We start from the raw sequence: 251,578 nt of genomic DNA on the forward strand, positions 1-251,578 counted from the left end.
TAAATATTCCATAAGTGAATTTTTGCTATGAAACTCATCCAAGTGATTAATCAAAATGATATGCTGAGACTCCCTGTTTATGGCTTCATATTTCAAGGGACAGAGTTAAATATCATGAATCAGTTTAGCATCTTGGCCACCAGACACAGAAATGACAGGCAGCTGCATCTGAATTATATTGCAGATGCACATGTAAAGGTCAGAGAAACCTGGTGACATTTGGAGATACATATTTACTGGAGACTATTTCCTTTGATACAGAACTAACATGTGTCCAGATTGAAAAACCTATTTGTTGTCTTATCCCATGATATAGGGGTTTCAGAAGGTGCAGATTCATCACACACACACACACACACACACACACACACACACTCTCTTCTTATTTGTAGACAATATAGCATTTCTATAGATACTATGAACATGTTGTTAGCAAAATGTATTCTTCAAATTATTGGATTTTTCCTGGAAAGTGTGTATCTGCAATAAAAGGGGAAAATCCTGTTGGTACTAACAATCCCACGTGGATGCTTTGAAAAATTTGCATGTGTGAAGAGCACCCATCCCACAATAAACATCTGCCTGGAAACATCCTCCTGTGACAAGCCCTCAATCTTCTTTGTGTACCACAAAGTCTTGGTTTAGTAGCCGTATATCCATGTAAGAGAAGAACTGTACGTTGGATATATATACAGTATACAATCACAGGGATTTATGGAGTAGAAAGATGTGAATACTGTGAAGAACCCCTTAGGTGAGATGCATCTCCTATGCACAGAAACACTGTCTGGTACCTTGTCAGGTGTACCTCACTGGAGGCTGGGGAACTATTGCCAAGGATGGGCAGATTTTGACCCTACAGTGAGCGCCCTGGAGTGTGATACTTCTTCCCTGTAAGAGTTATTGGCAGACAACTAAAATGCGATAAATGTGTGAAATCCGGAACAACCATGCCAATATTATTGTAAGAAAGTAAGAAGAGCCTTGCTGCATCAGGCCAATAGCCCATCTAGTCCAGCATCCTGTTCTCACAAAGGTCAACCAGATGTCAGTGGGAAGCCTGCCAGAAGGAACTGAGTTCAGCTGTGGCAGCAGAACACAGCCATTGTGACTAGTAGCCACTGGTGTCCACCAGCTTTGAGTGTGCCATTTCAAAAGATGTCTTTTTGCTGCCAAAAAATTATGACATGGTAAGAATGATTCAAGGAATACAGTACAGATGAGAGTCGCATCATCTGCTGTCAACCGCCGCTCACCTTTTTATGACCATACCGATAGCCTGATCCCTCCCGTACCATTTATCACATATTACTGGAAGTTACTGAAGCAAAACCTTATTTAATAAGATGGAAGCACTACTGAAAACATTTTCTTATAGGGAAGATAAATCCATGGGAGAATACATACCACTTTAGGTCAGTTTCCAGTTATTGGCTTGGCTATGGCAGTCATGTTTATAGGATATAAAGCCACTTTTTCAGTATACAAAGATCTATGCAACAATCATCACGCACAGAGTCAAGGGCAACTATAGCATCATCTAGATTTTCCCCTCAAGTGGAGATTGAATTGCACCTGTCAATCTATGATTGTCATAGGGTTGGACATCACATATTTAGCTGTGATTTGACACCTTGTAAGCAACTCCCCCCCCCCCCCCCGCCAGTCCCCTGTGATGTGATGTGGTGGGTGCTGTTGTGACACCGTGATGTCCTGGCATCGCATGTGTGAGCATCATGCCTCCCTCCCTAAGCCGGATAGAAGCTTCCTGGCCTTTGGGAAGGAGGTGCCACACTTTTAATACTCTAATTGACCAGGAACATTTAGGGGACAAGCCTAAATATGTGCCTGGCCTAGAGAACCAAGAAACACTTCCAGGCACTTCCCACTACAGTACTTCCTATATAGCATTGAGCCCATTTTCCTGCCCTTGCCCTAGGGGTCGTGTCCTTTGGTCTACATAGGTACGAATAATCTATCCAATATTTGAGGCTGTTATTGACCGGCTAGCACCACCTTGCTTTCGGCAGCTCCAAACTGCCTTGCCTTTAGCCCCAATCCTGTAAGGCCACGGGCCCCAGGGAGCGCCCCAAAGCAATCGCCCGAAGCAACTCATCCCGCGCCACTTTGCGCACAAAAGCGCAACAGGCAAGGCGCATTGGGGCGCAGGGGGCTTTCTTTTTCGGGTGTTTGTGATCTGGCTTCTGCGTTCCCGATTCCGAGCGTAGATCGGGGAGGGTTGGCAGAGCAGGTGCCGAGAGCGAGGCATGATGCGGGGCGGCTGGTGGGGCTGGGCTCTGCTTGGGAAAACGCCCCTCCTCCCCGCGCCCTTCCTTCAGCTTCCTCCTCCCGGCCAACAAAACCGAAGACTAGCGAGCGAGAGGAAGGGTCGTGCTGGGTAATAACAATGCGCGCGCGGGGGGCGGGGGCTGCATCGGGAGCCACTTGCAGCGGCGACAGCAGCAGCAGCAGCGACGGCTGCCGCCCAGGGAGCCTTGATTGACGTCGACCTGCTCGCGAAGCGGCGCATTGAGCGCCAGGCAGAGCCAAACAGCCGCCGAAGCCACCGGCTGGCTCGCGCCAGAGGAGCACAAAGAGGCGGCAGCTCCATCTTTCCCAGCGGCAGCGAATCGGCCCCTCCGAAGAGGATCTCCGCCCGCCTCCGCGCCCTGTCTGCGGCCAGGCGGCGCCGGCATCTGGGCAGGAGGGCGAGGAGGAGCAGGAGACCCACATGGGCATGTCCTTGGCTCGTCTGACCGCGCTCCTCGCCACTGCTTCCCATCGCAGGGAGCTGCCGTAGCTGATGGATGCCGGAAGGTGCCGCATTGCCTTGTGTGGCTTTGCAGCCTGCTTTGCTGGTGCGGATTACTTGGCTGTTCCCTTTTCGCCCCGGATGCCTTTCTCCTGGCGGATGGCTGTTCTGTTGCGAGGCGACTGAATCCTCTCTGGTCCTGCGACTCTGTCTGTCCTCGCGGGGAGCGGGGCGGGTGGTGGGGAGGAAAGGACCTGGAGGATATTTTTACCCCCTGCCTGAGAAAACCTGGGAGCGAACGAGAGGGACATGCGACAGTCTTGCTGGTAGTGGATGAGATCACTGTGTACGTAGGAGGGGAACTGGGGTGGGTGGGTGGAGGGCGAATCCATCCCAAGCTCCATGGGCTAAAAGGGGTGGGGGTGCAAATTAGAACCTCGGGTTTTTATTTTTATTTTTTTAAAGAAGCACCCTTCAGCAGACCAGTTGCATGCCCTTAGCACCCTGTCACGCACTGACTTCTAAATCCACGAGGATCTGAGTTTCTTATTTTGCGGGAGGGAGAAGGAAGTCCCTGGTGGAAACATTGCATTGCCACCTGATTTATTGATACAGCTCTTCTTGCTATCTCCATTGCACCAGTACCAAGGGTGAGATCACTGGTTTGCAAAGAGGAGTGAGGTGGGAATATCTGAAGACAGTGGTGGTGGGGGGAGAGGGAGGAGAGAGATATCCAGTACTGATCGCCCCCAGCTTGGGGAAAGTCACTGTACAGCAGCTGTTTGGCCTTCCTCTCTGCCATCATGTTGCTTTAACAGTACCTGCTGATCAGGGAATCTGGTGATCCAGCCAACATGACTAGTTAACCCAAAGGACAATATTGTGTGGGAGGGAGGCAGGGAGCACCATTGCCAGAGCCAGGCTATAAAGAATACTAGCTCCATCTACTTGGGCCGTGCCAAAGCCATTATTTCTGTCAATCAACAAGCAATTGCAGTGGAAGGAAAGCAATTGGGGGTTTGGTTATATGCAAGGTATAGTTATACTGCAGCTTCGAGCTGTTAGTGGGTGTGGGAAGGGTGGGAATTTGAGGGCGAGGAAGAAAAGCAGCAGCTGAGTGGAGTCACTGTGAACGGGCCACCGTGAGATGGAAAGGAGAAACAGGAGCTGAGGGGGTTGTGCACACTGGACGACATCAGGGTATTTGCTTCGGAGAGATTCATGCTGTGAGGCAAAGGAGCACCAAACTTGTCGGTTCTGGAAAGGGAAATAAGGAACTCCCCTCTCTTTTTTTTGGAAAGAAGAAGAACAGACTTTGTGGCATTAGGGGTTGTCTCCCTTTTTACTTAAGAGGAGTATTGGACGGAGTGGCACAATGACTCATTTGCAGGCAGGCCTGTCCCCAAAGACGCTGGAGAAAGCCCGGCTGGAACTGAACGAAAACCCGGACACCCTGCACCAGGACATCCAGGAGGTGCGGGACATGGTCATCACCCGGCCAGACATTGGCTTTCTCCGGACGGACGACGCCTTCATTCTCCGCTTCCTTCGGGCCAGGAAGTTCCAGCATTTCGAGGCGTTTCGCTTGTTGGCCCAGTACTTTGAGTACCGCCAGCAGAACCTTGATATGTTCAAGAGCTTCAAAGCCACGGACCCAGGCATCAAGCAGGCACTCAAGGATGGCTTCCCAGGAGGACTGGCTAACCTTGATCACTACGGCAGGAAGATCCTGGTTCTGTTTGCTGCCAACTGGGACCAAAGCAGGTAAACATAAGAGTTTGGGTTGTGGGTAGCTGGGGTCAGATGAGACACTTGCCTGAATTTACCATCGTGCTGCAATCTAGAAATGTCACCTCATCATAGCAAACTGAAATCCCGTTTGGCCCCAGTGATGAAATGATGTTACTATTCCTTTCCCAGCCAGCAGAATGCCGGGTGTAAGGCATCTTGTTTTGTCCTGAGTTCTCCATGTGGCAAATTGCAATTTTGATGATCTGATCCAGATGTCCTGTCATAGTGGGGTGGTTTGATAGGTGTCCTTCAAATTCTTTCCAAACACAGAGCTCAGAGACAGGGAGATCAACATTCTTAGGTTCACATTTGCATTGGGCCAGGTTGGGCCATAAAATGTAGGAGAGGGGAATGGTGAATGGAAACTTGTTCTTTTATCTTGGATCCTTCACTTGGAGGGCTGTTGGCTAAGGCATTGTAGAGATCCTGCTCAGTAGGGGAAGAGGGATGGTCTTGATATACCACCTTTAATATCTTTCTGTGACAAGAGCTGTGATGCCTGTAAAGGAGCAAAAGTGTTGGCCGTTTGTCCTGTCACTGACATATTTATCCAATGCAGTTTTGCCTGCTTCTGTGAATTAAGCAGTCAGCTGGGACACAAACAGAGGATGGCGTTCAGGAGTGCTCATTTGCATGTCAACCATAGTCTCCCAGGTCCTGGTCCTACACTATTCAACCCATAATTACTCAGAATTTGCCCCAGTTTGGAGGTAATTTTTATAGTGTTTCCCTCTGGTCATCTCCCATGTTGTAGCAGCAAAGCCTGAACTTCTGCGTCAACATGGGTTGCCCAGAAGATAGAGGTACTTCTTAAGACAACATTCCACTTCTCTTGGTATCTGCATGATGGAAATTACCCATTGTGATATATAATTTCAGATGATACCAATGAAATGTGGGAGCCAATCATAGTGGGGCAGAACATTTGAACTCTGACTTGTTAATTCTACCAGTTTGGTTCAGTTGAGATAAGTGCTGCACACATGCTGATTAAGCACTCTGTCACAATGCTACTGAGCCCACAAGGAGCACCCTATGCACTTGATCCAACCCTCTTGCAGGTACCTTGGAAAAGCAAGGACTTTATCTCAGAGGCAAACTCCATGATTTCTGCCAGTAAATCTATTTATCCTAAAATTTATCAGATGCCTTTCCAGGCAATGAACATCAGTTGCTTAAAATGTAGTGAAATGATAATACAAATGCAAAAGCAGAGTAGTCCTAAAAATATCTTGTAGCAGGAAATTGAATATTCATCCCTAAAGAAATGCCTTTATTCTCATAAAATCCTGCAAGGCTCCATCAAGTCTCCAGAGCATGCAGACTTCCTGGCCCAGGCTGGTCCCAGTTTCTGGTGTGTGTGAGCACAGGCAAGGGACCAGCCTGGTTTACACCACTGGACTCTCTGATGTGCTGGGGATGGATATGCTTTAGGACAATGATGGGGAATCTGTGACCCTCTAAATATTGCTGTACTGAACTCCCATCATCCCTGACAAGTGGCCACACTGTTTTGGGTTGATGGACACTGGAGTCAAACAACATCTGTAGGGTCACAGGTTTCCCACTCCTCCTCTACAGTTAAAAGGGGATTGGCTATCAGGTCTAGCAAAGGCTTTGCCCAAGGTTTTGGAGGGCAGGAATTACTAGGCATAAACAACCTTGAGTTACCGGTACATGTTCTGTGCTGCGATTGTTCTCGTTTGCTCATTCTCTCATGTATATACTGAATGGATGGAGAAGGGAACAGAATTAATGTTTGGCTCCATCTTCAACAGGAACAGTAAAACAACAAAATAGGCCTTATTATGATGGCATAGGTTTTCATTGACAACAGCTGTATTAATCAGATGCAGGAACTGAACTGAGACGGTAGGAGGCATGAGGTGAAGTGTAGTAGAAAATAAATCATACTAACCTAGTTCTGAATTTTCATTCAAACCCTTCCATTTATCAAACTAATACATGTAATACAAATGATTGTACATAGAGCAGAGTGAACAATACATATCTTGTCAAAATGACAGCAGAAACAGAAACACAAGGAAGCCATATTTGCTTATAAGCACTTACACTTTGGGGGGGGGGAGGCAGTTACACCCAGGGCTTGATGTTAAACACTGCCACCATCACAAGGTGATGGGGGGGTTTAATTAAAAAGGTAAAGATGACATCATCAGGATGCTGGATTCTGTATTGTCAGTTTTAAGCTTTTCCTGCAATTGCACATAACCATGAAATAGGCACAGCCCTGGTTAAAACCTGCTGAAGCATAATTTGTAAATTAAGCCTTTCCAAAAGGAAATTCTACTCTGTCAATAGTTTATCATTTACGCTGGTACAACCCCATGCTGTATCAGTGTGAAAATAACAATAGCACAATCCTATATATCTTTGCTCAGAAGGAAGCCCATTTTGTGCATGTTGGGGATTACTCTCAGGTAAGTGTGCATAAGATTGCAGCCTCAGTATGTGCGTTTACTTTTAAATATGTTTTGAGAGTTGGCAACGGTAAGAGTTAATTTTGCTTATAGCACACAAGTGCTACAACCACTTTACAGATGCGTAATTGTGTCTCTTTTCTTAAGGCATACAACACTTTAGAAATGGGATAAACAGTGGTTTTCTAACAGCATGCATAAATAGGGGGCATTAAGCACAGTTAAATTAATCATGGATCTCAGATTATCTTTAGAAATTAGTTATACACTACTGAGTACATAAATGTGACCCATGAGACACTATAAGAAAACTAAGTTTCAGTGAAGGCAGCTGGATATAAAATAGAATTTAATTTACTGGCATGCTAATGCAAATTTTCTCTATGTTACTGAAAGGCAATAGTTCCTAATTTGCTTTTTCAGCTCTTGACATCCTTTACTATTTATTTGAGGAAACTTGAAGATGGAGAAGGAAGAGGTTACTCTTACTTAAATTGTGTCTAATTTTGACTTACAGACACCCTACAGTGGCCTTTGGGAAATTACACATAACTTCATATGTGGCAACATACATACTGCTTACTTTTAATCACTTGATAAGTCATTGAAATGGGTTGGGTAAATATTTTATAGGCACTCCCAAGTTTGAATTAGCTCTGAAACAAACTCTGAGGCTGGGGGATCCTGAAGCATATTCTACAAACTCAGTTTGTACACAGAAATCTGAATGCATGTTGACCCAGTCCTCCCCGCTCCGCACACAGTCCTCTCATGGATAGATTTTGATGTGGTGGTAGTTGTAAAAGCACTACATTTCCTTCAAAGAGATTTACAGGATTGCAAATTTAAGTGTCCCTCAGAACTGAGCACTTGGGAATTTTTCAGAATTCAAACTCAGAAATGCTGGCAAATTTCAAATTTGAGCAAAACTTCGTTTCAGCTCTACTTCAAACATAACATTTAAGTCCTTAAGGTCTGTTTCAGAATGGAGCATGTGTTGTGTTTCATCACTCAGGAGAATACGTTAATGTAATCTGTCACGAGCCTGTGATGGAACTTCAAGTTTACATTCATCCGCCTTACTGTGCTGTCAACATAAATAACGATAAGGATGAGGTGAAATGTTGGATATTGCAAGTCTAGGGTGAATTTATGCAAATAGTTCCTTATGTGGGAAGACTTCAATGCAGATGTCTTTCATCATAATTTGCTTGATGCTGCTGCTTTGAAAACAAAAGCTTACAATTTGTGATTCCTACAATGTATCATGGGGCTAATGGTTCGGATGTCTTAGCCAAGTCTGGAATCAAGACCTGGTGTCCTAACACCAGTTGCTGGGTTTGTCGGCTGCCATTTACACTTCCCAGGACATTCTGGATTAACATTATGTTGGGCACTTTGGAGCATTGCTAGAAATTTAAATGCCAGCTCTCAACCATCCTTGCGACTGCCCATCCATTTTCAGATATGCTTGAGGGATCCAGCAACATGAGAAGGGAGACACAGAGGGCATTTTGCTCATGCCTCTTCAAACCTAGCTTTGGCCCTGGTTTATCACTGAGCTTTTTTTTTTTAATAAAAAAATTGCTGCCTTAAATTGTGTCCCGTAGTGGATATTATTATTCATCAGTGGTGGTGCAAAATGAAGCTTCCTTATCTCAATGCCATGTAAGGCAAGGAGAAGGCTACTTAAGAAAACCAATGTATCCCACGGAGATTGCATATTGACTTCTATTTTTAAGTACTTTTAATAGGTCTTTCTGGATGAACAGGTTCTTTAAATGCTCCGTTCTTTTTAAACTTAATGGCTGCAAACCTGAAAACAGTTACGCTTCAAGAATCCAATTGACTTCCATGAGCTTTAAGCAACTCAACAGGGAGCAGGACTGCAGCCAGTATTGCTACTCTCTCTTGCTAGCTAGCTAATGAGAATTCCACGGCAGGTAAATCATGGAGAGGCATAGAGAAACATACTGAAGGAACATAGCTCAGTGATAGCGCATACACTTTGCATGCAAAGAATTCCAGATTCAATCCCTGGCATCCCCAAGTAGGTTGGGAAAGATTACTTCCCCAAGTCCTTGAGAGCCACTGCCAGTCAGTACGGACAAGAAAGGGATGGGAAACCTCTGGATATTGTTTGCACCATCCCTGATAGTTGGCCAGCTGGCTGTGGCTGGTGGGAGCGAAGTCCAATTGCGTCCGGGGGACCCTGGTTTCCAGACCCTTGAACCTAGTACTAAGCTAGCCAATGGTCTGACTAGGTGTTAACACCTTCCTATGTGGATGGGGCTCAGTGAGCCTGAACAAAGTGCTGGGCTTGCAAACTCTCCCCTCTCTTCCCCCTCTGCCTCCTCTGAAACTTGAGGAAGGATTTATGCTAAGTTTAGTTTCACATTTAATAAGAAGCCAACTTCAAAGCTTGGGCTCTTATTAAACTAGGCAAAGTTTGTTGCAAGCCAAGTAAAGCTAAGATCAGACTCTTTAAAACTGAAACTATAAACTAAGAAGGGGGGGTGGGAGTATACAAACCTGACACTTCACTTGGACTCATTGAGACTCAGCCACGTAAGTTTCATGTTTCATACAAATACTGCTGTGTTGCAGTGTCACCCCAGTCTTAAAGATTTGTGTATTTATCTGATCACATATAGTGAAACTGTGATTACCATACTTTATCATGTGCAGACTGGATACTTTGACAGCAGATTGCAAATAATATCTTTTCTTCTAGCATCGGAATATTCTTAGCTAGCTTAATACGATCTTGTCTCTGTTGGCAGGTACACACTGGTGGATATTTTGCGTGCCATACTTCTTTCCTTAGAAGCCATGATTGAGGATCCTGAACTTCAAGTAAATGGATTTGTTTTGATTATAGACTGGAGCAACTTCACTTTCAAACAGGCTTCTAAACTGACACCAAGTATGCTTCGATTAGCCATAGAAGGCCTTCAGGTAAAAAACTTTTTTAAAGCATTACTCGTATATCTCCTAATCTTCCCTCCTCCTCATCCCAACCCCCTGCCCCCAGTTGGTGTGGTTCCATGCTAAAAACAGAACAAGAAGAATATAAATTCAAACAACCCAGTAATTGAAATGTTAGGATATATATTCATTTCTCTCAGTTTGTGACCTAACTGAAGAATAATCAAGTGGTTGTTTATTTTACGGCTGAGAAACTGAGTCTCATATTTGATGGTTGCCTCAAATCAATCAGCTCTAAATTATTATTGAGGGAAGAGAAATAACAAAAACTCCCAAAGGAGCCAGAGTTGCATTCCTGATGGATGTTGTGCGTTGTCCAGCCAAAGCAAGTTCCTCTTCAATAGTGGTATCAACTTTGGGATTCCCAAATGTGGAGTATAAGTTCATTCCCTATGAACTTGTTTGGAGTCTTCCCTCTGTGTTGTGTCTGTCTCACCTTCACCTGGGGCACATACTAGTCTGGATTGCAGCAGTTGACCTCTTGCGGGTGGGGAAGAGCATCTAAATGCAGGGAGGTGGAGTCAGTGGTGGAGCTTCAAGCTCTGGCGGGGGGTGTGGAGAACAGGCAGGGGCGTGGCTGGCGTGCATCCTGGGGGTGTGGCATGCCACCCGCAGGGGCGTAACGCATGTCCTGGGGGCGTGACACGCATTCTGGGGATGTGGCGTGCCACCTGCGGGGGGGTGGTGCCCAGCGTGGGGGGGGGGGCAGCCGTGATGGCACCCCACCAGGATTGTGCTGCTGGAAGCAGTGCGCTCCCCTGCACCCCTGTTCCTCCGCCAGTGGGTGGAGTCGATGGCATTTTGGCCTCTTCCTTCTGTAACTCATGGTTTTTCACTGATATCTTTTCTAATACCACAGAATAAGTTGGTTGTGCCAGTTGCTATGTATCACATGTAAGAAAACTGAAATTAACCCCCCCAACAAACCTATAATGTAACAGATGTGCTACATTAGGTTTCTGGTGTGTTGTGAGGAGAGAGACAGAACACATAACTGGATATCCATGCTTGTATGAATGGTTGCAGAATTAATTTTACACTAGCCACGCTTCGGCCACCTCAGGACTATGGAGATGCATTTCTGAGATAGTGAAGATCTTACTTTCAGTATGCAAAATGTCATTCCTATGCAAGCTTCCCACCTTGTCTGTTTCTAAGCATCGCTCAGCACATGAGTTGAGTGTGTGTGTGTATTGCACAGCCCTGCCAGCTGCCACCATTGCCTTGAGTAATGCACAGTGGCCCTGTTTCATGTGGTGAATAAATGCTTCACAGCATTTATTTGGGAGGTAGGAAATTTGCTACTGGGACATTGACCGCTGTGGTGAAAGTAATGTCTAGATTGGCTAAAACATATCTTCATGTCCTCAGGATAGAGTTCTGAGGTGGCCTCAGTAGTTCACAAACCACATGGAGAGCTTATTGTTTGTAGTTTCAGGCTATACAGTAAACTGGCTGTCACCACACACCCAGTTCTCTCAATTTTCTACCATGTTTAGGAGTGGGGTGATTCTTGGCCTGGGGGCAACAGAAAATGAGTTCATTAGTGTGGTTAGAGGCACCACAGCACAATGTTTTCAGAGGCCACTATGCAGTAAATGGTTGTGTGATTCAACCCTGTATCTTGAGAGTTTGCTAATACCTTAATGCTTAATGGAAGTTGCTGTGAGCTTTTTCTTAGCCATTAACTGCATACTTGATTAAAGTTATCTATAGGTTAAAGTGCTTCTCTTGCAATGTTAAATCATTGAATCATGGTACATAAGTGCTTTATGTTGTATTTAATAAATGCAAAACTATCTTCATTAAAGCAAATGTTTATCTAAGAGGGAACTGAATTTTTATATCCAAATATTGAGGTTTTTTGCCTCATTTCTTACTGCAGTCAGTTCTGCTTTTACTCGAGGAAATGCTTTCATTCCCTTACATTTCAAGCTCTGAAATGTTTTTATGACTCCTATAAAGCAAATGAGCAACCATCTCTATGAGCTTTTATGCGCTCTGATATTGCAGTCAATTTTAGCAGGGCCTGCCGGAATTTTCATCGTTCTTCTGTAGAGTTATGATCTAAGGCCACTTTCCCATGTCGATTCTACACCCAATATATATCAGGCTAATGAAATGGATTCGCATGTCCCTGGACTTGACACAAGACTGTTAGATAAATGCCAGCTTGGTTGAGGAAATGCACATTTCTTTAGGGCTGGGGCAAAAATGACTCATTTCTCACCCTCCCCCCTGAGTGCAGAAAGTCACTTTCCATTTCTGGAAACTTTAGACACACTTATTTGTTCTTCTGGGCACCATTTTCCTGCTTCTGTGCAGGAATGTGCCCATTCTAGCACATTCTTCAGGTCTTCTAGCTTCTGTGTGGCAGAACATAGGAGCAGGGCTGCACTCAGTAGCCCTGCCTCTAATGTGATGCAAATTGAGAAGCCAGTCTGCTGGCATCCACACATAGAGAGTCGATGTCTACTGGGAAGGTGCTCCCCCATACATACAGCTGGATGTACAAACATCTACAGATGTTCTCACTGTTTGCACAGATGCTGGGAGAGGGCCTTCCCAGAACACATGATATTAGGAGGTGGATACTACTTGGCCTGTTCCTGCTCCTGTGTCACTGCAAGAGTGAGCTAGAATGCCTGAAGGGGGCTACTGTATTTTGCCCTGTTTGCCCACCCGGTTGTTTAATCTGATTGGTGGTGGTAAGCCATGTGACATCACCATAGTATTCTGACATGATGATGCCACAGGCACATTGAAACAAAATCACCCGAGCCCATAAGTTTAAATGACATTGTGGGAAAATCAGAAAGGAAATAGTGTTCAGGAAACAACCAGAAGAACAAAAGGAGCAGCATGGAAACAATGGAAATGTTCAGTTGGAACTTAAATCTGCCTCTTATGTATGTTGTTTTCCTCTTCCATTCCACATGAGCTGTGGTTACTCTTCCCTTGAAAATGCCCACCCTTGGAGTAGATAAAGACATCCCACAGGTTTTTCAAACAAAAACTAATCTAAGGAGGTAGACTTAATTATAGAGCAATCCATTACATGTCTTCTCAGAAGAAGTTAGTCCCATTGTGTTTACTGTGGCTTGTTCCCAGATAAGTGGCTATAGGATTGCAGCCTTCAGTGCCCTTCTCCTGACACCTCACATATGGATTTGTTTGGGGGTATTATACTTCCTTGAGATACATTGGAATTTGGCTTGGGGGCCGTCAGTTGTTCTACAAATCATCTGTTTGTTTATGTTCCTATTTATCAGTGTTAAAGCATTCTTGTACACTGCAATATTAATTCAGCAGCACCCACCAAAACATTTTAAGGAGCCATTCAGGACTCATGATGACTGCCCTGAATGGGCTAAAGTGTTGTGTTGGGAGGCCACTTGCTGAATCTGAATGAAAACCTTCAGGTGACAGTCAGAAAAAAAGAACATTTATAAACTGGTTCCTTTCCTTTTCTTGCCATATGATGTGCACATCAGAAACTGGTCTATCTGAGTTACAGAGCAGGTTAGAAACGTACAGATGGGAGATACTGAAAAAGGAGCGTAACCAATAAGTACACACGGCGTACTTGCTGTCTTGATAAACAACTACGCTATTTAATCAGTGGAATTGTATTTGCTTTGGCTTACAAGACTTTGCCGAGATCACATGGCAGCTGAGGAAGAAAAAAAACTAGCACTCTAGTAAATTAATTGCTTTTACAGAAAAAGAAAAAAGACGTAGAGATGGGTGGATGGGAGACTCCAATAGACTAACACAGGCTGTTTAACACTAAGTACACCTGTATACCAAATCAGCCTGCTTAAAGATAGCCAACATTTTGTACTCCAGACGTTGCACTACAACTCCCATTATCTCTGATTGTTGTCCATATTGGCTGGGGCTGATGGGAGTTGGAGTCCATCTGGAGGTCACCACATTGCCAGTCCTTGATCAGCAGTGACCAGATGGTGTTGGGTGGAGAGCAGTCTACAATAGCTCCTTAAGCTGCAGTTCTAACCGCACTAACCTGGAAGTGAGGTCCGTTGAGGACTTCTGATTGTGCACATGAGGATTGAACTGTTATTCCAAAAAATGGTTGGAATGCGTACTGAGTGATTCTTTGGTGACCTTTTTTCCTGCAAGGTACAGAAGCACCTTGGTTGTGTGTGAGAGATAAGGGATAAATACATGGATGTGAGTCCTCCAGGATGCCCTTTTGTCTTGTCTCACTTTCTGGACCCACATGCATGATTTCCCTCTGGATGTCATTAGGCAATATTTGGTCCAACTCTACCTGATTATGTTGTACGGATGACATTTGAATTCCAGAAACAGTTCATGAGTTGAAAAATAATTTAATACAAGTGAAATGGTAGAGTTTGGTGCTCTTCTTTGAAGGACAGCTTCTTGTTTCATGGTTCTTCATTTTCATTGCTTAGCTCAGAAAAATCTTGCTCTTGGTGTAGAATGGTAAGCAGTGTCATTAATCTGATCAATTTTGGTAGTCGAGCTGCATAGAAAGCCAGATTCTGAATGTTGTGATAAACAAATGTGGGGATTTGAACCCTGTTCTCTCGAAAACAACAGGCATGTTGATCAGAGGTGAAGACTGAGGGCCACATTTTCTTCTAGGCTGTCTTATACCAGTGCTGGGCAAGGCGAGAAGTCAACATGAATAGATGCAAGAGGTTGAGCGTTGGGCTTACTCTATGCTCAGTGCTATGGAGCTTGTGGAGTTGAGTCAGCATGGGAGAACTCATTCATTGTGTCTCCTTCTCCATCATAGGGATTATAATAAAGTGCATTTTCATGTAAAAACCTACCACAAGACTCCGAAGCAGTCCTTTTGCAAAAAAAGAAAGAAAAGTGTATCAAATTGTATTGAAGCTTTGTAGGTAACCTGGATTGAAAGTGTGGCGGCTCTACTGTTGAAACAAAAATCACACTGGAGCTTGTTTGTTTGTAGCAAATAGTTTTCAAATAGTGTAAAAGTCTTAAGCACTTACTGCTGCCTGAGCAGGGGACAATGAAGCCAGACAGATCTGATGTTGAGCAGTTCCATGTTGTTGCAGTGGTCGTTACACAGGACTGGGCTCCCAAGTCCCCTCTTGCCCAGCTCCCCTGACTTTCAGGGGTTGGTGAAGGAGGTCTTCTTGTCTGTACAGTGGTACCTCAGGTTACAAACGCTTCGGGTTACAAACGCTTCAGGTTACAAACGCCGCTAACCCGGAAGTAGTTACCTCGGGTTGCAAACTTTGCCCTAGGATGAGAATAGAAATCGTGCGCCGGCAGTATGCTGGCAAGCGGGAGGCCCCATTAGCGAAAGTGCGCCACAGGTTAAGAATGGTTTCGAGTTAAGAACGGACCTCTGGAATGAATTAAGTTTGTAACCCGAGGTACCACTGTATTATTAATGCACCCAACGGCTAACAAGCCTAGTGTTTAAAAATCTGTCCCTGTTTCCTTTCCCCTTTTTATGTTATTACATGTAATTGGCCTTCACACATCGCTGAGCATTTCCAAGGAAGTCTGCTAATTAATTAAAGCAAAAATTACTTAATAAGCATCCTTTTAAGAACATACAGCTCTTCCTTGCATGAAAATATTGTGAAGTTAATTAACACTTCCATAATTTCACACGCATAGGAGAAGCTCTGTGTGTCATGGCGCTTCCTGTTGTCAGTATAACTGAGTGAAGAACAGGGACTTACACCATGATCCCTGCCCCACACTTCCAACACCCTAGCTACTGGGAATACTAGAATTTTCTTCCAGTTCTCAGGAACCTTTTTCAGCCCAAGGGCCACATTCCCTTCCATGCAACCTTCCGGGGGCCACATGCCAGTGGTGGGCAGGGCCAGGGGCAAAAGTGGGTAGAGCAACAAGTGGGAATGTGATATTTGTTTCTTCACACATTTGCACACCCCTCCCTATCCTGCAACCAGGCAAGCAAGAAGCATTCCAGCTGCACAAAATGGGGTACTCAAAGAGGATACAAAAGCATAGCCAGTAAGGGGTGTGGCATGGGAACAAGGGTGTGGCCTGGAGAGAATCCCAAGGGCCAGACAGAGAGGCTTGGAGGGCCACATTTGGCCCCTGGGCCTGATGTTCCCCATCATCCCTGATCTGCTTCCATATTCCCCTTTCCTGCATACAAGCATAATAACCTATCCCCACTTCTCCTCTCTCTCAGTGCTGAGTGCTTGGCACCTCCCGCAGGGCCAGTGTTTAGTAGTTATATCCCCAGGGACTGATGGGTTATTTGAGAATTGTCCAGCATCATACTGATTCCCAGGTACCTCTTTGTATCTCGACGAGATTCATTTATACTTCCCCCTGACCCCTGCTTTCCCACCATTATGTTGTCCAGATAAGTTTGATATTTGAAAGCCTCCTTAGAGAATGGCATTCAGCATGATGCTTTGGTTCACGGATGGCTGGGACAAGGGGGCAGCCAGGCCTGTTCTGTGCTCCCTCTCTTTCTCCTGGTTTTGCTGAGCTTACTGGCTAGTTGCTCACATTATGTCGCAGCATCAAAGGTTAGTGATGAGCTAGCAGATCAACACACTGGATGGATTTCTGTGAAGGTAGCAGTGTAGTAAAAGGTGTTTGTGTGATATATATATATATATATATATATATATATATATATATATATATGAGAAAGGATAGTCAGAGTGCCACATTATTAAAATGTCTGTGTCAAGGTGATATTTAACTATTTGAGGCAAAGTACAAGGAGGGGGAGGGAAAGGGATATCCAGTTTAGGCTGCCATCCTTCTAAGGGAGCAACCCTAACTGAACACAATGGGGTTTTCTTCTGAGAAAACATGCATAGAATTGCACGCTGTGGATGTGTAAATAAATCACGTGATAGGACTACTTTTAAAAAAATCACTTCAAATGAGGGAAGGGGAAATAGGGAATGTTCCAGGTGTTATAAATTGATCATGGGTGGACTCTTTAGACAGAATCATTGTTTTTTACATCTTTGTTTGGAAACACATGTTGGGGGAGAAACTTGCTCTCTTTAAGGGCTTATTTAATGTTACACAAAGGCAGAAGGCAAATGCCAGAACTTCTTTTAAAAATTATTATTATTCCATCTCTTTGGAAGTATCTTAAAGCGAAACCAGAGAAATGCTAAAGCTGCAATTTAAATTTGAGTCACAGAAAATGTATTAGAAAAATAGAGCAAGTTTGTTTATAAGAAGCTAAGCTTCCCAGTGTTGTCATTTGGTGAAGTCATTTCTGGGATCTGCTGCAACAGATTAAAAACAAAAACCAAAGTAGGCACAGTGGTACAATACTGCTGCTCTTCATTTGTATGCTGACAGATGGGAGAATGTATTGTTCATGCCTGAGAGGGACAAGGAAGGGCTGTCTGAGTTTGCACTTACAGTAGCTTTCTCTACATTTTGAGCCTTTTTTGTGTAAATAAAGTTCTATCTATTCCCCAAAATGATTTTGTAAAAGGCTGGCATAGGCAATGGGAAAGAATCTGTATTTAATCTCAGCTATTCAATTTGTATTCATGTTTGTCTAAGGTAAACCTTCATTGCTTTTACTTGCTGGGTTTTGATATGATAAGGTATATAATTTTGAAAAAGGGTTCCTGCATCTTTGTCCAGTGACAACCTATCATCAAACACATACATCCATGAACTCCCATTTCTTTTCAAGTCTATTGAATGGAAAGGGAAGTAATCATCACTCTTGTCAATGAGCAATTAATTACTATTGCTTGTTCTCCTGTAATGGCATAAAAAACCATGCTGATGACATTAACGGCTGTTATTCAAGCCAGGCTAATTAGCAGTTCTGGTCTAAGGTAATGTTGAGTTGCAATGAAAATCATGTCAGAGTAATGCTGGAAATATTGTCAGTTATCAGCATAGTTCTCTGTATACTTGGATGCCAAGCAGTTCCTCACTTAAGCTGACAGTTACCATGGTGAGCCTTGATCAGTTAGTATGCAAACATGCATTAAATTGTGGTACAGGAGAATAAACACAGATCTTAGATGCTTAAAGCGTGAGGCGAATAGTTGTGAACTATGTGAAGAAAATTGCTCCATTTCTTTTCTTTCTTTCTAACTCATAATGTTTCCAAAGGGCAGCCAGTAGGTTCTTAAGATACATTAGAAAACTTGAAAATAGACAATTTAAAAAAGTAATCTGCCATTCAAACAACCCCCTGCTCTTTCCTGACTGCTAAATGACTGATCAAATTAGGCTTCATGTTGGTTCTAGAGCAGATTTTGGTTGGATTTCCTTAGCCATCTGAAGAAAAAGAGTCACCTAATGAACTTTCCCCAGTTGGATTTGCTGCTCTGGGGGCACCACACAGAGACCTCTCTCAATTGACAGTAAAGTTTGTAACCAATGGTAGGGAAGGAAACGATTTTTTATTTTTTTTTAGTTCCTCCAAATCAAGCAAGCAAGCAGGTCAGAATTGTTGTAGCTTTGACCTAAAAGGCAACGTTCAGGCATATTGATTTCTAAAAAGAAAAACTGGAATCTGGAGAAAATGAGTGATAGGTTTCAAAGTTTGGTTTGATTTTCTTTGAAAAATACAAAGGACGGCAACATTCAATTTGTTCTGTTAGGGTTTATAGATGGGGGCTTGGCCTGCTGTCAGAAACTATGCAGCAATCAGACAATGCACTATTGTGGTTTTATTGCTATTTTCCTCTTCTGCTTTTCAGGAAATGGGGAGGAGGACAGGTACACTGAATTGTTTTCTGGCCTGTTGGCAACCCTACTACAATTACATGGTGGGGGTGGTTGCAAATTAGCCAGTCGAATAGATTGCAGATGGACTTGGTGGAGCAGAAATTATATAAATCTGTAGCAGGGAAATGACTTTGTAGAGCTGTGACTTCAGTGCTTAAGAAGCTGAGCAGAAATGTAGTGGTAGCAACAGAATCCAGGAAATATGCATAGATTAGGTGACACCTGGAAATAAGATTTCATTGTTGAGAAAATAGCTTCGTGACTTTCATCAAACTTAACAAATTGAAATGACAACAACTGAGAAAACCTGAAAAATTTGTTTACTGATTGACCACTGGGCTTTCCGCAACTACTTTTTGGGTGTCTCCAAGCGATAGATTTGTCCCTTAAAAATCTTGCCCTCACTAATGGGCAATATATTAATGTGATTAGATTTTCCTGTTATGGTCTGATTTGTGAATGATGTTTCCAAAGCCAAGCAATCCTATGATAATGAACAGTGCATGACGCTCATGTTGTGTGAATGAGCTTGAAGAAACTAAACATAATTAAGTGAACGTTCATCATCTGGAATAGTTCAGGGTGAATTCATACTTGCAATTTCCAACAGCAGTAAATTAGTCCAGCATTAAAGTACCTTACTCTGGACTTTCCACACAGCCAAATCAGTAGGGAGCTGGCTAGCAATATAGACAGTAATGAGGTGAAACATAACATTGTTGGAGTTACTGCTGGAATAAAGTGATGCTGTTTGATTGCATAGATGCAAACACACAACCCTTGGTGGTTTTCCACCTTTCCTTCCAAACAAGTTTCAGTATATATTTCCACAATAGAGGGTGATTTCTTTTGAATGTGAGAAGAGCTATATGGTGTGCATTTGTTAATATTTATTATTTATCAGGCATTTAGACAGTAGATTGGAACAGCTACTAATCTCTGTAATTATGTATTTAAACAGCAGGCAATAACAGCTCCAGAACAACCATTAAAACCTGTCTAATCAATAGTGTGCAACTTTCTGAATGTTTACTGATTTAAAGCCCATAAACTCATAAATGTAATACTGCTGGGACAGCATTCTGTGCATTTTAAATTCAGGCGTGCAGCTGCAGATACGATCTTCAGACAAAATCTGTGCTGTTCAAATTGCTGTCAGCAGTTAGAATGGGCCACTCTGAATGCTTCAGGGAGTTCAGTGTGCCAGGAAAGTTGTTGCAGGATCACTAGGCTAATGGACATAGCCCATTTGTGTCTTCTGGGCATGCAGTTACCATCCAGCAGCCTTTAGATATCAGTCTGTCTTAGTTATGTGATTGGTGCATTTCAGCACCTCCAGGGCTCTGGACAGAGCAAGCATGGCTTGGAGTCAATAAGTGACTGCTGAAAATGAGCAGAATACTTGTGAATTCTAGTAAGCAGTTTCTACAAATCTTCCCCAAACCTAGGCCCTTATATCTATTTCTGCTGGAATTTGAATGAGGGCAAGAAATTCTGAGTAAACTTCCTTCCTTCCTCCTTGTGGGGCCCAGATTGATTCATGGAATTTCCCTCTCAGTTTTTGTCCATCTAATGGTTAGGCTAAGGATGCTAATATCATTAAGATTATAGACTCATGTAGCTGGAAGAGAATGAATCACCCCAGGACAGTACATTCACCAGCTCTCTGTAATTCAGCCTTGTTGATCAAGGTGACAGCATGTCACATATAGGGGAAAAGGTGAAAATAAACGTGGCTGGAAATAGTGCTAGCTTATCACATCTTTTGTGCACAGGCCATGGAATATGGTAGATTTCAATCAGCTTGACCTTTCTGAAGGTTTCAAAAGAAGTACGCATTTCTGGGGCATAGCCAGCATTTCACTTCAATTTATTAATTTTGATAAGTCACTGCTGAATTTACAGTTCCTGACCCATTGTTCATTCCATTAAGCAAATGCAACCATTCCTAGTTGCCTTAAAAAAAGAAAGGAAAAAAAGTGCACAGCAAGTTTTCTTACAACTTCAGGATGCAAAGAAAGATTACTTTGTTTATGTGAAGCTAAGGGAGGAATTTTAGACCAAAGAAAATAGCTCAAGTTGGAATCTAAGCTGAATTTTAAAGATACTTTTTGAGGGTTACTTTTCCAAAATGTTCAATCCAAAACTATTGAGAGCCTTTTAGAATTTTGTTACTGGTTTTAACAAGGTGCCATAGAATGCTGTATGATCTCATTCTACATATGTTGTTAGTACTTCAGTTTTAGATGCGTCATGGAAGTAGAAAAGTGTTGCACTGTTGCTTCTTAGAATAAGCCTAGACAAGGGACATTATTTTTTAATTCTATTAAATCAGAACATTGCATTGTTTTGAATTGCCAACATTAAAAAGATAATACTGCATTTGCAGCTTACAGTGCATTTTTGCTGAAACTACTTCTAGATAGGGACGCGGGTGGCGCTGTGGGTAAAACCTCAGTGCCTAGGACTTGCTGATCGTATGGTCGGTGGTTCGAATCCCAGCGGCAGGGTGAGCTCCCGTCGTTCGGTCCCAGCTCCTGCCCACCTAGCAGTTCGAAAGCACCCCTAACTGCAAGTAGATAAATAGGTACCACTTTATAGCGGGAAAGTAACGGCGTTTCCATGCGCTGTGCTGGTGCTGGCTCGCCAGAGCAGCTTCATCACGCTGGCCACGTGACCCGGATGTGTCTTCGGACAGTGCCGGCTCCCGGCCTCTTAAGCGAGATGAGCATGCAACCCCAGAGTTGGTCACGACTGGCCCGTACGGGCAAGGGTACCTTTACCTTTTACTTTTAGATATGCCCCTACAAGCTGGAGGATATGTATTTGGCGAGCTTTAGTTTGACAATAAATTATTTCAGGAAACTCCAGCAGTAGGTAGCTTCTGTTTCTCCTTGGGTATTTGAAAGGGATGGCTCAAGTGAATTGGGAGTGGATCAGTACCCTGTACAATTGCTAGTAGATACTACCAGCATCAATTCTTTACTAAGTAGGGTGTGCAGAATTGCAACCATAAATGGATTTTCTGTGCCTTCGGAGCAGAAGGGAAATATTAACTTTATACAGTCCTTATTCTGTCACCTTAAATTTATATCAAATGACTAATAAACACCAAATAAAACATGTCAATTTACTCAAGTCTTGATAGTTTGGGGCCAAAAATAAAAAATAAAAAATCACTGCTTTAAATCCCGCTTTATATAAGAAGACAGTTTCAGCCAACATTGCCTTAGATTCAGCACTTTGTCTGGCATTTGCTCTGAATACACCCTGCTGCCGCCAACCATGTGACCTTGCACCTGTTATTGACTCACTCAAGTGTTTGATTGCTGGCTCCTTTTGTCTGTGTATCTGTACGGAGGTGTGAAAATGACTTTTTTTGTGACATGATCTCTAGGCTGTCTCAGCACCTGCATCCTCTGTCAATGGCAGATCGGCATAAGCAGAGTCAATTTGCATCAAGCAAGAGCAGTTTTGATTGTGCCTCTGCTTGTCATATGGCCTCACGGACGGAGTCTGCCTGCAGCTGGTGAGAATATGCCTCTTTTCTCCAAGGGCGGCTCTTGACTGTTCAGTGAAAAGATGGCAATTCTCATTCTGGGATTAAAGCCTCATCCTCTGGGAATGCTGATGCCGCAGATGCCATTTATTTAAGAGGAGCTTGAGCTCGCAGATCCCTTTAAGGAGCACTCTGGTGCAAATCTTTTTGTTGCACACTTGGGCATTGATCTAGCTCTAGTAATGTTATTTATTTTAAGGCATTCTGTGCCATCTTCCTGTCAGACATGACATTCAAAGCAGCTTATAGTTTCATAAAAGCAGAATGAATTTTTCAAAAAGCAACAACCCTGAAAACCACTGTAAGAACAGAGGGTGATGCCTAGCATGGGCATGCACACAGGGTGTGTCGGGTGTGCAGTAGCAACTGGAAGGCACCATATATCTATTTATATACTGTGCCTCAGCCCCGCGTGTTTATCAAAATACATACCAGCTCCATTCACATTCGGATGTACATCTGTGCTCCACTGAAATGATGTGCATCTCCTATCCAGAGCCACCCCTTTAACTGCCTGGTGATCATGTCACAATTTTTATGTAGGGTGGTGTAGAGATTAGGACTAGATGTTGCATTTTTTGTTTTCCTTTCCCATTAATGATACTGCTTTAAACTGCTGCTCCTAGATTATTATCTGATGCTTCCAATTTATTTTGTGGCCTGAAGTATTTGCTCTGTTCTTCTCCTCAGCATCTGCAGTTTTGGTGTAATTCATTATCTGGGTTGTATCCAACTAAGTCATACTCACATAGACCCACTGAAATGAATGCACTTACATTAATCATGCCCACTGACTTCAGTGGGTCTTCCCTTATCTCACCAAATTCACAGCATTCCATGACTTCTGCCACCTCTTACCATTTCTTGCATCATCTGACCTCTTTGGGGTATTAACTTCTCTTACTTCAGAACCAAGAAAAAAACTCTTAGAAAACAATAAGGAACTTCATAAAGAAATCACAAATGTTCTTCCATCTTGAAATGGATGGAATGTCCCCAGCTTTTGTCTTCTAGCAGGTCAGTCAGAGATCGTTGCCCTTGCAGATCCTGAAGAGCTTCAGCTGTCATCTCCAACGCCTCATTTATCTGAGCACTTCTTCCAACCGACATCATGCTTTCTGGGATGGTCTGGTTGGCTTGCTCTCCTAATACAGAAGTTGCTTCTCTGCTAACTCTGCTCTTTGTCCTGGACTCTGATGGCTCCCCACCCCCAATAATAGACTCCCCAGTCCTCCCTGCCCCTGAGCCTACTTGCTTGATGTCATGGGCAGGCTGGATGCAAAGAAGTGGTGGGAGTTACCAGCTGGGGAACCCCCAAGGGAACCCCCAGGGGAAGACGGCTCAGAGCCAGGAGATTGGTGGTGGGACAAGAATGGTCAGAGAGAGAAGAGGGGGCAGACTGGGAGGAGGAGGTGTCAGAAACCTGGAGGTAACAGGGTTTAGTGAGCAGGAAAAGGCGGAAACAGAGTGCAGTCCAGAATCAGAGGCAGAAGTGGAGGCTGGAGAAGAGTGGGGGCAGGACTGAAGAAGCTAGGGAGTATTTGTCTCCTGCTGTGACCAGCTCCCTTCCCTTCTAGTGTTCCAGAACACAGAGAGGAATAAAGAGCTTGGAGCAAGAGAGACAAGACAAAAGAGCCTCAGGTTGTTGGGGAAGCACCTGGGGGAGGGGTCTTAGAGACCAGTGGGAAGGTGGGGACCTTCAGTCCTTGCAGCTATTGGTGTTGTCCGCTCAATCTATTGGAGCCTGTCTTTGCATGCAGGGGAAGTTCCTAACTTATCTACGGTTTGAGACCCATCAGCTACCCTGGTTTAGCTGGCCAGTCAAAGCCAGGGTGTAGCCATTGTTGCATGCTGACAGCTTCTAGGGGCCACAGATGAGAGCTGAGTGGAGACCAAGGCTGACAAACTATCCCAGAAGGAGCATGGCATGTACCCCACCAGAGGTACTAACCCTACCCCACAAACCCCTGCAATATTATCTTACATACTCTGTCCTGGAGTCTATTGGGTGTTCCCCTCCTTGCACAAGCAATACTGCTTTCACTGCTGAGAGCAAAATCTGCAGAGACTTGTGCTTCCTATTTATCTCTCTGTAAACAAGTGAGGTTCCTTTCTTGCTGCTTTTACTTCCTGCCAAGTGTCATCCTGGCCTTTATGCCCATTCATAATTGCCTCCTTGGCGAGTATCGCAGTGAACAATGATTTTGGTAGATTCCTTCTGTAGGGGTTCTCTTAGCTTACTCTGAAGGGCTTTCCCAAGGGTAGCCAGCTCTTATGTGGTTTATTGCCACTTCCTTCATGTTGCTCTTGCCTCTAAGCAGAACCTTTTTTTTGGTCATCTGTTGTATTTACTTTAAAATGGTTCCCAGAAAGCTTAGCCCTTCAATTATCAGGGCTTGGGGGGCATTCCTTTGGTTGGGTCCTCAGGCTACCAGCCTTTGCCAACCTTTGCCAGCCTTTGCCAACCATGGGCATCAGGTTGGTGAACCTTGAGCTGAGGAGCTTTTTCTTATAAAAGGAGACACATGAAAAGACATACCCACAGAAACTTCAGGAGGTATGGATAAATCTAGTCAGTTTATTCAGAGGACTTTATTTTGAACAAAAGTGAGGTTAAAAAAATTAGCGGTTTTTTTCTTGCAGATCTATCTGCAAAACACACGAAACACACGAATCAGCTTTCCAACTTATAAAACCTCATTCATCAGTAATGAAATGTGTGACCCATAGCTAATGAAATGTGTAGCAACAGCTGTACACCTGAGGGGATCGTAGAACAGGAACAGATCTGACAGCTCCAACTAAACTCCTAGATTCTGGTTTTTTCCATTTCTTTCATTGATATGTGTCCCCCCCCCCCATCTGAAAGCATCAGCTGCATGTTATGTCATTCTAGGGTCATGTCAACCACAGATCAACTTTATATTGTAAAATAACAGGGGGAGAAGTGTGCTCTCATCCTGGGAATATGCAGTGACGAACTATATGGCATTTTAGCTTGGGGATTTAGTGGACCTGTATTTAAAAGTTCACGAAGCTGAATGAGAGTTTCTGATTCAGAACTGCAATGCGCACAGGAACGTAACTCCAGATAAATGATCTGTTGGTCAGTTTAATGAGTCATCAACGTGGATTCCTCAAGCCTTCTCTGAGTTGAAAACAAATCAGGAACACTGCTGGAGTCTACACCGTCATCATCAGCATTGTGGTTGAAGATTTTGTATCCACAGCTTTTAGTACCGATAGAAAACAGAAAATCCAATAAACTAGCCATTAAGCTGCCATAGGAACAAAAGACACAGGTACTCCGGGTTTTATCCAAAGTACCACATTGCTTTCAGGAGAAAAGAAAAGAAAAACCACATGTGAAGATTAGCACTTGTAGACTGATGACCCTTACTGCATCAAACGGCTGATTCTGCTGTTTTATACTCTCACCAGGTAGCTTTTCCTGTTTTGCTGACCATGCATTCTGCAACTCAGGTGTTCTGTAGGGAGGGGGAGAGAGAAAGAGGTGGATGATTCAAGAAGATAATAAAAGTCACATTTTAAACTTCTGCTGAAGTTTTAAGTGTGTCTGCCTCACATTTAGAAAGTGGGTGAAGGGTTTATATATGAGGGCTCCCATGTGAGAAAGGGCAATATATAATGAAATCATGAAATCATCACCAGAAGATGTTGAGCTAAAAAGGGAAACAGTGAATCTCTTAACAGGAAGTTTAGGAAAAAGTCAGTGGGATGATTTCTGAGAGAGGCCGTCAGAGTTGGGAAAACATCTTTGCTTGAATTGTTCATCTGAGAATAATCATGGTGCATTCTTGACTGGAAAGCAGGAAGGTGACAAAGGATACATGTCTACTGCATAAGAGACTTGGCTGTTAAGTTTGAATGAATATGATCCAGCCTCTTCATAAATCTTGACAGTCAGTCAGCAACCAAAAAGTTAACCTGATTGTAGTACAAATATATCGTAGCATTAAAAATTCCAAGTGCTATTTGTGTTGTTCCCTAATCAGCTCTTGCTACTATATAGTTGTACATGGATATTCAGCAATTACATTAAATTGACATTTAAAAATCCATTGTTGCTTTGCACAATGACTTGTATAATTTCCCTAAGAGCTAGTGAAGTACAACTAGAATATTGCCTGCAGATATGGTAAATAAGGTTCCAATCTTTTACACACACAATATAATGTTTGTTCTGCACCTGCAAGGAATAGATCTTTTAGTGTATATTTGTATATAATAGATATTCATGTGTACTGTATTTGATATCTATGTATATATGTTTTTAGTGTATTTGCGTATGATAGATCTTTATGTATATTTGTTTAAAACTCTGTTAATTTTATTTATATTTTGATAATTTTATGTCTACTTGTTTTTGAAGTCTGTTGATTTTATCAGTGTTTTACTTAAGGTACACAAGGTATTCTTTTTTTATTAACCAGTCAACAAATCTTGCTTTTAAAATAATCCCCCTTTGCCAGGAACAACACTACCTCTTAGTCTGGTCTACCTCACTGTGTTGTTGCAAAAATAAATCAGACACTTTTTTTTTTTTACACACACTGATGTGGTTGTTATAGTGGTAGCCTAAATATCTTTACTTGGATGTAAGACCCACTGAGCTTAAGGCAGCTTCCTTCTAGCTGATTAGTTTAGGATTGCAATCTTGCTAGGAAAATGTGACATAAGTAAATAAAGTTTAAGAGCATATCCCAGGAGCTGGGCATAGCAGTAATGTATGGAAATGCACATTGGGTTGAGGGGCAGTATATAGGCGTGTCTCCCCACTTATGTGGGGGTTACGTTCCCAGGTACCATGCAGAATTGTGTATCGTGCGAACACTATCTGAAAAGCCTGTAAACACCCGAAAACTATTGAAAAACCCTTTAAAAACCAGCAGCACTTACCAGACTGGCATGAATGGTGGCAATGATGTCTCTCAGCCTTCCTCATCACTGGAGGATGATGTGAAAATAACGACAAAGGGGGTAGACCCAGCACCCCAAAGTGGGATTGCAGTTGCAAAGGTTCCTGGGATTGCTAGCTGTTTTCTTGCTCTTTTCAGGCTGTTTTTGCCCTTTCCATGCCTTTTTTGCAGTTTAAACCTATTTATTTACTTATTTCCTGGCTTTGCATGTATTTGCTGTTGCACATAAGTCAAACATGTGTCGGGGTGTGTGTGCCTGTACTGAAGCGTAAATCTTTAAATAACTGAATTTATTACTTGGAATCTGCCAGAAAGGATCATCAAAGCTCTGCTGAAACTTACGAAATCGCATTTCTCTTGCTGCTTAAAATTAATACAAAAACTACAATATGTTGAGAGAAGGATGTGCTTTAAGTGATAACTTGGAAAGATGTTGTAGACAGAGGCTATGATTCTACAGAGAGGATGGATAATTGTGCGCACAGGGAGAGGTGTATACATGGCATGAGAGAAAAAAAGTGAGAGGGATAGATGGACTGGAACGTAGATAGGAAGGTTCACCTAGGTTACGTTTTCAAGATTTCCTTTTTTCTTTTGCAACAATGAGGCCTTGGAACTTGCATTTTAATATGAAAACCCAACATTCCAGGGTTTTAACAAAATCATTAGAAACCTGCCCCTCTGTACACAGATTCTGTGAGCCGCCAAGTAATGCAACAGAGTCAAGTATTGCTTGTAAAATTGGTTTGCACGGTTACATTTTCCATTCTTTCATGTTTCTTTAATAGCCGCCTGTAGAGAAACAGCCAAAACCAATTTAGAAAGCAGTTCAGTAGAGAAGCTTTCTCCCTACATTTCTTATAGAAAAATCTCTCTGAGTGTGCAGCATAGACAGAGGTTCATAAATATTCTACAGTCACGTTTAAAGAATACATAATGTAGTTTCAGCTTTATGATGTATTGTGAGTACTGAGTAAGTATTTACCTGTAAATCCCTCATCTCTTTTAATAATCTATAACACAGGAAAACAAATATATAATTGTTAGACCGAGGAATGGGACAAACTACTGTGTTAATTTATTGAAACATTTATAGGTTCCCCCTCCCCATTCAAAGACTCACAAGGCAGCTAACAACATATATAAAACAAGAATAGTGTTCATTCATAAAAGATAAACGAAAGTGAATTTGGGTACATGGATGGGGAAAACAACTTTTGATGGCAAATCTTGTATCTAGAATGAACATATTTGAACTGCTACCTAGCAGGCAAAATTGCCATCTCTTTATCTGAAAGATTGAGAGAGAGCTACTGACAGGAAACTGGGCATCTTGGTTATTGCTATCCTGAAATGAAAAATTGGAATTCCATTCTTTAAATGCTACCTTACTTTTGTTCTTTGCCTTTTATGTTTAAAATAATGCGGCTACATTTTAGGATAGAGAATTCAAATGCCATGCATGAAATGACTTAGGTGTGATAATTGCCAATAGAATATTGGATTTGGAGTGAGAAGGTCTGGATTCAGATTCGCATTCAAGCATGATTGCACTAGCCAAAATCTCAGCGAAACCTACTGTGCAAGGTTGTGTGAGGGTGCACTTTGCGATGAGAAAGAAGCAAATTGCAACTGTGATGAATAAAACAAGGCCACTAACCATCTTTTATATGTATTATATCCTAGGACAGTTTTCCAGCTCGCTTTGGAGGAATTCATTTTGTAAATCAACCATGGTACATCCATGCCCTCTATACAGTTATACGGCCATTTTTGAAGGAAAAGACAAGGAAAAGGGTATTTTTCTCTTGTTTGTTTGCATGGTTTTGCAAAATTGTTCTTTGTTTCTAGATTGATCACTTTGATTGGCAAGCAACACAAGCAGCAGAGGCAGTGCCCGTAGCATTGAAATAAATTCCTTATGAAACACATTCACTCATTCTAAAACTATGTTTGTTTCATCATGCAATGTGCCAATGGGGAATGGTTTCTGTTGTTCTATTAAGAGTTTTAACTTCCAAGATATTAGGAAGCTTTGCAAAATCATAATACAGTAATCATATTTTTTAAAGAGTAAGAACAATTGTAAATATGTTTTATGTAAGAGATAAAACATTGATACCAATAGACTTTAGCATCCAGATGATAACAGAGACTAAATAAATTCACTTTCAAACACTGTTCCTCGATCAATCAAAGCCTAGCCCCGATTTTATAAGTTTTACAGTGCTTTAAAATGTTCTGAACCTAATGCAGTAAGCATAGTTTAAAAATGCTGTGTGTAAGTTAATAAAGAAGCTGTCATGAAATGGGACATAATCAAATTGCCTGTGTTTTAATTTATGGGGAGGTACATTTTCACAAATCTTGGTTATGTTGGGTGCAGGTTCCTAACCTATTACTTTTATTGAGGTGCATAATGCTATAAGTAGCCAACATGTGAAGCATTGGAGTAAAATACTCCCAGGAAGCACCCCATCAATAACTGGACTATAGTATTTTGTACCAGCTGATACTTCTGAATATCATCTCTGCAGATGATATTCAGAAGTATCAGCTGGTACAGAATACTATGTTGACTAGTCAAAGTTATAAAGTCATGAATGGCTCATGTTAACTTAACATTAGACAAAAATACGACACCTGTGTTTTAACATATGGTGATGTACATTTTCACAAGAGTCATAAATGGAAATCTGACCTGCTGGCTTAAAAGAGAAATGGCGGTTGGACTCTGGGGCATTGATTACGGTACTGCAGCACTCTGTGTTTTCATTGCCCATTTTCATCAGTCCAGTGTACCAATTTGTTTGATGTGGACACTAATCAAACTCCAGGAAAGTACACCAGCAGGAAAACCCACTCATACTGTATGTGTTAGGGCTTTTTCCCATCCTTTCCCCAAGAACAACTCTTGCACCACATTCATACGCTGCCTTTGAAATCCATAGGAAATTCAAAAGCAGCTTGAAATGACATGCTAAGTAGCACTATTCTTTGAAGGGAAAGAAAAGAAAGTTCCACTGTACATGCTGGAGCCCTTGAGGGTACATGCAAAGACTAGCTAGATGGCAGCTACTAACTATCTAGAAGCAAAATGCGGTGTCCTGCTGTAGTCAGAGCAAGTGGAATTTGATGAAGGAAGAAGAAATAAATTCCATGACACACATCACAGATCCCACTCAGTAGGATATTTAAAAAGACCCTGGCGGGGTGCTGTGGTTTATCTTAGATTTCTGAGAAGCAGAGATGCTGTGTTATCCAACTCATTCTGGGTTTTTCTCTCCAAAAACACTGTAGTGTTTCTCGGTCATATGTCAGATTTTTTTTATTTTTTAGTCTGGAAAATATGCTTGGGGATATTTGGGGGCACTTATGAACCTTTGATTGCCTATTCTTTTAATATAAACACACACACACACACACTGAAAAGCCATCTTGCTGGATATATTTGCATTCTCCCTTCAGCTTCTGCCACAAAGTGTCAGCTGCATGAAACTTATTCCGGCATGAGATGCACTGGAAGTGGTCCAAATTTTAAAATTCTGCCCAGCAGGTTTGTATCCAGTGCTGTGTGAATGGAAGTCCACTTGTACCAAGAAGTATTTTTGCAACCATTTGCTTGCACTAGCTACTTCAACCTAATTTTGGCAATCCTCCTTCCCTTTTGTACCCTCCTGCCCCACACCTCAGGCCATACTTGAGAATGCCTGCCCTTGGAGAAGCTTTTCAGTGGGCACAAGAGGCTACATTGGGGAAGAGGTATGTGAACTTCTAATCGCACTGGGTACAATCCAGTACGCATGATTTCTAATAAATTAGAAACCTTTAAGTAGTCCTAAAATGCAACATTCTTTAGAGTTTAGCAGAACATATACATACACATTACACACATACATTTATTAGCTAGTATCCATAGAATGAGATGCATGCACTAGTGGGATTTTTTTTTTTTTTACTTTTCCTTGTTGAACATCAGACATCCCCAACATAGCTGCTTTTTTAAAACCCTGCATGGATTTGCCTTGTGTCAGGAAGGACTGATATCCGCTGAAGGTGCTGGCTTGTAATGTCTTTGATTCATCCTTTTAACAGATATTTCTCCATGGAAATAACCTCAACAGCCTGCACCAGCTAATCCACCCTGAGATTCTGCCTTCTGAATTTGGTGGAATGCTGCCGCCTTATGATATGGGCACGTGGGCAAGAACGCTGCTTGATCACGAATACGACGACGACAGCGAATACAGTGTGGACTCATACAACACTTCTGCAAAAGAAGTCGAAAAGGACCTGTCTCCCAAATCCATGAAGCGGTAAGTTAGTCAGGCCTGTTGAAGCAGAAAAGAAGGCTGTAGACAAAATGATACCCTCCAGATTTTTGGGTGGACTACAATTCCTGACCATTGACGATGCTTGGATGGGGCTGATGGGAGTCGGAGTCTACAAAGTTCTAAAGGGCATGTCAGTAGCTATCTCTCATGTAGTTGATTTTCTAGACTAAATGACTTCTGCTGAGGGCCAGGACAGTAGCATATTATTTCCTAGGAACATAGGAAGCTGCCATGACTCAGTCATAGTGTTGGTCCATTTAGCTCATCACTGTTGACACTGTCTGGCAGCAGGTTTTCAAGCAGTATTCTTTATCTACTTGGATATATCAGGAATTTTATCTGAGATTTTTGGATGCAAAGCATGAGCTGTGGTGCTTCCCCTATGTAATTTAGCCATTCCATTAAACTGTAATGCATATTGATGCAGTAACATTCATTGTTTTGTATTAATGCATTTTGAAGTGGAAAAAGAAAACTCCGCTCAAGGCAGCTTGCAACATAGAACATTACATTTTCATTAATGATGTAAAATACAAAGAGAGAGGGTCAGCAGTTTAAAAAGATCGTAAAAATATTGTCTGTCTCATATAATAAAAGCCTGCCAGAACAGAAAGTAGTGATGGAGAGGGACCAAATGCACTTCATTGATTTGATTGACTATGTATTTCTATGCCACCTTCCATTCAAAGGAGTCCCAACGTGGCTTACCAACAATAAAGAACAGCCACAGCTGTAGGCTACAATTACAATGTCTGGGCAATTTAGAGCTGACCCCACCAAGGCATATAATACCATTAACAAATCAACAATCACATGATCATAGGTAATTAGAAAACAATTATAAAACAGCAGCTAAAACACAGGCTAAACATTCACCCTCACCCCTCTGCACATACTGCCTCAATAATCATTTACTCTACTGATTGAAATACAAATCCCAGCAAACAAGAGGACATTGATTCAATAGAAATACCTACAAACAGAACCATACTGCAGCAAACGCCTTGTCTCCTACACACTGATCACAAAGGGGTGTGTTTGTGGGCAGCAGCCCCTCTACTGTTCCCTGAAGTCAAGCTCTCAGAAAGAGATTGGGATAAGCCTCCTCACAAGCCATCTCAATCCCAGCAACAGACAAAAGCAGTGATATCCTATTACAGATCTATAGGTGGGCTGTCCAGTAACTGGTAGCGAACACACCTCATCTCTCTTCCCAGTAGCCACAGCTCATCAGTGTCCAGGCTGCTAGAGCTGCCACTGAACTGGGTGGGTGGATGGAATTAGTTCCCTTCGCCCCTTCCCTTTGCTTGTACTACCTGGTAGTCTGACAGCCAGTCAGAATTCTCTCCATCCACGTTTCATGCTCCAGCTGCTCACCACTAAGAAATTCCTCTCTTTTGTCCCACGCAGCTGTGCTTCCACACTTAGCAGGACACAGAGGATGGCCTCTCCTTCTGATCTAAGGGAGCAGGCGGGATGGTGTGAAGTTATTGCAAGTCATGGCACTTTCATATCAGCCCTGTGGAGTGTTGTGTGATTCCAGATGTGGAGGACAACCCATTGGGACACAGATATCAGATATTATCATGAGGGAACCAAGTGAATTCCCCCTTCAGGCATTATGCTGGAAGAACAAAAGCTATGGAATTGAAACACGAATCCAGCAAAGCAAGCCCAACGAGATATGCCTAACTTGTCAGACATTGCTCATTTGCCACACCTGTGCAAGCCACGCTGTGTGCTACAGAGCTCAGAAATTCAGGAACCAGAGAAATAACCTCTCAATAACAGGTTAGACAGTATTGTTAGGAACCACATATGTGACTACATTATTATGCTGAGATCTGAAGCCATCCAATTCTACAACATCAGTAACAAATATTAAATTACATTTGAAGGGAGGACTTTAGAGAAAAAACAGCATTGCATTTCCAGTGACTGCAGTTTCTTTCTGATGAAAAAAAAATTAATGGAATGTAGCTGCATGAACTCTGAAGCTTTGTTCTCTGTTAGTTGACCAGCTTTGCTGAAGGAAACGGTCCTTGCTCAGTGATAATAGGGTAACATATTTCCCTTTGCGTTGTCAGAAATATTAGTGCAGGCTGGTTGCCAGTCCATTTAAGTTCAAGTGCAGGGGGTGCCATGTGTCACTATCCCAAAGTATCTGTTTGAATCCTTTCTTCCTAAGCCACAGCCTGAGCTCATCACCCACTCATGTTTTAATATTCTCCTTGGGCATTTCCAAGCCACCCACCAGAGATCTACAAACAATTTGTTTCATTAGTCAAGTAGATTAAGCTTTTCTGTTGCACCTCGGCTAGTGGTCAAGTTAATCTCAAGAAGCTGGCGCATGTATTGCTTCAGCCAAGAATCATTCTGCTCCATGGCTTTGGGGTAAATACTGGTTTGGGTGCCTGCTAATGCTCCTCTTGAAAAGGCCAAGTAGGGCCTCTAGGTAGCATGTGATGCCAGTTTCAGAGCATTATTAGCCAGATGGTGTGTTGGAAATATTCCACTGCCAGCAGCTTGCAGCTGGCAAGACTTTGTATGAAATCTAATCCCCTTTCCTCAGTAACAGGACGTTTTTACCTTACTGCTAGCACAAATGCATGGAAATCCTTGCTTGACTTCAGTAATAGCTAGTAAAACTATTTTTTCGTAAGATTCATTGAATTCAGATATGTGTGGTTTTTTTAATCTGATATTTCTACAGTCAGAATTTTATTTTTATTATTTCTTGGATTTATATACCGTCCTTCATCACAAGATCTCAGGGTGGTTTGTCCTCTTTGATCCATAGCAGTTTCACTTCTACTAGGTAGCTGCCATCCTGTGAATTAAGTTGATGTCTCTGCACTCACTCAGGACACATGCCCCTATAGACATCTGTGCACTGTGTTCAGGAATAAGGCCTTTTGAAACACAAAAGACTGGAAGGGACTTTAGCTCAAATGTGCTCGGAATTACTTACTTGGAACACTGGTTCTTTGCTGGAGGGCAGACTGCTGCCTGTTTGGTAGAGATGCTTTTGCCCCACCTGGAACATGATACTTTTGCCCAGTTTTGGGTGATTTCCCCTCCTGGTGCAGCCCCAGATCACACAGGAGCCCACTGACCTGCTGAAGGGGCTTTGTGGGTACAGGGGGCTGCAGAGGAAGAGAAAGGTTGGTTGCTCAAGATGCCTTCTGCTTGCACCCACCGATGAATTCAATTCCATTTGTATAACTAATGTTTCTCACACTATTTCAACACCTGACTTATTTCTGTATCTAAAATGAGTAAATTGGATGTTGAAGTGAATTATAAGAGGTTCATTGATTTGTGCAAGTTCAGAAGCCCTTAACTTCTATATGTTTTTATCATGGAGTAAGTGATCATGTAAACTTGAGAGTACCCAATACAGTGCTCTCCAAATGTTGCTGGACTCCAAGCCCCTGCATCTTCGCCCATTGGCCATTCTAACTGGGGCTGATGGGAATTGTAGTCCACAACATCTGGAGGGCACCACCTTGGTGATCCCTGATATAAAGAATTCAGTGTTGTTCTCTTTGGTGAGTGGATCAGTTTCATCAAGAGAATGGCACATGGATGACCAAAAAAATGTATTCTTTGTTAGTGTAAAATAATGATTGAAAGTGATTTATCTGTTAGCATAGAAAGAATTTGTATCTCAGGGTAGCATTCTGGGGTGACAAACCTCAAAAAAATACATTTTGAATCTGTCCTGAGAAAAGTTTACCAGCTTTCTTTACAGGAAGTATGGAGAAGCTGTAGCCCTTTAGGTGTTGTTGGACTATAGCTGCCATCATCTGTGACTTAATAATGACAATTTTATTATTATTGGCCATGCTGGCAGCGTCTGATAAGCATCGATTTCCAACAACATTTGGAGGGTCATAAGTTCCCCACCCCTGATATAGTGTGTGTAGGAGAGGTGTACATCTTTAAATATTAAATATACACTGGTTGTAGGTATCACACCATATTTCCCAAGCGATTTTCTGGATACTGGCTAGCTTTTAAAAAATAAATAAATAAGTGAAGTCTACTTTCATTTGTCTTAATATCAGGCTTTTCTTTAATAAAAAAATACTTTTTTCCACAGGTCTCAGTCAGTTGTGGACCCTGGAGTGTTAAAGCGCATGGATAAAAACGAAGAAGAAAATATGCAGCCCTTGCTTTCTCTTGACTAACAATGTCTGAGCATCGAACATGAATTGGGGTGGAAGGTATTGCCTTTTGGCAACAAGCAAACCATTGGGAGGAGAATGTGTACCAGCCGGAATCCTATTTTTCATGTTAATGTAGCATAACATAATGAGGCAGCAGGTTTTGCCAGTCAGCCTGGAACATGCGTGCCCTGGGCTGGAAAACAGGGTGGAAAGGAAGAAGATGAAAAGGAGCAAATATCAATAATATATTCTGTTAAGTGCCAACCTGTTTGTAAATAGAGTCTATTCCTTCTCTCTGCATTTGTAAGTAATGGTAGGGATGTAGTACAGGAAAGGGAAAAAAAGAGTGGCTATTAAAATATGCCAGTTGAATGCACTGTAAAAGAACGAAAAGCACTCTGAGAAAAAAGAAAGAAATCAGACCTAAGTAACATTCATCCTTTTTATACAAAGCCATATTACACCTTTCATATGGACTGCTTTATTCTGTTCAAACATTTTTTCTTTAAACGAGAAGATATAGGGTCCTGTAGACATCGTTGTAACTGGTGTGATGTTACCTGTCAATCAGATTGTATTTCACAGACATTGCTGAGATTTATGATGGAGACTAGAAAGAGAAAGAAATAAGAAAGAAAGAAAGAAAGAAAGAAAGAAAGAAAGAAAGAAAGAAAGAAAGAAAGAAGGCATAGACACAGGAAGCCAAGCACCTTTCTTTGGCATATAAGACAACTGGTTTTTAATCTTTTAATACTAAGTTTGGGGTTTTGAGACCCATTTGGGTCCTGGGCATAAGGTGGGTCTGCCTCTTATCTGGTCCCCATTTGAGAACTTGCCTCCTTGACTGGATCATTTGTAGTAATGCTCAGCATTCCACCCATAATAGTCAGCAGCAACAGATTGATGCATTTCTAAACCTTACAAAACTGAAGTCTGAATACATATCTATATATTTTTACCACTCTCTACATATAAAGTGTCATTGGTAGATAAGTATATGTAATCAAGGATTTATAAAAACAAATCATACCTATTTGGTGTGCTTAGAGTTTATTATAGATTGTATATTAAGACAATGTCATCGTTAACATAGTAAAAGATTAAGTACTGCATCCTACTTTGAGCAAGATTTAATTGTTATAAGTACGGTGTAGTACAATACCATGCTAAGGCCATCTTTTGTTTTGTGATGTAATTGTGTAGATGAAACATGTGCCATATTAGACAGAAAATACATTTTTACCTCAAAAGACCAAACAGTCCCTAAAGTGGACTGAACACAGTCAGCTGTAGTTTAGGGGTATATATTCATCTTTGATGTGTGCTGATATGCTTGTGTATTTTCGCCGTACATCAAGACAAGAATGTACCCTACAACTATACAGATCTCTGTCATCAGAATTTAATATGCCACTTGAACAGGAATGACAAGATCTCTTTCTCGCAAAAAAACCAAAATGTTACTACTGAACTCTTAAGGGCTCTGAAGAAATATATTGGAATTAATTATTGGATATTTAAGATGCCTAAGATCAGGCTTAATGCTGCGACAGATTGTGTTTCTATTGAAAATCTTCAGTTTCAAGACAGTAGAATGACTTGTTTGTTTTAAATCACCTCCATACCATTCAGAGAAAACCTTCAGATAATTTTTGGGAAAAGAGGAATTAAAATACATTCTGCCTGTACTGTCTTTGTGTAATTCAGATACTCTGTTGAGACACCATATGCATGTCTGCTATCATTGATTTCCACTGCAAGCTAATGTTTAAACAATGTGAGGCTGTAGTGTATTCTAGACCACTTAATGCTCAGTTAAGAGATTCTTATTTGGTTTAATTTTTCTTTTCCTTATTTAAATTATGACAATGGTGTTCTTTGCAGGCTAGAGCATTATGCTTGGTTACATTATAGAAGCATTCATCATTCTAATAACATGGTAAACAAGCAACCTATCTATTAAGCAGGGTAACCTTCATGGTGGGAACACTATGATGAATGCATTAACCAAAACGGATCTGTTTTTGACAGGAATGGCTTGTAGTTGACAAGAACTATGTTTATCACATCCAGAGAGCTTAAGTTGAAGGCTGTGACCTTAAAACAATGACTGCCTATTGTATGATATCAATTGCCCTTGGGCCACCTCACTGAATAAACACTTAACAGGCAGCCATGGCCAATCTAGGCTATCTGGCATATGTCCCAGGACCAGCAACTGTATCTGCTTTGACCCTTGGTGGTAAGTAAGCAGCCTAACTCATCACAAGACTGCAGCCTCAGAGTTTTCCTAGAAATACAGCTGCAGCACCTTTAGCAACATCAGCAGTAAGAACATTGCATGTCTCTCCATGGGGCTCTACATCAGTTCCCATGGAGTAATTTGATTAGATATGTGTTATTTCTCAATTGAAGCTCGGGTCTCTAACTTTAGAAGTTTCCTGTATAGCACTAATACCTTTTGCATGGCTCCATAGGAATGAGCAAGCTGTTTAATGATTGGAATCCTTATGCTTCCAAACTGATAAGAGTTAGACAATTTGGAACAGAAAACATGCTAGGCAAAATGAAATGGTAATTTGTTCTTAGCTCTATAGTGGATAAGCTTAACTGCAGATGCAGACATTTGTAGCAATGCCAGACAAGAGGACTCTGTCTTGGTGTAGCACACAAAAAAAGAGTCTGGTGTTGAAAACAAAAATGAAACACACCTGTAGTTGGCACCCGTCTGTCTTGGGAGACAATGGACGAGTGTTCCTTTACTGGTGAGATCAAACTGTTGGCAGGTTGCAACACTTACTGTGGCTGTAGAGACTGATGTGGGAGAGACATGATCTGTTGCAGCTGGGGCAGATGGTGACGTCCGGTTGTTCTGTTGCAGATGCACCATGGCGTTTCTTCTCTCTGTGATCCTCCCAGAAGTCATTTCTCCTATGCAATGGATACATGACTTGACTGCCTGTCTCCAGGCACTGCGGTCATCTGCAAGGGATTCCCATACAATGGGGTTTGTGTTGCCAGACTTCATGTCATGTTCACAGACATCTTTATAGCACAGCGTTGGTCTGCCAATTGGCCTATGGAATCCAGTTAAGAGATCAGCTCACCTATTACGCAATTTCATCAAACCAGATTGGCAGCAACATATAATGCATGGCTCCGAAATTATATGTGTGAAATGAATAATGGCATTTGTGGTACATCTTGAACTGTGTTGTGTACATAGATCTGGGTAGGTGGTGAATGAATGATCTTTCTCGCGGTTAGAGTCAGGAGATGTTGTGCATTGTGGTATGTTAGTCGCTCCGAAATCTTAAGATTTGAGATCTGCCAAATACATACAAGTTGATAGAAATAGGAAGCTCCAGGAACCCTGGAATTATGCTACAGTCAGTTTCTGATTGTACAATAATATCCTGGCTGAGGCAGTAGGCAAAGAGCTAAGCAAAGGCTTTGTTGAGTGGGAGAGCTGCTCACTTCATTATGAGCTACAGGAGCTATCCTTTCAGGACCATATGCACCATCTGTTTCCCCATAAATCCTTGTTCTCTGGCAAAAAGCTTTTATTCAGAAAGCCTAGGGTTTTTCGGGGGGGGGGGGAATAAATGAATTCAAGCCTCAAATACTGTGTTTTGTATCACTAGGGCCTGTCCCCATAATTCCTTCCATATATATGCTGTCATGAAATGGATTATAGGTGGGTCTATTTCATAGGCTGAATCACTCTCATTTAGAGCAATAAAAAGATCTTTTTTCTTGCAGTGTCAGAATTAATTTGCCCAGAGTTAACATGTTCCATATTTAAGCTTCAGTCAAGTCAGCGGTGCTTAAGCCACAGTTGACAGTTTCCAAATGTACACAGACAGAACTGCTGCTGGTGTGACTGAGCATAGCTTTATTAATTCCACTTTACAAAAACTGAATTTCATTAAGGCTGTTATCCTGGCCTCACTTACCTGGGAATAAGTCCAGCTGAATTCAATAGGACTTACCTCTGAGTAGTCATGGTTAGAATTGCGGTGTAACTCACTTTTAACAGCACAATCCCATCCAGGTCTACTCATTGGATATTAGGTATAGAAAGTGAGTATAGGTTGGCATCTCTAAAGGTTCTTATTTTTGCAATCTTAATGAAACTTCATAAAGGAAAAATCAATTTTACCTCATGAAACCTCTGTATACTAAGTGGCTCGCTTTAGTTTTATTTTTGCATTTGAATTCTTGACTCTATGTGCAATTTCTGAAATGCATCCCGATGTCTAATTCAGCTGTTGCTGTAATGAACACTCAGATAGTCCTCTCAGGAGGTAACACCATGATTTTACATAATTCAGCCTCCATATTTTGCTGAGAATAAACTGATATGTTCCAAAGGAAGTACTCTCACTGTACAAAATCAGGTCTTCAGAGAGCACCAGCAGATTCTAGGCGCACTGCATGTCCCATAGCCACAAATTAATTCAGCAGCAGATTTTCAGAGGTGGGTAAGGGAAATTAATAGCTTATTCCTAAGCAGGCTTCCTCCTTTTATGAATTCAAGAAGGCTTATGATGCCAGTCGAAAAAGTCCTTCAAATGAGAAAGCCAGCCCCTTTGATAGCGGTGATCTAAAGGAATATAGGACATGATAAAATCTTACTCAATTGAGCCATCCTTGGGTACAACCTCAAAAGCAGTTTAGGAACCTCCTGTATCTATTTTACATGTTTGCCTGAATTATAAACTAAAACATACTGAGAGTTAGATCCTTGGCAAAGTGATTGTTTTGAATATCACATCATGGAGCAGCCATGGCCTGGAGGTTCAGCACCTAAATCTCAAATAAGAACACATGCTGCACATTTTTGTTACAGGACCAGCAATTTCACATTTGAGAGAACTCTTGGGGGGATTCCACACTGACCCAGTGAGTTGTTCACTTTATTTCTTAGTAAAGCCTACGACTTCATCTTTTGTCACCACTGCCTCAGATGCTGACTCCCTTCCCGAGAAAGTTAGTTCAGGCACAGGGATCTGCCTTACATCTTCCACAGTTAAAACAGATGCAAATAATTCATTCAGATTCTCCACGGTCTCCTTTTCCTATTTTAGCAGGCCTTTGACTCCTTTGCTGTCTAAACATCCAATTACCTCTCTGCTCCTGGTGTTTTTTATTCTTGGGGATTGTTGGGTTTAACATTTTTAACAACATGCTTCTTAAATTATTATTTTCCTTCCATCCATTATTGTCTACTTGCATTTCTTTTGCCAAAGTTTGCATTCCTTTTTGTTCTCATTTCGACAACACCTCCATTTTACTTCCTTGACTGCTTGTTACCCATTCTGGCATCCTCTTGGTCTTGGTGGTACCTTTTCCAGTTCTAGCTAAGCTTCTATTATTGTGGTTTTTAATAACCCCAAGCATTCTGGAGAGAATGGTAGCTTTCTGCCCCTCAGGGCACAGCTGGGACCTCTGCCATGGCAATGATTTCACCCCCGCAGTGTTGGTCCCCAGCAGATATGCAAATGTGCCATCCTGCCGCCACACCCTCCATCAACATTGGTCACCACCAATATGTGGGTGGCAGCTGTGTTAGGGTCTCTAACTCTATTGGGTTGTGACTGTTAAATCTCAGTGCAAATCATGACTTCATTGCCATTGTTTTTATTACCACATCTAGTTTATGTGTAGCAAAGGGTTTACCAAACCCCTTGAAACAAGTTCACATTTCAGCCTAAATTAAGTACATTCTTACTGTTCTGAATGAAATATCTGAATTTTGACTGGCTCATGCCAAATCTCAGTAAAAAGACAGGCTTCTAAGAATACCTTTTGGTTTGTTGCCATCAACAGGCTTCTAAGATTTGTTAGAAGATTATGAGACCCGAGGCAGAAACTACAGCCAGACAGTTTTGTGGTTTTATTTTGGATTAGATGCTTGATAGCAACTGATATGGCATTAACATGGATGACAATATTAAGCATAAGTATGTTAACATGAAATCAAGCTAATGAGATGTCATTTCTTTTAAAGCTTTGAGATGTACTGTAAAGTGCCATATTAATGTGTATAGTAGTGCCTGTTAGATATATAAAGATGCGCAAAGCATTGCTTATCATATTGTGCTGGCATTATATCAAGATTTTTGTTGTTGTTTGTGTCACCGTTCTTCAGGTGAAAAATAGAAACTGAGGCCTAAATGCATGCAGATTTCAGATCTGTATTCTTTGCTAATTAATGTTTGAGGCTGGTGGAAAAAGTCAAGCTGGTAACTTCCCAATTCTTTTCCTGAAATTGCTCCACGTGGTCTGATTGAGAATTAACAACACCCTAGAAAATTGTAGGAAACATTAATCATTGGCCCATCACATAAGGATGGTGGAAACTTCATCACAAAAAAGGGAAAATGCACCTCAGGGTAACTGTTCTGTCGAAAAATGGTGCAAATCAGGCAAATGTTTTCACAGAGGAAATGTTGGATGACTTGTCCATACTCTTAGTTGAGCACTGCTAGTCTGTAGTGATTAGAAGATTACTAATAGCACTAGCATTTGTGCTATTTTTATATACACATCTAACATTATGTCTTTTGGTCTCTGTGTGATGTGTAGCACAATCCTTCATATACCTTACTCAAAAGTAAGCCTCGTTGAACTCAATGGGGCTTACTCTCCCAAGTAAGTGGATGTGGGACTGCAGCCAGAAGCACCTTTCACAGTCACTCTCTTTTGTGTGATATGTCTGTGCTACCTGCTCAGGTGACGCTTTTGATTAGGATGGAGTTAAGAATGGAAAGCAAATGATGCCGACAATTTACAGTGGCTTTGTGTAGACCATATTGCAGCCAAGTTACCTAGAGCTGTACATGCTGGATTTGAAAGAGAAAGAATAATCTTTTTTTAAAAAAAAGAAACACTGGACGGTTAATTCAGAGAGGGAAATGGAACTGATTATTTTCCAGTGTTATTAAAAGCCAGCCAGTTTTCAGATGAGGCAGGGACCACATTCCCATGTTCGTTTTTGACGAGAAAGTTACCACATAATGACATTACCTTTTCAATTTCACCTGGTGACTGTTCTTATAAAATGCACCTCCACATGGTGCCAGGTGGTATTTATCACATTAGGAAACGCTTGTGGCCTGCCAGGAGCCCCAAGGCGATATTAAATAGCAGGCACATTTATAAGAATGACCCTCCCTATGAAACTGACAGGGTAAAATTGTATTGTGATTGAATCTGGGAATTGGACCAAATCCATGTTGCTAATGAGAGTTCTGCTGAGAGAGATCTTTTTTCTTGTTCACTGTACTGACTAGGAAGAACGTATATTTATTGTACTACATTTGTGCCAAAACTGATCAGTATAAGTACATGGAATAGAATGTTTCATATTCATTTATTCGCGCAAGACTCTTTGAAAAGTTGTAACAAACCTTTTCACTATTTATATAAACAATATATATTTGAACAAAAATAAACAACTGAAGCTAATTAGTAAGGATGGCTTCAATTTTGTCAAAATAAAGCTTTGATGAAAAAAATGGCTCAGGACATCTTGATTTTTTTCTAAATTTTCATGGCTTTTTCCTTTTCTGACAGTACTGAGAATCAACAGTTTTAAGAAAAAATAGTAACCTTCTGATATGCTGCTTAGATGATATTAAATATAAACATCAGCAAATTTTTGAATTATTTTTGATCCAAACTCAATTTTTTGACTGGACCTTATTATATTTTTAAAAGTTGTTTGCATATCATAAAACTGATTGCCTTCCTTCTAGAAGGAGCTCAGGGCAATGTACAATAAAAATCCCACCAGAACAGAAGAACATATCAAATGAACAAACCATATACAAATCAGTATACATTCCCTGGAGAAAGGGGAAAGAAGGCAGCATGTGATGTGCAAAAAGAAGAAGAGATTTGGAGGCTTTAAAAAAATTACTGCAGTGTTCTGCATTGTCTAAGAACTATAGAATGAACTCTGCCTTCCTAGAAGGTGAAGCTATGGCAAACCTGTTTTGTTGCTGTCTGTTGTCTTTGAGGATGGCTTTGCTAGATCAAATCAGAGTCCATCTGGTCAAGCATTCACAAACAGAGCACATTGGAAATAAATACCATCTTCAGTTGTGTGTCTCCAGCCACTCTTAATCAGAAATGTACTGCCTTTGAACACAGAAGCCCCGTTCTGATTTATTATGGCTAACAGAATTTGTTTCATTGATTGCCCCAGAGCTCTAATGTTTTGACAGATAGATAATAATATCTCTCTATTAGCTCTTTGCACAATTCAATTTTTTTAACCACTATGTTTAGTTGGCCTGATCCACTGGGGCTCTTATGTTCTTAATCCAAGACACATTTTTCTCCATCCTTAATACAGTCACATGCTTAGCTGACTGCTTTAAGAATGTTGCTGATGCTATATCTGAATTCCTTTTTCCTTTAGGCAGGCAAACATTTAATTACATCCTCTTTACAACACTCATGTTTACATCTTTAGCACGCAAGATCAAAAACATAAAGGTTGCCTATTTTACATCATGGATGTAGTGATATCCTAAATTAATTAGCTACAAAAGCATTTCTAGCTTCAGAGTTCATTTGATGTTCTCTCCAAGGATGAACCTCCTACCTACTCGCTGCATTAAAAATAATAAAACTAGAACTTAATAATAATGTTTCATTTAAAATATGAATTTACACTTCTGAGAGACAGGACATATCTGCAGAACACAAGCTTAGGGCAAAAGTAGATGCACAAAACATGAAATGTAAATAAACAGCAGTCAGGTTTGGGGTTCAACATTTCTGGGGTTTGAAGGAGGTGAGATACCTTAGCCTTGGAGTAAAATGTGATCTTTCTCCCCTCTGGTTATCTTCCTACCTCCCCTCCTTCTTGACAAGGTGTCTTGCAATCTGTTAGGGAATGGGGGGCCTTGCACTCTTTTCCTTTATTCAATCCACGCACCTGTCTTTGCCACCATTGCACACGTCTTCTGTTATGCCTTTGGTAAGATTCTTTCCAGATCAAGTGTTGCATTCCCACTGTGATGCCCAAGTTCCCTGTGCCAGAACTCAAGGCAATCTGCACTTGCATAGGACTTTATCACTTTTGCCTGTTTCCTTGTGCAGTCTAGTTCAACAGCACCCTAAAGGCTCCAGCTGGAAATCCCCCCCGGACGTTAATTCTGCCTTTGAAATCTCAGATTCAAGCAAATTTCATTGTATTGCCTCATCTGCTGTTACTCCACAGCTTCTTGGTTGCAGCAGTGCTCTACAGCCAGCTATGACGGTTGCTCCTGAACTTAATTCCAAAGCCAGTAGGTGGAGGAGAATTAACAGTTGCCATGGTTTATTTCAATTTTATTGGGCATTGTGTGTGTGTGTGTGTGTGTGTGTGTGTGTGTGTTCCCCAGCAAATGATGAGTCACCATGGAAAGAGTTCATTGCAGGTTGAAAGTTGGAAAGCAACCAATTTATACTGGTGCATATTTCTGTTCCTGAGTGTTGTGGTGGATCACAATGTCTTGCTGCTGCACTGGATTTGAAAGATGCATTATGGCAGCAATTATAGCACATGGCAAGACAATTTTGTCAGGAAGCATGATGAGGTTTCTGGGATGGGGCCATCTAAGGTTAATGAAGAAGAAATAGATGGTGTCACTAGCAGTTAAGAGGCAATTCGAAAAACATGCTGGTGACACTGATGGGAGAGAGAAAACCACAAGGTGGAAAAGTCACATATAGAACTGGGATGGAGGTCCACAGGCGGAATACAGCCCTCGGGGCAGGCCATGCCCCACTCCCAAGCTCCACCTCTCTCTGCCCCTGCTCCAGTCTCTCCTTGAGAGCTTTTGTAAGGTTGGAACGTGTCCTTGAACAGTGGCAACACTCCTCCTTGTCTGGCTGGAGAGATGCAGAAACCTTTGGCTATTGTGGGCATGGAATGTAACCTACAGTACAAAGGAAAGAGTCACATCCACTTTAGCTTCTGACCCTGCTAACCTTTGCCTCTGACCAAGCTCTGCATTGTGTTGGCAAAGCAGCAGACATTTCTGGCACTGATCCTGCACTGTGCTAAGCTCCCAGCTGCCTTGAAACCCCCCTGCCTTGGTAACTCGTAGGAGGGCAATGCAGTCTCACCTGCATCACATTGCTAGCTGCTATTAGCTACCATCAAACGCGGACAGATAATAAACCCTCCTCTTCCCTTTTTAATGAGAAGCAGCAATCAGGTAAGAACCATAAGATTCAAGTTTGGTTTTCTTTCGCTGATTTCTCTTGCCGCACCATAAATGTATCCTTCCTCATGTCACATATGAGGAATGGAGGGTGGCTTGCACATCCGTTGAACTCGTTAACTGGCTTGAAAAGCTGAACACAAAATGCTAAGCCCTGTGGCAGTGTGTTATAATTGTGCTTTCCCACTGGGAACAGAGTTTAACACTTTGGGGCAGTCTGGCAGAGAGCCAGGGTGTTCTCTAACGAGGATGGTCAGAAATGAGTTACAAAAGAGGATAGAGGAGTCCCCAGAGATAATAGCTGAATAATATGAATCCAGCCATGACCTACCTGTGAATGTGTTAACTACCATAATAAATCTCCACCTATAGAACCACCTGGATAAAAGCAGGGAGTTTTTTCCAGCTCTGCAAAACCTCCCTTTCTAATAAGCTGCCTGCAAAGGTTGGAAATAAAAGAGCTGCAGTGGTCCACTTCCACCTACCACTATGGCCGAAAGCTTCCAAACATTTCTCAGAGAAGCTGGAAGTTCCCAGGTTAAAAAACAGGAAAACCTAGAAAGGCATTGAGGCCCTTTAAACTATTAGGGCCCTTTAAACTGATCATGTTTTAGGTTAGGAGAGGGAAATGTGCATGTGTACAAGCTCACCTGGATTCAAAGCAAGACCTAGTGTCATGCCTAGTGCTTTTCTTCTAGAAAAACATGGCTGGTGCCCACTATGAAGTTATTACAGTAAGTGCCACAATTTTAACCCTTGAGTATCTCCAGAAAAAAGCACTGGTCTAACCTTCTAACACATCAAGGTGAAAAACTGGGACACTGTCTTCTGGGGCCACGCTTTTTTTGGGGTAAGATTGTGGCACCCAAAATGGCCGCTGTCCTCTCACGTGAAAGAACATGATGTCCCGGTTTTCCCCAGACAGTTCAGGGGTTTGCTGTGTGTGCAAGTCTCAATTCCTTCTTCTCGATTAGCTCTGTTATAGTACTATTGACATCAAAGGAAATTTAGCATGCCCTCTTAGAAAGCAGTTTTATCATTGCTTCTTAAATGGGCCTATTAAATTTCATTTGAATTCCAAAGTGCTCTTTTACACATGCATTACGTGGCTTTGTACATACAACATTATATGATCATCCCCATATTGTAGATGGGAAACTGAAATGGAGAGAGTTGAACTCACTTAGTGAGTTAAAGGCAGGGGCAGGTTCTGAGCGAGAAACTTCTTGTTAACGCAGCTCTGTTGTTTACCGACAACACTATGTCAGCAGCACTTCTGTAGCCTCACCTCCAACCCCAGTCACCCATGATGCCTAAAAAGGTGTTTCCCAAACCGGGAAGATTTGTTGAGCATAGCAGTATAAGATGATGCATTTGGGAAAAGAAGGGTAAGTTCAAAGTGCCTAATCTATTGACAAGATAAAGAGAGGAAAAGGAAACGAAGGTAAGTATCTAACTTTGTGTTTAGATTTTGTGAGTCACCATGAAATGTCATAAAGCCACATGATTATTCCTTCGTGCTCATGTAGCAAAAGTATTGGAGTACTGAGGATTCGGAAACAAGGAAGCAGTGAGGCCATGGATGCCGATATTACGTTGTTTTGTGTGTGTTATAGAAAGGCATTCCGCCTTCGCATTAGTCCTTTAATTGCCCTGTTACATTAGGTGCCTCTAAACCAAGAGCAATAGTCCTACCAAACCTCATAAATATTAATAGTCCAGAAATAACTTTTAGGCTAGTCCCACATGAATGGCTATATTATGCAAAAGAACAGCATGCAAGCACAGACAGGCAGACTTGTGGGAGGTGATTAGAATGTACGAGCGGATCTATCCAGACATCTAAATCACATTTTCTAAATACCATTATTCATTTCAATTTCGGAGCTAGGATTTTTATGAGATTTATTGTAATTTGACTCCCCAGGTGCTAAAGAATTTAGAATGGCTGTCAGAAGCTGTATCTTTGGGGAATTGCAATCTCTAAATAACACTGAAGGGAAACGTGTTTCAAAGTAATGGGAATTACATCAAATATTACCTTGGTCCCTGCACAGCCCAACATTCATTAGCTGAAACAAATGTATTGCTGTGCTGTATTTCCCAAGGGGCCACAGAACCCCCAAAAGTTCTAGCAAATGCAACCCTATGAAGGTTGGGGGAAGAGGGAGATAGTGGTGGAGAAACTGCCACTTCCTAAGCCATGCAGGGCTCATACCTGGGCAGGATGGAAGGGAGCAACATTCCCCCTCCTCACTGTTGTTTTTCCTTTTTAGGATATTTTCCCTTCAGTTTGTTCCAGTGGGAGGGGAAATGTCTGAACCAGATACAAGGCTGATGTAGTTTCTGACCCATTCTAGAGCCATGACCTAGGAGGGGCTTTGGACCTCCCAAACTTGCCCCTGATCTGCCTCTGTCCTGGGACACCCAGTTTTGACCCTTAATAAAGGTGTATCAGCAATGGCAGCAGAGTTTTATTTGATTGCACAGGGAAGGTATCCAACCATGGATCGCCCTCTCCATCTGCAGAAAAGGAGGTTCACCGTATCCTGCAACCTCTTGCCCACTCTCCAGAGGAGCGTAGGATTGCTCTCTTAGTTGCCTTGTGTCAGAAAACAAGTACTTAGGGAAGGGTGGATTCAAATTTGCCTCCATGTTAAATCATAGCTGTCAACTTTTCCCTTTTCTTGTGAGGAATCCTATTCGGAATAAGGGAATTTCCTTTAAAAAAAGGGAAACGTTGAGAGCTATGTGTTAAATAGATACCAAGGTGGAATGTAAAGATCATGTATGCCTGCCCTCATAGCATCATGAGCATAAATCATCACGGATGGGCAATAAAAGGGGTGGTTGAAGAGGCCCTTTGACAACCCGCATAAAGCTCATTCTTAAGTTATCCTGCTGCTGTAGTTGATAGGCTGAAAATATATAAAGACAGCCAGGGCTTCTGTATCACTAACAGAATCATAGAATCACAGAGATGGAAGGGACCAAAAGAGTCATCTGGTTGCACTGCTGGAATCTTTTGCACCACAAGGGGCTCAAACCCATGACTCTGAGATTAAGAGTTCCTTGCTCTACCGAGTGAGCTATGATCCAGCATGAATGTTAGTAGCTTCAGCTTCACTGCTGCCTGATAAGCCGGAGCAGCCCAAATATTCTCCTATACATCTACGCAAGGCAGAGGAACCCAGCCCATATTGGCTGCTGTTTGGTGCTGAGAATATAGGACATTGGAGGCAGACACTTGTGCTAAATGGGATCCCAAAGAGGTTTGGGTGAGTTTAAATATCAGAAAGTCCATGACAAAGAACAGACCATAGCAGTTTAGTTGTGCTGCCAACGTTTGTGTGTGATCTTGCATCAGGTTAAGAGGAATTATTCACTCTTGTCAAGAAGGGGCAAAATATTCTAGAAGCAGTGGTACTGAGTGAGGGCTGGGAAGCCAAGGAACAGAGAAGAAAGGGAAAACCAAATCTCACATTTCTACTAACAGTGCAATCCTGCGTAAGTATACATAGTAGTAAATCCCACTGTGTTCTATGAAGTTTGTTCCCAAGTAAGTGTGCATAAGGTATGGCAGGCTACATCTTTGGCAGCTGAGCTTCAATGGATAAATACAGTGTTTGTGCACAAACTGAACTTGAGATGGACATGGCTCTTTCAGTTACTGGCATGCCTGTGGCTGCCAAGTCAATATCTTAGGTTAGTGTAAATGTTTGAGTAACAAGTACCCATTTGCACATGAATCAAGTATTTACAAAGATCCTGTTCTGAATGACATGGAAATATATGCCCTCTGTGTATGTCTTGGCCCTCTACCAAAAAAAAAGTATAGTTTCCTGCTGTGTAGGTACCGAAGTGGAAATGCGTGAGCGTTGTAAATTATAAAGCTCATGAATACAGGAAAAGGCAATCATAAAATGCATGGGCTTCCACAGTTTATATCAAGTTTATGGTACAAATCAAATATATTTACTGGGCAACAGGTTTTATAAAGCTGAATAAAGACAAAAAGTCAACTTGTTCATGTCTGGCATCCTCAAACACTATAATAAGGATGAGGATAAAGAGGAAACAAATGTGAGATATATTGAAAAATCAGTACTGGTAGAGCAACAACCACCACCAGTAATAGTAGTAGAAATAATTGATAATGATGAATTCTACTACTGTGGTGAATGTATCACAACTGGGTCATCATTGAGGGGAACCATCAAATAGCTGAAGGGAGGAAGTTCCACAGCTAGGGTGCCACTGCAGAGAAGGTCTTGTCCCATGTTGCTGCCAAACATATTTTCCCCATAAGCAGGATCACCAACAGGGCCTCCAGTATATAAATGATATAGGCCATTCATAGAGACTCTGAAAAATTAACGCCAAGTTGCATGGAATTGCATGAGGGCAGTGAAAATATCCAAAGCTCTCCTATATCAGAATTGCTCTTCACTACTTCCAATCACTATAAAGTTTCATAATTCTTCACACATTTTTACAGCAAATGTATTTTAACAAGCATGCTCCTTAAAATGCTGCCAAACCCGTCAGTCTTACCCTGATGACTGAAGCATTAATTTTCAGGAGGAAGAATATTCATCTATTTTTATCTCGTGGCCACTTGCTGTTTTGATTAACTTATGCTGTAAAAACCAGGATTCCTTATCCCCGAGATTATATTTGTCCTGGATTAAGGCAATTAAATGATAACGATGGTTTTGCTTTCACAAGGCTGCTGCTGACACAGATAAAATCTGACAGATCAGATCTCTGACAATGTAATGGTGTCACAATGGAAGCATTTCTGCTCCACTTACATCTGTGAGGAAAAAGCGACATGATTGTTCAGGAGGAGAGAGAAAAAGGCAGCGTATACTGAAGCACCCAATTAAGCCACCTCTTTAAGGCCAGCTTTCTGCTGGTCTGATATCCTTAGGCATGTTATCATAGCTAGGAACCTGTCCAGAGACATATGTGTTGTATTTGGAAGGCACCACACAGGTAAAATCAGTTCACATATGAGCGTGCAACATCATAGCAGCAGGAAAGGGCTTGGTCCCTTTCTATGGAGACCTATATCTGAATGCATCCATATTTCCTGAGTCGGATCTGTGAAGAGCGAAAGGCTGTGATCACTCCACTCCATCATTGTTGTGATGGGTAGGGTGGAGGGAAGCTGTTTCTCTGAAACACTGTCTCAGCATTGGGGAGAGTGTCTGCAAGTGTGTGTGCTGCATGTGTGGGTTTGTGTGTGCTGAATACGTGGCGAGTGTGCATGTATTTGTGTCTCTATGGTGTGTGTCTGCACACATGTAAATAAACATTTGCCACAGTTATCACTGGAGGCAACCCTGGTAGAGGTGGCCAACTGGTTAAAACAAGTTTTGCCGTCCAGGCCCTAAATTGTGATGAAACTTGGCTATGGTTTGCTGAAAGGATGCTGTTTCTTAAAGTATGGTTTGAAATTAATAAGGTCAGTTTGCTGAGGTTAATCTAGATCAGATCAGAGGTTTTCAGACAAAAAGGAGGGAGAGGGGAGAATAGGTAAGGTGAGGCTCATCTCTGCTTGTTCTCTAAATGATAAAATATGATTTACCAAGCCACTACAAAGGTAACACATACATAGACACAGTAGCTCACCAGGCCCTGGAGATTTGAATTCCTTTAAAATATCTAGGTGTTTCTTTACCACCTCTTTTCTTATCTTGAACTGCAGCTCCCTCCTTACAACATTTGTTCTGTTATCACTGGGTTGGGCATCACTTTCCTTTTGGGTGAAGACAAAGACCAGGAAAGTGTTGAGCATTTCCACCTTCTCTCTGCCACCCAATAGCATTTCTCCATCTTCTCCATGCAGAGGACCTACCACTTTCTGGTTCTTCTTTTTGCTTCGAACATAGCCAGATAAACCTTTTAAATTATTCTTAACCTCTCTTGCAAGCCTGAGCTCATTCTGAGCTTAAGCCTGCCTCGTATTCAGCCTGCAGCTGTTGGCTACTCATGTATACCCCTTCACAATTTCCCCTTTCTAACATTTCTTATACTTGCCCTTCTAATATCTCAGCTCATCTCCTTATGCAGCCACACTGGTTTCTTTAGATGCCTCCCACTTTTCTTACTTGTTGATTTGTGCCTTCAGTATTTCACCTTTAAGAAACTCCCATCCATTTTGGACTCCCTTCTCTTTGAGTGTTTCTGACCATGGGATCTCATCCAGTAGGTCCTTAAGCTTTTTGAAATCAGCCTTCTTAAAGTTCAGAGTGCATGTCCAACTACATTCAGTTCCCTTACCTCTGTATAATGAAACCTAGGAGGACACGATCACTTTCTCCCAAGGTTCACAGTACTTTTACTTCATTAATCAGTTCCTCTCTGTTGGAGAGGACCAGGCCCAAGATAAATGATCCTTTGTTGCTTCTTCCACCTTCTGGGACATGAAATTGTCAGTGAGGCAACTGAGGAATCTGTTGGATCTTATATTCTTGGCAGAGTTTGTGTTCCAACAGATATTAGGGTAGTTGAAGTCTCCCATAATTACTGTATCTCTCATTTTTTAATGTGTGGTAATCTGCTGTAAGAAGGCATCGCCCAAGTATTCAGTCTAGCTTGGCAGTCTGTAGTAGACATCCACAATTTTTACCCATATACTCTCAGTCTGCCTCTAAGGTCATGGATCTCTTCACAAGTCTACACATCCTTTACTTATAATGCTACTTCTCCTTCCTTCCTGTTTGGTCTATTCCTTTTGAATATGTTATATCCCTCAATTTCTACATTCCAGTCATGAGTCTCATCCCACCAGGTTTCAGTAATGCCAATTAGGTTATATTTGCCATCCTGTATTAAGAGCTCAAATTTGTCTTGTTTCTCACACTCTGTGCATTTGGTTTAGATAGGCCTTTGGTTTCATTCAAGAGGACTCATTTGTTTTCATTGATTGCATTAGGCCCATTCATCCCTACCTCCAAAATATGTGTTTTTGTGATGCAGAAAGAATTGCAGCATTGTTCTATTTTTCACCCCACAGCAAATATATGGTATATTTATTTCCTTGCCATTTATTTCTTAGCAATTGTGATATTACTGTAGTAGAACCAATTATAATACACCAGAGAACAATTTTCTCTTTGTGTTAAGACATTTGCTGAAATAATATAGAAAAGAAAACTAATGCATTGATTTCAATCTATACCGAAGCCTAGGTTTAAAAAATTGCTTCAATTTTAACTTTGGGGTATATATATATATATATATATAGTAATGAATTTTGAAATATGGTTGCTATCTTAATTTATATAGACTACATTGTGGTAGTGGCTCTGTTTTTAAATTAATATGGCTCAGAGAGGACTAGAAATATTGAGTTAATTTCTTTTATCTCTATTATTTTCTTTTGCTGCTCCACTTAGTTAACAGAGCTGATACATTTAAGCAATTAAATACACCAGTCAGTTGCATTCAGATTTTCTCTATGAATGGCTTCAATATATATTTCAGATTCTGCTCCCAATTTAAAAAAGAAGATAAAGAACAAGTTTTTCAGTCCCCTAGGATACAACCTATAAAGGACAGGTTCATAAGGTGTGCATCAATTTATGAAACATATATTAGCTTAGGCTTAAAATGCATGTTTGCCAATATGCATAGTAGCTCTATTTCCAGTTTTGGTTGAGGTCTTCAGATTTAATAAAACAGGCATTGATTAGAGTGAATGTATTTCTATAAAACAAATACACTTATTTTGTAAAGGGTCTTGCAATCTAAAATTTGTTTAATAAATGAAAGTTGTGGAGGATAAGTAGCGTAAAACACACTGTCTTAAAGCAGTTCTACATAGTTTGAAGAGGGAAGGAACTGTCATCCAGCCGACACACCAACATCACTCTCAGTCTATGCAGTCTAGGTCACATTGTGTCACAGGCTAACACATGTTCTAGCAGAGAAAACAGTCCCAGATTCCTCAAATAAGCAAGTAAAGTGGCATGTTGTAGGAGAAGGCAACTTTCCATAGATTCTCTAATCAAGACTGGCTCCACAAGCACAACCTGCTACCTATGACTCAGCCTCTGTTGCTAAGCTCAGGACTCATTTAGGGTCATTTAGATCATCAATCCCAGCTGACCTCCTTTGCCAGTCAGTGCTGTGGCATGAAGCCCATTGCTCTGGCATGAGTTCAGTGCTCTTGCCTACAGACCTGAATGTCTTGCCATTTGTATGTTGTGCTCTCTGCATCTGATCCAACATTATATCCCAGGCAACTGAACATTGATTGTCACGGCATCAGTTTGAAATAGAGACTCAAAACAGATGTTTACATTGCCCCCATATTTGTTATATCCCTCAACAATAAGAAGCAATGTTTAACTATGATATCTGTGGCCAGCACCCTATTTGCTGCAGACTGAATTTTGTTTCATTGTAAGAATGGCTGATGGAAGCTTCCCTTAAAGATAAATAGCTACTTCAACAGGGGCAGGCAGAGGGAGAATTGGCGAAATGGTTTAACCCTCTTCCCACAATCCCAATTCTGCTCAGTTCCCCACCAACTGCTATTTAAAGAACAAAAACTGTGCATATTAAGTAGTTACACACATTCAAAATAATGTGTAGTTTGTGTTGTAATATACAGTTACTGACTTGCACTTGCATGGGAAGGGCTCAGCAGGCCACCAGAAGCATTTACCTCTTCCTTTCTCTCTGTCCTTCCTGGAAGAAGCTGGAGCTGCAGTATGGCTCACAGTTGAAGACAAACCACGTGAATGAAAAGTCTCTCTAAATGGAGATTTTTACCGCTTGCATCTTTCTGCATGATTCTTTTGTAAGGAAACAAAGTTCTTTCTTTTTAAGTCATTTGGAACCTCCCTTCTTCTTCTTCTTCTTCTTCTTCTTCTTCTTCTTCTTCTTCTTCTTCTTCTTCTTCATTTTACTGCCAGTGGTTGGAGAATTGTTTGCTGTAACTCCCGGAACTGTGAGTAATATTTTCAGATATTTGCAAAGCTAAGTGGCTGTGATTTATTCTAGCCTAAAACTTTTTGTGAGGAATACTTGTTTAAAGGTGGATGAAGGCAGATGTAGATCTAACCAAGTTTTAATATGCTTGGACCAATTGCCATTGTGCCAAGTCTGCTGTGAGACAGTAAGAATCTCTCTTCCAAACTTCTCTCTCCAACAGTTTGACCGTAAGTGATATTCATCCCCACTACAACCCCACCAATTATTGGGGCTTGTTTCACAAATAGGGACTGGAGGGATGTGCATGATTGGTGGTGATCCTAAGTGTGGGGTTATTAACATGGAGACAACCTGGTGTGTGATGGTGCTGTCTCCATGTTTTCATCAAGATTGTTGCGTGATTGTTATTTTCATTACAGTTTTATTATTCTCCATTCTGAGAATGTTTTCATTGAAATGCAAAGGATATTGTTTTTCAGACACTACCACGACCACCCACATCCACACCCAATATTTGGGAAGAGTGCACTTAATGTTCGCTTAATGGCTCTACCACCTAAAAGAATCAATATGCAGAGGAAGGAGATGGTCTGGTCTGTTTGGACCAAGTCCCCTATCAACACAGCACCAGCACAACCATCTATTTAGTGCAGAGATCCTTACATGCAGAGGCATCGATGGGCACCCTTTGAACTGAGCCAAAACAATTCTTTCCCAAAGGCTGTTCTAAAATGGAAAAGTTGAGATCACTATGCATGTATTCAGCTAAAGAAGGAATCTGCCCACTTCCAAGCCATGGCTTTATATCAGAAAGACAGAAAGAAATGCAGTTTGGCTTCAGCTCTCTATTTTTGTCTCTGGATTCTTCCATTATGTGCAGCTGAAAGTTATTTTGGTTTTGCTGTATGTCAGAAAATAACATAGCTCTCCTTAAGGGGCTTTGATTCTGCTTATGCTATTCTGGTGACCTTCAGAAAAGGAGGTTTCTTGTATTCAAGGGCAGAAAGCAATGTCTTTAGTGATAACACCAGCACATTATAGGATGCATGTGTGGCATGAAATGTGTGACTTTCTAATTGCAATTAAATATATTCAGGATGTTAATTGCAGCTGGAGGGCAAGACAGTTTGAAGGCTGCAATAAGGATTAGGAGCTAGAGCTGCTGGTGGTGGGGGGAATGAAGGCACTAGTGTCAGGGGTTGGGGGGAAGGCAGAGGGAGATGAAATCCTAAGGGTTACAACAATAAAGACTTTTTATTGGACCCCCAAGATTCCAATTAACATTCTTCTTAGGAGCACCACAATGATGCTTTCTAGTGTGCTGTGTAACTAAATTGGGGTTAGGGAAAAGAGGAAGAAGGACCTGATCTGCCTCCCTGTAATGCAAAAACAGCACAACCAGAGTCTTATGCCCTAAAGGGAAGAGAAGCTGATGGAAAGCAAGCTACTTAAGCGAAATCTGGAATTCTGTAGGTTGTAGAGAGCACTTTAGCTTTATTGTCTATGGCAAGATTGCTATTATATGGAGGCAACTACCTATTGGTTCCATATAGTCACTGGAGTTAGGAGAGGTTAAGGGGAATACCTTAACCATTAGCCAGGGCTGTGTGTACTTAAAGAAATAAAAACCCCAACTCTTGCTGCAAGGCAGCCCAAAATACAGTACTAAGAGGCGAATTCTGACTATTTGACCTAAATCTAAGAAAATAAGAAAATTTGCATACTTGACATTGCATAATTTGCTTTGCTTCTTAAAACTATTATTCATTGTTGGTTCTTGTTCTGTCACAGGAAGAGGCAAGGAAGTATTCAGGGCACTGAAGTCCTGCCTTGCAATCATTGGAAATCTTATCCAGCCAACCCTTTGGCTTCTGAAATGAGAGTGGATCCACTTACCTTTAGAAATATGTTCACAGCCATAAACGTCTAGAAATTCACTTTGAAATTATATACAGTCCTGCTGAAAAATGCATCTAAAGCAATGCCCCACTCAGCCCCCAACCCTCAGGTGTTGATTTTATTTTTTGTGTGCATCTTCACTTGAATGCAAGTTGAACCCTTCACATGATCAGGAAGCTTTCTTTATCAGAATCTTCAAATATTCAGAAAGTTCTGCTTGCATTCACATGAACATGAATAAAAGCTCTATTTGGACTTTTGCCACTCAACATGGGAAAGGTCAGGGACTGAGCAGACTAGGTGATGTGCACCAGGATGTTAGAGTACATGCCTCTGTCCCCATATACCAGGCACCCCCAAACTCGGCCCTCCAGATGTTTTGGGACTACAGTTCCCATCATCCCTGACCACTGGTCCTGTTAGCTAGGGATGATGGGCGTTGTAGTCCCAAAACAGCTGGAGGGCTGAGTTTGGGGATGCCTGCCATATACAGTCAGAGCAGACACATGCTCTGTCAAATGCTGAAACATGCTTTGGGTGATAATAGAGTCAAGTGTTGGTAGTGTAGTTTGGCTTTTGTGATTCTGAAATACTGTACTCTTTCCTTTAGTACTGGGTACATTAAAATAAATAGCCATAATTTAACTGGGCACCGTATGAAGAAGTGCTTCCTTATGTCTGTACTGAATTGATTGCCCCAAGTTCTAGGATTAAGAGAAGGACTTCTGCATCTACTTTCTACACACAATTAATTGGCCCAACAGTGGCCCATTGGATCATGCAATAGGCACACTGGTGAGGAGGCCTCAGCATAACTTTCCTTCCTTCTCCACTTCCCCTAAAAATCTATCTTGTTCTAGGGACATGCTTTGCAACAATTGTCTTGATAAGACCATAATTATTTTCCAGGGGAGACAGGAGATAAAATTATCACAGCAGTGTCCCCAAAGAACTCACACATACAATTAGTCTATTAGGTGTGTCTGCAGTGTGCCCTGTGCAGAAGTGTTGTTGAGGCAGCAAATATTCATTTGCCTATCAGAGACATGAAGTGCCTTTGAAACCTGCATAACTGTTAATATTCTCAACAACAGGAAAGGGGCTATTGGGTTACCATTACACACAGCTGCAGTGAAATGTGTAGCTTGGCCCTGTTCATCCAAACTCAGGCATGTTTACTCAGAACATCACAAATGAAGCTTACTTCACAAGAAGTATTAAAGCTTAGAATGCATAGGTTGGAATGACATCAAAGAATAACATAAGAACTATGTATGTATGTATGTCCTGTTGAAGAATATGGGGCTCTGAGAGTCCATGTTACACTTCTCCAGCTGAACCATGAATGTCCAACTCATCCAAAGATCTAAAAACTGGGAATTAGAGTGTCAGCTTTGGCACAAAACTGGTGAAGACCTGTGGAATTGTACCTGCATCATAAATTGTCAATAGCACTGGTAGTATCTCAGAGATATTTCATTGAGAGTTGCTCCTCAATATCTTGGTATTTGCTAATCTTGTGCATCAAGATGAAGAGGGATGCAGCATGGACCCAAATACCCAGTTACCTGGACTATCTCCAAATCGAAACCTGTTTAGCACAGAACTGATCCATGTTAAGTTATGGGTGAACATATCAGACGACACAGTGATTCTTCAAACAGCTCTTGTTTATTCAAAGGCCAGAACAGAACTGAACTGAAGGGTTCAGCCAGCCTGCTTATATAGAGCTCCACTACAACGCAACTGTAACACTTTCTGTAACTATCCAATCACTGAACGTCACTTTCAATCCCTTATTTGCATATGTGGACCTGAGTGAAAACTATCTACAGTATACCCCTGCTGGCCCAGGGTGACAACTTCAGTACATAACAATCCACACCTTGCAAATTACCAGGATACCTGGTAGTGTTGCCCCACAAGTACAATGCTAGCAGTATTAGCAATAATAACATGCAGGCTTTTGTCATGTTTGGTGGAGATGTCCTTTGGGTCAAATATTTGGATTGGTTCATGAGAACTGCTGCAAAATATTTTGGTGGCAACAGATATTAGCACAGAACTGGACATCTGGTTTATGCCCCAAAGGAATGGAATGGTTCTTTCAATTTCTTGCAACTGCAGAAATGGGCACGCAACAACATCAGAGAATAATGTTAAAATGCTGAAAATATTATAATAATTATTAATATTTAGGAGAGTGGGCTCACAGAAAACTGGGCCACCCTACTTTCAACTGCAACAAGAGGTCCTATTTTAATTTTTCTCTATATAGTTACTTCAGGCAGAGCACTTTTTACCAACACTGAGATACAGACTTCAAATTTTCTTGCAGTTGCTGAGAGGCTCAGAGAATATTGTGTGTGAACCTGGAAGAAAACAAACAGCAAGCTATCAAAGTAAATAGCAGTCAGTTGAAAAGGCTGAATAGAGGTTAATTCAATTATTTAATGGATGTCTACTTCTGTTCTTTCCTTCGGGCAGCTGTGCTTTTGCATGTTCTGCTTTCCACTCCAGACATATCTCTTCAGAGTTCTTTCCCCTAACAGCAAGAATATTTCACCTTCCTTCCTATATACCTTAGTCTTCAGCATTATGACAGTCTTCCCATACAGTTGGATGCCTAAATTTTGCTGTGCCCACTGGTAATGTGAATGACACATTCAGTCCAGTAAAAATGTAGGATTTTTTTTTAAGTGGGAAGGTTTTTACAATATTAGTGGACAAAGCTTATGAGCAGGCTGTACCTTTATTTATCAAATGAGTAGTTTTAATAATCTCATACCTTTGGCATGCAACAGGGCCTGAAATTTTGGGCAACTTATGCCCATCATTGCTGCACCTTCAGCTCTTGAAACTACTTATAAGAGGCAGGGTCTGGGTATCTTAACCAGGTCTTACCAGAGTTGCTGCATATTTTCAGACTGGGGTGGCTTGGACACACAGTCCAGTCCAAGTATAATTTACAAAGATGGGCCTCCTGTCAGTTTGCATTTCTTTGTACAGAAGGTATTGATCTGCTGTATAGAGATATTTCCTATTTTATTGATTCAAGAGGGTTCTAGAAGCTTCTCTGTGTGATACAAGCTAGTGCAAGATGTAAGTTTCTAGCCGACAAGCAAGTTTCTGTTCTGCCTAGAAAGAGGCAGAAGGTTCTGATGTTTGGGTTATTCCTTCAGAAAAGCTGAACAGCTGGTTTAAACTGGTTCTGTTATCTCTTTCACTCAAGGTCATGCTGATTATAATAATAGGCCAGAAGGAGCTTGAGTTTCAATTTCTATCTCCCTTTCCTTCTGGTATGGTGTTCTGTACATAGTATGCTTAGCGTTAAGGTTTTAGTCCTGTTGTAAGTTACTGTAAGTTTAAGTTAAGACTGCTGCAGCTGGATTTCTTATGGGCAGTGGCAATCCTTAATGCATGGATTTTTGACCATTATGCTCATTTGCCTTCAGTAGCAGTAAAGCTCTGCCAGATGAAATACAATTGCCTCTGTTGTATTTTGGGGGGAATCCTGCAACGAGCTACATTTATTTTACCATGCTAACTATACATTGGAATTTGCTCTGGATCAATATTGAGCAGAATTCTTGACACCTCCATCCTAAATCCACTGAAAACAATCTGGATATTATCAGAGTTCGGAGGTAATTTTGTTCTTATATAACACCTTGCTCCAACATGCTGGTTAGGAGAAGAAAGACAAACCTGTTAGGGGTTGCAACCATTTTGGGCCATGGAGTTTTGAGAAAAATAGTTGCTGTGGTGCATATGGCAGAACACAAATGGTTGCCATGGGGATATGGCATAGCACAAAATGCCTCCCACATGTAAAAGAGCAGGGAAAGAATGACAAGAGCACAAAATGGTGCATTGTTGGTTTTTGTTGGAATATTTACTGAGACCTTTTATAGGCTCTACAAGCAGTGCTGGAGTGGCAAATCTTGCTGTACATAATGGTAGATGCAGCACTGCCCCATCCTATCAGAATGATGGAGATTCCTGTTCAAAAGGAAAGTGGACTTGCTTAAGGCTTTTGCTTCAGATTGCTTTTTCTCAGCGCAGGACAAGAGCTGTAGCAGTAAGGCTAATAGCTAGTTGACACTATGCACTGCACATTTACATGCTTTCCACAGCAGTTGAATGAGATGCTTGGAGAGGGGAGATATATTTTATAATGCAGCTGTCAAGACATTGCCGCCAGAAAGCATAACAGGTGCCGTTATGTAAAATCCTATCCAGCTGTCAGATTTCGCTTAGATTTATGTTAGTTGGTGAAGAGATTGAAAGCAGTAATGGTCCTTCAAAAATAGAGGAAGAAGACCAAAGTTATATCATGGTACTGTGCATGTTTGTTTATTCAGAAGAAAGTTCAGGAGTTCTGTGGGTCTTTCTCCCGAGTATCTTTGCATAGGATGGCAGCCATGGTGTTACATAATATATTTGGGATAACATCAGTATGGGAAGGAATATTCCACCATGTTGTGTTCTGGTTGGTTGTTAGAAAACGGTTGGGGTCTGTTTTAGGGGCTGACCAGACGTTTAGAAGTTCACAGGAGGGTCAAATGTCTCGTTGAAGGTACTTTCAAGATATAAGAGTGAAAGGTGGAAAGAAGCACAACAGATTTTAGGAATCAAAATTGAAACAGCATTCTGCTCGAAGCTTGAACTATTGGAAAGTGTTAGCATGGTTGGAGTACTGTGGCAGAAAGGAGGAAGGAGAAGACCTCTAAGGGACCCAGGGAGGCAAATTGAGAAGTATTGGTAGGTTAGGGAAATGGTCCAGAACAGGCATAGCAATATCAGCCCTCAGTCACTCCAACTGAGCCCCTTGGGAGTGCCCCTCAGAGCCACGTGTGCCATAGATCTGTCACATGCCCCTTAAACTAGCAACTTGCCACCAGGTACACTGGGGTTTTTTATCCCATTGCCATTGCTGAAATAAGGTTTCAGTCCAGTCCAGTGAGCTGCTGTACATGGGTTGTGTGGGTGGATGGGTGGGTGCCATCTTGTCATATGCCTCAGGCAGTCAAATTTCTTTGGCCAGCCCTGGGTTATATAGAGAGATCATGGAGCACATAGCAGTGTAGATATAAAAACTTGTGATATTACATTTTGAAAGTTTATTATATATATAGTTTGCTCTGGATTTTGCTGTCCAGAGAATGCTTTTCTGTCACAAACACTTTCTTTGAAACATTAAGTTTGTATAGGCTTGTTGAGGTTTGCTGTTCTGCTTTTGCTAGGTTTTCCTTTAGCCATAAAGTGGCCCTAGAATAGAAAGGGGGGGGGACCCATTCACTTTCTGTCTTCTTCATCAATCATACTACGACAACCTATACAATCCATTGCAGAGTAAAAAGACAACCACTGTCTGACTGGGAAATGTAGCAATGGGATAAGTAATGCTTGAGAAATCAGTAGACTGTGACTAACTACGGTTGATGACTTTGCATGTCTCATGTGAGCTCTTTAGTACTGATGCCAATATCCACTGACACTTCCCAGCAAAGGCAAGGAAAAAGCCTTTATTTACATTGTCATTCAACATACGTCAATAACAATAACACAAAATTAGAAAGAACAGTGTGGTCCATTTGATAGAAAGCTGGGGAGACCACATGCAAACAAGAACAGGAGTTCTATAGCTTTAATGAATATATTTGATATGGTAGAGACTTTTTTTTCATTACTTCCTTCATTTCTATTATTAAAGACTTCTTTTGTTTTTCATTCTTAAAATTATATTCATTTTCTTATTAATTCAGTATTCTTTTATTTGTTTTCATTATTACGTTTCCTTGCCTTTCTCCCACACCCATAACTTATTTTCCACTTCCTGCAGATGTGGTAGCAATCAGAACTGATTTGGCAGCAGCCATGTTATTTAACCAGAATGCCCCAGAACAATGTAACACACAAGGCATTGGGATGGGGGTGTGTGTGGTAATGGCAGCCACCACATAAAATGGTCTCTGTCTCTGTCTAGAATGCTGACATTTTTTCTCAGAACACCCCAGAATGATTAAACACTGGATATATTCTGGCAAAATAAAATAGCAGCTTCTAGGAGGCAACTGCTGAGAGGACATTGAGTGCTGATGGAGAAGGCAAGTCCACGCCTCCAAATGAGTTATGAATGGGTATGAATTGGGAAATGAAAGCAAACCCATATTGTTTCATAACATATTAAACTTCAACCACCACCACCAACAACACTTTATAATGGCCGTAGACCAGCGTAAGTAGGGAGGGGTACAATCACTTAAAATCATTTAAAATTTAAAAATAAAGTTAAAAAAACTAAAAGGAGTATCAACAGAATACAGTGTGTGTGTGTGTCCATAAGAATCCAAAAGAGGGTAAGGAAGTCTGAAAGAAGGGTTAGAAACATCAGACAAGAGTGAAAGAGTGCAAAAGGCTAGTATATATAAGACCACAGCTGTCAGTCTACAGACCACTTCAATACGAGTGCTCATTATATCTAGTTTGTGGCACAGATCATCATCTGTCGAATCTTGAGCGCTGCTGTGCAGCATCTGGCAACGTTGTATGTTGTAGCAAGATTGGAACTTGAACCAAGCGAACCCCATTCAACACATTTTTTTATTATTTACAAAACTATGTGAAAGCTCTTGCATTCTCTCAGGAAGGATGAGGTTGAAGCACCAGAAGTGCAGTATGGCTTGTGATTAAAAGAAGTCAGTTTAATCTTAATGTTATACAGTACGTAGCTTTTTACCTGGGTGCGTGTAAACAGAATATGAGAATCAGAAAGCAGAAGGAAGCCATATAAGAATGAGGGTGAGGGAATAGTCTTGGGTGCCTCTGGAGGGTACAGGAAGACATCAAGCTCATATCCAGATCTTTTGCAGATTGCAAATAAATGGATAAATAGAATTAAAAGTTTGGGATGAACAAATACAGTGGTACCTTGGGTTACATATGCTTCAGGTTACAGACACTTCAGGTTACAGACTCCGCTAACCGAGAAATAGTACCTCGGGTTAAGAACTTTGCTTCACGATGAGAACAGAAATTGTGCTCCGGCGGCACGGCAGCAGCAGGAGGCCCCATTAACTAAAGTGGTGCTTCAGGTTAAGAACAGTTTCAGGTTAAGAACAGACCTCCAGAATGAATTAAGTACTTAACCCGAGGTACCACTGTAATAAGGAAATGTGTAAATTTCCCACAGACAAATTAGGATGTTTACTGTCATATAATCACTCCATATATAAATAAGAATGAATGCTTAATAAAAACTGGACATGTGCAATTGTCTCCAGTAAAGTTCCCCAGAGGAGTTTTGCAAATTGCCCAGAACTGACCTTCTAGTTGAATACATGTGTAAGATATTTGTTCATGTGATCAAGAATACAAAAAGGATTGGAAAATGTTTATAGAGTATTTTAAAAATCAGTATAAACAAGTGAACAGATTAGTAGGACTTGAATAAATTCAGCAGTAGAAGAGGAAGTAGGAGATTATTAGTAAGAAGTAGAACTAGGTAACTTAGATTATGTGGAAGAGAGGGAAAACAAAAGATACCAGAGAAGGAGAGTAAGGTAAATAATACTTTAAAAAAAAGTATTTGTTTATGTGAATGTTTGCATTGGTGCACTACAGATCTTGTAACAGTTGAGGCCCTATATGCAAAAAATAGTTTTACCTTGTTTATTATTACTATGCTAATGGTTATGTACTGGGTGGCGAAATTAACTAACTACATCTTAATGTTTACATGCAGATTGATGTATCCATTTCCACTAAGAGATACAATTTCTTACTAAATATTAATTGGTTCCTTTTGAAGCAAAGAACAATAATATGACATTGTTCATACAAGTAATTGCATTCAAATTACTGTTGCAGGTTGTTTTTTCCTCATTTTAAATTGAGATAAGTGATGCCAGTCCAATTTATTACCACCATATTAGTCCATATTCAATACTAGGAACACAAGCTACATGGCTGAATTAGAAAAAATGAAAGTTTGGATTAAATTTTGATCCAGAAGGTAACATTGGGAGATGGTAGCAGTGGGAATATGTTGGTCCCATGAGTAGAAGCACAGAATTAAAACTACTTGAGATTAAAGCCTGGGGGAGGAAACTTCACTTGGGTTAAATAGCTGGTGGGAAAATGTTAACGCTTCTTATTCTCTGCTTATGGTCATCCCTGCTTGAAGCAGCTTTCCGTGCTGAAAAATGGCCAATGGATTATTATTTGCGCTGCAGAATTTGCACAAGATTGAGAGTGGTTTTTCTCCCCGTCTCTGATCAGAACACCAGTTGGCATCCTATTCTATTTTCCTATCCACATCCTCCCATTTGCTTTGGCTTTCTTTTAATTCCGACTCCCTGCCCTTGCAAAGTCATAGAAACATCTGATGTTTTTTAAAGTCACGAAAGGAAGGGGAAACAACATTCAAATGGCAGCGACAGAATGATGAAAAATGCAAGCTCTGAAATACTTGCTGGGGGGCAAGAAGACTTGCACGTGTCCCATCATCCGCCATGGCTGTGCTTAAAGTGACTTTTGTTGCCATGCAAATCACAAACACCTCTTCGTCACAAATACGCTCTATTCAACCCTTTTCTTATTTGCAGAGTGGATTGCACAGCCTAGGACAGGGATTAAGTCACAACCATAGGTTGAGAAGATCTTTCTTTCAGCCTGATTAGTATTGGCTGTAGCCGTGCCAATGAGAACAAGTGCCTCTGCCACTGAAGGTGCATCTAACAAGGGCAGCTGAGGCAGAGATACTGCACAGTCCTCTTTGCAAGCCCATAAGAGCGATCTGCCCTGCAAATTATTACAGGCTCCACCCCTTCATCTTCTTCCACATTTTTCTACGATTCCCAGTTTGCTTTTCCCTCTGCTTCCACCACACCACACATCTATTTCTTAGGACTCAGTTACACAGCTGCAAATAAAACGTTTTAAATGTGTTGTAAAGTGCAATATACAAATGTGACATTAGATGGCGATAGTGAGCTGTGCAAAATTCAACGTATTTTTCAAAACGTTTTTTAAAAAGCCTTTTCACAGTGTTTTTTTTATATGTGTGTAGATTCCACCTTAGACTTTTTCGCTTTCCGTTAGCTCACTTACTTCTGCTAGCACATCCTCTTCAGTGATTAGGTTTTTCTAATCATACAGGCAGCTGTGGGTGGAGTGACAGAATTCATCTATTGGCTGCTCTGCTGCAAGACCAGCCATGTTAGCCTGTTTTCTCTCACTCTCTTTCTCTCGCACACACACACACACACACACACACACACACACTGCATTGTAGTTTCTAGATGGGACACTTGAGTGGCCTTGCATACTGAAGATATTCCACACTGAAGGATATGTATTGGATGCCTGAATATTTGAATGACCAGAAGTAGAATTTTAAATCTGATAAAATGTAAATGGTAATGGGGAATCCTCATACAGGGAGAAAATATACTTCAGAAGGCCAGGAAGTACAAAATCAGCATTTATTTATTTATAAATGTTGGTTTAATTTAAGGCTATTTGTCCCACAGCTTAACAGTATTTAATATTTAGGGAAAGTATAACTATGCCTGCAAATGTGAAGTATTGAGTTTTTGTGACAGTTTGTACCTAAGGCATGTTCTAATGCATAATTCATTTAAGCTGTGTCAGAGAACAAACTAGACCTAGAAAATTATTTCCTTAACAGCCTTTGAAAATCTAGAGTAATGCAAGGGGGTAAGACATGTTATTTGCTAAGTTCACAGTGGCTGAAATCTGTAATTGAATGTGCTTGCTAATTTAATTTCCTCTGCTTGCTCATGAGCAAAATAGCATCCTCTCTGATCTGCACAGATTAAAAGTGAAAGGACAGACTATTGGGGTGGGTCGGTTTGCTTATACCTTTGGAAACTAAAAAGATGTGTAGAATATGTAGAAACTCAGCGAATGTGGACAGTTATAGATCAACATGGGTCCTTAATTTCAACATATGCTATGGTGGAGACACCCACTGAATGTTGACTGATATTCCTTCTCCTGTGTCTGACAAACGTACTAGACTCACGGTGGCAGAGAGGTCAAAATGCCTGACTGTATCCCTCATGAAATGAATGAATGAATGTTCATGGCCAAGCAGGGAGAGCATCACTGTTGAGGTTCAACCTCCCACCTGCCACAGCTAGTATTGTGCCAGAGGGAGTAAAAGTAGCAAGGCCAATCCTTCACTGTTGCCAGAATTGCCAAGAATATGAAAACATTCCTAGGGAAAAGAAAATAGAAAAAGCAAAGAGCGTGAGTTATCTCCATAAAGACTGAAGGGAAAGATAGCAGTTGGCCATAAAGGTGGAATGAAACATTGAGCCAGAAACTAGCAAATAGCTAATGTAAGTCATGTGGTTCCTGTGGCCAGTAATTATGGGGTTCCTGGGAATGGTAGTGGTTGCAACTAGGACTCGATAGTCATTTATGGTGGCAAGTTATTACAGGTGGGTTCCTTGTGTATGTGTGATGGTTTGTTCATGCATAGCCCTGATATTAATGACATTTGTGGTGGAGCACTGCAGTGTAGGCTGTCCCTGCGCTACACACACAGCCCAGTGGAGCATAAGGACGGCATGTGCTGATAGAAACTGCAGACATGTATTGGCTCCACACTACACATCATGCTTTGCACGTGTGGGGTGGTTGATGGTTTGTGAGCCCCAGGCTTGTGTCACACAGGTCACACCCAAGGTATCAGTTTCCCTTCTCTCCTGTTTTCTTGCTCTCAGCTAGTCCTGCACGTTTAAATTTTGCATTATCTCAGATAATGTGAATTTGTTTATTCAGACTTTGCATAGTCAAAGGGAGTAGACAATAGCAGGTCAAATGCCAAACCCCAAATGACCCTACATCAAGATGTGAATATCCAAGCTTAGGAACGTGAAGCAGTATCATTCTGTAGTAGAGGCTCATCTGTTAGGTTGAGTAGAGCACTGTCCCCACCAATCTCAGTCTGCCATAAGCCAGACTAGTTCAGGTGTGCCACCAGCTATCAGTTTGCTCCTCCTTAGTCTCAGTGATGGCCCTTGTAAAATTCGGCAGGGAGAAGATGGAGGACAATTTGCTGACTCCTCTTCTCATTGGCTTGGGCTCCACTTACTGCTGGTCTCTTAGCTTTCCATCCCCCAGACCTAATGAGCACAGACTGCCACTGGCAATCTGGAGAAGATTTTGAATTATGAATAGTATCATTATCAGATAAGGAAGCTGTATTTAACTAAAATAAATGGGAAGCGGTGTTGAAATAATCTGCATTTTATTTAGGAGAATAGGTGAGGCCTTCTAAAAGATGAATCACTGACACGTTTTATAACATTGGGCAGTTTGACATAAACCAAACAGTGCATTTGTTTGTTAAATGCCTCTTTGGGTAAGTACAACCTCAAGTTTCCAAACAAGCATCTCAAACTAAAGGATGATATGCCCCCTCCCTCGTCCCCCCCCAAAGTATCACAGAATTAATTACAACATTTAGGAGATGACAAAATATCTGCTATATCAAATATATTTTGAAGAACAAAGATATTAAGGAGGCATACACTTGGAACAGAAACATTTTAGTAGTATGCCAAGGTGTGTGCCAAATAACTATCCAGACGGAGAATGCATTCAAACACACAAACAAAACAAAACAAAACATTTCCTGTCCTTGGTTAATTTTTCTTTTGAAGAGCCTTTTGGATGCAATCTTCATCACAACAAGAGCCCACAGATATACAATAATGAAATGAATTGGGGTTGTGGTAGGCAGGGCTAAAATGTTCTTTTGTGTGTGCGGGAGACTATGTTTCTAATTCAAGCACCTGTAATCAACCACTGAGTGCCTACTAGGGCTAAATAATAATGCCCCATTGTCTGTTTAAATTCCCTTATTATGAAATTAATCAGAATTTCCAAGAGAATGAAATAGGCATGATAGGCTTGATGTCCTGAGATCTGGAGAAAGCCTTGAATCTAGTTGTGTCTTTGCCTCAGCAGAAAGTTCTGTTCACACAAGTTCTGTGTGGAAAACCTCTAGAGAGAATGGGTATGGAGTGATGACCTACAGGACATACAGAGGGCTGGTGGAAACCAATAACCAATAGTCATTTAACACTAAGTGCTAAGGAACATAGCATAAACCCATTGTGGGAGCTGCACAACAGCACTATCAAACCCTGATAGTGTGTCATTGTTTCTCAAAACTCAAGACCAAACATTTCACTTTCTCATCCAGCTTATACTCAGTGTCTGCATGCCCTTCACTTTCCCTGTGCATCTTCTCTCAAATTTTCTCAGCATTCCTCTCCCAACTTCAAAATGGTGATTTGTCCCTGTTTCCCCCCTCTTACAGCCACTTTTTATGCTTTCATCTTATGACTCTGTTCCCCTCGCATTTATAAAACATGTCCGCTTCTGTTCACTGTGTAATAATTCTCAGATCTTGTGTCCTTTTCATATAGCTTCCTAGCCATATTTATAATCTCCTTATTTACACACAAGTGCCTCTAAATCTACCAATTCCCACCATAGTATTTCTCTTTGCTTATGCTTGAGCTATTCCCAGAGTGATTCATGTTGTGCTGCTACTTGGGCAACTGGGAGATCCATGCGGCACCTCATACACAGTTGTGAAAACCAGTCTTAGGTCGTATTCAAATGTTTACTTATCAACGTAACAGAATTTTTTCCTGTTACCAATAGCTCTATTTTTATTTTATGTGTTCCTCCCCTGACCTTTATTTCCTTTTCTTGAAGCTCTTAGAGTGCAGTCCTAATCTGTTGATGTTAATAGCTAGAGTAGGGTTAGAACGACACTTTGCTTCCTCTGTGCTAGTAGGGCAAAAATACTGCCGGGCTTCAGGTGATGGGCCACAAAACAGGGTTTTTCAAGGGTGGGGGCAGCTTTGGATCTGCCAGATCCAGTCCTCCCATGGACTCCCCAAAGGGCTACATCTTTTGAATCCCTCAGGTACACCAGCACATGGCATAGTGAAAAGGTAAGGAAAAAACATCTACCACCCGCTTCTATCCTAGTCATTGTTAGCTAGCAGGACCTGATATGTGATGTCTGCTACTCCTTCCTGAACCCACCTAGGGATGCTGTACAAGATGTCTAACAAAGCTTTATGCTTCTAATCCCTATCTCCTGTCAGAAATTTAACCATAACATATTTATCTTAAAACACTGGGACCTATATTTTTGTGATGAAGATTTTGTCTTTTAACACCAGGTCTCGATGCATTCTGGTAAGAATAGTTCTTAGACAACATCTCTTGTAGTCTTTGCTCTCACACAAAAGCATTTTTTTTTTTTAGGAGTAAAGGATTTTGGCTAAAGATGTTGAGCGAAATTGTAACAATGCACACATTGAACATGACCCATGTAGAAAGAGACTCATTATATTTAATTCTTGGTGATAACAATATGAGCATGGACAGGAAATTTGTTTAGAGCTATACATAAACAAAGCTACTTTTAGGTGCCCCCCTCCCAAATTCTCACACTGATAAGAATGTACCACAGCCACTAGGAGACATGCATTTTGTTTTGCAAAATCCCTAGCAACAAATATACCCATCTTTCAAAGTTAAGTTTCTCTGGATAAAACATGCAATTCAAGTAATAGTATATCAAGGTTTCAGATTAATTGGCTTTATGAAGCAACATTCAACTCATCTGCAAAGCAAAGCAATTAATATTTCTGAGATCAAGGGCCAATGTCTGATTCATACCACTTTGACATTGTGATTAGAGCTATCTATTTATTTCCTGGTCTAAGCCCTTCTGGTATTGGAAGGAAAAAAAGAAGGAAATCGGTTCTCAAATGCACTATGGTACTTTCTACAGTTAAATAACACTGAGAAGGTGAAATCTTCAAAAAGCCCAAATTAAAAAGCTAAAAAAAGTTTTAGCTGAAACTCGCAATAATGAGCAACAAATGAAATCCTCAGGAAAACTTGTGCTAATTCTTTGGCTTAAAGAAAGCTAAACTGGCAGGTCTTTGGAAAGCCAATTCATCTATACTACACAATAGATAAAGCTAAGAAAAAGAAATGACAGAACCTTAAGGTTTCTGTGTGTCATAAGGTTGGAGGTAGATGCCATCCATCTACAAGAGGCCAGATCCTGCATTTGGGGTCTGAAACCTCTGCACTCATTGTTTAGCATAGTTCATTCCTGATCTAGGTGGTCCGGTGACAAATTAATCTGACACCAGCTCCGCAATTTCACATCTTGATCAGGCACTGTTAAAAGTCTTGATGTTTCTTATGAGGTATAAAGTATGAATTATTTCACCAAGCGTGACATGATATCAAAAAGGTCAGTCACTTTTGTATCTATAGATACAGTTGCATTGAGAGATATCAGAAGTGCCTTTTGTAGATACACTGAAAAGGCACTAGAGTTGTTGTTTTCCAAAACAACTTCGTTGGTTAAAGTTCTTATCCTTACTCATTTTACTTATCCATGGAAAAGTCTATAGCAAAGGAAGCAGTCCTGCAAGTCTGTACTTCCGATGAGCTATTCTTCTCACTGGACAATTTACCATGTAGTTAAATTACTTAGGTCTCTTTTGATTTAGGCTTCTATCTTATACCCAGTGTCCTGGAAGTAAGCCCCGCTAAACTCAGTGGGACTTACTTTTGAGAAGCCATCCATAGGATTGCATTACCAGGTACCAGTCCAACACATCCAACACATAGTGGACTTCCTCCCTTCCACTAGTGGCAGTAATTGGACTGTTATGAATTCCAGTCACTTCTAGCTTGACCTAGAGGTGAAAAAAAGAGATGTCCAAACATTGTCGCGAACTGGTCAAGTCTCTTAAGGCACAGTTAATCTGAAGAATTGTACCTTCCTATAAAAATAAATGCCAGTTCTATGGTAATGTTATCTTCCTCCTGGAAACATAGTATACACAATAAAGTTTACATGTGTTAAGTAGAGTTGTCTAAAGAAGTATCCTACAAACATTCATGAGGTTTGACATTGTAACTACAAGTGTAAAACAACATAGACAAAACACGACTATATGGAATAACTTGTTTGCAAGGACACATTTTTATTTACAGACTTACTGTGACTGACAGTTGGAATAATGATATTCCGACATCCTTATCTAGACCAATATTGTGCATTTCATTTTGATGCTAAGAAATCAGTCTCAAAACATAAAATGAAGATAGATTAGGAGTTAGATGCTCATTTCAAGTCTCCAAACTAAAAGTAATTAAGAGTGTAGTGTTTGTGGAAATGCAGCAAAACTGAGCATAATCTTTATCTAATTGGGACAGTACTGCACAAAATAAGACATATATAGCTGAGTACATAATTTGCTGCAATAATAGTAGCATAGTTTCCCATTGTATCTCTCCAGGGCCAAATAGTTAACTGGTTTTTCCCATTTATACATTGTATGCTAATACTGAATATGATTTGGAATAGTTTGGGGATAATGCATATGAAAAAATTTAAAACACCAAGTCCATGTCTAAAAACCCCTAAACCCTTTATCCTTCATTTAGTTCATCTCTGCTAGCCCAGCATATCCTCCATTTTTTAAAAGCAAACTGGGAAATAATTGAGTTTATTTTTACAGATACTTAAAAACAAATATATGGCAGGTTTTCATTTAATGCCTCCAAAGAGATCATCAGATTGCTATACAGTGTATTCTTTAAGGACAAAAGAAAAGCTCCTGAAATAGAGTTATGATTCAGCAAATAACTTTGGCATTGATCCATTTAAATGAACACAGGCATAGATTGAGAATACTGTCACAAATTATTCTTCCTGTGCCTAAGTATTTTTGAGTGGGACATTTGTTGTAAATTGATACTTGGAAAATGCTTTTTGTTCCAACAAGACTTGAAAAACACAAGACGGAAACATCTGTAAGAACATCCCGCTACACACACACACACACACACACACACAACTTTACTTTTTGTCAAGTACTATTTCAGCACCATGCTTCCCTTCAGGAAAGGAGTACTTGGAGATTCTCTAAAATGCTGTTACATCTCCCCTCTTTTTGCCTCTGCTCCTCTGGAGATGAGCAGACAACCTTTCCAAGTGCATGAGACCTATTGGATCACATTTCTATGATCACAGGTGCCAATGGATTTCACGTGGCCCTCTGTAGAGGGCACAAAGTGCAAAATTGTCATAATGTCGCAGGTTGCGTGACTCTTATTGTTTTGGTGCCTTGGTCTTTGGCCCAGAAGTCTTTGGCTGTCCGGCCTTCCCTTTGTAGTCTGGAGCTGGAGTAACAGGGTGTTGGGATTTATGCCCATTGTATCCATTTACAAAGACACACTGATAGTAGCGGACAGCAGCTGGGAAGGAAAAGAAAAGAAAAAGAATGGTTATTAACATTTGATTTTGGTCACTATTGCATTAAAATGGCATTACAGTGGTACCTTGGGTTACATACGCTTCAGGTTACATATGCTTCAGGTTACAGACTCTGCTAACCCAGAAATAGTGCTTCAGGTTAAGAACTTTGCTTCAGGATGAGAACAGAAATCATGCTCTGGTGGCGCGATGGCAGCTGGAGGCCCCATTAGCTAAAGTGATGCTTCATGTTAAGAACAGTTTCAGGTTAAGAACGGACCTCCAGAACAAATTAAGTACTTAACCTGAGGTACCACTGTAATTTGAGGAAACACAAAGTTTACCAAAGTGTAGGTTGACATTCCTACTTTACTTCTATACTGACTGTTGTTTGACTCTAACTCCCATCATTCCTGACCATTCGCCATGCAGGCTGAGGATCAACAACATCTGGAGGGCCACAGGTTCCCCACACCTGATATATATATATATTATACTCAGATAGCTCCCATATAAATCTATAATATTGTCAGGATTGACTTTCTTCAACATAGTTAGAGCTGGTGCCATCACACCAAGGTGAATGCTAACCGCTCTCCCCTGCAATCTCATCTCCCCCATGCTTGTTTACCTCTACACAACAAATCCAATATTATGACCTTGATCTTTCAAATCAAACTGAAATTGAACCTCACATACACCACTCTTATTTTATTAATAGAAATAAGATACAGTAAGAAAATATTTCAGTTACAAACTCACATTTCTCTTTCTTTGTTGCACTTAGATCAGTGTGTCCCTCTATAAAAAATGTAGTAAATACAAGGTTCTTTAGTAAAAAGAAACTTAAAACAATATTTGTGTTTCTAGGTCAATGATGGAAAAGGGGGAAAATATAAAATCAGCACTGTTTGGGAGATAGAATTCAGATATTGCAATAGAAATATAGTAAGTTCTTGACCATTTGCATTGATTATTAGTTTGCTTCCAGGTATGGCTCAAAGTGCTGACCATACACTGCACACAGGTGATGTAGAGACAATAAAAGTTTATTAATTAATTAATTAATTAATTAATTATTTATTATTATTATTATTATTATTATTATTATTATTCAGGCACTGCAGCGGGGTGGCTAACCTCTTGAGTCTTACAGTCAGTTCCCAATTCTAGATCCAGATGACAAGATTGGGCTGATAAGTGTCTGAAAATATCAGGCCTCTAGAAGGAAGGCAGTATGTGAACAGCGCAACCCCAAAACTATGTATTTACGAGGAACTCTTCCTTATCAAATATATATATGCAAATATATATTTTTGCATAATAATTATTGGGCTTTCCATCATCTTCTGAAGTAACAAAGCTAAATGGAGTGTAACAGTGACCCTGGTTCCTGCAGCTAAAAGTGTAAGCCCTTAGCTGTATGTGTGTGTGTATCCTGTTCAGTTACCATGTATTATACATGTCCTTTCTCATCTGCTCGTGTTTATCATAGAATTATAGAATTGGAAGGGACCCTGAGGATCATCTAGTCCAACCCCCTGCAATGTAGGAAAATGCAGCTGGCCTATACAGGGATTGAACCTGCAACCTTGGCATTATCAGCACCATGCCCTAACCATCTGAGCTATCCAGGCCCTGTGTATCAACACAACCAGTCAAGTTTTCCAAGAAAGCTTTCTTCTTTTCTTAAATCCTTGTGCCATGCATATGTTTCTTGCATGATGCATTTTGAACTTGGGCACATACACCCAAGAAAATATTCAGGGGGAACCTTTATGTGAGTGAGCCTGTGGTGAGGCTAGCCTTTGCAGCCCCACAATGCCCCTTGTGTTATTTCAGTGCTTGTGGAGGGTCATATGAACCTTCCTAAAGACACATATGCACAGGGACACACATTCTCACTCAGCTAAGACACACCGATGAATAATTGCCACTTTTCCCTACACACAAAAGGAAGCCAGGTAAGAATGAGGTGTCTGTACTTGAGCATAAAACATACCATAAGAAGCTGCCCTGTACCTTCACTAAACCAATTAAATCCCTGCTCTGTTATGAAAACGCCATAAACTATTGATGCTGGTCTTCTTCAAAGTTGTTTAAAGACTGTAAAAAAATAAAATCAAGCCATGAATCTTGACTTGAATATAAAAAACTGTTATTTTGGCTAATTAGAGGCATCTCTGGGCAATTCCACCATGAGCAAAATATGTAATGAGTTATGTGTGTCATAAGCAGGTCACCCAGCAGACATTTTTAATTAAAGCAAAGTAGTTTGGCAGAAATGGCGATGCAGACAGGTTTTTCTTAAGAGACAATGTGAGAAAACAAAATAATTATTCATTTGTATTGACACGTTAATTGAAGACAGGATCAACGTTATGGATGGAAAATTCAACATAGTGCTAAGGCAAATGTTTCATTAGCACAAGGATTTATTATTGCACAAAGGTAAATGTCCTCCCTTTCCTCCCCACCCTGCACCCCTGATTACTGACCCTTTATTTGGGTTAAGTCATTTTCTAATGAAATCAAACAATTTCAGTAAATCTATAGTGATGACAGGGCAGAAAACCTCCCTGGGCCTCTGCCTAGGCTACAAAGTACTCAGCCTGGGCATTGGGAGTGTGTTCACCAGCTATTATCCCTTCTTTGAACTCTTCAAATGGTGTGTGAAGGATACCACTGCAGAAGAAATAAGTTGACCAGGAACAAGGGGGTTTAACCAAAAGAAACTGAGCTGTCCAAGAGGTGGGAGCCCCTGAGAAAGAAGAGGAACAGAAACTCTGCCTCCATCACTGGCAAGCAAACAAACCCTGAAGTCGGGACTGGTACTCAAGAAGCAGATCATGGATGATGAAGCTATGACAAGCAAAGGTGACAATAAGGGCAAAATACAGGCAAGAAGTCAAAAGGTGCTAAGACCTAACCACTCTCGGCACTCTTAACAAACTACAACTCCCAGGATTTTTTAAGGGAAGCCGCAACTGTGTAAACTGGTATCACGAGTTGAGTGGGGATTTGAACCTTAGTCTAGTTCTACGTGCTAACCAATATATGGTCCCTAAAACATATGCTGCTCTTTTGACCATATTACAGGGCTAGAAGGAGTCCTTGACTTTTTATTTACACATTTTGTTTAATAAATTGATGTTTTATCCTTATTTCTGAAAAAACTGACTCATAAATTAAGGGTATCTTGGGGTGCAGCTAAACGTATTGATTTTGTCTTCATTTGGCAACCATGACAGGTTAATTATGGGGATGGCAGGTCTCAATGAAACATGGTTTTATTTGCTAATCATAACATTTGTTTTGTATTCTCTTTATATCAGGTCAGTTTTTGTTGCAACATCTAATTCATTGTGTAATATTATCCCTTGAGAATGTACTTTATGTGGTAACAGCTGTGAACCCCCCTTTTTCACACAACTTTCCTTTTGTTTTGTTATTTTATTCTATTCTTTATTTCTTACCAGATTTCTTTTTTTAAAAAGGAAGATGGAGGTCCAAAACATCGGGATGGGAGCCAGTTGGGAAGGCTGGTTTAGATGCTATATATATATATATATATATATATATATATATATATATATATATTGTCTTTAGATCCACATATACTTCTACAGCCACCCTAGTCTTTATTGTTCACTGGCACTACAGCAGGAAAAAAACCCTCAACCTCTAGGCCACTGTTGGCATATTTCAAGATGCTGGAGGAGATGATGAGCAAGTTCTACCTTACATATAACAAAATGAAAGGTCAAAAATGTTCCAAGACAATTCACCCACCTTTTAAAAATGGCAGTCCCTAGAAATACTAAATGTAACCTATTAGGTAGTGGGTTGGGGAAAGCCACCCATTTTTGAGGAAACCCCATTATCCTCTTTTCGGTCTGGAATGTGCACTAAAAGAAACCCTCGAAAAACCGCACGCATCTCTAATAGAAACTGATGGCTTGTAATTGAAGCACAGTATCGTATGACTTTATGCTGGGAGGTATTTTGCCTAGCTTGGGTTCATGGATGGATGCCTAATGCTGCAGAAGTCTCCCCCCTCCCCTGCCAACAACTGAGGTTAACCAGAGTGTGGTTATATAAGACTCTCTCTGTGTTCTTCTGATGAAAGGCAAACAGCATTAGGCTCTTTTGTGGGGGTTATGATGGAGGGAGGGTTTTTTTTTGGGGGGGGGGAGGCTGTTCTTTACATGAGGAACACACACACAGCAAGAGGCAGGCATCTCCCTCCCCTGCTTCACTAATTGTAAAGGGGCTGCCATATTTGTAATCAAGTAGGCCAGTGGGCAATATTTAAAGGGTTTCTACAACGTGGAAGATGTACCTTTTTTAGATGATCAGGAAACAATAACTACCATGCTGGCCTACAATAAAATTTTGCCGGAGTCCAAAAAGGAAACGAGATTGTCACACCCTCCACACAGAGATATCCTCAGATAATTGCACAGGACCTTAATCTAACGTTAATCTCAACCCCTATTTGGAATTGAAAATATGATTCCTGGTTGTGCAGTGTTTATACATGCCCAGTTTTTAAAGAGTGTTATTGTCCTCCATTTTACTCTGCCATAGGTTGGGTATTGAACAGATCACCTATGTTTGGGGTAGATAAGAACATAATAAAAACAAAACCAGGTCTAATCATTTCTTCAACATGCAAAGTTAACTAATTAGTCTTAGAGCCAGTAGAGGATTATATTCAATACTGGTTTGCAAAGTGCAAAAAGATACACACAGATACCCCTCTCTGTGACAATAATCCCCACCCATTTAAAAGAATGAAAATGCCATCACTGGCCTGTGAATTGCATCATTAAGCTGTCATCTGTCAGATCTCTTCTTACAGTTTGTAAGTCTTACATTTGCATTGCCCTGAACCTAAGCACTGGTATCAAAGTGGGTTGGAAATTTGTAGTTTTCTAACCTACTAGCATAAGGGATTTAGTATGCCAAATTATAAGAAAAAAACCAAAATATATTGCAGGATAATGGGGATGAAGACTCATGTCTTTAAGGCAATTCAGTCACTGTAACATTCAATTGCCTGCATCTTTCATTTGGTAGGGGTGTGCATTTGTTTCTGTGGGCTTACATTTTCTGTTTTAGCTACCTGCAAACTGCCACCAACCTTAGCAGCAAAATTCAGGAATTCTGTCGAAGCAACTGCAGTGTTCCATGCACCAGAAACCGTGGCCACATGATCCAGAAAAGCTGTCTGAGGACAAATGTTGGCTCCCTTGGCCTGAAAGCGGAGATGAGTGCTGCACCCCATAGTCGAATCTGATTGCACTTAACTGTCCAGGGGTCTGTACCTTTATCTTATTGGAAAGCCTGATTGACTGTCTGGTGTGGTCCACATGGAAACCACAGTGTTAGAATTTCCCATTATTTCTCATGTGCAAGTGGCAGCAAAACAAAACCCTTCGCTCTTCTGAAAATTGACTTCTTGTTCAAATCCCATAAGAGAATAGCAGCATCAGGAGTAGTACATTTATATTTTAGGGTTAAAAATGTATTACATTTCCCGATAGGCCTATGAAGTTTTCAAGGGCAAATGACTCATTCTTTCTCAGTCCCTGACAGAATAAATAACAATATTTTTTGATAACCCAAGTTGTGTTTTGTACAATACTGACATGTACTATATGTCACCTGAGAATCAAAGAAGTTTGCAGTGTTGTTAACCCTAAGCAGAACTTACTTGCTCTTGCAGCTTTTGAAATCTTGACTGCAAAGGAAAGAAAGTTGTATGTCAGAGAGACAGAGAGAACTTGAAAGACAATTGAACAACATAACAGCCACCCTCTTTGCTTATTAATACAGGTTTTGATGAAGTTAACTCAGATGAATATATGAAGTTGTCAGGCAGTGATGATGACAATATGCCCTTGAACAACTTCTTTGATAATGTGATTGGAGAATGTTGCTTTGCCCAGGCAAACATCTAAGAAACCCTACTGTTATCTACCACGGTGGGTGCAAAGGGTAAACGTGTTTGAAAAAACAATAAGCTCCAGCAAGAGACACAGCTTCACTTGTCTTCCTACTTGCTACCTAATTCATTCATCTTTCCCTGGGGTGCAACTTTACTTATTAGAATAAAGAGCAAATGTAAAGCTCCAATTTATGCGATCTGCACTCAGACTGCAAATGATTCGAAATACTAATTTAAGAAAACACCTTTAATATGATCTAAACATGCATTAGGCAAGTAAAATGGCACATAGGTTGTTATGTAGGGCAAACAGTTGGCTTCTGCCACTGAAAAATGAAGAGAGCCATTGTTGTGAGTGGTGGGGCATGTACTGCACTTGGGAGTGAATATGGGGCTGGCAGATTGGCAGTCCAAACTCAAGGTATACATGTTACGATAATGAAGCAATGCTGCTGCAAAGTCCTAGCTTGAAAAGTAAACATGATGGGAATGTTGGGACTGTCCGTGGGAAAAAGAGGGACAGTCAATTCACAGTGCGAAGCACCGGAATTAGCTCAGAGTGAAATATGAGCTCTTCCGTTTATTCCTGTCTGGGATGTACAGGAAGTGTTAGTCACAACACTGCTGGAGTATGGAGAGAGCAGTCATGTTTTTTGTAACGCTGCAAAGACAGAAATAAAGGCATGTAAATACGTTTCTGTCTATCTCTTTCCCCTGCCTGGGGGGGGGGCAGGAAAGAGGGGTGTGTTCTTAATCACGTTTGAGAAGAATCGCCGAACGAGACCTTGCCTGCGCCTGCTGGGGAATGCAGCCAGGGAGGTCAACAGGGAATCAAGCCGGGTGTCTGGGACTGCTGCCAGCTTCTCCTGAGAAGGGCTTGAATTTCCCGACAATACATTCATAAACATGCACTTCATTTTTTATTATAACGGAGTCCAACCTGCTCTGGTTGTAGCTCCCAGGTCAGCCAAACAACTAGTGACTACATCTCTTCAAAACCAGACTCTGTTTTATGAACCACATGAACATTTCATTCCTCACAGAATGCTATGGGAGAATCCTGGATGTGTGTGTGAATGGCACCAACTAATAATCTATCCCTCTATACTTTGGGAAGAGAAATGTGGTCAATAATTTCAAGTGAATAAAGTTGATTAGCAAAGATTATAATCCATTAGGATCATGTGCAGGAACATTTCGAATGTTTTATGTAGTTTTCATGTAGTTTTATGTAGTTTTTTATGTAGTTTTATGTAGTCTTGTGGTAGTTTTATGTAGTTTTTATGTAGTTTTATGTAGTTTTGCAATTTCATTGTCCTGCATGGGACAATGACAATAAAGATCTATCTATCTATCTATCTATCTATCTATCTATCTATCTATCTATAGACCACCAGTACAGTGCTGTCAAGTAACATGGGAAATATTATCTGAGCAAAAAAATCTGGTAAAGTAGGGGAGTGGTACAGTTATCCTCACCAACTGACATGACAGTACAGGTGACCAGCTTGCCAAAGTAAGAAACACTGAAAACAAACATGGGAAATCATCATGTATGATCCTTGGCTCAAACTGAGAGAAAGTTGTAAGTTCCATTGAATTCAAAAGTAACATTCAGTTATGGCATATTATGCCCATTAATAGACAAATCCCATTCATTTTAATTGGATTTAAGAAGGCCTATTTTCTTTGGGTTGGCTAATGTTTATATGTTCATCCCTACTAATATTCAGCTTGAGCTGTACGCATGTAGCCATTAGAGGACTGGGTGACTTTGGAAACTTAAGAGCAAAAAACTGTTGATTACCTGTTGTCACATTGTGATGGTAGTGGGTTTCCTTTACTGCTGGGACTGTTAAGCAAAATAGAAAGATCCAATTCATTTACATTCCCAAGGTTAATTAAGGCATTAAAGTTCCTCATTAAACCTACTATGTTTTATATATGTTGTAAGACGCCCAGAGTGCCTGGAGAAACCCAGCCAGATGGGTGGGTTACAACAACAAACAACAAACGACAACAACGACAACAACAACAACAACAACAACAACAACATCAGTTGCATATTACCCTGTTAAGCCACATGCATTGTGCAGGTTAAAACAACAATAGCAATAATATTTCTGATGCTAATATCACATTTTGGTGCCCTGTTAAACACATTTTAATTTCTAAGAAATCTTTGGAATTGGGCATTTAAACAACATGCTCAATTAAAACCAAACCACAAAAAAATAAGGAAAGGGACATTCTTTTGGCAATTTGCTGCAGGATAAGAGGTTCTAATAGGATACTTCACAAGAAACTATCTAAGCAGCATGATCCTATATAGATTTCGGGCCCCAGAGAGATCAGACTGGCCTCGACCTGAAGATTGCCACTTGTCCAGTTTTAATTTTAATTTGTTTGAATTAATTGTGGGATGTATCTTAATTTATTGATCACTTGTTTTTATGCATTGTCTTACTTGTATGATGTTAGCCACTCTGAGCCTGGCTGTGAACCCGGACGGGATATAAATAAATTATTATTATTATTATTATTATTATTATTATTATTATTATTATTATTATTTGTACCAATGTCTCTAAACTAGGGCTGAGCCCAGGTTTCATGTTAATCTTCATGCCAAAATCTGTATTTTAACTAGATCAAATATTCTGCCAAACATGCCTACAAATTACACAGAATCTGAATATGTTTGTTCACCCCCATCCCGACAACCCAGAGAAATAGGACTGATGAGAGGGAGCTTTGTAATGCTACTGTTTAGTTAAGGGGAGTAGAAATCTTAGAAATTGCTAAAGCTTCAGGGAAATCAAGGGATACAGCTCAGGGAAGCTCCTGAGCCTTGGGAAGTGTGAAGTCTCTGAGCTACTGTAGAAGTAGTAAGTTTCATAACTGCTACTATTAATACCTGACATTGTACCATCTTGTGAACATCCACACTTAACAAAGGCAGCCATCTGCAATTCTTCTACAGTCTGGACATATGCAATCATGGTTACAATGTGCAGAATAATGGGGAAGAAAAAGCACATCCTGGTCTCTTGGAGCTATCATTTTTGGGTTAGAGAATCATTTAGAGATTATTACTTAATAGTGGAAAATCTTTCAATTGGCTGCTGAGAACCGAAAATTAAGAACATTATTTCTCGCCTTTTAAAAAGAAATAAATTAAGGGATGCATCCAACGTTATATTTCCCTAGCTGTCATTTGAAAATACTTATAAGGAATCCACCATGAAATATCACACATCTCTTTCTGTTCTAGTAAAAATATTATGGGGAGTGCATTTGACAAAGTTGCTTCCTCACTAGAATCTTGTAGCATTTCTGAGGTATTGCACTCATTGGGTAATTAGCGGAAAGCAGAATTTAAATGGAGCTTTTACAGAAACTCTTTATACAGCATTATAACCTATTTCCCCCCATGATTAAGAAGTTTCTATAATGTATGCTCAAAGAAAGTCCTGTTGACAGGGCCTACCCACTTAGTGATAAAGAGCCACACTATTGTGTCTCATTCAGGATAGCTTACGTTTTGGAACATCACAACAAAGTGTGCCAAAAGCTGGGTTGGTCTGAATTCAGTGTGTGGAGATGGCACAGATTCATTTCTCGAAGCAGTGGTTGATATGTAAGTTTTGTGTAGCTGCCACAGGTTGGCCCAGCACACATTTCCACTATATATATATATATATATATATATATATATATATATATGATGTACAGAGAGATAATATTTTTTTCAACATGGAATGTAAATCAGCTCATCACTTCTGGGCTGCCATACGATCGATACTCATGCTTCACACTTCTTTCTACTGAAATATACTCAGAGTCGCAAAGTGATTTCATGCTCTTTATTCAGCTCATAGTGGTGAGGAGGAATGAATGAATGTCCCCTCAAGGTATCTGCTTTATATACATTATTTACACAATGGGCTGCGCATGATTGGCTAATTCCGGAATTCTACTGTAAGCCAATCAGGTTGTGGATTCACTTCTATCTGGAGCATGATTGGGTGGTTCCTGCCAACCAATCATATTGCTGCATTGTTCTAGGACCAATCAGACTGCTGCATTCTGAATCCTATTGTTCTAGGACCAATCAGACTGCTGCAGTTTGGATCCTATTCAACTCAGTACATAACACTACACAGAGCTGTTCTCCATGCAGGAAAAATAAATAATTGTGTCAAATGTTCCTGATATATCCCGATGATGGAGGGTGGATGGCATATAATAATGTGATGTGCAGGCCAGATAATTCTTTTGAGTATACAGGCATAGAAACATGTGCGTTAGCCATCTCTGTTGGGTGAGTTCTGCAGGAGTTTGATTTAATTGCTTTGTAGGAAAGCTAAGCACACCCTTATTATTTTAGCTGAATATAATACTCTAGAATTTTGCTGTTCTTCCTGTCACTGAAAAGAAAATCCCATGAAATATAAAACCCCTGATTTATGGCTTACAAGGTTTTATATGTAGCTCCTTGTATTACCTGTGACCTTTTTTTCTTTAAAATGTGCCTTCTCCACTTTTTCCCCTGTGTAGATCAAGAAGTGAGAAATAAAGTACAGTATAAGAAGCTGAAAATCAAAATATGCAATGCACATTGTTGATTCTTTTTTCAGGATGGGGGGGGGGAGCAATTTGCACATCTGCAATATAACAACCGTTTAAAGAAATCGAGCCCTTACCTTCTTTTTCCTTCAAAGGCGTCTCTTTTTTCTTGGCTGGGGAGATGTCCAAGGCATAATGATTAAACCTTAGTAGCCTTGAATATTTGCACACTTTAGTTTTAAAAGCACCTGAAGGACATGTCTGCTGTGTCACTCCATCAGCAGTAGCAAGAGCGAATGTGACCAGCAGTGGCCTAGTTACTATATTTGCACCATTCTATGCCGCTCTATGAACTTCCATTGAGCCATATCTCAAAACCTTCTGGAATACACATATGCTCTTTTTCAGGCTTCCGAGAACAGAGTCAATCATCTGTATCTTCACACAAGGAGGCAGATTGAAATTAACAAAGGTGCAGTGCTGCAGGCACTTTTGCCATTCCCTGCTGAGAACGGCAGCAACTATCTGGCAGTCTGCCTTGGTTCATCCCTCCCCCCACCCCCACCAACCTGATCTGGCTCACTTTAATACAGCTTGGGTGAGTGTCTTCTACAGCACAAACTATCTGCTAAGCTGCAAGCTGGGCTGCCACTAATCAGACCAACCTAGATCAAACTCCTAAGGACCTGGCGTGCCCAATCCTATGCAGAAGCAAATCCCACTGATTTCAATAGGACTTGCTCCCAATAAGTCTCGAGTTACAGTTGCAGCAACTGTGAATGAATAAAATAAACTGACAGTTTCAGCCAAATCTGTTGATAAGGCAAGTCTAATCAGTTTTCATGGAGCTCAGTGGATATGGCAGTTTTTATGAGCTAAAGATCTAGAAATGCTAAGCTCCGTTAAGTCAAATGGTGAACCTGTTCTTATTGCTCAATATCTAAGGGGGGAAATGATGTTTACCTGCTACTGTGATTTCAGCTGATGGTTCTTCAAGGAAGGTATGCATGAGTATACAGAAATAATAATAAAAAATTAGAAAAAGAGGAAGGAAATAAGCGGAAGATCTTGATAATTGGATACGATGACACTTTTGTTAACATGTGCATGAGCTATTAATTTGACACTGGGCACATGACTTTCCTGGGTCCATGCATAAAAATATCACATTTTAAAGGTAAGCCCTACAACCCTGTGGGGTGTCGCTACCATGCACAAGCACATGTTTGGATTCAAGTCTATGTAATTTGGGAAATGCAAATCTTTAATAATGGGCCATCACAATCCTTTTCAGACTCAAAACACTTAAGTCAGACATTATTCTCCCATGATATAATGAGGCATTGTTTCTGCTTTGGTACATATTCTGGTTTCACTGTGAACCTTCCATCTCTATTACCTTTGAGATCACTGGAAAGAAACAAAACCCAGCACTACCTTGTTCAAATACTTCTTCCAAAATAATCTTGGCATCAATAATGGCATTTCTATGATAATGAGATAATCACTGTTTCATTAGAAAAACATTGTCTCCTATTTTAGGCATCAAGTCACAACAGAACTTCTTTTAAAGCAATCAGCATGCATTAACAATTATTTTAATGTGAATAAAGCGTCTGATGTTGCAAAATTATCAACTCGTGCCACAGGCAATTAATTAAAGATAAATGGAAATAGGATGAATTAGTAATTATTTTTTAAAAAATACAGTGCTAATTAATTTCCTTGATTGCTATTATTATCTATGTGTAGATAATTTAGGGTTTCCTTTAAGTGCAAATATATTTGCATGATCTAGCACAAAGATTACAAAGAGGTTATAAATCCATAGTTAATTAACTTGATATATTTTGAAATCCTGCGCTACAACAGTCTGTTGTTATACCAAGAGATATGAAATAGTCACTGCATTGATAGATTTGGTTGTATAAATATTTCTGAAGTTTCACCCTTTCACTTCACAGTGAGATGCTCAGCAAATCTTTAGTTAGATTGAGCCAGTAAAAAATGCTGGTTGTCATATCAGTAAACTAAAACTACATGAACACTCTCTCTCTGTGTTTCCTAGGATAAGGCAGAACAAAGTATGCATTTTGTGGCAATGCATTCTAGACACCAAATTCTGCTGAAGTCTTTAAAACAAACATTCATAAGGATCGCTGCCATCTGCTGGCTCCATTGGGAATAGCACAGCAAGGATTTGCCAGAAAATTTTCACCAGTCATTCTGTTTTCTGTTTTTTGTTTTGCAGCAAAGTGCTATCTGACCACAGTAATTCTCTAATGGATACACACTGTTTCTAAGCCACTGGGCAGTCTGCATAAATCATAAAAAGGTATACCTACCAAGAACAGCAGCAGCAGCAGCTCATATTCTCTCACGTAATCTATCCAAAACCCTGTTTAATTACATTTAGATTGCAGTGTGGCCAATTCTTCCTATTTTACTTAATATTGCTTTCCGCAAAGCAGTGAATCATTATACATATTTCATGGACTTTCATCGATGGGAATTGAATCAGGAGTTCTAAATCTAATCCTATGCTGTAGGCTGTGTTATTGCATTTAAATCTCACCCTTCCTCCAAGGAGATGGGAAATTTCTCATTTTACCCTCACGTCAAATCTGTGAGGGAGGTTGGGCTGTGAAGTGGTCAGTGGCCCAAGGTTAGTGTTCTTCATGGGCAAGTGGGGCTTTATCTCGAGATCTCTTTATTTTTAAAAAGGCATATGTATAAAACACCTCCTTATAAGTGCAAAAAGTGCAAAATATTCTTCTGCATGCAAATTGCATTTACAACACAATTCTATGCATGCCTGCTCAGAAGCAGAACTCAGTGAGCCTTCCTTCTGAGCAGAAATGCATAGGATGTGCCATAAACTCGGGAGGTTGGCTTCTGCATTCTTTTTACGGCTAGTAGCATTTGCTAAGTTAAGTTCTGCAATTATTATTATTATTATTATTATTATTATTATTATTATTATTATTACTACTACTACTACTACTACTACTACTACTACTACTACTACTAACCCACCCTTTACACTATGCTTCCAGGGTGGGTTACAACAACGCAATGTTAATATTAAAACACAATTTTAGTATTACACAATATTAAAACCAGTTTTAAGCAACCCAATGTTACAGAAATAAGGTGGGTCCTAAAAATATCAAGATGTTCTTGCCAGAGAAATGAGGGTAGGGAGAGGCGTTTTTGCCAAGTTCCCTTTCCTTTTGCAGCTCCTAGTGTCACTCTCCACACTGTTCTGAATAGTAACCCCAGTATCTGGAACAGATGTGGGGGCTGCAGGGGGAAGGAGGTAATCAGTGAAATTGCTTCCTCCCCCCCCCATTTCACCTGTGGAGTCCCTCTGCTAGATCAGAATCTTCTGCACATATTATTATTATTATTATTATTATTATTATTATTATTATTATTAAATTTGTAAACCACCCAATACCTGCAGGTCTCAGCAGTAGCATAATTAGCACAACTATTTCAGAGGACTGAATGAAGAAAAACAGAGAATAGCTCTGTTACCATGCATGCAAAGTTAGTTTTCTATTGTTATAAATGTACTATGGCACATACTTTTAGTTTCTTTAGGCTTGGCTGGAAAGAAAAAGAAGAAAGAAGCATATGAGAACGGAATGAAGTGAGAGAGCTAATGCTGAGGTATAGGCCTTGGTTTGAACCTACCGCACTGTGTATATTCTTGACATACATATTAGAATGTGGTGGTACCCTTTAGAAGCATAATTTTAGTGTGATATTTTATTTATTATTTATTATTATTATTGTTTAAATAATAATTAAAATATCAAACTAAACAGTTCCAATAGCAAAAGGACTTTTAGCTGGGCAACAGAACTTCATCCTTCCTCACTTGCCACCACATCTGGTCCTCCCTCAAGCCTCCAGAACAGATTTGTTTTTTTGGGTGGTGGTGGTGGTGGCGGCAGTGAGCTTGTGAGGAGAGGAGGGGGTTGGGAAGTTAAAACTCATTGTGCTAGTGGAATTGTTTAGATGGATACCACACATTATATTTATGATGGAAACAATCACTGAATATTTGCAGTTGCTCAGATCCCTGCGTAATTCACCTGATTTTTCTGTCCCATTGGAGTCCACCTATACAACATTCCAGAGCATCTCTTGAACCCTCCAGAGCATCCTTTGTGTATGTGTGCAGGGGAAGCAGCCAGAAAAGGACTGCTGTGCAAGTAGAGTTCTGCTCAGTATTCTCTGGATCTAACCAGGCGCATCTTTTGTCACTCAGTGGGGTTAACCCATTCTGCTACAACTAACTAAAGGAGTTGTTGTTGAGAACCTGACCAGAGTAGGGCTGTGACTAGCTGGGCTTCCTCTAGCAGCCACGTATATCCTTTAAGCTCTAACACTTAAAGTTTAAAGGGCCAATGAAGGTTTCTGATCATGTTAAGGCCCTACAAATGGACCCATTATCTTTCCATCACCCCAACTCCCAACTCTAACAGAAAGGAATAGCATGGTGGGGGGGCTATCAAAGCAGTCTGGATGTATTTTAGGCGGGAGCTTGTTTCTAACGAAACTGGAATGTGTCCTGTTTCAGGAGAATACTCTTAATATTTTGCATAGGTCAAATACAATTAGCATTTTTGGTATCGTATATACCACGTGTAATGGTATGAGTCAAATGTGTAAGAGGGAATGTTGAATTCATGGACCGTACTTTCATATGTGGTGAGACTTTGTAAAGGTGTCCAAAAATTGGTCTGAAGTATATATCAGAATATTCAGAATTACTGGGTGGATGATACAGATCTTTTCAAATAATCTGACAATCTTTCCAGGGTGTTACTCAAAGATTTGACTGTGTTTGTGCTCATATCCTCTAGGCTTTGAAACATTGTTTCTTTGGCTGTTCTGAGAACTTCTTGTCTGACAACAGATGATGTATAGAATTGCTGGGAAAACTTACCCATCAGCACTGTCTTTCCAAAAGACTAATCAAGCCAAATGCTTTGTATTCAACATGACACCTCTCTACCTGGTGAAAATCTGCCAATCCTTTTTGCTCACTCCTGTCTGACTTTCATCAGAAGAGTTTTTTCTTTTGATCTCCTAACCAATTTCTGTTGGGTTTAGTATTCTTTCCCTTGTTCCCCTCCCTTGTTTCATTGTTTAATTATGTATCAATCGTTTTAAAGATATATGGTAAAAAGAGTTTAAAAAGAGTTTGAATATAGAATGATCACCAAACAATCTTAGGTAACTGGTAAACATTCTCTATGGAGGTCATTACTGATTTGATTAGAGATGGGAAAGCAGAAGAAGCTGTTTGCTTGCTTGCTTGCTTGTTTTTTTGGCATACATTTATGTTGAACAGGAATAATGCCAGGTGCCCAAGGACATATTAGTCTGCTGGATTAGTCAGCTCTCCTTCCTGCTTTGCCAAGTGACTGTGCAGCTATTACAATTTTCTTGTTTGTTTCTGTGTATCAAATGGCACTATTTGGAATGGATAGGAACTGAAAATAGACTATACATTAGGCGTGGAGGAGAATTTTGTTTGGTTTGCATTTCAAGCAAACCAATTTAATTCATACCTCCCAGACTAATGGGACATAATTATCCTTCAGATTTCACACTAGAAAGATTATGGGAATATTTCACTTTTGATCATTCCACCAGCACAAGCATATTTACCCGCCAGATGGAATAATCTACCCCTAGCCTCCCCCCATGCACTGTACTGTGAGTCGGCCTCCCCCCCTTGAACTGATGGGGACACACACTGTGTGTAGGGTAAGAAGAGGGGGAATAAGTCCCATTGCACTAGCAGCACTCATTGTGCTGGCTCCCACTAAACAACTTTTAAGTTGAATCTGTGCCGATGCATGTAAGGATAAAATACATTTAGTGATGCATAATTTGGGATAAAATACACATTTAAATAAAAATGTCTCCACTTTTTTTTTAAGTAATAGATTAACAGGAGTTACAAATGAGCAGGAATGAAACTGAGATGGAATCTACACACATATATAAAAAGCACTGTGAAAATGCTTTTTTAAAAAAAGTTTTGAAAAATACATTCAATTTGGCATAGCTCACTGTCACCATCTAGTGTCACATTTGTATATTGCACTTTACAACACATTTAAAATGTTTTATTCACAGCTGAGACCTAACATGGACCGGAAATCCTTCCGTGCTTATACATACCTGGTTTTACTTGAGGAACTTCTTTTTCATGCTTAAGGCTTTCTTGTTCTACAAGACAGAAGCAGCATAAAATAAACAAGGAGCCAATTTGTCAAATAATCCCTGACATGTGTCATGAAGAGGGCATCACAGGATAACTGCATGTCCCATCCCCAAATGAGCATGTATTGCTATGCTCATGTATAGAACTTCCCTATGCAGACTGTCCATCCCAATGTGTTGATGTCTAGGGATGAGCCCAGCACCAGGCAAGACATGGCAATCTTAAGATTCATGCAAGAAGGGGGCTTCTTTCTATTCTACTTCCTCTGAAACTAGATAGGACCCATTCAGGCACCCAAAAGACAATATTGTACTGTAGAAAAACACAAATACGAACATTAAGAAATGCTAAAATATTTTCAAATATAAATTTATGTATCCCTACACTACTCCTACCCAAAGTCAGTGGAATAACAGAGGAGGTTACATTACAGAAGGCGGGGGAGGGAAACACAGCATAACTTCTATAATCCAGATGTACATTCCAGAAACAGTTTACTAAAAGAAAAAAGGCAACTACTTCATACAAGAATTAGTGAAAGCTTATTTCTGTAAATGGAGCCCATCTTTCTATCTTAATGGGAGTACAGACTTCAAATACTTCTGTTAATCACCTTAATAGGGTAAAATAAACTTGTTAATTTTCCTTTAAACTCCAAAGCCCCAAGAACTGTAATGCATAAACAGTGGACCCCCAACCATGGTTATGATCTAGAGAACAAGGAATTGTATAATGGCAGCAACTGGGCTTCCATTTGTGTGATAATTAAACTTCATAAGATAAGGGTCACATTACTCAAGGGAGATTTAAAGTGAATTGGTTCTGAGGAATCATAATGGATTGCCAATTAGGAATGGCATAGAAGTACTTTTTTTATCAGAATGAATCTAGTTAATAAGGACCAGTGGAAGATAGATAATGCTGCTTAAGTCCAAGCAACCATCAGCTGCTACTTTAGAGAGAGCATGTTTATATGGCAAGGCCATAATATCATACAAGAATGGTTTGAAAACACATGTGTTAATAGCAAATAGATTTTTCCTACATATTTGCTTTCAAATACAGGTTTGCTTTCAAATTATCACTCAAATGTATTTGCAATTCTAGTGTTTTCGATATCATTTAAAAAAAATGCAGCGATTCAGATTCTGTCATGGTAAGATTTTCAAACAGAAAGAGGAGGGGTGTTATTTGAGCTGCCTTAAGAGAAGGATAAAAAATAGATCGATTTGTCAGCTCCAATTCATGATACAGTGGCAGAAAGACCCTTGTAGCCCTGTGAGAAGAGGAACACCAGGGAGGTGGACAGCGTCATTTCATATTTAGGATTGAATTTTTGAAAAGTGTTGCATGGGTTTTCTGAAAGCACCAAAAAGCTCTTTGTCTATTATTGTGCTGTGGAAACCAGGCAATGTTATTGACGGGAGGCAAAATCTCTATTCCAGCACCAGGACAGCATAGTTCTGGGTCCTTTTCTGGAGCAGGCCAGAGGAAAAAGGGCTTTTTGTATCCTGCAGATTGCAGACCACTCTGCCCCAGGATGCCCCTACTTTTTTATTATTTCATTTTATAAAGTATATAAAACAGAGCACATATAACAATGGATGAAAATTAAAAGTTGAGAAACAAAACTGCAAAACAGGCACATAGAATGCACATGAGTTAAAATAACAAAGTCCAAGTAAAAACTATCAGTGTTATCAGATCATCAGGTATGGCTCCAGATTTACCAGGCTTGTGACGAAGACAGTATTGAAAATGATGATTCTGCTGCACATGTCAAATAACACATTCCTTAAAGCTGCTCTGGAGTGCCGGGGGGAAACCCAGAGCAATTTTGTGGGGAGAGTACAGGCAATAAAATCCACTGGAATTTGAAAGAAGGCTTGGCATAAGAAAAAACTAACAACCTCTTGCTTTAATATTCAAAGGAAGGGGCTCATCTATATAAAAAACATAAAGCAAGTGCCTTGTTTTAAGGCGCATGACATTAGCACAAATAAACTTCAAAAACATACACTGACTTCTCTTTAAACTAAAACTGAAAGTCAATGTGTTGGGGAGAAGGTGTTTTCTATTTCCACCAGATTCCTTTCTTTAATTCCTTACTGAGCTCCTTTTGTTCTCTAACACACTTGCCAGCTGATTGTAAGAACTGCATGCTGCAAACTGTGCACTCAGCTCCATTGCACAGCTGCGTAACTCCAACTGACAAGGCAGTTTGGATAGAGTCAAAAATATGAGGAAGCCACTGTTTTACATATTGCAGCTCTTGTCACACGTCGGCTGAATTCTAGTATGCTCACCATCATCCTCACTGGCTTTAGATTTACCTGGCAATTTTAATAGTGGATAGAAGAGACAGCACTAGCATATAATACCAGGGGCAAAATTGAGGCAAAGCAGCAGAAGAGGTTCAAAACTATTGCTTAGCACATGAGGAATCTGCAAGGAGTAGCAGTATTTATTTTATTGATTTTATATCCTGTCTGCATCACAAGTAAACACAAGTCACAGTGATTATGTTTTGGACCCAAAGCATGGTGCTAGGGGGAGAACAGGAGGACTAAGAAAATGGACTAAAAATGGCCACAACTGTATTGTTTACAGGTTGTGCATGACTTTGGCCAAGGATCCAGACACCGAACACCTTGACTGCTGACCAATGAGCCTGAATGCCGGGAAATGCTAGTGGGATCAAGGTGAGATCATGGCCACTCAAAGGTGGGCAGATACCACAGGTATTGCATTCCCAAAACCAGGGTTAGGGTTACTAATATGGAACATTTTCACTGACCAAACAATGGCATCTATGACCAGTATGTATAAGCTAAACAAGCTATAACTTAGGGCCCCACTCTCTTGGGGGGCCCCCAAAAAATTAAAGGAAAAATCCAAACACTGGATGTACATTTCCAATATATAAGATAAAAAACAAATAAATAAAATAAAACTTACATATAGTAACAGTGTTTTGTGTTGAATAGGCTCCTATGATGTAAGTAATGGGCCCCACCTGTTAGCCTCCTCCCTAAAATATCACTGGTTTGCTCATTTATATATAGAGAGTCTTTACATAAAATATATATTTTATGATAAAATACATATTTTGTTATGTGCAAATGGCTTTAGATACCTATTAGGTCAATAAATTACCATATAGCTTATATTCAACACAAAAACCAGTGACAATTTGTTGTTGACAAAGGACAGCTGGACATATAAAGGGCCCCACTACCTTCAGTAGCTTAGGGCCTCATCAAACCTAAATCCAGCCCTGTCTATGACAATTGTTTGTTCATTTTTTTATTCTGCTATGCAGTTTAGCAACTTACTTGGTGGTTTGTGTTCCACTTTCTTGCCTAGAAAAATGCAAAAGACAACAATGAGCTACATTCATTCATAAAAATAAAGACTGCAGATGAAACTCATTTGAGCTCCATAGCTTTACATTGCAATAAGAAGACGCACCGGGGGAGCATTTGGGAGACATGGTATAGCGCTGTTTCCATGGTGCCACGTTATTGTTGGAATTCCCTTCCCTCTGAAGTATGACGGATATTTGGTGCCAGCAAAATACTTCTTTACCCAGGCCCTGTACAATATGTACAGCTATCTGTGAAGTGACAATTGCCTGTCTGTTGGATTGTTAATATTATATCTTTTATGCTTTGGTTTTAAATGTTATATTTTAATTTATAAGGTGTTCTGCACCCTCCACACTTCAGACTAAGGGACTGGGAGCGGACGTCAAGACCACATAACACCGGTCCTGAAAGACCTACATTGGCTACCGGTACGTTTCCGAGCACAATTCAAAGTGTTGGTGTTGACCTTTAAAGCCCTAAACAGCCTCAGTCCAGTATACCTGAAGGAGCCTCTCCAGCCCCATCGTTCTGCCCAGACACTGAGATCCAGCGCCAAGGGGCATCTGGCAGTTTCCTCACTGCGAAAAGTGAGCTTACAGGGAACTAGGCAGAGAGCCTTCTCGGTAGTGGCGCCTGCCCTGTGGAACACTCTCCCACCAGATGCCAAAGAAATAAACAACTTTAGAAGATATCTGAAGGCAGCCCTGTTTAGGGAGGTTTTTAATAACTGATATTTTAATGTATTCTTAATCTTTTGTTGGAAGCAGCCCAGAGTGGCTGGGGAAATCCAGCCAGATGGGTGGGGTATAAATAATAAATTATTATTATTATTATTATTATTATTATTATTATTATTATGCCTTCTTTGGTGATTTTACGGCATGGGTACATATGTAGTGGCAACAGTGTGCTCATTAACACAGTGCCTTTTTCCTACAATTGTGTGGGATTGACCCATGGCAAATGCATTCTAGAGCTCTAAATCCTATCTCAGTTGATAGAGTGCAAATGGTGTCATGTGCTCTTAGCATATCACTACACAGAAACAGCACAAATGGTTGGTTGTGTGCACGGTTGGACAGATAAGTCTTTGTCGGCTCTGCCTTTGTTCATTCATAAGTCCACCACAACTCATTTCTACATTAACCTGCATGGTTTATTTATGTTACAAAATCACAAAAAATAAATAAAGACACATGTAGATGTGTATTTTTGATTGTATCTTTTTACAAAGTGCACAGCTACAAACATATTTTCTCTCAATATGGTCTTTTAGCTGACAACTATATCTCAACATTCTGAAAAGGGCACATTAGCACATTAATCTGGGAGGTGCAGATCAGGCTAGTTCTTATCAGAATTCACAAATAAGTAATTCCCCGAGCATCCCAAGTAAAATGCCAACCACACTGAAATTGTTGGAGAATAAACAGGCATGGCTTAAGGATGAATTGATCCTTTTGCAACATGCAGCATCATCCTATTACTTTGTCATACAACAGGGATTGTCAAAAACAAAAAAGAGACTCTCTTAAAATAATTGATTCCAGGCTCTTATGCCCAGATATCGGTGCCTGAAGCTCTATTTTTGAGGGTCTCTCTCTCAAGTCATCAGTTAGCACTTTTTTCTATATATTCATTTCAAGTGTTTATAAAGTTGTGCCTTTATCAGAATGTCAGAAAGATATTAATATAAACAGCACCTTCCCCTCCCACCCATGGACAAATGATTGGGATTTAGGATGAAAATCTTTCAGCCAAGTGAACCATAAATTAGTAGGGCTAAAAACAGAACATATTTTTGATAACTTGTCAGTTACTAAATCTGTCTGTCATTTAACAGAATGAATGTCCGTGTCTGTTGCACTTATGTTCATGGCTGATGCATGCAGTGAAAGAAAGAGGATTTGTTAAGACACAGAATAGCAGCTATTCTAGAACGGGAGTGGGGAACCTCAGGCCCAGTGGGTAATTGTGGCCCTCCAAGCCTCTCCGTGGGGGTCATCAGGACATTTCCCAGGTCACACCACTTTCCCCAGACTTACTTCACACCCTCCTTGAGTGTTTTTGCCTGCCTGTGGTGTGTCCTCAGGTAATGCTTCTTACTTGCCTGAATGGAGAATTGACTCGGCCGTGTGTATAGGAACTAGCCTACAGCACAAAGGCAAAATCCACAAATTAACTGCTCTGCCCACTGTTGCTTCTGGCTCTGCCACTTAATGGTATGTGGCCTCCAGAACGTTTTCCAGAAGGGAATGCAGGCCTTCAGCTAAAAAAGCCTCCCCACCCCTGCTCTAGAACCATTACTTTTATTCATAAGAACCTAAGGAGACCCTGCTAGAACAGGCCAGTGGCCCTTCTAGGCCAGCATCCCGTTCTCCCAGTGACCAACCAGAACGTGACATAATGGGCTACACAGCTTTTCAGATATATTTGGTTGCTGGTGCAGTTTAAAGAAAACGGCTTAATTTATTAATAAATTCTTTTTAGTTGTGCAATGCCCTCTGTCAGTTACCATGGCTTCATCAATTCATCATTATTTCGAAACTGAGACAATCAGCCAACATTTCCCCCTCCATTCATCTTGGCCTTTACAACATGATCCACAAAACCAATTAAGAGCGTGCCAAAATAACTGAAAATGAAGTAAGACACATGTCGGTATACTTTTGAAAAGTATCCATCCAAAACATATAGCTACTAGATGAAGATAACTTTGTTGCAAGAATTTCAGTGGTCAACAAAAATTAACACAGCTGTTGGTGTCTGGATTATTTATAGCAGTGAGGAAAAAGACTTTACAGGGCACGAAAGGGTTTGTCTCTTGATACTATAATAGTTTTACATGCATTATGTCTATAAGTTGTATCTTATTATTGCAATGGCCACTGCTTAAACCAGAGGTAGCCAAATGGTGTGTTCCAAGTATTGTTGGGCTGAAATTCCCATTATACTTGCCCATTGGCCATGTTGACTGGGGCTGGTGGGAGATAGCAGGCAACATTTGGAGGGTACCACAACAGCTATCCCTGTTTTAAACAATACAGTTGGTTTTGGATAGGCAGCATTATTATAATAATGCAAATATGACTGAATACAAATATACAACTGAACAAAAGTACATATTTTGAATGCTGGTGTCGCTCCATTGATAATGTCAGGCCCAATTACAAACTTGTGAAAAGTTGTCTCTACACAAACAACATGCACATCTAATTATAATATTGCTCTTGTCTATGCAAACATTATCATGGATGAGATTCTGTTGAGAAACTTTTGCTTTCAAAATTATTCTGCCACTTGGAAAATAAGCTCAGTGACCCTACTGGGGAAAAAAACTGCATGGACAATTTGTGCATTGCACTGATACCACAGTATTTTAAAATGTCATACTGGTTGACAGCTAAGCAAAATGACACGAGTTTGTGAGCTGACATTATGGTAATACATTTGCAAGACACACAACATGCAGCAATGCCAGGTCACCCACCGTTACATTTTTATTTTGGATAATAGAGGCTCACAAAATTGCTGCTGAGATGTTGGAGGTCTCCCATTAGAGAAATTAAGAACTGAAAAATGTATTGTTAGATATATTGACATTTTCAAATTGAGATTATGCCCTTCAAATTGACCAGTGCAATGCTTTATCTAGAGGAATAATTCAGTCTGTAGAAAACACAAATGCTTTCTGTTAAATACAGAAGTATCCCATTACCTGTTTTAGGTAGACTGACTTCCTTTTTTATGCCAGGTTCTGAGGTAAAAGAGAAACAATTTGTTCAAAAGTCATAACTGCTTGCCATAATTCATTTTACTGTGTTCATTATTTCTTGCTTCCTATATGTGATACTGGTTTTATATTGAGAAATTATCTTTAATTGTCAAGCATATTCAATATAAAAGTTGAAACAAGCAGCTCAGCTCATAAATCACACAATGAATTGAATCTTCACCACAACCCCCCCCCCCCAAATTATGGAAAGAGTTTTGATAAGGTAGGGAATAAGCACCATAGCATCTATTTTCTTGTTGGGTGCCTACATGCTATGTAACATTGCCTTGGATTCCCAGTTGCCCCTCCATTAGCAGAAGTGCTTCTCACATTCACCAGTGAAACCAGGGGGAGGCAATTTTTGCTGTTCTGGAAAGTCCCCCAGCCCTGATTTTTTGGAAGGCACAGGGGGAAAGGGAAGTTAGCAAAAAATATAAGTTGTGTGGGAGGGGCAACCCCAACCTTTCCACAAGTTCCGCACTTGGGAAGTTAGGGTTAGGGATGTCAAAGATAGAAATAGGAGCAGAAATCACCAGCCAATGTTCACTTACTCGTCCAATGTCTAGAATTGAAATCAATACATTTGTTGTTACCACTTTCAGACTACAAAGCTTGTTGCTTTCAGTTCACACACATTATGTAATTGATTTCTTCTTCCTACCCCCCACTGAAGTTGCACTAGGTTTCCTTTGCATTAAAATGAATGGGATGGAATAACATAATGACAATGTAGGTAACCCGTGGTAGCTACCCCATGTCAACAGAAAGGGAAGCAGTTTCCCAACCTTACCTTTCTGTAAAAAGGTAAAGGTAAAGGACCCCTGACAGTTAAATCCAGTTCAAACGACTCTGGGGTTGCAGCGCTCATCTTGCTTTACTGGCCGAGGGAGCCGACGTTTGTCCGCAGACAGTTTTTCTGGGTCATGTGGCCAGCATGACTAAGCTGCTTCTCTTGAAACCAGAGCAGCGCATGGAAACGCCATTTACCTTCCCACCGGAGTGGTACCTATTTATCTACTTGCACTTTGATGTGCTTTTGAACTGCTAGGTTGGCAGGAGCTGGGACCCCGTCACGGTGATTTGAACCGCTGACCTTCTGATTGGCAAGCCCTAGGCTCAGTGGTTGACACCACAGCGCCACCCACATCCCTTACCTTTCTGTACTGGAAGGCAAAAGTGGAAAAAGGGGTGGGGGCACTCAAGCCAGCGGCACTGTGAAAGTGCAAGGTTGCTGGCGTAGCATGGTTGTTGACATCAGTTGGTGCAATCATCCAGTCAGCAACTTTGCATTGCTCAGTGCTGGCTCTGACACCTTTTGCTTCCGCTACCACCTTATAGTTTAGAAAAGCAAGGTTGAGAATGACCCCCCTTTGTTATGACACCATGAACTGCTTCCACTAAATAAAGACACTAGACAATTTCTACAAAGAAATAGCCCACATCTTTTTGCTCATTCTATCTTCATATGCAGCACAGACCTATAGAGAATGAAACAGCTAAATTGCAAATAGTAAGAAAGCTGTGAACCTTATAATGCTAAATGTCTGTCACAGTCAAAGATGCACAGATGGTGAAATACCTTTAATCTAAATAGCAATGCTATAGCTGCATAGTGCTTCTTTGCATATTGTTATAAACTACATGGGGGGGGGGGAAATAAGAGTGAGTCTGTCTCTGTGGGTTTCTACAGGGCACTGAATCTTTATAGTCACCAGAGCTATTCTATCTTTTTGCAAGGCCCTTTTTAGACCCTATTTTGTAGGATCTGTGTGGTATGTCACTTATTATTGTTTTTTTAAAAAGAGAGGTCTAATAAAGCACAGCACTGCACACAAGATGCTTGCAGCCAATTTACACATAGGGGTTATGTTTTTCTGACAAAATGTCAATGTTCTGTCACAGACATTCAACATCACGGTGCACATTCAGTTTACTCTGGAAAATACTGCGTTCATATTATATAAATTCCAGCAGATAAAAATGACTGAGAGCTGGTTCATTGAAATCCCTTGTGTGGCACAAAATGGTGTGAAAAGATGCTTGCATGTGCCATTGTGTAAACAAGTTCATGTGTGAGTTGGACCTATTTGCTCAATATCTTTGAATTTCTCCATCCTACAAGGATCACAGATCTTGGACAAATTGTGCATGTGTTCATAGGCATGAATGCTTGACTCACAAATGTGATATAATTTGTGAAGTGCCAGGTATAGATATTTCCACGGCCCAGATATTTCCATCTATTAGTAAGACCTTCCCATGCTAAATGTCTCAGCCTGCCCTGAGTCATAGAGTGACATAACTCCATTGCACTGAAAAGGGGAAGTCAACAATTCTTCTCCAGATCAGATTTCAAACTGAGCCAGAAAAGAATTTGGGGGGCTTGTAAACATCACCTCTACTTTGGAGTGGGCTATAAGCAGGGGATCTCACTTAATAACATCAGTACTGAAAAGGCAATATAATAAGAAGCTAACTTTTTGAACCCTCCTCACCACCATATGCTTATATTCTGGAAGAAAAAGCTTTATTTAAGTTGACAGAAAAGGAGTGTTAAAACATGGATCTGAGTGGGATTTTGCTTAACATATAACATAGCATGATAGTTGCATTTCTGAGCAACTAGGGTCTTCCTTAATTTTTGCTGCCTCTGGAAAAAAAATCCAATTTTCTTAGTTTACAAATATGGAAATATTATGGTTTAATTAGGTGCACTCTCTGCACCCTGGGAAATAATATACATTCCAGCTTAGCATAAGATGCTTTAGCTGTTGCAGAATGGGTGCAACGGTGCTTCTGCTGGATTAGAATATAGCTAAAGTTGACCATGAAAGTAAAAAATGAAATATACTTCAACATCCACCATTTTTTCTATAATGGAGTCATGGTAGCAGCTCTATAGTCAAAGTGGGTGGGCTTTTCAGTCATTTTGGAGCCTGAACATTCTGTTCATCATAAAGTTAAAACAAGTTCATCTTATGATAGATGTTTCGTTTGTGTGCCTTTAGTTTCTACAGCGAAAGCCCATTATGTAGTCCTAAAATTTGTGGAGAGGAAGACAACTGAGGTTGATGTGTGGCTGAATGGAGGCTAAGTTGTAAGTGAGCATGCCTTGTGTTTAGTGCTTAAAAGACACAGAAAATGTGGCCTGGTGCCCTGTAACCAATACTGTGCTCACTTACAACTTAGCTGACATGCAGTTCAGTTATACCTTTCCTTCATTTTTATCGACTAGAGAAAACATCCTTAAACTTTTGATAATTTCTCTGCTTTCCGTTGTGTGTGAATTTGTATATGTCTTAACGCTCAGCAACAAAAGTCATTCTAATCTTAGAATAGTTCTGGTAAATAAATGAATAACAAGTTTGCAGCTATCAATTCTCCATGAAAGAACTCATGAACTTAAAAAAGTATGGAACTTTACAAACAGCACCTTTCTCTTTGGCAGCAACTGGAGGCTTCACTTTTTCTTTTGCAGCATCTAGGGGAAAAACAATCATTAATCCTGTGCTTACAAAATGTTTCTTCTCTACGAGCCCTGAGAAGTATGTGAATAGTTCTAAGTGTTCAGTTTTCAAACTTGCATTGTGAATTTTTACAGCTTCAGAGATCAACAAGCTCAGCTGTACTTATGAGATGATTATAATAACAGTCAATTCGTGTGCCCTGAATATTTCATTTGATGTAGCAAAATAATCTGGCCACATGAAGTGCCAATTATCAGTAATTCCTCCCACTAATATGGCTTTCCAAGCATCATAACTATCCTTGGAGGCTTAGGAAAGAGATTGGGTCGAGGAAGAAGACTTAAGATGTTTAATGTATACCATTCCCCAATTCCCATGGGGTTCTGGAGTTTTCAGGGGTTTTTTTGTTTTACAGCATCTGTGAAGAACTACATTTAGCAAGTGTTAGTCAAACCCAGGCCAATACTGAATCTATGTAAAATAATGTGAAATATTTTGTGACTGAAACAAAAGGACATTGAAGGATCCAGAAGCTCAAAGCGAATGGAAATGGATAAATGAGATACTAAACTGAGTATTTTGAAAATTGTAATCAATTAACTTCGTAGTGTAAAAACTAAACATTATCCATCCATGAAAGCAAGGAGCTTCCTGTTATGGAAGGAGAGTTGCATTTGTGGAAGGGGCCTTTCCATTCAAATCAATTCAATTCTCCTCCCACTTCTGTCTGTCTGTCTGTCTGTCTGTCTGTCTGTCTGTCTGTCTGTCTTACCCCATCCTCCATGTGTTGACTTAAGGACTTGCCATAACTGTGCTAATGCAGACTAAATACGTACTGAACACAATTTAAAAATATGGGTCTCCACGCCTTCCTCTAAAGTCCATTCACGTCTCTCAGTGTTTTAGGTTGGAATTCTATAATTTGCTTGGTGAAGGCTAGAGTTTTGTATTTTCTACGTAATTACAGGGTGCACCTATTGTATTGTTTTATTTTGCAGCAGCTGTCTTCAATGCAATTTAACCAAAGCTGGCACTGAATTTTGGCATTTAAAAATTGCCATGACCTTGACACTGCAATTATTTTAGCAATTGAATAAATAGCATGTGGTTCAAATCTTGCTAAATGTCATTTCCTGTTGGTGTTGAACCACTGACCTTTCACATGCCGAGATCAGTGATGCTTTGGTAGGAATAGATTGGGACTGATGTGTCGGAAGACGCAAAATCGTTTTAGGACTTCCTGAATATCACTTGGTTGGAGTCAAAGAATGCTGTAGCTTATAGCAGCCCTAATTGCATCCGATTATAATCTGCTTGACCTGATATGGTATTTTAAATGCAAGCCTTCTTGAGGGAATGAATAGGCAAATGTCAAGACAGATGAGCTTCCCTATATAAACTAAATGTACAAATGATCACATTCCTTGTTATCTCACATCCTATTGATACGTGCAAATACAAGACTAGTTATGCAGGGTCAAGGCCAAATATTTATTTAGTAGCCTTGGCAGCTTTGAATGGGACAAACAAATGAAAAGCTGTAGAAATTTTCTACCCATGAAATTAACTGTAACATATGTAGAGGGAAGCCACAAATATATCTTAAGGTGAGAAGAACTGATATGACATAGGTTCTACTTATGAGTTGGAATGGAGGAGAAATTTGATTCAGTATGCATTTAAAGCCAAATCTATCAAATTCACACTTTCTAAAACACAAACTAAAACACAGCTATCCATTGAAGATCACACTTAACTGAAATTTATGATGCAGCTCTCCAACCAACCAGCATACAAATGAGGATATTAGTGAAAATAGCATACAAATATACATTATATTAGGGGGAAATCCTTTCAAAAATGAGTACATTAGCCAGAGATGCACATGAAATATGTTTATTGGGAGAAATCCACACCAGTATGCTGATGAATTTTCATGAGGAATTTTTAAATCAAGAAATTGCAGATTGCTACAAAATGTGGAGAACTGAATTTAAGACTGGAAAAATGAGAAACTGAAATAAAGGAAATTGACAGATCCTAATGCATGAGTATAATATAAGATTGGGAGATTGCAATGTAAGTGTCTCTTAGCGGTGAGCCTGGTGACACAGGGATTTTAGATTAGAATGGGAAAATGGAAGTCAAGGATATCTGGTCTTTTAACAGACTTGGGTGTTTAAATGGTTAGAGTGAGTGTTTTTTAGCCTCTGTCTTTATGAAGTCCTGAAGGCATGTCTGTCTCAATCACACCTTCACACCAACCCATATGCTGCTGTTTGACTCCATTTATGTTATATTTGGTTTAAACTGTATTTAAACCTCTCACATGTGTGCAGAAATGTGCAGAAATGCTTACACTTAATTTGTGCAGAAATGCTTATATTTAATTTGGCTTAGTCAATTTTGCGTGAGCTATTTTTTAATTGCAGTTTTGATTGCAATCATTCTGACTTACATCTTTGTTTTCGATTGCATGGCATTACCTTTGTCTTTCAATGCTGGATGATGCTTTATTTCTTTTTCTTTGGCATCTTCTGAAAAAAACAACCCGCCACCAAACAATTTTAAACAAACAATAGACTTGTTAAAATGTGTGTAAATACATACTGACCAAATGACAAGTAATTTAAGTAGGAATGAATTATTATGAGTGGGATCCAAATTGGCTGTTCTGCAAAGAGCTCTTTCTGAAAAGTTCATTCTGTTTACAAAAAGCTCAGAGATCCAGCGGAAGTTCCCTACTGGTCAAAGGGAGGAGAGAATCTTGACAAGTATCTCTTCCTCCTGCTGCCCACTTGCACCACCCCAATGCTGCTCTGAAGGATCCCCCAACCTTCTGGAGTAGCTTTTCAGGAGACAAAGGGGGGGGTGCAGGGGAAAGGAGGTATCGGTGCAAATTGCCTCCCTAGCCCTTTCCTCCAGTGCAAGTAGACCTTGCTTCTTCATTTAAAAACATAAAAAGGTAATACACACAGAAGCCCAATAAAACAGTGAAGATGTCCAAGTAGGCAGTCTCTAGAGAATTAGGTAGTTTCTGGAGAAGGGAAGGTGATTTCTGTTGGATTCTCTGCGGCCCCATCTTGCCACCTTCCATGTTGTTCTGGAAGGGCTACAGGGAAGCAGGAGTCAACAACAACAAAAATCACCCTCCCTCTTCAATAGGCACATCCCATGAACAGCATTCCAGTAATGAGAATTCCAGATCCAAGCTATCTTAAGAGGGCCTGCTTAATATTGGGTTGTGACCATTAGCAAAGGTGGTTCATCTGAATTTTGATTGTAATTTTTTAAAAAAATTATTCATATGATTTTCCTTGATGTAAAAAAACCCTCAGCTCTCATATACCATGCACACTGATCCTAAACATATCCTCTTCCAATATTTCAAATGAGCTAGTTTTTGCTGAGGGTTTTATTATTTTTCTTCTGTCCTCATGAATAATAACATTTAAGTAGAGCTTCCCAATTTATTTCTGGAAACTGCAATATTTAAAATCATGGACTAACTTAGCTTATTGATTCAGAAATTTTCTTATAACCACCAACAGGAAATATGCACTGCCATTACTAGGAAGAGCTTTATGGCAATTATTTCAAAGAAAGTCATGCTGATTACTTGATTTTAGGAGATCAAACACTTTTGGAGTCTGACTCATTACTGATGTTGCCTTAAATCCCAAGTGATCTGATAAACCAGAAAATCATGCCGGAAATATTTCAGAAGCTAATGTTGTCTGCAGCGGTAATTTAGCATTTGTGATGCTGTCTTACATGTGCAATACAAATGTGGCTGAGGAACTGGAAATAAGTGATTATGGCTAGCTCAAAAAGAGTTTATTTCAGTAATGAAATATATGACTTACTTTTTGCATATATATATTTTTTAGTCTTTGCTTGATTACATCAGACTACATATATTGCCAGCAAACCTTGCTGAAGTTAACAACTTGAACTATATTTCACTTAAAATTGAAGTACTATGATTTAGGCACAAATCTAAGCACATTTTCTTGGAAGCAAGCACCACTGAAATAATTGTAAATTTGGTAAATCTTTTTAGGACAAGATAAAATAGGAGATACATTTAATCAGTGTTTTTTTCTGGGGGGACGCATACCCCTAAATATTTTGTGAATCTAAGTTTTAGCCTCATTGAGGGGCAGTATTTCAATATGAATAGGAAAACTAGAGTACCCCTAAACATTTTTTTAAGAAAAAAAGCACTGCATTTAATTATCACACATGGAACACCACTCCCCTCATTACTTTTATGGAAAATAAAAATCTAATTATCTGAAGTTTGCTCCTCCTGCAGGACAGCATATAGATATATGTTTATTTATATGCTCCTTTATATGGTGTTTTATATTTTGACTCGTATCTATCTGTCTATCTGAACATACTAGGTGAGATTCACCTAACAAGCCTTGTCACCACAAACCCTGTGCAAGGCCTTCTGCTTGCACAATGGGGTTCCCTTTTCTCCTCCCTCTGTGCTCTCCTCACCCCTGAAATTGGCCCAATGGGGTTGGGAGAATTCCCAGAACATCATGCAGGGGGAGGAGAGGGGGAAATGTTGCATGGCAAGCTGCAACACTTGCAATGATCACCATAATGCGATGTTGAATTATATATTTTTTCCACCTACCAATCTAACCAGCAAATCTATCTATTTACAGTGGTACCTCGGGTTAAGTACTTAATTCGTTCCGGAGGTTCATTCTTAACCTGAAACTGTTCTTAACCTGAAGCACCACTTTAACTAATGGGGCCTCCTGCTGCTGCCACGCCGCCAGAGCACGATTTCTGTTCTCATCCTGAAGCAAAGTTCTTAACCCAAGGTACTATTTCTGGGTTAGCAGAGTCTGTAACCTGAAGCATATGTAACCCAAGGTACCACTGTATCTATCTATCATCTATCATCTATCTATCTATTTATCTATCTATCATCTATCTATATCTATCTACCTATCTATCTATCTCCTCATATGAAGTTGTGACCCAGATATTACAAGAGACAAGAAATATGAGATGGTTTATTCGTATTGTGTCCCTTTGCAGACATAACGCTCCTCGATTCCATGGAAGTTTCCATCGGCGGAAAAGGAGGAGGAGAATTTTGATGATTTCCCCTTCTGTCTGCACACACACACACCCTGCACTCCCAAATCTGTTCAAGAGGTTTGTGGAACAGTGTGGAGATTGCTCAGGAGACGGAAGGAGAATATGTGAATTTGCAAAAGTCACATCCTTACTTTTTGGCATATAGACCGCCTCCCCCATACCAAACAGGAAATCTATAGAAGAAAATTGGTGCAATGTGGTTTTTCTAATTGTGATGATGATGATTATTAAAAATCACAATTACAACTATCACACTGCGCTTTTGAAATATTGTTGAATTTACCTCATAAAACGTGCTTTTTGTGTTGTGCATTAGCAAAGTGATCAATTGTGTTATGGATAACTATGCTTCTTGCAAGGCATACTGCATTTACTTGTTGTGCTCCAATTCATGCCTTATTTCTTGTTTCGGTAATGTTCAAGCTAAAACATTTGTTGAACCAAAAGAGTTTTTAAAAATAATAATAATCCTGTGTTATTCTGTGGTTTGTTCAAAGAATGTGTCTGCGTTGATCTTGTTGTTTCTTAAAAGGCAGAAAATGTGAACAAATAGTATATACAGGAAACATTATTGCATAAAAGAGTCATAGACAATGTCATATGGCTTACTTGATTCTTTTGGTTTTTGTTTCTCTGCAAAAAGAAAAAAGTAACAATCCCTCAATTCCCTTCAAATTACTAAGGCATATAATTTATTGTTAGTTTAGGGTTAAGAATAATCTGTTTAGAAATGTAGCATTTGCAGAATAATTTTGTTGCTTCATACTGTTTCCTTGCTCACCAACACATAGCAAAAGCTCTTGAGCTCCTATTTCCTTCAATCAGATCTGACTAAATCCTTAACGCAGTGTCAGCCCTAAGAATCATCATTGGACTGAAACGATGACAGTTGAGTATGATGGATTTCTAATGTTACCCAATGGCATTTCTCTTGGATGAAATGAAAGACCAAATATTTTTCACATAATATTTTATTTCTGTTATTGGTGGTTCATTTCACATAACCAATGTTGAAAGGAAAAGGTCACCATTATGGATGGGACAATTATTCGAATCAGAGACGCTAAACAAGGCGAGAGCCCTGCTCTGCTTGAATGCAGGTGGTCCCCTTTTGAGGCAAACACAGTCCGCCCCACACTGAACTTGTCTGGATATAAATTGGGACTTGTGACCTGCTTCAACAAACATTTGCAGCTGAATCGTTCAGAAAATTAATTCTACAAATCAGATCAGTTAAAATAACTAGGGCCAGAAATGTGCACCATGTCACAGGTAAATAGAATAGTATGGCCACTTCTCCATGAACAAAAATGTGGACAACAGCACCCACAGGTTTGTATAAAATTTGGAAATGCTGATTTATATGTATAGGTGCACATTTAGAAATAATTACCAGTACATAATGGTAGTTTCATTAGCAGTTTCATAGTGGGGAAGACTGCATAGTGTGGCTGCTTAGCCTGCTGTGCCAACTGCTGGTGAGGCTCTTTAATGATCCCTGTGCCCGCTTCTCAGTAGTGGCGCCCACCCTGTGGAACGCGCTCCCATCAGACATCAAGGAAATAAACAACTATCTGACTTTCAGAAGACATCTGAAGGCAGCCCTGTTTAGGGAAGTTTTTAATGTTTGATGTTTTATCCTGTTTTAATATTCTGTTGGGAGTCACCCAGAGTGGCTGGGGAAACTCAGTCGGATGGGTGGGGTATAAATAAATAAATTATTATTATTATTATTATTATTATTATTATTATTATTATTATTAAAAAGTGGATTTTAGAACAGGCATCCATCAAACAAAGGACTGTCTTCTGCGAGGTAGGACTCAAGGCCACCACAAAACTGAAGATGACTGAATGGGTTAATTCCAGTCACTGCAGAAATATGATTAGTGACACAGAAACTGAATTTCATCAGAAACTTGATCTAGAATTATCTGTCAAGAAAGAATACTAATAGCTAGAGATACAAAATCAAGATGGTCCACTTTTTGAATGTGATTTTATTTTTAATCGCTATGGCGCTCTCCTTAGATAACACCAGCTCCACTGAGTTTCTCCTTACCTTTCTCTACCACCTTCAACGGCCTATCTTCTTTCTTTTCATGTACTGCTGCAAAACAAAGATAAGGCTTTTGTAACACTTCCAGTCCCAGGAAGAGTGGCTCATGCAAGCTTTCTCAAAGCACTGAAAACGCTGCTGCTTATTTGAAAGCAACTGATATTATCCTGATATTGATCTAATCTACCTTTCTAATAAATGTTATAAAACTGTAGAGTTACTTTTTTTTGCCTTCCGATAAATCTGCAGGAAGAATGAAGCCTTGCACAGTTGCAAAATGAATCATGGAAAAGTCAGCTCCCTATCTTACCATTATAAATGCTGGTATAAAAACATAGGAAGCTGGCTTACGCCGAATGAGACCGCAGGCTCACTGGTTCATGAATGTCTACAATGGTTGGCCATGGTTGTCAAGGGTTTCAATCAGCTTTACCTGGCCATGCTAGGGAGAAAAGCCAGGACCCATACTGGTTGAAGGGAGCGAGGCAGCAGTAAATCAGAAAGAGTTGAAGTTAACTCTTTGTACTGTGCTGACATCATCGCCATCTTATCCTTGCTCCTCTACCACCCATACCCTGCTATCTAGTCTGCTACTGATTCATCTGCTGGAGCATAGATTAAGGTTCCCACATGACACTATACACCCAGCTCCCGAGATTATTAAATTGCATGGAGGTCCTTCCACAAACCCATCCTATGTTCAGCTTGGCCATGGACTCAGTCCAAGCACTATATATTGTATAAATTTAATTTTACTGTAAAATGTAAACAGTACTGACCTTTTGGCTTATGAACCTCTGTGGTTACTGTGAAATAAAACAGAAAAAACATTGTGAACATTTAATGGACCTCTAGGATTTATCCAAAACACTCTTGTTAGGGGCAGCTGTGTAAATGGAGAAAATAAATCAATAAAAAGCAACAGCTTCGAGTTGCTGCAACAAAGGTTTCCCTTCAGTTTTAGCAGAGCTTTCAATGCAAATCCTTTTCTGGTTCAGGAAAGGGTTTGCATCAGAATCCCCTGCTAAAATGAAGGTGGTGGTGGGGAAAACATTCATTTTAGCAGCACCTTGGGGATCTGGGTTGTGGAGCAAAAAAGCTCGTGCCATCTCTGCTTTAAGGAAAAGGACAATGCTTGAAGTGGTAGAGCACTTGCATAGCCGGTGGAATGTCTCTGACATCTCCACTTTTTAAAAAGGAGCACTGGTAGCAAGGCTGGGGAAACCCTTTTCCTAATACAGTGGTACCTCGGGTTACAGACGCTTCAGGTTACAGATGCTTCAGGTTACAGACTCTGCTAACCCAGAAATAGTACTTCGGGTTAAAAACTTTTCTTCAGGATGAGAACAGAAATTGTGCGGCGGCGGCAGCGGGAAGCCCCATTAGCTAAAGTGGTACCTCAGGTTAAGAACAGTTTCAGGTTAAGAACGGACCTCCAGAACAAATTAAGTTCTTAACCCAAGGTACCACTGTACCTGATATCACTGCCAGGTTGAGCAACAGTGGATTAGATGGACCCATTATCTGTCTCAATATAATGAAGCACGTGATAGTACAAGAAGCCATAACACTATACTGTACATATATTTGGGATATATATTTAAATTTTAATCTCTCACCTTTTGGCTTATGAGCTTCATGTGTCACTGAAAAATTAAACAAAGAATGTCAGTGTGTTCAAACTACATATATACAGCTCAGGGGGGAAGGGGCATGGCTCAGTGGTAGAAGTACATGCCTTGAATGCAGAAAGTCCCATGTTCAATTCCTATTATCTCCACAAAGGAGAGGGAAAAGATCCCTGTCTGAAACCTTGGAGAATTACTGCTAGTCATGGCAGACAATACAGAACTAAATTATAGACCATTTGGTTTGACTCGGTATATGGCGGCTTCTTATGTTCCTATGTGCTGCGGCCACCTGAAACAAAGCTCTTGTACCCAAGACCTCAAGCAAACAGATGCTTTGACCAAAGGATCCACCAGTAAATCATCCCATTTCAAACTGGTGTATTAATAGTATTGAGGGCCACAATGTATACATTGTCTGTATGAAATTTACATGCCTTAAAAAAAAAGCTGGCCTGCTGGAAACACTGTGATGGGGGAAACCATTGCAATGAACAACAGGTTATGATATTTGCTTTTTGGTTAGTTAGTTAGTTTTATAAATATTTTTATTGATTTTTAATTTCAAGTAACAAAAGTAACAAAACATATCCACACTCTTGTTGATTTGTTTGCTCACGGAATTTAGATTCTACTTTTTAACATAAAAAGCACAGGGAACCCATGGTGGTTAGAATCTCCTCCAAATTATTTCTAGCCGTGTTCTCCATTTGAATTCACTAGTTAATTGTTGTATGGCATACTGAATTTTATAGCATTTAGTTAATTTAAAATTTTAGCTTAGAGATAAAATAGGAGAGCATTATGTTCTATGATAACGTTTCCCTCATGTCTTACCAGCTGCTTTGACAGGCACATCCTTCTTTGGGAGCTTGGCTGAAACACAAACATAAAAGGAGAAATAGTTGGTTATTACATATCTGGAACAGGTGCATTATCAGTATGTTTAAAGAAAGCAAAGATTTGAAAATATGAGCATATTTACCTGTTTCTACTGGCTTTTCTTTTTTGTGTGGTTCTACAAAGTTGGAGGAACAAAGCCGGATAAATTATTTCTGCATTTTGAGGTTCACAGTGAATATTAGAAGCATTACACAGAATGAGATAGCAGACTGAAATTGCACAACTTTCAAATGCATTACTTTAGCATGCAGGCAGGAGGCCATATTTTGAATGTTCCCCCCATATAACCAACTTCTGCATGTAATAAGTTGGGGCATGAATGAGCAGGCTATGCAAAATCTTTTTAATGTACCAGTTTACTAGATGCATGGAGTGGGCAACATTGAGAAATACCTAAACTGAGTTTAATATTGTACTAGCAGTAGTTTGATTATGATCTTGATCTAACATGGTAGAATGCGCTCAAGCACTTTGTTGGATTCCACTCAGAAGTGGGGAAAGGGTTTTTTTTAGCTTGAGGGATGGATAATTGTGGTGGCCATGGCCAGAGACAAACATGGGTGGGGCCTGAGGTAAAATGGGTAGATAAATAGATGTGATGTTTTGGCTCCGGCTACTGAGTGCTGAGACTCTTTTGGTTCCCCCAATGGTTGTTTTTTTTAAAATGGGCCCGGCCCCCTAAATGTTCCGAGGGCATTCAGCTTCAACCTCTGCGCGATGTCAGGACATTGCAGGATGTCACGCAACATCGCGTGCATGACATCAGGACATCATGTCAGGCCCCCTCAATCATGTTGAGAAGATGGCACCTCTGTTACAGCAGGTTACATTCCAAACATACAAAATTCAAAGGTTTCTACACCCAGCTGTAGAAACATTATCACAGTTCAAGAACACACTACAGTTAGGTAAAAGGACTTGGGGAACAGCACCAGAGAGGGGTATGGCCTAGGGCAGGCACGTCCAACTCCCAAGTGACAGCAATCTACTCACAGTATTAAAAAAAACAGGCAGTGATCTACCTCCATTGTCATTGGAGGATGGACAAGAGTTGTTGAGCTTCTTTTAGAAAGCCAGAGTTGTTTTTGGAGGAATATCACTAAGGGTTTGAAGATCGACCAGGATCAACCAGGGCACCCTGCGATTGACCAGTGGATCGCGATCAACGTTGGACATGTCTGGCCTAGGGAAAGCCCTATGTTCCAGATGGAGAGGCCTGGAGGGCCTTATGTAACTGTTTCTGTGTTTATTATTTTGAAATTCCTCATGTCATAGCCTTTGATTAAGATCAAAGTACGTGAACACTTCTCTATGAGCAGACTCTTATTCATTGGGCTCACACCCCACCTGCCATCAATGGCCTTCTATCTTCACACTAGGGGAAGGGATAGCAGAAGGAGTATGGGCCATGTGTGTACATGAAAACTGGCAAGAGAAGAGAGGATATTTGGGTGTCTGGTGAAGATATGCTTGCATGATCTTGAGGACTTGCTAAGCCAATTAGGGAGTTGTTTGTCCTTCCCCATGAGAGAAGCCTAAGGTTGTCTACTACGTTCAGGGAAGCTATGAACCAATAACTTTTTAGATCACAGCTCAGATCTTAGCCTACATGCTAGAGTAATTCACACACAGCAATAGACTAAGTACTTGGTTCTAAATAGTATACCTTGTTTGCAAACCAACCAATTCTCAACAATCTTAATGTATGTTTGGTAGCAGACATGTCCTTTAAATAACCTCTATTGTCAAAAACGCTGACATGTCATTTTAAAATCTCATCAATATAGTTTTGATGTAAATTCATAGTTTGCTGAAATATGCTTCAGGTTTTTTCTCACAGCTAGCTTGCTCCCCCTGCCTGATTCATGCAGTAATCTCATTGTTCAAGTAATGTTTTCATTGTACTCAATTATGATTGCTGAAAAACATGAATCATGGCATCACATCTGTCAGCTTCTTACAACTGCCCCTGACGACACACACGTATCCTCCCAGTAAAATTATGATAGGAGAAAGATGTTCTGAAGTAAAGCTTTAAATGGAGTTTTGGGCAGATGACTATATATATACCTATGTCCATGTTATTAATAATTAGAGGGAACCAGATTATGTTGCTGAAAGTGCTGCAGAAAATCTATAACACACTCTAGGCACTGAGGTTCCGTGATGTCCAAACATGGTTTCTTGGAAACAGAGGCATTGGGATTTAGTGGACTCCACAGAAGGACCTCTGTTAGGCCTCTGCTACGGCCATGAGCCTGCACTGCAGTAGCCAAGGCCATGAGGAACTTGGGGAAACTTTGCAGTACATGTTTCTGTACTGCAGTAGCCAAGATGGTACCCACAAGATGTTACTCAACTCCACCTCCCATCAACCCTACCCAGCATGGCCAATGGTAAATAAGTGGGAAGTGGATTAAGGCATTTCTTTGAAATCCTATCCCCTCTTCTTTATAAGCCTCTTTAGGCCACAAAATATGGGTATTTAAATGTTTTACAGTTCAGAGTTTATTTTACGTTTTGCAATTTCTTTTAAATCCTGTATCACTCATACAGTTTTAAATTAGATAATCCAAATCTGCAGCTTTGAGTGCCATAACTCTACAAAATTCATCTTTCAGCTTAGACATTTAATTCTTTCAAATTTTCACATTCAAATATCCTCACACATAACTTCATAGTTTCAACACTGAGGAATGAGAGTTTAGGCTGTAATCCAACCCCTTGGCTGGCAGCAACAGGGCTTGATGGAACGGCATCACCCATGGTGAAGAGGGTCATATTGGACATGTTGCCAGATTAGACATCATGTGGCAGAAGCAAGGCTGGCTCAGAATCCAGCAGATCCTATGCTGGCCCAACCCCACCTCCTCCCTTCTTTGTTTTAGGGGATTTCATAGGCTATGGGCAGTGGTGATACCACCAGAGGTAGCTTCTGCCTGAGCACTGCTTGGACAGGTAAACTGTGGTGTACTTTTGTTGGTGGGGATTTACCACTAGCAGAGGCTGGTGAAGCCAGGCAAGCCCCACCCCAGGCAGCACAGTTAGCTATTTTATTTTTATTGTTGCATTCTGGCAAATCATCTATCTTAAAGCAGCATGGTCCTAGAAAAAATTCACAAATTCCGGCTTATTTTTTTAGTAGGCAAAATATTAAAAAATAGAGATTGGTTTGCATAGCCTCTGCAAGCCTACCTGCTATTGACTTCTTGGCAACTGGGGGGGGAATGGAAAAGGGAAATTGTTTATTTTTCTTGTATGTACCACAGTGGAGTTTTGTACAGGAAATAGTAATTGCTTTATAATGTAGATATAATTCTGCTGTAGGATGTCTTCATTCAGCTGAGAAACACTTATACAATTCCCCTGAACATGCTTTAAGTGTTGATTTTATATTTCCAAAGGAAACATATACTTCAGAATGCAAGGTCTTCTTTAAAACAAAGGAATCATATGCTGTCAAGGAAGAGTAGTATTTGGACCCGCAGGAGCCTGCAGTTGCTTCATGCTATGCTATCTAGGGAACAGAACTATTAACGATAACTTGCAGTACATTTGTCAACTGCTATGAAGGCTATCCTGGTCAGTAAGTGGCGTGCTAATGAAGTCCCTTCTGACACACAGTGGTTAGATAAAGTCTGGGATATATCCTATAATGTGGAATTGACCCATCAAAGGTTAGTAAGCTTAGACAGGTGTTTATGGTTCATTTCTCACACATGGATAGGATTGTGGTTTGCTGTTCCCATTTATGATAGGGGAGGATTAAAGCAGAAATGCACTCACAGTACACATCATTGTGTGCACCATGGCATGTGAATGCTGTCAACAAGAAGCTCTCCATATAGTCTTTGTTTTGCGCTTATTGATCACTGACTGCTTTATAATAATTTTTGTTGCCATTAGGCTGACTGCACCCTATTCAATTTCTGTCTTAAAAGTTTTATAACTGCTGTTGAATCCATCTGTTTGGTAATTAATTAATAACACAAGACTTACTGCTAACGTCTCATCGTGTTGGGTAACACTGTATCCAGTATTTTGAATGAATCTATCACACTATGTGGATTGTGTGATGTATATTGCTTGCAAAAACTATAATAAATCAAGTGTGTAAAAAAATTCAATAAAGTTTCTCTTCCTTAACACAGTGGGAGGAAAATAACATTGTTCTGATGTGTTTCATTTTGGATTAAAAATAGTTAATTTGAGGACAGATAAGTACATCTCTCTCGAGGGGGGTATCTCCAGAATGATACCTCATTTGAAGCTCCACCCAATTCAGTCTTCTTCATTTTAAAAAAATGCTGTCCTGACAACATGCAGGATGGACAAGAGGGGAGGTCTTCACACAACGCATAAACCAGGCATAGGCAAACTCAGCCTTCTAGATGTTTTGGGACTACAACTCCCATCATCCCTAGCTAACAGGACCAGTGGTCAGGGATGCTGGGAACTGTAGTCCCAAAACAGCTGGAGGGCCAAGTTTGCCTATGCCTGGCATGAACTGTAGGATTTGCTTCTGCAAAATATTGTGGTGACTACCAATTTGGATAGCTTTAAAATGGGTTTACACAAATCCATGGAGAACAAGGCTATTGATTGCTACTAGCCATCATTGCTGTATGCTACCTGCTGGTATCGGAGGCAGTCTTCTTCTATATATCAGTTGCTGAGGAGCACAAGAGGCAAGAGGGTTGTTGTACTGATATCCTGTCTGAAGGCTTGCCATGGGTATCTTGTTGCCCATTGTAAGCCCAGGATACTAGCCTAGATGGGTGCTTCTCTCTGCCCCAACCTTGCCACCAGCCTGCTTCGTCCCAGCCCTGTCAGGTAAGGTGCACTGACAGCAGTGTCGAGAGGTCAGCTCCATGGCTCTGCCCCACCACATAGGCTGTTATCATTTAATGGTCAGCAGGCCAAGTTGCTAAGTGCCTCTTTTGAAATAGAAAATACAAGGAAATGGCCAGCAGGCGTTTTTTCAGTAGCTGCCAAACAGCTGGAAAGTCTTGGACTGTTCTGCCTCTGTAGCTCAGTATGATGTGGTCTAAGTCTGTGGGTGATATTCAACCAGGTTTCATTCACAGTTGGCCCACTGAAGTTAATGAACACGACTACATCATGTCTTCTAATTTCATCATGTCTACTCTGAGTAAAGCTTAGTAGAATACCACCCTGTGTGTCTATGAAAAGGAGTGGGGCGGAGGGGAACTTGAGTGTTGGTGTCAGAACTGAATCAGAAGCAGAAAAATAGCTCTGGGCTCTGGAAGGCACCTTTGGGTGGGGCTTCCTCTCTGGGGATGATGAGGAGCAGTGGGATATGCTGCAAGTTATACAGTTAGTCGACTTGGGTGCAATACGTCTATTATAGAAACATTGTAAGTCTCTGGCGAATTCTTCCTCCAAAGGAAACTAGTCCCTGGTAAGCACTGCTACTGGGGCTTCCACACTTATCAGAAAAGTTGTGTGTACATATAACATCAGTGAAGGATTTTCTTTCTTTACATGCAACACTTGTTATGACACATGTTAGGAACTACGAAGACATGTTCATAGCAATGACACTGCACCATTATTCCTACCCAACACAAACCAAAAAGAACATTAACTTGCAGAACCCAGCAGATGGTGCTATGATGCAATGAAATGCACCATAACCAGAGCAGTTGATTGAATACATTGAAAATAAAGCAAGAGAAAACAATTTAATCACTTACCTGGTGCTGCTACTTTTACAGAAGCTGGTTGGGCTGCAGGAGCTTTTGCTGGCTCTTAAAATGAGAACAAATTAAAGCAATTACTGCAAAGCATTCTACAGCAAAAACACAGAGACATGGGGAAATTTCAGATGAAAAAGATTGCCCTTAGCATCTCTTGCATAGGAGAGCAGAGAAAGAAGATGATTAAAAACAAAGTGCCTATCTGCATTCTACTCAATCAAAGGCATGGAAAAAGTAATGAGCAAAAATGGTTATTTGGAACCACTTGATAATTGCTTTCATTAACAAATATGGTTTTACTATTGTATCACTCTGCGCTGCATCTTAGTACAGTAGTAGTTTTCTTAGTCACATGCAACATTTGCATATATGGCAGAAATAGTTATGGGGAAATGCTCCCTCCGCCCACCCCGAAGGAAAGCTCAACCTTCTGAAAACACACAGCATTAAGAGTTTCCAGGATTCTTGAGGATTCAGAAAAAAATAATACTACAACAGGCTGTTTCCTGAATCTCTAGCCTAGATTAGAGTCACCTGTGCTGTGCTAGTGTCAGAAACACATAGGACTGTGAGGGTAATGCCACTGCAGCATGAAACAGAAGATGTTTCGGTTGCCCTTGTTTTAGTCACAGTTCTCTTTCCCCCCTTTCTTCCGCTGGAATACACGTCTTAAACAATAGGTTTGAAATATACTCAGAGTCGCAAAGTGATTTCATGCTCTTTATTCAGCTCATAGTGGTGAGGAGGAATGAATGAAAGTCCCCCCAAAGTATCTGCTTTATATACATTATTTACACAATGGGCTGCACATGATTGGCTAATTCCGGAATTCTACTTTAAGCCAATCAGGTTGTGGATTCACTTCTATCTGGAGCATGATTGGGTGGTTCCTGCTGCATTGTTCTAGGACCAATCAGACTGCTGCCTTTTGGATCCTATTGTTCTAGGACCAATCAGACTGCTGCAGTTTGGATCCTATTCAACTCAGTACATAACAAGGTTAAATAAAAAGAATCCCTTTCGCCAGTCCCAGCCCTACCCTTATGCTGAGCGAGGCAGCGACCTTAGGCAGCTGATTTTGGGTGTCATGAAAGGGAAGCAAATTCTTAGTTGTTTATTTTATTTTATATTATTTTAATTGCCTGGGAGGTGGAGAGACAATGGCGGGATTTTCTGCCTCTGGTGCCCAAATAACTTGACTGACCTTGGATATATGCATCCTCATGGCATGGGGTGGGAGCACTATTGGGTACTCTGCCTCAGGCAGCAGAATGCCTTGGGCCAGCTTGGCCATCCATTTTGTGAAGATGGAGTTAGTGCTAATAGCACAGTTCTATGCATGTTTTCTCAGAAGCGAGCCCCACTCTGCTCAACAGGGCTTATTCCCAGGTTGCAATAAGAACTGTTATTATACCTCAAGTCAGGTATAGGGAACCTTTGGGCCTACTCATGTTGTTGAACTACAACTCCCATCATCCTTGGCCACTGACCATGCTTACTAGGGCTGATGGGAGTTGTAATTCAGCAATATCTGGAGGTATCTTCACACCATTATATTATACCTGTGTAAATAATACATAGAAAGGACTTTAATGAAGAGTCACTTGTTTCCCACTGAATACAGCTCCACTGAAATGGAGACTGAAGAACAGTCAAGCTTAGGCAAGTGCTTCCTATATGTTTAAGGTCACGGCATACACAGAAAAGCACAGATGCACAAGCTTCCCAGCTTTTCTTTCCAGTTCTTGACCACCAAGAACATGTTCAGCTGAGATCACAGCTGACATTTCATTCCCCATGAAAGCTCTGCTTTTTCGAGACGTTAGATTAAAAAAAAAAAATGAGGAAGGGAGGCAATAACTGTCAGTCACAAACAGGAATGCAGAACTGGAAATACAGTGTGAATTGATTTAGAATGGAAGAGGCAGCTGAAGTCTAAACATGTCATTTTAGAATTATAAATGGTGTCACCACCTCCTTATTTGCATCTTCTTGCAATTTCATAGCACTATCCTATGAATGCCTCTTCAGACATATGTCCCATTGAGCACAATGGAACCTGCTGTCAGGTAAGGGAATAAACGAACGAGCTGTTTTTAATTTGAGTACATTGAATCACTATCATTTGGGTACATTGGAACAGGCTGTTTTAAAACTGAGCTATATAAAAAACAGGATGTACAACCACAACTAAAAACGAGACATACTTTTGAGGTCTTTTGTCAAAACAGCTTCTTTCTTATCTGCAAGAATAAAACACACACAGAGGAATTAGCAGCGGCATTGTACCGAATGCTATCACATATATTTACAAGTGATTTGATAACACAAATGCCCAAAGAACACATTTGGAGTCTTCATCCTTCATTTTGCAACACAGCACAACCTCAGGTAGAAAGACAGCCAATAGGATTTATCTGATCATCACAAAAAGAACCATATTTATTGTTTTATTTTTTGCAGGATTCCTATTAAATGCCCTTTCTTTGATCAAAAGCAATAAAACGCCTAGAAATTTCAAGGGGAAACTCAATTATTCTTGGGTGTACGTACATTGCTCTCTGAACTAAAAATATTTCTGGGTTAATCTGCTGCCTCTATTAGCATGTTTTCTAGGAATCACTTCAAAGCATGCTAATTACCACATTCAGATGAAATTAATCATAAAGCAGCTTTCGGCCATGGGGGTCTGCTGAAGCATTCAAGAAACGCTTTATAGTTGCCAGATATGGAAATTTTAAAAGGTGTCACTTGTAGTTGATATGAATCATTTATCACAATAATCTGGCATTACTGGAAGCTATAAAACCTGAATACACAGGCAGCATTATATGCAATACCAGATGTGAGCTACAATTAAATACCCTGAGCTCACTTAAAAATATTCTGAAATATTGGGATAGTGTGATATATTTTGGATAAAGAATATATTTTAAATACCTTCTTCATAGCTGTAGTCCATACAAGTGTATTTCATTGTTGACCTATTTTTCATACTTAACATCCTGATGCTCCAAAAGAGTCAAATAAGGAGGTGATGGAATACTGCATGAACACTCAGGAATATTCTCTCTCTTTTTCTTTTTATCTGTCTCTCTACATATATATATGAGGTTTACATAAACACAATAAAATACAATGGCATTTAATAAAATTTCCTTTAAAATAGATAAAAATGGGGTTAAAAACAAAATTATGTAGCACAAATAAATTTTAAAAAATTAAGTCTACATCTCCTTCGAATATCTTAAAGATTATCTTGGACTGTGAGTACTCCTCACTATACATTCATTATATGATCAGTTCCTTATTCAGCATGCATTGTATCTATTGGAGAATGAGGATCTTAAGTTTTCAAAACTGACCAGTAGTGAGCTGCAACTATGAAAAGAAATTCAATCGCAAATCAAATGTTTATAACGTTGCCAGGATTTTTAGTATGCTGCATGAATTAGTAAATTACTCATTAGTAAATCTCATTTCTTAATCCTTCACAGGTTTATAAAGTTTTGAAGTAGCTTCCTCTCGCTCCTGTCCAGTGATGTTGCACAAATACTGGAGAACTTAACTGAATTCACATTCTGACATGGAAGTAATATAACAATGAAATTATGGTCTGGGCAGAGTAGCCACCTTTTGACGAAGGAATCAGCAGGCCACCAGTTCAAGCAGTAAAACTGAAGTCATAGAGGTATATTGTACCTGACTGACAAAAACAGACCAGGATTTCTTAAAATAAGCAGTACTAGCGAAAGTAGTGAAACTAATTACTCTAAGAACACTGGCACATTTGAAAATAAAAGTAATGCTTTATGAGGGGATCATAAAAACTAGGAATAGTAGCAATAATGTGAACGTTTTCAAGAAATGCAAGCCACACATTAATTATAATGGATTAGCAAAATATCAATCATTTTGGCTTGTAGGAGGAAGGAATTATATTTTGCAAGGTCAAGTACAGTTTGTCACCTTGTATCTCCCCACCCCAAAATTCTTACATCAAACATGATATTATTATGAAGTCTAGAGAAGGGCTTGCCAATATTTTGGGGTCTGTGAACACATTTACAAACTGAATAAACTGCAGTGGGCACCATACACAGGCCACAACTCTCTTCTCCCTATCTATATCCCCCCAAATCCATCTGACACAACTGGACTTGAAAAAAGCCCTTTGTTGGCTAAGGAAGGCTTCTTTGAAGCATAAATTCAGCTGAGGGACAGGGGGAGGATGGGACCCTGCAGGCTCCAAGGCATGGGAGTGAGGGACAGAATATCAGGACGAGGGATGGAAGTACTATCTACACAGTAGTAATAAAAACAGCTTGACTACTTTTTTCCAGTTGGAGAACAAGTGGTTCTGGAAAAGAAATACTGTACAGGTAAACACTCTGTTTCTTCATTTTAACAAGCAAATATTTTGACAAACATGATCTGTCTGTAACCGTGTGTGTGTGAAAATATATATATGAAAACAGAAAAGCTCAGTCTCCTTCTTTCGGCACAAGCCACTCAATTTTACCTCAGGCCTTGTTCAACATTCCTTTGAAGTAAACTAGCAGCAATACAGTAGCTGCAAATGACATCTAAACAACACACAGGGTGATAAAAACTAAAGCCCCCCCTTTGTGCCTTTCATACAACTATATCCCTAGGTGGTTTATAATAAACTGCTATGCGATACTGCTATTTTTCAGAAAATAGACACTTGGAGCATTTTATTTTTTTTACTGAATCTTGAGTGAGTGTGAATCCCAGGTTTATGTTGCCAAGCCTTCACAAAAATGTTTTGTAGAGTGTGCAATTTAGGACAATGACAGACCAGCTTAGTCCATCTAGGACAGGGATGGGAAACCTTTGGCCCTTCAAATGTTGCTGGACTACAAATCACATCATCCCTGACTATTGGCAATGCTTGCTAAGGTTGGTGGAAACTGGAGTTCCAACCTCTTGATCTAGGATTTCATAGAAAGGCAACTGTCCAAGTAACCATGATGAGGCTTAAACTCAACACCATTCCATTCCAGCTATCACTATAATGTTTCTATTATTTAGTAAATAGCCATGGCCATGACTCGCTTTCATTATGCAGACTTGGGCCAAAGTGTTGACAGATAAACTAAATTGTTCAATATGTTTCTAGAAGATGAGCAAAAACAGGGAAATGTCTTTCTTCTTCCCTCCCCTGGTTGGAAGTTTGTATCAAGGGGTGTATGCAAGAGGTTAATAGTCTGGCAGTCCTCGAAATGGGTCTGAAAGACACACAGAAGACTTGCTCACTATATTAAGGCATTGGTGTTTCCCTTGGAAATCTGATAGGGAGCAATATCTGTTGGTGTTCATGCCAAGGACCTTCTGCCATCCAACATATATTGTAAATAAAACCTTGCATGACAGAACTCGTGTCCTATACAACTTGGGATGTAAGTACCTAAAAGGGCACATCCCCCAGTATTGGCCATCTCAGGTCCTACAATCAGTAGGTGAGGGCCTGTTGATGGTGGTTCAACTGGCTGCTGCCTGGTTGCACTGATGCATGTCAGGACCTTTTTGGTGGTGGTTCCCCATTTGTAGAATGTCTTCTCTGGTAAGGTGCATCTGTCTCTGTCTCTGTCATTAATGTTAAAGAGGAAGTTAAAAACATTTCTGTTTGTGCAGGCATTTGGTAGCTGGAAGAGACATTCCTGACCATATTTTTGGGGGTGGGAACATTCCAGCTGTGAGTGGGACTGAAGTCAGTTGTGAGCTTGGCCAGACCTGAAACTGAACAGTGTGCACCCGGCTTTCTCGCTCTCTGTTTCTGTCTCTCTCACTCCTTTTTCTTTCTCTCTTCCCTTGCTCTTGCTTAAAAAAATAAATAACTCTCCTGGCCATTCATACGAAATCGGGCTAAGGGCTGGATGTGCCCCTGGGTCCACAGGTTACCCACTGTGCTGTAGAGGCTCAGGTGGACTGGGAAAATAAGAACATAAGCGGAGTCTGGTAGATCAGGCCAATTGCCCACCTAGTCCAGCATCCTTTACTCACAGTGACCAATGAGATGCCTGTGGGAAACCCACAAGCATGATCTGAGCACAACAGCACTGCCCTCTTTTGTGCTTTCCAGCAACTGGCATTCAGAAGCCTACTGCCAGAATGCCAGACACTCTAGAAATAAAGAGGCGCCATACAAGATATTTCACTAGGGAAGGAAGGATCATTTCCCCCTTATATTTCGAATCCATACAGTGCAATCTTATGCATACTTACTGAGAAGTTCCATTTTGTCCAATAGAACTTACTCCCATTGGAAGTGTGCTTAGGATTGTGGCCTTACTGCTATTACTGACTTGCTGCAAAAATAAATTACTAATGAAATGACTGAAGTCTTTCCGACTTTCGGCTCACCGTCTACAAACCGATCAGTGGTTCCACTTACATGGTTATATAAATCTAGCATAACCACTTCCAAGCGCTTCCAAGAAACTAGATAAGCAGAAGGTTTCTAGATACAGTATGTCGGCCACATGTGTGAAATCATTTCCTGCACATTTGACACATTAATGGGAGCTTTTAAACCAATACATCATGCATGGATGGTACTTAACGTTCCATTTGCTGCCCCGAGCAAAGTGTCCAAATGTGTTAAAATAAAAGCAGCAGCAGGTGGCATACGTTGTCTGAAAAATAGCTTAGCATCTGAACATTTTAGTCAATGAGAGACCATTCTTCATATAGACCAGTCTTAAATAGCAGATTTGCCTGACTTTATATATTTGTTGCTGAGCAATGTATTTTATTTCTATCCAGCGATCTAAAAGCTAGATATCTATCTGGCCAAAGCCAAGAATGAACTAAAATTAAATCAAAGCCATTACATTTCCAAAGCAACTGTTATCAACTATACAGCAAAACTCTACATCCATGTCTGAGTGTATTTGAAAAGCCTGATAAGAAGAATTTGTTTATATTTGAGATTATGTTGTTGGGATGAAATCAAGATTATCAAACATACATTTAGGGTTATTGTGGTGGTGGTTGGTTGGGAAGAGGCCTGGTTACAGTTATGTTGTTTTCAACTGGATCTTAATTGAATATTTTGCAGGCAAATTCAATCTAAAATTGTCTGTTTGGAGCTCTAAAAATACAGTAAGCTATACATTTTAACATATAAATACAAGTGTATATTTTCAATGCGATTGCAGTGATTTGCTGCAATTCACAAGCACTCCTGTATACTTAGGCTATCCTATTCCCTATAATGGAAGATGTAGCACTAGATGCATCTCTCTTTCTGCAATGGAAACTGCCCTGCAGTTACTGGGAAATCCCACTTGTGGAGAAGCTCCAGAAGTGCACATGATGGACCATAAGAAAGGATCTTGATCTAAGCATTTGTTTTCCAATTAGATGCAGACTGACTGGATGAATTGTGATGGAGAAGCTGCTATTGTCCTGCCTTTTTAAAACTGTAGTGGGTTACTTTGATTTTTGCCTTGTTAATTTTTGTATTAATTTTATATGTGTTAATTAATAAAACATAGCAACATCCAGAAAGCTATTGCATATGACTCAAAGCAAGATGAGCAAATAGAGAGCCATTTCATTCAAATATTTTGTGAAAGAAACTATCGGTTATGTGACATTGACCTGTGTTTCTATTTTGCAGTGTTTACTGCTGCTTAGCTTAGAAAATCTTTAACTACCGTAAAAAGGAATGAGTATTACTTCCTGTTACTCCAACAGTTACACAAATGGATCCTTGTATACTAGTGTTGCATGTAGAACCCTAAAACTGCACAATTTACAGTCAAGAAGATGAGGACTGAATTCCCATAATGTATTATCTATTCGATGCTGAGCTGGGCAAGTGTATTGGCAAGGCAGCGATGGCAATGGCTCACCTCTCTGAAATGGTATGGGAGAATGAGATGCTAATGTTCAATAACAAGATGAAGATCTACCAGGCTGGCATGTTGAGCACACTTTATGGAAGTGATTTGTGGGCAACTTACAAGCGTCAGGAGCAACACCTCAATGCCCGGAAGATTTTAGGCAGGATGCTTTTTCAAATAAGGATGTGCTCTCCCAAGCCCACATTCCCAAGATGTTCATACTCCTGTCTTAGCGACGTCTCTGCTGGCTAGGTCATGACCATGATGTCCCAAGATTCCTGAGAATGTGCTCTACAGGGAGCTGGCTTCAGGCACCAGGCCCATAGGCAGACCAACTTTGCATTACAGAGATTTCTGCAAACATGACACGAAGGCTGGAGACATCAGCCTCGCCCTGTGGGAATCTCTTGCAGATGATCGCAGTGCCTGGAGACAGACAGGCTGTGTATGTATAGCAGAGATCAGAGGAGGAATGACCATTGGGAGATGAACAGAGACCATTGGAAGAAACGCCATGGTGCATCTGCTGCAGCATAACTGGATGCCTTCATCTGCCCCAGCTGCAACCAAGCATCTTTCTCCCATATCGGTCTCTACAGCCACAGCAGGCGCAGTGACCTTCCAACAGTTTGATCTCACTGCCAGAGGCACACTCCTCCATTGTCTCCCAATGCCAACAACAACAGTCTATTTGATATTTGCCACTATTGCTTTGTAAGTTGAAACTAAGATCTTACCGTCTCCTACCAAGTCATGCACTTGCTTAACAGTTCAAAGCAAGCAGTGGGTTGCTTTATCACCACACAAGCTGAATGTAAGACCTTGCCCCAAGTAACAAAAGGATATAAAGAAGCCACTTGCTCAGGCAAAGTCTCATTAAAGTCAACAGGAGTACATATGCTGAGGGTCTTCTCTGACATCTGTAAAATTTCAAAACTAAATGAAGGTTTGAGTTTGCAACAGGAGAAAGGATCTGTCTGATATTCTTTTGAATATCAGGGAACAAATACCTGCTGATTTTTTTTATATTTGCAGTGGGCATGATTGCTTTCTGCTAGGACATTGCAGCAGAATTGTTAAGAATTCTGTTAAAAGTGTAGTGCAGCCTTTACTGTGCCCATTAACCATCACAGAAGAAGAATATGCAATAATTATGGTTTTCAGTATATTATATCCCAAGCTGTCTCATTAAACCCACAAACATGCTTTGATCAGGGGGGAAAACATTATGAAAGATGTTCATTCTATGCCACAAGACTAGCTCTTCAGATCCTGCCTATCACATCTTTCCTGATTGTGTGCATCTCTATGCACAAACAGGGGGGAGTTCAGTGCTAATCTAAAATCACTGTTTGTTCATTAGCGACTATTTAACACAATTTTGGAGTGTACTGTCACATTGTACACAATAATTTGCCAAAATGTGCATTTTATGTGTACTTCAGAACTTTCACACAAGAGCAAGTATGACTAATATGGTTTCTACTGGCCCATTTTAGCAAAGGGTGTCATACACTCTCTTAAGTGCACTCTCTTAAGTGCTCAACCACATATATTTATTGCAATTATTTTCAAGAATATCTGCACATACCGCTAAGTCAATCATTATACAACACTTCATAGAACTTAATAGCTCCAAGTCATCAAAAAGAAAAAATGGAGGATGGCGCTGCATGAAAAGGAAGGGAACTACAATTCCAGCTGCCTAAAACTGTACACACATTGAAATAATCACATAATTAAGGATGCAATGGAATACCTTCCATTTATCTCTAACAAATTGTGTTGTTTCCATTGATCTCTCAAAGATGAGACATTATCAAATTCAGCAGTACATGGCTTAACATGCAAGAGCTTCAAAGGGACAAATTTCACACAGGACAAAATGGCGGAATTGTGGTTTGAACCACAAATTCTGCACCTGTGGTTTGGATTAATGCACATTAAAATGCAAAGTAAACATAATTCCCCCCCCCCACTACCTACTTGAAGGTACGCATGAGTAGTTTTTAAGACCTCTCTAGTCCTTTTCAGAAAAGCATATGTGGGGGCTCAAACTGGATAGGGATGTGCCCATCCTACTACCCAGTCTGAGTCCATATATGGATGAATAGAGCATCTGGAAAATTCAAATGTACAGGGACACAGATCTGAGCTATACAGTTCAAAAGGATTGTGTGATTCATCTTTTGCTGAGCAGTAGGGATTCAGGCTGCTGAGGACTGACTTACATGTTTGAAAGTTCCATCAGTATTTGCATGCTAACTTGAGGTTTGAAGTGGTACAGTCCAGCAGGACTTGCCAGAGTCTGGAAATGGAATGGTTAACTCTTTGTAGTCCTTGATAAGATTTGGTAGTTTTGTCCGAAGTTAGTAACTTGCTTCTAAATATTTGCAACCAAAAAATTATGTGGGTCATCACTGGGATTTTTGGGTTATCACCTAGGTACCAATTTCCACTGAGAGGTGGTGTGTGTGTGTGTGTCTGTGTGTGAGAGAAAAACACTAGTATTTTGTTGTGTCGTGTGTGTGTGTGTGTGTGTGTGTGTGTGTGTGTATTGCATTCCTATATCTGAAAGCAGAAAGGAGCAAAAGCTAGACAATGCCAGAAAACATAAAATGAGGCAAGCTTTGCAGGTGCAGGGGAAGAAGTGTGAAGGAATGGAGATGATAAGAGTGCTAAGGGCTAGGTGTGAAGTAAGGATGAATCAGTCAGCAGTCCACAAGCTAAAACTCAAAAGGTAAGAGCATCAGTAAAAACAGATAGCCAAAATAAAAATTATGCCTTTGTTGTTATTTGTTATCTCAAAACTTCAAATACCGCAAAGGCCTTAACCCAGTCTCCATTTCATGCTGAGCGCTATAAGATATCCCTAATCATCAACTGAACTCCTTGATCTCCCTTCCTCATAAACCACTTGCTTTGGAATATAGTGATATTTAATAGGAAGAAAGCAATAACATAGGCAAATAGAAAAGCCCAAAATAGAGTAATGGATATTAGCCACAAGGGGTCACCAACATTTCTTTTGTGAACAAAATCAAATCTATTAACATAAAGTTACATGAGACTTTAAAGAGGTCCTTTCTCCTCAAAACATCAAGAAGTTTAAAAATTGTCACAGGACTTTTTTAAATGTGTCTATAAAGCAGAGTAACAAAGGCCAACTTGCGAGAGAATGGCTTGGCCTTTTCTCCTCATTTCCCATGTATCGGTGCCCTTTTGAAAGCTGCAGAGATTGGCATTTCAACATCACAGTATTGATGACAATATGCCTGCTGTCATGCTATGCAAAAAGGCAGCAGGGAATGCAAACACAGGCTTGTCTCTGAAGCCTGTTCTGTGCTCAGATGGCAATACGGTTGATCCAGATATAGCCAATGATAGCCACGTATCTCCAGGTCGTAGGACTTGTTAGGCCTAAGCTATGTAAATTGTTCACCATGTGATAAAGCCATCCTTGGACCACACCACTTCAGACTACAGAACATGTTAATGAATGCACCCTAGTTGTGGTTGTGGTTGTTATTGTTATTTATTTTTTAGAGTTTTAAAGTTCAACACTGGGGCTTTAAACCAGTCCCAGAACAAACTGTTATCCATTTGTTTTGGTATTCTCTTCTTGTAATATGACCAGAAAGCACTCACTTAAGAAGATGGAAGGGATCTTTGAGCTCATGTAGTCCAATCCCATGTTCACAACAGGATTTATAATGCAGGTTGCAACTACTGCATCCCAGACAGATGGCTGTCTAGAGTGAAGGAAAGCCCACTATCTGCCAAGGCAGTATGTTCCGCTGTCAGGCAGCTCTTTCCATTAGGAAGTTTCTTTCAATATTCAGCCCAAATCTGCTTGCCTGTATTTTCCACCTATTGGTTCTAATCCTACCCTCTGAAGAGGACAAGTCTACTCAATCAAAGATTCAGGCTTTTGACAGTCACTTAACACTCCAACAGCTGTGAAACAATCTGCCATCTAAACAGGTCTGTGCAACTATCACACCATGCCCAGAGCAGTAGAAGGCTGGTCTATGTGGATTTTCAAATAGGGTTGTGCCAGATATTTGTTTTGCCGGTTATGTTTGTTTAAACAAGGCTTCCAAGTCAACAGCAGAATTGTCTGGTGTTGTGATCGCTGTGTGTTTCCTCCAGACCAATTAGCACCATGTTTTTGCATTATTGAAGGTCAGAGGATTAATGTGTTTTATCTATGCGAACATTTTAAAAAGCTAATTAACAATCCTCGGGTTCATTTTGTGTTGAAGAGTGAAACATTCAGTATTAGTTTACACTGCAGGAAATGAGAGCGAATAGAAGGAAGACTGGAATAGAGTAAATACGAATGCAAATACGTCTCGCATTTAGAGGGATTCGGTTCAGTGATGCACCATGGATGAAAGAGCCCGAATTCTGAATTGGCAGAAATCTAAATATGTATTTGGCAATTAGAGGAACCTTTTAATGAGCCTGCAAAACAGTGACCTTTAAATACAGAAAACCAGAAGGCTGTATACGGAGAGGTTTTGAAAGGGTGTTGGCAAACCATTTTCTTTTCTTAAAAAAACTATATTTTAGGTGACTGCCTGTCAAAATAGTCTTATATTTTCCAAGGAAAGATGGCTAATGTATGAAATGCAAGAACTCATAGAAGCAACCAGCATATGTGAAATTTGGCAGGGCAGATAGCAGAAGAGGAGCAAGAAAGCTGTTATAATTGACTCCTGTCTTCACATATCTCAACCTTGGGAAAGAAATCAGTATTTTCTAACTGAGCGCCATCTCTTTCCTTTCATAGATTTTCTGTCTGTAGATGTCTCTGCCTTCTCAAAGCTAGTCTGTAACAACTTATGCTTTCCTACCCTCACTTATATGAAAGCTCTTTCCTGCTTATTTCCCCATCTGTTCCCTCAGCAGAGTCTCCCCACTTCGCTCTTTACCTCCTTTGACCCCTATCCAGTATTCCAAGTCCAACACACTCCTGTGTTTGTGCCCTGGAAATTCAAAACCTCCTCCATTCCTTCCATCACACAGGCTTCGGTTACTGCTAGTTTTTGCTTTGATAATAGTGCACAATCAATATTAAAGAGAACTCTTGCCAAGGGAGGCATTAGGGTAAAAAGTCTTCACAAAGAGACGCAGCATCGCCTTCCTTTAGTTTTTTTCTTTAGCACAGATGTTGAACTGAAGGAGGTCCTCCTTTCAGCAAGCTGCATTTTTATTATTTTATTATCAGGTTCTGCCTGCAAAATGCTATATGAGGGATTGAAAAAAGAAAACAACTGGGAAATCGGTAGATATTTGTGCATGCAAGTGATATATCTTTCATCAGTCCCATATTCATTCATTTATTCTCTCTCATCCTCACAATAAAGCAAAAGGCTGCACACCTACACACACTTACTCATGAGTAAGCCTCACTGAAATTAGTGGGTGTAACACAGAGAGAATGAACACACTATTTAAAGACTTGAGGCATTACCTATAAAAGTAACTTAAACACATGAGGAAGCCAGTGGAGATGAGTGTGCAAGATCCTAGGGACATAGGACAATTCCAACAAAGATGGAAAATTAAGCAGAAATTCCTGCAGTTTCCAGGTTCATCTGTGATCATAAATGGGAATCAACTGAGCAAATACAATTGGTGTTTGTTCACATCGTTGGCTTTTAGAAGTTCACAAATGATGCATACTTAATGGGTTTTTTTTTACATTGTTTAGACGCTTCCTTTATATTTAATTATATATTTATATTTTTATTTAAATAAGTGTAAATTATGTAATGTGTGTTGCATAGCTGACAGCATGACAGAAACATAATATTTGGCAGATTATTATTTGATGTATAATTTGACAGAAACCAAACTGCAACAGAATGGAAACATATTGAATATATTAAAATGTCATGCATTAAAGGTTTCCCTAAACAGCACTGCCTTCAGATGTCTTTTAAATGTCAGGTAGTTGTTTATCTCTTTGACATCTGATGGGAGGGTGTTCCGCAGGGAGGGCGCCCCTACCGAGAAGGCCCTCTGCCTGGTTCCCTGTAGCTTTGCTTCTCGCAATGAGGGAACCGCCAGAAGGCCCTGGGCGCTGGACCTCAGTGTCTGGGCAGAACGATGGGGGTGGAGACGCTCCTTCAGGTATACTGGGCTGAGGCCGTTTAGGGCAACTGAAAGGCAACTGAAATGATGACAAAAGGGAGAGGGGCTACTGTGCTTCTCCCCACTGCCTTGCTACTGAGATTGCCTTGATTCAATCTTATTCCCTATGCTACTTAACATCTACTGTATATGTTATTTTTGTGCTTTTATATTGTAAACCACCCTGTGATCTTCAGATGAAGGGCGGTATAGAAATTTAAGTGACAATGTTAATAATAAAAATAAGATGATGAAGAAGAAGAGGAGGATGAAGCCACTGGTTCTGTCACTAAGGGATTTGGGGGATGAGGTATTATTAATATGTGGGCTCTAATTCCCCCCCATCTGAATGAGATGTAGAAATAGAGTATAGACAGTATTGGGCAAGGTGGCTCAATGGTCTCATTAGGCTCAGTTTAAGGCAGCTTTCTATGTTCCTATATTCCTAACTCTTCTTTAAATAAGTTGTGTGCAGATGACTCAATGGGGACAAATCAATGTGCATGTGTCTGAGACCATGCCCTTGGCCTCCTCCCCAGCCTCCATAATTAGGTTTGATCTTATCCACAGACCCCCAAATTGATTTCCCAGCATGAGTTGACTGCACCGGATAATATGTGCTGATTTAATGGGTAAAGTTTCTTTCCTTTGGCAAAATCGTTTCAACAACCCATGATAAATAAATAAAAACTGTTAAACACAAGAAATATATATTCCGAAATATGTACCACAGACTCACAACTTGAATTCAGCTTTACGTGCTTGGCTAATAATAAATATAATAATGATAATAATAAGTGGGTTGGCATCTGCGAAGGGGATGCAACGATCCATTGCACTCACCTTGGGAGAGTATCTGGCGGTGCATGGAGAGTATTCAGTGGCACTGGTATGAGCAATCGGAGGTTCTGAGAGAGTCTGTTTTGACTATATACAATTTTGGCTTTAACCCCCCCATGCAAGTTGAGAGTTGATTGTATATCAGCCATTAAACACATACACACAGTATCAGTCCCAACAAATACTTTGATTTAGCAACTGTTGCGAAAAGCCACAGGCCACGACACAATTAGAGTGTGGACAATGGCCTAACAAATAGACAAACCTTATTCCAACTAAGATGCTGCACTCTGGCTACTCTGTTATCCTTATATAATCCTTCCATCTTGACTGGGTCACATCTTACCTCCTGATTACCATGTCCCCCACTCTTAGGATTAGTAGTTCTTTCATCTCTGTCTGCCTTTCTAATATATACACCAGGAGATGTCAAATTCCCCAGGTCTTAGTCATATAAGCACAACAGAATGTTGGGACAGTGGGGTGAAGTATTGATAACCAATGGGGGTGGGGGAGAGAGAGAGAGAGAGAGAGAGAGAATATCTTTGTATTCAAATCATTGAGAAAACAATGACCTCTGGTTTTGAACTGGTGCACAACCAAAGGGATGTAAACAAATAATTATTTAGCAGTGTTGCCCTCCGAGGGGCATGCACCAGAATAAGACAAGCACTGAAGAAGTTTTAACGAGCTTCTAAGGTGAAATTCCTGTCAGAAGCAGCGTTTATACTTCTGTGTTTGACAGATTGCGTTCCTTTGTTTTTAGCAAAATGCTGCAAATAAAAACCAACAATTTATCTAAAAGAATCCCACAAACCATCTCAGGAAATGAGACCTAGTTGCTATGACCACACATTAAAAAGTGTAGTTTGTGCTGCATTATCTGAAGGGTAAATGTGGCAAGAATTATTGGTGTATCAAATCAACAAACAGAGAGAATTTATTTAAACTGGGACATATATGCAGCATGTGTACCTAGAATATATATATATATATTAATACTACAGTTTATTAAATTAAGAAAAACACAGATCTGTAGGGGTGGCTTATATCGTGTTTTGGCAGATTCTTTTGGAAAGTGAGTCATAAACTGTTAGTAACTAGACAGATGAATACTTTTACTTCGTATTGCATAATTCTCTTCAAGTGGAATATGATAAGGGGAAAAACTGCATTCTTACATAATATGCAGTCTGAAATACAATAAATTGTGAAATGTTGATTGTGATGATCCATTTTAAAAAGGCAGTACAGAATTGGAAAGGAACATTTTCTAAGTACTCATTTGAAAAAAAATATTGTGAAGCAGATTAGAGAAACAAACTAATACACCACTTCTACATCTAATTAACTATGAAAACTCATGCCATTATAGGCAAGTAATCCTGAGCACATGTACTAAGGAGTAAGGCTCCATGAGGAAAGTTGTGCCTACTTCTGAATAAAGGTGTCTGGGATTTCTCTGTTGCTGCTTTCACAAAACACACAGAAGTAACTTTTGAATTTTGGGTACCTATTTAATGGTATTTTTATCCCACTACCTTCATTCAGATTTTCCAGTTGCCAATCTGCCACAGCCTCATGGGAGAACCAAGGGAAGGAGCTACACTCAGTTAATTAACATATATTGTTATAACTGAATTAGAAACTTGTGACACCAGATAGCTCTGTGGAGCAGTCAAAAATAGCCTATGGGATTTTACATTATGAGCTTTATGACGTATCTTCCTGTAACATTTTTTTTTAAAGACATGTCTAGATCCAGCCAAGGTCTTTCACTTTGAGCAAGGGCCTATTATTCCTTTTTCAGACTTGTGCCTTTCAGAAGCACATAGATGTGTGCATTGGTTAGATCATGTAGCTGAAACAGCTAGATAGTAGCACTTGCATTTAATATAGCTGTTTTCTGTATTCAATTCATTGACTGCTATTTGTATGGATTACAGTAAAATGCATTCTCCATGTCACTTTTGTTAAGAACTCTTATTATTTATGGCACCACAGTGTTTTGCTTCTTGCTGCTAGACTTACATTATTCCCAGTATAATATTTCTAGTAAGTCTCAATGAAAACATTACTATTTATTGATGTGAGCGTGCATTTAGAAAGGCAATCCAAAGGGATGATTCACAACTAATTCATATGTGGGTACAACTGTTGGAATCAAGAGACCAAGTTGTGGCCTTTGCATGGTTCCCTAGTGAGGCTGTTCCAAAGTCAGCAGTTTGATGAATGCAGCTTAGTAAGTAAGCAATATAGTCCCTGGTATACTTTTCAAAGATATTTTAATCATGGGGAGGGAGGATCTCTGTACCAAGTGATTTTGCATAGGCCAGACTGAAATGGTTCACTGGAAACTTTTTTAGCAAATTTGGGAGATTCAGTGATGGATAAAACGTCTGGAAGGAAATGGGATTGTTTTGAAGAACCACTTCAAACTGCTGCAATCGGCAGCCAGGCAGGCTGTCATATTTTCCCAGCAGAGGCAGTTTCAGTGTAGCACAACTGGTTCCGTTGCACTGGGCAATGTGCTGCAAGGGGTGCCACAACAATACTGTAGAACAGAGTGTGGGGGGCCACCAAATTTTAGCACCATACAGGGTGCTGCTGAAATTCGAGACCCCAAAGTCCACCACTGCTTCCAGAATGCTTCAGATGCAACAATGCTCTGTCATAATGTGGCATCACTAACTCAGGTACTGTTAGAGAAAATAGATGGTGGCTGTCACTGTTACCCAGGAAGTCTTTTTGGACAATTCTGTAAGGTTAGGAGAGAGTTCTGTTTCTAGATTTCAACGACAGCCTTTATGATTTTTAGCTGGATAAGGGTTAAATGGCTGTAGCAATGGTTTCAGTGGCATTTGTTTTTAGTGCTAATGTATTTTAAATGTTCCAGGTAACATCTAGCTGCATGGTTTTCAAATACTACATTTTGAGAGGCCTGAGCCTTTGTTGAGTTAAAACTCCAAATAAATGGAAGAACTAACAGCTCACAGTGCTAAACTCCTTTGCATGTAAATAAATATACTTCCCCCGCTTAATGAAACTTAAATCTGGGTAAATCATGTCTAATACTGAAGCTTATTATTGCTTAAGTGCAAGCACACTGTCATTTTAATTTTAGTTTTTTGCTTGTAAATCACAGCCATAGGCTTAGTAGCTATGGAGAGGCTGAATTAATTTGTCACGATTTTGGACTGGTGTGGAAAAAAAGAGCTTCAGTTCCACATAGGCAAACCAATTTTTATATATGCCTAGTAGCCATATTGTTATAAATTATATTATACTATAATATCTACATATGACATTTACATAATGTTACAAAAGCCATTTCTCAATTACATTTTTTGCCTTCTGGAATTAAAAATGCACTTTCAATAACATCCTTCTTTGTGCAACGAGCATGAGCTTATATCAACATATTGTAATGACGGAATGAATTTGTGTAGACACTCCCCAAATCTCCATAGGAGATCAGCTGCTACAGGTATGAATGGCTTCCCCATTTATTGCAATACTGAAGGTAGCTCTGTGCATTTTGGAAGGGGATACACATAGGAGGCTGACTCCAATTCTGCATTGAACAAGGAAGTTCTTAAGAATGCAAGAACTCTGCTGGTTCAGACCAGAGGCCTATTTAGTTCATCATTCCGTTACCACAGTGGCCAACTAGTTGTCTATGAGAAGTCCACAATCAGTACATGAACACACTAAAACTGCCCTGCTTGTGTTGCCCAGCAACTGCTTTTCGGAGGCATGCTGCTTCTAATCAGTACTGGAGATTAATAGTAGCTAGTGGCTGTTGATAGCCTTATTCTTCCTGAATGTATCTGAATCTCTTCCACAATCATCCGAGTTGGTGGCCATTACAACATCCTGAGGTAGCAGAAGGAGCAACTGATGCAGTGCTGCATCTTAGCTGAGAACATCTACTTTGGGGGGATTTAGATCCAGTCCTGAGATGACATTTTACACACATAACTTGAATTAGACTATGCCTTTGCTTTGGCTACTGACTCAAGGTAGGTAACACCAGTTTACCTCCAAAAACAACCATACTAGGCTAATACATCCACTAACAAACTGACATGAAGGCTAGACGCCCATTTCACTCACTTAAGACAATGGACCATCAACCTCACTGCCTAACACCAAAATGTTATTATTTAAGTATCACAGAACCAAACAGTGTGGTGCTTATGTGGTTTTCGAGTTGACTGCTGAACAGCAAAGGCAAAACTCAAGAGTCATCTTCAATGATAAAAACATTTCAGTGGTTCTAAACTACAGCAGTGTCAAAACTAAGAGCAGATGTTTCGCATGCAGAACCTGGCAGGGCAGAGAAAGCCTGATGTCTAAAACCCTGGAGAGCCAACCGTAATATTGAGCTAAATGGCTTTACAGTGGTACCTCTGGTTATGTACTTAATTTGTTCTTCAGGTCCGTTCTTAACCTGAAACTGTTCTTAACCTGAAGCACCACTTTAGCTAATGGGGCCTCCTGCTGCTGCTGTGCCACCGGAGCACAATTTCTGTTCTCATCCTGAAGCAAAGTTCTTAACCCGAGGTACTATTTCTGGGTTAGCGGAGTCTGTAACCTGAAGCGTATGTAACCCAAGGTACCACTGTATTCAGTATTTACAGCATCTTTTTGGGCTCTTAATAATAAAATTAAAATGAAATGATCTCCAGGAACTATCAGCATAGCTGTTGGGTAGGATGGAACAATTTAACCAAATGCAAGTATTCTGAGTATATGGGAGGGAGATATAGCCTCTGCCGGTTCCTCCCAGTGCTCCCAAGGTGATCAGCACAGTTGAGACTGACAGTGCTCAGCACTAAGTGCACAGATCTTAATCACCAGCCCCAGCTGCTGGATTCAGAGATCCAGCAATGGGCATTATGCACAGCACCCTTTTATGAATGAAGCTACTGTGCCACAAGAAGATGCACATGCAAAAGCTTGCATCTATATGAAATGTCGTTGCTGGATATTTGCGGATGTCCTTGCAGCTAAAAAAGTTTAACATGTTTAAAGCAGCATGAATCTGTGAGCAGGTAAAGGTGAGCAAAGGGAGCGGGTGGTGCTGTGGTCTAAACCAATGAGCCTCTTGGGCTTGCTGATTGGAAGATTGGCGGTTCAAATCCACATGATGGGGTGAATTCCTGTTGCTCTGTCCCAGCTTCTGTCAACCTAGCAGTTCGAAAGCACACCAGTGCAACTAGATAAATAGGTACTGCTGCAGCAGGAAGGTAAACAGCATTTCTGTGCACTCTGGCTTGCGTCACGGTGTCCCATTGTGCCAGAAGCAGTTTAGTCATGCTGGCCACGTGACCCAGAAAGCTGTCTGTGAACAAACGCTGGTACCCTCAGCCTGAAGCGAGATGAGCACCACACCCCAAAGTCGCCTTTGACTGGACTTAACTGTCCAGGGGTCCTTTACCTTTACCTTTTAAATCTGTGAGCACAAACATTCACATCTATTTCCTTCTGTTCATTAGGTAACTAAGTATGTTGGTTGGTATTGTGCTCATAGTTATTCTTACGTAGGACTTGGCTTTTATGCTCATTATTTCATCTAAAGAACTGCCTGCATATGTCACTCTCCTAATAGAAATCTTCAACTGACACCTAGAAGTTATTTTGTTTTACTGATTGCAAGCCAAAGCAGAACTGCTCTGTAGATGTAGAGGGTGTAGCAATTTTAAAATATTTAATACTATAAAACAAAATAAAGAACATATTAAAATGCAGTTTAGCTATAAAGCAGAAAACTAGATAAAAGTGAGAAGCATTTCTGTCAAAAACACTGAATTCATAACATTAAAAAAATCAGAATTTAATGAGCTCATAATTTACATACCTACCTAATTTAAACTTTTAATGTCTAAAAATGTACACATATAATAATGGGATTTCAGAGAAGAGAGTGACAGATTGATATTTCTTACCTGCTTTTTTAACTTCGGGGACAGCTGTCTTCTCAGGAGCTTTCTTTCTTTCCTCCTTTTTTTCTAAAAAATAATTAAAAGGAAGCCATTTTATATGCTAGAAATATGAATCACACACTTCAATGTGCATTCAACCAAGCACAAGGAAGAAAATGTGACATTCTCTGATCTAAATAGCTTCTCCCCAACTATTTTAGTTTCCTAGTCATAGAACAAGGTTCCCAATCCAGATCCCTCTGGGTCAAACTAGGGCCCTATCTGCACTATATATTTAAAGCAGAATCATACCACTTTAAATAGTCATGGCTTCTGCCAAAGGAGCCCAGGAACTGTAATTTGTTATGGGTGCCCAGAGTTGTTATGAATAGGAGACCCTTCTCCCCTCAGAGCCTCAGTTCTCAGATTTCCCTGGAAAGGGGGGTCAATTTTTAAACCACTCTGTAAATTGTAGCTCTGTAAAGGGAATAAGGGTCTCCCTGCTGAGGGAGGGAGAGGGATGGAGAGGGAAAGAATGTGCACGCTGGAGATCCACGCGGCGATTCCTGAACCGTCCGCAAGCCGGATCCAGAAGGCAATTGGGCCTGATCTGGCCTGCGGTCCTTAGTTTGCTGACCCATGTCGTACAGTATGCTATTGCTGTCGTGAACACACCCACCCCAACTATAACTGGTTGAATAATATAATATAAAACAAGCACCTTCAAATAGCCCACCTTTTGGTTTAATTTCAGAAACAACCTTCTTCTCATGGGTTACCACCTCCTTTTCTTTTTCTGTTTCTAAGAGAAAAATAAAAAGATGGCTTTGTGTCATAAGGACCCCATGTACCATTTTTGGTTTCATAAAAGTTAGACAAATACGTCATAGGAGCAAAGGGGATGGTGTGTGTGTGTGTTTGTGTGTGTGTGACACACAGAGACAGAGGGAGAGAGAGAGCGCGCGCTTCTGTATTCCACCCCAAGGCTCACTGGTGCTCATGCATATGTAGTGCTAAACTATGGTTTCTTGTTGCATCTTGGTTCCAAGTAATGTGTTTGTTTATTTTTGAAATGCATATCCTGCTTTTCTCTATAAAACAAATGCAAAACAGCTTACAAAAAAGTTTGTAGAATACATTGTTGTTGTTGTTTAGTCGTTTAGTCGTGTCCGACTCTTCGTGACCCCATGGACCAGAGCACGCCAGGCACTCCTGTCTTCCACTGCCTCCCGCAGTTTGGTCAGACTCATGTTTGTAGCTTCAAGAACACTGTCCAACCATCTTGTCCTCTGTCATCCCCTTCTCCTTGTGCCCTCAATCTTTCCCAACATCAGGGTCTTTTCCAGGGAATCTTCTCTTCTCACAAGGTGGCCAAAGTATTGGAGCCTCAGCTTCAGGATCTGTCCTTCCAGTGAGCACTCAGGGCTAATTTCCTTAAGAATGGATTGGTTTGATCTTCTTGCAGTCCATGGGACTCTGAAGAGTCTCCTCCAGCATCATAATTCAAAAGCATCAATTCTTTGGCGATCAGCCTTCTTTATGGTCCAGCTCTCGCTTCCATACATTACTACCGGGAAAACCATGGCTTTAACTATACGGACCTTTGTTGGCAAGGTGATGTCTCTGCTTTTTAAGATGCTGTCTAGGTTTGCCATCGCCTTTCTCCCAAGGAGCAGGCGTCTTTTAATTTCGTGACTGCTGTCACCATCTGCAGTGATCATGGAGCCCAAGAAAGTAAAATCTCTCACTGCCTCCATTTCTTCCCCTTCTATTTGCCAGGAGGTGATGGGCCCAGTGGCCATGATCTTAGTTTTTTTGATGTTGAGCTTCAGACCATATTTTGCACTCTCCTCTTTCACCCTCATTAAAAGGTTCTTTAATTCCTCCTCACTTTCTGCCATCAAGGTTGTGTCATCTGCATATCTGAGGTTGTTGATAATCAGTGGCGTAGCGTGGGTTGTCAGCACCCGGGGCAAGGCAAGTAAGTTGCGCCCCCTAACCCGTGGATTTGCGCCCCCTAACCCGTGGATTTGCGCCCCCTAACCCTAACCCCCAGATGTTGCGCCCGGTGCGGCCGGGCCCCCCTGACCCCCCACGCGACGCCACTGTTGATAATTCTTCCGGCGATCTTAATTCCGGCTTGGGATTCATCCAGCCCAGCCTTTCGCATGATGAATTCTGCATATAAATTAAATAAGCAGGGAGACAATATACAGCCTTGCCGTACTCCTTTCCCAATTTTGAACCAGTCAGTTGTTCCATATCCAGTTCTAACTGTAGCTTCTTGTCCCACATAGAGATTTCTCAGGAGACAGATGAGGTGATCAGGCACTCCCATTTCTTTAAGAACTTGCCATAGTTTGCTGTGGTCGACACAGTCAAAGGCTTTTGCATAGTCAATGAAGCAGAAGTAGATGTCTTTCTGGAACTCTCTAGCTTTCTCCATAATCCAGCACATGTTTGCAATTTGGTCCCTGTTTCCTCTGCCCATTCGAAATCCAGCTTGCACTTCTGGGAGTTCTCGGTCCACATACTGCTTAAGCCTGCCTTGTAGAATTTTAAGCATAACCTTGCTAGCGTGTGAAATGAGTGCAATTGTGCAGTAGTTGGAGCATTCTTTGGCACTGCCCTTCTTTGGAATACATAAAGAATACATAAAGCCCAGTAAAACAGTCCAAATCACTCAATATTTAAAGGCCTTAATGCCAGGTAGATGTACAGTACATTCCCAGGCAAAATTACACAATTAGGTCAGCACTATACCCAAATTGCTTCCACATGCTTCGTTCTTTATGGGTGAAATTCAGCTGTGTCGATCTGTCAGCAGAATTGACACCATCGTCAGAGCAAATTCCATCCCCAGCCTCACTGTACACCCCAAAATCTGCCCCAGAGTGTTTGAGGAAGCTATGGAGAAGATTTGAGGCATGGGGCTAGGTATGGCAAATACAATGGGATGCTGCCACAAAGCTGTCCTCCCAACACTGGCATTGCTGTCATTTACCTGGATGGTGCAGGAGCAGGTCAGTGGTGAGGTCAGCATTGCACCTGTACATCGATGGGAGCACTGGATTGCCTCTGCTAGTCCACCCCAAAAGGCCTGACCTCACCATCACACCACACCACTCACCCTATTCAGGTGGCAGCAATGCTGGGGTCAACAAGGTAGCTCCGTTGCACCACCCCTGCATGGAAGGAGGGTGCAGGGAGAGGAGAGGAAGGGGCTAAAGTGACTGCTTATCTGAATCCATCCAACGAGGCAAGTATCCATCATACAAATTCAGTTCAGTAATGATCTAGCAATGTCATACTTGTGCAGATAGCTTACCTTTCTTTTTAATTTCAGGAATAACTTTCTTTTCATGTGTTACCTTTTTCTTTTCTTCTACTTCTAAAACATGAATCAAAAGGTGATGATTTGGCTTTGCATCTTACGGAATTACAACAGGCAGAGTTTTTTGAACATCAGGTCAATTAACTGCCACATCTTAAAACCAGAAACACCCTACCTTTTGTTTTAACTTCAGGAATAGCTTTCTTCTGTTGAACCACTTTTTTTGCTTTTTCTTCTTCTAAGGAATAAATGCAAAAGGCACTGTTTCACTATGCATGTCTCACTTAAAATGTATGGATCTTTTATTTTGAGGATCAATTTCCACACTTGAGGAAAAATAAGAACTTAACAGGACCCAAACCCAGAAAGAATGCAAAGGTAGCAAATGTTGCCTGGCCAAGTTGATAGCACATATCAACACAAGGGCAGGATTCAACTAGGTTGTTGCATGTGTGGAATGAGGTCTGCTTGTGCCATGGAACTTTCCCCCATTCTATTCCCCGTGTCCCCTGAATCTGCTCTGCAGGGTTGGGGGAAACTCCAGAACAGGCTTAGGGAGCATTTGTGGGGCCTGCAGAGGTGGAAAGGGTGGGAAAGTCTTGTGCACGAGCAGACTTTTATCCCCATGTGCATACCCACTAAGAACTACATTGAATTCCAACCAATATATGCCAGGGCTGCAATTCAGTGAGGCATTCCCTATTCATTTTAATGGGGGAAGGAGATGCCTGCAGCCCTTGCATTAGCCAATCTGCTTCTTCCCTTGAATTTAATAGGACAGGGCAAGATGTCCAAGTAAGAATACGGTGTGTGCATGGGGAGCTCTGAATCAGGTTGTGTATCCCTGGTGCTTTTTTTTCTGGGAGGACGCAGGGGTATGTATACCCCTAAACATTTTGTGAAGTTTGGCCTCAGTATGAGTAGGAAAATGAGAGTACCCCTAAGCACTTTTATTCCAATAGGTTTGCTTATTGTTCGGGTAAGCAGTCATTTACCATGTAGTCTTATTGGAGAAACACTAGACTAGCAACACCTGCAACTTTTGAAAGCAGAAGATATTTATTTTGCATTATCCCCCTGCTCCCACCCTGGAACGAGTTTGATGAAGAATGTGTGTGAGCTCCTGACTCAAGCTTAGTAAACCGTAGCATCTGGCGTGGTCGCTGACACATTGCCAAAAAATTATAGATAAAAGAGACACAAATTTACATTAAAATGGCTTATGTATATGTATAGGTGTAAATTAAGAAATATTTACTTTCCTTTTCAAGAGAAATATAGTATAGCTCACTGCAGTGAGAAAGATATGGACAGTAACCTGTGTGTCTACTGAGACTGCTGTCTGAATACTAGTGGTCGAAAACCTAAAACACCTCCTCTCCTCCCCTTCTATGGTTCTTTAGCTTTTAAACTGGGCTTGGACTGGCCAGCCCTTAAAATAGAGTCAAATAAAGGAATGTCTTCAGACAGTTCTTCCAGTAGAGGACTATACCCTGTAAAACACCCAGTGTGTGCCAGAGTTTTACACCACTGGGCTGCAGATGGTACTTATATAATTGGATGCTCCTCATACCATTTTTAAAAACCCCTACATATAGAAAAACTAGGTGTCAAGATATAGACTAGGCCAGATTCCTTCTCCTGGACACCTAATTTTCTATGTGCATTTGTGTTGGAATAGTGATGGTGTGGAGGCATTGGAGCTGTCATGACTGAAGTAATACACTTTAAGCCCTGTTCATGCAACTGAATATGTGGGAAGAGGAGCATGGGGGAAGAGGAGCGTGGGAATGCAAGAGGAAGTCCTGCCCCTGAATCTATTCACATCCGTTCAATTAATCATGTGAACAGGCCCAGTGTAGATTAACACAGATAATCAGAAACCCTGTTTTCCTTTGTTTTTTTTTCTCTCTCTCTTTTTGCCATGTGCCTACTCAAATGAGCAAGCATATGCACATAAGGTTTTTGCAGGGTTTTTCTCTCTCTATGTGCAATATAATGCAAACCAACATAGAAATACCAACCCAGCAAAAACAAAAACAAAAACGGGGGGGGGGGGGGGTAGATCCATGGTTTCATTTTGGGGTGTGATGGCCTGTCTAGAGTAGTATAAGAAGGTGGCACAAGTGCCTGCAGGGAGGGGGGAAGAGAAAGCAGCAAATATTCTCATTCTCCTTCCTCCGCAAGGGAACCTCCACTGGATCGCAGTGCCTTCCATGAATGGAAGAAGCCCTTTGCCAGATGGCCAATTTGGATCCAATCCAGTGTCTCCAATAAAACAAACAGAATCTACATGCTCTCAGTATGCATTAGGATTTGTTCCTGTGAGCAATTAATGATGCACAGGTCAAGAACTGAGCTTGCTGTTGAATTCCTGCTTTATTCACACACACATGTAGTGTATCTAGACTAGTCATATGAAGAGAGCTTCAGTGAGAACTAGGTATCACTGATAACCTAAAAACAAAAGAAAACAACAATTTATACTACTTACTTATTGGCTTTGTAGTTGTCACATTAGGTTTTCCAACTGCATGAGCAAAATAATATAAATATTATTTTTTAAAAAATATATAGTTAAACCAAGGAATAGAAATAATAAATTACAAAGGCTGAAAAGCACAGCGGGTGCTCAGAAGCTCTAGCAAATGTGATTGAGAATATTATAAAACAGATATTTTCTCAAGCGCTAGAAACCACATAGTCATTTTGCATATAGCTTCCATAAATATAAGCAAAAACTGTAGGGGCGGGTAAGGGAGTGTTTAGAAACTTGACAGAATTTGCACGAAAACCAAATTGAATCTGCCTGTATGACAAACAATACAGTTCTGTGATATCTAAAATGCAATGGTATCTCCATTAAACTGTTTAGTCACATGAGTAACTCCATTTTAGACCATTTTTCTTTTCACTTCACAGTGCATGGGCCAACTCAGGTTGACCAATTCAATCCACCACAAGTATATCTACAAGACAGATATATTCTGCATGTAAAAAGGATACTGCTTGGATTAAAAGTCCTCAAATCTAGCACCTTGGCATAAACCCATGACCTTCAGAAAAGGGCCATCGCTCTGTGGCAGACCAATGCAGAAGGTCCTAGGTTTAAACCCTGGCATCTCCAGATACCTCTGGGAAAAGAGTCCTGTCTGAAATGCTGGAGGGCTGCTGTGAGTCAGTGTAGACAATACTGAGCTAGGTGGGCAAATGCTCTGAGTATAAGGCAGTTTCTTGCATACACATGCTTGTTAAGGGATGCTTAATACAGTAAGCTCTGACTGTTTATGAACACCTGTTTATAAAATGTAATGTCTCCCTTTGTATGTCCAACAGTCGATCTGTACTATTAGACTTAACAGCAACTACCATCTGTTCTGCGTATGGCTGGATTTTTGCCAAGGCCCACTTCCCCCTGCAACTCCCATGTTGCCTTCCATCCTGTTCTAGAAGATGCCTCTTCTGAACCATAAGTCCTTCCATGTGTGCAAGGACACCAGTTGGATTCCACCCTGTCTGTATAGTGTCCTTACATAGTTTAGTCACTATATGGAACTGGACTTAGTTATAGCTGGATGGTGTGTCCTGTAAGCTTTCATAGACCACTCCAAATACATTGGCAGTCCCAGGAACTTCTTAAGCTTATTCCAATAAACATGATGTTTGGAGTAAGAAGTATTATGCAATAGGCACTGATGTGGGAAGATTTAAAAACAAAGCACAGAAGTATGATCTTTGGAAGTGTGGGAGAAATGTATTCAGCATTTGATGGGAACAGGGAATTTTAAGAAGGGCATATCGTGTTTTCTTACAAGCAAGTAGGCTGAAAAGAACTCATTCCAAGGTAAGTGTACATAGGATTTGCAATCCAGGCCTCTTACATGTCTAGCCTCTTTTCGGAATATTCCATTGCATTGACCTGTCTCTGTCTCCCAAACATGTTATGACAGCTTCTTCTCTTTCACTCCAAGCCTGACACCTCAGAGATGGGAAGAATAAAGCATGCTAACAGCCCACATAAAGAATTACTGGATCAAGGAGATTGCACACTCAGTTTGCCACAATATATGCAGCTTATTTAGGCCTTAGCAGCATTTCCAAGGGTGATCTTCTGTGATATCAAAGAACTGTTTTTAAAGTTTCCCAAACCGCATTTTCTTCTGCAGGCCCTATCCTACCTTTTACTGTGCAGAATCCCAGGTTTATGGGGAAGGTTCCTGGAAAATTGCCTGAATCAAAAAGGTGGTTTTCTAAAGTGAAATTTAACTTTTAAAAGTCACTGAGATTTATTTCTGAAGGAGTAAAGGATTGAAAGATGTGATGAGAAAAATAAGAAGGATTTAATGTTAAGCCTAAAAAGGTCAGGCATATTGTGCTGAATGGTCTTTGGTGGCTTCTGCAGCATCTCATGTTTTCCACCTGTGATGTCAAGTATCTTTTAAGAGATGGAGAGGAGGAGGGGAGTAAGAGTGCTGGCTTTCAGCCAAGTGTCCTTCAAAGTCGATTTGAGTGTAACAACAGCCTGTTGATCTGCTGGTGATGGGAAGCTCTAAATATAGCAATGCACTTGAGTTACAAGGCATGGTGTTACACAAATGAGACCCTCTCTGGAGAAATGCACTGCAAGGATCTGTATTTTCACACTTAAACTTCAAAGATGATACAGGTAGTAAGTCATATTAATGCTGACTCTGAAAGAGCTTGCCTGCCCATCCATCATCTGCAAGAGGAGGAGGTAAGAAAGGTGCTGAAAAAAAGCTATCTTCAATATGCTGTGTTGTTGGGGTACGGGTGGGGATAACCAGAAGCAAAAATAAACTACGCAGGAGTGAATGCCAAAAGGGCCTACAAGGTGGTCTGGTTCACTTAAGTCTTTGATGCATCAAATGCTTATCTTTTGCTTCTTATCAAAATCCCTGGAAACCGTTATGGAGAGACTTTTGTGGGAGATATTTTATATATTAGCTCAGCTTTTGATAAAATATTGCTTTGAAGTTAGAAATGAAAAAGTACAGGAATATAGAAATGAAATGTATTACTATTAACAGAGTCTTTCAAAACTAATCAGCGACATGCTTTATGTTTGAGATAGATGTCTGTCCTTGCACTAATCTATATTCATGCCAACTCCAACAACATTGTGTTTATGTGACACAGAGATATTATTAAGCATTACATAAATCTTTAAAACTCCACATTAAGACTATAATTCATTTTGGCTAGGTCAGGCCTATTTAACGGTGCAGGTACAGGTAGCTTTGTGCTACATGTTTTTGAACTTGATTTTGAGGTGAGATAGAATTAAAGCCCTGTGGTTTAGGGGACATTTGTAGGAAAATACCACACATCACAAAGGTGCCCCTGGATAAGTATGATGAAAAATTTCAGAAGGATTGGTGCATGTTTTAAGAAGTTATGATGAATAAAAACAATTTGGGGGGGGTGTTTTCTGTCCAATAGACAAGACCCTTCCTTCTACATCCCTCCCAATGATTGGAAGTAAAAAGGGGAACCCTGAAAAAGTTATTTTCTAGGTGGACACTAGGCCTGACAGAAGACTACACCCCTCATCTCCTTCTCCACTGTCCTTAATTTGAGAACTTGGGAGTATGTTAACGCCCTCCCACCAGATGTCAAAGAGAAAAACAACTACCAGACTTTTAATAGGTTATTGTATTTTAGTGTTCTGTTGGAAGCCACCCAGAGTGGCTGGGGAAACCCAACCAGATGGGCGGGGTATAAATAATAAGTTGTTGTTGTTGTTGTTGTTGTTGTTATAAAGAGGCAGTCTGAATCTAAGTTCTTTGGGAGCTCTGAAGCTCCGAGGTAGGCATGGGGCTTTGAGAGCACCCTACTTCCATTTGGCACACCTCAGAGATCATCTGTTTTGCCTCAGAAGAGCTCCCAATTCAGACCAGAACTGGGGAACCACTGGCACATGGGCCCACCAGACTTCCCCATCTGACCCACAAGGCCATTTTGGTCAAGCTATACCCACCTGACCCTATACCTGGTATCATATATGACATCAAGTGTGGGGCAAGTAGAGATGAATCAGCTGGCCCCTGGGACTTTGCCTGTACAATTTGATTTTAAACTGCACAGGCCAAAATGGGTCACCTGACTTGACTGTGATGCCAGGTAGACAACCCTAATGACCTGACAGACTTGGCCCAAGTGGGAATGTGGGGGGTATGTCTCTGGCCTGCCAACCAGACCCTTTTCTCCACCCCTGATGTAGATATTGTTTGCATGCGGACATGCTCCTCACTGCCTGTCAACTCTCTCCAGTTTATTATATGTAAAAATAGGGCATAATATGCACATGTACTGCCCATGTCACACAAAAATAGTTTAGTAGAATCCAAGCTCTGTATGTATCTCTGCACTAGTTTTTTAGAATGAATTGCCCTGCACGATATGCACTATCCTTTCAATTCTTGTTAGCAATGAGGTAAGGGAAATTGCTGCAAATGTGAGCAGTACAATTATCCTGATATTTTACAAGTCCAACACTTGCAATAGTATGATTATATATGCATTTATCATCTCTCTCTTTTTCTTTTTTTAAAAATCCCCTAAACTTATGAAATAACTATTTTAAAACTACAGAAATATTAAGGCAATCTGTGAGCCTTTTAATGTAATTGTTAATGCTTTGAAATGGAAATTTCCCAATACATGCCATGCTGCCCCTGCCAATCAAAATATAAAATCAATCACTTTGATTTGCAAGAGAAAAAACTGTAGAATGACAAATGCTTGAAACAGCTATTGTTTGCTGTCATAGAACAACAGTCTTAGAGAACTGTATAAGGAAGCATGTTATATATATAATAAGCTTTGTCACACACATGCATAGACACACACACACACACACCACACAAATAACTGAAACAGTAAGCGACAAGACTGCTGTTCAGTAATGATACAATAGTTAACATATCATTCAATTTCAGACATTTCATTTGATTTTTATTCTTCAAGGGACTGTAGATTGATTGACTAAGAACATGAACAGCAGAGTTTTTATTCTCCATTCTGTATTACAAATCCACTTTGTGTTAGGCAACTGAGTCCCAGGGAGGTTCAAAAGTGTGCACTAAAATTTTTATACTATTACAAAAACCAAGATTTTTTTTTTATTAAGTGGTATATAAATCTTCCTAAATAATATTTAAAAAATCAGAAGGGGAGATTTTCACAATGCTTCAACAAAACTTTATTACATTTTCCTCTTGCCCATCTTTCAAAGAGCACAGGGTAGAGTATATGATGTGTGTCTCGCACACTCATACCCTGTGGCCATTTTACCCTGAGAGGTTTAGGCATATTGCTGCTGTGTAGGCTGCAAAATGAATCCTTGAAACATGAAAGAGAATTGAGTAGCTTCACAGATATTACACAAAATTTAAAGGGAAATTGTAGGCAGAGAGTAGGCTGAAAAGATGAGAGAGATAACAGATGGAGTATTGTATTCAGTTCTGAAGAGTACAGTTCAAAAAAGAACATTATTGACAAGTTGGAAGAACTATGAGGATAATAAAAGTTTTAGAAGACAAATCACATCAGGAAACCCTGAAAGAGCTTGGTATGTTAGCTTAGAGAAAAAGAAGATTAAGAGGGAATATGTTGGTAGTTTCAAAATATTGCCAAGAAAGGAGAACTGTTTTTCACTCTACCCACTGTGGACAGGAGAGCAATGGATTCAAATTAAAATGCGACAGATTCTAGTGAAGCATTAGGAAACGTTTCTAGCTACAAGGATGATTCTGCAAAAGAATAAACTTCTTTAAAAGTTGCAGAATCTTTTTCTTTGGGGGGGCAGTTTCAATACAAATTTGAACAGGGTTGTCAGGGCTTGCTATTTAGTTATGGCATGGGACACCTCTATTTCAGAACACATGTTCTGAAATAGGCAAACCCTATTATTTCTTTCCTGAAAGGGCACACTGAACAACTGCTTTCTGACTCGGGGAAATGGGCCTTTGTACTACATACAAATCCCTTTACTTCACAAAGGGTGACTATACTGTGCTCACAACATTGCCATAGTTATTATGAAGTGTGAAATATGATTGCAAAAAAATGCTCTTAAAATACGCTGCTGTCCTCCCCTCATCAGTAAAAATCTTTGAAGACACCTGCTGTCCAAAGGCCTATGTAGTCCAACATCCTGTTTCTCAAATTAGTCAATCAAGTGCCTCTGGGAATCTCATTAAACAGGACATGTTGACAATAGCCACAACCTAAATGTGGATCCTGGGTGTGAAAAGGTTGAAGACACATACAGGCTGCCTTCATGTAGAAAACAGTTCTATGACAGACCTTCAGTGAGAGAATTGTATAAAGTCAGACACAAGGCCAGCCTGTTTTACAGTTAACCTATGAAGCAGCAAATGGTAACTGTTTTCAGACCGAATCCAATTGAATCTATGCTGTCCTCCTATTCACAGAAGCCTCTTTGATCCAGCAGAAGCTTGTGTTAATGGAAGGGGGAAATGAGTGGATTTTTGAAAATTCACCCTTTCTCCTGTAGCCCCCTGTTTCACCTTCCACAGAGTTTCCCAACCCTCTGGAACAGATCTGGTGGTGGCAGCACAGGGAATTGCAGAAAGAAGAGGGGAATAATCACCTTCCACAAGGGGTACTGTTGGATACAGCTCCTAAAACTGCCGAGAAAAATAATGTATTGATTGAAAAATATGGATGCTTAGAGTCAAGTGTGATTAAGTGGCGCAAAAACTGCTAAAATAAGTAAATATTCAAGGCTGTTAATCTGCAGCATGCAGTCTAAAGCAATAGTCTTAAGAATGCAGTAGCAAAAATGAGTGAGGATCTACTTATATAACTTGAACCTGTTTAAAATCCACTAAAGTTATTGGGTTGTCAATACTGTGTGAGCAGAAGACAGATTGTGCAAGGGTTAAGGCCATTGGAAGAGCCCTGCTGGAGCAGAAGAAGGCCTTTCTAGTCAAGTATTTGCTTCTCAAAGTGGCCACCCTGATGCCTGGGGGAAGCCCACAAGCAGGGTGCTAGCACAGTAGCACTCTCCTGCTCATGACGCTACTTAAAAGTACAATGTCTTCGATCCTAGATGTAATATAGCCATCATGACTAGCTGCCATTTTCATTCCTGTCTCAGCTCCCTGTACTCCCCATGAAAAGTCATCCCAGAGTGGCGGAGCAGGAGAGGCAGGCAAACATTGTGGACTGTGTCATCTGAGGAATCCACCTGAAATTGGGTGGGAATCCTGCTCTACTTGCTCAAGGTTCATGATTCTGAGGTGATTCCACTGCAACCTTCAAGACATAGCCCACAATGTTCAGTAGAACCCCCTAAACAGCCAGAGAGACTTTATGAGAAATTCATTCATTGTGTGAGCTTCATTTCTGCTCACACAACACTGGATACAGTTTGTAAGTCTGGCCTCAGTAAAAGCAGGGTTAGGCTTCCCCATAAGAATCTATGAGTAATTTTTTAAGAACAGAAACTGAACTTGCCTTCAACAGCGGGGATTGCAGGTGTCATTGCTGGGGTCTGTGGAAACCAAAGGTGAGGAGGCGGCCCTGCACATAAGACAGGAATGAAAGAGCATTGATAAACAAAAAACAACATTATTTTCAGTGTAGTGCCTACTTAAGCACGGATGGAATGCACTTTCTTTTTAACAGTCTCTGAGCAGCCTGGACTGTCTTCTGAGTTGTTTGTGTTTATTACTAAATACCTATCAGCATGGAATGGAATGGCAGAACAAACAAAACTCATCGGTTCTGTCTTTTAGATTGCTAAGCAAGAAATTGCAGAAGTTAAGTAAAACAGGAGAAACTTATTTTTTGAATTATTTGCCATTCAATATTTCTTCAGGACTAAAGAACACAAAAGATCTTTAAAAAAAAAGTTATTAGGTTTTACATTTTAATATTCAACATGTTTATCAAATAAACAAAGAAGATAGAATAGATAGAAGACAGAAATTAAAACAAAACCCCACCCTGTGACTTCCCTCAACTCCCCCTTCTGGTTACTTTGTTACTTCTGCTTGATTTCCGCCCTTTGTTTTTCATCTTTTAATTGCACACTCTTATATTCTTATTATTTTTAAACCAAATTTTCTTCAAATTACATCTTACATTTAATTAATTTTCATATTATTATCTCTTAACTTTTACCCTTGTTTTCTTAATTGTAAGTGTTTACTCAAACCCTTCTCTGAGTAAAGAACACAAAAGATCAATATAATAAAAAGCTTTCACATTCATGCCTCCTTTTATGAATGACAGTACACTTTCTTCTGCTTTTAACATAAAGGACCAGTCTCATTAACCAATATCCAGTGGATTGAACACTTTTTAAAATGTAATAGTTGTTTCCTATTACGTATACTGTTCTGCCTAGAACTATAGTGCTATGATGATTTAATGGGCTGCTATGTTATGTTCAGATGGTGCGTTCCTCTCAGGACAGCTTTTTACATCACATAGAAAGAAGAAGGGACATGAATGAGTCCCACTTCCATTTATCACACTTATGAAATAATATGCAATGGAGAAAACAATGTATTTCCCACAGGTGTCCGTGCATCATTGGATCATTGTACAGCATGGTAGAATCTACACACATATTTTTAAAAAATGCTGTTAAAATGCTTTTTTGAAAAACGTTTTGAAAAGTATATTGAATATGGCATAGCTCAGTGTTGCCATCTAGTTTTATTTGTAGCTGTATAGCTGAATCCTATGTCAGCCTGCCCCAATCTAGTGCTTTCAATACGTATTGGTCTCCAGTTCCTATAACCTCTGACCTTTGGCCCTGCTGGTTGGGGGTGATGGGATGGTTGGGGTGATGTTCAGGTGTTTGCCCGAACATGTGAACTGTATCTGCGGACTCAGGATGGGCACCTACACAAAAGCCCCATCCTAATGTCCCTGCATGCACCATGCACCATGCTCAGTTCCCATCCTTCTTGTGCTGAGCATGGGTCTTTTACTTGTGTTTACTTGAACATGAGTAGAACTCTCCACAAAAGCTGGGTCTCCTGTTGCACAGCATTCTAGTCATGTTCAAGTGAGCTTGAGTAGAAGCCCCCTGTAGACCTTCACTGCTCAACAAGGAGATGGTCAGGGGGTGAAAGGTGTGTCTGATGGGTGTGAGAATTTAGCAATGGAGCTTCAGCATGTGCCCCTCCCTCCTTCCACTGATAACAGTGTTTAGAAGTTCAGGCAATGCCTCAACACACCATATCCTTTGGGGCTTAAATAAAACAAAACTGGAAGTAACAGCTTCTTTCTGAACAGCAATCCATGGGACTAGAATATTCTTGCTCTCTGCTAGTAAATACCTCCGTCCATGCTTGGAGGGTAATTACAATTAAAAAGTTGACTCTTCATCATCCCACCAGCCCCAATTACATTTGAGATGTGTTGGCAGTCAGTTTGGCAATAAAAAGTTCCTGCACCTGCTGGGTTTGGTCTCATGCATCTTTCTGCGATGTGGTGCCCCCTTACTCCTTTTGTATTTTCTCTTCAAAACAGGTATATTACCCTTTAGCAATATTTTCATAAATATTGAAAACAGGTGCCACTCACAAAAGGGATAGTAATACTTATTACCCAAACACCATGGTGTAATATGGATACAGAGCTAGGACACTTTTATAGCAGAGATTTTTGCAGGGACTTTTAACAGAGTAGCAAAGTAGAAAGTTACAGAAGCTTTGCTTCTATCATCATATAACAATATTTTTTAATGCCCACATTCGTGGGAAATTATTTTGTAAATATACATTTTCAGCTTTCGTTCTGGTATCCCAGCCTTCAGAGCAGATGAATGAACAAAGGTGTGCTTTACATATTTTGAAAATAGATCTGACAGTTGATCTAGGGTTTTAATCTGAAATTCCTAATGCTATCCTGAACACACACCAAGGCAATCCTATACACACTTACCTGAAGAGAAGAGTTTGGATTTGATATACTGCTTTATCACTACCCTAAGGAGTCTCAAAGCGGCTAACAATCTCCTTTCCCTTCCTCCCCCACAACAAACACTCTGTGAGATGAGTGAGGCTAAGAGACTTCAGAGAAGTGTGACTAACCTAAGGTCACCCAGCAGCTGCATGTGGAGGAACAGGGAATCGAACCCCATTCACCAGATTACAAGTCTACTGCTCTTAACCACTACACCACACTGGGAGTAAGTCCCACTGAACTCAGCAGAACTTTCATTTGAATAGATATCTATAGGATTGCACTGTTTAATTCAATAGCTCAATATTCAAGACAAATATGGCAAGGTAACCTATTTTACTTTTTTCCTGTACTTTTTTCTGCAGAATTTGAGTTGAGAATTGAACTGTAGAATTATATCCTAAAGGTGTATACCAAACTACACCCTCATTCAAGGCAGATGTTTAATTACAATCGATTTAGCACACAGAAACCCAAAACACAGAGATGGAGGAAGGATGCTTATTTAAACCTGAAATACAGAATTATGGGAATAATTGTAGCCAATTTCATTCTAATATCCTAATGTTCAGCGGAGGTATCACATTATCATCAAACCCAACAGAATGCAGATTGGGCCAGCAGTTATAATACCGCACTTTGCTTGGTGCATACTCCCCAAACCCATGCAAATTCATGCTTGCATTTGCATAAAATGCAAAACATGCAATTCATTTAAAAATGTTATATCCAAATTTATTTTAAAAGCATGTATGTATCTGTTTTGGTGAATAAAGCTCCTACAAGAGTTTTTTGTTTCTGTTAATAACGGGGAAAGGCTTCATAGCTCAAGGGGAGAACACATGCTTTGCATGCAAAAGATCCAAAATTCAATCCCTGCCAGCTCCAGATGCTGCCAATCAGTGTAGACAGTAGTAATCTAGAGGGACCAATGGCCCTGCTAGGTGGAAGGCAGCTTCTTATGTTCCTCTGTAATCAGAATACTATGTTCACTGGAGAATTCTAGAAGCTAATGAACCTCCCACACTTTTATACTTTGGAAAATTGCATGGAAGCTCGCAGGCGTTTGCTTGGTAAGACATTGCCACAAACATCACAAACATTACCACTATAATATATATATATTTAAAAGTTATTTATTAATTTATATACAGCTTACACACCAGAATGGCTTCTAAGTGTTTTACAACTATAAAATCAATTATAAAATACATACATAATTTATATACACAACCAAACAGTTCTATCCAAACAGCAAAACATAATGAATTAAAATACAAACAAAACAAGGCAGTTAAAAACGTATAGCAACTAAAATGGTATAGAACAAACAAACAAAAAATAGCTGGTGGGATGCCAATGCTGACGGCGCCTCTTGTATTTCACCAAAGAGGTCGTTCTGCAATACTGATGCCACCAGTGGAAACCCCACCTCTGTGTTACCAAAAAGCAATCATCATCAGGCCATAGCAAAACTCAGAACTTTGTTGTTGCAGAGTTAAACCAGATATCACCCAACTTTGCCACGGAGAGCTGCCTAAACCCATTCTAGAGACACATGTCTCACATCAGAATACTTCTGAATACAATTCATGAGGAATTTTGACCCATGACTTCCCAGCTATTGCCCAAATCTTAAAAACAAGACTGGAAGGCTTTGAAAGCTAATGGTGAGTACATCAGAAGCAATTATTTTCACACATGAATTATTTGCTATGGGGAAGACTAATGATGTCACCAAAACCTAATTACCTGGTTCAGAATACAAACCAAACAGTATTCTGCACCATGCATTCTGCCATCAGCTGATCATACACCCCCCCAACTAGCTGCATTTTAGGCCCTTATGCAAAAGCTCTGATGTTTTACTCTGAAACTATCCTAGATTACTACAACATGAAATGAAGTATGTGTGTGTAGACTGGTTTTTCTTGCCCAAACTCCTGTTGATTACTGTGAACTGCTTGCCTGGACCACCTGACCAATTCTTATATTACATGAGTATTTTTCGTATTAGTCAAAAGCATTTAGCTGTTTTCGCTATTTCTATTATTGTTGTACCCAATCCAGATCTAGAACCATCTTATTTCTCTTTGTTTTGGGAGTTAGGGTGGTGCTTGAATTGCTAGGCACCATACTTGACAGTGTGCAGATATGGCACCATCCATGTGTACCAAAAATGCACGCTAGGAGAGAACTGTAAGAAAATAGATGAGTTCTCTCATGCCTGCATACCCCAAAAGCTAAATGCTCACTGAGGAAGGCAGTTCCAAAAGGAGTTGATGCATTGCTACATAAAACTCCTCAGACATTTCTTATAATCGGACACCTCATCCAACATGGTTCTTTCAAAGGAGACAGATTACATATTCAGCTGCAAATCACTGAATGTTCAGTAATCAAGTGTGAAGATATCAAGTGGACTATGAGCAAGTGTGAACCATTCTGAGGACAGGTGAGGACAGGTGAGCAGAGATCTCTTGTGAAGTTCAGGAAAAGTTTTAATAAAGAAATTGAGCTAAAGGTTTTTGTGTGTGTGTTTTTTTAAAAAAATAGTTTGATAAAAATTATTTAAAGCCTAATTAGTTTGCCCATTGCCATGCAAAGGAAATGTGATAAATTACACAATCAGAATTAAAAAATAATTATGGAAGATGATAAAGGGCTGATGCTCAGGAGGTTGAGTAAGCCAGTAATGAAAAAAGATGGCTGATCATTAAACTGCCACAGACTTCCCCAGAAGAGGACATGGTCTAGCACCTACAGGTGTTTGCTTTAGGGCCTGAGTATATAAAAAAATTAAAACAGAAAAAAACTTCGACTTGGCAGATGAAAAAAGACCCCTAGGTCAAAATGTTTCTTTTGAAAGGGCCCTCTTCTATCCTGATAAAAGGCCTATCTTATGTTTCCATGTGTTATTAAATGCCTCTCTATTCACTTTGATGAGGAGACACAGAATAGAAGAGCTGAATTAATATTTTATCCATTCTTTTGATTAAATATGTTAAAGGGGGTATCCTAAGTCAATTTGCCCTCCCCTGAATAGGTTCAAAGCACAGTTTTAAATCGCCTCACAACCATACTGAGAACTGAGAAAGTGGAATACAAATATCATTAGAGTCCATGTCTAAATGGCCCTTGACATTAATGCCAGGCTGTATATAAGAAAAGGCTGACCACCTGCCACTAGTAATCCTGCTGTTAATAAGATTGTAGTCAATCAGATGCTTATTGGAAAAATAAGTGGTGGTCATTCATATTATAGAAGGACCTTGTGGAAAACATATCCATTTAGAGCCTTTGTAGTTTTCAACCATGTTGATAGATTAAAAACCCTTTGGGCAATATCCCTAAGTCATACTCATAGCAGACCCATTGACTAACCACCTGATAACTCTTGCTACTTAACTCGGCACTGAAGCATAATTTTTGTTCTGTTATTCCTATCCTGCCTAATTTGCCTTGCATAATTAAAACTTACAATGACAGCCCATCTTCAAAGCTAATGTCAACAGTGGCTGGTCCTAATCTGCTAAATACACCAAGCCTGAACCTACTAGCCATGATTGTCCAAGATTTGCAAAGCTAAAAAAAAAAAATCACTCTAAAGAGAGGCTGTGCCTAAGAGGAGTTTCAGAAATCACCCACCTAGGTAAAAGGCTGCTTACCTCTGGGAGCTGTCATTTTTAGGGCCTCCTCAGAAAACTACCTTCCCTTCAGAGATAGAAATAATAATTATAGTAACCTTTTATGTCCATTTCTAAATTGTTTGCATTTATTAATGCCTTTATCTCTCAAGAAAAATATCATTTTTGGTGAAAGGTTCTAGATTGGAATAACTCTGCAAGCTCAAATCTAACCCCACATGGCTACATCTTCAGGTAACAATAATGATCTTCAGAAGACCATATACATTGAGAATGCAGAAAGAAACCCAGCAACCCAAGTACACCTTCTTGAGTGGTCTTTCCAAGATGTCCACCTTGAAATTGGGAAGCAGCTAATTACCTCTTTGGCATAGTTCACAAATGGAGGTCTTAGAACCTACAAAATCCAGTAAAACAGGGGCATTCAAATCCTCCTTCATGGTCAGGTTTGTGACAGGAGTAATCAAAGGTAAAGCTAAGGCTTTGTACCCAGCCAAAAGGGAATGGTGCTGATGTTGTCAATGTATACAAAACGCACATGGGAGGAGGGGAGACGTACTTTGAAGGGAAGATGAGAAACCCATTCTTTGGTGTTGTTTGTTAGTGATGAACTAACTATCCAAGCAGAAAGAGCAGGCAGGCAGTGCTGAGAAACATAGCTGGGTGGATGGCGTGTAGAAAGAAAAGAGCAGAAGACCAATAATATACTCCTGTTTCATGAATTCCAACAGATGGAAGGCCTATTCCTGAAGAGGATACAATGACTGAAGAGCGGAGCTGGATTAGAACTGATACATGGAAAGTTAAGGCCTGGTAGAAGCCAAACCAAAGAGGGTACTCAAGTATATCACAATGCTTTCTCAATGCACCATCTCTATGCAATGGAACAAGGATACATTTGCAGATACTTTCTCCAAGAGCATGAAGAATAAACGAATAAAGTTAACAGCCATCCACAATTTCGCTGATACAGGGAAGGCTTTCCCACCAAACTGCCAATACTTCTTAGTCTAGCTTCTCAGCTGACATCACACTTTTATTTAAATAATGGCAAGTCATAAGTTTCTGGCTAACTTTGTATCACAGGGTCTCAGCTTCTAACTATTACGCAGTGTATTCTCGTAGTTTAAAAGTGGAGTGGTGGGTGAAAAACAAGGAACTCATAATTATGGCTATCTTTAGGAGGCTCAGAGTAGATACAACTCCCATTGCAACCAACTGTTCAGTGCAGCTCAGAACCAAGCACTTAATTAAAAAGATTATTGCTGATATTACAGTATCGCAACCTCTAATGTTCCATGAGGTCAATGTATCCTGGGGATGCTGTAATAGGACTGGTAAGCTCAGCTATAACAAGCAGCAATGCAATTAATCATTTAAACCTTTATAATCTGGTACACTTGCTATCTACCAGGGAGCATGCAAGCATGCTAATAGGATGACCCCTGCCTCCAGTATGAGGGATTAGATATTGACCATCAAAATATTCAGTATGTTTTGCAGGCAGCGCCCCCCGCCCCCAGGACATGCGCCAGCTCTGCCCCCACCTGCTCTCCACCCCCGGTGCCAGAGCATGAAGCTCCGCCAGTGATTTGAGCCCAACCTTTCAGAAACTTCCAGGCAGATTCTGGAAAAAAAGAATGGTGTACCATCCTCTTCCTAAATGGCAGGAGCATGATTGTGGACAAATGAACAAACAGATATATTTTTAAAATTATTTATACCAAGGCAGACCCTTGGCTAATCTAGCTTTCTATTGCCTATTCAGACTGGCAGTGGCTATTCAAGGACTCAAACGCCTTTCTTAACCTTGTTATATGAGAGCTTTTAAGTTGAGCCCCGAGCCCCGAGCCCTTGGACCTTCTGCATGCAGACTCTATGCCACGTAAACACATTAACATGCTTTATACCAAATCAGACCATTGGTCTATTTAGCCCACCATGATGTACTGGTGCTCTCCAAGGTCTCAGGCAGAAACCTTTTCCAGCCCATTTTTCTTTTAAGTGAAGATCCAGTCACTTTAAAGTGAAGAACCTAGGTCCTGCACTCTTCTATTGGGCTATTTGCACTGATCTAGAGCTAGATTGGGGCATTTATATTCTGAATAATTATATTAATATATTTTACTATAGGGAGGAAAGTTGTAAAGCATATTTAGAATGATAAGATGAACATAAATACATTTCATATATAGTACTGTTCCCAGTTGTGAGCTAATCTCTTCAGATAATGATTGCTGATTGATACATTTTTCAGATGTATTTTCTGAATGGTGCACATAATATGCCATTTATTATTGTGCACTGCAGCCTTCTCGAAATTCAGATTGCAGTTTACAGGATCAATTAGGCCCTACTTGACACAAAGCTTTTGCTCTGGTGTGAACTGTCAGCTTCACTAAGCAAATATAAATGAAGCTACCATGAAAGAGCAAACTATTTTAAGTCATAAACCAAAGAGAGCAGGTGTACACAATGAAGACAAACTTTAAAAGAGGAAAGCATTGTTTTGAAGAATAGACATAAGTTGAGACAATTGCTCTCGACACTATTTCTGGAGCTAATGTGAAGCAGCAGTGGTGAGAATTTCTATATAGCTAGAAAATATTCCATGAATCCTAACAAGATGGATTTAATATGACAAGAAGATGTCATTTGATTCCCCAGGATTCCTTTCTCTTTGTCCCCTCTGCACTCCAGTGGCCTTCTTTGCTGACAGAAGAACCCTAATAAGCAGCACTCTTCATCATGCTCACACTGCTCAAAAACGACAAGAGCCTATGTGCAGTACTGAAAAAAGACAGCATCTTTTTATGCAGTTGCCAATACTAGCTAATGGCAAGTTCACTAAACTGAAAAGAAAACACAGTGAGCAGGACTTCATTTTCAGGACTAAGCTATAAAAGCCAGGGCTGCTTAACTGGGGTACAATTTACTGAAGTCATCATCAGCATCATGATCCCATCCTTCCTTCATTGAGCTCTGCAAGCATCCTTGGATCTTCCCCATTCCATCCTCACAGCAGCCCCATGGTGTAGATCAGGTTGAGTGACAGTGGCTGGCCCTTGCCAGCCAGTGAGAGTCATGGCTGAACAGGGTTTGGATCACAGGCCACTCTAGTTCTAGTCCAGCACTGCAACTGCTATACAACACTGGCAAGAGGTAGGAGAAAATCACACACATACTTCTATTTCAGGTCACACATCATTCTTTCTATAAGGAGCATATATATCTGTTGACAACTCACTGGTTCTGCAAACTGAGCGACTATTGTTAGAAACATACATACATTTGGAGCTTGCTTTGGGCATTCACTTGCAAACTTGTGAAGGGGCTTTGCAGGGAACCTGTGGGACTAGCTCCACTCAGCCAGTGATGCCACACCTGCCGGCAATACTCCTGAGCCAACACGTGATTTTCTGAATCTGAAGGAGAGCACCTTCATTACTTACAGGGTTTCCAACACTGGGATGGGAAGCTTATTGGGCAATCTCAAAAGATGGTCTGGAGGACATCTATGTGATGCCCTGAACACTGACCTATGTGGTTCCAAGAGGTTCCAACTTGCCCCCCCTGCTATTTATTTAACATGAAGGAGTGTCTCCACCCCCATCGTTCAAGCCAGACACTGAGGTCCAGTGCTGAGGGCCTTCTGGCGGTTCCCTCCTTGCGAGAAGCAAAGTTACAGGGAACCAGGCAGAGGGCCTTCTCGGTAGTGGTGCCCGCCCTGTGGAATGCCCTCCCACCAGATGTCAAGGAAATAAACAACTATCTAACGTTTAGAAGACATCTGAAAGCAGCCCTGTTTAGGGAAGTTTTTAATTTTTGATATTTTACTGTATTTTTAACCTTCTGTTGGAAGCCGCCCAGAGTGGCTGGGGAAACCCAGCCAGATGGGCGGGGTAGAAATAAATCATCATCATCATCATCATCATCATCTACATGAAATTACTGGGGGAAATCATTCAGGGATATAGAGTTCAATGTCATCAATATCTGAGTGACATTCTTTGCCTCTCTCTCCCCTTTTCATCTTTCTCTAGGGAGGTTGCTGAGGTGCCAAACCAACATCAAACTGAGCAGATGCAACAAACTGATGCTTAGCCCTGACAAGGAAGCTTATCCTGTTTCAACAGAGCTGATCCAGACATGGGGATTCAATCTTTGTTGGATGGGGTAAGGAAATGTAGGTTCATATTTGGGAGGTTTCTTGGATCCAACCCTGACCCTGGATGATGATGATGATGATGATGATGATGATGATGATGATGATAATTTATTTATTTTTGTACCCCACTCATCTGACTGGGTTTCCCCAGCCACTCTGGGTGGCTTCCAACAGAAGATACAAAAATGCAACAGAATGTCACACATTAAAAGCTTCCCAAAATACTAATAAAGGAAGAAGAAGAAGAAGAAGAAGAAGAAGAAGAAGAAGAAGAAGAAGAAGAAGAAGAAGAAGAAGAAGAAAACTGTGACTTTTGAAAACTGCCGTTTTGGCCAGAACAGCATGTGTTACATCACCCTGGACTACTGTAAAAATGCACCCATGTAGGCTACATAGGAAAAGTATTTGGGAATGGCAATTAGTCCAGAACACTGCCTGGGTTGTTATATTTAAAAATAAATAATAGTGGGCCACATATAGGGTGCACCTAAGTCCTTTATAGAAATAACTGCACTGGGTTCTAGTGGCTTCTAATTCATTTGCATTTGGAAACAGAACATTTGAGGAAATCCTATTTCCATACCAGCTCTCTCCCCCCCCCCCCGCCTGCTATTCTATTTATCAGAGTTCCTCTTGTGTGCATCAGCATTCCCAGATGTATGCTTAGCTGAGACCAGAGAGAAGGTCTATTTAGTGACTGCACTCAGACTTTCCACCAGATAGCTAAAACCTATGTAGGAGAAACAGCAAAGAGTCTTGTGGCTCCTTAAAACTATTTATTTTTAAAAGCATAAGCTCTTGTTGGTTTCATCCCATGCATGAAGTGAAGTATTAATTGGCAGCTATATTTAGGAAGGCTTTGGGCATGTTAACAGTTTAAGATTCTGAACTGATTTGTGTTTTAACTTGCTACACTGGGGCTGTTTTTATCTCAAGAGGATGTCTATTCACACTAATGGCTACCTTTTATCTTGTTTGTACTCTGCTGCTTTTTGTAATTTTGTTCTTCACTTACTACTGTCAGCAGCCTTGAGAGGTGGGCTATAAATGTTTCAAACAAAGAAATCTTTGTCAAAAAAGATCTACAGTGCAGGGTGTGATATACAGAGATGTTTCTTTGCCCAAGCTCCACTGAACTGAATAGGAGCTGGGTGCAGTTCTCCTACATTTCAATGGGGTTTGCGCAGAAGTACTTCCTGACAAATTGTGATCAAAAAAGGGTTGACACAAAGTAAGCCATTTTTTGATATTTTTTGCATAACTGAATAGAAATATAAAGAAACGTCTCTGGTGCTGGCAATTGTAATTACAGAAAGAATGGTTCGTGATAAATAATACCTGATTAGACTTAAATGATTCAGTGATTAAGTCTTAATTTTCTATGCTTCTCCTAGAATGTGCTTGAAATTATTCTGTATTATGCCTTCCCTTTCAGACAGATTTAAGAATGTGCAGAGAAATGATCTCAGCATGGTATCAAAGGAGGAAAAGACAAAATGTCAAACCAGCAAATAATCCCCAATTTTGTAATCTGCATCGGCTATCAAATAAACGAGAGCTTTGGCAAGGATACTGGAAAGCCAGTTAGCAAAGTCTCATTTGGATTGGGGAAACCTGGGTAGAAATCTCACCTCAACCATAAAGTGATTTGGGTGGCCTTGGGCAACTCACCATTTCTCTATCTAAACTGTTGTTGTGAACATCAAAAGGAAAAATAAGCCCACACAAATTACCCTGACCTTCTTGGCAAAACAGTGGGATACAAATGTAGTGGCTAAATAAAAAAACCAGGGCTTTGCAGTGACCACAAGATGTATCTGTAGCATTTGGAAGCAGCCCAACCTGTTTTAGATCCACAACGTGTCATTCCAATTTTATTTGTTACTCGGTTCTGAATCTGATCTGGTAAATCTGAAGCTTTATTTCATTCCTGTTACCTATAATGAGGAATCTAAAAGCAGATATAAGCCCTTTTTTTTGTTTTCACATAAGTGGATGAAACATTTAGGCAAAGTCCCCCCCCCCACTTCACCCCAAGTGAAGTAAACCCGTAGGAAACATCAGTTTTAACTTACAGTCTCTTCACAGATCTCTCACATGCCTTAGAAGCACCTCTTATAACCCATGTCTAACTGAGCCAGGCATTAGCTTAACATGGAAGAATTTAAGTGCAGCCTTGAGCCTATTCATTTACACTGAGTGCAAGTAATCAAAGTCAGGAACACTCTCCCATGGCAGGCAGCAACTCAGATTACTAGGAACTGAATCACCATGGGTATTTTTAAGGTCATATTAAAAAAGAATGCTCAATGAAATGTTTCTTTTAGAAGCAAACAAGGGCACATGTAAAATGTACACATATATACATTTGTTGTAAGGGAACCATATTTTTTCTTGTTGGATTTGTGTGCATGACAGGCAGGAATTCAACAAGGCCCTAGGAGCGGGAAGGAGACCATAATGTGACTACACAGGAAACCAAATAATGATTACAGGTGAACAATCCTGTTTTCTTTTCTCCATTGTAGTTTTTGTGCAGTCTCAGATATGAGCTATATCAGAGTAGCATGCTTCCTTACCTGAAAAGGGAAGTAGATAGCTTCCTGAAGAGAAAACATCAACATTCTCTTGTTGCGTAGTTCCTCTCAAAGACAACAGCAGAGGACCATTGGATTACATTACTCATATCGGGCATTCTTTTACTCCCCACAAAGGAGGAATGGTTAGTTAATGGGTATTTGATAAGAGATTCTGAGATGATATTGTAAGACTCGTCTTTCAAACCACCACCACCACTTCCTCCAGTGCTAAATAAGATGCTGAATGTTTTACACAGGTAGGAGGAGAGTAGTCTTCTGAATGCAAGTGAGTGAGAGTCTTTGTGTTATTTGGAAGTGTGGTGGTGGGAGGAAATCCTGTATGACAATGTCTTGCAGGTCAAAAAAAGTTGTATAGCAAAATAAGATGTCTCAATGCCTCCCATGAGAAAACCACTGTGGCCTGACCTTGCAATGCAAAAGCTAATTGAGGTGTTTCAGCATATTTTTAGAGTAATTTATCTGGGCTTGACTGTACTGTTGGGGTATTTTGCATTTTCAGAATTCTGTTAATATATTGGTATCCTTTATTACATTTTATTTAGTTATCTATTTGCACTTTTATGAATTGTTGTATGCTACCTTATACTTTAGGGACACGGGTGGCGCTGTGGGTTAAACCACTGAGCCTAGGGCTTGCCGATCAGAAGGTTGGTGGTTCGAATCCCCACGATGGGGTGAGCTCCCATTGCTCGGTCCCTGCTCCTGCCAACCTAGCAGTTCGAAAGCATGTCAAAGTGCAAGTAGATAAATAGGTACCGCTCCGGCAGGAAGGTAAACGCGTTTCCGTGCACTGCTCTGGTTCGCCAGAAGTGGCTTAGTCATGCTGGCCACATGACCCGGAAGCTGTCTGCAGACAAACGCCAGCTCTCTCGGCCAGTAAAGCGAGATGAGCGCCGCAACCCCAGAGTCGGCCACGACTGGACCTAATGGTCAGGGGTCCCTTTACCTTTTTATCTTATACTTTGGGGGGGGGGGGATATAAAAGAACAAGACAGTGGAAAACAAAACACTAGGTTGTATCCTTCTGTATGTGCAACAGAACTTCCTCTCCAGCCCCCCCCCAAACCTCCCAAATGAATACATAGGGTTAGGGGAGGAAAGGAAATAGAAGTCCTGTTGCATGTGTGCAAATCAGCTTGTGCAGTCTTGGATAAATCACTAGAAGGAATTTATTTAACTTCTTTAAGTTCAGTTTTTACACCGCATGAAGAACTGTGAAATGCCCATAGTACAAAAGCAATATATTTAGGAGGCATTAGTTACTGTTAACTTGGTAAGAATAAGCTAGCAAAAATAAATGGAAGAATCTACCATAATGGTGGAAGTAGTAGTATCTGGGTCCTGATATGGTAGAACAAGTCACTTGATTTTTGCCAAGATTTAGGAGCCTCACTTTAGACATCTGGCACTGACATTTTGGGCTTCAGTCCTATGTACCTGGGAGCCAGCCCCATGAAACATAATGGGACTTACTTCTGAGCAAGCATGCACAGGATTGTTCAGTTTGGCCAGCTTTCTGTGGAACAGACATTCAAAAGTGCAATTGAAATCAATGAGACAAGTAGCTATGCTGCTCCTGGATCATGAATAGCAACTGTTTTACATCTAACCACTACATTTATTATATAGAGGATCTGAGTTGTTTTCAAGTTTCTTCCATAATTTTCTTGCAAAATTTTTCACTGAACAGTTTCCTAGAACATATTCAGTGAAGGGGCATACCTTCTTTATAAGTAGTCATGGCTCAAACATCAGAATCTCATAAATGGGTGTTTTGTCTAAAGATTATTTATATTTCACATGGGCAAAAAGGCAGATTCTTTCTTCGCCATTCATTCTGGTGGTAAGCTCATCACAGAATACAGTTCATTCATTGATACATACATACCCTATGCACATGTTCAAAGCTGATGCCTGATGGAACTGATACCCTCAGGTACCATAAGGCTTTAAGTTCACTGACAGCTCCAGCATGCAAAACCATCTTAACCAGCAACCATCACAAATTAACAGCAGTGAACACTGGAGTGACATATGATGAATATACTCATTGCGCTGGAGATCCCATTCTAAATTTTTAACAGATGCATTTCATATGAACGTTTAACATCTGCATGTAACAAAAAGAGTAAGCTTAAATGTGGTGGGCTTTCTCATTTTCTTTACACTTTTGAAGATGACATAAAGAAATTTAAACCAAACCACCTCTTAACTTTACACATCTACCCCATCCTTTCTATGGCATAAATGCATGCAAAAGATATAAATTCCACGCCAATTGATGGTTAAGGCAAATGGTTTAATTCTTTCTTAGGTTTCCACTGGCGTCACCTTTTAAATCACCATTAATCTCAATGCATGCAATTATAGAAAAGAGTATTAGAAGCTTTAATAATACAGCCATTAGTTGATATGCTTTATTTAAACTCTCTTTGCACAGGCTTCATTTCCGCTTTTAACAAATGAAAAAAGCACACACATTCCAGGAGCACAACAAAGCAGAAGCTCTCCGCGAAACAGAGAGTGCAATGATAGAGTTCAGTTCAAGTACCTGTATACAAATCCCCGTGCGAAAACATGTCAATCATATAACGACAGAATGCATATTGATCTAGCAGAACAGAAAGGGGGGGAAGAGTAATAAGACACAGTTTACAGGTCTTTTTCAAATCAAGCGCTAAAGAGAGAGCTTAGCACTGAAACAAAACCTTTGCCAGTTTTTCATCTCCTGCTCAAAGTAATCAATAACCAAACAGGTGGTGAAATTCATGTTTCTGTTCCTCTTTTTTTAAAAAAGTGAGCTGCCACAGGAAATGCCTTCTGGCTCTCTGCACAGTGATCCCCTGATAGCTAATTGCATCTAATCATGTAGCTGCCAGGACTAGATTTCAGAGGCAAATCTCAAATACAGGCAGATACTCTTACACACTGAGGGTGCTACTAGTTTGGAAGACCCCAACACAGCCAGGCTATTAAGGCAGGGGACTTCTGGCCCAGGGAACAAATGCTGCTCACTATTTGTCTGGCTCTAGGGGTTCTCACCAGGTCACACACCTTACTGCCCCTGCAGCACACCCTTCTCCCATTCTCCTGCCTGGCTAGCACATGTCACTGAACTGTCACAATGCATCTTCTGTTTGCCTGGATGGAGAGATGTATGTATGGAACCTCTGACTTTTTATGTGGCTAGGCAATAATCTATGGCACAGAGTCACATCTGTTGCCCCACCCACCAGTGGCATTTGGCCCTCTGAAGGTTGCCCAGTATGGAATGCGGCCCTTGGGCTGAGGAAAGCTACCTACCCATGCTCTAAGGGAAATAAAAATGGCCTGTTTTGAAATATCCATGGGACGGGTTAAGGATTGTTCCTCAAACTTCTTACATTGTGATTTATGTTACTGTAAGCAACTTTTTTATTTCATTAACTAATGACTTTGGCTATGCAAACATATAATATTGTTCTCTCTCTCTCTCTCTCTTTCTAGTCAATGTAGAAAGCCAGAGAGAGCCCTGTGCTGGCATTTGCTCACATTATAAACTGAACCATGACATTCTGTGGACTGTGCCTCTCATGTTTTACATACAGCTTCATATACACAAATGCATGCTCCAATGCAGGACAATGTGTTAAGAATGTCACATTATTGTGTGTTACATGCCATCGTTGCCTGATACTCATACGCTGGGTTATTTTCACTGAGCTGAAGAAGAGCCCTGGCCATTTCCATTATATATTTTAAATAAGTAAATAAATATGCAGGCCAATGCAGAACGTCAGGCACACCATCATTTTCATTCTACAAAACAATTACAGATTCATCAATGAGTATGCATGTATCAAAGAATGAGAAGAACTTACTGATACAGCAGGGAGGTGGGATGGGAGTGGGAAAGGATGCAGTAATCTGAAAGTATTTGTTCAGAAAGCTAGCCAGCCAGCCAGCCTGCCTGCCCTGAAGTCTTAGATGTATTTTGCCCTCGCATCAGTGGACCCAAGGCTTCATGTGCTACCATAACGCTCCTGTCAATGGTCTGATTCATTTATCTAGCAGTGATAGGTGACAGTTTTGGAATCAGTAATGACCATTTGACTGTCAGCAGGGTTTGCAACTGACCATTTCAGAATAGTTTCAGTTTCCTCCCTCTGCTAGAGCTAGCAGCTTCCCCTTAGGCAGAATTTGTGATCCAGTTATATATTTTCTAAGCTAAGTTATGCAAGCCACTAAGAATTAAGCGTTCAGAGATGACAGAACATTAACCGCATGATAAATTCATGTAACAGAAGTGATATATTACTGATTCTAATTCATTTTCATTTTTCATTCAATAAAACAATATGGGTTGGATGCAGATTTAGTTATGGCTGCATCCAGCCTTGTATTTTTTAAAAAATAAAAAATCTGCAGGTGCTACAAAATAAGTAAACAACTGTACTCAAGAGATGGAGAATTCTGGATGCTTAACTAAAGAATTTAGGTCAAGTTTATCTTTCTGAGCTATCACAGTTCCAGAAGGAATTTCCATTAAGTACTACTTCTGCACCAATCCCACAACATAGAATTGAGCTTCAGACAGCATAAGTAAAGCTTTGTGGATCAACTCCTGTGATACTAATCTGGAATAGGGATGTGTAAAACCACTGCCTTTAGTATCACTGATTTGTTTGAAGGGGGGGGGGGACTCTGCATGTTCGAATAATAATAAATAAATAAACCAAAGAGAAGTTGCACACATTGTGGCAAAGGGCTGGTACATGCACTAATGCATCTGCAACATTTATTTTATTTAAAATATTCACACTTCTGATGGTTCACATCATGACTGAGATATCCAGCACCAATTTGCAGTACCCCCTCTTCTTCCACAGGATGTAAGGAATAGCAGTAAATCTTATACACTTTACAGTGGGTCCAGAATTGATACTATATCTGTATGTGGAATCTGTTTTGGAAAACTACCACAACATTCGCAATCAGTAAGGATTATTTTGCACTAGCAGTTTTCTGACACAGCATTAAAATGAATGAAAACTGTTAATAGAAGCATGGGGTGAGTTCTAATATTTAAGCACACAATCTAAATGACATGAAAGTGACTGGGGGGGGAGCGGGAATCCCAATGTTTTGACAAACATTAAGTCTTAGATTGAAAATACATATACATGCCTTCTATGGAAGCCCCATTAAGTCCAATGGGACTTTCAAAGAACTGTGTGTAGGATTGCAGCACAAATGCATTTGCTCATTCCTTCTGAACACAGAAGGAGTGCCAGAGGAGTCAACAGACACCCTCATATTTAATTAATTTTATAAATAATAATAGATTTGTAGAGTTGGAAAGGATCCTGAGGTTCAGCCGAACCCCTTGAAATGCAGGAAATCTCAACACGTGGTCCCTTATCCAATTTGAAACCATGCTGGCTCCAACTTAGCTTTACAAATATGCTAGAAGTTTTAAATACAGTGGTACCTCGGGTTAAGTACTTAATTCATTCCGGAGGTCCGTTCTTAACCTGAAACTGTTCTTAACCTGAAGCACCACTTTAGCTAATGGGGCCTCCTGCTGCTGCTGCGCCGCCGGAGCATGATTTCTGTTCTCATCCTGAAACAAAGTTCTTAACCTGAAGCACTATTTCTGGGTTAGCGGAGTCTGTAACCTGAAGCGTATGTAACCTGAAGCATATGTAACCCAAGGTACCACTGTAACACTTAACTGCAATAACCTCTAAGTGGCTTACAAGGATTCAATACAAAAAAAGTAAACATCAGTTAAAACTACAAAAACAAACTTCAGTTAAAATCCCTGCTAGATTGGTTTTTTTAAAAAAAGAAGGATTCTGTAGGCACCACAAATTCAGTAGGGAGAGATCCTGTTTGACCTCAGGTGGAAACGAGTTCCATAAAATTGGACCCATAATACTAAATGCATGGCTTCTGGTGGGTGAAGACTGTGCATCTGAGCCACAGCATTTTGCACTGGCTGGAGCCTCACACAGAGCACATTGCAATAATGTAGTCTTGAGGTTAACTGAGCCTTGGTATCCTACACCTCTGAAGGCACATTAAGCCATGACAGAGAGCATTAGGCTCAGATGACCTGTTATATTCATAGCCAGTACAAATTACTCAAGCTCAGAGCCCACAACCCTTTTTGGTATGAGCACTGGACTTGTGCCTCCACATTTCTATATGAAGCATCTAAGAAAAAGACAAGCATACTAGTATAGTTCTGGCTGGGGGTGGGATGGGCTATGGAGAGGCAGTAAGAATGTGACCATGTTCTCCTGTTAAATATACTTTCTACAATAGTGCAAAATATTTCAAATAAAACAACATTTTGCAATGTTTGCCTCATGTGCCACAGCTAAAGATTCATGTTAAACAAATACATCTTGTGGAAGTAAATATCCGTGATTCAATTAAATCCTAGGAAGAAATTTGCAACTGAAAAGCTAAGGGTTTTGGTCTAACAAATGCCCAAACCTGAAACCTGCTGGTATTTGTTTTGTGCTCTACACTACGGTAAACAGAGCAATTTTTATAAGTGCTGTGCAAATTTTATTCTCATGTATACCTGTTATCTTTTCCCAACTAGTCATGCTGATAAATTTCTAAGGAAAGGACAATTCAAGATTGCAGGAGCCTACACGCCATGCTTTGCCGTTATTTTTGAGCAATTATTTTTCAGTTCTTCAATGACATGGAAACTGCAACAGCTTACAAATCACAGAGGCCAGGATGCCTAGCTGCACATATAAAATACGTTCACTAAAGACAGATGCTTCAGAAAGACACAAAAAGCACAGACAGAAGCCTAGTGGGGAATTTTCAATGCTTTGAAACATATATTAATCCAATATATTAATAGCACCTCATTCTTTGAGTGTGAATCCCTATGCAGCCAAAACAGTAATATCCACGCATCAGAGGAAGTATTGAAAATTTGAGGAGATCCTAAAGTCTGCAGAAGCACAAAATATATTTAGGGCAAAACTAAGTAGCCGCACCGAAAACTGCTTAATGAGGATTGAACGTTCTCAGTGGGATGACACCAAAACTGGTGGGAAGAGTGAATGGAATGGAGAATCTTGAAAGGGCATGGCTGGCCGGCTGGCATCCTGAACAGGAGTTAAGGAATGGAACAGGTGGTCTGGCTGGAACTGGCCAGTGAAGTTGCATGCGGCTGCAGCTGGCAGGAGAGGCTAACCTGAGAGAGAAGTCACAGTGTACAGAAGAGCAAGGCAGAAAATGGAAGCTGGGAAGCTAGTGGCCCCTCTGTAGGGAAGCTAGTGTACTGCACCCGGCAATCATTCAAAAAATAAAACTTTCTGCACAAGAGGGGAGAATGGCTAGAGCAGGGACTCTTGTCTTTGATGCTGATTTTAGCCCTCTTAAACTCAGGGAATGCCCACTCAACAGAGACACATTTTTAAACTTGTTTCATATTAGACCAAAAGTAAAGGAGGCTGGTTTCCTAATTGGTGGTGTCGCAAAGGGACCTAGAACAGCCATGTTCTGTTCCCCTTTCGTTCTGGTTTATGAGGGAGGCCCTCTCTCTGCTGAAAGGTTTCTAATTCCTCCAACTCTCCTGATTACTGTACGGTCTCTCTCTAGCACCTACACAGCAACATGAGAAGAGCCCTGCTGGTTCAGGCCAATAGCCCTTCTAGTTTAGCATTCTGTTCTCCCACATACCAGACACCCATGGGGAAATATGCAAGCAGAATACTTGAATGAAACAGAACTCTCCCCATTTGAGCTTCCCACTGTCTGGCATTCCAAGGCACACACTGCCTCTAACAGCAGAGCTAGAACATAGCCACTGGGACTAGCAGTCACTGATAGCCACACGTTCCATGAATTTGTCTAATCCTCTTTTAAAACCATCCAAGTTAGTGGAGATCACTACCTCTTGTGGGAGCAAATTTCATAGTTCAACTCTATTTTATCCCATCCTGAATCTTCCAATATTCAGCTTCCTTGGATGTCCCTGACTTCTAGTATTAGGAGACATAGAGAAAAACTTCTTACCCAACTTTCTCTACATCAGTTTTGTCGACCTGTGTCATGTCCCCACTTATTCGCCTTTTCTCTAAACTAAAAAGCTCCAAATGCCATAACCTTTTCTCATAGGGGAGTCGAGATGTCTGCCACTCATGCTGGCGAAACAGTTCAGGAGGAGCAAGGAGACCCACAGAGCTTAAGAGAGTGGAATATTATATAAATGGACTGATGACATAGCTCCTTCTTTCAGCTAAGACGAAAGCCTTTCACCTCTTCGGTCTTATATTGGGAAACCCTTAGGAATGGAAGATGTGTTCCTTAAAGAAACATGTGGATTGCAGAAAGAATCATTAGTCAGAGGAGCAACACATTAGCCTTCCCAGGCATTTTGGTTTCAATTTCATTTTAAATGTGCTAGAATCCAATGCATTCTTAACATTATTTTCATTCTCATGTGTTAGGGATAACTCTCTTTTTTTTAGGAGTACGTGTATGTATCTGGACTACTTTTAATTCACTGTCTGAATTTCTTTACCCACGCACTTCAGAGGTCCTCTGCTGCTGTCTGCTAGCATTGTTTACCTTTCTTCTCAGACTTTTCTGTAACCACCAGTGCTGTCTCTTCCTTTGCTTTGACTTTGGCAGGCACAACTACCTCTGCTTTGGTTTCCTTACGCTTCACTTTTTCGGGTGCCTTGGGTTCTGGTTTTCTTTCCTTCACATCCTTCTTAGCCTTGTCTTCAACCTTTATGCTCTTCTTGTCTGTAGATTATATATATATATATATATATGTAAAAAGTCAATATAATTTTTTGTGTGCCTGCAGGAAATGTATTTTTAGTAGCTCTTACTGTCCATGCTGCTTTATAGTTTACCGTTGATTTTATAAATTGCATGTTGTCATTTGTATTAAAAGGAAAGAAAAATAGTCTCCAAAGAATTTTAATTATTCTCAACAAACTCCTGGACATATTGAAGAATAAGGCAAGGAAATATCTTTCGGAGCAACTTCCCCTCCTTTTTTCTTTTTCAGGTTCCACCTATTCTGTTACTGAATTATTATTTTTTAGACCCCCCCCCATTGCTATAAAGACAAGCATATTAACTTACTTTTGAAAGGGAAAAAGTAATTGACACATACTGGGAGACCCATGTCTATAGATATATTGATTTCTTGTTTGTTTTTTGAAAGCTAATCCTATCTAAACTTCATCAGGGATTTTGGTACACGCAGACATGTACAGTACACTTATAAAACTGACAATGAATCAGTTCACAATTAGTTTCCTTTTAAATGCAATAGTGATGTCTTATCATTTTTCAAAACTGCTGTTAAAATTAAGCCATATTTTATAGGAATCAGATTTAAATGACTGTGGCATAACTTTTGCAATAACAATAGCTTTTAAAAAATCCTATTTCCACTAGCAATTCCAGGAGCATTACACAGGACATATTTATTTTTCTTATGGGGTTTCAACTACATTATTATCATGTTCAGCTTTTCACGTTGCATTATATTCAACAGTAGCTCAGAGCACATGGCAAATGCAAATTAGTGCTGTGCTGAAACCTTTCCACCAATTTCTCAAAACCCTTTTTCCTGTGCAAAAGGAGTTTCCATTTTTCCTGCCTCTTTCTTAGGGCAGTTTACAATTTGGGGGCATGTGGGGTTGAGCTCATCTCATCATTGTAAGGTGGCTGTGGGTAGTGTGTGTTTTTCCTCCTGGTCTGAAGAAGCCACATAGGGAAAAATTCTTCTTCGAGCTTTAATCAAAGCATAGGAAGCTGGGGAGATGGCTTCTGAGTGCCTGAGATAAGTGTACTTGCTGATTTCATATTTTCTAAAAATAAATCTTTCTGCACTGATTTCTTTAAAACCTGTGTGTGGAAATGGTGGTCAAGGGTGCATAGCTGTCAACTTTTCCCTTTTCTTGCAAGGAATCCTATTCGGAATAAGGGAATTTCCCTTAAAAAGGGGGAAACATTGACAGCAATGCGAGGGTGTGAGGGCGAATAACCTAGAGTTGAATTTAGAGAAAGGAGAAGTAATGCCAGTGGAGAATGCATAGGCCTTGGAAGGAGTTAGCATGCATGTTCTGGATGAAATGGAAGTATCACCACCAGAACTTATTTTGAATCTAGGTGTTCTCTTGGGTCAATCTCTACTCCTGGAAAAGCTGGTTGCTTTGATGGCCAGCGCTAAGTTTTGCAGGCCCTTCTTGGAAAGAGGTACTTTGTTGCATGCTTTTGCAACCTAATAATTCTAGACATGTCTACTCAGACTAAGTCTCACTGTTCAGTTGGAACAATTCCCAGGTAGAGATGGACAGTTTCTCTCTCACACACCCATCTTAAGTTCCCTTAAATTTCCACAAAGGTTTGTGCTCCCCTGCTACAAAAACACACCTGTGAAAAGTCCCAAGTAAATTCATCAGAATGGAAAACCATCAGCATTTAGGTGCACAGTTCTCCTAATCTTATATGCAATTTTCCTTCATGTGCATTTTTATGTGCATTTTCTTTTAATATATCCATTTTTCTACAAGCGAACTAGATTGCAAGCACAAGTTTTGAAGGACAGCTGTGTTTCAGTTTGTGTATTGTTTTGGGAAGTGCAAATTAGGTAGGTTCTCATTAAAATGTGAACTCCCCCACCCTTACTCCCAGGAAATTATGAAAAGGGACTGCAAACTTAAATAAATAATTTTATCCCATTTGTAAGGGGGTTTTGTCCATCACAAACCTTACCAATCATACATATAAAGGCTGGAAGAAAATTAGATTGATGAGAAAACCTAAAGCTTTTCTTCTTTCAAAGTAAATTTAAAAATAGAACAGAAAAATGAAGAATAGATGTCCTCCTCCTCATCATCACAGCCCACTACCCTAGAATGTGTGTGGTAATTTTGAGATAGAAGCATCTTATCCAGGCATCTTTCCTCGCCTTGCTGTAGAAAGAAGTGAAACTGTCAGTGACAGAAACACACATAATCTGCTGGAATGAAAAAGTTGGTGCAGTAAATAAAAGAGGGAAAATGAACGCCTATTTTTAGATGCTATGAAAGTCACAAACAAAGAGATGGTAAACAACCCCAAAAACATCCTGATCCTCACTAAATAGAAAACTGATACACAGGTAGAAAAGCTTTGTTAGAAACACATCCCTGGAATCAATTTTGGAGGGGTAAGGTAAGGGAAAGGACAACAACCACCTCTTATACAATGCCCACAGGATATTACCAGAAAACTCTGGATATTCCCTGTGTTTCCTAAGAAGAAGCACTTCATGAAATGGATATGCTATGTATTAGTACTGGGTGTGTGGGTGGCTGCCGGCGAGCTATGGACAAATGTCATGCAGCTGCTCTAAAATGAACACAAGCCCAGGGAAGGTTATTGCAAAACAAATTTGTTACGCTTTAAGGTGCCCCCAGGACATTTGATCGTAATAGAGAAATGTGAGTAATGAAGGGATTAATAGTTCTTCATCAAAACACAACACTAAGTACACCAAACCAAAAGTGTTAAATTCATGATGGGCAGAAAATACAAAATGGCAGCCACTGGGGAACAAAATGACAACAACTGGAAAGTTGCACATGAATTGGAAGCTGCTCATGAATTGGGCACCACGGACCAAGCCTCCTTGCCTTCCATTCTGCATCAGTTAATGACACCCAAAATTCGCTGCCTCATGTAGGCCATTTTCACTGTGCCTCATGGTAGAGCCACTTCTCCATGAAATATAATGAGCATTACCTTTTGGGGAAGGCGGTGCTTTCTTTTTTGGCTTTTCTTCCTTTGCAGGTTTCTCTTTGGGGGGTTCTAAAAAGGAACAGACACGATACAGCACTTATACAAAAAATAGCAACTGAAATCCATTTGTTTCAGTGGGTCTACTCTAATTTAATTGGGTACAATACTATTTACATTTTACATATCACCTATGAAAATCCACATGTGTAGTTTGGTCTATGTTATACACTCTATGCAATGGCAAACAGCCAGGAATGCATTCACATACTTTCAAAAACAAACAAACAAACCAAATCCCACCAATCAGCTGTTCAGGAGGGCATTGGGGGTGTGGATTCAGTGATTGCAATCTAACCTGAAATCTCTCCAAGGAGAGAGATTTCAGAATTTAAACTAAGTATATAGGCTCAGCTACAGCTCATCTTTACACCTCTGTTTGACTGCAGTCATACGTTTGAACTTCTTTTCAGCAGAGAGGGTTATTTGAAACAACCAGAAATTAAAGCTCAACACAACATAAATATGGATTATCGCATATGCCTGTGCCACACAGACACTGATAATGAGAACCTGAAATCCTTTTAAACCCTGGTTTATCCATTGAAGTTATTTCAGACAATAGCTGTTTTGTCAATCGATAATCTCATTCCCTGCAGGGTATGAACTTTAACCCCAACTGGCCACTGCAAATACTGAAACATGATTATGCTGGAAGGAAAGTTTAAATTCGATAAGCTAAAATGAAAAATGACCGTAAGTGCTCCTGCAAATACCACATGTCCACTTGCCTTAAGCAAGTCATTTCCTTTTCAGGCAAATACAATGTAATTAGTTTTTCTTTAATTATCATCCATCAACCTTGGAAGTAGAGCACGAGTGGATTCTGTGCCTGGGAGGACACTGTGTTTTCATGACAATTTCATGGAATAGTCATATAACAGGTACTCCATGATTTCTGTAGAACCAGCTAACATAACGTTGGACAAGTTACCCCACCTGAATCTTAGAACAGGTATCATTTCCCTATCCCATGAATCTTGAAAATACTCATGGGAATAACTTCGTCATCATTTCCATTTTCCAGATGGAGATCTGAAGCTGAGGAATCAGCTCAGTTCATTCTCTGTCATAGTTCCCATTCATCCCAATGAATGGCACTTGTGCAGGAAGCACTCTTGGTGCATCGGGCCTTTGGTCAATAAGATACAATTCTAGCTATATGTAGATAAAAGTGCTTTTACTTTTCTGAGCCAATGTGAGGTATGCCCGTGAAGCCATGCACCTAAAAATGATTGACAGTGCACACATGCATTGAAAACTTGTAATTTGTTACTCAAGTCCCTAAAGAATAAGGCAGTTAACATTTTACATAACACTTATCTATAAACAATCCGGCAATCACTAAATTAATTAGCATATCCCCCCCTCCCCATCTACTGCCGCTGTTACAACCAGGCTGGCTCATTATCTTATTTAATTAAAACCAGTGTTTCATATATATTTTTTCACCTCACTGGCCTTCCCATAATTTTGAAAGCTTGAAACTAATCAGATAAAGTTTTAGGCTTTGCACATATGAATTTTTAAATCTGAAAACAACTGCAAAAAAGTCTCTACTCTCTTGCAGCTGAAAGTGTTAGCTTCCTACAAAAAGCAGCATTGTGGCTTGATTCCCATATGGAATAGGGAGCCACCTGAGAAGGTTCACCACCATCAACAGTCATTCATACAAATGAGATTTACAGCTACAGCAAATCCTGTTCCCAGCTGATAGGAGAAGTGTCCCTGTTCAGCAGCCTTGTAGCACACTCTGGAGCATGGGTAGGCAAACTAAGGCCCAGGGGCCGGATCCGGCCCAATCACCTTCTAAATCCGGTCTGTGGACGGTCCGGGAATCAGCGTGTTTTTACATGAGTAGAATGTGTCCTCTTATTTAAAAAGCATCTCTGGGTTATTTGTGGGGCAAAGGAATTTGTTCATTCCCCCCCAAAAAATATAGTCCGGCCCCCCCCACAAGGTCCGAGGGACGGTGGACTGGCCCCCTGCTGAAAATGTTTGCTGACTCCTGGAGTATACAGCGTCTCAGGAGGAAAGGAAGTTTGCATAAAGCTAATGAGGTAGAAATCATAGCTCATTCAGTAGGTGTCAGTCACCAGTCCAGTCAAATGGGCGGGGTACAAATGATAAAATTATTGTTATTATTATTACTTTTATTGATTAGAATGTTGGACTAGGATCTGAGAGACCAGGGTTCAAATCCTCGTTCAGGCAAGAAGCTCATGGGGTGACCTTGGGCCAGTCACTATCTCTCAGTTTAACCTACCTCACCGGATAGTTGTGAGGATAAAATTGGGAAGGGGAAGAAGCATGCATGCCACGTTGAGCTCCTTTGAGGAAAGGTAAGATGTAAATGTAAAAATAAATATAGTTCGTGGAATGGGAAGAGACACCAGCTTACGCTTTTCCCCAGGCAGCAAAATGTCTTGAGTTTTGCCCTGGCTAGAGCGTCACACAATGGCATTGTTTCACTTCTCCCCAATCTCCCAACAGTGTCAAATTCCAGGGATCCCAGGCACTTATCCAAGGTCTGGTTTCCTCAGAATGAGGGACAGCAAAGACTGTGGTGTCGTCAGGACATGTGGTTTTTTTACACAGATATACAACCTGAGCCTACTATGGAGGGGCTCGCAGCATTAACACCCCAAGAAGGTCTTGCTTCTCCCATAGTCATAGCCTTGGATTCCAGCAGAAACCAGGCATGGCTCTCATTCTCTGGCTTCTGCCTGAAGCCTGTTTCTAGATTTAGTTCACACACATGCCTTTTTCCTTCTCACCAATAGCCAGGTGAGGGAGGGGTCTACCCATTTGCCCTCTGGCAAAAAGCCACTTCTGTTGCTACCCTAATTAGCCATAATGGGACTACTACCCCTATGTATGGCCTGGCTATTCCAACAATTGAATCTTTGCTGGATCCAGGAATTAGGTGGGTCTCAGGCAGACATACAGCCTAACTCTCTGACCCTCCAAACTCACGACAGTATTTCTCTTCCCAGGGGACAACATGAGAGGTTTGCCTGCCATTTCAAGAGACAGGCCCTTTAGTGGCTGGTGGATCATAACTGGTCCCCCCCTCCATCCCCCGGCAAACGTAGAGCTTCCTCTCAAAGTAGGGCATCATCTCTCCATATCCCTGGTGGTTTATTATATGAGTCAGAACTCATTGCTCTTTATAGAATTCATGAAAAGCAGCGATTACCTTTGGCTTTCCCCACTTTTTCAGGTCGTTCAGGTTTGCCGCTCCTGTCAGGCTTTTCTTTCTTTTCGGGCTTTTCATGTCTTTCGGGCTTTTCTTTGTGTATCGCTACAAAAGGACAAGCATATTTAGGTACAAGATATAAAAACGGCATCTTGGTCAAATGGTACCATAGCACAATGGGGCTTTCAGACTAAGCTGAGGACAGATAGCGTCCCCCCCCCCCCCGGAACTGCTGCCTCTTACCTTCCCTTTATTTCAATGAAACTCTGGCATGCTTGCTGAGGGAATTCCATTTAAATGAATGGCTACGGCACAGCAGCAAAGCATAGGGGAATTTGTTCCTATCTCCTATCTATTACTGGGTTGACCTGCTGTTTGTTTGTTTAATATGGGGAAAGCTAATTATCATTGCCATTTTTTCACAACGCACTGGCTTCCAGTATCTATTTTCCTGACAAAATTAACTACTGACAGCTAGTTTTAATTTTTAAAGTATATCCACACACACACACACACAAATTGCTAAGCTACTAAAACACACACATATAAACCCCATAATATAAAACTGGCAGGTGTGGGTGCTAAGAGTGCCAAGAAAAACTGGCTGAGGGCCAAAACAGATGTAGCGCCATGGTCTTGAGGAATACACACACACACACACACACACACACACACACACACACACTATTTAAGCACAGGAGGAAAGCTCCCATGAGTGCCAACATAAACGTCCTTCCCAGGATTATCAGGAAAGAGTGCTGCGCTCAGGTTCTGCATATGGCTCCCAATAGGCATCAGGGTGACCATTGTGAGAAGAGGATGCTGGACTAAATGGACCGTTGGCTCTTCTTATGTCCCTATGTCCTTCAGGGGAGGCATTTTCATCAGGACCATATTGTGGGTGGAAGATTACCCTGCTTCCCCGTGTCCCATGTTCATGGCCCTGCAACCCACCACCACAGCTGTTGTCTTGAAATAAAAAACACATTAAATTCATTTGCACATTTAGCATCATGTCTATTTCGGCCCCGAACCTCTTGCATAAGAATGTCATTTGAGCTTTTGCTACTATGCAGTAACAATAACAAATCATCTCTAAAAATGGCGGAAATGTCCTAAACCCTGGTGCAGTGCTTTCAGGGAAAATGGGCATTTATGTATTTCCCAGTCTGGCTACCTTTAGCAAGTAAAGATCTAGTCCAAATGACCAGTCAGGGAAGATTTTATAAGCTTGAAAAGAATCATAGACTTGTAGTGTTGGAAAAGACGATGAGGATCATCTAGTCCAACCCCCAGTAATGCAGGAATCTTTTACCCAATGTGGGGCTCAAACCCACAACCCTGAGATCAAGAGTCTCACGTTCTACCAACTGAGCTGTCCCCAAGAGTTGTTCCCATTTTCATTTTCAATTGTCTAAGCAGGAAAGCAAAAAGGGTTTGTTGGCCAGCAACTTTTGTGAATTAGAATGGGGCTGACCACACTGACATCACTAGGATTTAGGTATCAAGGTCTGCAGCTGATAATTGCAAGAGATGGAGCTTTAGGTAAAAATCTATATTTTGCTTATTTATATATCCCTCCCTGCTCACTCCTTCAGAATAAGAGGTTTATTTCGCCTGTTTGCTGTGGAGTGCTGGAAGCCTAGGGTAGATGCTTGAAAAGCAAGTGGAATGAGGGCGGGGGGGGGGGGGAGCGGCACAGTAGTAGACATAGTCTCAAATGACTTAAATCAATTTCAGTCAGATCCTGATTCAGGGAAGCAGTTCAAAATGTCAATAAGTGTTTTCATTAATGAATGATCCTGTACGCTGCGGCATTATGGTGGTGAAAAATAGCATGCCATTTTCAATGAAAACTATTATCAGTGAGTGGCTTTGCTGGGGTCTAGAACTTTAAGAGAATAGCAAGTTGATACGAAACTGCTTTGTCCAACTATACCACATTAAAAAACGGCTAGCGCGGGGTGTGTTATTTTCACATCAAAGCAAAAGCAAGAGAGGAGGGCCGACTACGTCTCTGGCCTTGATTAACAGTATGATTGTTGCAGAGCATGCAGGAATGTGAGCACTTGTTCAAACCAAGCAAATGACAGATGATTGTGGAGGCAGCTAATTACCCTCCAATTTTATTCTGGTTATTGTTTTTACACCCGCTTCTTAAGCACTTCACTTGACTGGAAATTAAAACCAGATATTGCTTCCTCTCTGCTGAGTCAAATGAAAGTACACAATACTGTGGCTTTCACAGAGGAATCTCATTGGTGCCACTGGCACAGTGAAGAACTGCACTCTCTGCCACATTGGCCGAGAAAGACTAAAACACTTTCTCATTGGCCTTAATTACAAGACATGATAAACCAGACCAGGCCATGCCAGAGGGGCACACACATGTGGGTGCCCAGAAGGGAGCTCACACCTGCTTTCTCCAGTCTTTTTTTACTCCTGTGACATGCTGAGCTAGGCCAAGGCTAGGCCTAGTGTGTTGTCCAAATCTAGGCTCATGCTTAAGCTTGCTAACCACAAGCGCAGGTTCGGTTGACATGCTGAGCTCTTTCCTTGCTAACCACAAGTTGTAGTCAGGAATGAATTTTGGGTGCAGTGTGTGATTAGCAAGGAGAGAGTGTAACCACATGCTTAGGTTCAGATAACATGCTAAGGTGAACTTTAGCTTAGCTCAACCCAGGAGTAATGAATACCAGGAAGGAGCAAAGCAACTGTGAGCCCTTCTCCAAGAGCCTGCACATTCGCAGAAAGTCATAGTTGGCTTATTGTGTTGTGTGAACCAGTTCACTGTGTAGGAATTGGGGTCATAGCAATCTTTTATTTATAGCAGCTGTGTTCCTGTGGTTAAGGTCATCACGTTATCATCATTGGTGCCCACAGGGCAAGACTCTGGTGCAGGCATCCAGGGCCCCACTCAGCAAAATGAACAGGAGGACCACCAAGCACAGCAGGACTGGCTTACCACATTTTGAAGCCACACCCATTGTCATCTGAAGAGGGACCATTTTGCTCACTCACAATACTTTCTCCTGTGCAGAAGTACAGGGGCACGTATGCACTGCAGCTATGTCCCTCAACTAACCACTTACCTTTAGAGATTTCCCTTTTTTCAGGTTTTTCTACTTTCTCTGGCTTTTCAGGTTTCTTAGCTTTCTCTGGCTTCTCAGGTCTCTCAGGCTTCTCTGGCTTTTCAGGTTTCTCTTTGGGAATTGCTAGAAATAATAACACCAATATATTCATGTATCTGAAATACACATATATCTTAGAGAGGTACAAAGAATAGAATAGTGTCTAACTTGAAAACACGCACTCATAGGTCCTGTGATGTCTAACACATTGAGGAATAGTGACTTGCAGTACAATTGTAAGCATTTTTATTCCAGACACTAATGCACATGAACACCTACACCCTCTCTCTGCCTTACACACATGCACAAGCACACACACAAACAGATGGACAGACAAACACTCTCATGGGCGTGCAAACAGACACAACTTGCTAACTACAATATTGTAATTTATATTGTAATTTAATGTTGTGAACTGCCCTGAGTTCCACAGATGAAGGGTGGTATACAGATTTAATTAATTAATTAATTAATTAATTAATTAACAACTCCCTCACTTGCCTTCCCTCTCATTCAGCTCCCCAATCCGCTGTTGAATGGAAGAAGGCACACAGTCTTAACAAAGAGGGTGAAGTTCACCATCGTGCTCTTCGAGTTGTTCCATCGGTGCAAGCATTGCAGCCAGATGAAACAATTGCCCCTCTCCTTTCCATGCATGCTGTTCCAGGGTTTCTCCTAACCCTGGGGGGGAGCATTATTGTACAAGTGTAAATCTGTGTGCAGAGCTTCTACTGACAGGAATGGTGAGGTGAGGTGAATTCCACCTTATGATGCCACCATGTGCCTCCTCAGCCAATTGGTGTTGGGAGAAGCTGCAGAGTTCTCTGGTTGGTGTCTGAACACTGACAGTTGTTTGGCTGGCTGAGGAGAATGTGATTGCCATCTTGAGGTCCATGTTGTGGGACAGCTGGGCAACCCACAACCAGGCCCCCAAAAAGGTCTGTGAGGGCCACAGGAAGTAGGTTGCCCTCGTGTGTTTTATAAGTCTAACCTATTCTGCATTGGTGGTGGTAGTTGTCATTAGAAATTAGTTTAGCTTCAAGATGGTGAATTAGCAACAGTGTTTCTTTAGTAAGTGTATCTCTTCAGGGAAATCTGCATTTTCAAACACTGCTAGCTCATGGCCTGCCACACAGAACTAACACCCACAGACAGCTGCCAGCTTACACTGGTATTGCTGCTGTTCCCCGTTTCTCCATTAAAGACATTAAAAAATCTTCAGAAACTACTTGGGAAAATGCTCCCTCAGTAGGGGAAAGCAAGACTTTTCTGATAAAAATAACTTTCCCTTGAACTTTAGCAATATTCCTTATCACAAGAGAATGACTGGTGAGTGATGAGTCTGATGAATTTGGGATTTTAGGCAGCCCTTTCTCCCTTCTTGCAAAAGCTTCTGGTAGACAGCAGAGGACAGTTGTTGCATTATTCCCACCCTGCCCTGAGAATAAACTCCCAGATCCTAGATTTAGTTCTTTGGAGAATAATAACAATGGCACCATCAATTTATAATGAAACAATAAGAACGTGCATGGAGTTTCCAGAAAGAAAACAATGGAGGGGGCACTGTAATGGCAGCAAAGGGAGAAAGGTCCTTAAATAAAAAAGGATGCTTCTTTTTTTGAGAAGCTTTCTTCCTTTCCCTGCAGGAGCTTCCAAAACTCACCCCGACACAATCCATCATTTACATCCTCTGCCGTATCTCCAAGCCATCACCCTAAGAGCATTTACACCACCACTAACCCAGCATGACACACTCTCCTCCATGACCCTTTTTGAACCCCTTCTCCTGGTTCCATCCTTCAAGCCTGAATACAACCACCACCATAGCACTCCTTTCCCCACTCCCAGTGCTCCTTAACAACTGCTTGTTCTGGGCTCTGAAGTGCCACTTTAACACCCTAATTTTTGTTACTTGTGGCTTCAGGGACATTTAATCCAGTGGGTGGTAGTGGGTGAAAGGTGGAGAACCACTGACTTCCTTTATTTTGAAAGTCATGCTGAAGCCCCGGCATGCTTCCATAGCCTTGCCCCAGAGAATATTCCATGTCACCAATCCAAGCAATGTCAAAATGTTTAATCATCCCTAGAATTTGAAGTCTCCTATTTTGGCAGCACCTGCCATTCTCAGATAAGCGCATAGCCTTCAGACACGGCTCTTTCTGCGTCCTTTTGAGGAAGTGGTGGTCACTGTTGTCCTACAATCCAAGATTAGCATATTGTACTGTGAGGATGCTGCCAAGGCTAACCAGGCAGGCCTGGCAAACTAATTAGAACAATCCCTTATCCTATATTTGGTGGCAGGAAAAGAGATTTGCTCATCATGCCAATACATTCTGCAGTTATCCACATCCCCCTCTGTTTACCCAGCTAATTGGTTGCACCAAGGAGACCTCAATGCTGCGTAATTCTTTTTGAAACATTTTTAACGGCAAACTGTGTAAATGTTACTGGTCAGTTTAAGTGCAAAATGAATGCTTTTGGAATTGGTCCTCTGCATCACAGTAAATGTTTCCGTTTTGGTTTGCACCATGGTTGATTTTAAGCCAGCCTGATATTTGTTTATTTATTTTTGCCCATGGCAAGTTTTTAGTTCCAGCCTCCGAAAGACTGCTCAGCAACACAGCAAAAGGTCACTCTGTGTTCTCACTGCAGCTGCTTCTGTCTTCACGGGAGAGTGAAAGAGGCAAGATATTTTGCAGTGCTCTCCAATGCCTTATGAACACAAGTGTCTGCAATGAAGATTAGCACCTATGCATTTTGCCTCATATATCTGGTTCTACAGGGGCTAGAGACTTGCTTTTCAAGCATAAAAATGAAAGCACAGATTCCTGGCCAGCCAGTGAAGCTAACAGGCTCTTAATGCTGGGTTAGCAAGTCATATGACTGAGCTGAATGGGCTTAGAGTGCAGTCTAATATCCATTAGGGTCAGCTCATCTGGCCGAGCCCCCACTGAACTGGATAACCTATTGATTGGTGGGTAAGGCTTTTCCCTCCCAGAGCAGATATTTATGTGTTTTCAACTGTTTCTGAGGAGTTCTGCACATTCTTACAAACAGAACACACTTGGAATAAAATACATAGAAATCATCATCTTTGGGTGGAGGCTTCTTTTCAATTTTCTCATGCTTTACAGGCTTGTCTGCCTGGATTTCTGGAAGCAAAACACCAGTTAGTTCCTGGAAAGCAATTTTAAAAGTACGGTACATTGGAAAAACAACAGTGCCAGTTAGCTAGTGCACCAAAAATTTGAAATTATTACAATTCTTATTTTGTTTCAAAAAAATATACTCTACTTTCTTCCATCCACAAAGATGCTGCTCAAAGAGGTTTGCAAGTATGAACGCAGCAATGATCCAATCATTAAAATACAAATCATGAAGATAGTGAAAATGGCCACAAAAAGTAAAACACAGAAAAACACAACCACTACATGAGGCAGCAGGATAATTCAACAATGCTTTCAACTGTTGGCAGAACATAATTAAGGAGGAAGATGTCCCAACAAACTAATAGGGGGGCAGACAGAGAACTCCACATAGAGAGCACCAGCATAAAAAAGCCCCTTTGCATGTTGCAACCAATCTTGACTCAGCTTGCACACACAAAGGGTGCAACTGCCTATCATAAAGGATGGGCAGATTGACAGAAGAGGAGGTGGTCCTCCAGGTAGCCTGGTTACTTGAAGCCCAGTTTAGAACTTTATTGGTAATATCCAGCACCTTTAATTGCACTCGGAAATGCACTCACTGGAAACAGAATAAAGGGAAGAAAACATACAGAACATACCCATAATAATTTAAATAGAAATTATTACCTTTGGGTGGTGGCTTCTTTTCAGTTTTCTCTGGTTTTTCAGGCTTATCTATGTGGATTTCTGGAAGCAAAACATCACTTAGTTATTGAAAGAGATACTATTGTCGCAGGAAGGCAGTGGAGAAAATACGTCAAAAACACATCAAAGTTGCAAGAGTACTCTTAGCAAAGTATTGGAAGACACAAGAACTACCCACACTGGAAGAATGGCAGACCAAGGTGATCGACTACATGGGACTGGCGGAGATGACTGGCAGAATCCGTGACCAAGGGAAAGAGACGGTGGAAGAAGATTGGAAGAAATTTAAAGTTTATCTTAAGAATTGTTGTAAAATTAATGAATGTTAAAATGTCTTGGGTAATGCAAAATAGAATTGCAGTGACAAACAATTGGATATGAGAAAAAAGATTTAAAGAAAGTGCTATAAGAAATTGAAATTAGGGGTTGCTGGAATGATTTAAAACAGGGATGCAGAAAGGGGAGGTATGGGGAAGTCGCTGAAAGAAGGTTTAAGGAAAGAAAGGTCAAGAAATTATACGTGTTTATATGTTTGTTTGTTTATGTATTGTGTTGTATTGTCTTTTAATATGTGTTGAAAAACCAATAAAAATTTTATTAAAAAAAAAAACACATCAAAGTTACCTAGCTTAGAAATGAAACTTTTGAAATATTGAAAAAGAATATATATTGCCTAGACACAACAGTGTTCTTGATAGTGTTGCTGTTTTCAAAATCCAGTATTTATTCCATGGGGGCAGGGGGCAACAGTTCACTCTGTAGGGTCAAGCTAACAAGGAAGTGGAAGGGGCAAAGCCACTTACTAGGACAGGAAAGGGAAAGGCAGTAGAAAGGTAGCGGATGCACAGATGCTCCTCAGAGCCAATCCAGTGCTCCGACTGGCGCATCCACACACCACAATGCCAGTAGCGGAGAAAGGGGGTGCAGTGGGTGTCATCCTGAGGGGGGTGACATTCGGCGCACCACCCGCCCATGACTCCCAAGCCTATCCGACTCCTGAGCTGTCAAAAGGAAGGGGGAAGACCGCCAGCAAAGCAGCACAGCTCCTCTCTTCCCCCGACAGCTCAGGGTAGAGTCCTGAGCTTTTGTGGGGAGGGCAGAGCTGCGCCGCTTTGCCGGCATCTTCCCCCTTCGTTCTGACAGCTCAGGAGGCAGGGGAGAGTCGGGGGCGGGCAGCTAGCCCCTGTGCGAGGCTAGTCCCCCTGGGACACATGCGGCTAGCCCCCCTGGGACACACACAGCTAGCCCTGCCCCCGGGTGCTGTAGCATCTAGCTCCGCCTCTGCACACTGCCATCTCACACGCTAACACAGTAAACAAATTTTATATATATATATATATGAATTTCTTGTTTCATTCCTTCCTTTAAATTTGCAAAATGGTGCAAGGATGAAATTGTGTGTTAGTGCAACTGAGCAAGACCTCTTGCCTCACGAGTCTTTAGCAGTGAGTTGCTCTTTGCTCCCCCCACCAGACATTTTTCAAGGGCAGCCTCTTTTGAGCTCCCTGTTGATTTTATATCCAGGGCTATGCATGTAGAACAGACTCCATTGCAAATGACTACCATTGAGTTTTATGGGGCCACGTTCACAGAGAAGAGACAAATTCCTTCACCGCTAAGAGTCCTGATGTTCTTGGGAAAAGGTACTGATTTAAACCCACTACCACATTTGGGTTCCTGATACAACCTGACTGCTACTCAGTGGGGTCAGTTTTATAGCCGAAAAACAGCATCCCTAAAGAACTTGTAACATTTGGGGCGGGGGAGAAATCACATCCCCCCCATCAGCTTCCTTTCAGTGCCTTTTTTAAACAGCATCTGCTTTATTCTCTATGACAAATAGCTTTAATTTTCTGCTAATCACATCATATCTTTTTTGCTGAGTTGCCAAAGCAGTTGTATTCTCATAGAAGACTTGCATGGCCAGTTGAAAGGATGCAATTTATCTCCATCAGAGAGGCATATTGTTAATAAATCCTAAATATTATGAATTCATGTTTAGAAAACTGACAGAATCCAGCAGCAGCAATGATAATCTCAGTCACCAAGGCAACCATCCTGATTCTCTATAAGATGACAGTACAGTTTATTAAATTATTGTGAGAGAGTATGTATTTTTAAAGAAGTGTTTCATTGCTAAATTTTCATTAGCTACCAAGGAAATCCAGAGGGGGGGGATCCACAGCTTTCTTTTTACACTGCTGGTTTCACAGCAGTTTAGAATTTTATTTCCTTGATTGTGGATATCACCTTTTCTGATAATAGAAAGATACACATCACCTGTAGGCAAATAATTATTTTATATTCTCTAAGATGAAAAATCAATAACCTGTTCAACTACAATTTTAAAATATTGAGGAGATATGTTTCTATAAAAGTTTAGCAGATCAGCATAGCCTTGCACTGCTCCATTTGGAATTCCCAAGCCACGGCACAGATTTTACAGATTATAATATGAAATTGTTTTCCACATATACACTGTGGTATTTATTCAGACTGACTGTTCTCCCTGCATTATTGTCTAGGCTTAAACCACAATAGCAAGAAAATGCTTGTGTGCAAACTAGATATATAGATATAGTTTTTGCTTAATTATTATGTTTCATGCATAATCACACAAAAAGTATGGTTCAGCCAAAGTTCAGCACTAATTTCATCCACATGCCACAGTAAGACATAAATTGTGGCTTGCTGTGCATGAGCAAATGGGTCTTACTTCTTTCCATATTGCTCTCCTGGCCTGCACTTGGAAGAAAACAAACCATGATCCCTGACTCAGCTTTACATCCGAACCAGGGTTTGTTTCACTCCCAATAAACAATTATCTATAGCCAATGCTTGGGTTGTTGTTTTTTAGCTTTCTGATCGTGATTTGTTGGACTCAAACCAAACGTGATCTCAGATTCAGTTGTAATATGAACATAATGTAGGATCCAAAATTGCATGGGCAAACTTCCACTTGTGCAACAAAACCATACATTTTTCTCTTCCCCCTGTAGACCCCATGTGCCACCAGATCTTCTCCAGAGTGCCACCAAATCCTCCAGAACAGCTTTTAAGGGCATGTGGTGGATGCAGGGGGCAGAAGGGGAGGAAGGTGAACTTCTGTTGCACAAGAAGTTTGTTCTGCTCACACTTGGGCAGAATTAGATACAATCCATGGTTTGCTTCTCCCCAGCTTGGTGCATTCATGGTAAACCATTAATTATGTTTCACTGTGTTGCATGAACTGAGCCGCAGTAAAGTTCCTCCATGCGGCAGTAGAATTTCAACTACTTAAAAGCACCTGAGATTCAAGGCTATAGGGCAGCATGTAAATTCAGTCATTCAATCAGTTAATTAATAACTCTCCCATTGAGATCAATCAAATTCAAAAGCACAAACATTGCTTGGATTATTCCAGTTTTTTGATACAAAATCCTGGAAGATTAGAGTTTGATTTCAAATGATGAAATATAATCTTACATTGACCAGCTCCTGCACCAATATAACATGAACTATTTAATTTTAAAGCTCATATTTGAGCATTTGGGGGTGAATTCTGACAGCAATATGTCTGTCTTGATTCCTTCATGTCAAATGCATATACCAATATAGGAAAAGGCAGAAAGAAAAAAGCCTATATTATAGAAGTAGTTTGGCAAGCAGTGATCAGAATAATTTTAGCTAACCATTGTTCCTCTCCTCTGACTGCAAAAGTGTTGGGCTCAGTGAGTGGGAAATAACATCTTTAGCAATCTAATTAGCTTGATCCTTTTGTAGTTTTAACCACAGATTAACAAGGGTTTATCTCTATGCTGGCTTGCTGCTTTGAAGTCCTATTTTCTGTCAATTCAGGATGCTAACTGCCCCATACTGATGTCTACCAACCATTCAAATCAGAAAAGGACATCAGATTTTGCCTTCTGACATCCAAGACCCCATTCACCTGTCCTGTAGACATTTTGCTGCTGCCTTCTGAACCACCTTTGTTGCCATCACTGTTCTTGTCCCCTTGGTCTTCCAGTTTAGTCTTTTCAACATCTTCGGGGTGTTTAACAAATGGATAGTGAATGAACACAAGCTGCAACGCAACCCTCGTGTACTTGGCATAAAAAGTCAACTTCCGCTGACTTCTGTATGAAAAATGCATTGGCAATCAGCCAATGTACATTCTGGATTCAGAGCAAGCAAAGAGCAGGAGATAGAGGGCATGTGAACATGAATGTTGACTGGGCACATGAAAAACATGGAGCATGTAGAGGATGAATAAGCATATGCTTAGAAGATGAAGAAAACTAAAGGATGAGATTGAGAAAAATAAAAGTTGAGACTGAGAAAGAATGGGTGGAAGAATGGTGGTGGCGAAAATCTTTAAGAAACATCTTTAAGAGAAATACCATAGCTAAAAACAAAGACAAAGTGTATTTGTGTAGGTTAGCAGGGTTAATTTTGTGGTCACAGTGCCACCCTCCCCTGGATAGTGACTAATAATAATAATAATAATAATAATTTATTATTTGTACCCCGCCCATCTGGCTGGGTTTCCCCAGCCACTCTGGGCGGCTTCCATAGAAAACCAAAAATACACTAAAATATCACAGATTAAAAACTTCCCTGAACAGGGCTGCCTTAAGATGTCTTCTGAATGTCAGGTAGTTATTTATCGCTTTGACATCCGATGGGAGGGCGTTCCACAGGGCAGGCGCCACTACCGAGAAGGCCCTCTGCCTGGTTCCCTGTAGCTTTGCTTCTCGCAATGAGGGAACCGCCAGAAGGCCCTCGGCGCTGGACCTCAGCATCCGGGCAGAACGATGGGGGTGGAGACGCTCCTTCAGGTATACTGGGCCGAGGCCATTTAGGGCTTTAAAGGTCAACACCAGCACTTTGAATTGTGCTCGGAAACGTACTGGGAGCCAATGTAGGTCTTTCAAGACCGGTGTTATGTGGTCTCGGCGGCCGCCCCCAGTCACCAGTCTAGCTGCCGCATTCTGGATTAGTTGTAGTTTCCGAGTCACCTTCAAAGGTAGCCCCACGTAGAGCGCATTGCAGTAGTCCAAGCGGGAGATAACCAGAGCATGCACCACTCTGGCGAGACAGACCGCGGGCAGGTAGGGTCTCAGCCTGCGTACCAGATGGAGTTGGTAGACAGCTGCCCTGGACACAGAATTGACCTGCGCCTCCATGGACAGCTGTGAGTCCAAAATGACTAAAGTAAGGTGCAATGAAATAACCCAATCAGATGATGATCTGGATTAAAATGGCCATTAAAATGTAGGCGGAATTTGGCTCAGGCATTGGCTCTATATCCATCCCAGCCTCCTTGCTGGAGGTCTGATACTTTTTCAGGGCTGTGCCAAGGATTATGGTTTCCCCAAGACGCTGATCTACTGAGGTGACTGTCCTAAGGTCGCCACTGGAAGCTCTATGGCCTGTCTGCCCCACACTTGGCTTCTGGACATAGACTTCCACCAAGACCCCTCTAACAGTGTGCCCTGAATACGCTTCTGGTTCAGGACAGGTTGATGCGCCACTTCACCCAAAAGCGACTGCACTATGGAAGACACACACAATCAACTTTTATGTGTTGGCACTGCCCATCTGGGGGTCCTCTGATTGGCCCGTTTTGAACTTAAGCTTTTGGCATGAAGTCGCGCCCTGTGACCCTGCTGGCTGGGGAATTCTCAAGCGGCCAGCCCACCACATGTATTCTGGCTACCAGGAATGGTAGCTGAGGGTGAGGGACCGCAACCATTGCTCACCCAAGAAAGGGGTGAGCGGCCATTTTGGTCTTTTGAAGACACAGAATTACTTTTTTGTGTTTATAGCCCGTCAAATCTGACGTACAGTGGGCAGATTTGCATTCACAAAACATTCATGTAAATGCCTGTTATGACTCTAAGCTATCCTCCTAAACCATAACAAATGACAGAGCACCTCAACTTTCTGTAGAAACACACAACGCTATTTCAATACAGAAATTCAAAAAGCAGATAAGTTATTGGTTAAAAAAAGTAAAAGGTAAAGGACCCCTGACAGTTAAGTCCAGTCGCAAACGACTCTGGGGTTGTGGCACTCATCTCGCTTTATTGGCCGAGGGAGCTGGCGTTTGTCTGCTTCCGCAGACAGTTTTTCCAGGTCATGTGGCCAGCATGACTAAGCTGCTTCTGGCGAAACCAGAGCAGTGCACGGAAACACTGTTTACTATACCGCCGCAGCAGTACCTATTTATCTACTTGCATTTTGATGTGCTTTCAGACTGCTAGGTTGGCAGGAGCTGGGACCGAACAATGGGAGCTTACCCCGTCGTGGGGATACGAACTGCCGACCTTCCGATCGGCAAGCCCAAGGCCACACTAGATATTTGAAAGGTCACTTGACATGCAGCTAATCCAGAGTCCCCACTACAAGCTTCACTCCTCCATGAGACTCAGTGTGATTGATTGCTTCCTTGTGTTCACTATCAGGCCATTTGGCTTTCCACAAGATCCCACTGACATGATGGGAAAGTGAGATGAGCTCCACCTTTGACTGGACTTAACCGTCCAGGGGTCCATTACCTTTAGCTTTACATGCAGAAGATTAGAGTTTGTGATCAGTATATGCCTTCTTACTGCTGTGCTAGACGTAGTGTGCTAAGATCAAGCGGTTTGCTCTGTGTGCCACAGTAAACAAAAAATACTATGGCTGAGAATCTTAACTGTTCTAAAATATTTCCATTGCAATCCTGGAACCATTATACAGTACACCCTTCCCTCCCCGAATTACTTTACTTGGATCCACTGAGAAGCAAACAACCACTTTCAGGTCTTAGAAAACCCAGCAGCTCTGTGTTTACCAAAGAGATAGTTGAAATAGTCTGACTTTATGATGCATTCAAATACAAGTCTATTTTGTTTTCAGGAAGAGAGCAATACAGATTTATCATGGATTAAGGCTTTACTGCTGAGAATTTTAAGCGATTTCCCCACTGGGGTGTAGCTCTATTGAAGCCCTCAGTGATGAAAATATTAGTGCCAGCAAGTCAAACACATCCCTTCTTCTCCACAGCAGCAGGTGTTTTGATTTGAGAGATAATAGTTTTGATTATTTCTTTGTTGGGCAATAAGGCAAAAATGGGAGAACTGCATGAAAGTACCTTTGATCCCCCAAAGGGGAACAAATATCACAATTGGAGAGAGACCTGTTGGAATGTAGTGTAAAAGTGCTGTCTAAAATGCATAAAATATTATTGGAATGGGAGACAAAGGATGAGCAAGTAAAATCCTCAATGATACACTGGGCAATAGATATTGGTCATAATACAGACAGGGAAGCATGGCAAGGATTGTGGAATATGGATATAAAATTTACAGCATGTTATGGTCTAAGAGAAAATTATATGAAAATGATATACTGATGGTATGCAACACCAAGCAAATTGGCAAAACTGTATAAATCTAAATCAAATAAGTGTTGGAAATGCAAAGAGAAAGAAGGTTCTTTTTACCATATGTGGTGGTCTTGTAGTAAGGATAAAGCTTACTGGGAAATGAAACATAATTAAATGAAAAGGATGTTTAAAATACTGTTAGTAAAAAAAAAACCCAGAAGCTTTTCTTCTGGGAATTATAGGGACCGAACTACCTAAACCATATAAAAACTTATTCATGTATGCTACAATAGTGACAATAATGTTACCAGAAAATCCTATGGCCTTGGGATGGTTAAATTCAGAGCTAGCTTAACAATGTGGTAACATAAAACAAATGTTTCAACTGGAGCTGACAATAGTGGCCTCTAGTGGCAATTAGTCTCATCAGTAGCAGCAGTCAGTGTTGAAGGATGGTGGTGTTTTCCTGACCTGTCACTGCCATTGGATACTTTCCAACAGGGGGAAGGGTCAAACATTAAGGAGGTCAGCATGGTGCACCAGCAGTAGTACTGGATTGGCTCTGCTGGCGCATCTGCACTGCACCAACCTCCCTGCCACCTCATCCCTCCCTGTTACCCTCCCAGTACAGCACAGCGATGCTGGTGGCAGAAGGTCAGGTAAACACCATCACCCTTCCATGTGGACTGCTACCAAGGCTGCATTCACAGGGCAGTTTATTCCATTTTCATGATGTTTTCCACATTATTGTAGAGCTTCCACACAATGTAAAAGCTTTTTGCTCTTCTGTTTCCTTTCTATTCTCACACCAGCAGCTATATCTCTCTTCCCTGTACCTTCCTTGAATTCCCATCTAATAATTCTGCATAACATAATCTCAGCATGTTGCCTCCTTTTTGCCTAGGGTGCAAAAAGAGAACAGGAATTTAAGCTACACCTCCTGTTTTAATTAAGCATACTGTTTTCTTTGACTGAACATGATAATTTCTTTGCTCAGGTGTGGTACTTTAGGTGTGCTGCTATGGTATGGATGGATCCATGCTGGATTCATTTATGAAGGACATTTATTTTGTGTGGTTTTTTTTCCTGATGCCTGAAAGGTGGCCACTGATTTCAGGAAGCTTCCCCATGCACAGTTATGCACTACAAAAACAGTTATGCAGTCCTGCAGTCTTCCAAAATAAAAGTGTGTATATTTTAACACAAAGTGCTTTGCAGGAAGATTCACAAAATTGCCTTCCGGTGAGTAGTAGTTAAGAGGCAGCAAGCCCCCATTGCAGTCCACGGTAAAAGCAATTCACATACAAAAAGAAGCACAGTGCCATATGGAGATATAAAGAGAAAATCAGCTAAACTCTGAAAGCACTAAATATGCAAATTGGGATATTCTTTAGAGACGAGTGAATGGAATAACTAATTACCCAAATGGTGCCAACATCAGCCATACTGGCAAACTCTATAAAACCCCACAGGTTTCAGGAGAGCGTTGTGCTATTCTAGTGCTTGTATTTTAAGTGGCTCTGCAGTCTGAAAGAGGGATTTTGGATTTAGATAAGGATTGGTGTTTTTTGTTGGCTGGTTAAACAATTTCCATAAACATGAACATTACCAAAATGTTACTGCCACCCCTGAATATTATTTAAAGATTGTTGAAGTGAAAGGAGAATAAGAATTTTCAGTCCTAAGCAGGTGGACAGAAAGGGGACAGCAGAATGTCAACAAGGTGTTAACATTTACAGGTGTGTGACACATAGGCCCTGGGACAGTGCAGAGGCAGTATAGCATTAGATTTTGTTATGAAAGCAAAGCATTCTCAGTAGTCTTAATGGCATATTAATTTTATTTATCATCTCCTGCCTTACACACAGAGAAAGACACTTTTTCACAGAGCAAAAGATCAGAGGTGTGACTCTAAACCAGGAATGGGGAACTCAAGAGACATATTTCTTCTTGGGCAGCCTCCCGGATGGCAAAAGTGGGTGTGGCCAGACACACAGCACTTTCCATCCTCCATCCAGGCAAGCAATGGGTATTATCACAGGACACATTCTAGCCAGGTAAAATCACTAGAGGAGGACACAGAACAGGCCTAACAAGAGGGGTAGCAAGACAGGCCAGATAGAGAGGATTGGCAGACCACATCCAACCTCTAGGTCTGGGATTCCCCAACACTTCTCTAAGCAAGAAAGCAGATTCTCAAGAGCTTAACTGGCAATGCATATCCCAGTACATTACAAATCCCCTGATCCTCCCTTTTCCCCACCACCCTGCTCTACATCCCATTGCAGGATTCGGCACACACTGCAAATTCACTTGCAAACCCACAAATCTCCAGATTACACTGCCACAAAATGGCAGCATTCTGATGTTACAAGTACCGGTGTTAGAATTCTTTAGTAAGAAGATCAAAAGCTAGGGAATGGGCTATCATCATCATCAACAACAATTTGGTCCAAAGACCCACAAGGATAGGGCTATCTGCGGTCATTAACCATCTCCAGGAATTACATTTGCTACTTGTTTCGGATGTATGGAAGTGAGAGCTGGACCATAAAGAAGGCTGATCGCCGAAGAATTGATGCTTTTGAATTATGGTGCTGGAGGAGACTCTTGAGAGTCCCATGGACTGCAAGAAGATTAAACGTATCCATTCTTAAGGAAATCAGCCCTGAGTGCTCACTGGAAGGACAGATTGTGAAGCTGAGGCTCCAATACTTTGGCCACCTCATAAGAAGAGAAGACTCCCTGGAAAAGACCCTGGTGTTGGGAAAGATGGAGGGCACAAGAAGAAGGGGACGACAGAGGACGAGATGGTTGGACAGTGTTCTCGAAGCTACCAGTATGAGTTTGACCAAACTGCGGGAGGCAGTGGAAGACAGGAGTGCCTGGCGTGCTCTGGTCCATGGGGTCATGAAGAGTTGGACATGACTAAACAACAACAACAACAACAACTTGTTTTGGGAAAGATTTAATTTCCAGGCCTTTGCCCAGGCTTTTTGGTTTTGGAAATGAAAAATGGAGATACAGAGCACCCACTGAAAAAAAGTTATCTGGTCTTGATGTTCTTTTTTATTGAAATTGCTAGATATGTTGCTCAAGCAGTAAGCTCCAGATTCACCTCCAAGCATTTTGATGTGTCACAATATGTGGAAATGTTATTATTATAGCTGCGGGCAGGGGTGGGGTGGGTGTTATACCTTAACATTCGGTGGAACTGACTGCCATTCTTCATGCATTTACATCTTAATGATTTCAAAGAGTAATGGTAATGGGGTAATGGATTCCAATGGATAATGGATTTCATGAATCCATAGCACTTAATTTTTAAAAAGGTCTTTGGTCAATATTTATTTTTACTTTGGGACAGCAGTGTCAGAGTCTAAATGGCATCTCCTTATTTATAGCACAGCCCTATGCATGTTTACCCAGAAGCAATTCCCACTGAGATGAGTGAGACTTGGTACCTAGGAAGTTAGGCAGGCTGATACAATAGGTATTAGAACACTGCAATATTTAAAAGAAATTACAATAAATAACTAGTGACTGTAACAAGCTTTTAAGCAGTAGACAAAGCCTGCATGTGGCCATAACTTTATCTATTTCTATATCTAGTTCTTTCTAACATCATTTATCTCCTAAACATTATAACTAGTGAGCCACACACCAAGTGATGGGAATATGTAGGAAAATATGGCTGTATGATAGAGTTTGTGGATGACTGTCAACCCCACAACCTCTCTTCCCAGCTGGTTTTGGCCCACTTTTATTTCCCTTGTTCCTCTCCCCTTCCACACTTGCTCTCCATTCTCTGCCTCATCAGATCAGTCTCTTGCCTTTTCCCACCTCCACTTCTATTTCAGCTGTGGCTTTTCCATCTGAAGTCAGCTACCAATGTATATTCAAATATAAGCATAGAGATGAACTGTAGCTGTGTTAGAGGTAGCCCATCAAAATTTGGCTTTGCCTCCTCGCCCATTTTCTTGGCCTCTACATCCTGCAACTTGTCACTTCCCGTCCCCCTTTTACTGCCCTTGACACCTGATAGGCCAAATTAAATATCTTATAGCCATTTTGAAATTTGTAAAATAGGCCAATTTAGCAATTGCTGTTTAGAATGCTTGGTCATGCAAAAAATGGATATACTGGTTGATGATGTCACAACTGCCCTTTAACTTGGCTCCTAACAGTTTTAACAGTTCTCTCTCAGGCAAAATCTCACACGTTATCCAGATATGTTATATCCACTCTACCACTGTTATCTTTCTGAAGGTAGCTCTCTTGTCCATGGCAGTGAAGCAGTTCAGCAGGGGTAAGGCTGGGAAATAGATCCTCTCATTTCTGAACATCTGAAATTTTATGGTAGAAGATGAAACTAAACTAGCTTTGAAATTTGCTTACCTTTCTTTTTGACTGGTGGTTGGATTCCTTCTAAAAAGAGAGAGAGAAAAAACATAAAGTAAGGTTAGTTTGCAGTTTAGGTATATTTCAATAAACTGTTCTTCTGCGTTCCAGTCATAAGCTGTTCATGTAAAAGTAAGTTATATTGGATCCACTTCTGTATGGATAGAGGATGAGGTTATGCATTAGTGGCTACCTTTTGTATCTGAGACACTATGCTGAGAAACACAAGCAGGAGATGGCTATTGCTCTCATGTTCTCCACAGGCATTTGGTTGGCTACTGTGAGATCAGGATGCTAGACAGGATGAGCCTTTGGTTTCACCTAGATGGGACCTTCTTATGTAGAGTCAGGGTACTAATTGCCAATGCTTTCTTTTTTACCATTAAGCATTGCTTTAGTATTAGTATCTCTGAGATAGTGAGATAGGAACTGATACCTGGACACAGAAATATATACAATAATGTATTAGGAGTTGGCCAGACAATAGAACAGGGATGGGAAACCTGTGTCCCTCCAGCTGTTGAACTCCAACTCCCATCAGCCCCTGCCAGAATGGGCAGTGGTCAAGGATGGGAATTGTAGTCCAGCAACACTTGGAGGCAGGCCACATGTTCACCACTGCCCCTGCTGTAAATGAAGGCCCTATCCACCTATCTCAGCTCTACATTCCCATCTGGGGGGGCGGGATGCAGAAATCAGAATGGCTCCCCTTGTGATCATAGCTCTCCTGTCTGAAGTTTTCATGAAGGCGGGAGCTGAGCCACCCTCGCTCTGCTACACTCTCACATGTCACTTGAACTTGAATTCTCATTGTTGGCTGATTCTTCCTACCTCATTCTCACTTCCTCTTAGCTCAATAGATTCAGTATATTACATTACTCCTCTTCTGTGCCTTAAATAGTTGTGTAGGAGGGAGATCTTCAGGAAGCTGATATTTTCCTGTCATAGTACTTCAGGAGAAGTGACACTTGTTATGTTATACGATGTGTTATAGGGTTAGATCCAGACTCGCCTTCCATTCACAGAAGAAGGACTGAGATCCAGCAGAGGCTCCTGCTGTTCTTGAGGGTCTCCCAACCCCCCACAAGAGTTTCATTTGTTTGTTTGTTTTTTTGAGCATCCAGTGGGCTGCAGGGGAAAGAGGGGAATTAGTGAATATTCCTCCCTCCTTTTCTTCCAGTAGAGCATGGGTAGAGTTCTGGATCAAGCCCACAGTTTATTTCTTTGCTTGCATTCAGCTAAAAAAAATGTGGTATGTATATTCAAAATTCAAACATACAGCAAATTATACCTGATACTACTTATTTTCCTTCTGTATAACAACAAGAGGAGCAGAAGGCATGTCCTCTGTTGATTCTGGCAACCATGTTTCCTTTCCATCCCTGCTCAGTATATTGTATTGTGTTCTTCAATCTTGGATCCCCCATATTTTACTGCAACTCACGTAATCCCCAGCCAGCTTAGCCAGTGGCCAGGGGTGGTAGGAGCTCCAGTCCAACTACATCTAGGAACCCAAGGTTGAAGAACACTGGTATATTGCGTTGTCTCAAGGCCAGATATAAGCTTTGAATGATAGCACAGGCATATTTTTGTGCTAATTTCTGTACCATTTAAATTGTCCCTCTTCAGCAGTCAGTAAGGTGTCCTGTAATATCAGGAACCAAGGCTTTTGGTGCCAATAGGAGGCTGTTCAATCTGATTGAAAACTGATCAGGAACCTTTACGGGCAGACTTTCCCAAATCAAAATGTGGGTTTGTTTTCATTTCATTCTGGTCTCCCCTCTGTTCTGTTAAGATAACAAGTCCTGACTACTTGAGCAATGAGTTCCCAAGTATTTCTGCCACGCTCTTTTGCTTGTCAGTCTGTGTATTTGTTCAAGGGACTTAGGGAAACAATCTCTCATTTTTTCCTGCTTCTTTGTGGCTTATTGCCTATAACAGCTGGAAAATAGGCAGAATCCAATATGCTTTTTCCTAATACAGTGAAGGAGGTGGAGGGAATCTGCTCTTGAATTAATAAATGCCAGGCTGCTAAAGATATGGGAACTCTGCCAGAAAAAACAAACAAAGAGAGCAGTCTAATTCAGGTGTTGTTATTGCAGGTTAGCATTGCATAGGATGCTCTGAAAATGAACTCTAGTTGCAAACCCTTTGGAGCTTAGTAGCTTGTGTGCATGTATTGTCTCCATTAAGCAGTATCCCTTTGACACTCACATTCAGCAGTCCAGCTTGATACTCCGTGGGTACAGCACAGGAACAAACTATCCTGCATGCCATGCGAATGATTTTAATCTACAGAGAGGATGCTCAATTAGTAGAAAGATGTATGTAATTAGCAATAAGCACTGGCAGCATGCAGCTGCATTGTTCCTGCCTAATACCCATCTAATCAAACAAAGCATGTGACCTTTTATAAAGATGAGCAAAACCAACCTTTTATTTTCAAGGAAGGCGCCACTTCACCTAAACCAAGAGAGAAAAGAATAACCAGATGAATAGCAGCATAATCATATATTAGCAATATATATATATATAACTCCATCTGGGTTATCTTCATATTTAAATGCACTCAAGCATTATGAGTTGGACAATGAAAATAGAAAGACTGAGAGATTTTTATTCTGATGCTTCTATTTTCATATGTAGATCAGGGAGTTTGTAGCTTTTTTGGGCTCACACATAATGAGAGGCTTAATGGGAGTTTGAACATTATACCCATGTGGGTCAAGATACATGTGGGTCACATACACTGGAACTGCCTCCCACAATTTCCTATTCCAATTGCACTCTTTGTGCTCCCCCAAAGGTACCACTCCCCCAACTCAGGTGGGGTGAAGTTGGATGAAGGGACTGCAAAATTCCCCATATTTTTGGATCCCAAAGAGAACATTGATGCCTTGATAACCTGAAATGTGAAACTGTAAGAACTAGTCATCGTGTATTGAGTCATCACATATTTCTTCCTAAATTTAGAATTACCGAAATCCAAACAGACCATATCCTTTTTAGAATGTAGAACAAAACTAAAAATAAAACAAAAATGTATTCCATGCTAACTCTTAAAAGGTATAGGATCTCTTTCAGATTCAGGGCTTGATAAAGTTAATCTCCCAATCCAGATTTTCTAGGAGGAGTTCATAATGTGAAGTTCTTAAAGTCATAAAAGTAGCCCTGAAGTTATTGTTCTTAGCTGTCTTGGTTTTGATAAATTATGACAGGCTTTCTATAATGTTCACGTTTCCCTTTGCAAGTGTGTTTGCATTATTACATTACCTTTGTGTTTATTTCATGATTTATACATAGTATGCTTTTCCCCAGAAGCAGTTTCTGAGATTAGACCAGAGCCTCAAAAGCCTATTGTTGATGCATTCAAAACTAAAAAATTAAAAATTCTATTTCAAGTTTGTCAAGGATTATATTGAGGAACTGCAGAAGTACACAACAGAATAGGGTCTAGTGTCAGCAAGACCTGCTGGTTAGTATTCACATGTAATTCTTATTTAAGAGCTCTGTGGTGGGAAAAACTGGGTACTACTTTAAACTGATGAATCTTATTTGGAGGAACTCATTTTTTAATTCCAGCTGGGTTTTAATTGTATTTCTTTTGAAGAGTGCTTTCTGAAGCTACAAAGGAATACAGTCATACCTCGAGTTGAATGTGCTTCGGGTTGAGCGCGTTTGAGTTGCACTCCACACCAACCTGGAAGTAACGGAGCGTATTACTTCCGGGTTTCGCCACTCATGCATGTGCAGACGGTCAAAATGACGTTATGTGCATGCGCAGAAGCGGTGAAACGCGACCCGCGCATGCGCAGTCGTGTCTTACATTCGGATCCCGTTTGCATCTCGAGGTACCACTGTAATGACTAGAATCACAGAATTGGAAGGGCCCATGAGGGTCATTTAGTCCAACCCCCTGCAATGCAGGAATCTTTTGCCCAATGTGGTGCTCGAACCCTTGACCCTGAGATTAAGAATCTTATGTTCTACTGGCTGAATAATAGGCATTACATACGTCACCTGTGACCCAAGTACCTATCCACTACAAAACTGATTATCTTTTGATGTTCCATTAACAGAGTGTCACAGTAGACTGCAGTCAGGGGTAATGCATTTTAATTACAATCCTAAAGCAACAGAAACACATGCCTACAGAGGCTTTTGATTATTTTGCCCAAGTTGCTGGCTATGGTTACCTGCATTGCAGGAGTTTTTGAAGTGAAATTAACAAAAGGTTTTAAAAAGTGCTAGTTATGTGCTAAGGAGTTCCATTAGAGTTGCACAGGAGACAACAGATATCAGCTTTTTACTTCTTCTGTTTAAGTAGCCCCTGTCACATTGCAACAAAATAATCAAAAGCCTCTTTGGGCTTGCAGAGTTAGTTGTGCAGTTTCCCTGGATTCCGGCCAGTGTTTTTATTGCCTAGACCACAGGTAGCACATTAGAACTCAACCGCTATTGTCAGTTCCAGCCACAATGCCAACTACTACTCAATATCAAATACGAGGTTGGTCTTTGAATTCTAATGTATCCAGTGCCCATTCATTGCTCAAAGGGTATACAAAATTAAGTAGAGAGCCTTTGGAATAGTTGCTACTGTTCCTTGAAGTTAATTCTTTGGCTGTATGCTTGCATTGTACTTTTCCAGTTTTTGTATAATCTAGCACAACTAGAGTTTTAAGTAAAAATAACGGCAACATTGTAATTCTGGCCTCCTTTCCACAATTGGAGTATTAAATACCATACAAGAGCTGTTCAAATGAGAGGTCAGCTGTCAGGCTATAGTGGTCACTTGATGAATTCTTGCCTCTTAGCTATCTATTTTTCTTTACCCTACTGGACGGCAGGATAAGAATGCAGCTCTATAAAACCAATCACTTGAAAGCATCTGGTTAAAGAATACCTCTTTCGCTCTCATCTTCATCTTCAAAAATGAGGTCGGTCAATAATGAAAGAAAGCCATACACCCAGTCTGTTGTATCTTCCACTGCACCATGTACAAGTCTCAGTGGATCAGTGGTGAGCTTGTTTACAGATTGCCCTGAATGCAAAATATAAAGAAGAGAAGTTTGGGAAATAAAACACATTAATTTGACTGACTGATTGATAGCCTTTCGATTAAAAAAAGTTGAATTCTCTAAAAAGTTGACTTTTATGAAGCAATCCTAAATGTGTGGGTGCCTTTTCTTTTGTAGGCAACAGATGTGATCCACAAAAATGTGAGCATATTTAAGGGCACCAATAATTTGCCTCTGGCCAGATATGCTAAATACACAGGCAGATTGTTGCCTACCTGATACCACAGACCCTGTTTTGGATCAGGAAGAGTACCTTTAAAAAGTCAAGTGCCCTAACAAATAATCTAGTTACCATATGACAACTTTACTGCCTCAGCTCAGTTCCTATAACCTCAGGGTAGCTAAGATCAGAACTTACGTTAGTATAAAGCCAATTGGCTTGTTGCTGAATTAGTGATTCTGCCATCGCAGGTCAACTTCTAACAGATATTCTTCTTCAGTCTTCCAGGAAACAAACTTTCTTGCTTCCCATTCCACAGATGGATACAACCCGAACCAATTTGCTGTTTATTAAAATGCCACATGGATTCTATTTGCACTTCTTCAGAGAACCAAAGCTTTGGCCTAGAGGCAGCCTGTCTATGTATCTAGCATAGACTGGAATAAACCATTGTTATGCGTCCATTATTTGTACAATACTGTATAAAACATATGGAATTAAAAATAAAATATAATGAAAAATAAAATCTGATTAAGAGAATTGTAAGTCAGCTGTGATACAACTGTGCAAAGGGAGGAGCCTGCGGAAGGCAGAACTGTGGTAAACAAAAGGGGAATAGCGCTAGGAATGATGTGTGAGATATACGTATATACATACATACATACATGCACATATAATCCTGGGTGTCCAGGTTCGTAGGTCATCAATAAAACAATAAATCACCCAAGGCCAGTGAAGTTAACTCTTTATTCAAGGGAACAAATCACAGCTCAGGACTAATAGTCTCAGCAACTCTTGCCAGGAGGTCTTGCCCCAATGAAGCAGTTGCGAGGACTGAAGGTCCACACCTTTCCTCCGCTCTCTAAGGCTCCTCCCCTGGTTCCTTCCCCAGCAGCCTTAGGCTTTGCCTTCTTGTTTCTTGTTCCTCTGCCCTCTTCATTTCTCTGTGTGTGCTGGGATACCAGAAGGGAGGAGAGCTGGGGGCAGCAGGATGAAAAGACTCTCTGTCTTCTTCCACAGCCTGCCTACACTCAGCTTCTGAGTCTGCAATGCTCTCTGCCACCACCTCTTCCTGCTCATTAAACCCTGTTGCCTCTTCTTGTCCTGACACCTCTTCCTCCCAGTCTGCTCGCTCTTCTCCCTCTGACCACTCACAGTCGTCCCACCACAAATCCCCTGGCTCTGAGCCTTCTTCCCTTGGGGGTTCCCTAAAGGGCTCCCCAGCTTGTGCCTCTCACCACTACTCTGCATCTAGACAGTCCATGACAATGGGTCACCTGTCTTCTGCTAACACAAGCAGTACAATCAAGGTGTATATGCAGACTCTTATTCGTGCCTCTTAATAATGTGCTTGTAATAGGAAAAGACAAGGAGCCTTGGGCTGCCCTGAAAATCATCAAGCCCACTGAGTGCTCAAAAACCTTTGAGGGAAGTTCAGAGCATTTGAAAGGAGCATTCATATTGCCCAACTGATGCATTTACTCGCCCAAAGTGGTGGTGGTGGTGGGGTTTCACTGAAGGGATGACAAGTGATGGGGTGAAGGGTTGGGGTAGCAGGTGGGAAAGGATTTTAAAGGTGAGGTCTGTAAGGCTTCTCCTCTTTCAAGCAAATTATAAAGGCAAAGTCATTTACAGATGGGGATCACAGGGATTGTAGTTCAGCTCAATGATGCCCCAACAACAGAAGACATGGCCAGAATCACCTATCATAAGGAGGAGAGGGGTGTATCTGCATCACTTGCTACCTCATCCCGTTTCAACATGGTTATTCTTCCCATCACCTTGTCCTTGGGAGAGGGGAACAAGGTAGCAGATGGTGCAGGGCTTGGAGTGAAAGCAGAACTGAAGTGGGGAGGCAGCTCAATGTTGGTTGTGTGCCTGCCTTGAGTCAAGAATTCAAGCAGGAGTGTTGAATTTTCAAACCCACCTTTAGTTTTTAGCCTTACCAATCCCTATTATTATTATTATTATTATTATTATTATTATTATTATTCTGCTCAAGCAAGGTAACCAAGTGCAATAGAAAATAGTGGTTCAGCAACTGTAGCGCTTCTTACATTTGTAACACCCTGGACGTACTCTGGGGAGGCACCTGCCAAAATGCCCCCATATGGAAGCTATTGTTGCAATATGTTGCACTTGGTGTTTCCTTCAAAAACAGCTCAGAATTTCTAGTTGGATCAAAATAGGGCTACTGGAGCTGGCTGATGAAAAACATTCAACTAGCACTTTTCCACCTACACCAGACTCATTTCCAGACTCATTTCAAAGTGTTCATGTTGCTCTTTAAACTCCTAAACAGCTTTGTCCAAAGTACCTCAAATGCTGTCACCTTCCTGGACTCTTAGGTCATCTGCAGAGGTCCCTCTCAGGCTGTCCTCACCATTTAAAGCCCTGTTTGGTGGCAGTGGCACCTTGTTTCTAGCATGCCTTCCCTAGATAGGTTCCCCTTGCACCTACTTTATGATCCTCCACAGAACAGGTCTTGCTGCTGCCGTTTTTACGCGTTTTAGTTTTGTGTTGTTTTATTCTTGCTTTAATAGTTATGGTTTAATTGTTCTTCTTGTTCACCACCCAAAGAATGCTAGGTATTGGGCAGTATGGAAATATTGTTATTAAATAGTCTTAATACTAGTAGAAATAAGTAATAAATTAAAGATACAAGAGTCTGGTCTTATTTCCAGCAGAGGAGCAATATTAAACTCTGCGATTATGCACATTCCGTTATCATTTTCTTTTTCACAATTGTGATATCTAAGTATTCAGAAAACCACATACAAATCTGTTTTCTTGTTAATTGTATACCTAATGTTCACAACAAATACTAGTACTACCACTTCACCACCTTAAGCTCCTTACGAATTAAAATATATACCACATAATTTGTGAGTTATTTGAAGAAGACCATAAAAGGTTCTCAGAAAGAGGTAGAAAATGAAGGTTAAAATAAAATGCTGAAAGAAGAAGTAGATAGATAGATGATAGATAGATAATAGATAGATGATAGAAATAAATAAATAAATAATGACATACAAGTACTCTAATAAAATATGGCATAATGAATTTAATAATGTTTTAAGAACAGTGTTTGATATGGGTGCACAGTAATAAATTGGCTTCTTGCTGCCCAACAAATGGCTGATGGAATGGGAGGCGAGCCAGTCCCAACCCCTTCTAAGATGTTGCAAATCTGATGTTGCAAACCTGACACACTAATTCCAAATCCAGTGTCAGGCTTCATTTGCAAATGATCTCAATAGCTATGATTCAACTCCAGAAACCATGTGCATAGCACACCTCTGTGTATATGGTACTTCATCCAACAAGAAAACACACACACAAAAGCCTGCCCAGTTCTACACACACATCACCTTTGATAGAATGCAGAGATTGTCAACACACTGTGTCAGGTGTGGGGAACCTTTGCCCCCCCCCGCACTGTTGCTGAACTACAACTCCCATCAGCCCCAGCAAGCATGACCAGGGGCCCTATGTAGTTTTCAAAGGCATTAAAATGACTTTTCTTTTTTTAAAGAAGAAGAAGATGGCATTTACGTGCAAATAAACCCTATCTATTAATCATATTTATACCACCCTTTACCCCAAGGAACTGAGAGCAGCTTACGTGTGATTCCCACGTGTCTTCGGTTCAGCATTTGAGCTGTATTTTTTCAACCATTCTCAGAGCTCGTTACAGTGTACTTAAGCTGAAGTATTTAATGTGATTTAATGCCAATTCGCAAATGTACACATAACATTTGTTTTCTCTCCACGACGACTTCCCACTGAGTGTGCAAATTGACTCCATTTACAAGCATTGTGTTTGAAGTGCTATGAAAGTTTGCTTTGTGCTGCTTGACTTGCTATGGTTCATTCATGCATGCAAGCCCCTACTTAATTTTACAGTTATCAAATATAAATAAATGGATGTGTGACCCAGTCCTAATAGCTCCATTCTCTTCAATCCGACTACATTGGCTTAATATTTAAGTCTTAAATCCTCCTTCCATTCTTCCTTAACTGCTTTTTGGATCGGCACTTGTGTCGGTTTTACTCCTTTTACCTCAGAGCATTTAGTTCCCAACAATGTATACTGCAGGTTTATTATGGAGTGTCTATATATGTCCTGTAATTTGGAAAAACAAAAACAAAAACCCTTTGCAGCAGTTGTGCAACTCAATACGATCAAAGAGCATGACAGATATGTTTGAAACGTGGAAAAAAAAATGGGTTCCTTGCCTCTAGGGATCTCAGCTTTCCCCACATCTTTGTCAATATCAAGTTGATGTATTCCTATGAGAACAAAATACACATGAAGTAAGAGTAAGAAGAGGAAAAGTTAAACCTGCCTTCCCAAGCCCCTCCCCTGTTGGCTTCCCACTACCCAGTCCTTCTACTGCCTTCCCAACCCCCCCAGGATTACTGAGCAATAGGGATGAGGGGCTCACTTGTTATTATTCTTATGGGCATCCAGGGACACTGCAAAGCAAAGTGTCTGCCTGGAGCCATCTACCATCTTTATATCCCAAGGATGCCTATGGGGCCCAAAGGCATTAAAGGAAATGAATGTGATAGGGGATAGGGATCAGTGCTTCACTTTGAAATGTTCCCAGCTGCCCAGAGGGAGGGGAAAAAACCTAAAAATCAAAAGGAGTTTTGCTGGGCAGCAAGGATGGTATCTGTAGGTGCACTGGGAAATCCCAGGGTAAGGCTACATACATTTTATATATGCCATTTTATCTATCCCCTAAATTTTCCTGGTGAATGCTACACTTCCAATCTACAGAATATTCCAGGTCAATTTTGAAGATACATTGAAGAAATGGGGAATTGAGAAACACGGCCTGTTACACGTAGGAAAGCAGGGTCATATTTCACTTCAGTTGCAAGGTAATTGGAGTTGTTACATGTTATAAGTGAAGACCAATGGAAACATCTTCCACAATATTTGCACATTTCACCAGAAGACCAACCTCTGGATTTGGGCCAGGGCAATTCTTCCAAATTTTCCTATGGAATGAAATATTACATAATATAAGGCTATACAAAGTCCTTAACAGCTTGGAACCAGTTAACTTCCAAGGTTGCCTTGTGCACTATGTGTCTACTTGACAGCTTCAGTCTGTGGAACTGGCACTACTACAGGTGCCCCATGATACTCTGTACACAGTTGTAAGAAATTATTATTTTAGTGTGGCAGCAGCTACACTTTGGATATCTATGCCTACTGACATCAGACTTTTGCTGTACTCTTTCTAGTACATGCTTAAAACATTTTTGTTGAGGCAAGTCTATCCAGAGACATAGATGTTGATGCATTTTAATCTCTTTTACTGTTAATTTTAAAAGCTTTCAATTTTTAAAAATTGATCTAAATGATTAATGTCAATTTAAACTGTTTTAATTGACCATTTTACAGTTCTTGTAAAACGCTTAGAGGTTTTGTTACAATTAAGCTGCATATAAACTTTGTTATATACAATAAAATAAAATAAGATAAAATAAGATAAGATGAAAAGTTATATAGCTGGAACTGCAAATGCAGGTCTATGCAGGGCTTTGTGGATAAAAGTTTATTTGCCTGATTCTCAAGGCTGGCTAGTTCTGCATTCCACATATTAGCTACATGAGATCCAGCCACCTTTGAAAATAGGCAAAGAACCAAGGAAGAGAATCATTCTACCTGAAGTTCCAACACCTTCAAGATTCTTAATTGTCAAAATAGCTGGATGGTCCAGCATATAAGCAAGATTTATCTGTCCCTTTGCCACCTCCAATTATCTATACTATATTTGGGCTGAAACAAATGCAAATAGACAAATTCACTTTCAAAATGCATTTGAAAGTCACACCACAAAGTTCACAATGCCTGCAGAATCAACAAAGAGTCGCTTTAAAAACAACCCCCCTGTAATGCAGGAATATGCAGTTGTCCCATAATGGGATTGAACCTGGAACTTTGGCATTATCAGCACTACACTCTAACTAACTGAGCTATCCATGTCTGGTCATGGTCAGAATTAGATCTGCCAGAAGTTCCATTTCTTTCTTTCTTTCTGAATTTAAATCAGACTTCTTCAATTTTTTTAAAAAAGAAGTAGATACCAAATCCCCCCCTCAATTAATTGCCAGTAAGTCAAGTCAAATGCAAGTTTAACATAGTATTTGAGACATATCAGGCAAAATTCAAAATTATGCCTTCAGAGAGCTTGTGCTGCCCATTTGCTGCAAGAAAATTGGGAATTTGCTTTGATTTTCTTTGATAAACACATTCAATATGGGCAAAGGTTTTCTTTATCTTCTAGGAATTGCTGTGAGGATTAAGCAATGCTGAATCTCATGAAACCCCAGATGGATTTGAAAACTAGTTCTCATGCTTATTATATCCAAATTGGATTAATCTGTTTCTTTGTCTGTGGTGTTCCATCACTGTTGCTGCAAGGACTGCGGTTTGGTCCAAAATGTGACAGCAAAAATGATTGTATATTCCCAAAGGAAACAGCCACACAAAATACACTTCTCCAACTCTGAATTATTTGTCTCACTTTTTCTTCCTAAGTAGCACAATCTTAAGCAGGTTTACCTGGAATTAAACACCACTGCATTTAGTGGGCGTAGTCCACAGGTAGCGCAAATGATAACCCCCAGACATTGTGGACTACAACTCCCATTATCCCTGACCATTGGCTATGTTAGCCGAGACTGATGGGAGCTGTAGTCAAAACATCTTGAGGGCAAAACACTGGCTTTTCCTGCCCTAGTTGGTGTACTTAGGATTGCTGCTCAAATTATTTTAAAATAAAATCTTACATGTTTTTAGTTAATGAACTGGTAATGAACTGGTAGAGCCACACACTGGGGCTTCATAGTTTGAAGTACAACACACACGTTGCTCAAAATCCATAAGAAGATCTCAACCTGAGCATTTCATATTGCTATTTTGCATTTTGTCACAAAGCAATTTTGTTTTAGATTCTACCACATCACCACTCAATGCAAGTCTAGTCAGTTTTGTTCCATTCAAGAATGCACCTCATATGTGTCAAACAGTTTGCCTGAATTCTCCATTTATATCGTATTAATACAAAGCTTTTTAAAAAGCTTCTGCCACCTCCCAATATACTTTTTTCTGTTTCTCTTTCTAGTCCTGGAAACAAAAGCCCCTAAAATCTGATTTATAATGAGAAATTAGAGAAATGTGCAGGCTTGATTTAGCCCACCACAGCACACAGCTCACAGATGTTCCCAAACTTTTGGATGAAGGGATCTGTACAATCCTGGCCTGGAGAAGCTGCCAACCTGACTGAGCTAGAGCTAGAAGAAAGTCCTTTTTCTGGCTATGGGGAATCTGATGCAAGCTCCATATCCAGCCATACCTGAAGTCACATGGCCATGGCAGGATGTGTGGGGGGGGGACAGGTGTCTTACACAATGGATATCATTCAGTTGGGTGAAGCTTACAAAGCAATCCTCATGAGAGGCTAGAGACAACCTGAATGGCAGAGCCATCATTGCATCTGAAGAACTGCTAAGTTGGGAAGGCAAATTTGAGGGCCCTGTGTGGGATTTGTGGGGGTTTTGATCCCATGAATGCAAAGCCTCTGGTACTCCAGTCTATCTGGCTGAGGGGAGATCTATCTCTCCACCAACGGGAGCATTGCTGGCAGCAGCTTCCTATCTACTATGGCAGACTTGGCAGAACCTCCCCCCTCCTTCCATCTTGTTCTTCGGCCATGACTTTTGACTTGGGTGTTATTTGTTTAGCTGTTTGAAGAAAGGTCATCCCTTGATGAGTATGCAAATTTCAAAACAAATCTAGAAATTCACAATAGTTCAGCACAGCCCTAATGAGTTCTCACATAGAAGCATGTAAATGACTAACAGATTGGTCTGTGCAAATTATTTTGCTTAATTTTCTAATTTTAATGAGAGCACAGTGGATTAAACCTTGGTCTTCAGTTCATTTCTGTGATTGTTAAATAATTAGAAGAGTCATATTTTAACTGGCTTTGGATGGATTGCAAAGATTTGTTTAATAATTGATTTTTTTCAATTATATGTGAAGATATCAGTATATTGAGTGCAATTAAAATAACTGTACAAATGAGGGTACTTTATGCAGACAGATTTATTTATTAGATACAATCTAATTCCCTAATAATGGCAAGCTATTGTATGTGTGAATCCTTTTAGACTAATTTCTGTCAGACATGAAAGATATTTAAAGCATTTCAATAGAGTGAGTACTCAGAAGCATTTTAGTAGAGCTTGCCTGCCTGCCTGAAATGAATATACAGTGTTTCACCTAATTAATATTTTGAAAGACTTACATCATTAATGGTATTTAAAAGAAGACCAGTGTATCTTATATGAACCTATTAAATTGAGACGACCATTAGAGCTATCCCATATCTTGCTTATTGAATTCCATTTAAGTACATGAGGAACACAAACCTTCTACATTTTAAAAACCCCTCAGAAAATCAGAGGGTTTGATCAGATTAACATTTAAGGGAATAATCTTCTGACATCATCTCACAAAGAAAAATAATTCAACACGTGTGTGTGTGTGTGTGTGTGTGTGCATGCACACATACACAAATTCTTTGAAACAACCTATGAGAAACATATATAGCATAATGTTTTCTGCTCTAGACTGTTTATAACTTATTTCTTATCTCTCTGTCCTGCCTGACACTGTAGTACCCCATCACTGGGAATGCAGATGCTGACATCTACAGTATTGTACAATAAACTGATGGGAATATTCTAGGGGAAAGCTTGTACCTCCCACTTTCCCCAGGACACCATGTTAACCACTAATCATCTACATTTGCAGACCTAAAATAACATTCGTGATGTCAATATAATGGTAACCTCTGGATATAAATACCAGCTGACTGTACTGAATCTTTTAAAATTAGACAATATACTATTTTCAATTGTTCACTCCCACACTTAGCTTGGAAATAGCAGTCATTTAGTGGTTCTCAGAAGGACCTTACAAACTGTATCTACTTTGAAAGTGATTACCTTACATTTTGTAAGATATACGAGTCTCACCTGCCAGGGTTTTGTAATCTACCAAGTCGAACATGACAATGGCCACAGCTGACCAGGTAACAATGAGTGCAGCGACAAGTAGCCATGCTGCTGGTGAGCTGAATGTGGTGGCAAAGTCTTCTGAAACTTTCTTGGACACTTTCACATGTGGCATGGGGACTGTTCCATTCTTGTTGTCTATCACTGTAGTGGTGGACACAGGTCCTAAGAAACAGGTAAAAGAGATGATATAAATGCACAAGTCTTGACAGTTGCACCTCCCAGCATTAAGGAAACATTTCTACATTTGTAGAATTTAAGGCACAATGCAAAAATGAGATTTTGCCCTCAGAGCTCAACAATAAGAAAGCTGCGGATGGAATCATGAGAAGAAAATTCAAATTGCATATATCTAGAGCAGAGCTTGCTTGAAGGACTGGATCACCATGGCTTAGTTCTGGAAACTGCCTTCAGTTCCAGAACAGGTAGAAGGCTTTTGAGCATGAACACATGTTCTCTGTCTTGCCACAAATTAACAACATCTGCTGTAGTCTCCACATTTAGGAATATTGGGGCTAGGGTTCAAATTAAACCAAAATAAGTCTTATTGTACAAGCCAAAGGCCATGACAAAGCCCTACACACACTGTCAGGAAAAGAAATAACTGTATATAAAAAATAGAGCCACTGTCTGAAGTCTAGAGTTCATAAGCTGTAGGGCATGATTGCCTGACACCTTTCAAGTCCTGGCATTTCTCCAGATTGTACTATAGTTTAAGAAATTAAGCACTGATCAGAAGCAGTAAGTATTTAACTTACAAATGGGCAATCTAACAGCATGCTATTATGTACGCAAGTGCAAAGATAACTGAATTCTTATAACACGCTGACACAGCTGCTGTGTTCCATCACATTACTTCCACAGAAAATAAATTTAACATGGGGAAGATGTCTCAATTGCCCCTTGACCCTTGTATTTAACTAAAATCCTCAACAGAGTTTGATTCCCCCCAAAAAAGTCATAAAATGTTCATGGTGCAAGTGAAATAATGCCAAATGAAGTCTACACATCAACTTTATTTTTGACTTTTTAAAAATTGGACCCTGCCTTTTCCCTAAGGAGCTCAGTGTATTGTGGACTGCATTACACACTTGTATCTTCACAACAACTCATTGAAGTAAGGTTTGTATGAAAGAGAAAGATTGGCTCAATATCACCCAGCAACCATCATGGCAGAAATTTCTACCCAAGTCTCCCTAGTCCAAGTCCAATGCGTTATTTTCCTCATCACACTATTTCTCTAAATATATGCAGATCTAAAGTTATACATTTAAATGAACCTCCAGACCCTTGGAATAATAATTTTAAAAATCACAACATGTCTATCTAACTGGTAACCACCGAACGTCTTTCAAAATATGAGAGCTAGCTAAGCTGAAGCTCAAGGCTAGATTTCAGCAAAATATAGTAAGGTAATGCCATATGCCAATTTCAAGAAAGTCATCGCCACCTGTCAGCTGGCTAAGTGATAGCTACATCTTTATGACACACTAGTATTTAGTATACTTCCATTTTAGCAGTTAAGAACACTATATTCTGCACACAGTTCAAGAGAGCGGTAGTCTCTGGTTTCATTATATAATATTCCATAGTGCTAAAATTAAAATACTTAAAAGCAACAAGCAGAAGGGTACTTTCACATGTTTTTCTCTAACTACCCCAACCCCACCTTTTTGCTTTTTGTAATGAGAGTGGTGATGCCTACCTACATCCACACGTTCTGCATCAGTTCTCTATTCAGTTGGCAATGCCAGCAGTCCATTGTGAGCCTCTGTGTAGCTCTGATTGGCTAAATGTTGTCACTGTTGCCAGGATAATGTCCAGGTTGAAGACCAATAAGGCACCAAAGCTGCATCCAATCAGATCCGGCTATGTGACTTGATGGCAAAGCTTCTTAAATAGGCATTGTACTCACTCTAAATGATTTCTTTTGCCCTCTGTGAGCCACAGCTGCGCCATGTATTTAAGGCACTCTTATACCACTTTAGATGATGCCTTCCCCTAAAGGATCCTGGGAGCTGCAGTTTGTTAAGGATGCCGAGATGTTTTAGGACACCCCCTCACAGAGCTACAATTCTCAGAGCAGTTTAACAATCTTCTTCACAGAAAACTCTGGGATTCTTTGGAAGGAGCCGTGGCTATTAATAAAGTGGTATATAAGTGCTTTAAATGTATGGCTGGTTGGTTACACAATGATATCAATGTTACCCAGATAGAGAATTATTTTGGGAGAAGGAGAAGATTTAAAGCAGCAGACATTTGGACTGTGAACCCCAGAGAAGAGATGTGAAAAAGGACCACTTTTGCGGTCTCTCTAAAAATGTTTCAGATTCTTCCAAAGCCTTTATTCCTTGGCTTTAAAAGCTGCCAAGGAAGATTAACTATCTTCATATTGATAAAGAAGTAATCAACCCGACAACAATTGTTTTCAAAGCTACAGAAAGCCCAAGAATTCACACTTTCCTAGTGATCCATTTTAGGAATGTCCTAGTAATTGTATGTTTTTACATTATGTGGATTAATGCACTACCATTTAATAGTCTGCAAAAATATAGCACTAAAACAAATTCCGCATTCAAAAGATTGTAAGGTTGGGTACAGAGGGAAAATGACGAAGATGGTGTCCCATTAGAATTCAAGTGCTATTTTCACAGATTGCCTATTACCCTCAGAGCTAAAATCTTGGAAGCACTTGACTTTCTTATATTAGAAGGTGAGATGCTTATGGAATGCTTCACTGTCAAATCCCTCCACAATTTTACAGGATAAAATGTGAATTTACTTTTCTAGAAATGTTTGCTATGAGTACTGTTAGAATCCATGGCTCTTCTGGGCTGAATTTTTGAAGTGGGTAGCAGGTTGGGAGTGAAGGAAGAGGTAGTGGTGCTGCAGTTGTAGAAACCTATTTTCACATCTAAGGAAGTATCTTGACCTCTTTGTGTAAATAAAAGAGTTTAGCATGCATCCTAGGGTTAAGAAGCCCTAGCAAGGCTCAAGTCCTCATGAAAATAATTTATTCTCTGTTCAGCTCAGTATTTCAACATGCCTGCTATACTAGGGGGTGGGGAGAGTACAACTTGGTACATATTGGGACAGTAGCACTTCTAATAGGTGCTACAAGGTAGAGTCTATGGGAAAGGTAGGCAAGGTTTCTTGGGATGCCCAAGGGATCATTACAATGTCCTCTACTGGCGGCAGATGCCTGCTGGTCTTGCACCAAGCCTAGGCATTCAGTTTTGACTGACTAGTATCCAGGAGGATCAAGACACCTTGAAGGCCCACAGTCATGGACTGGAAGTCAATCTTCACAACTGGAGCTATTGTCCTTACAATCATTTGTGAAGATCACAGACTCCCTCAGTCTCGCCACAGAAGATTCTAATGGTTTTCAGAGCTGACAAAAGCTATTCTAATTGGCCTCCTTGTCAGCTCGGCAGTTCTAACCCATTTTGCTTTTGTACACAATTTCCCTTGTTCTTTGTCCTCTTTTCATCTCACATTCCTTTCAAACATCCCAATGCTGATCAAGTGATTTGTTTTACACTCAAGATTTCTAACTTGTGATGTCGTGTAAGCCGAACAAGATTGGCATGCTACATAGCTTTTGCCACTTACATGAAATGTGGTCTTATTTATGAATGATGCATTTGGTTCATGAATACTGTCTCATATACTTAGATACAATCGATATGCTTATTTCTTTTTCATTTTAAATACATCTCATATTCCATGTCCCTAAGCATAATTTTGGTTCAGTCAAATTGTACCAGGAGGGAAAGTCTGCTGAGTAACAAACAGTTATAAAGATCTACTGCACAATGCAAAATTACAAATCAGTAACATTACACATTCAAAAGTTGAATGTTGGTGATTACGAGAGGTGAGTGTGCATAACTAATTCTTCTTCTGCTGCTACAGTGGCTGCTACTATATAACAGTTATATAGGTCCATTGGTGCCAATATACGTATAGCATTACCTAAACCAAATAACTAACGGTTTGAAAAATCTACAGGAGGCACATCTTATATTAAACATTAAGAAGCTAAGCATGAAAATCTAGTGTCTGAAATTCTCCTGATCTGATTCACAGCACCACCAAATTTTGGAGTTTCAAGCCCATAGAAAATAAAGGTACAGAATGGGGCAAATCATTTCATTCCTAAGTAAACTCACCTGACTCCCCATATTTCTCCCATGGAATATCCATATGGTGTCCAGCTTTTTCCAGCTTCACTTCAAGACACAAGAGGTTGAAGAGCAAAGATGCTTGCTAGGCAGAGAGGTGAATCAAGTCTGAATTACATTGCTTGCATGATTGTTCTTCAAACATAAAAAAGGGAGTACTGGGGATAATTCAGTTCTTTCCTCCTGTGCCTCAGTCTCAACAAAAAGCTCCCTTCATCAAAACTGTTATTCAGTATGGTAGGATACTCCTGTTGCCCTCATAACAAACAGCATCTTTAGATGAGTATTTTTTTTTATAAAAAAAGATGTAACCTTGTGCACGGGGCTACAAATGATTTCTACAACACATATCCTTGTTTATTGGTACCAACTGTTGTGAAGTCATCACACTAAAAGCTATTATTAGTTACTAAAAAGCGGGGTTGGATTAATTGTTCTGCCGATAGCACAGTGCTAGACTTCAGCTGAATTATGAAAGGTGTTATGTATTTATCTGGAGCTCGCAGTGTACTGGCTTGCTCATCACTGCAAGTTTCCCCTTGTGGTCTTCAAATGCAGGGTGGGCTCTGGGGGTTGATTTTCAGAGTAAATACAGATGACCATTTACCAAGATGGTAACTTGCTAATGCTGAGGAAGTTATACCATTCACCAGGACGATAACTTGCTGTGATAAGGATATAATCACTGGGAAAACATATATCATTTTGTCAGATGGGGAAGTAAATCTCATCCATATGGGGACAGAGCTGACTTGAGTTCTCACAAGGACTCCACTCAGGTCTGTTCCCAGGGAATAAAAGGGAAAACTCACTTCACCTTCCACCACATCTCCCATACATCCTCCCTGTAGTCAGGCTTGCATGTACCCATCATTGGGGCTAGTGGTTTTGTTTTGTTTTTACCTTGCTACAGATTATAATCAGTTGCGGTTATTTTGGGCCAGAGAAGAATTTTTCCTTCAGGTAAATTGGCCAACATGGGGTTTCTGCCTACCTCATAGCAACTGTCACAACTTTAGTGGGTAAGGCATTGGGTGAAGCCTTAGTCATGGTTGAAGGGGAAGTTGTAAACCTCTGCCTGCATCTCCAAGGGAATGAGGTATTCTGTTAAAGGGATCCTGGAATAAGTGCTCCTCTCCAAATGCCCAAATGCCCAGATGCTATGACTAGGGTCATAGCATCCCTTCAAAAGGCGAAGCACATGGGGTAGTACCTATTTAATGTATGTCTTGGATTTCCTCACCACTGGTTCAACCTCTGAGAGAATCATCCAGCAGGTGGGCTGGTTGATACGGGTTACACCCAACGCCTAAGCCCAAACGCCCTACATCTGTAATCAATAAAATTGTGGCCTAATCTGAACCAAAGGATTGTTGTCATGAGCGGTCATTCAGTTACATTGTACAGAGCAGGTCGGCAGGCTCACGTATTCTGGGCATGCAAAAATTACCTCCCTTCCTTTTCCATTGATGGAAGTTTCTGCTGGATCAAAACGCTTTCCATCAGCAGAGAACCATGATGCGGCCAAAGTTTCAGGTCTGGAAATTTAAATGTCATGTTCCAGAATGTGCATTGCCCACTGTACAACAAAACATTAGTGAGATCCTGTGCTGCATGAGGGCCTTTGCAAATGAGGGTATGAGCCATAAGCTCCAAGTACCTATAATTAAAAGGACCTGAGGAAATGCAGTTGGGAAAAACTTTTGGCAACGATTGCCCATTAGAATAAAGTAGACAATACTAGGTTGCATGTTGCATATGGCAGCTTCACGTGGTCATACTAATGCTTGCAGAGGAATATGTATTATGCTTCCGAGATGAGGGGCAATTCAGAATATGGTTTTATCTACTGCAGGATTAAATAGAAAATTGCACTTAACAAATGAATGTACAAGTTGTCATGTAAAATTGTACACAAAACCATCTTTCCTACATAAAGGCCTAATAGGGCTTTGCATGGGAAAATCCTACACAGAAGAAATTTGAGAACTGAGCTTTTAAAGGCAGGGGACTACAGACAACACTCTTTAGAAACAGTTTCTGATCTGCTTATTGCCTCTGCCTTCTTTCTTTTTAAAAGGCATTTGCATGAAAACAAGATCTCTCTTTCTAAAGAGTTCATCAGCTCCCGCTGCTTACATCCACCTGGAGTCATAATCCTGCCTTTGTGATATCATAATCATTTTCACATCAATATATTGTGAGGATTATGGTTACTTTAACTGAGAATGAAGCAGTGGGGACATCTGGTTTTTGTTTTTGTTTAAAAGCAGTATACTATTTTAATGCAAATATGTTTAATAAAAGGCCAAAAATGTAAACTGTGTGAATGTACTTTTCTTTTCTCCTAAACAGAATATTTTTCAATGGCTCCATAGTGCATTCATATCCTTACAAATTAAAAAGCAACAAAAACCAGAGATTTCCAAAACTTGATAGCCATGTCCGCATTATAGCGGGGGCAGGCAGAAAACTGATGAGGCTCTAATGGTAGAACTCAGTATAATGCACAGTAGATCATCATGGATTTCTGACTCCCAAATATGTAACAATAGCAACTACAAAACAATGTTTGTTTGCTTTATTCCTAATTAGTCTGAAGATGAAGAAAGGCAGTAGTGGGGAGACCAATAATGGGTTTTTGTGATAAAATGACTGTGTGCTGATTCTGGTACCAAAAAGAATTTCTGCATGTGTTCAGAGGCATTCTCTGTCTTAATGCTAACTGCACATCCACCCAACACCCCCAACCACTATTTCACACCTGGTTCTGGTTGGTGGACATCAGCACTGTAATAAAAAGCAAAGTAGTTTTCAAAAGCTTAAAATCTGCTCATCCCTGATCTGAAGAGTATAGGAAATATCTAATTCATGTACCTGTTTCCTAGCATGAAATAGAAGCATCCCATATTCAAATATATTTATTTATAGCCAGCAAAATTCTTGCTAGTTGGACTTTTCCTCCACTCCTCCCCACACGTGCCCCATAATCAGCTTCAGGTGGTCAAGGGGACCCCCAGAACACTGAGTATAGAGAGAGCAAAAGTGCAATGAGATAATTTTCAGAGAGGAGAAACACTTGCACTGATGGAACGATCTCCTTAGTGCTATGTTGCACACAATTCTTAGTATGGCATAAGCTTTCATGGACTCAAGCCAACTTTGCCAGATACATGGGCTTGAGTCCATAAAAGGTCATGCCTTAATAAATGTGCTAGACTTTAAGGTGCCACAACACCTTTAGATCATTTTTGCTGCAAGAAACTTAACAAACACATCTCTGGAAATTTATTTTAAAGCATTTTAGCCAATACCTCCTCCAGGAGCTTAAGGCCACATACATGCTACTTCTCCCCCTGTCTAAAAAAAATTAAAATCCTATGAGGTTGATAAGGCTAAGAAAAAATAACTGGCATTAACTCTCTAATCTATAAGAGCACAGTCACATATTTCTAAACCTCATCTATAACTTCCAGATGGCAAGCATACCACGGAAAAAAGTGATCTGGAAGACTTTTTTCCCTTAAAACGATTGGAGTAGTAATTTCATGGCCCATTCAAAGGAGAATTTTGAAAAGCACGCTCAGTTTATTGTGAATGTATATGAAGATGAATACTTTTCCTATGAAGACATTTGGACCCCTCTTTTTATGCAACCGTAGAATTTTATGTAAGGGCTTTTTATGCGCTCCAGCTTTATTCAATCGTTACAACTTGGGAAAGGGGATTAGCATCAAAAAGTCTTCAGACGCTATTGTTGATCCTGTCAAAACACTCTCGCACAATTGTGAGTGTATTGTATAGTCCCACACAATCATTTCTGCTTTAAATGACTGCGAAGAGAGCAAAGTCCTAAAGCCTAGGTTTCAAATACTTAAAAGAACATAATAGCAGGTTTTAGCGGGATACTGTGTACACAGTCTATGTCATCTGTAGCTACATCACCTTTGGCAGGTAATCTCTGCAAAGACCACGAGATCAGCAGGATTAACAGTAGCTGGTCCAAGTATTCTTAATAGCACCTTTTCTCTTCAGCAGCATGAAATACTGTGTAGGTTTAAGAGAGCAAAGCATTTTTGAACTTTTGGATGGATAGAAAGCAGGGCTATACAGGAGGAAGAGAGAAAAAGAAATTCCAGAAGCCTGTGGTAGAATGAAAATAGGCTCATGAATCCAGAAACAGCAGTGTTAAATGGCAGTAGCCACGTTATTCAAACTTCCAACAGACCCAGCCAGCAGGGCCAATGGTAAGGGTTAACAGAAGTTACAGTCCAGTCAAAGTGGAGGGCAGAAGATTCCCCATCTTCGATTTAAAGGTAAAGGGACCCCTGTCCATTAGGTCCAGTTGTGACCGACTCTGGGGATGCGGCGCTCATCTCGCTTTACTGGCCGAGGGAGCCGGTGTACAGCTTCCGGGTCATGTGGCCAGCATGACTAAGCCGCTTCCGGACGAACCAGAGCACCGCATGGAAATGCCGTTTACCTTCCCGCCGGAGTGGTACCTGTTTATCTACTTGCACTTTGACGTGCTTTCGTACTGCTGGGTTGGCAGGAGCAGGGACCAAGCAATGGGAGCTCACCCTGTCGCAGGGATTCGAACCGGCGACCTTCTGATCGGCAAGTCCTAGGCTCTGTGGTTTAACCCACAGTGACACCTGCATCCCATCTCCGGTTTAGATGCCAGTATATAGTTGATTATGAAATGAAAAAAAGGAGAGTCAGCATTCTAGTTTGGCTACATGGATGAATCTGTCAGTTTTCGTTTCTCTCCATTTCCTATTTTTTCAGTTCTTCACATATCCGAAGAAATTTGTGGTTTGCTTTTATTTATTAAGTTTTTTAGTACTCATGAAAATTTGTCAGCATTTTTGTGATAATTTCTCCTAATATATACATTTTTGTATGCAGTTTTTGCCAACTTACATATTTGTAAGCAACTTTTCCTAACAGAATGCATTTTTGCATGTTACTTTCACTAAAATATGCACTTCTACACATGCTTTCACCCAGATATAAACAGTTTCTTGTTGGAGGACTGTATTGCAAAATTCAGTAAAGTGCAGATTCTGAGCAATAACTGTTTTCTTTCATGCATTGGTTAAGAAGTAAGCAGGTCATCATTAAAAAGCAAATGAAAATTAATTCCTCGCCCCACTCTTCCCCCGACATCCACTCTGTTCTTCAGGGATGAAACAGAACTGATTCATTCTGGAATCCACCAAAACAATCTTGCCTACTCAGTTATAGTGGACAAGACGAAAGTTTCCAAAACTTTGCCTTTTTGAATTTAAAATAACCTGCTGTTATCCTAGCTAAGTTGAAAATAGTCTTCCAAAGTTTCCTTATTACTAGCACAAAACTTTCATAATAATAACTTCACCAGCCTGATGATATTATTCAGATCTTAATCAGTCTGTTTGATATTTATAATAAGAATCAAAAATCTACTTATTTATTCAACGTACACCTCTGCATTTCACAGCCTACTGGATTGTGGTCATTCATCATGTCACCTTTCTTTATTCATTTCCTTTCCTGCTATATAAATAGTGCTGGACTTTGACATTAATTAGATAAGCAATAATCATAAAAAATGTGTACTTCCAGTTTTATTGAAACTGGGTATTCACAATACTGTTTTAGCCTCTCACAACTTACTGTTGCATTACAGATTTTACAGTTTACTTCTTTCTTTTCTTTCTTATTTCTTCAAAAGTAAAATAATTATGGGCTAAATCCAACCCAGATAATTTTGTAGCAAAATGAAGAGCTTTATATGTGTGGTATAAAATAAATTAACAGTAATATGGGCTATCATATCCACAAAGCAAAATAATCAGAGATTCAGTTCACAAGAGTACTCCTGTTTTGCCATAAAATTAACGAGCCATAGTCCTGAAATTACAATGAGCTTCTAAAGATATGGAAAACCATCCACTATCTGCATATTCTCCAGAAATGTCACCTGAATCCAATGGAAAATAAAATATAAAATAATGAAACCTTGATTCTCTAGCCATTTGAGCTAGAGCACTTAAATAGACTCACTTAGCTCCACACAGGAATGAAGAGGAATAGGGGTGGCAGACTGAATGTGGACTTTCACAGTTGGATTCCATATTAAGCATGGAAGAAATATAGGGATTGAAAGGCCACTTGAGAATAGGGATTACTGGTAAGTAAGAAGACTGAATCATTGCATATTTCCTATAGACCCCCTTGAGTGTTAAGATCAGCAGTGGGGGCCCTTTTAGTAGTTCTACCACTCTCAGACATTTGGGGGGTACAAGCCAAGAAAAAGCATTCTCTATGGTAGCACCTTAGCTGTGGAATTCCTTCTCTGCAAAGCATCTTCACAATGTTCATTTTGTCGGATGCTGAAGACGTACCTCATTATCCTGGCCTTTTACACCTGAGATATATATTTTTGGACCCACCTTATCTTCTTGATTGTAATCAGTTTTGCCTGCTTTGAATGTCTTTTTTAATTGATGTAACGTACCCTGGGACCTCACGGTGAAAGTCAAGTAAGAAATTAATGATAACAATATTCATTACTCCTATTCTTAGAAGAGAAAATTGTAAAATAAAGTGCAGCTAATCTAAAGAACATAACTTAAATGGATAAAAAGCCAAAGAGAAATATTTGCAAACAGAAAGTACGGTGGTACTTCGGGTTACAGACGCTTCAGGTTACAGACTCCGCTAACCCAGAAATAGTACCTCAGGTTAAGAACTTTACCTCAGAATGAGAACAGAAATTGCGCGTGGCAGCAGCAGCAGGAGGCCCCATTAGCTAAAGTGATACCCCAGCTTAAGAACAGTTTCAGGTTAAGAACAGACCTCCAGAACGAATTAAGTTCTTAACCTGAGGTACCTCTGTTTAAGAAATTGTTCATAAAGACCAGGTCATCGATGTGTAACATGTTATGCAGCGAGTTGTCTTATGTTTACATAAAATACATACATTGGTGGAGACACATTTCATGTTGAAAATAGCCATGATACGTTGCATTCAAAAGGTCATGCCAGCTCTTGCATACTTAACACAGGTGTAATTAGCTCTTTCAACTTAATCATATGCTGCTCTCATCACAAATTGGGTAACTGTAAATTGCACAACTTATATGTCCTCTTAGAAACCATATACCTATTTCTGTAATGTATGATCTTCAGAAAATTCAGAGCAGTTCATAGTGTGTATCCAGATTTCATAGCTTATTATTTAGTTGTTCCTTGATTGAACAATTTAAAGAAAACAACACAATCAGCAGACCATAATAATAATGAACAATTCATTACCAATTTGATTTGCAGATAATGTCTGAGGGGATTACAAAGTCTGGTTGTGCAGATTGGCAGAAGAAAAACCAGATATAAGGGGTTTAGTTGCATATTCATCTTAAAAGAATGAGTAATGTTTGCTCAGTCTTGAAAAACAAGCTAAATGATTTCAAACAATGGGAAGATTGCAACTGTAAGGCATGGGCCCTGATCCAGATCCAGAGTGGGTTCTGGATTAGACCCCTGTGACTTCTTCTTCAAAACAAAAGAAGCATGTCCCCACTTCCCCTCCCCTAGTATTTTTTTATTGTAAACCGTAATTTGACCCTGTGATGTGACTCCTTTCCTCCACACCCTATGCTCTGCTCTGCTCTCCCTTGCCTCTTCCTTATGACATTGTGCTTGTATAGCACTTGTAAAAATTAAAAGATATATTTTAAAATACAGTTGAGTACATAGGAACAAGAACTTACAATTTCCCCATCACTTAGATGTTTATAGGTTTAGATACACATGCTTTTATCACCTCTCACTGCCAAATGCATTAGTTTATTCAAGCTGACAAGCAAAGGTATGGCAAATATAATTTTGCGAGGAACATTTTTTTAATCAGCTTTAATGAGGAAAGAAACCCCAACACATCACTGCCTTGAATAATCACAGAAAGAGTTACCTTAAATAAATTTATGCTAACTAAATATGATTTTGTAAACCCCTAGAAATCAAATCTGCATGCGTTTATGTGTGTGTTTTCCCTTAAGGCAGCTTTCAACATCAAAAGAATTTTTAGTTGATAAAATTGTTGTTGTCACTGTCAGCAGATCCTCTTAAAAATCAAATAAAGTAACACTGTTTTGTTTTGCTCTTTACAAGACAAAGGGAAAAAACAATCAGCAGCAGCAGCACTTTGGTAATGAATTGCTGTTGAGTGGGAGGGGTGAATTGGTCCGTGCCTTTTTAATGTCCAGGACAGATCATTACAAAGAATGCAGCAGTGGTGGCACTTGGGAAGAGTGGAGCAGCAGCCATCTCCCAACACCTGCACCATACTCACTAAGAAAAGCAGTGGTAAGGCTGGGAGAGCTACAAGTCAGTGGCAGCCTCAGAGGTGTGCATTGCCCCAACGCAAGGCTATCTGGACCTTGCCACCACTTGGACCCAACCCATCAGGGCAAGTGCAGCACCGTGGCTGTCCAGAGGGCACTGCTTCTGCTCCACACACACTTATTCACATGCCACTGCTGTTATAATGCATTCTGTATGGGGCTTCCTATGAAAAAAAAATGAACTGGTTCAAAATACAGTAGGCAATAGTTAAAAACCTTAATTTGCTACCAGTTCCCCTCTCCTACCCTGGGAATAATTCAAAGAGATAGTTTTAACCTAAAGAGCTCTAAACACACTGGGACCAGAATATCTTAAAGGCAGCCTGCACCAGTCTGAACTTGCTCATTTGCTAAGACCTTCAACTGGGGCATGTCTGTAGGTTTCCCCACCTTCTGGGAGTAGTAGATGGGCGCTTACAAGAACAGGGCCTTTCCTGTGATGGCCCTCAGACTCTAGAACACCATTTCCAAGCACATCCACACAGATACCTACTTTAATTTCTTCTATAACAAAGAGGAAAACAATTATTTTCTCTCTCAAACCTTTGGCAGGATATATGAAGCTACCTTATATTGAATCAGACCATGGGTCTACCTAGCTCAATACTGTCAATACTGACTTGCAGCATCTCGCCAGATTTCAGACAGGGTTCTCTCCTAGCTATATCTGGAGAAGCTGGGGATCAAACCTGGGATGTTCTGCATACAAGGCTGATGATCTACTGCTGAGCTACGACACCACTACAGAAATGGCTTGCTTAATTTTATCTGCTGGTATGATTCTTGTTGTTGTTTCTATTCTATTGATTTTAATTTTTCAATTTCTTTGTCCTGTAATGCTTGCATGATGCCTTGAAGACTGGCCACCAGAAAGACTGTATATAGACAGACAAATAAATGCCTAAATCAAACTAAACCAATCTGTCCTATGCCTTAATCCTCTGTCTATACCAAGCCAAAGCTTAACTCCCATCACAGATACATTCTGCAATATTTTCCCACTGGGGCAACTGCAGCTGCTGTTGATGTAAAACTGTCTGTGCCCCATGAGAGAGGGGAGCTCCAAAGAATGTGTCAGTCCACAATTTTACAAAACTGGGTGCTGACCCATCCTCATCATGACGATTTCCATGAGCCAAAGACCTCAAATTAGAAGTCGGGTGGACTAAGAAGTCTATTTTAATGACTCCCTCCACTCAACGTGTGACTTCAAGCCAGATTGCTGAGAACTATTAGATTGCATTAAACGTCTAAGCATATGTCAGTTACATTTCTGAATACCCCAGAGACTAGAGGCAAGATCTAGTGTAAGACTTTACCCGTCTCTTGATTTGTTCTGTTTTATGCCTGTGGCAACACTATTGTGGTATTGCAGCAGCATTAAAATGAATGATGAATTACTTCTATGTATCAGTAACAAAGACATTATATTCCATTTATGTGCCACAATGTATAAAATAAATCATAGTAGTAGTAGTAGTAGTAGTAATACAGTGGTGCCTCGGGTTACATGCGCTTCAGGTTACATACGCTTCAGGTTACAGACTCCGCTAACCCAGAAATAGTGCTTCAGGTTAATAACTTTGCTTCAGGATGAGAACAGAAATCGTGCTCCAGCGGTGTGGCAGCAGCAGGAGGCCCCTTTAGCTAAAGTGGTGCTTCAGATTAAGAACAGTTTCAGGTTAAGTACGGACCTCCAGAATGAATTAAGTACTTAACCCGAGGTACCACTGTATATTATTTATACCCCACCCATCTGGCCGGGTTTCCCCAGACACTCTGGGTGGCTTCCAACAAAAGATTAAAGGTACATTAAAACATCAGTCATTAAAAACTTCCCTAAACAGGGCTGCCTTCAGATATCTTCTAAACATCAGGTAGTTGTTTATTTCCTTGACATCTGAAGGGAGGATGTTCCACAGGGCAGGCACCACTACCAAGAAGTCCCTCTGCCTGGTTTCCTGTAACCTCATTTCTCACAGGGAGGGAACTGCCAGAAGGCCCTTACCACAGTCCTCACATCAGGTAGACACGTTGTAACATGTGTGTCCCAACATTCTTGTGGTAATGTCACAGAAGCTGTCATCTAGGCATAATATCTTGCTCAATTATTTCTGTTACAGCAATTAGATAAACACTTCTCAGTTGTGAACTAGGGACCAAGGGTGGACCTCAGCCCACTTTCAGGTGGGCATCAGCACTGCAGCCCACCCTCTCTCCTTTCAGCTTTTTGATTACACAGAAACACAAGAGCCAGGCAATAGATCAATCTAACTTAGTACTGTCAACAATGGCTCTTCGGAATTTCAGACAGGAGTCTCTCCCAAACCTACCTGGAAATGCTGGAAACTGAGCCCGGGACCTTCTGCATGTGACGCAGTTGTTCCACCACTGAGTGAAAATCTTCCCCCAGATACAGGAAGCTGCCTTACACTGAACCAGACCATTGCTGTAGCCCAGCAACAGTTCTCCAAGATTTCAGGCTAGGGTTCTCTCCCAGTGATACTGTACCTGGAGGGATTGAACTTGGCACATTCTGCATCCAAGGCATGTGACCTACCACTTACCAATGCCAACACCAGCAGTCCCCCTGCCCCCATGTACAGTACGTAGGCATGCATGGGAGTGAAAGCTGTGCAGGGGAAATAGTGAAAGAATGGAGAGGAAAGAGAGGAGACGGGCAGGTGGAGAAGACTAGGAGAAGCCAGGCTGCTACATGTTGTGTCTCTGTTACACACAGACACACCGAAAGCGCTTCTCCTTCCTTCCCACTCAGCTGCCTGCCACCTCAGGAGAAAGGGCCAAAACAGGGCATTGAAGGCAATGTGAAAGACTTAGTACAGTGGTACCTCGGGTTAAGAATTTAATTCGTTCTGGAGGTCCGTTCTTAACCTGAAATTGTTCTTAACCTGAAGCACCACTTTAGCTAATGGGGCCTCCTGCTGCCGCCGCGCGATTTCTGTTCTCATCCTGAAGCAAAGTTCTTAATCCGAGGTACTATTTCTGGGTTAGTGGAGTCTGTAACCTGAAGCATCTATAACATGAGGTACCACTGTATTTAAAAATAAATAAAGAAGTAAATGTGGAATAGAGAAGAATGGAAGTTGTTGCAGGAAAGAAGTGGATGTAAAAGGAGCAGGGAGGAGGGGTGAAAGAGGGACATTTTTTGGAAGGAGGAAATGGGTACTAGTTACACATGAAAAGAGAAGGGGATAAGAAAAGAAAGGTGAATACTTTGAGAGGTATTTCAGGGAAAGGGGAAAGTAGAAAAGAAAATTCTTCATTCAAAACCTCTGCACTGACAAATTCTGCCTAAAATGACGTGGGCTCTGAACATCTGTTCAGAGCAGGTGAGCAGACTGTTGTTATATTCATGACCTGCTTGCAGGCTTTCCATAGGGATCTCTGTGACTACCATGAGCACAGGCTGGTGGACCAGGTGGGCCACTGGGCTGTTTCAGCAAGCCCTTACGTTCTTAGGAATCGTATCAGCAGAAAACTATTGCTGATACACACCATTGTGTAACTGGCTCCACTCTGCAGCAGCATTTTGTGACTGGTAGGCCTTAGTTCAGCTTTCTCAAGTGGGCCCTGGTTGCAGAAAGTCTGGCATGACACCCCTGGCCTAGATGATACCTGCGCAGCTGTCAGTATATAACGAAGGGATAGACGGATAGATGCATCTAAGAATAAAACAAAAATGCATATCCAGCTTGTGAGACAGTGCTTCCATCCCCGGTGTCTCCAAGTATGGCTGGGAAAGGCCACCATTTGAAACCCCAAATAGGCTTTAAGTTTCACTGAAGACAAGAGAACTAAATGGACCAGTGGTAGCATCCTACGTTCTAATGGTTCTTAGAGACCTAAATTCAATACACAGCCAGTTTTTAAACCTTAATAGATCTAACTACTTGGAACTTTTTAAAAAAAAAATGGGATCAATATATTTCTTCCCAATAGCTTTGAAAATCTGGCGCAACCTACGTATATGGCAAAATTGACACTTCTCTGAAATGGAAATGTATTGCCACCAAAAGGCCTCCCATACTCTCCATGGTGCAAATTAACAGAAGCTGTAGCAGCAGAATCGAGCCTACAATGCAAAAGATACCTTTCTTTCCCATAATTTATATCCTGCCCATCTTCCAGTACATTCAATCAAAGCTTTAGATTTTAAATTTCTAATTGCAAGACTCAAGCAAAAGCAAATTAACAATGCAGATACTAAAATAACTCACCTTGTACAAATGCCCAACATATTTGTTTTAACAAAAGAAATAATACTTAATTACAATTTGTTTTACTCTAATTAAAGATCACTCAGATATGACACTTTATTCCATTTTCCAGAATTCCTCCCCCCCTTTTTTAGCAACTGAATGCTTGTGTCCCTCCATGTCAGCTTTATCTAACGTAAACAGCACTCCCATTTTTCCAGACATTTTTGAATTGCTGCTTCTCCCTTGACCCACAAGCAGTTAGAATAGGAATTACAAAGTCAAACTGTCTACAGAGCTGGCACATTGGGAATGCTTTACAGTAGGGATCAGCAAAAGGATGTCTCTGGAGCCAAACAGACACACAGACTCCTTTCTGCTCAAATCTATCTTGCCTCTGGCTTAGCAACTCGTGTGTGTGTGTACTTGTCAACCCACAAGCTAGAATTTGGTGAGCAGAGAACTTGTTCTGACAATGGGACTTGCCAGCATTCTGCTTTAGGAAGCGGGTTTGCATAGTGGTCCACAATCTTCTATAAACATAGCTACTGGCATAGGAGCCAACTTCTAGAGGCAGAGTTTACTTTGCCCCCCCTAAAATATTTGAGGGGGCCGCCTCTGCCCCCCCAGTTGGTGGGCATTGCCATTCAAATTGTGTGGGTGGGTGTCACGTCTTGTGACTGATTATGTGGGGGCAGGGCTTACCATATTTAATTCAAGTTGTCACTTGAATAAGTGCTTGCCACTTTCTTCCAAATCTATTCATGAATAAAATTAATAGCTTCTTTCTTTCTTTCCTTTCTTTCTTTCTTTCTTTCTTTCTTTCTTTCTTTCTTCAAAAATGTCCATAAACCTAAGCCTCCTTGAGTCAGCAATGCAAAAATAAGCTATTAGAGTGAAATAACTTTAAGTATTTTTTATGAAAATAACCTGTCCTTCTGCCCTCTTGCCACACTCTTACTTTTCATCTGCATTTTCTCCCACAAACACTATGTAGGTCCAGGAGACCTCTGATGAAAATTTATAACTGCATCAGCTTTATTATTATTATGCAATGCTATTAGGAAATGTACTATTGACTATGAATATGAGCAAAGGTTCCTGGGCTCCATTAATTTTGCAATCTTTACAAAGAAACAGATTCAGTCCCTAATAATGCTTAACACAAATCCTCTTACATGAAGCATATTTTGCTTTCATATTTAATTAATAACGGCAGTGACTTGGGGCACAGTGCCTTGGTTTGGTGAATAAAAAGTGCACAGAATATTATCTGAGAGACTTTTCTTTATATAAAAAAAGCACAGTAATAAGCTTGGGGAAAGAAAATGGAATGATCCACAATGGAAAAGGCTAGTGTTAGATCCCATTGTAAAATTAAATATTTGATTTTTAAAAGCCTGCATTTTAAGGGGGGAAAAAGATTCCCCTTTTTCATTCTGTTGGATAAAATGTTATTTGTATATATTAATGGTCAGGACATATTAAAATTATTCATGAACTATTCATATTTCCCAGATAACCATTTCTTTATTTATAGGATCAGATCTCATTCTTTTTACCCGCTGCTTAGGCAAAGTTCTCAAGGGACTCTAAAAGTGTATTAATTGCTTAAGGCTTCCAGGATTAATATTGTGTAGCCTTGTATCAAGAACTGAACTCATTTTCAATTTGATATGACACATTACGGCACAGTCTGCTATCTTTAACTCTTGACCATATATTTAAGTTACTGTCTCTCAGTGGTTAGGATCCCAGTGTTTTGCTCAATCTACTTCATCCTGCACTGGATTAAATATGGAGAAATGGGACGGGGGGCGGGGAGAGAGGCTCCTGTTTTGAGGGACAGTCCTGTCATGTTCTGCCCTGGAAGGCACATTTTAAAATTAAGTTTTGCAAGCCTATGCACATTAACTGACAGCAAATCCCATTGAGCTCAATGTGACTTACTTCTCAGGAGACATGAGTAGAATGGCACTGTAAAAGTATTCCATAACTGCTAGGCAGTAAGTCAGCCAACACAGATAAGAGAGAAACAGAGAGATAAGGGCCTCTTTACTAGGGATAGGCGTATCTGTCCATTTTGGTTTCACTATGTTTTTCCAGTTCAACTCCTACATTTCCACATCACATTCTTTAAAAAAGTTCATGAAATTCCATGTGCATTTTAGTGTGATTTCCCCCTAATGTATGCAATTTGGCCCAACATATACAGTGGTACCTCGGGTTAAGTACTTAATTCATTCCGGAGGTCCGTACTTAACCTGAAACTGTTCTTAACCTGAAGCACCACTTTAGCTAATGGGGCCTCCTGCTGCTGCCTCGTCACCAGAGCCCGATTTCTGTTCTCATCCTGAAGCAAAGTTCTTAACCTGAAGCAATATTTCTGGGTTAGCGGAGTCTGTAACCTGAAGCGTATGTAACCTGAAGTGTATGTAACCCGAGGTACCACTGTACATTTTTGCAAAGCAAGTTCTCCTGACAGAAAAGCATTTCTGTATGTTGCTTTCACTAATATATGTATTGCTATGCATGCTTTACCCCACCATGCATTCTGGTACTCGTTACTTGGCTAGAGAACTGCATTGCCAAATTCAGAAATGTGTGGATCTCAAAAAATGACTGTGTTTCAGTTTGCATTTAAAGGGGAACTCGCCTTATTCGCACTTTCAGAAACAATATACTAACTGAAACACAGTCATTCTTTGAGAGTCATACATTTCTGAATTTGGCAATGCAGTTTGCATGTTGTTTCTGAAAGTGCAAATAAGGCGAGTTCCCCTTTTAATGCAAACTGAATTCAATTTGTACCTCATCACTTGTCTTCACACTCTACTTTTTTTTAGGTGCACACATCATATTTTATGGAACAGGTTATTTTTAATCACTAACCTAAACATGTAAAGTTATGAGCAGTGCAAAGAGTACCTAAAAACATGTGATCATATAGGAGCCTACTCATCAGAGTATCTCCCAGTGGAAGCATAGAACTGTAGAGTTGGAAGGGACCCTGCGCGTCATCTAGTTCAACCCCTTGCAATGCAGGAATCTCAACTAAAACAGAGTGTGTGCTCTGTGGCAAACTCAGCTTTGCTGTTCAGCAATGTGTGGAAAGGCACATTGTCAACTTATAGATGCAAAATGGAATTTATGAAGCAGGAAAGACAAGGTAATGCGGTCTCTTTAAAAAAAAAGTTCTTCAGCAGGTGAAAGGCAAATTCAAAGAAAAATAAATCTTATTCACAAATGTGTGTGTTGCTCTACAAAAAGCATGAGCACCAAATAAGAAGCTAACAAGTTATATATACCATATCTATATCTGCAATGTCCAGTTTTGAGATGCTTTATTTCTCCTTACTTTAATCTCTGCGCTCTCTGCCTAAGCGAGCATTGCTGAGGTTATGTGACCAAGGCTATTTTTAGAGGTGTATGATGATCAAGCTTTACTAACTAGTACAAATTCCAGCTGCCGTAGAAGAGCAGCTTCTTGCCTTGAAACTCACCCTACAGCAAAAACTGCAATTCCCTAGAAGCCAGAGATCATGCTCACAGGCTGAGTCTATTAAAAAATGTCAAGGCTGAAATCTTTTTTATTTCCAGGCAATTAGAACATCAAGATTGTTACAGTACCTTCTGCTGTAATCTCTGTCATAATGGTGACGGCAAGGAACACTCTGGTGAAAAAGGTTAAGTTATATTGGCAGCTGAGAGGATATGACCAGGGTCAGCGCTGACTTTTGCAGGAGACGGCAAATTGAAGGATGGGAAGTCCTCTAGAGTTCTGAATTTTCTTTGGGGGTCTTTTCTTCTTCTTTTGAGCTATCTTCTTAGTGAAGCCCTCCCTCCCCACCTCCCAAGACACTAACCCCTTTCCCAAGGCAAAGCTTGCAGCCCAGACTAAAGTATCAGCTCCTTACAAAAATAGCCGTGGCTCTCAGCAAATCTCTAGCGCGGCTTTTTTGGCATCCTAGGCACCACGTTCAGGGACCAACTCTTTCCTTGTTTTCTGTAAGTGTCCAGACCCAAATAAGACAGCAAAGCAGGGAAAAGCAGCAGCAGCAGCACAAAGGAACTGAAAAGAACTGTTTTAAGCCCCTGCAGCTTCTTAAATATTATTACAGTTCTTTTGAGGTCTGGGTCACAAAATATGAAATATAGACTTGACTGTAATCTTATCCAACCAAGCTCAAATGTATTCTTAGCACACTCTTAGCACATTCTTTCCGGGCCTTATTTGGGTTGGGGAGGGTGCTACGAAGGCAGCCACAATGACTAAAGAAGAAAACAAACCTAGGTAAATTTCACCCTGTTAAATTGCCCGTTGACACTTAAAATCACCGAAGTACACCATTTTACCCTCTGCTGCTTCTTTTTCAGTTGTGGCTGTTGCATTAGTTCATAAGAAGAAGCCTGCTGGATCTGACCAAGAGTGCATCTATTCCAGCAACTTAATCCTTAAATCTGTGAGCCTGCATATTTAGAATGACAGTGTATAAGCTTCTAGTATGCATTTTAACAAGCGTTTGAGCAGTCAGAAAAATATTAAGCAGTGACTTCTTTGAGATTCAAGTGCACTTATGCCTAAGGTATTTTGTATTAAAAACATGGAGTTTCAAGGGTGTTAATAGATGCATACAACACCTTATTAAAATACAGGCTGTATAGTGTTCAGATTTTAAGCTTACAAAAGGATCCCAGGTAGCTAATAAGAATTTGCAAATGTATTGTCCCGATACTCTGGAGAGCCACTGTGGTCAATGACCAGGCTGGACTGTATGGACAAATGGGCTGATTCATTATATTGCAACTTCATACTAGTTTTGTAGAATTAGAAAACTTTAGCTGGATCCTCTATCACTATCTCCTTTCTAGCAAGGAAGTCCGAGGTGGCCCAGTATGATTATTACCCCAGCGGCATAGTATCTGCTGCAGCACTAGGGTGGTCATGTGTCCTTATTTGCAGAGAACAGTCCTCTGTTTGAGGGGCTTTTAACATGCAGCCCTCAAATGTCCAATCCAAGTTCAGTGTAAAGATAAAGAACCCTACAAAGAGAGGCTTGCAGGAGCCCTGAGTTGCCCATCAGCTGTAAGCACCTAGACAGTAGACTGATGAGGCATGCAGGTAACTTCGTCACAGTTATCCACTCTATGGGAAGATATTTCTATTTAAATAATAGCAATCATTTCTAAATTTGCACACATTGCATGTTTATTTTTGTGCAAATGTGCATCCTCTTTTCTGTCAATGCACTTTCTATTTTTAATGTGGTATAAGTGGTTCTCCTGTCTGGTGCAGTTTTTTCCTCCAGTCCATCAAGAACACTGGGCCCTGGACCACACAAAAGAAGCCCATACTCCAGCATCACTATTACTACTACTACTACTACTACTACTATACGATCTCACATACTATAACATACCGTATTTTTCGCTCCATAAGACACACTTTTTTCCTTCTAAAAAGTAAGAGGAAATGTCTGTGTGTTTTATGGAGCTAATGCGTGGTCCCTGGAGCCGAATTGCCCAGGGGCAAAAAGCAGATCGTGCTCTTTTTTTTAGAAAGAGGGGAGGGAGTGTTGAAACAAAGCCGCTGAGCAGCTGATCGGGAGGGGAGATAAGGGACTCTAGAGATAAAGGAGGCTGCCTGGGAGGGGGGAGGTAAAGACAGCAAACTTGCAAGGAGAGGAGACAGGAAGATTAAAGCAATGAGGAGAGAAATTAGAAGAAAAGGAGGAGCAAAAAACTGCTCCAGCTAAGGAAAAGACACTAAGGCAAACAAGAGGGAAGGGGGTGTTGAAACAAAGCCACTGAGCAGCTGATCGGCAAGGGATTGGGAGGGAGATAAGGCCTCTAGAGATAAAGGAGGCTGCCTGGGAGGGGGAGGTAAAAGCACATGGATCCTCAGGATTTTTGCACTGGGTCACCCCAGTGCATGTCCATGGCTATAGCCTGCACCAAAAAAAATGCACCCACTGTTTCGTGGGGCCGCAATGGCACAAAAACGTGGTTACAAAGCACGGATCTACATGGATTCTCAGGATTTTTGCATTGGGCTATCCCAAACTCCCCATCAAATCACATATCATGTCTGTGGCCACAGCATGAACCACAAAAACCATACACTCACTGTTTCGTTCAGAATATTTTTTTTCTTGTTTTCCTCCTCTAAAAACTAGGTGCGTCTTATGGTCAGGTGTGTCCTATGGAGCAAAAAATAAGGTCTTTCTCTCTGTATTTTATTTCATTTTTGTAAACTGTCTTGCTGAAGGGCGACATGTCAATCTTTAAAATAACTCATATACATAAATGAGAGTGCATCAGCTGGAAACTGGGTTAACTGGTTCCTCCAACCCAATACAGTCCTTCTAAAATAATTCAGTAGTCCTGTAAGGACCAGACCATTGCAGTCTCTGTTCAACTGGAATAACGTAAGTTGCAGCACATATCAGGGGCACCAGCAGAGAATGCCACCTGTTTCCCTGGCTGGAGTATTGGAGTGCTGCTGCTGCTGCAGTGGTAGAGCAGGCTTACAGCATCATTACCCTTGCAGGAAGATCATAGTGACATGCTCTGGCTGCTATGAGTTCTCTCTCTTCCATCCCCCCGCCCACCTCTCTTCTGGCAGAGAGAGGACTCACGCACAGAAGAAGGCAGAGGGAAGGGGATCAGCTAGCTAAGAGCAAGAAACGGGCAAACACCCAGGAGTTTTTTTTTAAAGGCCATGCTATCCTTTCTCCCACCCCCAATCCCTGGCACTACCTGACTGCTTAATGGAACTCTGGGCAGGCATTCCCCTCACTGCAAAGGACCCTACTTCCTCTTTTAGCAGTGCAGCTTGCTGACCTTTCATGCTGTGCAGCCAACATTTTGAGTGACGGAGCCCCACGCAAAAATACATATTTAAATATGTATTTTAAATGTGCATTTAATTATGTATTTAAATTCTTATTTTAAGTACACAGTTAAATGAACACCCTGTTTCAAAATAAGCATCCAAAGACATTATTTTAATACATTAAAAACTGCTGAGAACTGGTTTGCAACATCTGAAGAAGTGTGCACATTGGTAGATAGCTTAATTCCATGCTTTAGTCTAGGAGGTACGCATCAGGTCATTTATATATATATATGTATGTATGTATATAGGAGTTTCAGAAAACCAAATTCCTCAACCACCCTTAAATCAGATTAGGTTGGATCCTAGAGGGGGATGATTATATGGCTGGTGGAAGACAGCTAAAAATTCAGTCCTAAAAATACAGTACTCCTGTAAATGGGTTGATAAAATAACATTCATGACCTGCTGCATTACACTAGCATCATGAATGTTTTGCCTGACAGCATCAGTAACAGAAGCAGCAACTTACTATAAAACTAAATTCTTGCAAATCACAGATATGGAATATTATTTAAATATCCGATGAAACCTTTCTACCAGTTGGGTCTCCTGGAGCAGGAACAGCTGATGGGAGGCTCAGGATCCCAAAGATATTCTGTCCACCACTGGAATCCTCATGTCCCGACAATCCTACACTTGTAGGTCACAGTATGGTACAGGAATTGAATTACGACTGACGTACAGAATGCAGCATGGGTGATGACAAACTCTGTGGCTATTGCCAGCACAGACATTTCAACCCTTGGGTGAATTCTTAACACCCCTGAAGATATGGACATTTTTAACCATCTCCTTATTAAAACCAAGGATTACACTGCAACTTGGGTCTGAGACTTGTAAAATTATTTGACTTTCAGGTGGGCTGTTGGGCTGACATAGTGTAAAATTAGTCACATACTTATCTTTAGTTTCTGAGATACAATTAATGCCTCCAGGTTTCACCATCCTGTATTTGTATATTGCAAGTAGAACCATAAGTAAATGAAGCATTTGTGTGTGTGTGTGTGTGTGTGTGTGTGTGTGTGTGTGTGTAGGCAAGGCAATATCAGCTTCTCAGCATTGCGGTATATCACCAGCCAAACATATATGACACTACACCACAATGTTGACGAAACAAGTTGCATTGGCCTCAACCTGCGAGGCACCGGGTGAAATTGCCACAGCTCTCACCATGGAGCTGAGGCAGTTTCACCCCAGTGCCTAGTGGGCTGGGACAAGGCAGCTTCTTTGTATGGCTCAGCTGGGGCGTGGGAGGGCTCCCAATCCCCAGCTGAGCCATCCCCGTGCTGCCCCCACTTGTGCGGGAGACAGCACCGGGCTGGGGTATCCTTTAACTGCTCAGCTGAGGAGAGTGGCAACCGCACACTTCTCAGCCGAGCAGTTAAAAGATGCAGAGGGAGGAACAAGCTGTATTGGTGTCTCGCCGATGCAACTTTTTTCTGCCTCTGCACAATATTAGGGCAGAGTGGGATGGCAATGTCCACAAGAGAAAGTCGCTAACAGAGAGACTCAGGAGCAGTGACAGTTTCACCAGCGATATGCCACCGAGTGAAGCTGACATTGCGGTCTGCTCCTCATACTGGTCCTGGGCGATATATTGATATATCGCCCAGGCTACATACACACACACACACACACCTTGCAAGGAGCTTAAGTTAGAGAGAACATGGAATTATCTCATTTTAATCTCCACTAAAGATCTATTTACATTAGGTGGAGTTATTTGTGCAGTAATCTGATCATTTTTAAAGTGATCAGAGCTGATCATTTTTGCCACATCGGATTCTATAACCATTACCTGCTAATCACATTTCTGTAACTTCAAATTATACCACCATCCAAAGTTATATAGAACACAGGAATGATCTAGAACTTATGGTACCTGAACGTTTAAATAAACATATACATATTTTCAGAGAAAAGTTATGCTTTTAAGATAGACAGAACTACAAAATTCACAAGAGCAGGAAAGACAGACCTTTGTTATGACCAATCAGTGTTCATTCACTGAAATATGACCGATTTCAGGATGCACAGAACTGTTCCTCACAGCAGATATATGCCCACAGAGTGCATTGTAAGCATTGATAAAGGTATTATTTTGCAAATATAAGTTGAGTTGTATTTCAATATATTATTGAAGTGTTATTGTAATATTGCAATTTTATATGCTTATATTTTGTTTACTTTCTTGAGTGGAATTGGTCCTGAAAGATAGTTAATATGTATTTAAATTAAACTGAACTAATCCTGTAGATTCTGTGTTTATGGAGCAACACAGCCCTCTCTTTTAATCTACTGGATGGCACCCAGAAATCAGCAGTCAATAGTCTGAAGGCAGAAGATGTGGTTTTGTTCTACTGAAACTAGGCAGGCCTAGCCCTGAAAGTGGCCTTGGACCCATCTGCATCTCTCTGGCGAAAGAGCAGGATTTAAGTGGTGAGGGAATCTGTTAAAGTCATTTTGTTTCAGAAATTGTGCAGGTGACAATGTGAGGTGCTCAAGGTCAAAGCTGAAATTGCCAAAGTCAAGAGTCCACTCTCACTTTTGTATTGAACACCCTGAATGGAGAGCCTATTTTATTTGGCAAGTTGTGGTCTTTGCAGAGTGTGAATGGGAATCGTGAATTAGCAGATCCTCAGCGTCTCAAGGCAGCTGCAGCTGTTCTGAAGGAGGACAGTGAATAAAGGGCATTTTAAGAGAGGGAGAGAGAGAAAAAGGAGGGGCTAGTTCCTTAATGGCCCTGTCATTCAGTTTGGCTTATGTATTAGTGTCCCTGAACAATATGTCACCACTTGTGATTGTCAATCAACATAAATTCTTGACCACACTCCAATACAGTCAGCTCTCTAATGCACTTGAGCATTTTATAATATTGTGGTCCAAAGAAACAAATCTTTCTTTTTCTGTTCCTCATGCCCATAAAATTCCAGTTGGAAGTGTGATACCAATATTTCAGAAGGAAGCAAATAAAACCTTAAAAAAAATACCCAGCTTAATCTAGGAACACAGTAAACTAAAATTATGTAGTGTTCCAAGAGACAGGGCAGTTTAATACTATATCTTAGTTACAGTCACAGTAACCCTATTAAAAAATAGCACTAAACTGCTATTAAGGTGTAAGGAAGAGCCAGGCTGTCCTATTCATCTGAACTTACAAAAATTATTAACATCCACACAAATGCAAAATACGGTGATGTAGACTATTGCCTCAGAGTTGGCTCACTATCTGCCTTGCTGGTGAGGACCAACTTGCATGTATAAGGAGCACTGATTCTACCAAAAAAACCACACCACCCATCTGAAGCTCCTTAACTACGTATCAGATAACTGAAGCAAAACTAGTTCAAATTTTAATCAACATTCATCAATGTATTAAATTTTATTAGCATTCAGTTGTATCAATATTCAGTATGCAATAGGCAAACTGAGATTAGACCCACTGAAATTGATGGGCATGACTAACATAGTTTATTAATTTTGCTGCGTCTACTTAGAGTAAAATTTAATTGAATACAGCCCATAATCTTTGATTTCAGACAACCCAAACTGAAAATGTAAGAAATCCATTAAAAGATCCAACCCTATTTTAGTTAGGTTTAAAAATAAAAACAAACATTGTAGCAATACCAATACAAGAGAACAAAAGCTTCATAGTATCTCACAAATAAAGGCTGTATCATTATTGCGTAACAGAGAAACAATACTTTGAGATCAGGGAAAAGTTCACAGGCAAGATTGTTTCAGGGTCATTATGATTGTGCTTTTTGTGACAATGTCTAGAGTGGCCAGGTATTTGAAAAGTGTAAAGACATTTTTGAGACAAATATTTTCATTTCATTGCAGGTTAACTGCTACAAATCAGGATGTACCAAATGCACAAATATAATGCTTTCAGAGGACATCTGCACCCAAAACTAACTGGTGTTTTTATTCATGACTGTTTACAGTCACTGTGTTTTCCCTCTCGGCTTCTCCTTCAATCCTGTTTTTACTGTTTTTGCTTTACTACGCTGCCATGTAAGGCTTAGGGAGCTTGCCAGAAACCTTGACAATGACTCTATTATCCCTCCCCAACATGAACAGAACAAGAAACCCCAAGTCGCTGATATGACCATGTAGTCCAATGCCACCTGGTTACTCAACTATATAACAACATTATCCACAAAACACATGATCATCAAGCTAGGGATCACCTACTGAACATGAATTACAGTGGTACCTCGTGTTATGTACTGTCCCGCTTACAAATGCTGCGGGTTACGCACTCTGCTAACCTGGAAGTAGATGCCCTCTGTTGCGACCTTTGCCCCGGGATACAAACGGAAGTCGCATTCTGGCGGCGCAGCAGCAGTGGGAGGCGCCATTAGTGAAAGCGCGCCTCATGTTACAAGCGGTTTCCTGTTATGAACAGACCTCCGGAAAGAATTAAGTACGTAACGCGAGGTACCACTGCACCTCAATGCCATGCAACCAGACGGACTTAATACTATGACAACACCACCAAGGAAAAAACAAAGTCCCTTTGTGAAGGCCATGCTTCCAGTATCACAATGCTCTCACTGGCCAGGAGAAGTGTGTGGTAGAAATAGGGGACATGGAGGAAAGGGGAGCATCAGTAAAAGCTGGACCACTCCAGGCACTGCAGACATTTCATGTCCCACGATGCTGTGATAGCATTTGTAACTGGAAAATCAATGGTTTGGGTGATGCAAGGTAAAGGAACAGGAAAAGGAACTACCTTTTCATTCCTTTGGAAAACCATGCTTAGATAACATGCTTATGGAGGAAAATTAAACTATAATGATGGTTATGAAGTATTGCCACTCTCTCCTCTCTCCTCATAGCCTTCATTTCTTTTCCTTCCTTGCTTTGCTCTCTTCTCTTTCTTCTTTATTGTTGTGTTTATTGCTTTTTTGTGTATGAGAAAATGAAAATAAAAACAACTATAACAAAATAACTGTTTCAAAAAAATCTCACCTAAGCACCAATTATAATTTCCACTGTTTATATATAGACTTTGAACAATTATTCAATTTTATTGACCAGCTAACCTATTCTTCCTTCACACCAACTTCCCTTCTCATTTATCAGAACTAGTTATTTTCCTTTGTTCTTTCTGGTTTACATGGGCTATGAGCCTATTCATATGACATCATTCTCCTGTTACTATTCAACTTGATTAAGTTGGAGCAAGGTGATTTTACTAGGTCAATTTCCTATGGTGAGAATTTCATTAGAAAGTGCCCTCATGTGGTGAGCAGTAGTATTTAACACATTATCTTACAAATCGAGGGTTCTTTTGTTTTGCTTTTTGCTCTTTACTAGATATAATATTCTTAGATCTGTTGATTGTTATTCTTTATAAAGTGCATGTACTGCCTAAAGACACTTAGCACATGAGCACAGTAACAAAACAAAAAACGTATTGTTTTCTGCACATACCATATAATAGTCAAACATTAAGTTTGATTGTGCTGTCTGATAATCACCATAAGGAATATTATTGCATATATGTTTGTACTACAAGTTGGAAGGACTAAGAGGAGCCAAACTGTGAAAAGCATGGCCACCTCAATTGGGGAAATCTTTAAAAGGCAGGCTAGCACTACCTCCAGCAACTGGGGCATTTACTTGGGTGTAAGATTGATGGAACTCAATGGGGCTCACTTCTCAGTAGACAATTTCACTGCATCTTCGAGAGCAAAGGAGATATTTTTGTCAGGAAAATTGCCTGCCTGCCACAATTCTGATCATGAGAGGGGATTATTACATTGCTATTTCTCAATAAACCAAGCCCAGGAAAGACTCACATCTGAGTTTGCTAAATCCATGCAGTGGCCTTTCAACCAAAGTGAAGCTGTACTAACAGGCACTTAGGTTAGGATGCCATCACAACCAGTACTAGCTACCTTGGCAGACACTTTGCTCAAATATAATTGCAGCTGGCATGCACAAACCTGCAGTGACTGCTGCAAGGACAAAGCTATAGCTTTGCTGGTGTGAGTTGATGTACAGCAAGTACATATGTGATGAGGTATCCATCATTATCCATGGAATGCAACTCAACTAAATGCAAAGGTATCACTGTTTCCCTCCCCCATCTGTTAAACCTTTTGAAGCATTCCAGACTCTTTATTTAAGTGTTTCCAGGCAGAGGGCCTTCTCGGTAGTCACACCCACTGGGTGGAACACCATCCTATCAGATGTCAAAAAGATAAATAATTATACAACCTTCCGTAGACATCTGAAGGTGGCCCTGTATCAGGACACTTCTAATGTGTGATGTTCTGTTCTGTTGTTGTAGTTGTGTTTTTGTATACCCTGTTGGAAGCAGCTGACAGTGGCTGGGGCAAGCAGGTCAGATAGGCAGGGTACAAAAAATAAATTAGTAGTAACAGTAGGAGCAGAAGTAGTAAAACCACCACTAAGTAAGACTGTTGCTCAACATCAGAATGACATGGAGAAAATTCATCTGCTGCTACTTCATAAAATATATTAAGCTGGAAGCACATTTTAAGAATTCTAAATGCTTTGACAGATTTGTGAGAGGAAAAAACACCAAACTCATACAAACTACTTTTCAAGTTATTAATGTTGATGATTTCACTAGTAAAATGATTATATGTATAATTTTTGAATATAAAAATAACCCAGTGATTTGAATGAACACTTTAGCTTTAAAAGAGCTTCTTTTTTTAAAAAAAGCCTTTCAAATCAAGTAAGTTTTTTTGTGTTTTCATAACACAGTGGAAAACGAAAATAAATTAGCACTAAGATGCTGTTAGCTGTTATTCCCAACCAAGCCTACACAAGTTGCAATGTAATCAGTATTGAAGATGACAAACAACTATCTCTCACAAGCTATCTGAATCATGAGAGGCAGTTCAAGTGCAGGAATGATACCCGGGAGATGGCAGTGGGCTGGATGTGAGTCAATGAAATGAATCCAAAAATGGTGGTGGTGTTGGTGGTTGTGTGTGTTGTGGGCTCTTGGGTCTGGAGAGTAAATGGATGCCTTGCTCTGGAAGGAGGAGCATTCCTTTGGAAAGATCAGGTTCACAGTTTAGGGGTACTCCTTGGCACAGCACTGTTGCTCAAGTCCAAGGTGGCTTCAGTGGCTAAGAGAGCCTCTTTCTGACTCCAGCTAGTTCAATTACAGAGACAGAGACAGCTTGGCTATAGAGCTCCATTCTCTGGTCACTTCAAGACCAGACTAGTTTTCAAAGAGAATAGATCCTGAGCAAATTTCAGCAAGTCCAGGACACTTTGGTCTAGTCTAGAGAACACCTCTAGAGATGTTTTTTGGGTGCATGTTTGCTCAGTGTGTCTTGTTTCCTCAGGATTTCACAGAATGTTTAATTTATTTGTTTAAACTATAAAGCTTAATGAGGAAAATGAGAAAGATCATTTGGAGAGGTTTGTTTTTTGTCTGCACCTGTGGAATGCCCTGCAGCAGTTCCATTCTTCTGGCAAAGCAAAAGTGGTCTGAGCTACAAATGCAGCAGAAAAAGGTAGGAATGAGCTCGTAAAGGTCTAAAGTGGAAGAATGGACTATACCATGTCAAACTGCAAGTGGTAGAATCATGTTTATTAATGTCATTGAAAAAAAAGTCCTAAAAGTGAAAAATGATGACAGTAAGGAACAAGCTGGGATAGCACCTCTATCTTGCTGTGCTAGAGTTTTACTTGCATGCACATTTTAAAATTACTCAGAGACAAGGCTGCTCTGTCGGCTGTGCCACTGCAATCAGGGCAATAGGAGAGCACATACCAGCCAAGCAACAAGGGACTTGCCCTTGATGTGGATCCATGGCAGTTGACCTAGCTGCTGGTGTCTGTACCTGCAAGAGGCAGAAATTAGCAGGCATTCACTTCCCAGCAATATTGATCTAAGTATCCCCCATGCCCTCTGGGAAACCCTTTGCTCCTTGAAGTAAGACTGGGCTCCAACTGAGGAGCACAAGCATTAACAACTGTTTGTGTATTGTGCTTTTGGTTTCTGTTTCAGACAACTGTTTGTGTATTATGCTTTCAGACTCACCTCTGCACTGAAAATCAATGGCCGGGTACAAAGAACATCAGGCTGATACACTGAATGCCAAGAGGGTTCTGAATGGCAGTCAGGGATGGCATGACATAAATAAAGAGCAAATTTTTCTCTCTCTTTCTCTGCAACATGCCGGGAGTCTCTAGTGATACTTTCCACCCAGTATGGAATCATGGGTGCTGCAATTTCATCTAGCATAGCACTCCCATGTGCTCATAAGCACCATTCATCCAAGGCTGCAAGACAAATCTTGTGCATCTTTGTGGGGCCCTGCAATTTAGCCACTTCATCATCAGATTCCTCTAGGGCAAGTTTGCCTGTCGTACATTTAAAAAATCAGGCCCATGTAGTCCAGTTTGAGGAATGAGTTCAAAATCTTCCCCATAATTTGTAATATCCAGAATTTCTTTTTTAAAACTCCTCTTTCTGTTTGCTAGTGGGGGGGGGAGGTCTGTAATTGCCTTTTTGTAATTCCAAGGAAGCTCAAAGTTCCCTTATCCCAAGGCTTTCTAAAGAAATCTATTTTTAAATAGCAGCGTATCACCTCTCTTTCCAACTTCAGAAAGACCTACCAGCCTCAGATTTAATCTTTTTTCTCGTTGTCTTCCAGAGCTACATTTTCTTGTGAGCCTTAACAACAAAAGATTGATTCCAGAGAGTCTGACCTTATTCTGCATTCTATCTACAATATCACCAAATAAGCTCTCATGCTCAAAATGTTTTGGGACATTTCATATACACCAGTTGTTGGCATTTGTTTGTAATTAGTGCATTAAAAAAAAATAGACTGGGTGGGGTGTCTAGGAGGTCATGTATGGGCAACATCCAGGAGGTCCCCATACTCCTTTCTTGAAAAAGTAGACAAAAAGTAGCATAGCATCAGCTTCCAGCCAGAAATTCTGGGATTAGTAGTCTCAGCCCTAGTCCCTGGTAGAAAAAAAGAATGTTCTACTGGGATCCTGGGAGTGCTCTCTGCAACCTCCACCACTGCCTGTACCTTCCTGGATATGCTCTTGGGTTGGGGAAAAGGGGGAGAGGATTTGCAGGATCCAGGTGAACCAAGGAGAGAGAGAGAGAAAGCACATTTGAAAGCCTGCAGCACTATACTTAAATGCAAAGAAAACTGCATTGGCTATCTAGCATCAACAATGTACTTCCCATGCATTTCAAGCCCCCAGAAGCCTCTGTTCTGGCCTGCCCTCATTTGGGAAAACTAGGTTCTTTAAAAAGGCTCAGACTAAGAGAAAGATGACCATGCTGGCTGAGCAGAGACCCTAGATTTCTCTGCCGCAGCCATCTTCCTTTCTACGTTTTTAAATGCTGTCTCCAGCTCCTCAAGAAAAGGCCACAAAGGAAGGCAATGCTTTCCCTATGCAGGCAAGTGTCCCCTTTCTCACAACCCATCTTGGCACAAGAGGAAAGATCTGCTGCTTCATGGCTGCCATTTCTCTCACCCACCCTAGTTTTACAATAAAAGCAAAGGGCTTTACAAGAAAGAAAACGTTTTTGCCTTCTTGCCTCAGTGAATAGTTGTCCCCCTGACTGATGCCTTATGGTCAAAAAAAGAAAAATGGAAGCTAATCTCTCTCTTTCTCTCACTGCTACAAGCATATGAGATTAAAATGGGCTCGCATACTATGTGTCTTTCTCCACACATACAGTTTTGAGAAAGAAATGAAGTAAATAAGTTTACTACATCCTGGCTCCAGGTGAATTGTGTATATCCTAAACACTTCTATTCAATTGCAGTTTTCTTTAAAAACAAATCTAGAGTTATAAGCTTTGCTTTTTTAAAAAGTAATATTTATTAAAATTTTAAAGGTTACAAAAAGAAAAAAGAGAAAACACCAAATTAAACAAAAACAGTACAATACATCATTATGAGAAAAAAGAAAAAAGAACGAAAAAGAAAGAAAAAACAGAAAAATAGAAACAATTAAAAAACACAACGAACCTTCCCATAACTTATCTTTCATTTGCTTGTTTCCTTGACCTCCTCACACCTCCCTTTTTTGGATTCTAGTTCAGTTAGCTATTTCAGCAAATCCTTTCCCTCTTTTCCAATTTTTGTCCTGTAATTTATCTTAATATAATATAACTTAACTTTCTCTCCTTTTACCAATTAACAGTCTGTTTTTTCCTAAACCTTTATAACCTTTCTGCTAAAACCACATAGCTTCATTCCATCATCCTTCTAACATTCATTAATTTTACAATGTTTCTGTAGATAGTCTTTAAATTTCTTCCAATCTTCCTCCACCGACTCTTCTCCCTGGTCTCGGATTCTGCCAGTCATTTCTGCCAGTTCCATGTAGTCCATCACCTTCATCTGCCATTCTTCCCGGGTGGGTAGATCTTGTGTCTTCCAGTACTTTGCAATAAGTATTCTTGCTGCTGTTGTAGCATACATAAAGAAAGTTCTATCCTTCTTTGGCACCAATTGGCTGACCATGCCCAGGAGAAAGGCCTCTGGCTTCTTCAGAAAGGTATATTTAAATACCTTTTTCATTTCATTATAGATCATCTCCCAGAAAGCCTTAATCCTTGGGCATGTCCACCAAAGGTGAAAGAATGTACCTTCACTCTCTTTGCATTTCCAACATTTATTATCAGGCAAATGATAAATTTTTGCAAGCTTGACTGGTGTCATGTACCACCTGTAGATAATTTTCATTATATTTTCTCTTAAGGCATTACATGCCGTAAACTTCATACCTGTGGTCCATAACTGTTCCCAGTCAGCCATCATAATATTATGTCCAACATCTTGTGCCCATTTAATCATAGCTGATTTCACCATTTCATCCTCAGTGTTCCATTTCAAGAGCAAGTTATACATTCTTGATAGTATCTTAGTTTTGGGGTCTAACAGTTCTGTTTCCAATTTTGATTTTTCCACCTGGAAGCCAATTTTTTTGTCCAAATTATATGCCTCCATTATTTGGTAATAATGGAGCCAGTCTCGCACTCTATTTTTTAGTTTTTCAAAGCTTTGTAGTTTTAATCTATCTCCCTCTTGTTCCAAAATTTCCCAATATTTCGGCCATTTAGCCTCCATATTGAACTTTTTCTGAGCTTTCGCTTCCATTGGTGACAACCACCTTGGGGTTTTATTTTCAAGCAAGTCCTTATATCTTATCCAAACATTAAACAGTGCTTTTCTGACAACATGGTTTTTAAACGCTTTATGTGCTTTGACCTTATCATACCACAAATATGCATGCCACCCAAATACATTGTTAAAACCTTCCAAGTCCAACACATCAGTATTTTCAAGAAGCAGCCATTCTCTCAGCCAGCAAAAGGCGGCTGATTCATAATAAAGTTTAAGGTCTGGCAGGGCAAATCCACCTCTTTCTTTAGCATCAGTTAATATCTTAAATTTTATTCGAGGCTTCTTGCCCTGCCAGACAAATCTAGAGATATCTCTCTGCCACTTCTTGAAGCAATCCATTTTGTCCAAAATTTGCAATGTTTGGAACAAAAACAGCATCCTTGGCAATACATTCATTTTTATCGCAGCAATTCGGCCTAGCAATGATAACTTCAAATTTGACCATATTTCTAAATCCTTTTTCACTTCCATCCAGCATTTTTCATAATTATCCTTAAATAAATTCACATTCTTGGGAGTCATATTAACCCCTAGATATTTCACTTTCTTAACCAGTGTTAATCCTGTCGAGTTATAAGCTTTGCTGTTGCTGCTGTTGTTCTAAGTAATTAGCACTCATAATTGTCAAAATAACCCTCAATTGCAGAGTGTCTGGATGTCTGAAAAACCCAAAAGCAAATAAGGCAATTCTGAAATGATCATTCTCATATGTTGTTATTGTAAGCCTTCCAGAGAGCTTTGCTACTGAGTGGCATATAAATGCTGTTAATAGCAAAAGCAAACACACCAATATTTCCCAAGTTCAATTTACCGTTTTGAAGAACAGTTACGGAATGTTTAACATTTAGGCTCAGCCCAGCAGTTTGGAATCTTAAATGGTAAAAGGGGGCTTGTTACATGATGGAACATCTTGCACAGCAGCCATCAATACTATAACATTCTGTAGTCTGCATATGTAGCTATGTTTGGACATTGGGGGGAAAGGGTGTGTGTGCATGAAAACAGCTCATGACACATTTCTTGGATAGCTCAGTTCCAAATTATTCCAGCCCGATTCTTCAGTTTCATTTATGAGGCTGAACTTCCTCCTTTGCAGTATGCAGAGTTTTTGCATACTAATTAGACTGCATCCCACCAAAGGGCCCTATTAACCTACTCATGCTGCATTCTAAAGTAAATTGCTTTTAAACTCGTCTTTGCTGTAGATAACAAATGATGATAGCTAAGGGTGTGCTATAGAGACCCCTTTCTTTCCAGATTCCTTCATTTCAGCTCTATGTTTTAAGATATCCACAAAAAACCTATCAATGTCTTGGTTATCCTCGCTTTCTTGAACAACATCTGCACATGTAACAATCCTTGTTATTTTGTAATCACAAAATATCAATTGCAAACATATATTATAGCATAGGGGTGCAAAAACCATGGCTCTCCAACTCTCATTAGCCCCAGTCAGCATGACCAGTGGTCCAGGGGGATGATGGGAGCTGCAGCCATGTTCCAGCAAGTGGCCAGCCATGAATGTCAGCATTTTACATGCGAAAATGCATGCGCACCATCACCGATTGGTTAGATAATGTTCAGTTAGCACTGAATATATCAGTTACCCTGCAACTTTGAAGTGAGTCTGAAACCACTTCACTGCAGTGATGAAAAGGGGCTTTCTAGGGGGAAAATGCCAAGGTGAGAACAAAGCTTTTGATTTTCACCACTGCTCTTTGCAGCCTCTGAAGATAATTATTCAACCTTGTATTAATCAGCACTGAATTTCCAACTGCACCTCTTTTCCCCACCTTCTGTGACCAGCATGCATGTGAGGGTTTGCTGTTGTTTTTTGTATTAAATCTCATCAAGGTTTTCAGTACTGCAATACAATACAAAAAAGGAAAACAGATATAACTTAAAACAAAACACACAAATAGCAGGCAGAGGCAACTGACTCGTCTGGATGATATATATAGTGTTACAAGTTTGTGGGTGCTAGACAGCCTACATTCCTGGAACCAGTATGTGTTAGAATTTAATTAAGGCTCAGGGTGTTAAAACGCTGGGTGCAAGATCAATGTGTATTAAGTTGGGTACTAGACACTTATTGTCCTGGAATCACCAGCTAATTAATCCAGGTTAAGGTTCCTGCATGAGGCAATAGCCTGGGGAATGAGCTATTAAGGCTAAAAAGGTAAAGGTAAAGGACCCCTGACAGTTAAGTCCAGTCACAGACGACTCTGGAGTTGCAGCGCTCATCTCACTTTACAGGCCAAGGGAGCCGGCGTTTTACCGCAGACAGTTTTTCCAGGTCATGTGGCCAGCATGACTAAGCTGCTTCTGGCGAACCAGAGCAGCACACGGAAACGCCGTTTACCTTGCCACCAGAGCGGTACCTATTTATCTACTTGCACTTTGGGGTGTGCTTTCAAACTGCTAAGGTTGGCAGGAGCTGGGACCGAGCAACGGGAGCTCACCCCATTGTGGGGATTTGAACCACCGACCTTCTGATCGGCAACCCAAGAGGCTCAGTTGCTTAGACCACAGCACCACCCACGTCCTGTGCCACCCGCATCCTTAAGACTACAAAGGATCAAATGAACTCTGTGTGAGACAGTAAATGGGAGGGGGCCCTCCCTCAACTCAGTTACAAGATAAAGTCAGAACTTAGAGCTTAGAGTTAGGAGTTATGTGACCAGGAGAAGAAAAGTAGCAGGCAGAGCACAATGATTAATGGCTGCTTGAATCTAGGGCTGCACATATGGAAGAAGTAAGATCCTCTTGGATTGTTGATGCTGTTAACCTCTGTTGTAGGCTCAGGTTGTAGATATGTATAAATAAACCATATATCATGAAGACACCAAAGTCTCCGCTGTGCCCCATTTCCAAAAAAACCCACGACCCCTGGGTGAACCCCTTGCACCACTGTGGAGATTGGGGTGGCATGCAGCAATATCATTGAATAGAAATGAGAGGGTGAAAATGTGAAGGAAGAAGTCAAAGTGCAGTAAGTCTTTGCTGTCTTGCAGAACAACCCACCCAGAAAAAACTCCCCCACCCAGCCTTGAAAACAGAATAGGATCTGGACTTGCTGGGAACTATCCTGGAAGAAATATCAATAACTTTTCAAAGAACATACCGTGTGGGTCATTTAAAATATGAGTAAAATTATTCCCCAGCCATTTATATTTAAGTTGCCCCTTACTAGATTTTCATTCTGCTTCAAAAAAAACCCCCCCACCCTGTAAAAGAGTTTATTTTTTATGACTAATAAGGAAGCAGGAATTGGAATTTCTTTCTTTTTTTAAATGATCTCTTGCTTTTTCCAGTTGACCATGATAACTTGAGATATTTTCAGCTTCCAAGCAGCAAAAAATGTACCGGTATTTGCTATGTTTTCAATGCAAACTGTAATTTGGTGCAAGTGCTTAGAATTCTGTTATAAGCTGCAGCCCATCTCACAGATCTGCAGTTCCTGAGTTACCCTGGTGAGAATGAATGACTGTTAAACAAGTTAAGTAGAAATCTGTGATGTAAATATGACCTAACGCTTCCAATCTTTGTTGCAAAATCAACTTATATAAAAGCTAATGGAAAAAGGAAAGCAGCAAACGAAAGTAATTACAGGCCCCTTTTCCAGCACCGTAGCTTTGCACTGGGTTACACACACAATTTTGCATTTCAGGGCTCAGTGTGAAATTAGGAACAAACTCAGCGCTATAGCCAGTTTCCAGGAGATAACATGCAGTTGCCAATCTTGTTAAGCAAATCCTTCATATCTAGAACAGCAGCTATAAATAGCTTTTGACTATTAGTCATACGTTTCCATATAGATTCCCTTTAGAGTTTATATTATTCCAGCTCTATACATTATCTACATTAAAGTTATGGATTTTGTTGTCACCAAAAGATGATATGTAGTAACCACTATTTCAGGAAACCTTCCTGCAAAGTCTGATATGAATCAGGACTAGTAGTAGTTCAGCCTCCAAATCTGGTTTTCAGTGCTGGGAATCGCCTCTTGAACACATGCATTTCAGCAAAATAGTACCCATAATCATGTAAAAACAGCTTTTCAATAGCACCAAGCTAACAATACTCATCCCTTGTATTCCCAGAAGTGGCAAGCCTTTCTTTTTTTATTCATTCAAATAGTATTCACATTTGAATGTATTAAGTAAAATGATTAATAAACATTACAGAGTGCATCACAAGTCAGTCCTAATATCTTGGTTTTAGGTCCAGAATATATGATGGGGAAGTATCTAGAATCTTCCCGTATGTTTGCCAGTGGAATCAAGGCATTTGTCCTGAATTCCAAACTCCAAAACAAGTGACAGGCCTTCATCAAATTTCTAGACAATAAACCTGGGTCCACCAAACCTTCTAGGATGAAACTAAGTGGTTCCTCCCAGCTCTTCCTCCAGCTCTTGGACCACAGTAATCCTAGTTTAGTCTCAAATTGCCCTGAAGCTAGTAGAATAATTAACTGATGATACAAAGTTATTTTATATCACAGCTTGATTCTTTAGGCAACTGAACAAGCTATTTTACACTGTGTAAAATGCAAAGTCATGACACTTCTGACTGCTTTGTCAAAGCAGCCAAGTTAGTGCTGTCTAAAGATACAGATTCAGTATAGAAGGCTTGTGCAAAACCACTGGATATACCAAGTGATAGCTAGGAGGAAGTATAAAAAGAAGTGGAAGGTTTGGGACTAGCTCTCCTAGGTATAATGCTTAACAAACTTTTTAATTATGTCCTTTTGGAGCAACACCTTGGTTTAAAATGTGCTGACAAATTCAACACTATGGGAAAACAAAAGTTGTGAAACACTATTTCCCGTTTCCCCAATTCAAAAGTATGCCACATCCCACTCCAAAGGGCCGAGAATGCTAAAGTTAAAACAGGCAACAAATTCTATTAATATCTAAGGGGGTGGGGATAAATGAAGCAACACATAACAACACTGAAAGCCCAACAGACTACTTCCAGTCTACACAATTTGTGATCCGCCAAACAAAGTGTGGCTTACTCACTCCGCACTATATACACAGGGCTTTTAAACCAGTTTTTAACAACAACAGACCCTCCTGACAAGCAAGTAGAATTTTACCTGGCCAGTCACAACTTTTGAAGGCTTGTATTACTCACGCAACCTCTGGGTTGTAAAGACTGCAGAGAGAATAAATGGGTGCACTCTTCCCACCTTAGATCAAATCTATGCTGTCAGGTGCCATAAGAAAGCTGCAGAGATAGTGCAGGATAGGACGCACCCCGGAAATTATCTCTTTCAGCTTCTGCCTTCTGGAAGAAGGTATAGGGTTATAAAGACCAGGACTAGCCGCCTGAGAAACAGTTTCTACGCAAATGCAATTCTGGTTCTAAACGCAGCATAAGGAGTCTCTATAGTATAGTGTATTTTAAAATGGTGTTTCAAAGTTTTTAGGGGTTTTGAATGTCTTATGTAGATTTTCAATTTCATTGTTCTGTATGGGAGAATGACAATAAAGATATTGTATCGTATCGTCCCCAAATTCACTTGGAGACACATTTGAAGGGGAGGAAATATGTTCCACAGAGAAATCCCATGGAGAGGGTTGGTGGTGTGAAACCCTTACAGCCTGGTTGAGTCAGGAAAGTTCCCATAATGCTTCATCAGCTTCCTGGGTCTTACCTTTATGCAGAAGTCCTCTTAGATCAGGCATCCCCAAACTCAGCCCTCCACCTGTTTTGGGACAACTCCCATCATCCCTGACCACTGGTCCTGTTAACTAGGGATGATGGGAGTTGTAGTCCCAAAACAGCTGGGGCCCGAGTTTGGCTGTCTTAGATCTAGAGGGGAAAGCTCCTCTTTCAGCCCCAAAGAAATAAAAACAAACACCTGAAATACAAGCTAGAGAAATGCCTTAATTTTCCAGTAGATTTGTATTCCTTCCCCCAGGTGGAGATCTTTCCAGTCATGAAAGAGGCAAGACCACTAATTAACGAAGGGCGTGAGCTTTCCTTATGGGGCTCTTTAATCCCTTAGTTCTTCCTGCTTAAGGACTAACCATTTTCTAGCTAACCACACTGCTTCCCCCTTCCTTTTCTCCACACCCACCCACCCACCCACCACTTTTTCCTCCTCCTCCTCCTCCTCCTCCTCCTTGCCCTCCTCCTTGGGAGGGGTTTTACTCTCTGTTAGCTACTCCCCACCCCCAGCA

The 251,578-nt window shown here is 40.6% G+C and overlaps 2 protein-coding genes and 2 long non-coding RNA genes across 22 annotated transcripts; 3 read left to right on the forward strand and 1 right to left on the reverse strand.

Annotated features, from left to right (window-relative positions):
- Positions 1 to 3,128: 3,128 nt before the first annotated feature.
- CLVS2 (clavesin 2) lies at positions 3,129 to 42,590 on the forward strand. The gene is made up of 5 exons (XM_083606195.1): positions 3,129 to 4,516; positions 9,768 to 9,942; positions 28,894 to 29,004; positions 31,303 to 31,523; positions 35,647 to 42,590. The coding sequence occupies exons 1-5, from the start codon at positions 4,128 to 4,130 to the stop codon at positions 35,732 to 35,734; spliced, it is 984 nt and encodes a 327-aa protein (XP_083462321.1). The 5' UTR covers positions 3,129 to 4,127; the 3' UTR covers positions 35,735 to 42,590.
- Positions 42,591 to 68,579: 25,989 nt separating this feature from the next.
- Positions 68,580 to 231,487, reverse strand: TRDN (triadin). Of its 17 annotated transcripts, none has more exons than XM_083608538.1 (41): positions 230,955 to 231,467; positions 210,492 to 210,695; positions 205,668 to 205,721; positions 201,094 to 201,231; positions 198,624 to 198,653; positions 196,188 to 196,217; positions 184,421 to 184,480; positions 183,684 to 183,757; positions 180,567 to 180,621; positions 177,475 to 177,579; positions 174,222 to 174,287; positions 171,042 to 171,221; positions 165,007 to 165,066; positions 149,575 to 149,640; positions 142,565 to 142,600; positions 140,246 to 140,308; positions 140,065 to 140,127; positions 137,473 to 137,538; positions 136,761 to 136,823; positions 118,162 to 118,197; positions 115,952 to 116,005; positions 113,430 to 113,450; positions 110,317 to 110,349; positions 110,169 to 110,207; positions 109,323 to 109,349; positions 108,483 to 108,509; positions 107,707 to 107,754; positions 106,254 to 106,277; positions 103,004 to 103,054; positions 100,484 to 100,531; positions 96,994 to 97,032; positions 93,243 to 93,269; positions 89,865 to 89,912; positions 87,249 to 87,269; positions 84,621 to 84,647; positions 83,795 to 83,830; positions 83,596 to 83,640; positions 80,896 to 80,940; positions 78,855 to 78,881; positions 73,898 to 73,936; positions 68,580 to 73,137 (listed from the first exon to the last, which is right to left on the reverse strand). In XM_083608538.1, the coding sequence occupies exons 1-41, from the start codon at positions 230,974 to 230,976 to the stop codon at positions 72,992 to 72,994; spliced, it is 2,343 nt and encodes a 780-aa protein (XP_083464664.1). In that variant the 5' UTR covers positions 230,977 to 231,467; the 3' UTR covers positions 68,580 to 72,991. The 17 variants fall into 17 exon arrangements, with proteins under 17 accessions (XP_083464664.1, XP_083464661.1, XP_083464663.1 ...); XM_083608535.1 differs by having other exon boundaries at positions 180,567 to 180,689; positions 183,698 to 183,757; positions 230,955 to 231,465; XM_083608537.1 differs by lacking the exon at positions 205,668 to 205,721 and having other exon boundaries at positions 180,567 to 180,689; positions 183,698 to 183,757; positions 230,955 to 231,487.
- Positions 144,659 to 159,912, forward strand: LOC310760354. 2 transcript variants are annotated; one of them, XR_014546915.1, is made up of 4 exons: positions 144,659 to 144,805; positions 153,537 to 153,710; positions 156,419 to 156,741; positions 159,735 to 159,912. It is a non-coding gene; the product is annotated as an uncharacterized lncRNA (long non-coding RNA). The 2 variants fall into 2 exon arrangements; XR_014546916.1 differs by lacking the exon at positions 144,659 to 144,805 and having other exon boundaries at positions 153,247 to 153,710.
- LOC310760358 lies at positions 196,133 to 201,843 on the forward strand. 2 transcript variants are annotated; one of them, XR_014546921.1, is made up of 3 exons: positions 196,133 to 196,245; positions 199,593 to 199,665; positions 201,709 to 201,843. It is a non-coding gene; the product is annotated as an uncharacterized lncRNA (long non-coding RNA). The 2 variants fall into 2 exon arrangements; XR_014546922.1 differs by having other exon boundaries at positions 196,136 to 196,250.
- Positions 231,488 to 251,578: the final 20,091 nt, after the last annotated feature.

This window comes from Podarcis filfolensis, assembly GCF_964270895.1.
Source record: "Podarcis filfolensis genome assembly, chromosome: 3".
Taxonomy (NCBI): Eukaryota; Metazoa; Chordata; class Lepidosauria; order Squamata; family Lacertidae; genus Podarcis; species Podarcis filfolensis.

What these genes read in the sequence shown, in the direction of transcription:
- CLVS2 (XM_083606195.1), top strand. Translation starts at nt 4,128, where the DNA reads ATGACTCATTTGCAGGCAGGCCTGTCCCCAAAGACGCTGGAGAAAGCC. An exon ending in GCCAACTGGGACCAAAGCAG is followed by an intron (nt 4,517 to 9,767) that starts GTAAACATAAGA and finishes CTCTGTTGGCAG; the next exon opens with GTACACACTGGTGGATATTT. An exon ending in AGGAAAAGACAAGGAAAAGG is followed by an intron (nt 29,005 to 31,302) that starts GTATTTTTCTCT and finishes TCCTTTTAACAG; the next exon opens with ATATTTCTCCATGGAAATAA.
- TRDN (XM_083608535.1), bottom strand. Translation starts at nt 230,976, where the DNA reads ATGACAGAGATTACAGCAGAAG. An exon ending in ACCACCAGTCAAAAAGAAAG is followed by an intron (nt 184,481 to 196,187) that starts GTAAGCAAATTT and finishes TTTTGCTTCCAG; the next exon opens with AAATCCACATAGATAAGCCT. An exon ending in TCCAGCATTGAAAGACAAAG is followed by an intron (nt 100,532 to 103,003) that starts GTAATGCCATGC and finishes TTTTTCCCCTAG; the next exon opens with ATGCTGCAAAAGAAAAAGTG.